Genomic DNA, 285238 nt, shown 5'->3' with positions numbered 1-285238 from the left:
GTCCCCGTGCTCAGCCTGCAATAGTTCTTTATACATCTGAAGACAAGTGTCTTATCAGATACATGATTTGCAAGTATTTTCTCCCTTCCCATGCATTGTCTTTTCAGTTTCCTGATGGAGTCAATTTTAAATTTTCATGAAGTCAAATTAATCTATTTTTCTTTTTGGTGTCCTATCTAAAAAAAAACTTTGCCTAATCCAAGGTCATCCTACTTTTTCTTCTGAGTCTTATAGTTTTAATTCTTACTTATATCTAGGTGTATGATCCATTTTGAATTAATTTTTGTAAATGATGTCCAACTTCATTCTCTTGCTTGTGGACAGCCAATTGTCCCACATCATTTGTTGAAAAGACTATTCCTTCCCTCATTGAACTGTCTTGGCACCTTTGTTGAAAACTAATTGACAACAATTTTTCAAAGATAATACCTAGTTTAGGCAAGAGTGAGGGGAAGCCTTGTACACTGCTAACGGGAGCATAAAGTAGTAGCCTTTGAAGGGCAACTTGGCTACGTGTATACCAGTTTGAAATGTGTACACTCTGATTCAGGAATTGCACTTCTAGGAATTTATTCCAAGGAGCTAAATGTCTTCAACGCTGTTATGTATAATAGTAAACAACTGGAAGTAATCTAAATGTCCATCAGTAGGCGACCAAGTGAGTAAATTATTCTCCAATCCATACAATAAAATATGATGCAGCCTTTAAAAATGAAGTAACTCCAACTAACTTTGAGCAATTTCTGTTACCCATTGCTTAGTGAAAATTAAAAACATATTTTACAGTATCATTTATAGAATTCCATTTATATAAAATTATATATGATATATATGCACCTTCATTCACAGAGTAATCGCTTAGAAAATATTCACAAAAATGTTAACAGTAGTCCATCTAAGTAATGGGATTTTGGCTGGCTTTTATTTTATTTATACTTTTTTGCATTGCATGAATTTGCTACATGAATATGTATTGTCTTTATGCCCAGAAAAAGAAAACATATTTTCATTTTTGTAGAAGAGTATCTTCAAGGAATATATAGTAGAAGATTATTCAATGACATGGGAATATGTCTATAATAGATTGTTAACTAAAAAGCAGGTTATACTATCTCACTTTTGAAAAGTATTTTTAACTGTAATATTTCCTAGGTATTATATTTTTTTCACTTCTATATGTGAAATATCTCTTATAATTGACATGAATATTTGATGTCATGGGTTCCCCCTCCCTCTCTCCTGAAAAGCTCTTACTAATGAGATGATGCTTCTCACTATCTGAGACTTGAGAAAATGCCATGTGTGTAGAGAAAAGATTGGAGGAACAGACAACAAAACATGAACAGTGCTTGGCCCTTTAAAAAAGCCTTAGACGGAAATTCTTATTTTCTTCTCTGTAAGTATAGTTTCCAAGTTTTCTATAGTACATGCGTAGATAAACATAAAAAGAAGCCAGGGACCTAGATGCCCTTATTTTCAAGGATAAGGATATTTGGTACTTGTAGCCTTTATCAAAATAAGAGACTAGCAAATTTGGGACCATGCAAGCCACCTCAGTAGTGCCAGGGTCTAGCATGAGACAGGACAAAAGCACAGGCCCACGGAGGGGTGCCTGGCTGGACAGGAGCAGGTAAGGCAAGCTGGAGAACAGATGGCAGAGTTCAGTCAGCAGGAGCTGGACTCTTGGATCAGTCTCAGTTCCATGTGGACAAGGAAATCCCTGTGAGGTATGAGAGGGTCCAGATGGCAGGGATGCTGGCTAATTATGGAGAAGGGCACTTCGATATTTTCCGTGTCAGGAGCATGTTCCAAGTTCCTCAAGAGTGACCAAGGACTATGTGAAACCGAAAATGAGCCTGACTATTTGAGATTTAAAAACATATTTCCCCCTCAGCCAAAGGGGTAGCACATGGAGCAGAGATGGAAAACTGATGGCCACAGCAGAATGTTCCTAGCCTTGAAGGCCAGCAGGCTCTGGGACGCTGCTTGGGTAAGGAAGGGACTCAGGCTTGCAGTGACTGTGGCTGCGGGGGGCAGAGAAAAGTGACAGGCACTCAGTTTCTCTAACGTGATTATGTCCAACCCTCAATAGTTCTGAGATGAGCAGCCTGAGGCCCAGAGAGGCTATATGTTTTGCCCTCAAGCACACAGCCAGTAAGTGGTGGAGTGGGATTCTCATCTCACTGAAGTCCTTCCCAAAAGGGGAAAACCACTGAAGAAAGTTATATTAATACAGATTTATCATAATGATAGGCGGAAAAAGCAAGTCTCTAAAAAAAGATCTTCAATCTGATCCCAACACTTAAAAACAATATGTATAGTATAGAAAAAATTGCAAAGATATACAACTTAATGGTGGTTATATCTCAATGGCAGGAACTTTTAAATTTATTTTCAGTGTTTTAATTTTCTCTGCACAGTGAGCAAGTAAACCTTTTTAAAACAGGAAAAAAATGTTTTATTTTTCAGAAGCAGTTCTGAGGACTAGTCGATCAAAGTAATGAGAATGAATTACAGTGAGCCCTAATGACAGAGAAATCTAGCTTCTTAGTAGTTATGTGAATTTCAGCAAACCTACTTGGCTTTCCTGAGTCTGTTTCCTAAACACTATAAAAGGTGGATTATCGCCGGGCGTGGTGGCTCAAGCCTGTAATCCCAGCACTTTGGGAGGCCGAGACGGGTGGATCACGAGGTCAGGAGATCGAGACCATCCTGGTGAACACAGTGAAACCCCGTCTCTACTAAAAACTACAAAAAAACTAGCCGGGCGAGGTGGTGGGCGCCTGTAGTCCCAGCTACTCGGGAGGCTGAGGCAGGAGAATGGCGTGAACCCGGGAGGCGGAGCTTGCAGTGAGCTGAGATCCGGCCACTGCACTCTAGCCTGGGCCACAGAGCGAGACTCCGTCTCAAAAAAAAAAAAAAAAAAAAAAAAAAAAAAAAAAAAAAAAAGGTGGATTATCATCCTGTCCTGGGGAGCTGTTGCTAGGATTAACTGAGAAGCAGTACACAAAAGTCCCACGCACAGCACTTGGCATAAGGATGGTGCTTAATAAATATTAGACTTGACTCTTGGTAGTCACAGCTCTTCCTTGCTGCACCAGGAAGGCTGAGCACCTCCAGCTGGTTCAGATAGCAGAAAGGAACCTGGGCAGGGGCCCATTACTGGGCCTAGAGCTTCCTGTACATCTGACACATTCCCCTCCTCTGTTTTTACCATGTGAAGACTAACAGGATCTCCTCCCTTAACCCATTTTCACCTATTTGCCTCTCCCTCTCCCCTTGTCTCAATAATCTCAGCTGCCTAGATGGTATTTTTTTTAAGTACATGTGACATTATTTTTAACATAACATACATTTGCAAAGCATCTGCTCTGTTCTAAAGATGGACCCAAGGTCCTCCTCTCCATTCCTATCATCCAGAAATACTTGTCTGAGTTCTAATTGAGAAGTTAGATCCTTCAACAACTACCATTTGTTGCCAAACTGCGATAATAGAGGTACACACACTAAGTTGTGGAAACTCCGGGGCGGGGAAGAGATATGTTCTTACCAGTGTATGCACATGTGTATGGAAGAGGACAGGAAGAATGGAAGTATTTCAAGAGTAATCATTTCCTCATCCTATATTATACATCAGCTTCAAATACTGTCATTACTAAAATATGCCCATTCTGTTAAGCTGGTTTCAGAGCCAGTTAAATCAATGACCTAGTAGGGCTGTTTCCTCTCATCTTCAGATTTATTAAAGTCTGTCCACAGCCACAAAGTTTGTGGGGAAGGCTCAAGTCATCTGATGATATGACAAGTAATATGCTGTTGCTGAGGCAGGGGGGTGGGGCACAGGTCCAAGGAGTTACAAACTGGCTCGCGGTGTTCTGCTCAGACATTTTAGAGCTTTTTGGAATACACAGCCATTCTCATTAACAGGCCGTTTTAAGGCTCAAGGGGTGCCAAAACCTGGCATTATTTGATATTTTTATTACTTACTGGTCAAACGTTAACATCAATGGAAGTAAAAAGAAATTCATTCTTAGTTTGGTCTAACAAACTCTTTTTACATTTCCTTATTCCCTTTCAGCCCTTGTTGAAATCCGTAAATCCATGGTCACAATAATACTTGCAGATTAGATACAAGTGAATATTCTACATCTTTCTCACACACAGATGCATACAGAGAATGATGTTAAGCGCAGCAATATTCAAAACCCAGGCCCTGTGACAACAGCCCCTTCAGGCCTGTAGACTGACAGTCCCGTAGAAGATGTTGGCAGGGCAATGAGACACACCCTGTTCTGCCTGTGTTATTTATGCCTCTGGCAGTGAAGCCCCTGACAAAGAAGCATGTCACTGGAACACATGCTCTTTGTTCACAGAGGTGCATGCCAGCACCGGCTGCGTAAGAAGGGACAGTGCCGTGTCTGTAGTCTCTCCTCCTTTGGCTCTTTTGCCTTCTATTTGCAGCACATTGTGGCTATGTTTATTAATTACTTTGTAGCTAAATACTATAAAACACACATCTATCCTGTGAGCTATGTATCCTGAGGAAAGAGTCCTTCATACCCTCCAGTTGGCCATAAAGAGAGGACAGTGTCTCAAGATTTGCCCTGATGCTAAGGATTAATACCATCTCCTCCGGGAGCCACCAGGACTCCTTCAGCACCATCCCCTTTTCCTGCAAGGGGACACTTGCATGCTGTTTGGTATTAAAAGTCCTCTACAACTGTTCCCAACCTACAGCACCAACGCAGCCCCCCACCATGCTATGACTCCACTCAAGATAGACTGATGATGTAGCAGAAGATGGTGGCCTGCAGAGTCAGACCTATCTGGGTCTAAATCCTAGCTCCGCTTGTTGGACGTGCAGCTTAAGATTCCTGAGCTCCTCATCTGTAAAATGATTAAATTATCACCTACTTCAGAAAGTTGTCTGAGAATCAGAGAAATAATATCAAGCCCCTTAAAGCAGATGCTCAATAATCGCTTGTTGGCTCATGAAACCGATTTGGTAGTTCTTATTTTTTGTTTGTTTGTTTGTTTTTTTGTAAAAGCCCTCATTGCATAGCCCGGTGGTTCTCATAACCTTAGTTACAGACCTCTTGTAACCTCCTGAGAACATCTGTCTCCATTTTCCCTTGTCATGAAGACATCTGCTGAGACAGTTAACAGGAGTCAGGGAACCACATACTAGAAAGTTTTTCTTTTCCCATATTCCTTCTAAAACTTTCATCTTCAAATGTTAACTCACTCAGTATTTTAAAAGCTGATCTATAATCGGTTTACAATTAAGTTTGGGTTGTTTGCCACTAAAACTTAGGTAAAATACGAATTGGGGCACTTTCCTAACTTCATAAAACTTTATATTAATGCATAGAATTTCAAGTTTTTCTTTCTTTAACAAATTGTTCTTAGTTTTTGGTGCTTCTAGTCAGTACAATCTCACATTGTATTTGATATATTATGTATTTACTTATTTTACGCTGAATATAAAGTCATTCCCAGGTGGTCTGCAAAGCACAACACCCACCCCGATCTGGTGCTCTAACCCCTGGGACCCTTTCAGCCAGACCATGACAAAGGCTGCCTGCCAGGTTTCAGCGAAACTTAGACCACCAAGAATTTACACACCTCACAGGGGTGCCCTAACGAATAAATGAGATTAAAAAAAAAAAAAAAAAAAAAGGCAGGGAAACCCTGAGGCCCTATTAGAAATGCTAATGTTTTCCTTTCTCTAGCTCCTATTAAAATGTTAGAAAACCGTGGGAGACTCTCCTGAAGAGGGTGGAGATGCTAGCCTGCTCTGCGGCTTAGCAAGCGACCCCTGCTGCCATGCCAGGGCCGGCCGGCCACGATTCTGTCCCGACGGGGGGCGCGCGGATCCTCGGCGGCACTACGGACGCCACTCTGCCAAGGAGGCATTGGTGTTCGGCCTGTTGGCCCCAGACTGTGTGGCAGGCAAAAGGTGAACCTCAAAGCCTCTCCGTCCCCGGCTTCTTCACATTTCGCGCCTCCGCGGGCGTCGTGCTGCCCCCGTGAGCCTCCCCGGATGGACTGGGCTTTAGGGACCCCTGAAGCCGGACTGCCAAGCTTCCCACCAGCCCTGCCCGCGAACCTCCGGGCCCGGGCCGCAGACCCAGCTCCGGGCACGACGAGGTGGGGGCGGGAGGAGAAGTCTCAGCCCGGCGGGGGTCGGGGAAGCCCCCCCAACCCCCGAGAAAGGTCTTACATCAGCCGCCCCACGTGCAATCGGAAGGAGGGAGGGAGGAAGTCGCTCCTCTACCCCGGCTGCGCCTTTGCCCAGCCTCCGCCCCGCCTGTCGCGCGTCTCCCCGCCCCGTCCTTGGTGCAACCGCGGCCGCCCAGCCGAGCAGCGCCGCGCGGGGCCGAGTGGAGCCGAGCAGCTGCCGCGCCGCGTCGCCGGTTTAAGCGCAGTGCAGGCCGCGGCCGGGGGCGGCGGTAGTGAGCCCAGCGCTGCGCTCCAGCCTCCTTTTCCCTCCATGGTTTCTCTCCGCTCCCGTGAGTAACTTGGCTCCGGGGGCTCCGCTCGCCTGCCCGTACGCCGCCAGCCACCCAGGACCGCGCCGCCGGCCTCCGCCGCGAGCAAACCCTTCCGACGGCCTTCGCTGCGCAGGCCGGGACGCCTCTCCCCCCTCCGCCCCCGCCGCGGAAAGTTAAGTTTGAAGAGGGGGGAAGAGGGGAACATGGACATGAAGAGGAGAATCCACCTGGAACTGAGGAACCGGACCCCGGCAGCTGTAAGCAGAGCCCCCTCCGGGCGCCCCCTCCCCTGATGACTTGCATGTAATGGTGGCCACCTGCGGGGCCCGGCCTGAGGGTTCGCCGGCCCCGGCGCGGGGAAGAGCGCAGCTTGTGGGCTCGGACGGGGAAGGCGGGCGGGCGCGGAGGGGGGAGCGAGCGCGCGAGGATTAACTCTTTGCCGCCCGCGGGCCCCTGGGGCGGCCGGAGGAAGGCAGCGGTGTCGGGGAAAGCAAACTTTGAGCGCTTCGCCCGCCGGGGTCTTTCCCCGGAGGGAGCGCGTGTGCAAGTGGCCGGCGGCGAGGGAAGGAGGCGGGGGTTGTGTAACGCTGGGAGCCATGTTTGCAGCCTCCCGGGATGCGCGGCCGGGCGGAGGCCGGGCCTGTCGAGGAGCTGCGCGGCCATCCCCGCCTGGGCCAGGCCGGGCTCCGCGCGCCCCGGGCTGGCCGGGGAAGGGGCGCGGATGAGGCGGGGCGGGGGGTGGCTTCTGTGACCGGAGCTCGCGATGGGGGCCGGCCCGGCCGAGGGCAGCGGCTGTGGGGCGAGGAGGGGGCTTTTTTCCTTTGAAGGGAGCGAGAAGCCCCCTCGGGCGCTTGGGCGGGCGCGGCCTGGCGCGCAGAGCGGGGGAGGGGCGGGCCAGGGCGGCGGAGGTGGCGCAACCGCCGCCCCTCCCGAGGCCAAGTTTGAAAAAAGGACGCGGTTCCCGCCATTTTTCAAGCCTAAAAATAAAACTTTCTCTCTTGTTTCCTCGCTCCCTCTTTGCCCTCGGCCTTGCCCATTCCGACCTCCCAGAGGCAGCCCGGGTCGACCGGGGCCAACCGTTGTGGCGACGGCTTCGCCCTTCCCCCTGCGCCGCGGCGGCGGAGCCCGGGGCTCCTGCCCCGGGAGGATGGCCCCTCCGTGTGGGCGGGCGGCGGCTCCTCACGCCAGCCGGGGCGCGCCACAGGCCGCCGCAGCGCCATGTTGGCGGGTGCCCGTCTCCCTCCGCCTGGTGAGTCGGCCCACGAGCTTGGCCTTGCCCGCCCTCCCTCGGCACTGGCTGTCGGCCGCCTCTTCCCGCGCCGAGCCCTCGGTCTGTTTCCCCCCGCCCCGCCGGGGCTTGGCTCCCACTGGCGGGAGCCGCGCGCCGTGGCCGCCGCCGACTCATCCCGTCGCGGGCGCGCTGCCGACCCCCTCCCCCTTCTTAAAAGGGCAACGGCAGGCGGCCACCCCCGCCCCGCGCCGAGCGTGCGGGGTTTCGGGCGGGCCTCAGCTCGGCGCGCGGGATTTTGGGCGGGCCTCGGCTCGGCTCGGGGGCCGGGCGGCCTCTGGCCTCCCACGTGCTTGAGAGCGGCCTGGTGCAGCCGGCCGCGCGCCTTCCGGGCTGCAGGGGCCTGAGGGAGGCCCTCTGGCGGCGCGGCTGCGTGGGCGTGGGTCCGGTCTGTGGGAATCGCCCCTTTCGTCTCCCGGTTTTAGCGCGGCTGCCCGCCGCCGCGAGCCCCCCGACTCCGCGAACCGGCGCGGGGCCAGGTAGCGCCGCGGCCGGGTGCCCCAGCGGTCCAGTGGTTTCCCGCCGAGGGCGGCCCGGCGGGGCCTCCCGCCCCGGGCTAAGCGAGCGGCCGGGTTTCGTGCCCTCAGGTGGCTGTGGTTAACGAGTCGCGAACTTGAGGGAATTCGTCGACCAGGGTTCACCTGGTGTGCTCGACGTTTATATCCTTGCTTTCTAGTCTTTGAGGTCACCACTAACGCGGGGTGGGCCGGGCTCCACCGCCCGGCGCTGTCCCTCCCGGAGGGCCCGCGAGGTGGGCCGCTCCAGGGGTTCCGAGATGGAGGGTCGCGGGCGCGCGTTTTTCCGACCTTCCGTCAGACATTTTGTGCCCGCCACGTGCTAGCCTATAGCCGGGGCGTCCAGCTCGCGCCACAAAACTTGAGGAGAGGCGTTCTTGCCTTGGGAAGGTGTTCGTTCCAGACTTTTCCATTGCGGCATAATTGCAAATCCGTAGGATATGGACTAGCTAAAATTAGCCAAAGTGTCTGCGAGAGAAGTACACACGTGGGTCTTCAGAAATGCTTTAAAATCTTGAATTTGAGTTCTTTAGAATATGCTCAAACTAAAGGTCTGTTATAATTCTAGAGTAGTGTTCCCTCTGGGAAATAACAGTTGGCCTGCTGTTCCCCTTAGATAATGATTTCATATATGAAGTAATATTGCTTTAAAAACACATGATCTACAGGTGTTCATTTTTCTTTTTTTTCTTTTTTCTTTTTTTTTTTTTTTTGAGACTGAGTCTCTCTTGTGCCCAGGCTGGGGTGCAGTGGCACTGTCTCGGCTCACGTCAGCCTCCGCTTCCTGGGTTCAAGCGATTCTCCTGCCTCAAACTCCCGTGTAGCTGGGATTACAGGCATGCGCCACCACGCTGGGCTAATTTTGTATTTTTAGTAGAGACGGGGTTTCTCGCTGTTGTTCAGGCTGTTCTGCAACTCTTCACCTCAGGTGGTCCACCTGCCTCGGCCTCCCAAAGTGCTGGAATTACAGGAGTGAGCCACCGCGCCCGGCTGCGTGCTCATTTTTCAAGTAATCAACTTAACCTTCTTGCCAGTCAGGCCAGAGCCATTTAATTCAGTTAAATTAAAACATTTTCTCGGTAATACTATCCACATTTCAAGTGCTCAAACGTGACAAGTGGCTCGTGGGTGCTGCATTGGCAGCACTGGCCTGCAGAATCCACTGGTTTATTAAGTAAACATTTGAAGCCTGAGAAACCATTGAGGTGATGTGGTGCTTTTTGCACTTGGGAGAGTTTGTGAGGCCTTGAGAGAGTGTTGCGGGAGCCAGCTGAGATTGTGGGGGTAGAGGAAGGTTCCCTTAGGGAGATTGAGACCAGTGGGAGTTAGGAACCCAGGTGGACGAATAAAACTTTGACCTAAAACTGAAGGGTTTTCAGGAAAAAATGCTGTAGATTTTGAAGGAAATTCTAAAAGAGAGTTTAAAGTGTTTTTCGCACAGAGGCATCATCTTTAAGGCAGATGAAAAGTTCGGAGATCACTCCCTTAAAATCACATTCAGCTAGTCACATGATACCTTATGTGCGATGTGCTGGAACATACCATAAACACCACAGAAATTGGTGGCATGGTCAGCTGTTACACAGTAGGCTTGGCGTCTGGGATCCTGCAGACTTGGCATGTGGGGTAACATGAAGAATCCATTACCCCGTTGAAGGTATACTATTGTATGCATAGGATGCTCTGAAATATACAGCAGTGTCCCATGGTTGACCTTAATGATTTTAAAGTCAAGTGAGATGTAAGAGTGTTTGAAGAGGGCGAATAGGGGTTTAATTGTAAATGTGTTCTTATGTTTAAGACCAGGTGGGCTTTTATTGTGTATGTGGCTTTTTTCTTATTACTGGGGTTTGAAGAAGACCCTAGTAACACTTTTGTTCAATTGGGCTCTTGTGTGTTCTGACTGAGGAAGACAAGAAGGTAAACACAAAAGTGTTACTAGGGTCTTCTTCAGTTCACCTATTACTTAACTATATCCCTATTCCTTATAAACACAAGTTTGCCAATTTCCCTAAGGGATGAGGGCGAGGGATTGTAAAGAAATACTGAATTTTTTTTTTTCTAAGTCCAAAACAGCTCTTATAGCAGCAGGGTGTATTCTCATAGTGGAACAAAATGGCCTAAGATGGCATTTTAAAGTAATCTTCATGAAGAATGGTGGTTACCGTTTAAAAACATAGACAAGGATAGGAGCTATTTTGCATGACAAGGAAATATTTTATATAAAATATTGGCAGTTCACTGAGAGTAAATTGAACAGTGCTGGAATATACCATATATACACCATGGAAACTGGAGGTCTGGTCAGTAAGATGAGAAGACAGTGACATGCAGTAATTAGATATAAACCACATTTAGTTGTATTCCAAAATTGGAAAAGAATACCTGTTCTTTATGTGAGATTCTTATCCTTCCAGTAAACTGAACATGTCGCTCTGTTAGAAGCACATCATTAACCATGCATCTGGGGACAATCAGCCTTCCTATCAGCTCTGAGTTTTTCATTCAAAGTTAGAAAGCCAAGCATTTCCTTACTGTGGCTTGCAATCTATGCCCCTGCGAAATGCTGGTGTGCTATTTGCTGGATTATGACATTTCATCTACCAAAATAAAAGCAGTCTTTACCTAGTCCCAGTTTACTGGGAAAAAATGTAGATTGTCTTTAACTTCCATCTTTTTTTGATCCGCACCCCCTCCCCAGCTTTTGACCTCTTTTGTTGTGTCTACTGTGATGTAATTTTGAGCTCAATCGGATATTCTAATTGGTTGCATAGCAACTAATCGGGGTTTTTTTCGTTGTATAAGCAATACATCTTCATTGAAGAAAATTAGATATAGATAGGCCAAAAAAATTGTAGGTATAGATAAGCAAAAAGAGGATAGACATACATGCCTAACCAACCATCTAGACACTTCAGTGTAGAGTCTACCAGAATGTTTAAATTTTTTCTAAACTTGGTTCATGCAGATAATCTGAATGCTAGCTAGCTTGTTTTGTTTAGAAAAAAATACAGTGAACATCTTTGTGTGTGTCTTTATTTTATAGACTCATTATTAATGTCTGCATAGATCATAATTTAAACATCTCAGGTTGTTCACAGGGATTTTGGCTGTTTTAAATACTGCTGAAATGAACATCTTATAATGTTATTTTTTTCCCCCCTGCCAAATTGCTTTTCAGAATGTTTACCTTTTTTTAATACCCACCAGTAGGGTACTGGTGGGTCTTAAACACATTGGAGAACCACTAATATAAATCCATTCTCGGCTGGGTACAGTGGCTCATGCCTATAATCCTAGCACTTTGGGAGGCGGAGGAGGGTGGATCACCTGAGGTCAGGAATTCAAGACCAGCCTGGGCAACATGGCAAAACCCCGTCTCCACTAAAAATACAAAAATTAGCTGGGGGTGGTGGCAGGCGCCTATAATCCCAGTTATTCTGGAGGCTGAGGCAGGAGAATTGCTTGAACCTAGGGGGGCAGAGGTTACAGTGAGCCAAGATAGCACCACTTCACTCCAGCATAGGCGAAAGAGTGAGACTCCGTCTCAAAAATAAAAATAAAATAATAAAAAGTTCTATTATTTTGAAAACATTTTAAATTAATGGGTAGAAGATTTGAACACTGACTAACTCAGAAGGATGGAAATTGCAAGGATGGCAGGAATTACTTTCTGTATTGTGGGATTATTTCACTTACCATAATAACCAGTATTGTTCTAATTAAAAGAATTGACAACTCACAAAGATCTTTAATTCCTCCATACCCTTTCCTCCTTTTATGGCAGAGACAACTGGTATAGTTGGAGAGCATCACCCCACCAGTTAGGTAAAGTTGATCTTTTTTCATAGTAGCTAGGGGAGTGGCAAATGAGCACATTGAAGAGAATGAAAGGGAAAAACATTTTTCCATCTCCTATGGCCCCCACCTCCAATCGCTGGGGATATTCCCATGACCTAGACTCATCATAACTTAAAGAAGGACCTCATAGACATTTTGCCATTTAGAACTTAAAATGTGTGTGGTTTTTTTTTTTTTTTTTAAGAGAGAGATAGTGTTATAAATCATTGTTATATCTTCCAATCAGATCTGAAAAGGTATTTGGCCACACTATAGTTCAAATTTTTCAATGAAAAAGTAGTAGGAAACTACTGTTTTGCTGCTAAATGTAGAAAACAAATATAAGAATTAAATAGGAGATAGTACGGATTTTTCATTTTTAAATGTTTACCTTAAATTTGTGTTTGAGAAAAGGCAAGTTTAATTGGAGGATGAGGGAGGAAGAGGAGTGAATTTGGCCCCAAAAGTTTAACTGTCCATCTTCAAGCAGAAGGCCAGTTAACTCTTGGACCAAATAGATCATTATGCACAAATGAACAAGGGCCTGCCTAACGTTTCTTCATTAGATAACAGCTCTGGGAGGATTTGAGATATAAGAAGAAACTAGGACCTTTCTCCTTTGATTAGGACCTTTGGTTTATTCTGAATCTAGATTGGGAAGCTGTGGGATCATCTTGACCCCAGCCCCACTCGGTCTCTCAACCACACTCTTCCCAAGCTGTTATCTCCTTTGCAAGGCAGTTTAGATCTCTATACCCAGGGAGGAATAAAAAGAGATGATGAGGCTTAGTTAGCTCTGTGGAGATCCACTGAGAACCCCAGAGTTGATACAAAGATTGTTTTAAGCTGAAGATATTTGAGATTCAACCGATGCAGAGAGAAGCCTACTTGGAGTTTATCTGGCTAAAAGCAAATACATATCACATACGAGGGAATTCTCCCTTTGGAGTGTGCCTGTTCCCAGGAGAGAGGCCAAGAGTAAATCTCTGGTGGGGGTGGGGGGAGTAGTCTTACGGCCCTAAGAAAACAAAGACCACTCATATCTATGTAGACAGACATTGTAAACTTGATCTCTCATCTGTTCTGAAAATCCCATTTGTGTTCCCTAAAGAAATCTGTTCTTCCCAAAAAGTTTTTCTCCTCCTGTCTTTTCCTCTTCTAAGTTAGGTATATAAGCTCTAAATTCTAACTACTCAGTTATCACTGAGCGTGAGTGCACCTGTGTATGTGTGTTGCACGTGTAAATACACTTTTTCTGCACCTCAAATGCCACTTTTCTGCCATTGAAACAATATCCGAGCTCAGAATACCTTTTCATTAAGGTCCTGTTGAGAACTTTCAACGACCTTGAAGTTGGCTGATGGAACATTTAGACCTGCTATCCTTGGGTACAGCCCTGAGTGGGGCCCTCCAGTGGTCTCTGCTTTATGCAGTAATTCCCATTATCCTCTGTGCTTATTCCCCAGTGACTCATCTTCTCAATATGCTTCTTGCATTCTGTTCTTGGGGTAGCATGTTTCTTTACATTCTCAGCCTTGCTGGAAAAGTCAAGGGACGTGCCTTTTCTGCCTAGCCCAACAACTCTCTGCCCTATTTATCCCAGTATATCCTATTGCCTCTTACTGGTAGAGGCAATAAAGGTCTCAGGTATTCATTTCCTGAACTTCTCACTCACTTAATAAACTCACTTACATCTCTGTCTATCCTAGCCACTCTCTTGAAGGAGCTGTCCCTCCTCCAACAAGGGTAGAATGATACCTCATTTTTAATATACATTTTTACTACTTACAGTTGAAACTTTTTTTTTTTGGAGACAGAATCTTGCTCTGTTGCCCAGACTGGAGTGCAGTGGCGCAGTCTCGGCTCACTGCAACCCTCCGACTCATGGGTTCAAGCATTCTCCTGCCTCAGCCTCCCGAGTAGCTGGGACTATAGGTGCACACCACCATGCCTGGCACATTTCTTTGTATTTTTAGTGGAGATGGGATTTCGCCACGTTGGCCAGGCTGGTCTCAAACTCCTGACCTCAGGTGATCTGCCTGCCTCGGCCTCCCAAAGTGCTGGGATTATAGGCGTGAGCCACCGTGCCCAGCCAAACTTTTTTTTTTTTTTCTTTTAGCTGGGTCTCTGTCGCTGGGATTATAGGCACTAGCCACTGCACCTGGCCTTGAACAGTTTTTTTAGTGTTGGCTATTTCTGTCTTTAAGAGCTTGTCTGTCCTTTGTTAGTGTTTCTGCTGGGGTATTTATTTTTTCAGTTAGGGTAAAAACGATAGAAGATATCCTCAAGAACAAGATAATGCAAATAGCCAGAATTTCCATAATCAAGAGGTTACAAAAAGTAACAGTCAAATCGGAAAATAATTTTGCAGCGGTTACAATGAACTACTCATTTAAAAGAGAAGTTGATGTTTTAAATAAAGAACTCTTAACTAATAACAGACTCAGATGTTTGTATTCTTTCACTTAGCAATGGATTCTGAAGACACAATCCTAAACACAGAAGACATTTTAAGTAAAGATACGGCATTATTTATAGTAGGGAAAATTGAGCACAAATGTTCAACAGGGAGGATTGTAAAATGATTTATAGTATATCCACACACTGTAATTTCTTTGGCTATTAAAAAATACTCTATGATCAGAAAGTTGGTCTCCTTTATGTCCAGGTTTTCATCTTAGTCCCCCGCAATTGTGTCACAAACCTCTGTACAATATTGCTGACAAACCTGTAACCATTTTTTTCCTCATTCAGCAGTTACGTAGGCTCTTATATAGTGATATAGTGTAACCGGAATATACATGACCCTGTGATCATGGAGCTTAGTCTAGCAGTGACTTTTTTTTTTTTTTTTTTTTTTTTTTGAGATGGAGTCTCCTTTGTCACCCAGGCTGGAGTGCAGTGGCACAATCTCAGCTCACTGCAACTTCCGCCTCCCAGGTTCAAGCAATTCTGCCTCAGCCTCCCGAGTTGCTGGGACTACAGGCACATGCCACCATGCCTGGTTAATTTTTGTTTTTTTTTTTTTTTTTTTTTTTTTTTTTTTGAGACGGAGTCTCGCTCTGTCGCCCAGGCTGGAGTGCAGTGGCGCGATCTCGGCTCACTGCAAGCTCTGCCTCCCGGGTTCACGCCATTCTCCTGCCTCAGCCTCCCGAGTAGCTGGGACTACAGGCGCCCACAACCGCGCCCGGCTAATTTTTTGTATTTTTAGTAGAGACGGGGTTTCACCGTGGTCTCGATCTCCTGACCTTGTGATCCGCCCGCCTCGGCCTCCCAAAGTGCTGGGATTACAGGCGTGAGCCACCGCGCCCGGCCAATTTTTGTATTTTTAATAGAGATGGAGTTTCACCATGTTGGCCAGGCTGGTGTTGAACTCCTGACCTTAGGTGATCCACCCACCTTGACCTCCCAGAGTGCTGGGATTACAGGCATGAGCCACCAAGCCCAGGCAGCAAACACATTTTTTAACCTGCATTTGAGTCCTCTGGTACTTTTTGATGACGCCTTGCAGTGGTTAAAGTGGAATTTTGCAAGTTGAAAGAAATGTCTTTAAGAGATGATTTCACTCTGTGAGCTGAGAGGCAGTATGGCTAACTCTAATTCTTCTTCACTTCATTTTTGGCATATTGGTGTGTTTTGTATAACATTTTTGGATTATTTTGGATAGAATTTTAGAAAATCTCCCAAGGTAAATGGGAACATTTTAATTATATTGCAGTATACTGTTTACATGGGTGGGTGATGGCAGTTGACCTTTCTAAAATTTTAATGGTTCGTTGGTTTTATGTTTAGTTTCTTTTTAATACAGAATAAATATATGCTTGTAAAAAATTTAGTACAGATATACGTAAACAGCAAAGGTCTCTGACGTTTTCCATTCCCTTTACCCAGAGGTTACTTTCTGGCCATTTATAATGTTCCAAGCCCTAGTCTCTACAACTTCGTGAGGTAGGTTCTATTATCTCCACTTTATGGGAAACTGAGGCACAGAGAAGTTAAGTGACTCAAACAAGGTCACACAAGTTCTGAGTGGCAGAGGAGAACCAGGATTCGATCCCAGGCATCTGTCTCCAGAGCCCAGCTTTTGTCAGAATTGACCTATTGAGTTTTCAGATGTGCTCATTTCTTATCAGAAAAGGGAAGAATGACAGAGATAGCTAAATAAAAGTGGAAGGAAGGGAAGAAGTAAGTGGATGTAAAGAGTAAAAAGGATGCCTGGCTTCTGAAGAGGAAGTAGGGTAGTGAGAAGTGGTTAGGCACTTACTATGTTGTGGGTATTGCTGACTTGAAATCTGTTTCATTCTCTGTAAATGGGGGAAGGAGAGTGGTGGTAAAAATAATAAATGATTAAGTACTCTATAATTGATAGCAATTACTAGAGTAGCATCATTGGATGTTGTATGAGAGGATGAGGACACTGTTAATAGCTCCTATTCTCTTTTCAGACTATCAGCATCTCCCTACCATACACATGCTTAATTAATGCTATTAAATATGGTAGGTTCACTAAAAGAATGCCTTTGTTGATGCAGTTAGAACGGTAATTTGCATCACTGTGAGTAGATCAAAGTGGGCTAAAAAGTTGCAACTTTCAGGATGATCATAGAGCAAGAATGGCAACATGGATTATTGTGGTGGATCTGCATGTAGACTATTAAGTAATCAATATTCAAAAGTTCAAATCATCAGATGTGATACTGTTTTTGAGACGGAGTCTCACTCTGTTGCTCAGGCTAGAGTGCTATGGCGAAATCTCGGCTAACTGCCACCTCCTCCTCCCAGATTTAAGCCACTCTCCCACCTTAGCCTCCTGAGTAGCTGGGATTACAGGCACTCACCATCATGCCTGGCTAATTTTTGTATTTTTGTAGGGAGGGGGTTTCACCTTGGCCAAACTGGTCTTGAACCCCTGACCTCAGGTGATCTGCCCACCTCAGTCTCCCAAAGTGCTGGGGCTATAGGCGTCAGCCACTGTGCCTGGCCAGATGTGATACTCTTGGATGGACTTAAATTCTGAAAAAGGAGACTGTGTAGCCTGAAAATGAAATTTAATTTATTATCTAGCAGTTCTCTCCTAGAAACTTGCAACGCAGATTGATCTTTGTTTTGAATTAAGGACTCTTGCATCCTGATTTCTTCCCAGTGTCAAGATAATCTTGGCAAAGATTAATAAAACCAGAGTTGGAAAGTGTGTTGGTGCAGAAACCTCTAGCCAGAATCTCTTAGTGGTCTTGGTAGGAAACATAAAGCTTTCCTCTTTTCCAGTGGTCATCTTCTGGGCCTTAAGGTAGAACCAGCCTACAGGGTGTCTTCACTCTGCATTTGCATTTAGATAAAAGCTGCCCTTTGGGGAACAGGCTGGAGAAAAGAAATAAGGGGAATACACTTATTTCACTTATATTTTAAGAACTATACTTTCTGTTTCTGGAAAAATAAAGAGTGTGTTTATACCCATGGAGTAATATTCCATCTTTGAATCTGTCAGTATATTGTTACTGAAGGCTTAATCAGTTATCTTTTTTTTTTTTTGAGGTGGAGTCTAGCTCTGTCGCCCAGGCTGGAGTGCAGTGGCCGGATCTCAGCTCACTGCAAGCTCCGCCTCCCGGGTTCCCGCCATTCTCCTGCCTCAGCCTCCCGAGTAGCTGGGACTACAGGCGCCCGCTACCTCGCCCGGCTAGTTTTTTGTATTTTTTTAGTAGAGACGGGGTTTCACCGTGTTAGCCAGGATGGTCTCGATCTCCTGACCTCGTGATCCGCCCGTCTCGGCCTCCCAAAGTGCAGTTTTTATCTTTTTATAACTGAGATCTAGGTCTAAGTAAGAGGCTACCTGTATATATGGGTGTTTTTGCAGGATATTTATGGTAGAAGTTTTTGCATTATTTGTTTTCAATGTGTTTTTGAGCGCTTATCCTCTTTTCTTTGTCATCCACAGGTTCGAGAACTTGTCTTGGACAATTGCAAATCAAATGATGGAAAAATTGAGGGCTTAACAGCTGAATTTGTGAACTTAGAGTTCCTCAGTTTAATAAATGTAGGCTTGATCTCAGTTTCAAATCTCCCCAAGCTGCCTAAATTGAAAAAGGTAAGTGCTTTTTCTTTAACAGTAAAAGAGAATGATCCTGGGAAGGGAAAATGTATGATTTTACCTGTAAGGAAGCACTTAGTGTAGCAGAAAGCACATGGCCTTTGGAACTGGGCAGATATGGGATTGAATTCTAGCCCTAGCATTTCCTTGATGGGCGTACTTCTGCAGGTTACTTAATCTCTCTAAGGCCCAATTTCCTCACCTGTAAACTGGTATTACTTGACCTTGCAGAACTGCTATGATGTTTGGAAATAATGTATGTTGGGTGCTCAATAAATAGAAGTTAGGAAGAATAATTACTGTATTTTGTGAGTAATTTATTTGTTAATTGTTATAAAACCAATTCTCCTTTCGGAAAAAAGGACCAAATGCTACATAAAAATGTTTTCTCTGGTCATTGCACATTTAACTGTCACAGAGTCCCAGAATGTCAGAACTGGAAGAAACTTTGCTCCTCTAACCCAGCCCCTTATTTTATAGGCACAGCAATAGTCCCAGAAAAGTGTAGTAATTTGCCTAAAGCCACCCACAGAAGTGGTTAGCACTGGAGCCAAAACTAGAACCCGTATCTCCTAACCCCCTATCATTTCCATTGTATAGGAAAAGATACGTGGTTATATAAGTCTTGCAGAATTCTCTGCCATTTCAATATTCACTTTACTAGGAAAGTTAAGTTGTACCTTTATTTAAACTAACGCACACGTAGAAGGAAACGCAGTAAAACTTGGGCAAAGGTAGGTTGTTCCTAGAGCTTGGTTGAGTTCTGAGTGGGACAGTTAGTTTTTTGGTATTGGGGTTTGTTTGTTTGTTGTTGTTTTGCAGGGGGTGGAGTGGGTTAAGTATAATACATAAGGCTGGGCATGGTGGCTCATGTCTGTAATCCCAGCACTTTGGGAGGCCAAGGTGGGAGGATCACGTGAGGTCAGGAGTTCGAGACCAGCCTGGCCAACATGGCAAAACCCCTTCTCTACTAAAAATACAAAAAAAAATTAACTGGGCACGGTGGCATGCGCCTGTAGTCCCAGCTACTTGGCAGGCTGAGGCACGAGAATCGCTTAAACCCAGGCGGTGGCTGAGGTTGCAGTGAGCCGAAATCGCGCCACTGCATTCCAGCCTAGGCAACAGAGCAAGACTCTGTCTTGATTTAAAAAAAAAAAAAAAAAAAAAAGTATAATACATGAATTAAAAAGTAGAAGTATTTTTTGTTTTGCTTTATTTACCTTGCGTTAGGTAATATTAATAAATGCTCAGGCAGTCTTCATGAGTTTCAGGTGACCGTTTCTGATGAGAAAGAAATTTCCCCTTCTAAGTATATACTAGAGGTTCAAGTATAATCCTTTTATATTTGCATGGTTTATCAGTGACATTGGAAGCGCTGATTAGCCCAGTTAAACATAGGAAAGCTTTTTAGCATCTATTTACATAAACTTGATGCTAGCAGATCCTTAGTGTGTGTGTTGTGTTGTTTTCCTAGCATTCTGATTTTCCTGAATTACTCTTGGTCTCTGTAGTCTGTAGTCTCAGACTTACTCAGAAATTCAGCCTATCAGTGACCGTTTTTATAGGGACTTTAATAAACCTTTCTGAATTCCGAATAGAGCTTGCTTGAGTTCTGAGGAGGACAGGGTTTTTGTTTTTGTTGGTTTTGGGTGGGCGGGGGCGGGCGTTAAGTTCATGAATTAAAATTTTTTAACATTTAAACATTAATCACTTCACTTATAGGGCTAATGAGAGGGAATCATACTTAAAGGCAGGTTGAGTGTACTCATGATCAATAAGAACTTTATTTTCTTCCTGTTCCAGAACACAAACTGGTGTTGTTTTGTTTTGTTTTGTTTTGTTTTGTTTGTGAGATGGAGTTTAACTCTTGTTACCCAGGCTGGAGTGCAGTGGCACCATCTTGGCTCACTGCCACCTCTGCTTCCCACGTTCAAGTGATTCTCCTGCCTCAGCCTCCTGAGTAGCTGGGATTACAGACATGCGCCTCCACGCCCGGCTACTTTTTGTATTTTTTTAGTAGAGATGGGATTTCCACTATGTTGGTCAGACTGGTTTCGAACTCCTGACCTCAGGTGATCAGCCCACCTCGGCCTCTCAAAGTGCTGGGATTAGAGGTGTGAGCCACTGTGCCTGGCCCAGAAACTGTTTTTAACAAGAAATAAGTACTGAAAAAAAAATTGATGTGTAAATGTCACAAATTTTCTAAATTTACACATCTATTTCATTTCAAAATAAATGTGCTAATAAGTGTTTTGGTAGATGGCCTTGTTATTCCTACTCCCTGAGATACACATGTTAAAAGGATATGGATGTTACATGTATATGTGATATTCTAACCACATGGTTTAAAACATGGGTCAGGAAAAGTGATCTCTGTTTTTATTTGATTTACTAAAATCACCAATAAAGCTAACACTTGACTCTATTATTTATGGGCTTATGTTTTTAAACTTAGACCATGACTGGGTATTTCACTGAAATATTCCACTGAAAGGAAAAAACTGCTTTGAAATGTTACATTTTCCTCTTCTGAGATATTTAACAACACCTTAAGCAGCTGACTTGTTTTTTTAACTCAGTTTTTCAGCAAATATTCATATTTTTAAAAGTTACTCTGCATTATGTAGTACATTTCATTGCATGGCAAAAACTTCATTATATGAAGCTTTCATGCTATTCTAGGTACGTAGCATAATAAGGAGGACATGGATATTTTGTCTGGCTTCAAATCATAGGCCCACTATGGTAACAGCTGGGTGATCTTGAGCAAGTTTGTTTTCCTCATCTGTAAACAGGAGTGGTAATTCTGCCTACCCCATAGAGTTTTTGTGAGATCAGATGAGTTAAGGTGTTTCTAGTGCTTTGAGCAGTGCCTGGCATTTAAATACTATGTAAGGGTTAAAGTTACTATTGTTGTTGGCACTTTAAAAGAGAGAATTAGAACCAGCTGTGTAGCCGAGTTTTCTTGCCTGCAAAAGGAAGAGCTTGAGTTAGATGTTCTTCACAATGCTTTCCAAGCTCCAATTCTTTCTACTCTAAGGTTCTAATATTCCTTGGTGAACGCTTATTCCCTCATTGGCACATTACTTGCCTGTGCTACTTGACCTGCAGCTTAGAAATTAGAGTAGGTTCTAATAAAGGCTAGTGCCAGGTTTATGCAAGATGTGGCCTCCAGGGAGCTGGTTTCATAAACCTGAGCCAGTTGACCCATTCCCTTTCCTGAGGTTATGAAGCTTCTTTATGGGCTTACTTGTAGGGCCCGTCCCTCTCTCATAGCTTTCAGAGCAACATTCCCTGGTGGCTTCCAGGTGTAGAACTCCACAGTGTATGTCAGTATTGTCCAGAAATTAGGTTTCAAGTGGGCATTGCAAGCTTTGAAGGCACACAAAATAAGCTGCTCAGAATGCACAGACTATTAAACCATTTACCCTTTCTGGCAGATATAGGGTATTACAACTTGTCAAAGGATTCTAATTGGTTTTGACCTACTTTTTAAGTTAGAAAATTTATTTGCTGATGTTAGAAACCAGTTCTTGAGTAAGCTGTTAGTAGCAGCTGATTAGGAAAACACAATACTTCTGACCTTTCCTTCTCCTGTTAATTATTTGGATTTAAACAAAATGAACACGTATGCCCTGATAGAAATATGGATCATTTGATCTTGATACATATTTGAGAACTGTATTGGTTACTTATAATACCTTAAATGATTTGTTTTTCTCTTTGTGTATTTGTGTTTGTGCTGTATCCATTTTCTCTTGCAGCTTGAACTCAGTGAAAATAGAATCTTTGGAGGTCTGGACATGTTAGCTGAAAAACTTCCAAATCTCACACATCTAAACTTAAGTGGAAATAAACTGAAAGATATCAGCACCTTGGAACCTTTGGTAAGAAACCGAGAATTTGGAAACTGGGATTTACTGGTCATTTTCATTTTCATTTTTCTTTATAGTCGGGGGGAATTACTGGCAATAATAATTGGTTGAGAAAGTGGTGGTTTTTTACTTTTTATAGAAGTCCCAATTTTAAAGATCAGGGCCTCTCTAATTAGATGTATTCTTGTAACTTTGCTCTCTCCCTGCCTGATATTGTGGTGGCATCCTTCAGAAGAGAATTTTTGGGGGTATTTTGTTTTGGGTCCACTTTTGAAATTTATATATTGACTGTATAGCCTTAAACATGTCTCTTAACAATTTTTTCCCCCAGACTGGCCAAGCCATTATGCACTTTTATACTCTAACAGAAAAGGCTATTTATGTTGTGTGGCATGCCTGAATTGTAGATGGAACAATCAAAGACAGCTCCATTTTAAGCTTTAAGTCATCTAATTCATGATCTTGTATTCTAGCTGGATTACTGTTGCCTAGAGTTTTGCATGGAAACCCCAAGATCATCCTCAGTCTTACATATTGGGATAAGATATGAAAAGCTAAGTTTTAGTGCCACTTGGGTTTTAGACTTGCTGTGTGACCTTGGGCAAACTGCTTCTTCTCTCTGGGCCTCAGTTTCCTCATTTATAGCAGGGAGGATAATAATCCCTGCCTTACTTACCTCACTTAGGAGTTCTGAGAATAAGATAAAGTAATGTATTTACTTTGCTTTGTAAGTTAATGTACTTAACTTTGCTTTTTGTCCAGTTTGTGTGGAAGTTGTAGTGGCCAGAAAAGGGCTTCCAGAGGCAGGGGGCTTAATGCAGTTTGTAGGGCAGCTCCGTAGGCTGTGCTATTTGGCAGTGGGTTGTGTAGCATATAGGTGTCTTTCAGAATCCAGAAGAGACCCTAGAGGGTGAGACATTTCTTCTCTGTTGTCTCTATTCTGATGTCAGAGTGTATTAAAATATGTGGATTTCACATCACTTGTATAGAATGCTCTGTTGATATTTCAGGGGAAGACAGAGTTAAATTGTAGCTTCTTTTATAATGAAGAGGACTTCCTGACAAGAGTTAGAAGATCTTTTCCTTCCTAAACAGTTTGAGACTGCTCCAATACAGATTTAATCACCTTTTACTGAGTCTCTTTGTGTCTGTGTAATATATGTATTCTTTTAGAGAGGTCTCACTAGGTTAGGCCAGGCTGGTCTTGAACTCCTGCCCGCAAGTGATCCTTCCACCTCGACCTCCCAAAGTGCTAGGACTACAGGCCTGAGCCACCATGTCTGGCTGAGTCTCTTTAGTTTTACATTTCATTAAGTTGTCCATATTTAAGAGCTCATATTTCTCATAAATGTAATGCCTCACCAATGCTCCATGCATTTTGCCCTTTTTCCTATTACAGGTATACCCAGATACTCAGGCTCTTACAGTTTCATTCATTTCCTTCAAACCAACCCCCATTTCTAGTATTTAAGCCAACATTTACTGACTTTTGCTGCATCCAAGGACATGAACATTTGCCCATTGTATCCTTATATAACCCAGGGAAGAGAGAATGACTGTCCTCTTTTTAGAGATGAGGAAGCTGAGTTTAGAGAATGTAGATAATTGTTCGGGACAAATGGCAGAGTAGGGATTCAAATCTAAGTCTAGGCTGGGCACGGTGTTTCACGCCTGTAATCCCAGCACTTTGGAAGGCCGAGGCGGGCAGATCACTTGAGGTCAGGAGTTTGAGACCAGCCTGGCCAACATGGTAAAACCCATCTCCACTAAAAATGCAAAAAATTACCCAGGCATGGTGGCAGGCGCCTGTAATTCCAGCTACTTGGGAGAGGCTGAGGCAGGAGAATCACTTGAACCCAGGAGGTGAAGGTTGCAGTGAGCTGAGATCATGCCTCTGCACTCCAGCCTGGGTGACAGAATGACACTGCATCTCAGAAAAGAAAAAAAAAAATCACAGTCTGCTGTGCTTTCCATAGCCCTTGGGACCTGTTCTCTTTCCACCTGTAAATTTATTTCATGCCCAAATTTCCTTAAGCTGGGAATTCCAACAGGAGCACCAAATTTTAATTGCTGATGCTTTCCCATTCAGATGGGCTACACTAAGCCTTTGTTTATTGGTTAGTGACAGACATACTAATCCTAGGTTGTTGTGAGCATAAGAAACCCTTCTCCTCCCGCCCCCTGTTTTTTCCCCCTCGTTTGATTTTTAAAGAACAGAGTAGCAGGCAGTACCTTTTCACTGTTGGCCAGTTGATGACTGGCCATTACCTGATTCTCGTGGCAGCCTGAATCCTCTGATGATCAGAAGCGTTTTTCAGTGTTGTAGCACACAGCAATGGAGCAGAAGCAAATACTGTGTGGGAGTTGTTTGTTTGCTTAAGTTTTTTCCGGATCTGGTCAGTAATGTATAAGAGGACCCTCTGGTGGCTGTGAAAGTCTCAGTCCCCCAGGATAGTGAAGGATGAAAAGTAATCTTGGTTGTGTTCACCATTTTTAGAGGATCTGCTATACCCATACACTTACTGGGTGCTTTAGGCATGTTTTATTAGTAATTGTCAAAAAAAAAAAAAAAACTTGGCTACAAAGTGGATAGAAGTAGCATGGCCCTTATTTTATATTGAGGAAGCTAAGGCTTGGGTGAGGCTGAATCCCTTGTCCAGAGTCACACACCCTGTGGCAGAGCCACAGGGCTGCACACCAGAGCTATTTCGAAAAGCCTGGGGTCCCGCCATTCTGCTGTACTTGGCACTGAGATTCCTGGTGGTGCTAGGTTGGTCTCCTGAAGTTCTAACTTGGAGAAGGTGAAGGGGGGAGAAGTTGGGTCCATTTTGATTTCTGGCAGTATTCTTCAGTGGGGAAAAACACCATCCTCATCCTCATTAACCACATACATTTTGAACACCGTCTACTTTGAGCCCAGTTCTTACAGTCAATGCAATGATTGTGAATGCCTCTGCTTGCTACAGGGACATTAATCGAGAGACAAAGAAGGCATCAATTCAAACTTCCTTGGACACCTTTTTTAAGAGACCTGGGCCATCCAAACCATCCCCCAAAGCCCTTCTAAATTCTAAGAAGGCAAGCAAAATTATTGTTAATAAAATGTTTAATGTTTATTATGGCTAGCCTATTAGCTTACATCAAATTTCTGGTATGGTAGAGTTGTAATTTTTTCTATCAGTATTTACACATTACATTGGGATCCTGAATAATCTGTGTATAGTGTATTTTGTGCCTATTGGGCCTTAAAGCACAATTTTACTACTTTCAGCAATTCCAGAGTACTATAGTTATTTGGGATTTTTGTTGTTTTCTTGCTTTCATTTCATTTTTCAACCTACTGATTGGCATGTCCAAATTGTTTGATAAGGGGTGCTTTGCCAGGAAGTAGCCAGAAATCTCACATAATTGTACAGTTTCGGAAACAGGAGCGCCTTGGAGGCCCTGTATACTGGAAGAGTCAGTGAAACTAGATAGAGAAACGACTTTTGGTATTAAAAAGCATTAGATAAATATCAGAGGTTGTATGTGTTTTTGTGCACCTATTTCTAGGAAATAATTCTGAAATATAAATGGCTCATTACTTTTAAGTGGAGAATTTTTAGAGTGAACCTTTTTGGAAAAGCTGCCTGAAGCTGACACTCTAGCTGGCATCGAGTCAGTCTTTGTGAAGAGAAAGCCAGTATGCTAGCTAGCTGTCTGGGGTGGCATTGCAGCATTTTTTTCCTCTTTGGCAAGAAGTCATACCTGGGCTTCTGGAAGTCAGGGCCTGACTGGAAGGAAACCTAATCTGAAAATTACATGTTACAAAAGCAGCTCTATGACCAGAAGGGCTGGGGACAGCTTTCTTAAGAGGTCAAGGAACTGACTATATAAGCACATTGTTTGGTCCACAGACTCTTGGATCATTGTACAATTTGTGTTTTGAGGGATGCAACGTTTGCCTGTTGCTGTAACCCTGCTGCGTGTTCCCTGCATGAATAAAACAAGTGTGGGAGCCTCTTTCTTGATCAAGAAGATCAAGTTTCTTCATGTGCAGGGGTCAGTAGCCCTTTTCTCTAAGGGCCAAATAGTAGGTTCATTTGGCTTTATAGCTTGTTTATATAGTCTCTGTCACAACTAGTCTGCTTGGCCATTTTAGCACATAAAGAGCCATACATAAATAAATGAGTGTGACTGTGTTCCAGTAGAGCTTATTTTACAAAAACAAGTGGTGGGCCAGAATTGGCCACTGGACCACCGGTTCCCAACCCCTGCTCTAGAGCCTTGAGGCAGATTTTCATATCATTTTATATCTTCTCAGAACTACATAGATACCTTGAGTTCTGAAAATAAGGTTTTGTTTTGTCTGCCTTTCTTCTCAGGTCGTTGTGAGTGTTGTAACAGCTTTCCTAATAAAGCAGCAAAGCCTGTTAAGCATCAACATTTATTTTTTAGAAATTATTTCATGTGGAGGTCCTTTTAATGTTTGTTTGGGTGTTTTTAGTATTCTTTTCTTAGAGAATACCAAGGATTTTCTCTTGATTCAGAACCATTAAAGGTTGTGTCTGTGAAGCTATCTAAATATATGTACTTATTACTCCTATTCTGGAAGGCACCAGGCTATGTGCTACTTCACATTGGGTTTGCCTTTCATAGGCTGCTCCCTCTTCTATCTACAAGGGTCTACTGTCGCTTCCTGTTGCTATCTCCTGACTTGCCTATAGTGTAGTCTCTTAATTTACCCTTAATCAAAACTTCATAGACCTGGGATTGAAATACTAGTACACATAATAAATGAAGATCTGAGTAAATACATAGACATTTTCCAGTGCACTTTGACTACTCAGAAAACTTAGGCCACCTTTTTATAGCTTAACTGTTTTTAGATAGATGAAACTGATGGTTCCAAAGAAATAAGGTATTGCAACAAAATTTCAAGGTATGGTAAATAAAATCTGAAGAACTTCACATCATAGGAGTCTGGTAACATGTCAGTCTTTTCCCCAAACATTGAAAAAGAAGAGTGCAATGTTTCTCCCTATTTCTGAAGTTTCAACTCTGCGCCCCTCTGCTTTTTCCCCAGCCTGTATTGACTCCTGTCTTCCCTGAAAATAGCTGCATTGCCACACTTTATATTTTATTTCATTCTCTAGTGTTTCATGTCTGTGCCCTAAGTAAAATTGTAAGCACCCTGAGATTGTGTTATAAATCTCTGAATTTTTCCCTATACTACCACCCTAGAACATTAAAGACTGCTTGATACCCAGGAAGTTCTTAATGGCCATTTGATTACTCGAATGTTAACATTTGTTTCAGCTAAATTTATTAAACTGTTTGATTGTCTCATACTGTGAAAATAGCTGGATTTAATAAAAATTATTTTCAATTTATATTGCTTTAGACTACTACGCTGCCAGAAAAACACATAGTTCTCTGGGAGAGTAGATAAAGGAAGAGAGGGACTAAAGTCTAGTAACCTAATATAAAGGTTGCAAAAGACTTGATGTGTTTTTTTGTATATGAGACTGAATGGGTAGCAGGAATCGAATATAGAGCCTAGAATTTTACCTCTTCAAGAGATGGGTTTGTTACTTATATTCCTTTGGTTTAGGAGTTGTGGTTTTTGATCCTTTTCCTCAGAAAAAGTTAGAATGTCTGAAAAGCCTGGACCTGTTTAACTGTGAGGTTACTAACCTGAATGACTACCGAGAGAGTGTCTTCAAGCTCCTGCCGCAGCTTACCTACTTGGATGGCTATGACCGAGAGGACCAGGAAGCACCTGACTCAGATGCCGAGGTGGATGGTGTGGATGAAGAGGAGGAAGATGAAGGTGAGTAAGCTCAGCATCCAGTGAACCTGATGTCTGCCTTTCAAAGCCTCTGATAAAAGCTATTGGATGTTGGCCGGGTGCAGTGGCACACACCTGTAATCCCAGCACTTTGGGAGGCCAAGGCGGAGGGCATTGCTTGAGCCCAGGAGTTTGAGACTAGCCTAGGCAACATGGCAATACCTTGTTTCTACAGAAAATAGAAAAAAAATTAGCCAGGTGTGGTGGCACATACCTGGAGTCTTAGCTACTCAGAAGACTGGAGGCTGAGGTGGGAGAATCACTTGAACCTAGGAGTTTGAGGCTACAGTGAGCCATGATTGTGCCCCACTGCACTCCATCTCAGAAGACAGAGAGGCTGCCTCAAAAAAAAAGCTACTAGATGTTCTTACTATTAAGGAAAAGTGTGTGTGTGTGCACGTATGCGTGTGTATTTTTTTTAATGTAGGCATTCCATTAAATTGATAGCTTAGGCCTATTTCATAAGACCCTGGCCTCAATGGATCCTCCCACCTCAGCCTCCCCAAGTGGTGGGATTACAGGGATGAGACATTGAATCTGGCCTGGGAAGCATCTCCTGAAGCCTACAAGCTAGGTTAGGATGCTGTGCGTATTAAACTGTAAACCCCTTACTCTTACAGGCTTGCCACTCTGTTCTTCTCAAGTCTTCCTACTTCAGGGGTCTTCAACCCACAGGCCACAGACTGGTACCGCTCCATGACCTGTTAGGAACCAGGCCGCATGAGCGGTGGGGAAGCCTCATCTGTATTTACAGCCACTCTCTATTGCTCATATTACTGTCTGGGCTCCACCTCCTGTCAGATCAATAGTGGTTGGTATTAGATTCTCATAGGAGTGCAAACCCTGTTGTGAACTGCACGTGTGAGGGGTCTAGGTTGTGTGCTCCTTATGAGAATCTAATGCCTGATGATCCAAGGTGGAGCTGAGGTGGTGATGCCAGTGCTGGGGAGTGGCTGCAAATACAGATTAACATTAGCAAAGAGGTTTGACTGTACAGAGATCATAATTAATCAATTGCTTGCAGACTCATCAAACCCTATCTGTGAGTGGCAAGTGACAATTAAGCTTCATCTGGTGGCAGGCTTTATAGTGGCAAGTGAGTTGGTGTACTTCAGTTGTACAGCTGCATCTGGTGACAGGCTTTAAGTCAGAATCTGATGCTTATTTTAGTCCATGCCTGGCCTGCCCATTTTTTTATTTACCACTTCCATCCGCACCTCTTTCCTGCACTGCGTATTCGTCTAAGTCACAGTTTTGGTAGGCCCACAAGCTAACCCTATCCAACATGAGTAAAAAACGTCGCTGGAGAACTTCTTTGTAAAGGGGGAAAGATCCAGTAATGAGACAGCGGAAGACAAGACTGCCAATGAAAAGAAAGCTTCATTGAAAAGAAAATACCAAGAGTGCTACTTAAATTACAGGTTCATTGCAACAGACGATTCACATTCTCCAAGCCCACTTTGTATAATATGTGGCAACCAGCTATCCAATAAAGCCATGAAACCTTCGAAACCGCTTCACTGGTTGGGCACAGTGGCTCACGCCTATAACCCCAGCAGTTACGGAGGCCGAGGTGGATCACCTGAGGTCAGGAGTTCAAGACCAGCCTGGCCAACATGGGGAAACCCCGGCTCTACAAAAATACAAAAATTAGCCAGACATGGTGGTGCACACCTTTAGTCCCAGCTTCTCTGGAGGCTGAGGCATGAGAATTGCTTGAACCTGGGAGGCAGAGGTTGCAGTGAGCTGAGATTGCGCTGCTGCACTTGAGCCTGGGCGATAGAGCGAGACTCCATCTCACACACACACAAAAAAAATTGCTTCACCACTTGGAGACCAAGCACCCTGCATTTAAAAGACAAGCCTTTGGAGTTTTTCAAAAGAAACAAATGTGAACATGAAAAACAGAGGCAATTATTGAAAGCTGCCACTTCATCAAATGTGACTACACTGAGAACATCTCATTCTTAGTGGCCAACTGCATTGCTAAAGCGAAGTCCTTAACTAACTGCATTGCTAAAGTACGCCCTTTACTATTGAAGAGTTGATCCTGCCTGTTGCTAAGGACATTTGTCGTGAACTTTTAGGAGAGGCTGCAGTTAAGCTGCAGTTCAAAAGGTGGCACGTGTTCCTCTTTCGGCTAGCACCATAACTAGATGAATTGATGAAATAGGAGAGGATATTGAGGCACAGTTGTTAGAGAGGATTGATGAGTCACCGTGGTACGCAATGCAGGTTGATGAGTCTGCCAGTGTTGACAACATGGCAACAATGCTTGTTTTTGTGCGATATATTTTCAGGAGGATGTGCATGAGACTATGTTATGTGTACTTCGTTGCCAACCAACACCACAGCTGCAGAACTATTCAAGTCTTTTGAATGATTACATATCAGGAAAACTGAATTGGTCATTTTGTGTCGTATATGCACAGATGGAGCGGCTGCCATGGCTGGACGGCTTTCTGGTTTACTACTCGAGTCAAAGAGGTCACTTCTGGATGTGAGTCTATGCACTGTGTCATCCTTAGAGAAATGCTGGCTAGCTGACAGGTGTCACCTGAACTTAACATTTTGCAGGATGTGATTAAAATTATCAACCACATTAAAGTACATGCCCTTAACCCATGTCTGTTCACACAGCTCTGTGAGATGGATGCAGAGAATACTTCTCTTACACAGAGAAGCGAGGTGGTGTTCTAAAGGTGGATCACTGGCCAGAGTTTTTGAGTTACGAGGCCTGCTCCAGAGATTTCTTTTAGAATTAACAGTCACCACTAGCAGAACATTTTAGTAACAGAATAAGTGGTAAAACTTTTTTTAATAAGTTCAGGGGTTCACATGCAGGTTTGTCGCATAGATAAACATGTGCCATCCCATCACCTACGTATTAAGCCCACTGTCCATTAGCTAGTCTTCCTGATGCTCTCCCTCCCCAGCCCCCACTTATAAGTGAGAACATACGTTATTTAGTTTTCTATTCTGAGCATTGGGATTTTTGACATGTTTCAAACAGTAGCAGTGATTTTGAAAGAGACTGAGCCAGGGCCGCCTTTCTCGCAGCTGGTGCATGATCATCTATCTCAGCTTTCAAAAGAGTTTGAGCATTACTTCCCAATCACAAAAGACCCCAACCTGGGAAGGAATGGATCCACGACCCATTTGTGAATAAGCCAGGTCAATTGACTTTGTTCATGCTTGAAGAGGATCAACTGGTTGAGATCACAAATGGCAGTGGCCTTAAAAGTATGGTTTGAGATAACTTCAAAATCTCTATATTCTGGATTAAAATCAAGGTGGAATATCCCGAGATTGCCAAAAAAGCACTGAAAAACCTGCTTCCATTTCCAATATCCTATCTTTGTGAAGCAAAGGTTTCTGCAGTGACAGCAACCAAAACAAGATTATGGAGTATATTGGACATAAGCAGCACACTTCGGGTGTCAGTGTCTCCCATTGCCCCCAGATGGGACTGTCTAGTTGCAGGGAAAACAAGCTCAGGGTTCCCAATGATTCCACATCATGAGTTGTGTATCATTATGTGTTACAATGTAATAATAGAAATAAAGTGCAGAATAAATATAATGCATTTGAATCATTCTGAAACCATCCCCCGACCCACAGGCTGTGGAAACGTTGTCTTCTACAAAACTGGTCCCTGGTGCCAAAAAGGTTGAGGACCACTGTCCTACTGTACTACAGTCATCATCTTGGGTAAATCTCTTGATTCATAAGGCCTGACACTTAGTAGGTACTTGGTACCTGTTTGTTATTGCCAACTATAAATAAAATAGCTTTCCCTTCCATTGACATATGACCAGAGTTTAAAAAGGTAATGATTTCAAATAACTATATGTTAGATTCCATTTTTCATTCATAAGGGAAAGAATCTCTGATCATAACATAGAATTAAAAGATGATTTTCAGTAGTTTTGGCATTTGACCCAGGATGTTTACATATTTTACAGATTTACTGATTTTAAGAAATAACTAATACTTCCTACCCAAGATATCACTCCTGTTAAGTTTGTGTTTTCTTTGCATGCTGAGTTTGTTTACTCTCAGTCGTTCTTAGAATAAAACACTTCTTACCTCCAGGTGGCTTAGAGCAGCAGTCTCCAACCTTTTTGGCACAGGAACTGATTTCATGGAAGACAGTTTTTCCACAGATGCGGGAAAGGGGTTGGGGGCAGCAGCTGAATGGTTTTGAGATGAAACTGTTCCACCTTACATCAGGCATTAGATTCTCATAAGGAGTGCACAGTCTAGATCCCTCCCATGCGCAGTTCACAATAGAATTTGCACTCATGAGAATCTAACAGGTGATGTGACAGGAGGCGGAGCTCAGGTGGTAATGTTCACTGGCCTGCTCTTCACCTCCTGCTGTGCGGCCCAGGCCACAGACCAGTGCCAGTCCTGGGAGTTGGGGACCCCTGGCTTAGAGGAAGCAGAATGATTAGTTTTCACATCAGTAAGTATAAATACCTCTTTTCTTTAAAAATTAGCACATACAGCAGAAATTATCAAGAAGATAGAGGAAGAAAAGAAGGAGGTTGGGTGCAATTAATGGAAGCATTTTTGCAGTTTTTTTTTTTTTTGAAGCATATTGAGACAGGCAAAAATTAATGAGTTATAAGGTGGTAAAATGGACAGAGAATAGGACATCTCACCTACTTCCAAATGTTATGTCCCTTTGTCCCTTCTGTAATTTTTCCATTTTTCCTAAAAACCATTTGTGCTTGTTGTCTATTTAAGTTCACCTCAAGAACAGCCACATGTGCAAGAGCTGGTAAAGGATATTCCTTGGAAGGTGGGGGGCAGTTCCTGAGAGCAAAGATGGATCAGCCAACAAATACTGGAGCATTTCCTATGTGCCAGGCACTATGGAAAATAGTGATTTAAAAAAAAAAAACAAGATGCCTACCCTCTTGGACCTCACAGAGAAATGGTTATATATATTTTTAATCATAAATAGGCTGTGTATGGTGGCTCACACTTGTTATCCTAACACACTTGGGAAGGGTGAGGAAGGATGATTGCTGGAATCCAGGAGTTCAAGACCAGCCTGGGCAACATAGCCAAACCCCATCTGTACAGAAAAAAAATTGTTTTAAATTAAAAATCGTAAATAATAATTGCAAGTAAGCAAAGTGTATTGTAATGGAGAAGCACCACATACTCATGGTGAGAGCCTATGACCTGACATTGGGAGGTCTGGTGAGTAAGACTGCCTAAGGAAGTGATGTTGACTGAGACTCCAAGGTGGAGTCAGAGTTAGCCAAGCAAAGAGGATGGAAAGAGCATGCAGAGACCAGGAGGTAGGTGAGAGCATGGTGAGCTCTAGGACCCAGGAGAAGCAAGAATGCCACACTAGCGGTCTGCACAATCAGGTAGAGATGCAGGTGCCTCTCAGCCTCCTGTCCCCTGAGTCACGGGGTTATTATGGGTGTTTCTCAGGTTCCTGATTTGAGCAGCTGACTGTGACTGGTGGTATCATTACCCAAGAGAAGGTACATGATTTTTTTTTTTTTTTTTTTACTTTTTACTGTGAAAAATTTCAGATAGTGATAAAGGTAAAAATAATAGCGAAACAAACCCCCATATTCTTATCACTCAGCTTCAGCAATTATTGGTCATAGCTGATCTTGCTTTATTCCTGCATACCCTTCCCTTCTTCCCCACTCTATATTATTTTGAAGCAAATCTTAGCCATTGTATCATTTCATCAGCGAGAATTAAAGTGTTTATCCTGTCTGCCAGGACTTCTAGCCCTCTTGATTTTATGGGACTGTATTGGACAAAGGGACTGAGCTTTATCTCGTAGTAGAAAGAAAGTGACTGCAGTTCGTGGCCTTACCAGGATTTGTTCTGTGAGCCAGCCCACAGATTCTCAATACCTTGTGCCCTGTGGCGCATCGAGGATGTTTAATGAATCCCTTTTGGACTATTTTCAGAAGGAGAAGATGAGGAAGATGAGGAGGATGAGGATGGTGAAGAAGAGGAGTTTGATGAAGAAGATGATGAAGACGAAGATGTAGAAGGGGATGAGGATGACGATGAAGTCAGTGAGGAGGTCAGTGCAGCTGTTTTCTACCCTGCTTCCTATTTGTAATTACAACAAAAGTGGGGGTTTCAAAAAGATGACAAAAGAAAAGAAAAACACCTTTTGAAGAAAGTAGTATACCTGTGAATACATTTACAATATGAATCCGGTTAATTTAGTTTTTGTCTGCCTTTAAATAACTACTAAGTGGAATGTCTACTGAACTCAAACTAGTATGTTCCTGGCTGTGCAAGGTAAGTTCTGGCCCTCTGGGGGAAGGAATGAGTTGAGTATTCAGTATGGTGAGAAAACTGGAAATGTTGAGAATTGATGGTATGTCTGTTCCTTCATTGAATTGTAGGGAAGTCTATGTTTACCAAGTCTAAATTTTTTCTTGTATATTCAGTTTAATTCAGTAAATATATACCTGCTATGTCAAAGAGTTGGGGGTACAAAATGAAATGAGATTGTGGTGTGCCCTGAAAGAGCAGATAGTCTGGTTTATAGAATACCCAATAATAGAGGATCCCTGAGGAAATGAATGCTCTACGAGGGCAGGAGAAAACAGTGTCTTGACTTTGACCCTCAAAGAGGTTTGAGAAACAGGCAGACAACATTAGCTGTTAACAGAACGCATCCTCTTTTGCAGTATAAAAATAAGGCTAGGGGTTTGTGTGATCTCATTAGGTGTATGATTGACATTAAGGTTCTGAAAGAAGCTTTGTATATGAATGGGATATAGAAAGGAATTTTTGTCTAAACCAGTTTTGAAATTTGAGATTTTAAGATGATTTCTTGAATTATCCAAAGTTACATACTAATTAAACATCTAGCAAATGAACTGCTTGCTTCTTAAAAAAATTTTTTTTAGAAAAATTATAAAGCACATTAAGGAAAATCAGTGGGTCTTGGTACATCAAAGTAGATAAAAATAACATTACAGTTTCCTGCTTGATTGATATTGTCGCGTTTATTTGTACTTAGTTTGGCAGAATTTGTACTATTTGCACTTTTCAGTTTGGCAGAATTAATCTAATGTTAGGCTGTTTGCTATTCTTTAGGAAGAAGAATTTGGACTTGATGAAGAAGATGAAGATGAGGATGAAGATGAAGGTGGGCCTAATGCATGCATTTTGATCATTATCAGTCAAAAATTAGATAAAAACATCCATTATTTAGAATTTGATCCCACTGAGAAGAAAATAAAATACCCTTGGCTCTGGCGGTCTACACACACATTCACGTTCTCGTTTCTATCATCCCATCAGTGTGTCTGTGCTGGTGCAGGCTGCTTGCTGCTACAGCAGTTATTCTTGTCTGATGGCAAGGGTCCTGTTGGTCTTCAGTCCTCATGGGTTTTTTTTGGGGGGGTGGTGGTGGTGTTTTGCGACAGAGTCTCACTCTGTTTCCCAGGCTGGAGTGCAGTGGCACTATCTCGGCTCACTGCAAGCTTCGCCTCCTGGGTTCACGCCGTTCTCCTGCGTTAGCCTCCCGAGTAGCTGGGACCACAGGCACCTGCCACCACGCCCAGCTAATTTTTTTGCATTTTTAGTAGAGATAGGGTTTCACCATGTTAGCCAGGATGGTCTCTCTCCTGACCTCGTAATCTGCCCACCTCAGCCTCCCCAAGTGCTGGGATTACAGGCGTGAGCCACCATGCCCTGTTGTTTTTTTTGAGATGGAGTCTCGCTCTGTCGCCCAGTCTGGAGTTCACTGGTGCAATCTCAGGTCACTACAGCCTCCACCTCCCAAGTTCAAGCGATTCTCTGCCTCAGCCTCCCGAGTAGCTGGAATTACAGGCATGCACCACCACACTTGGCTAATTTTTGTATTTTTAGTAGAGATGGGGTTTCGCCATGTTGGCCAGGCTGGTCTCAAACTCCTGACCTCAGGTGATCCACCCACCTCGGCCTCCAAAAGTGCTGGGATTACAGGTATGAGCCACCATGCCTAACCTGGTCCCCATGTTTTAAATATGTTTTTAGGACCAGTCATTTGGTTTACTGCCAAGTGTGAGGTTTCTGTGGGAGTTATTTCATTTAAAAAAAAAGAAAAGAAGGCTTTAATAATTGAACCATCATTTTCAGAATATATAAATAGATGTAGCAGTTTCCCAGTTTTATCAGTGTTAGTCCTTTCCCCACTACAACCAAGACGAGTGAAATAGCTGTTACTTATTTAATACTGTTGAAAGTATGCCACCCTGGACAACGTAGACCCTGTCTTGACAGAAAATTTAAAAGTTAGCTGGAAATGGGTGGGGTGGCTCATGCCTGTAATCTCAGCACTTTAGGAGGCCGAGGCAGGTGGATCACCTGAGTTCAGGAGTTCGAGAGCAGCCTGGCAACATGGTGAAATCCTGTGGTGGCACGCAGTCAAACCCAGGAGCAGAGATTGCGGTGAGCTGAGATCATACCACTGCACTCCCCTGGACAACAAAGCAAGACTCTGTCTCAAAAAAAAAAAAAAAACGTTAGCTGCGCATGGTGGTACACGCCTATAGTCCCAGCTACTCGGGAAGCTGAGGTGGGAGGACTGCTTGAAGTTGCAGTGAGGCTGTGATGGTGCCGACGCACTCCAACCTGAGTGACAGAGGGAGACCTTGACTCAAAAAAATAAATAAAAGTCTCATGGTTGTGTCTCAGAGAATCAGGTGTTCACTGTGCTGTTGGCTCATGTTTTCTCAGCATCCACTTTGTGTCAAGCTCTCAATTACATTTACACTAGATATTACCCTGGTTAGGACCTGGTCACTGCCTTTAAGAACCTGTATGATTGGGAGACCGAGGCGGGCGGGTCATGAGGTCAGGAGATTGAGACCATCCTGGCTAACACAGTGAAACCCCATCTCTACTAAAAATACAAAAAAATTAGCCAGGCGTGGTGGCGGGCGCCTGTAGTCCCGAGCAAAGATCGCGCCACTACACTCCAGCCTGGGCAATAGAGTGAGACTCCATCTCAAAAAAAAAAAAAACCTGTCTGAAATACGATTTTAACATATAGTTAATTTCATTAAAATAACCATGGATTTTATTAGTTGAAAAAGCTGGTCTATATGTAAGTCTCTGTGTCTCGACTACATAATACTCTTAAGAAGTTCCTTTATAGTTAATACTAGTTTGCTACAATTTGAGTCTTAACGATGTTCCATACTAAGTGTTTTTTGTGTTATTTAATTCTCAGAATAACATTTTAAAGTCAGTACCATTGTCCCCATTTTACAGATGAAAAAGTCTTAAAGAGGTTAAGCTTGTCCGAGGTCACTTGAAAATAAGCATGGCTTGAAGACATCCTAGATAGCGCGAGGGTTTTTGTTGTTTTTTTGGAGACACAGTTTTGCTCTTGTCACCCAGGCTGGAGTGCAGTGCACAGTCTCAGCTCACTGCAACCTCCACCTCCCGGATTCAAGCAATTCTCATGCCTCATCCTCCAGAGTAGCTGGGATTACAGGTGCATGCCATCATGCCTGGCTTTTTTTTTTTTTTTTTTTTTTTTTTTTTTTTTTTTTTTTTTTAGTAGAGACAGGGTTTCACCACATTGGCCAGGATGGTCTGGAACTCCTGACCTCAGAACATCCGCCCACCTTGGCCTCCCAAAATGCTGGGATTACAGGCATGAGCCACCATGCCTGACCAGCTCAGGTTATTAATATGCATTTTAGTAACTGCTAGATTTGTTAAAAGAAACATTTGGAAGAAAACACCTTAAAATTGAGGAAACAATTTAACTTTCCTGTGTGAGTTGAGGTGCTGCTGTGCATTTTGCTTTTCTTGGTTCTATGGTCACCACTTATACTCACTATTAATCACCTATGTTAATCTGATCAAGTTTACATTGTTTTATCTCCTAACCATCAAAAACTTTGTTGCTGCCTCCATTGGCAATAATCTAAGCAAAATGCCTTGCCACTGTCCTAAAGTCAATTTTTGTTACTGTTCAGAGGAGGAAGAAGGCGGGAAAGGTGAAAAGAGGAAGAGAGAAACAGATGATGAAGGAGATGATGATTAAGACCCCAGATGACCTGCAGAAACAGAACTGTTCAGTATTGGTTGGACTGCTCATGGATTTGGTAGCTGTTTAAAAAAAAAAAAAAAAAAAAAGGTAGCTGTGATACAAACCCCAGGACACCCACCCACCCAAAGAGCCAAAGAATAGTTCCTGTGACATTCCGACTTCCTTCCATGTAGTCCCTCTTGGTAATCTACCACCAAGTTTGTGGACTTCACCCCAACAAAATTGTAAGCGTTGTTAGGTTTTTGTGTAAGACTCTTGCTGTAGCGTGGATAGCTGTGATTGGTGAGTCTACCGTCTGTGGCTACCAGTTACACTGAGATTGTAACAGCATTTTTACTTTCTGTACAACAAAAAAGCTTTGTAAATAAAATCTTAACATTTTGGGTCTGTTTTTTCATGCTTTTCTTTTTAATTATTACTTTTTTTTTACATTAGGACATTTTATGTGACAACTGCCAAAAAAGTATTTTTAAGAATTTAAGTGAAATAAACACGTTACTCTTTGGTAAAGCCTAGTTGTATGCTTACATTTTTAAATTACACTCTCATTGTAAGCTCATGTTAAAACACACCAAAAAACTGGTTTATTTGGCATTTTTATATTAGTAGTTGTTGAGGGCAATTGCACAAATTTGTAGGATCTTTGAGCATTTAGACCAAATCCTCATTGATAACAGAGGAGTAAATGAAGCATACTTTTAAAAATAATGTTCAAAATGGAATGCTCTGGTGCCCTGAAAACCAGTAAAATAATGTTAGGTTTCAAGTATTATGTGAATTAAGGGAAAGAAGATAGTGTAAAGCAGAAGGCCTTCATCAGAATCCCAAGAGATCTGAATTCTAGTTCTGACTCTGCCACTGATTTTCTGTGTGACCTTGTGTTGACTCTGGGTCACCTCCCAGTCTGTAAAATTGAGGGGGTGTGACCAAATGGCTTCTGAAGTCACTTGTAGCACTGATGTTCTGTGACCCTTGTTGACAGGAAGGTCTGAAGAGGAAAATGGGCTTTGCACTCGGCTGAAACATGTAGGGTTTGACTGATGGGTGAACACAGTATGGTTTGTTGTCAAGACAGGCGTGAAAAGGGGGAATGACATGTGAAAAGCCTCACCAAGCAATGGATAGGCACTGCCTGAGGTTAACTCAGGTTTTCCAGAAGATGGAAATTTTCTCTATTCTTACAGATCTTAAAAGGATTTGGGAAAGGAGAAGGATATTCTGTCTGTATTCAGTGATTAACCATTTAGCAAAAATAGATGTATGACTGTATTATCAATACAGTTTTTTATAGTGGAAGATTTAAGGATTGTTTTAGTAAATCTTAGCTTACGGCTACTGGAATGAGTGAGGTTTTTGATGCATGTAAATGCAATATGTAAAATTGGAATCTAATTTGAATTTATAACTAACAGAAGTCACAGTCTCTATGGAGCCCCCAAATTCTGTACTTTAAAATCAAAATCTCCCATAGACTTTAAAATGGAGTTTCTTTTTTGCAAAGAAAATCCAAGAAAATTTGATTTTTGATTTTACAGGTATTAACTTTATTTTCCCCAACCATGAGGCCATTTTAGCAAACCTTCAATACATTGTAAAATGGTTTCTTCTGTAGCCTAGGTGTGTCCTTAAGGTTTTGCTTATTTGTCAAATGTCAAACACAGTCACTGTGAGTGATTATTTTTCCTGGTTTTTTGTTTTGTTTTGTTAGTTTTTTTAAAGAAAGTTTACAGAACTTTCCAGTACCTACCAAGCCTGTAGGGTATGCCGGGCTCATTGGCTAGGCAAAAGGGAAGGGAATTGGGTTAAAGAGACAAGCCAGCCTTTGGTGCTCATAGTAACTAGTCAGGAAGAAACGACATCAACACAAGTAATATTTACTAGGACCTAGGAGCAAGAGGTTTGGGTAAGTTTTAGTGTAGCTCAGAGGCTGGAGAGGTAGCACCCAACCCTGAGGGAGGGAAGCTTCATAGAAAAGAAAGTACTTGAGCTGCACATCCAAGTATGAATAGCGTTTATAAATAGGAATAGAAAAAGAAGGGAGTATCTTGGTAAGCAGAGGTTAGAGGTAGGAAACTGCCGAGTATAGTTAGATACAAGTAGACTTGATAACACGTGAATAGATGATGATACTGGACAAGTCATTTGGGCCCTTATAGAGGGCCTTGAAGGTCAAACCCTTTCTGTGCATTATAGTAAAATGTTGATTTCATCTATATGTGGCTGGTGAAGATGCCTTTGACATGGTCCTCAGCTGTTTGGTGATGAGGTCACACAGCAGACTATTTTTGGAGTTGTTTCCCATCTGAAGGGGAACATTGAGAGGATTTGCTTCCAGTTCTGCAGTAAAATGAGTTATAAAATGTCCGAGCTGGGTGGCAGCTATGATGGGCTAGATGACTGGTCCCGACTAGCTGCTCCGAAGTTGGTGGAGGTGTATTTCACATACACACCTACATGTGTGATACATTGGTGTGCTATCTTTTTGAAGCTATTATTTCATGCTTTGAAATGTTGAAGCCATTGTTTGTAAAGATGGGGAAACAGGCACAAGAGATGATCCAGGATTGGCCCAAGGTGTCTTTGTGAAGTAGTGAAAGAACCTAGCCTAAAAACCATGGCGCCTTGTTTTCTTTTTTTCTTTTTTTTTTTTTTTTGATATGGAGCCTTGTGCTGTCGCCCAGGCTGGAGTGCAGTGGCATAATCTCGGCTCGCTGCAACTTCTGCCTCCCGGGTTCAAGCAATTCTCCTGTCTCAGCCTCCCAAGTAGCTGGGACTACAGGTGCCTGCCACCACGCCTGGCTAATTTTTGTATTTTTAGTAGAGACGAGGTTTCACCGTACTGGTCAGGCTGGTCTTGACTGACCTCAGGTGATCCACCCACCTCGGCCTCCCAAAGTGCTGGGATTACAGGCATGAGCCACTGTGCCTGGCCCATGGTGTCTTGTTTTCAACCTCTGCTCTTACCTTTATTTAGTTCACTCCTGTTTGAGGAGTCCAGTGCCTGAAGAATGATACTGGCTAGCGTGGAAATGCAGACTACCTTGTGTAAGATACTGCACCCTACCCGTGCCTGTATCACCACCACCAGGACTCCTGGTACATACTCCAGGATAGGTACAGGAGAGTTGAGTCATCCTGTTCCCTGGCATTCCTATTTGGGCTGCACTACCTACCCCATCACCAGAGAAAGGTGAGACGGAAGCACAAAGTGGTTGTACACTATGCTATGACCTTCCAGTTTTCTCCAGCTCTGTTGCGTTGTGCTGACATCAATTTTAATGAGCCTGTTGATACCGCTGTGTTGACAGTTTGGAAAGGGAATCATGTTACTAGTAGACTTAAGCTTCAGCCAGCCAAACAGTTGCTCTGCAGGAAAACCACCAAGATTGCAGTGAGTGTGAAAGTTCTCAGAGCCAATTAGGTCAGCTTGATAATCTCTGATCAAGTGGGTATTTTATAACTTGTCCCAGGGGTGTTGGGAGGGCATATAGAGAAAATACTACTCTTACTCTATTACTTTTTGTTGAGATGGTCTGACTGTCGCCCACGCTGGAATACACTGGCACAGTCATGGTTCACTGCATGCTCAACCTGGGCACAAACAATCCTCTCACCTCAGCCGAGTAACTGGAACTATAGGCACGTGCCACCATGCCTGGCTAAATATTTTTGATAAAGACAGGTCTCACTATGTTACACAGGCTGGTTTCAAACCCCTGGGCTCAGGTGATCCTCCTGACTTGAACTCCCAAAGTGCTGGGATTACAGGCATGAGCCACCGCACCTGGCCAAAATTAATCTATTTCCAATTAAGGGGACTCGACCCTTGGGGTGTCTGTTTAAGACAACACTCCCCAACGCCAGCCCTGGCAGAGGAATAGTGGAGGTATGGTGAGGGAGGCCTCAAACTGAGAATCTAGAGATCTATAGCCCCAACCTGGCCACTGAATGGTATTTGCTCCGCCTCTGTCACTTCCCCTCTGTGAACCTCCAGTTCCTCAACTGAAACTGAGGCCCAAGCTAAGTGAGCCTGCAGGTTGTTTCAACTGTACAAATCTGCATGTGGTTCACTGTGAGCCTAACCAGCAACAAGGATGCTAATAGTTTTTCATGCTCTTACTCCCAGTTACCCTCTCAAGGAGTAGGTAAGGGTTTGGGCTAGTAGAAAATGTCAGAGCTGTGTTTAGGCTGATGGAATTGAAAAGGATAGACCAGTAGCAGGGGGCCAGATGAGAGCTGCACTGACTTCAGTGAAGGAGGTGTCTTCCAGAAACTGCCATAGGTATATACATAAGTTGGTCAGACTAGTCAGTCATCTAGTAGCATTACAGATGCAGGTTAGCACATATATCTGCCATCGATGGTCATTTACTGAGAGGAATTTAGTCCTCAACTTCCCTGAAAAATAACCTATAATCCCCTTTTATGGATGTGGAAACTGAAGGATTTAGAGGTGAAGTGCCCTACCCAATGTCATGTAGCTAGTAGTGGTGGCTGGACTGGGATCCAAACCCAGCTCTACCCAAAGCCAAAGCTGCTGTGTGTCACCATATGTCCCTCCCTAGGGCCCTTGCTCCTGGCTCAGTTATGATGAGAACATCAGTGGGCCTAGTTCTCCCTTAGTCCAAAGTAGGGAGCAAAGTAGACACTAGCTAACAAGACTCATTGGTTCCAAAGGTTCGGGACAGGGTAAGAACAGAGCTACAGTTTCCAGGGTTGGAACCATAAAATGCTTAGGGACACAGGCAAACACTGAGCACTGTAAATACTGACAACTGGCCAGGCACAGCGCCTCGCGCCTGTGATCCCAGCACTTTTGGAGGCCGAGGTGGGTGGATCACCTGAGGTCAGGAGTTTGAGACCAGCCTGGCCAACAGGGTGAAACCCCATCTCTACTAAAAATACAAAAAATTAGCCAGGCGTGGTGGTGGGCGCCTGTAATCCCAGCTACCTGGGAGGCTGAGGCAGGAGAATCGTTTGAACCCAGGAGACAGAGGTTGCAGTGAGCTGAGATTGCGTCATTGCACTCCAGCCTGGGTAGCAAGAGTTAAATTCCATCTCAAAAATAAAAAATAAATAATACTAACAACTGCAACTCTTATGATAATTTCACACTGTGGGAGGCAGCCTTGTCATAAACCATCTTAGAGAACTTGCCAAAGACCCTTTGCTTCTTGGAACTCAGTTTTCTCGTTTATAAATTGTGAGAGCCCTGCCTACTCTCTGAGTCAATAAGCTAGACAGGGCCGGACACCCATGAGGAGTAACTTAAGAAGAGCTGGCGACAGCCTATGCCATGGGCCTCTGTCGGTGATAGACTGCACTAGTGTGCATCTGGCCAGGGCCTGAGCACACGAGAAATCCCTAGAAGTGGTTCTGCATAGCCGATGCTAGACCAGCTGCACCTGGGAGTTACAGTAGCAATGTGTGGGTCAGAAGCCAGCAGAGTGAATGACCTGGCTCTGGGGTGTCTGACAGTGGGTGAAGGGCCCTGCCGGCCCCAAGAATGAGAATTCCCATCCAGCCCTGGCTTATTCCATTCCAGTGACTGGGTCAGGGCCTGATTTGCCCTTAGGCTCCCTTCCTGCTGGAACATGGGGCCATTGTTTCCTGCTTCTGTAGCCACCTAGTTCCCCCACAGCTACCTGTCCAGATCCTACCTACAACCAACCTGCCAAGCTCAGGCCTGACCAGCCACTGACCTGCCTGAGCCCTGCTTCTGACAAAGGGAATGGCCCCTGATGCGCCCATGGCTCACTGCAGTTTACAAGCTCTTTTACATTCATTGTCTTGTTCAAAGGAGGCAGTGTGAGGATCTGACCCCATCTTTCAGACAAGGGAACTGAGGCTCAGGGTCACTTGCAAGGTCCCAGAGTGCAGATCAAGGGTGACTTATTTCCCTGCCTGCCTTATGCTACTCTTGGGAAAGACTGGGGGTGAGGCAACTAATGGGACTGCTAGGACCACTCCATTTAGGCAAAGCTTGTCTCAGTGGATGGGAATTTCTGAAACCTAGAGCTCTCCACAATGCAGGTGTTTTCAGTAAGTGGAAGACGAAAGAAACGAAGCTGAGGAAATCCAAGTTCCCACTCACAGCTTCTCCTGGGTCTGCATTACTGACCACCTGAGAGCCCTCAGTGCTGGCCCGCCACCCCCAGCTTGTCCTCCACCATTGCTCAAGTAACCACACAGCTGGTGCTCTCAGCAGCTCCTAGCTCAGGAACTTTCTGTGACTTCCCAGGGCCTGCAGAGCACCCCTGGCATTGTTTCCCCACCAGCCTGCTCTCAATCCACCTTTCAGCCTTCTTTTCACACTGTCCCCACATGTCCTAGCTGGCCATCTGCACATTGTCGCACTTTGACTTTGTTCAAGCTACCTCCTCTGTCTCTTTCCTTACCTGTACCAGCAAAATCCATCCCAGTGTTTAAGAACCAGAGCAAAGGCATTAGCCCCTGAGAGCCTAGCAGGCAGGAGGCTTCCTTCCCTGGATTTCTCGTTGGATAGCCTTGATGACTCGTTCTGGCCCTGGCAGTGGCTGCTCTGCTCCCTGTCCTATCTCCCCTGCCAGATAGCACTCTGGGCCGTGTGTCTGATTCCTCTTGCTGGGCCCAGTACGCTGGCACTCAGTGAATGTTTCCTCAATGACCAAATGTATTTATTTCCAGGGGCCACTATGACAAAGTACCACACACTGAGTGGCTTAAACAACAGAAATTGATTGTCTCACAGTTCTGGTACCTAGAAGTCCAAGATCTAGGTGTCAGCAGGATGGGTTCCTTCTGAGGCTGCTCCAGGCCTTTCTCCTTGGCTGGGGATGGCCATCTTTTCTGGTGTCCCTTCACATGGAGTTTTCCCTGTGTATGTGTGTGTCTATGTCCAAACTGCCCTTTTTTTTGAGGTAGAGTCTCGCTCTTATGGCCCAGGCTGGAGTGCAATGGCATGATCTCAGCTCACTGCAACCTCTGCCTCCTGGGTTCAAGTGATTCTCCTGTCTCAGCCTCTCAAGTAGCTGGGATTACAGGTTTGTACCACCACAACCAAGTAATTTTTATATTTTTAGTAGAGAGGGGGTTTCACCATATTGGCCAGGCTGGTCTCGAACTCCTGACCTCAGGTGATCCACCTGCCTCAGCCTCCCTAAGTGCTGGGATTACAGGTGTGAGCCACCGCACCCAACCCGTTTTCCTTTTCCTTTATCTTTTTCTTTTCTTTCTTTTTTTTTTTTTTTTTTTGAGACAGAGTCTCTGTCTGTCACCCAGTCTGTAGTACGGTGGCGTGGTCATAGCTCACTGTAACTGCGAACTCCTGGGCTCGGGTGATCTTCCCACCTCAGCCTCCTGAGTCACTGGGATTGCTGGCATGAGCCACTGCATGCTGCCCGACTGCCCTTTTCCTAAGGATACCAGTCGTCTGGGATTAGGGCCCACCCTAATGACCTCATCTTAACTATGTCTGTAACGAGCCTGTTTCTGAATACAGTCACATTCTGAGGTACTGGGGGTTAGGACTTCAACATACGAATTTTAGGGGGACACGATTCAACCCCTAACATGAAACAAATGAGTTGTGAAAACCTCTGGACTGAGAATGGCAGTCAGGTGCTTCACTCCCCTCACGGTCCGGTGTTTGGACACAAGAGTGATGTGATTAAAAGGAGGACTTGGGAGCTCAGGTCTGGAGAACAGAATCAAGTCCTGGTTTGCCTCCTATCTGTTTTGTGATCTGTGTAAGTCAGTTATTCCCAGCTGTATTTCTCTTTCACATTATATTAATTATATTAATTCCCATCTCCCAATCTCACCAGAATTGTTTCATTTTGAGGCACAGAGGGCTAAAATGGCAGCAGATTATACAAATCAGTATAAGAGGGTCTGGACTCCCAAAAATCAGAACTACCAATCTGGAGTTAACAAAGTTGGTATCTCCAGACATTTGTGGAAACTTCTAATATGCAGTGAAAGGCAGGCACCCTGGGCTGGAAGAAACCAGATCACATCTAGTCCCTCGGCTGATGCTGAAACGCCCTCTGTAACATGCCTACCTAACTTGTTGGATACCTTGGTGATGGGGACCCCACTTCTTATAAGGCAATGTATTCCATCTTTTAAAAACAAATTTGGCTGGGCGTGGTGGCTTATGCCTGTAATCCCAGCACTTTAGGAGGCTGAGACAGGCGGATCACGAGGTCAGGAGTTTGAGGCCAGCCTGGTCAACATGGTAAAACCCCGTCTCTACTAAAAATGCAAAAATTAGTAGGGCGTGGTGGCACATGCCTGTAATCCCAGCTACTCAGGAGGCTGAGGCAGGAGAATAGCTTGAACCTGGGAGGCGGAGATTGTAGTGAGCCAAGATCCCACCACTGCACTCCAGCCTAGGACAGAGCTAGACTCTGTCTTAAAAAAAAAAAAAAAAAGAAACAAATTTTTAAATCTCAAAAATAGTAACGCAGGCCAGGCGCAGTGGCTCACTCCTATAAATCCCAACATTTTGGGAGGCCGACGCAGGTGGATTGCTTGAGCTCACGAGTTCAAGACCAGCCTGGGCAACATGGCGTAACCCCGTATCTACAAAAAATAGAAAAATTAGCCAGTCGCAGGGTGTGCACCTGTAGTCCCAGCTACTCAGGAGGCTAAGGCAGGAAAATCACTTGAGCCCAGAAGGCAGAGGTTGCAGTGAACCAAAATCACACCACTGCACTCCAGCCTGGGTGACAGAAGTGAAACCCCGTCTCAAAAAATAATAAAATAGTAAGGCAGCTTTATTTTTTTAAAATTTTTTACCTTGTTACTAATATGATAAACAAATCCTTTTTAAAAAGCTCTTATTTATGCAATTTCCTGTAACACTTTTGGCTGTAATTTTGCCCAGTGGAGCCAAAGAAGAGTGGATTTAATTCAGCTTCTTTCTTTTTTAAGACAGAGTCTCACAATGTTTCCCAGGCTGATCTCAAAACTCCTGGGCTCAAGCAATCCACCCACCTTGGTTTCCCAAAGTGCTAGGATTCCAGATGTGAGCCACCACACCCTGCCAAATTCAACTTTTTTTTTTTTTTTTTTTTTTTTTTTTTGAGACAAATTCTGGATCTATCAATCAGTGTCTATCAGGGGTATCCTGTCCCTTGTTCCATTACATCCCTATTGATACAGCCTTAGCTGCCAGCCCTGTGATGTCACCATCATACTGCCACAGCCACTGGGCTCAGTTCACTGAAACTTCCTGTGTGCTCTGCTGTGCACAGGGCTGAGCTTGTCTGCCCCACCTCTCCGTCCTGGACCTGGGCTGGTGATGTTTTAGGCCCCAGTGAATTTTTTTTAGTTTGACAATGCTTGTCCCCTATCATGACTTCCGTGGAGGCCACTCAGCTAATAAAGAAGGAAGCCCTATTTGAATAATGTAGGCTCCATTCCTCATGTCTATACTTAATGTGGGGACAGTTCTTCTAGAGAGGGAGGACCATAAGTACCCAGAGGTTATGGCGGACAGCACTCCCTCCTGGTGTAAATCTAAAACTGCTCAAACCACATGGGACAGCCCAGCCATCCATGTTAGAACTGATGCCATTCTCCCTGGGGAAGTCACTGATTCTTCCACTCAACACATTGAGCATCTACTGTGTACACAGCTCTGTGTGAAGTACTGTTTACTTGAATCAGCAGAAGGGCTCAAATGTCAGGAGGTGATGAGTTATATTTACATATGAGAATACAAAAAGATGAACAGGATAGAAATAGTCTCTAGTCCTACCCACATAGAACCTACAGGCTAGTGAGCAAAACACTTATGTAAATATGTAATTGCAATGCAGTGTGTAAGTTCCGTAGCATCGGGTGGCACGGGAACTGAGGAAGGGCAGGGCAGGGACAGAGCTCCAGAGGAAATGACCTGAGGAGTGAGTAGGAGGGAGCCAGGCAACGTGGGAAAAGAAGAGCATTCAGATAGCAGGACCATCCTGTGCAAAGGGCCGAGGGCCAGACGGCTGAGAGATACTCAGCATGGGAGAAATGAAGAGTGAAGAGGGAGCTCGTGAGAGATGAGGTTGGGGCAGGCCAGGAATAGCTCTTGGGGCCAAGTGCGGTGGCTCATGCTTGTAATCCCAACACTTTGAGAAGCTGAGATGGGTGGATCATGAGGTCAGGAGTTCAAGACCAGCCTGGTCAATATGGTGAAACCCCATCTCTACTGAAAATACAAAAATTAGCTGGGTATGGTGGTGGGAGGCTGTAATCCCAGCTACTTGGGAGGCTGAGGTAGGAGAATCGCTTGAACCCGGGAGGCGGAGGTTGCAGTGAGCCAAGATCGTACCACTGCATTCCAGCCTGGGCGACAGAGCTAGACTCTGTCTCAAAAAAAAAAAAAAAAAAAAAAAAAAAAAGAGCTCTTGGGGCCTTTGAACAATCTCAAACAAGCAAGTGGTGGGACCAAAATTTCTTTGTGAAATTGCACGTGGAGGCTGGGTGCGGTGACTCACACTTGCAATCCCAGCACTTTGGGAGGCCGAGGCAGGCAGATCACTTGAGGTCAGGAGTTCAAGACCAGCCTGGCCAACATGGTGAAACCCTGTCTCTACTAAAATTGCGCGCGCACACACACACACACACACAATAGCTAGGCATGGTGGTGGGTGCCTTTAATCCCGGCTACTTGTGAGGCTGAGGCAGGAGAATCATTTGAACCTGGGAGACAGAGGTTGCAGTGAGCCGAGATTGTGCCATTGCACTCCAGCCTGGGCGACAGAGGTAGACTCTGTCTCAAAAGACAAAAAAAGAAAGAAAGAAATTGCACACGGAGCTGCATGGAGATGTTTGGGGAAGGAGCAGGATTAGAGGCAGGAAGATCATTTAGAATAGGCAGCAATCTATTCTAGAGGCAGCAGTCACAAAGAGGAATGAAGGAGGCCTGAGCTAGAGAAGTGGACAGGCTAGCAAGAGATGAATAGGGTCTGGGGTTAGGGAGAGAGGAAATGTAAGGCAGGCGCTCAGATCTGGCACCTGATCAGTGACACCCAGGACAGGAAATGGAGGAGGGAGAGGAGCAGGCTGGGAACAGGACAAGAGAAAAGAATGAGTCTCAGCATCTAGGCTTTGACTGAAGTTACAGGTTTCATCCATTTATTTATTTATTTATTTATTTATTTATTTATTTATTTGACAGGGTCTCACCGTGTCACCCAGGCTAGAGTGCAGTGGCATCTGGCTCACAAGCAGCCTTGACCTCCAGGGTTCAGGTCCCATCTCAGCCTCCCAAGTAGCTGGTACCACAGGCATGAGCCACCATGCCTAGCTCATTTTTGTATTTTTTGTAGAGACCAGGGTCTCACTATGTCGCACAGGCTCGTCTGGAACTCCTGGAATCAAGTGAACCTCCTACCTCTGCCTCCCAAAGTGTTGGGATTAAAGGCCACCATACCCAGCCTCATCGACTTTGTTATTCAACAGATAGTGAATCCTCCTCTGTGCCGAGTCCTGGAATTATGGTTTCAGGATTCATTGGCACAACAGTTGGCAACTGAAATTAGGGGTATAGACAGGTCACCTAGGAAGAGTGTGTAAAATGAGAAGAAAAGAGGGCCCAGAACAGATTGTTCAGGTACTATTTGTTGTTGTTGCTGTTGTTGTTTGAGACAGAGTCTGGCTCTGTCAGCCAGGCTGGAGTGCAGCGGTGCAATCTCAGCTCACTGCAACCTCTGCCTCCCAGGTTCAAGCAATTGTCCTGCCTCAGCCTCCCGAGTAGCTGGGACTACAGGCATGTGCCACCACCCCTGGTTAATTTTTGTATTTTTAGTACAAACGGTATTTCACCATGTTGGTCAGGCTGGTCTCAAATTCCTGACCTCAGGTGATCTGCCCACTTTGGCCTCCCAAAATGCTGGGATTACAGGTGTGAGCCACCACACCCAGCCTGTTGTTTGTTTTTTAAGGGAGGACAGAAGAGGAGGAACCAGCCAGGCAACAAGACACAATGGAGCCAGAGCAGTTGGAAGAAACCAGGAGAGTGATGTCCCTAAAGCCAGTTTTTTGTTTGTTTTTGAGATGGATGTAGCCCAGGCTGAAGTGCAATGGTGCGATCCCGGCTCACTGAAACTTCTGCCTCCTGGGTTCAAGAGATTCTCCTGCCTCAGCCTCCCAAGTAGCTGGGATTATAGGCATCTGCCATCATGCCCAGCTATTTTTATTTGTTTGTTTGTTTGTTTGTTTTTGAGACAGAGTCTCGCTCTGTCATCCAGGCTGGAGTGCAGTGGCACAATCTCCGCTCACTGTAAGCTCTGCCTCCTGGGTTCACGCCATTCTTCTGCCTCAGCCTCCCGAGTAGCTGGGACTACAGGTGCCCGCCACCACGCCCAGTTAATTTTTGTATTTTTAGTAGAGACGGGGTTTCACCTTGTTAGCCAGGATGGTCTCAATCTCCTGACCTCGTGATCCACCCGCCTCGGCCTCCCAAAGTGCTGGGATTACAGGCGTGAGCCACTGCGCCAGGCCTGTTTGTTTGTTTTTTGAGATGGAGTTTTGCTTTTGTTGCCCAGGCTGGAGTGCAATGGCGTGATCTCGGCTCACTGCAATATCTGCCTCCTGGGTTCAAGCGATTCTCCTGCCTCAGCCTCCCAAGTAGCTGGGATTACAGGCATGTGCCACCATGCCCGGCTAATTTTTGTATTTTTAGTAGATACGGGGTTTCACCTTGTTGGTCAGGCTGGTCTCGAACTCCTGACCTCAGGTGATCCACCCACCTCGGCCTCCCACAGTGCTGGGATTACAGGCATGAACCATCGCACCCGGCCTAATTTTGTATTTTTAGTACAGATGGGGTTTCACCATGTTGGCCAGGCTGATCTCCAACTCCTGACCTTAGGTGATCCGCCCACCTCAGCCTCCTGAACTGCTGGGATTACAGGCGTAAGCCACCGTGCCCAGCCCCTAAACCCAGTTCAGATGACCCTGAAGACAGGGTCCTCAGAAGCCTAGGGTGTCACACGTGTCCATGCTTCCAAGGCCACCAGTAAGATAAGGCCTTAGGTGCATCATTGCTAGTCTGTCATAGAGCAATTCAAGGGTTTGGGTTGGGGTTGAGGCAAGACCAAGGAGAGATGGGCAGCGGGAGGGATAAGTGGAGATAAAAGTGTCCTTCAAGAGGACTGGTTGTGAAGAGGAGAGAGAAGGTGAGAGGTGAAGAAAGGACAAGTGGTGTAGGGAGCTTCCCCAGCAAAAGCTGAAAGACCTGACCAGGATTCAATGCTCATGCAAAATGCCAGCTGAAAAGGGGAGGCTGAATACACAGGAAGGGAGATAGACCATTAGGCAGGTTTTCTCCAAAAACCTCATGATGCATAACTAAGATTGGAGTTTGAGAATTGGAGGATAGAGAATTTAAGTTTGATATAAAGAAAAAATAAGGAACTAAAGAACAGAACTGTGAATCAGTGGAAAGGTATTTGCAGACCAAGGTGGGACCACTGGTACTTGTGAATACTGTAGAAACAGATCCTAGCTCTATATACAGGTTGGACAAAATGAGGGCTGAAGTGCCTTTCAAATATTTAAATTCTTGATCCCATCCCACATTTTATTTTATGGTGAAGGGGTGCACAATTTACAAATGAACTATGCATTTCTGAGAATAAAGTTCTCCTCATTATTTCATTCAAGGTCCCTAAATACCCACTGTGTTACAAGCACTGGGTTGGGACACAGCAGATCTGAGTTCTATACACCAATCCTTTTCCAGTTAATGTTAGTTATTTAAATGGATCAGGTCAAGTGCGATAGTGCGCACCTGTAATCTTAGCTACTCAAGAGGCTAAAGTGGGAGGATGGCTTGAGGCCAGGAATTGGAGGCTGCAGTATGCTATAATCACACCTGTGAATAGCCACTGCACTCCAGCCTAGGCAACGTGGCAAGATCCCATCTCTAAAAATAAAAATAAAAATAAAAGTAAACAATTTTAAAAGGGGTTTCACTTTGTTGGTCAGGCTCACATCTGTAATTTCAGCACCTTGAGACGCCACATCTGTGCATAGTGGCTCACACCTGTAATTTCAGCACTTTGAGAGGCCAAGGCTGGAGGATTTTTTGAGGCCAGGAGTTTGAGAACAGCCTGGGCAACAAAGTAAGACCCCCATGTCTACAAAAAAAATTTAAAAATTAGCTGGGTATGGTAGCATGTACCTGTAGTCCCAGTTTCTTGGGTGGCTGAGGCAGAAGGATCCCTTGAACCCGGGAGATCAAGGTTACAGTGAGCTGTGATCACACCTCTGCACTCCAGCCTGGGCAACAGACTGAGACCCTGTCTCCTAAAAAACATAAAAAATAAAAAATGGGATCAATTTCTGTATAAGTCATTGTTTGCACTCACCTTGTTGGTAAACTGGAAGCGGCTGTGGCTGGAGGAGAGTTGAGGCATGTTATCTTGGTATTGCTGAATGCTGCAGTTAGCAGTGGAGAGGATCTCCGCTTCATTCCTTCTTTACCATCTCAAGAGCTCCTGAGAAAGCTGGAGGTTTGGCCAGGGACGGTGGCTCACGCCTGTAATCCCAGCATTTTGGGAGGCTGAGGCGGGCAGATCACTTGAGGCCAGGAGTTCGGGACCAGCCTGGCCAACATGGTGAAACCCTGTCTCTACTAAAAGTACAAAAATTAGCTAGGCATGGCAGTGCGCACCTGTAGTCCCAGCTATGCGGGAGGCTGAGGCTCGAGAATCTCTTGAACCAGGAGGTGGAGGCCGCAGTGAGCCAAGATTGTGCCACTGCACTCCAGTCTGAGCGAGAGAGTGAGACTCCTCCATCTACAAACAAACAAAAAAAAAAAAAAAAGGAAAAAGAAGAAAGGTGGAGGTTTTTGGAACATTCTCAGAGTGCAGTATTTGTTTCTAAGTCTTGGGGGGCTGTAGAGATGGGGCAGAGGCAGGTGGTTCTTCCATTCTACCCCGAACCCCACTGGACTCAGACTCTCAGGGACAAACTATAATGACTGCTAACTTTGGTAGCACGTGCACCTAGTGTGGCATCCTAATTCTTCCATGAAGCCCAGGGACAACACTGTAAAATGAGCATATGATCTTTTACTTCTCACTTAATTCATTCTGTGTCATTCCATTGGTTTGTGAATTGTGTCAATAGACAAATGTTTGGACTGTGGGTGTATGGAAATACATCCAGCCCTTCTACATTAATTCTTATGAAAAAAATCTTTTATTCACCTTTTTTACTGTAAGACGAATTTCCCAGTAATGTAACCTTGATGCAAATAAATGCTGTAACGGTTGTGCCAAAAGTTGCAATTAATAAACCCAGGGTCTTGTTCTTCTTCTCAACCCAATTCTAAAATGAGGGTTTTCTCTAAGATGCAAATTTTAACACACACGAATAATCTTCTTATATAAGGTTGATGGTTTCGCTAATACAAAACTCTTAACAGTTTGGATATAAAGTGGCTGTACTAGGATGTATTCAATTTCATAAAGTTCTCCACAGCTTGTAGCCTCATTAGAAACAAAACTCAAAGTCTCAAAAAACCCTCAGAAAACTAGGAATAGAGGGAACTTCCTGAATTTGATTAAGAGCATCTACAAAACCCTGCATTTAATACTATACTCAATGGTGAAAAATGGAATGCTTTCTTTCTAAGATTGGGAACAAGGCAAGGATGTCCACTCTCACCACTCTTATTCAACATAGAGCTGAACATTCTAGGAAGTGTAATAGGCAAGAAAGAAAAGAAAAGGCACACATTTCAGAAAGGCAAAAATAAAATGGTCTGTATTTGCAGATGATACAGTGATGTAGTAGAAAGTCCCAAAGAATCCACACGCGCACACACACACAAAATTCCTAGAATCTATATACTGATGAACACATGGAAACCAAAATTAAAAATAAAATACCATTTATAATCACTCAAAACATGGAATATTTGGGTGGAAATCTAACAAAACATGTATGTATAGGGTTTCTATGCTGAAAACTATAAAATGCTGATGAGGGATATCAAAGAATATCTAAATAAACTGAGTAAAACTGTGTTCATGGGTTGGAAGACTAAACCTAGTAAAGTTGTCAATTATTCCCATACTGGCACACTTTCTATCAAAATTCCAACAAAATCTATTTTTTGCAAATATTGACAAAACTTTTCTAAAATGTATGTGGAAAGGCAAAGGAACTAGAATAGCTAGAATAATTTTAGATAGTTTATTAAAATTTAGCTAATTTTAGAGAAAAATCAGTCTACCTAATTTCAAAACCTGTTATGTGGTCACAGTAATAAAGCAGTGTGGTTCTGGCCCAGGAATAGCACATAGATCAATGGAACAGAACACAGAACTCGGAAATAGTTCCACACAACTATTTTTGACAGCTGATTTTTGACAAAGGTGCAAAAGCAATCAATGGAGACAAGTCTTTTCAACAAATGGTGCTGAAGCAACTGGACATCTGTAGGCCCCCAAATCAACCAAACAACAAAACCTTGACGTAAGTCTTACATATTGTACAAAAATTTCCTTAAAATGGACCTCAGCGCCGGACATGGTGGCTCACGCCTGTCATCCTAGCACTTTAGGAGGCCAAGGCAGGAGGATCACTTGAGGCCAGAAGTTTGAGACCAACATGGCAAGACCTTGTCTCTACAAAAAATACAGAACTCTGCTGAGCATTGTGGAGCACACCTGTAGTCCCCACTATGACAGAGGTTGTGGCGGAAGGATCGCTGGAGCTTGGGTGATGGAGGCTGCAGCAAGCTATTACTGCCTCACTGCCTCACTGCACTCCAGCCTGAGTGACAGAGCAAAATCCTGTCTCAAAAAAAGAAAAAAAAAAGACCTCAGACTAAAATGTAAACATAAGACCATAAGACTATGTGCTCACTTTGGTGACACATAAACCAAAGCTGGAATGATACAGAGAAGATTAGCATGGCCCCATGTAAGGATGATATAAAAATTTGTGAAGCATTTCATATTTTAAAAACAATTCTATAAACATTTTAGAAAAAAAAAAAGCATAGGAGAAAACATTTGGGATCTAGAGTGAGGCAAAGAGCTCTTAAACTTAGCCCCCAAAACATGATTCATAAAAGGAAACATTTATATATTGGACTTGGTCAAAATTAAAAGCTTTTGCTCTGCAAAAGACCTTGTAAAGAGGATAAAAAGACAAGCTACAGCTACAGACTGGGAGAAAAGATTTGCAAACCACATACCTGACAAAAAGACTAGTATCTAGAAATATGAAGTACTCTCAAAACTCAACAGCAAAAAAACAAGAATAGAATTAGAAAATGGGCAAAAGACATGAAGAGATTCCACTGAAGAGGATATACAGAAGGCAAATAAGCACACGAAAAGATGTTCAACATTATTATTAGCCATTTGGGAAATGCAAATTAAAACCACAATGAGATATCACTGCACTCCTCTCAGAATGGAGAAAATGAAAAATAGCGACAACACCAAATGCTAGTGAGAATGCAGAGAAACTGGATCAATTATGTATTTCTGGTGAGAATGTAAAATCATACAGCCACTCTGGAAAACAGTTTGGCAGTTTCCTGTAAAAATGAAACATGTGCCAGGCGCGGTGGTTCACGCCTGTAATCCCAGCATTTGGGAGGCCGAGGTGGGTGGACCACTTAAGGTCAGGAGTTCGAGACCAGCCTGACCAACATGGTGAAACCCATCTCTACTAAAAATACAAAAATAAGCCGGGCATGGTGGTGCATGCCTGTAATCTCAGCTACTCGGGAGGCTGAGGCAGGAGAATCGCTTGAAACCAGGAGACAGAAGTTGTGGTGACTGAGATTGCACCACTGCATGCCAGCCTAGGCGACAGAGCAAGACTCCATCTCAAAATAAAATAAAATAAAATAAAATAAAAAATAAAAAGGAACACACTACCCATACACAAAACAACCAGGATGAATCTCCAGGGAGTCATGCTGAGGGAAAAAACCAGCCGCCAAAGGTTACAGAACTGCATTGTTCTGTTTATTAAAAACCCTCTTAAAATGACACAGTTATAGAAATGGAAAACATTAGTGGTTGCCAGGGGTTAGGGAGGGGGTGGGGCTGGAGGGAAGTGGGTATGGATATACAAATCAAAATGATGGGTTTATTGGGGTGTTACGGGAAGGGTCTCAAAAGAGTTGAAACTGGGCAGCTCTGGTGAACTCAGTTGGCAGAAGTCTATGGACTTGCCATTCCTCATGATTTCCGGGTTATAGAGTCATCATTAGCAGACAGAATTATGAGAGAAGAAAACCTGGTTGATAGAGCTTTGGAAGGATAGCCAAACATCAAGTTTGGGCACGATGTCTCACGCCTATAATCCCAGCACTTTGGGAAGCTGAGGTGGGAGGATGACTTGAGCCCAGGAGTTTGAGACTAGCCTGGGTAACATGGCGAAACCCCATCTCTATCAAAAAACATTATCTGGGCAGGGTGGCACACACCTGTGATCCCAGCTACTCAGGAGACACCAGCCTGGGAGTTCAAGGCTTCAGGCATCACTGCACTCCAGCTTGGGTGACAGAGCGAGACCCTGTCTCAAAAAAAAAAAAAAAAAAAATCCACATCCTTGTTATTATTTTTCTTTCTAATTTTAAACATCCTAGCAAGTGCAAAGTGGTATCTCACTATGGGTTTGGTTTGCATTTCCTGATAGCTAACTATGTCGAGCATCTTTTCATGTGCCTATTGACCCAGAGATGATCTTCTATCAGATGTCTGCATCAGGTTGGTCAGCTTCAGGGGACAGTATCACACAGCGGAGCCCCGGTTACTGTGGGGCACTCTGGTTCCTGGGGTTGTTTTCAGAGATGACCATGAGGAAGCAGTGTGGTGAGAAAGGTCTCCCATGAAGATACAGATTTTTTTTTTTTTTTTTGAGACAGGGTCTTGCTCTGTTGCCCAGGTTGGAGTATAGTGGTGCGATCTTGGCTCACTGCAACCTCTACCACCCAGGTTCAAGTGATTCTCCTGCCTCAGCCTCCCAAGTAGCTGGGACTACAGGCACCCACAACCACACCTGGATAATTTTTGTATTTTTAGTAGAGATGGGGTTTCACCATGTTGGCCAGGCTGGTCTCGAACTCCTGACCTCAAGCGATCCTCCTGCCACTGCGCCCGGGGAGATTTTGAAGCCCTAGAATGGAGGAGATTCCCAATGACAGTGAGGGAGAAGCAGGAGAGTTGTGACAGCTTTGGGAACCCTTTGAAGTTAAGGGTGAGATGAGAAGGTGGAGACACATCAGACCCACTGTCCTAACTGGGTACGGGGAGGGGCAGGACCAGCCAAACTAGGGATAAACTGTCAAGATGAGGTCTGAGGGTGGGAAGGTCCCCGCAGGCTGCAGGCGGTAGAAACAGGCCTGGGAGCAGGGGCTCAGGAATGAGACCCCTCCCTGAGTGTTTGGGCAGGTCTGAGCCAACAGGGCCTTACACACCTCTTCTCGTGCAGTCCTCACTACTGCCCTCTGGTGGTGGCTGTCTCCATTTCACAGGGGAGGATGTTGAGAAGTTCCTCTGCGTGAAGGGACAGAGCTCGGAGGTGAACCCCGGCCTGAATTATCCAAAATGCTGTGCACTTCTCAGGACACTGTAGTGTTCCAGCACCCCATAGGGACCCAGTGAGGGAAGAGATTATTGTCATGTGGAAGACATTTGGGGTGGGGGTCTCAGCCAAAACATCCACTCATCAGAAAGACTCCTCTTGGCCACCCATCTAAAGAAGGTCCCTTTCCTAATTTCTCACGCGGCACTCAGTTTCTTCACTGCCCTCATCATAATTCAAGATCATATATTTATATGTGAATATAGTTTCCTTTTATCGTAAACTAAAGTTTGCAGGAAAAGGACCGTGGAGGCCTCTTTTGTTCTGCATTCTATCCCCAGCACCTGCTGTGGTACCAGGCAAGCAAGCAGGCACTCGAAACTGCTTTGGTGGATGCAGCAGTGGGGTACACTGGAAAACGGAGGCAAGTGAGGGATGTCACAGGTCACAAGCCTCCACCAGAGACTGAAGGTGTTGACTTTCACCTCCCACACCCTCTAGAGTGTGATGGGAGGTTTGCTCTCTCAGGGACAGCATAAAAATAATGCTTATGTTACAGGGATGAGAACCAAGGTTGGGGAAGCAGAAAGTAGGTGGTGTGACCAGCAACGGTGTGATCAGCAAGGGTGCCTGAAAATGGGACAACTGACAGCCTTGGAAGAAGCAGGCTCTTTGGCCATGGGACCTGAGGCAGGCCCTCAGCAGCTGGGGCTGGGCAGCTTGGGCGGCTCCATGCCTCACTTCCTCCTCTGAGGAACTGGCCAGAAAGCTGACTTCAGTGACGACTCAGGGAAGAGTCAGGTTCACCCAAGGAACAGAATGTGGCCTGAGAACAGATGAAGTCAGTTATGCCTCAGTCATCGCTGTCGTATTTTCTCCTCTGCACTTGCTCATTCAGGAAATATTTATTGGCATCTACTAGGTATTAAGAAGTCCTTGTAGGCTGGGCGTGGTGGCTTACGGTTGTAATCCCAGCACTTTGAGAGGCCGAGGTGGGTGGATTATGAGGTCAGGAGTTCGAGACCAGCTGACCAACATGGTGAAACACCATCTATACTAAAAATACAAAAATTAGCCAGGCATGGTGGTGTGCACCTGTAATACCAGCTACTCCGGAGGCTGAGGCAGGAGAATCACTTGGACCCGTGAGGCAGAGGTTGCAGTGAGCAGAGATCATGCCATTGCACTCCAGCCTGGACAACAGAGTGAGACTCTGTCTCAAAAAAAAAAAAAAAAAAAAAAAAGTCCTTGTAATCCCAGCACTTTGGGAGGCCGAGGTGGGCAGATCACCTGAGGTCAAGATTTTGAGACCAGCCTGGCCAACATGGTGAAAACCCATCTCTACTAAAAATACAAAAACTAGCCGGGTGTGGTGGCTTGTGCCTGTAATCAGCTACTTGGGAAGCTGAGGCAGGAGAATCACAGGAACCTGGGAGGCAGAGGTTGCAGTGAGCCAAGATTGCGCCACTGCACTCCAGCCTGGGCAACAGAGTGAGACTCCATCTAAAAAAAAAATTAAAAATGCCAGGCGAGGTGGCTCACACCTGTAATCCCAGCACTTTTGGAGATTCAGACGGGTAGATCACCTGAGGTCAGCAGTTCGAAACCAGACTAACCAACATGGAGAAACCCCATCCCTACTAAAAATACAATATTAGCCAGGGGAGTAGGGGGTGCATGCCTGTAATCCCAGCTACTCCGGAGGCTGAGGCAGGAGAATTGCTTGAACCCGGGAGGCGGAGGTTATGGTGAGCCGAGATCATGCCATTGCATTCCAGCCTGGGTAACAATAGTGAAACTCGGCCTCAAAAAAGAAAAAAAAAAAAAAAGTCCTGTGCTTGTTGCTGGAGATAGAGTAGGAGAGACTCCATGCCCTGCTCTCAAGGAGCTCCTGGCTCCATAGGACACAGTGACAATACAAGGCTCCAGGCAACCTCAGGCAGAGGCCTGACCTGACTTGTCACCTTGTCTCTTTAGGGCTTTGCCCTGGGTTCAGTGCTGGGAAGGTGCTCCAAATGGTTCCTTAACTGAAGGTGCCTACACTCTAAAGGGAAAGACAGACAAAAGAGGTAGATGTTGCTGAGACCAGCTTGGTCGGGGAGACCCCAACCCAGTGGTGCTAGAGGAATTAAAGACACACACACAGAAATATAGAGGTGTGAAGTGGGAAATCAGGGATCTCACAGCCTTCAGAGCTGAGAGCCCCGAACAGAGATTTACCCGTATATATTAACAGCAAGCCAGTCATTAGCACTGTTTCTATAGATATTAAATTAACTAAAAGTATCCCTTATGGGAAATGAAGGGATGGGCTGAATTAAAGGAATAGGTTGGGCAGTTAACTGCAGCAGGAGCATATCTTGAAGGCACAGATCGTTCATGCTATTGTTTGTGGTTTAAGAATGCCTTTAGGCCGGGCGCGGTGGCTCAAGCCTGTAATCCCAGCACTTTGGGAGGCCGAGGCGGGTGGATCACGAGGTCAGGAGATCGAGACCATCCTGTCTAACATGGTGAAACCCCGTCTCTACTAAAAATACAAAAAACTAGCCGGGCGTGGTGGCGGGCGCCTGTAGTCCCAGCTACTCGGAGGCTGAGGCGGAAGAATGGCGTGAACCCGGGAGGTGGAGCTTGCAGTGAGCCGAGATCGCGCCACTGCACTCCAGCCTGGGCGACAGAGCGAGACTCTGTCTCAAAAAAAAAAAAAAAAGAATGCCTTTAAGCGGTTTTCTGTCCTGGGCGGGCCAGGTGTTCCTTGCCCTCATTCCCATAAACCCACAATCTTCCAGCGTGGGCGTTATGGCTATCATGAACATGTCACAGTGCTGCAGAGATTTTGTTTATGGCCAGTTTATAGCCAGATTTTGGGGGGCTTATTCCCAAAAAGATGTCATAAAGGGTGAGAATTGGGTGAAGAAGGGGCCAGGCATGGTGGCTCATGCCTGTAATCCCAGCACTTTGGGAGGCCAAGGCAGGCAGATCACCTGAGCTTGGGAGTTCGAGACCAGCCCAGCCAACATGGTGAAACCCTGTCTCTACTAAAAAAATGTAAAAATTAGCTGGGCATGGTGGCGTGCACCTGTAATCCCAGCTACTCAGGAGGCTCAGGCAGGAGAATTGCTCAAACCCAGGAGGTGGAGGTTGCAGTGAGCTGAGATTGTGCCACTGCACTCCAGTCCGGGCGACAGAGCAAGACTCCATCTCAAAAAAAAAAAAAAAAAAGAAGTGGGTGAAGAAGAGGGTCTTGTGGGAGCCCAGAAATGGCTACTGGGGAGATCAGAGAAAGTTCTGAGAGGAAGCAGCTTGTGCACTGAAGGACCTGCAGACGGTAGCCAGGTGAGGCTCAGTGTCGTGAGGGTGGAGGAGCGGGGAGTGTGCAGGAACAGGAAACAGGCTGTGCCAAGACCTGGAGGTGACAGAACATGATCTTTAGGGAACTCAAAATAGTTCTGTGTAGCTGGAGCACAGAGTGGCAAAAAATTAGGCAGGAGTCCTAAAGGTTGGAAGAAGTTTTCTAGGAGCCAACTTCAAAAGGAGCCTGGCACAGTTGGGGTAGCCACTGGGGCCTCAAACTCCAGAGGGTCTAATCTGAAAACTGGACCCCCCATCCTCAACCTTGACCCCATGACCTAGCACTCTGGGTACTCTAGCTTCTCCAAACTAAGTTCTTCCTTGGCCTCTCCTCCTAACAACAGAAAAGAGTCCCTCCTTGGTTAATTTGTTGTTATTACTTGCTTTTCTTTGAGATTGGATCTCATAATGTTGCCCAGGCTGGCCTCTAACTCCTGGGTTCAAGCAATCCTTATGGCCTCAGCCTCCCAAGTAGCTAGAAGGCTACAGGTGCATGCCATTGCACCCGGCTGTCTTTTTTTTTTTGTTGTTTGTTTGTTTGTTTGTTTGTTTTGAGACAGAGTTTTGCTCTTGTTGCCCAGGCTGGAGTGCAATGGAGCGATCTCGGTTCATCGCCACCTCCGCCTCCCAGGTTCAAGCGATTCTCCTGCCTCACCCTCCCTAGTAGCTGGGATTACAGGCATGTGCCACCATGCCCAGCTAATTTTGTATTTTTAGTAGAGACGGGGTTTCTCCATGTTGGTCAGACTGGTCTCGAACTCCCAAGCTCAGGTGATCTGCCTGCCTCGGCCTCCCAAAGTGCTGGGATTACAGGCATGAGCCACCGCGCCCAGCCTGCACCTGGCTCTTAATTTATTTTTATTTTTATTTTATTGTATTTTATTTTTGAGATGGAGTCTTTGTGTCACCCAGGCCATAGTGCAGTGGCACGATCTTGGCTCACTGCAACCTCCACCTCCTGCGTTCAAGCGATTCTCCCGCCTCAGCCTCCTGAGTAGCTGAGATTACAGGCGCGAGCCACCATGTCCAGCTAATTTTTGTATTTTTAGTAAAGATGAGTTTTCACCATGTTGGTCAGGCTGGTCTCGAACTCCTGACCTCAAGTGATCTGCTCACCTCAGCCTCCCAAAGTGCTGGGACTACAGGCATGAGCTACCGAGCCTGGACTAATTTATTTTTAAAAACCTTCCTACACGTTCTCATCCATTTGGACAGATTGAACATTGATTCATTATCCAAGCAGAAAAAGCACCAGAAACTGACTTTAAATCCAAGAATAAGAGTGGAATGAAAATTGAGTCCTTTCCCTCTTTACTATAGTAAGACAAAGTACTACGTTAAATTACTGAAAATTTTTACTTAGTCACAAAGAGCCTAACTTGCTTTCGTGAGATGACTATTTTTAAATGTGATTTCTCTTTTTTTTCCTTTAATTTCCACTTATTCACAAATTATGCAAAACTGCAATAGCTTTCTTCAGTCAAAAGCGACTGAGTTACTTTAGTGCTGGATTTCATTTTCTCTGTGATCAGAGTCCACTGCTCAGCCTCACCTCAGAATGCGAAGGCCATTTAAACCTGAGACACGGCCAGGCACGGTGGCTCACGCTTGTAATCCCAGCACTTTGGAAGTCCAAGGCGGGTGAATCACGAGGTCAGAAGTTTGAGACCAGACTGGCCAGCATAGTGAAACCTCGCCTCTACTAAAAAATACAAAAATTAGCTGGGCGTGGTGGCGGGTGCCTGTAGTCCCAGCTACTGGGGAGGCTGAGGCAGGAGAATCGCTTGAACCTGGGAGGTGGAGGTTGCAGTGAGCTGAGGTTGCACCACTGCACTCCAGCCTGGTGACAGAGAGAGGCTATGTCTAAAAAAACAAACAAACAAACAAACAAAAAACACCAAAAAAAAACAAAAAAAAAAACAAACTGAGACACTAAACACATGCCATCTAGGGTAGCACACCCATATCTCATGCATGATAAGTGAACTTGCTTCAACCTCCCTCCCTCTTATTTTTACTTTTAGAGACAGATTGCCACTCTATTGCCCAGGCTGGAGTGCAGTAGCATGATCACGACTCACTGCAGCCTCAACCTCTGGAGGCTCAAGCAATCCTCCTGCCTCAGCCTCTTGGGTAGCTGTGTAGCTGGGAATGAAACCGCCTTTGCAAAATTATGACTGAGACAGTGAAAGAGCTCTAACTTAACTTATTCCAACTTGCTTCTAACCTCCAAGCTGTCCTTGTTCATTCGTGGGCGTAGGCTGAACTAACTTTGGGAGAAACTTAGTTTACAGTTTAAACAAAGACACTAACAGCCCTTTCCCAAAGCAGACCTCCTTGCCTGGGCTCTAGATTGCCTTTGTAGGAGTAATATTAGCCATAAGATTAGGAATTATGGTTTAGGAGTTGTGCAGCTGGAGGGGGACAAGATTCTGACCCTCCCTAAACTGCTCCTAAGGTCAGTGCTTGAGATATTTTGCAGACCCTGCACTTGATGGATCAGCTGGCCTCACCCAGATCAATAAACTGGCTCATCTGATCTTGCGGGCCCCGACCCAGGAACTGACTCAGTGCAAGAAGACAGCTCCGACTCCCTGTGATTTCATCCCTGACTAATCAGCACTCCTGGCTCACTGGCTTCGCCCACCCACCAAGTTATCCTTAAAAACTGCTCCCTGAATGCTCAGGGAGACTGATTTGAGTAATAATGAAACTCCAGCCTCCTGCACAGCTGGCTCTGCATGAATTACTCTTTCTCTATTGCACTTCCCCTGTCTTCATGAATCAACTCTGTCTAGGCAGTGGGTAAGGTGAACCCCTGGGTGGTTACAGGACCACAGGCATGCGCCACCATGCCTGCCTAACTTTTTTAGCTTTTGTAGAGACCAGGTCTCACTATGTTACCCAGGCTGCTCTTGAACTCCTGGGTTCAAGTGGTCCTCCTGTTTCAGCCTTGCGAACTTCTGAGATTACAGGTATGAGCCACCGCACCCGGCGTCTCTCTCTTTCCTTTGGTTGCCTCCTGTTGGGTCTCCAAACACGCACCTCCTCACAACCCCTCCACTCTTTGGATTCCTCCATCCCAGGGTCCATTCTTCACCTGCTTTGACAACTGAGCTTTTCCAAGAAAGGGCTATTTTCACTTTTTCTATTTCTTCAACTCCCCTTTGCCACCAAATCTGCTGTCTCCAAGTGGCCCCTTGATCCCCACTGCCACTGGTGTCTTCTCGTTCCTCATTCTTCTGGACTGCTTGGGGCCTTTGATGTTGTGGGTCTCGCCTCCTCAGGACACACACCTGTTCTGCCTCCTGCTTGTTTCTCCCAGGGCAGCTGCACCCGCTGGCTACTCCGCACTGCTCAGCCCCCCGCATGCGCTCTCCTGCAGTAGTCGGGCCCATCCTCGGTCTTTTTCCAAGTCAGAGTGGCTCCCAGATCTCTCTCCACTCGAGACCTCTGCTCTGAGCTATCATATTGCCTTTCCTCCTGCCTGGGCGGCAGTTTCACCTGCGTATTTTCTTTTCTTTTCTTTTTTTTTTTTTTTTTTTTGAGACGGAGTCTTGCTTGGTCACCCAGGCTGGAGTGCAGTGGCATGATCTTGGCTCACTGCAACCTCTGCCTCCTGGGTTCAAGCAATTCTCTGCCTCAGCCTCCTGGGTAGCTGGGATTACAGGTGCCAGATACCATGCCCTGCTAATTTTTGTATTTTTAGTAGAGAGGGGGTTTCACCATCTTGGCCAGGCTGGTCTTGAACTCCTGATCTCTTGATCCACCCGCCTCGGCCTCCCAAAGTGCTGGGATTACAGGCGTAAGCCACCGTGCCGAGTAATTTTTTTTTATTTTTGTTACAGACAGGGTTTCATCATGTTGGCAAGGCTGGTCTCAAATTCCTGGCCTCAAGTAATCCACCCACCTTGGTCTCCCAAAGTGCTGGGATTAGGTAAGGTGTGAGACTTATTAGGCATGCCGATAGAAGTGCATCTTGGAGACTCATAAGACCTCTTCTTTTCCCCCTATTTAGACTTGCAATTCTTGATAACCTGTTTTATTACTCTAGGGAATTGTCAGCCGACCAGCCCTAAATTTGCATTTTTTTTTTTTTTTTTTTTTTAGATGGAATCTTGCTCTGTTGCCCAGGCTGGAGTGCAATGGCGCGATACTGGCTCACTGCAACCTCCCCGTCCTGGGTTCAAGTGATTCTTCTGCCTTAGCCTCCCGAGTAGCTGGGATTACAGGCGTGCGCCACTATGCCCAGCTAATTTTTGTATTTTTAGTTTCGCCATGTTGGCCAGGCTGGTCTGGAACTCCTGACCTCAGGTGATTCGCCCATCTCAGCCTCCCAAAGTGCTGGGATTACAGGCATGAGCCACCATGCCTGACTAATTTGCATGTTAAAGCAAGCAACTCTTAAGTGAAAAATCAGACAGCAAAATTTACATCTCTAAATACAGAGAGGAAAAAGTCTGGTGCGCTAGAGGGAAATTAAAACTGATTTAATTACCAGTTAAACATAAAATTATAGAAATCTATCATAAAGGTCTTTTAAATACACACACACAAACATACACACACACAGAGATCCTATAGCTTTTACTTCAGAACTCTAGCCATGAGATAAACACAAGTTTACCGGCTTGCAAAAAAAAAAAAAAAGTTCGGATCCAAACAGTGGTTTTTATCTCAGTAGAAAAGTAACAGCAGAGTTAAAGTAAGCAGAAAAGAAATAGAGGAAAAGAGAACTTAGAAATTCTATGGACCTTTGGGCTCTTTTTCTTTTTTTTTTTTTTTTTTTTGAGACGGAGTCTTGCTCTGTCACCCAGGCTGGAGTGCAGTGGCCGGATCTCAGCTCACTGCAAGCTCCGCCTCCCAGGTTTACGCCGTTCTCCTGCCTCAGCCTCCCGAGTAGCTGGGACTACAGGCGCCCGCCACCTCGCCCGGCTAGTTTTTTTGTATTTTTTAGTAGAGACGGGGTTTCACCGTGTTAGCCGGGATCGTCTCTCGATCTCCTGGCCTCGTGATCCGCCCGTCTCGGCCTCCCAAAGTGCTGGGATTACAGGCTTGAGCCACCGCGCTCGGCCTGGGCTCTTTTTCTTTAATGCAATTGTCGTCTTGTGCACAAAGACCGTAATATTTCAATTTTACACAAATTCTAACAAGTAGAGGTGCCGTAACACTAAGAGGGCCCCAAAGGGGGTTACTCTTCTTGTTTTCTCCGCCTTCTTAGATTATTTGTTTCCTTTTTTTTTTTTTTTTTTTCTTAAAAGGAGGAACTGAGCTGTGTCCTAGGGCTTTTGTGGAGTGCGTCAGTGTGTGCTGTTTGCGGGCAGGACTCCATAGTGTGTCTCCACTACGGCGTTGCTGCCTTCTTAGCGTCTCAGTTTCTGACTCTGGAGGTCTAAGTCCCTCCAGGAGGGCTGAAAGTGCGGAGTCATCAGCTTCCATATGCCCTTCCTGGACGAGCCTTTTTAAAACTAATTTTGGTGGAGGGTTCCCTGTTTGCACGTCATGAGGGTCAACCCTCCAGACACTCCCACGTGGCGCCCGGTCACTGAGGGGCGCCTTTCAGCTAGGAAGGGCAAAATGCTCTTTTTTTTTTTTTTTTTTTTTTTGAGATGGAATCTCGCTCTGTCACCAGGCTGGAGTGCAGTGGTGCCATCTCGGCTCACTGCAACCTCCAACTCCCTGGTTCAAGCTATTCTCCTGCTTCAGCCTCCCAAGTAGCTGGAATTACAGGCACACGCCACCACATCCAGCTAATTTTTATATTTTTAGTAGAGATGGGGCTTCACTATGTTGGCTAGGATGGTCTCAATATCCTGACTTCGTGATCTGCCCGCCTCGGCTTCCCAAAGTGTTGGGATTACAGGCATGAGCCACCGTGACTGGCTGCAAAATGCTTTCTCTTGGGTGCTGAGTAAACTCTGTCATTTACCTATGAAAACAACAGTTCAGTTCCTCACCTAAATGTACACAGACAAGCCAAATTGAGATTAATTTTGGGAGAAAAAGCAACGACGAGGACCCTTTAGAATGCACCTCTGAGTTCAGTGTGGTGACTCACACCTATAATCACAGCACTTTGGGAGGCCAAGGCGGGTGCATTGCCTGAGCTCAGGAGTTTGAGACCACCCTGGGCAACATGATGAAACCCTGTCTCTATTAAAATACAAAAAATTAGCCGGGTATGGTGGTGCATGCCTGTAGTCCCAGCTATGTGAGAGGTTGAGGCAGGAAAATTGCCTGAACCCAGAAGGCGGAGGTTGCAGTGAGCCAAGATTGCACCACTGCACTCCAGCCTGGGTGACAGAGCAGACTCTGTCTCCAAAAAATAAAAATAAAAATAAAGAATGCACCTCCAAACTAGAAGTATGATCCTTAAACAACAGCTTCCTAAGAGAGAAAAAAACAACAGCCAAGACTACTCCTGTAAATTGTGCTCAGCCACCCCTAACTTTGTAGCTCTCGTCCACCATTACACACGCCAAGGTCAAATCCTCTTTCAGTACAAGGTCATCTCTGATATCCCTTGTTAAATCAAGTTTAGCCTAAAGCTGCCTCCTTACATATTTTAAGTTCAGCCTAAAGGGTTTTCTGTACATCGTGAACTATAACAAGTGGAGGTATAAACAAACCATGGCCCACACCTGTGCCAATTACTGAGTTTTTTTTGTTTGTTTGTTTTTTTTTTTTTTTTGGCCAATCAAATGTAGCCAACTGTTTAAACTGTGCTCAAATAAGGCAAATGCCGAGCTGTAACCAATCCAGTTGTTTCTGAACCTCACTTCTGTTTTCTGTACATCACTTTCCTTTTTCTGTCCATAAACCTTCTTCCACCATATGGCTGTGCTAGAGTTTCTGAGCCTAGCCTGGCTCAAAAGGCTCCCCAGTTCATGAATTGTTCTTTTCTTAATTAAACTCCCTTAAATTTAATTCAGCTGAAGCTTTGCTTTCAACTGATGTGGTCAGAAGCAGGATCTGAAGTAGAGCTTCTAATGACCCCCAGGAGTGCTGAGTGAACAAGCAAGGTACCTGCAAGACCCATTTGTGTCCACTGATCTCTTGGAGCAGCTGGGGATCATGGTAAGTTCTTGCTCAGATTTCAGAACTCCATGGATTTGTGTTTTGAGCTCTCCGAGTTTCTTTGAGGAAATTTCTGTTCCGAACTGGGTTTGGAAATCACAACAGAAACTGGACTGGGTCCAGGATTGAATTAGATCTGGTAATTAACTGGCTTGGATCATGTTAAGGCCTCTTACATCTGACTGGGTCAGAAAGAAACTGGTAGTAAATGGTAATATTGCAGGGGTTGTAAAATTTGGGTTTCGGAAATCACAGGGATTTTTGTTTTTCACCCCTTTGTTTCATTTTTCTTGAGTGCTTACATAGGAAAAAAAGCATTGGCTAAGTTAATCAAGGGAACCTGAGAGCAAACCCAGTATCTTAGATAAAAATTAGATACTTAATTTCTGAAGAACTGAGTTCCTTCTGACTTATATATACATAAGTGTTAGGGCCCCGGAAGCAGCAAAGTCTTACAGAAATGGTGAAATCGTACTAAACGTAACTTAAAGTGGAACATTCCAAATGAATAAAACTGTACTGAAATGCATTTGAAAATGAGGGCTCCCTAATTAGTCTCATCTAGGGATGTCTGTTGATATGCAGAAGAGTTTTTTTATTTGTTTGTGGGGTTTTTTTTTTCTTTCTTTCTGAGACGGAGTTTTGCTCTTGTTGCCCAGGCTGAAGTGCAATGGCGTGATCTCGGCTCACCCCAACCTCCGCCTCCCAGGTTCAAGCAATTCTCCTGCCTCAGCCTCCAGAGTAGCTGGGATTACAGGCATGCGCCACCGCACTCAGCTAATTTTGTATTCTTAGTAGAGAGGGGGTTTCGCCATATTGGCCAGGATGATCTTGAACTCCTGACCTCGTGATCCACCCGCCTGGGCCTCTCAAAGTGCTGGGATTACACGCATGAGCCACCGTGCCCAACTGATATACAGAAGAGTTTAAAAAGATTTCCACATTTTTATTTAAAGACTTTACAAAAGGCAAATAAAAAGCCTAGGCAACTAATTGATTTAAAAAATTAAACCTGCCTTGTACTCTTTGCTGACAGCTGTGGGTGACAGGATTAGGCACGTACGGGACCTTGGAACATGGGGAAGCTTTTCTCCCCAAAGGTGAAATTTGGGAGCTAATGGGACAGCTGGAAAAGGTCCCTTGGTGACCAAAAAGCGACTACTTGAACTTTTGATTAAGCATCACTGCAATGGGTGGGTGATACGGTTTGGCTGTGTCCCCAACTAAATCTCATCTTGAATTGTAGCTCCCATAATTCCCATGTGTTGTGGGAGGGACCTGGTGGGAGAGAATTGAATCATGGTGGTGGTTTTCCCCATACTGTTCTCATGGTAGTGAGTAAGTCTCACGAGATTTGATGGTTTTATAAGGGGAAATCCCTTTTGCTTGGTTTTCATTCTCTTGTCTGCTGCCATGTAAGACGTGCCTTTTGCCTTCCACCATGATTGTGAGGCCTCCCCCACCAAGTGGAACTGTGAGACCATTAAACCTCTTTTTCTTTATAAATTACCCAGTCTTGGTTATGTCTTTATCAGCAGCATGAAAATGGACAAATACTGTAAATTAGTACCAGTAGAGTGGACCAGTGCTGTAAAGATACCCAAAAATGTGGAAGTGACTTTGAAACTGGGTGACAGGCAGAAGTTGGAACAGTTTGGAGAGCTCAGAAGAAGACAGGAAAATGTGGGAAAGTTTGGAACTTCTTAGACACTTGTTGAATGGCTTTGACCAAAATGCTGATAATGATTTGGACAATAAAATCCAGACTGAAACAATAAAATCCAGGCTGAGGTGGTCTTAGATGGAGATGAGGAACTTATTGGGAACTGGAGTAAAGGTGACTCTTGCTATGTTTTAGCAAAGAGACTGGTGGCATTTTGCCCCTACCCTCAAGATATGTGGAACTTTGAACTTGAGGGAGATGATTTAGGGTATCTGGCAGAAGAAATTTCTAAGCAGCAAAGCATTCAAGAGGTGACTTGGGTGCTGTCAAAAGCATTCAATTTTAAAAGGGAAATAGAATATAAAAGTTCAGAAAATTTGAAGCCTGACAATGTGATAGAAAAGAAAACCCCATTTTCTGAGAGAATGAGAGCCAAGTGAAAGGGGAAACCCCCTATAAAACCATCAGATCTCATGAGATTTATTCACTATTATAAGAACAGCATACAGGAAACTGCCCTCATGATTCAATTATCTCCCACCAGGTCCCTCCCACAACATGTGGGAATTATGGGAGCTACAATTCAAGATAAGATTTGGGTGGGGACACAGCCAAACCATATCACCATTAAATCTCTTTTTCTTTATACATTCATTACCCAGTCTCAGGTATGTCTTCATCAGCAGCATGGAAACAGACCAATACAGTGCACCTTTCTCTGGCCTCCCTGAGCTCCTCGCCTTCCCCACCCTGCCACAGGCAATGCTTTTCTTTCTTTCTCTCCTTTTTCTTTCCTATCTTTTCTGTTACTCAGGGTGACCATCTTGCCCAGAGACCACATATTGAAACCCCTGGTTGGAGGTTGGATTAAAGATGACACGGCCCAACTGTGGGCATGTTTGAGCCTTGCCAGCTCGATATTGGGTGCTAAGCAAAGTGGCTAATGTCTATGTTTTGCCAAACATATTTTGCTCTGGTCAGAATGGAAAATGTTAATTTAGTTACCCTATGAAACCCTTTGGACAGCATCTTACAAAATTGAGAAGGTTTTGCTTGTGGTTCCATGAAACAGAAGGGAAAAAAAAAGATTTTCTTTTGTGTTGCAGCTTGACTTCCAGAGCTATTGTGTGGTGAGCAGGTTTGCTAGGGCTTAAGGAAAGAGAACCCAGAAATCTGACATGCTGGCAAAAGGGTAAGGATTTCTCATCAGTCAGACTTTTGGCCTCTCTCTCTCTGTGCAAACCAGTTGAATTAATGGTAAAAATGACCATTCCTTTCCTCTGTAAAGTTTGGATTAATGGGAAAAGGGGTTTGTAAGGTGTGAGACTAGTCTTTCTGTGTTGTTCTATAATGGAGGGGGGTACTTTAGGATAGAATGTGGGCCTAGGACTTCATTATCCCACTGTTCAAGCCAGCATGACAAACTGGTCAGTTCAAACCTTGCTGCAGGTCACAGAAAAAAACAAAACAAAACAAAACAAAACAAAACAAAACAGACGGAATGAGGTCTCCATCTTGTTTTATGTCCTTGGGAGCTTGACCTTGTAACCACGTGGTGGTACTTTCTCTTGATCTCTGTCTTCCAGGGAATAGGAATCTTGGGCTTCATGTCATAGTCAGCTCTAAAAATTATCTTGAACAGTTATAAGTCTTTGGAAGCTCAAAATTGACTGCTCCAGACTCTATCTGGGAAGAGCAATGGAAACTGTCCCGTGCTGTAGCTTGGCAGTGAAGGCTTCACCATTCTATAATGGTGGCCCAAGTTCAATCCTGGCGTAGGGAATGAATACTTTCTGGTTAATATGTATGTGACCTTTACCATTTGTTGATTCTCTTCCCCTTCATAAACAACTTCTAACTTCCTTTCTTAAATTTTCCTTTTTCTGAGCTACCTTTGAAGATTCTAAGTTTTATAAAAATTGCTTATCACCTCTTTGAAAATACCTTGGCGAGCGAGGGCGTGGTGGCTCACACCTGTAATCCTAGCACTTTGGGAGGCCAAAGCAGATGAATCACCTTATGTCAGGAGTTTGAGACCAACCTGGCCAACATGGTGAAACCCTGTCTCTACAAAAATACAAAAATTAGCCAGGAGTGGTGGCACATGTCTGTATTCCCAGCTACTCGGGAGGCTGAGGAAGGAGAATTGCTTGAACCCAGGAGGTGGAGGTTACAATGAGCTAAGATCGCACCACTGCACTCCAGCCTGCACGATAGGAGCAAGACTCCATCTCAGAAAAAAAAAAGAAGAAAAGAAAGAAAAAAAGAAAAGAAAATACCTTGGCTCATGCCTGTAGTCCCAGAACTTTGAGAGGCCGAGGTAGGCGGATCACCTGAGGTCAGAAGTTTGAGACCAGCCTGGCCAACATAGCAAAACGCTGTTTCTACTAAAAATACAAAAATTAGTCAAGTGTGGTGGTGGGCACCTGTAATCCCAGCTGCTCGGGAGGCTGAGGCAGGAGAATCACTTGAACCCAGGAGGTGAAGATTGCAGTGAGCTGAGATTGTCTTACTGCACTTCAGACTGGACAACAAGAGCTAAATTCCATCTCAAAACAAACAAACAAACCCCAAAAATGAAAATACCTCATACACTTGTGGTTATTTCATAACCTTAGTTGAGGCTTGGTGGTTTCACTTATAAGGTTCCTTTTGGCAAAGTTTAAAAGTGAAAAATGTTGGCCGTTTGGCCTGGCTAAAGTTAGGTAATAAGAAATTTAAAAGGACTTTTAGCCGGGCGCGGTGGCTCAAGCCTGTAATCCCAGCACTTTGGGAGGCCGAGACAGGTGGATCACGAGGTCAGGAGATCGAGACCATCCTGGCTAACATGGTGAAACCCCGTCTCTACTAAAAAATAACAAAAAACTAGCCGGGCGATGTGGCGGAAGCCTGTAGTCCCAGCTACTCGGGAGGCTGAGGCAGGAGAATGGCGTGAACCCGGGAGGCGGAGCTTGCAGTGAGCTGAGATCCGGCCACTGCACTCCAGCCTGGGTGACAGAGCAAGACTCCGTCTCAAAAAAAAAAAAAAAAAAAAAAAAAAAAAGAAATTTAAAAGGACTTTTTAAGAAGAGCACTATGGTTAAAAGTCAGCTTAATGGCTGGGCGCGGTGGCTCAAGCCTGTAATCCCAGCACTTTGGGAGGCCGAGATGGGCGGATCACGAGGTCAGGAGATCGAGACCATCCTGGCTAACACGGTGAAACCCCGTCTCTACTAAGAAATACAAAAAATAGCCGGGCGAGGTGGCAGCGCCTGTAGTCCCAGCTACTCGGGAGGCTGAGGCCGGAGAATGGCGTGAACCCAGGAGGCGGAGCTTGCAGTGAGCTGAGATCCGGCCACTGCACTCCAGCCTGGGCTACAGAGCGAGACTCCGTCTCAAAAAAAAAAAAAAAAAAAAAAAGTCAGCTTAATTAAAAGCAGATATTCAAACTCTAACAGCCTGGGACTCCTTGGATAAAACAGGAGGCACCACAGACCCCATTTTGGGAAAAACCTCTGTTTTTCTCATGAAACCCCAGGAATTTGAAGCAGTTAGATCCCTCTCAAAATCTAAGGCTCTGTTATTTTCTGCATTTCATTATCTGATATTTTTGACTTTGGGGGGTATCAGAAGTTACTTCACATTATGAGAGAAATTTAACATGTAATAGCTAGGTAGGAAATATAGTTTTGGGGACAGCTAATGGCAATTATGGGGGAATCCTCAGCTCTTTGCATGTTTGGATCAGAGAAGCATGCTCTTGGCCACCTAGAAAGTATGGAAATGAGCCGGGCGTGGTGGCTCATCCCTGTAATCCCAGCACTTTGGGAGGCCAAGGCAGGTGGATCACGAGGTCAAGAGTTTGAGACCAGCCTGGCCAATATGGTGAAACCTCATCTCTACTAAAAATACAAAAATTAGCCAGGTGTGGTGGGGCATGCCTGTAGTCCCAGCTACTCAAGAGGCTGAGGCAGAAGAATTGCTTGAACCCAGAAGGTGGAGGTTGCAGTGAGCTGAGATCATGCCACTGCACTCTGGCCTGGGTGACAGAGTGAGACTCCTTCTCAAAAAAAAAAAAAAAAAAAAAAAAGAAAGTATGGAAATGTCACCCCCACCCCCAGCTGAGAGATAAGACTCCTGTGGGTGATGGGCTAGTCACAGAATGGACTGGTTAGCTTTCGATTGCTTTGCAATGAAATGCATGGTAAAATCATTGCACTGTCTTGTTCCATAGCATTTCTCCTTTTAGGATCTGAGATCTGATTTAAAAATGAAACCCTTAATATTGGGGGAATCCATTTTACCTTCCAGGTGTGCCTACTTATTAGGCCCTAGAAACTGCATGCTTTCCTCACCCTGTTCTTCTAAGGGCTCCACTCTAAAGCCAATAATCCAATTAAGAAATGTAAAAATCCTACAACTACTGGCTCTTCTTCCATCTATCTGTCTGTGTAGTTATATATGCGTTGTGTGTGTGATGTTTATATAAAAGAGCTCTGATTAATCGGCTTGAAGAAAAATAAGCACTTAAATATTTTGAAAGAAAAAAACTGTAATGCCTTTTAGTTCACATGACTTTAGTAACCTTTGGGAAATAAAAACAATTTTAAAGATTATTGGTAAAATAAAGACATTTGGTCTAATTTAGGCAGGTCAGATATTAGGTTTGCTAAATGCTTCAAGGTTATAAACTGCTTCTTTGGCTTTTGAAAATTGTTCAACTTGAGTAAAGGAATAGGCTGGGCGTGGTGGCTCATGTCTGTAATCTCAGCATTTTGGGAAGCCGAGGCAGGTGGATCACAAGGTCATGAGATTGAGACCAGTCTGGCCACATGGTGAAACCCCGTCTCTACTAAAAATTCAAAAATTAGCTGAGTGTGATGGCAGGCGCCTGTAATTCCAGCTACTCAGGAGGCTGAGACAGGAGAATTGCTTGAACCTGGGAGGCAGAGGTTGCAGTGAGCCGAGATCATGCCACTGCACTCCAGCCTGGGTGACAGAGCAAGACTCCATCTCAGGAGAAAAAAAAAAAGAAAAAAGAGTAAAGGAACAAAGAATGGCTATTCTGGCCGGGAACGGTGTCTCATGCCTGTAATCCCAGCACTTTGGGAGGCCAAAGCAGGTAGGTCACCTGAGGTCAGGAGTTTGAGACCAGCCTGACCAACATGGAGAAACCCCATCTCTACTAAAAATACAAAAATTAGCCGGGTGTGGTATCACATGCCTGTAATCCCAGCTACTCGGGAGGCTGAGGCAGGAGAATCACTTGAACCTGGAAGGTGGAGGTTGCAGTGAGCCAAGATTGCACCACTACACTCCAGCCTAGGCAACAGAGTGAGACTCTGTCTCAAAGAAAAAAAAAGAATGACTATTCCATATGTAGAGCACCCCCAAGGGCTGCTGGCTGTCCGCTTTTATGGTCATTTCCTAATTATATGCTGAAGAAGGGGTGGGTTATTCATGAGTTTTCCAGGAAAGGGGTGGACAATTCCTGGAACTGAGAGTTCGCCCCCTTTTAGACCATATGGGGTAACTTTCTACATTGCTATAACATTTATAAACTGTCATGGCACTGATGGGAGTGTCTTTTAGCATGCCAATACATTATAATTAGTGTATAATGAACAGTGAGGACGACCAGAGGTCACTCTCATTGCCATCTTGGTTTTGGTGGGTTTTGGCCGACTTCTTTATTGCAACTTGTTTATCAGCAAGGTCTTTGTGACATGTACCCTGTGTCGACCTCCTATCTCTTCCTGTAACAAGGAATGCTTTAATATCATGGGAATGCAGCTCAGAAGGTTTCAGCCTTATTTTATTTGGCCCCCATTCAAGATGGAGTCACTCTGGTTCAAACGTCTCTGCCATGGTGATAAAAGAAAAACTTCAGCTGAATTAAATTTAAAGGCGTTTAATTGAGCAATGAGCAAGTCACGAATTGGGCAGCCTTTAGAGCCGGAGTAGGCATAGATACTCCAGCCCTGCTTTGTGGTGGAAGAAGATTTATGGACAAGAAAAGGAAAGTGAAGTACAGAAAACAGAAATGAGGTTTAGAAGCAACTGGATTGCTTACATCTCAGTGTTTGCCTTATTTTAACATAGTTGGAACAATTGGCTACATTTGATTGACCAAAACTCAGTGATTGGCACAGATATGGGCTACAGTCTGTTTACATCTCCACTTGTTATAGTTCATGATGTACAGAACACCTTTGGGCTGAACTTAAAGTATATAAGGAGGCAGCTTTAGGCTAAACTTGATTTAACAATTCCCCGCTTTTGGTCATTTTCTCAATTTTGAGAGATTGACCAAAACTTTAGTCATTGATGTCACTATCCCAGCATAAATATACTTATTTGGTCTTGAAACCCACTGGGAAACAATAGAACAGTGAGTTTTGCAAGGTGGGAACAAGGACTGAGTAGAGAGTACCTCCTTATGCTGGAACGTCCTTTTTATAGAAGAAAAACAAAACCTGGTTTGTTCTAGGACCTATGTGTTCCTTAAAGTCTTAGTATCACTATGTCACATTTAGCACAAGCGACTCCATTTTGGTTTGGTTTGGGGCTTAGAGCTCATTCCAAAACAATGGCCTCCCCTAATTTTGTTTAAAAAAATTCCCCCTTTTTGGTCACATTCTCACTTAGGTGAGAGTTCTCACTTAGGTGAGACCGTGACCAAAACTTAGGGCCTTAATGCCACTCTCAGTTCCCATTATTTTGGGTTTCTGGTCTCAGCGTGTCATTCGTAGGTTATGGTGTCCTCATGGTTTCACATTTCTTTTTTTGAGACAGAGTCTACTCTGTCACCCAGGCTGGAGTGCAGTGGTGTGATCTTGGCTCACTGCAACCTCCACCTCCTGGGTTTAAGTGATTCTCGTGTCTCAGCCTCCTGAGTAGCTGGGTTTACAGGCAGGCACTGCCACACCCAGTTAATTTTTGTATTTTTTAGTAGAGACAGGGTTTCACTATGTTGGCCAGGCTGATCTCGAACTCCTGGCCTTGTGATCCACCTGCCTTGGCCTCTCAAAGTGCTGGGATTACAGGAGTGAGCCACAACACCCGGCATGGTTGCACATTTCTTTCATCTCTTGTCATTCCAACTGAAGAGAGCCCATTTGACATTCTAAAGATGGCTGTGTGCAAACACTTAAAACCTTTGAGAGAATACAGCACACCAAGGAGACTACTATTATGACTATTGCAAGGATAACACCAAATGTTTGGACTGTTCTCCTTATCCAGGGCCCCCACAAACCAAACCACCTAAAATTAAATAGATCAAAGAATGAGCTAGATGAAGAGTCTATTTGCTTAACTAAGCAGTCTTTCCACTAATCCCCTACAACTGAATCTCTATAATGCCCGATGTGAGGTATTTATCCTTAGGCCACAAGTGCCAGCCGCTGCACAGATACTTCTGTTTAGCCAGTAAGTAATCTAGAGAAATTCCATTATTTAGCATAACTTTCATAAGATAAAGTCTGTTGTGGAACCATAGACTTTATGGTAGAATCTGCTATAGAAACTATCATGGGGGCATACATTTCTAATCATTGCCCCTTTTACTCCAAACCATAGAAAAAGGACTTAACAAATGATGCCCTTCTAGGGGAGTGAAGGCCTCCTGGCAATGATTTCTTTAACCCATGATGTGGGTTAAGAGGAGTGAGCCAATGTTCTAACAAGCAGCCACAGCTGGAAGGTAAAAACAGATCCCCAAAATTAAGGGTCCCATTTTTATACTGGATCCTGGATCCCCAGAAAGAAAGGAAATGCTACCGGAGAAGACAGTGCAATGCTTCTACTGTGGATTTCATTGCAAGGCAACCCAAATCTAATCAGCTCTTTTTGTAATCAGCCCATCCCCTATGGAAGTCTCATATCTAGCAGGGGCGAGGGGGTGGGGTGGAGATGTTTCCATGCCTCTAGGTGGTCAAGAGCATGCTTCTTTGATACAAGCATGCAAAGAGCCAAGTATCCCTTGTAACTGCCATTAGCCATCCCTTAGAATACATTTCCCACCTGGTTATTACACACCAAGGCTAAAAGCTCTCTCACAACGCAAAGTAATTTTGGACACCCCCGACTCACCACCCCAAAGTCAAAGTGTCAGGTAATGTAATGTAAAACGGAACAGAGCCTTAGATTTTGAGAGGACTCTATCCTCCTTCAATTCCTGGGGTTACATGAGGAAAACAGAGGTTTTTCCTAGAATGGGGTCTGTGACACCTCCTCTGTTTTTCCCCAGGAGTCCCAGGCTGTTAGTGACTATCTTAGGTTCTCTCATATGGACATCAAGAATGGCAAGAAGACAAAATGGAGAAAAACAATTCAGTTGACTGAGAAGAAAAAAAAAAAACTTTTAATTTTCCTTCAGAAAAATAAGAAGAGAAAAGAAAACAAACATAAAGGCTTTTAAAATGTATGTACAGTTTGGATATCCACTTTTTATTAAGCTGATTTTAACCATATAACTCTTTTTTTCTTAAAAAACTATTAAAATTTTCTTTTATTTGTTTGAGACAGAGTGTTGCTCTTGTCACACAGGCTGCAGTGCAGTGGCGCGATCTCGGCTCACTGCAACCTCCATCTCCCGGGTTCAAGTGATTCTCCTGCCTCAGCTTCCCGAGTAGTTGGGATTACAGGCATGCGCCACCACGACTGGCTAATTTTTTTTTTTCTTTTTTTTTTTTTTGAGACGGAGTCTCGCTCTGTCATCCAGGCTGGAGTGCAGTGGCGCTATCTCGGCTCACTGCAAGCTCTGCCTCCCGGGTTTACGCCATTCTCCTGCCTCAGCCTCCCGAGTAGCTGGGACTACAGGCTCCCGCCACCATGCCCGGCTAGTTTTTTGTATTTTTTAGTAGAGACGGGGTTTCACCATGTTAGCCAGGATGGTCTCCATCTCCTGACCTCGTGATCCGCCTCTCTCGGCCTCCCAAAGTGCTGGGATTACAGGCTTGAGCCACCGCGCCCGGCCTAATTTTGTATTTTTATTAGAGATGGAGGTGTCTCCATGTTGGTCAGGCTGCTCCTGAACTCCCAACCTCAGGTGATCCACTCGTCTTGGCCTCCCAATGTGCTGGGATTACAGGCATCAGCCACCGTGCCCAGCCTAAAATCTTTTATTACCAGACTGTAGCCAGGACAGCCAGTATTTCTGGCTTTTGAATTCTACCACAGGTAACCTCCCATGTGAAATTAATACATTTCAACTAAAGTCATAACCATGGATGCATACAGTGTCTTAAAGAGATGATAAGCAGTTTTTGTTTTTGTTTTACAATAATTGGAGTCTCCCCAAAGGTAGTTCAGCAAAAGTAAAAATAAAGACAGGAAATCAGAATCAGTCCATGGGGAAAAAGAATCAATAAATGACAAAAAGTTACACAAATAACAAACCAGAAAGGGCTCACTCCCTAAGCCCCCTAAGCCAAGAATTGAACCTAGGCCACCATTGTCAAATGTCAAAGCCTTAGGACTGGGCTACCGCATTAAGCGTTTTCTATTGCTCTTCCCAGAAGGAAGATTTTGAGCTTGCAAAGTCTTTTAACTGCTCAAGATAATTTTTAGGGCTAACTATGACATGAACCCAAAAATTCCTGTCCTCTGGATGGCAGAATCCAAGATAAAGAATCCTCATATGGTCACGAGGTTAAGTTCAAGGACTTAAAACAATATACGAGAGCAGCTTCATCTGGTATTGGTTTCAGGGACTCACAGAAAAGTTTGTAAGTGACCAGCCTGCTGAACTGGCTTGGACAGTTGGCTTATACGGCTCCTAAGTCCACGTTCCACCCTGTGATGCCTCTCCATTATAGAACAACACAGAAAAACAAACTCAGAGCACTAAGTATACCAGATTTTCTATAGCCTAAAACTAGTCTCGTAAGTCTTTTTTTCTATTAATCAGACCTTTGCAGAGGAGACAAACAGTGATGTTTACCATACACACACACACACACACACACACACACACACACACACACACCAGAGAGAGGCCAGAAAACTTGGCTAGTAAGAAGTTCTTACCCTTTTTTCCGGCATACCAAGTTTCCAGGTTCTCTTTCTCTGCAGCTTCCAAAAGAACGGAGCAGCCTTTGATCACTCTGCTTACTATGCTATAGCTGTGGGGGCCAAGCCTCACTACAAAATAAATAAATAAATAAAAATCATCCTTTTCTGTTTTATGGAACCATAGGCAAAGCTTCGAAACTTTTTAAGATGCTGCCCGATGGGCTGCATGGGGAACCGAATTAACATTTTCCATCTCAACTGAAGCAAAATACACATAACAAAACAGATACTACACCTCATTCGGCACCCGATATCAACCTAGCAAGGCTCAAACTGTCTCTCTTTGGTCTCTATCATCTTTGATCCATTCAAGGTGGGGAGGGATGGCATCAATGAGTAGTCTCAGGGCAAGGCGAAGAGCAGACAGTTACCCCTTAACAGTCAGGCCTGTTAAGCTTTTTTTTCAGAGCTCACTGACTGTGACCATACTTACAGAGGGGTCTCTGAGTTAGGCCTGCTGGACTGGCATCAGAAATTCCTTCAGAGATCCCCTCCACATATACAAACACACACACAAAGACAAGACAGACAGAAGGCCTTCCAAACCAGGATCCCTAACCAAGAATTCCAAGAGTATTCCTTCCAAACTATCCTCCTATTCTCTGAGAAATCTCCCCGAAATCCTACTGATTGAAGAGAAGTCCAGAACCAAGACTCTTCCTACTAATTAGGGAGAGCCAACCAAGACCCCTGAAGAAGCTGAACCAATTGGGAGAAGGAAAGGGGTGTTGGCAGCGCCTAGAATACTCACCAAATCAGATACCCATGGCTACAGCTGCAGACACTCCACGACGGGGCTACAGACAGACACTGTGATAAGGTTACAGTTACAGGCACCCCATGGTGGAGCTACAGACAGACACCTCGCCATGGAGCTCTAGTTATGGGACATCTCCCCAGGACAATTTCTCTATTGCAAAGTGTACTCCATACACGTTGGGCTAGTAGTGCCCTGCCGATAGAGATGAAGCCAGAGTCAGCCCCCAGTCCAAAACTAGGCGACCCTTGGGCTGGCCTCTGGATCCATCGCCAGACGGGGTGTACAGAACCAGGGGCTCTTTCTCTGCAGCATCTCTTTCTCTGCAGCTTCCAAAAGAACGGAGCAGCCTTTGATCACTCTGCTTACTATGCTATAGCTGTGGGGGCCAAGCCTCACTACAAAATAAATAAATAAATAAAAATCATCCTTTTCTGTTTTATGGAACCATAGGCAAAGCTTCGAAACTTTTTAAGATGCTGCCCGATGGGCTGCATGGGGAACCGAATTAACATTTTCCATCTCAACTGAAGCAAAATACACATAACAAAACAGATACTACACCTCATTCGGCACCCGATATCAACCTAGCAAGGCTCAAACTGTCTCTCTTTGGTCTCTATCATCAGATAGAGATCAGGGGCAGGTAGCACAAGGGCAATCCTGAATGAGCCCCCAAATTTTTACCTGCTCAACTGGTTCGCCATTCCCACTACCTACACAGAGCTGATTTATCAAGATAGGGGAATTGCAATAGAGAGAGTAACTCATGCAGAGCCAGCTGTGCAGGAAACAAGTTTTATTATCACTCAAATAAATTTCCCCTAGCATTCGGGGATCAGAGGTTTTGGGGTTTTTTTGTTTGTTTGTTTTGAGATGGAGTTTTTGCTCTTGTTGCCCAGACTGGAGTGCAATAGCACAATCTCAGCTCACTGCAACCTCCGCCTCCCAGGTTTAAGTGATTCTCCTACCTCAGCCTCCCAAGTAGCTGGGATTATAGGCATGCACCACCATACCTGGCTAATTTTGTATTCTTAGTAGAGACAGAGTTTTACCATGTTGGCCAGGCTGGTCTCGAACTCCTGACCTCAGGTGATCCACCCACCTCAGCCTCCCAAAGTGCTGGGATTACAGGTGTGAGCCACCATGCCCCACCTTGGAGATCAGAGTATTTAAGGATAATTTGGTGGGTTAAGAGAGGCCAGTGTGTCAGGAGTGCTGATTGGTTGTGTTGGAGATAAAATCATAGAAAGGCAAAGCTGTCTTCTTGCACCAAGTCAGTTCCTGGGTGGGGGCCACAAGATCAGATGTACCAGTTTATCAGTCTGGTGGTGCCAGCTGATCCATCAAGTGCAGTGTCTGCAAAATATCTCAAGCACTTATCTTAGGTTTTATAATGGTGATGTTATCCCCAGGAGCAATTTGGGGAGGGTCAGATTCTTGTAGCCTCCAGCTGCATGACTCCTACATTTCTAATCTTGTGGCTAATTTGTTAGTCCTACAAAGGCAGTCTAGTCCCCAGGCAAGAAGGAGGTTTATTTTGGGAAATAACTGTTATCTTCTCTGTTTTATTTTATTTATTTAATTTATTTATTTATTTTTGAGATAGAGTCTTGCAGTGTCACCAGGTTGGAGTGCAGTGGTGTGATCTGGGCTCACTGAAACCTCCACCTCCCGGGTTCAAGCCTCAGTCTCATCAGTAGCTGGGATTACAGGTATGCACCACCACGCCCAGCTAATTTTTTTGTAGTTTTAGCAGAGACGGGGTTTCTCCATATTGGTCAGGCTAGTCTCGAACTCCCGACCTCAGGTGATCTGCCTGCCTTGGCCTCCCAAAGTGCTGGGATTATAGGCGTGAGCCACTGCGCCGGGCCAGGTGAGTGAATTTTAAGAGCCCGGGGCTGGGAGGCCCGGGTCCTAGTCCCAGCTCTGCTCTGCCTTTCTGGATGGCTTTGGACAAGCCAGTGCAACTTCTCGAACCTGTTGCCTCTCATATAATAGGAACCTCCGCCACTTCTTGAAAACTTACTACAAGCCAAGGATTGTGATCAGGGGTTTCTATACGTCATCTCACAGTTCTATTTCATTTTTTTTGCTTCAGAGAGAAAGAAAACGCTCAGGAAGACTGAGTAACGTATATATGAGCAGGAGCTGGTGAGTGGCATAGGCTGGACTCGATCCAGTCCCGTGATTCTAACTCTAGCAACCCTGGTTTTTCCATTACACCATAGGGCGCGCTCTCCCCATTCCCCTGAGAGCTGGACATAGACTATGCCCTGCGCAGGCAGGCGTCCGCCTCCTGCAGGGAATGCTTGCTCCTGGGTACACACACGGAACCCGCGACGGTGCGAGACCACGCCCTGGGGCAGCGAGCCTCAAGCCTAGTACAGGAGAGGGGCGCAGAGCTTCCTCGCCCCGCCCCGCCACCCTTCCCGCGGGAGCCCCGCCCCCCTCCCTGATTGGCTTTCGGGAGCGAGGCGGGGCCTAGGGGATTGGCTGAGCGGCGTCCGCGGGCTGACGTGGCGGGCAGGCGTGTGGGTCTTGTAGCGCTGCTCACAGAAGAGTAGAGACGGCGGCGGCGGCGGCCGAACCCAGACTGACAGTGAGGCGCCGCACCCCGAGCCGCCGCAATGCCGCTGGAGCTGGAGCTGTGTCCCGGGCGCTGGGTGGGCGGGCAACACCCGTGCTTCATTATTGCTGAGATCGGCCAGAACCACCAGGGCGACCTGGACGTGGCCAAGCGCATGATCCGCATGGCCAAGGTGAGGCAGGAGCTCCCGGTACCTGGGATCCGGGCGCCGGGCGCCGGGCGCCGGGGGGGGCGGGGCGGGGCGGGGCGGGGCCGCGGGGAGCCAGGGCCACACGGCTTCCCCAGATGGGTACCCTGGTCCGGCCTCCTCCCGCCTGCCAGTTCCGTTTTCGGAATCCTTCGGATCCCTCTTCCTCACCCCGTCCACCACCCTCCTGACCTTTCTGCTCTACAGCAGCTGCCTCCTAACCCGACCTCTTTCATCCCCGTTCTGGTTCCAGAATAATCTTTCCAAAACTCAGACTTGATCAGACCATTACCCCTGCCTGGCACCTTCTGTGGCTCCCTCCCGCCCGCTGGTAGAGTGGAAACCCTTTAACGTAGCCTTCAAGATTTTAATTACTGGGTCCCTTCCAGCCCGTCATAATTCTTCTCTGACATTCTTCAGCGGCACAGAGTTACTTTCAGGAATGACAGTTCCTGGAAGTTGCTGTGGTCTCTTCTCACCCGCCATTCCCTGTATGTGGAATATGAAGTGGTTAAAAGGCGGGGCTATGAGTTCAAATCTCGACTCCACCACTAGCTGTGTGAACGTGGGCTGGTTACTTAGCCTCCGTGAACCGTTTCCCCATTTGAAAGCGGGGCTTGATAATAACAGTTCTTTCCGCATGGAGTTGTTATGGGGATCAAATGAGATTCTCAGAGCTCTGAGCCCAGCAGTTGGCACACAGGAGTCGGTAAATGCGAGCTATTCGTGATACGATGTTTATAGCTTTCCGTGCTCCCTCTTCTCTTGGGACTGCCATATTCTTCATTACGACCCCAGCCCCCAGCATAAGGCCTGGCCTGCACTATGATTCTTTGGTTTAGAGGTAGCTCACCCCGTCTTTCCTTTCCCTTCATCAATGCTGCTCAACTGATTTTGTATCATTTGTGACAGGTTCTTTAAATGTTTATTTATTTGTCTATCTTAGAGATAGGGTCTTGCTCTGTCACTCAGGTTTTCTCTTATTGTTCTTTCTTTCTTTTTTGAGACGGGGGTCTCTCTGTATCACCCAGACTGGAGTGCAGTGGCATGATCCCGGCTCCCTGCAACCTCTGCCTCCCGGGCTTAAGTGATTCTCCCACCTCAGCCTCCCGAGTAGCTGGGACCCACAGGCATGAACCACCATGCTGGCCTAATTTTGTTGTAGAGATGGGGTTTGGCCATGTTGCCCAGGCTGGTCTCGAACTCCTGAGCTCAAGCGATCTGCCCGCCTTGGCCTCCCAAAGTGCTGGGATTACAGGTGTGAGCCACCACCCTTGGCCCTTACTGTTCCTTTGGGACTGATTTTATGGAAACCTAACCACTGAATCATAAAAATACTTTACAAAAGTAACACTGCTAACATTTTTTGAGTGCTTACTCTACCAGATACTAAGCTAAATGCTGTACATGCACCATCTCATTTAATTTTTACAACAACCCAATGCCATGATGCTGCCGATTTCATTTTAAAGGCTAAGAGAAAATAAGTGACTTAGGCAAGGGCACACAGCTAGTATGATAAATACAGTAAGGGGTTTTTCAGTTTTTGCTCCTAAGCCACAGGGCTCCAGCCTTTCTTATGCAACATTGTTTTCTAGAGGGAAATTCCCACTCTTAATTTGAAGGAGCAGCCTGTTTCTCCTCTTGGAATGCTAAAGTTGTAAAAATATCTGGAGATACTGAAGAATATCTGGAGATATTGAAGCCATAGAAACAAAGCTATACTGACCAGGTGCAGTGGCTGATTCCTGTAATCCCATCACTTTGGGAGGCTGAGGGAGGCAGACTGCTTGAGCTCAGGAGTTCGAGACCAGCCTGGGCCACATGGCAAGACCTTGTCTCTAATTCCATTGAGCTGGAATCTAGGTGGCTGCAGCCTTTAGGAAAGGGATCTGGTCAGCTTTGCTAGAGACACTGTGCAACTTTAGTCAGGTTAGTCTGGGCCTTGGGATCTTTATCTAGACAATGAGAGCTCTGTTGCCCAAGGTCACTTTCAGTTCTAATGTTCTTCGAACTTTCCAGCATCAAGTCCTGACCTTACCATCTTATGATTTGTCAAAGAGCAAGAATAGTGATCTCAGCACTGACATTTCTGGACCCAAGAAGTTTTTAATAGCATGAATACCTCTGTGTCTACAGAAATGGCAGTGAGATAGGACTTTAGTGGGTTTTAATTATTCTTTTTCTTGAGTAGGTTGTTTTTGTTTGAGACAGAGTCTCACTCTGTTGTTCAGGCTGGAGTGCAGTGGCACCATCATAGCTCATTGCTGCTTCAACCTCTGGGGATGAAGCAATCCTCCTACCTCAGCCTCCTGAGTAGCTGGGACTACAGGCATATGCCACCACGCCTGGCTAATTTTTACATTTTTTGCAGAGACAGGGTCTTACTATGTTGCTCAGGCTGGTGTTGAAGTCCTGGGTTCAAGCAATCCTCCCACCTTGGCCTCTCATAAAGTGTTTGGATTACAGGCATGGGCCACTATGCCTGACCTCTTGAGTGTTTTGTGTGTGTGTGTTTTTTTTAATAGCTTTTATAGTCAAACAATCCAGCTTTTATATTATTGTCTCTGCTCAGTAGAAGTCACCTAGGGGCTGGGGCATTTTTGTTTTTCTGCTTTTCGACATGTAACCTGTTCAAAGAAAATGTCATGGAAAAAAGTGCCAGTGCAAAGCAGCTAAAAGCAGAGTTGCTATTGTTGAAATCAGAGAAAGAGGCACAGGGCACTGTCCCTGGATTTTCTTGTCCCTAAGAGGGCCTCATTAGAACAGTTTACATGTCCTGAAGGTAGCCCAAACTGTTTTTATATAGATGGAGAAACTGAGTCCAGAGCTGGGAAGTGACTTATCTAAGAGTTAGGGTCAAAGTTAAAACAGAATCGCCTGGCGCGGTGGCTCACGCCTTGTAATCCCAGTACTTTGGGAGGCCGAGGCGGGTGGATCACCTGAGGTCGGGAGTTCAAGACCAGCCTGACCAACATGGAGAAACCCTGTCTCTACTAAAAATACAAAATTAGCCGGGCATTATGGTGCATACCTGTAATCCCCAGCTGCTCAGGAGGCTGAGGCAGTAAAATGGCTTGAACCCGGGAGGCAGAAGTTGTGCTGAGCCGAGATCACGCCATTGCACTCCAGTCTGGGCAACAAGGGCGAAAACTCCGTCAAAAAAAAAAAAAGTTAAGCCAGAATCTTTCTTTACTAAATTCTCATCCAGTGCTGATTTTACTATTCTTTGCTGAGTTATATAACTTTAAATCTTCCTTAATTCTTTGATCCAGTATTTTTGATATTTACAATGCAATACAAAGGAAAAAAGCCCCATTTTTTTTCTTTTGGCATGTTAAGAGAAAAAAATGGGGGGGGGGTCTCCCATCTCCAAACAACCTTTTCTTCCTTTCAGACTTTCTTGCCTTTTCTGTTTCTCTTCCTTGGAGGTCCTTAAAGTCTCTGTCAATCTATGTTGTTTTTAAAGATGGTGATGTAGGCTGGGCATGGTGGCTCACATCTGTAATCCCAGCACTTTGGGAGGCCAAGGCAGGTGGATCACCTGAGGTCAGGAGTTCAAGACCAGCCTGGCCAACGTGGCAAAACGCTGTCTCTACTAAAAACAACAAAAATTAGCCGGGCATCATGGTGGGCACCTGTAATCCTAGCTACTTGGGAGACTAAGGCAGGAGAATGGCTTGAACCCGGGAGGCACTGGTTGTAGTGAGCGGAGATCACGCCTTCTGCACTCCAGCCTGGGTGAAAGAGTGATACTCTGTCTCTAAATAAATAAATAAAGATGGTGATGTCATAGCAGTTGCCCCAGAATTTTTTTCTTTTTTTGAGAATCTGCGACAGTCACTGAAAGGTGTCCTAATGTGTGTTGTAGGAGTGTGGGGCTGATTGTGCCAAGTTCCAGAAGAGTGAGCTAGAATTCAAGTTTAATCGGAAAGCCTTGGAGAGGCCATACACCTCAAAGCATTCCTGGGGGAAGACGTATGGCGAGCACAAACGACATCTGGAGTTCAACCATGACCAGTACAGGGAGCTGCAGAGGTACGCTGAGGAGGTTGGGATCTTCTTCACTGCCTCTGGCATGGATGAGGTGAGTCCTCTGCTGCTCTGTCATTTGTCACTTTAGCAGACCAAGTGTCAGCAGGCAGCCTGGTGACTTCCGGCTTAGGGCCAGCTCCAGCCCTTGCTCATCTTTTCTGTTCCCAACTATTGGAGAGGCTAGCAGGCGCCAAAGCCCAGTGAGAATCTGTGGGAAGGATGCCATTGTTTTAAAAACAAGTTGTCTCTGGCCAGGCGCAGTGACTCACGCCTGTAATCCCAGCACTTTGGGAGACCGAGGGGGATGGCTCATCTGAGGTCAGGAGTTCGAGACCAGCCTGGCCAACATGGTGAAACCCCGTCTCTACTAAAAATACAAAAATTAGCTGGGCATGGTGGTGCGTGCCTCCCAGTTACTTGGGAGGCTGAGGCAGGAGAATCACTTGAACCTGGGAGGTGAAGGTTGCAGTGAGCCGAGATCACGCCACTGCGCTCCAGCCTGGGCAAGAGAGCAAGACTCCATTTCAAATTAAAAAAAAAAAAAAAAGCCAGGCGTGGTGTCTCACACCTGTAATCCCAGCACTTTGGGAGGCCGAGGTGGGCAGGTCACGAGGTCAAGAGATCGAGACCATCCTGGCCAACATGGTGAAACCCTTTCTCTACTAAAATACAAAAAATTAGCAGGGTGTGGTGGCGCACGTCTGTAGTCCCAGCTACTTGGGAGGCTGAGGCAGGAGAATCGCTTGAACCTGGGAGGTGAAGGTTTCAGTGAGCCGAGATCACACCACTGCACTCCAGCCTGGTGATAGAGCAAGACTCTGTCTCTAAATAAATAAATAAATAAATAATAACAACAATAACAAGTTGTCTCTGGAAGTAGAGGTCAGCCACACTGAGATCCCAGAGTCCCTCCAAGCTGTAGGGACACCCCCGCTGGGCCAGGCTTCTCCCAGTAGAAAATGGTCTGGAAACCAGGGGCTGGGTGCGGTGGCTCACACCTATAATCCCAGAGCTTTGGGAGGCTGAGCTGGAAGGATTGCTTGAGGCCAGGAGCTCAAGACCAGCGTGGGCAACATAGGGAGACCCTATCTCTACAAAAAATACAAAAATTAGCCAGGCGCGGTGGCCGTACACCTGTAGTCTGGGAGGCTGAGTATTGCTTGATCCCATGTATTTGAGACTGCAGTGAGCCACGATTGGGCCACTGCACACCAACCTGGATGATAGAGCAAGATCCTGTCTCTTTTAAAAAAAAAAAAAAAAATAGAGCAAGGAAACCACAATTCTGGAGTCTGCCCCTTGCTGACTAGCATTGACTGACTTGAGAGGGGGGACACTGGCACTGTCCAGAAGGGAATGGCTTATAGGATGGTCACCGGTGGTTTTTGGCTTGGCCAAAACCAAGCTGGTGCCAGGTCTCGGGTCCCGTCTGCTCTGTGACCTGCCTCCTTAGAATTCCTTCATGTGTTCTTTTAAATGTAAAAAAATTTTAGTTGTAAAAATAATATTACAGAAAGTTTCGAAAACAAGAAAAAGGGGAAAAAACTGACCCATAATCCCTCTGTAGCAGTTCTTTTTACATATTTCCTCCTGAAGCCTTTTTATATGCTTGTTTTGTTGCCTGCTGGTACTATTTAGTGAACATTGAGTTCTGTGCCTGCTTGTTTCAGTTAACATTATAGCACGAACTTTTACCCCACCTTATGCTTAAATATTTTAATAGCAACGTAATACTTCTTTTGCTGCATGTACTATACTGTACCTAATCATTCCTCTACTTTTGGACATGGAAGTTATTTCAGTTTTTTTTTTTGAGACAGTCTCAAAAAAACTGGGGGAAGAGTATATAGGATTTCTCTGTGTTCTTTCTTACAGCTGCACGTGAATCTACCATTATCTCAAAATCAAAAGTTTAAAATTAAAAAAAGAAAAGTTTCCTCAGTTTAATTTAATTTAATTTTTTTTGAGATGAGTCTCGCTCTGTCACCCAGACTGGAGTGCAGTGGCGTGATCTCGGGTCACTGCGACCTCCGCCTACCAGGTTGAAGTGATTCTCCTGTCTCAACCTCCTGAGTAGGCATGCACCACCACACCTGGCTAATTTTTTTTTTTTTTTTTTGGTATTTTTAGTGGAGATGGGGTTTCACTGTGTTAGCCAGGCTGATCTCAAACTCCTGACCTCAGGCAATCCACCCATCCCAGCCTCCCAAAGTGCTGGGATTACAGGTGTGAGCTACTGTGCCCAGCCCAGTTTTATTTTTTGTTGTTGTTTGTTTGTTTTGAGACAAAGTCTCACTCTGTCTTCCAGGCTGGAGTGGAGTGGCACGATCTCAGCTCACTGCAACCTCCGCCTCCCAGGTTCAAATGATTCTCATGGCTCCGCCTCCCGAGTAGCTGGGATTACAGGCACCTGCTACCATACTCAGCTAATTTTTGTATTTTTAGTAGAGATGGGGGTTTCACCATGTTGGCCAGGCTGGTCTCGAACTTTGACCTCAGGTTATCCACCCGCCTCAGCCTTCCAACGTGCTGGGAGGCAGCAGATCTGATGCCTAGAGCAGTGTGCTTTCCACAGTCCCTCAGCTGCTGCTGCCTGACTGGCAGCCCAGGCTTCCCAGAGCATAGATTCTCACTGTGAATGCCTGAAAGCTCAACAGAGTCTCTGCATGCACCACGCTCGGTACCGGTTCAAGACTGAAGTTGGCTGGAGAGTCTCTGGGCCCAGGAGCTGCCTTGGGAGTAAGAGGATAGATTTTTTTTTTTTTTTAACCTACATAAAAAACTTACTTAGATATATTGCTGATCTTCCATTAATTATTGCCCTGCAGCCTGGGGCAGAACCCTCACTCTGCATCCAGTTTCAAATCTGAGACCTGGGTTTGCGCAAATTCAGTTTGAACTGGTGACATAGCAGTCTCCATTCAGAAAGGAATAGGTCTTCTATCGTCTATCAACAACAGAACCAAAGGGACATTGTTGTATTAATTCTTCTGGGCGTACTCACGGCCTGGGGAGAGTTTCTGAGATTGTATGTGGCCTCCTCTAAAGAAACAGGATTGTTTTTCAACATACTAATCACAATGTTTAGCTTCTGGTTAAATAATATTCTTTTAAAGTATTAGTCACTCCTGGTGCTTTTTTTTTTTTTTTTGAGACGGAGTTTCATTCTTGTTGCCCAGGCTGGAGTGCAATGGTGCAATCAGGTCTCACTGCAACCTCTGCCTCCTGGGTTCAAGCAATTCTGCCTCAGCCTCCCAAGTAGATGGGATTACAGGTGCCCACCACCACGCCCCGCTAATTTTTTTTTTTTTTTTCGTATTTTTAGTAGAGAGGGGGTTTCACCATGTTGGCCAGGCTGGTCTCAAACTCCTGACCTCAGGTGATCCACCCTCCTTGGCCTCCCAAAGTGTTAGGATTACAGGTGTCAGCCACCGCGTCCAGCTCTTTTTTTTTTTTTTTTTTCCCCCTGGAGACAGGGTGATACGGTTTGGCTGTGTCTCCACCGAAATCTCAACTTGAATTGTATCTCCCAGAATTCCCGCGTGTTGTGGGAGGGACTCAAAGGGAGGTAATTGAATCATGGGGTCTGGTCTTTCCCATGCTATTCTTGTGATAGTGAATAAGTCTCATGAGATCTGATGGTTTTATCAGGGGTCTCTGCTTTTGCTTCTTTCTCATTTTCTCTTGCTGCTGCCATGTAAGAAGTACCTTTTGCCTCCCACCATGATTCTGAGACCTCCCCAACCAGGTGAAACTGTAAGTCCAATTACAGCATACAGCCTTCCCCAGAGTAATCACTTTGAGAAGCACTTTCATTTGGAGGACTAAGTCCTAACCTGTTTGTTAAAAATAATTAGGCTTAGTAGTTTTGTCATCCCTCCTCCTCCTTAGTTTTTTGTCCTCCCCCAGGACACAGTTTTCCTAAAACTTGACCTTACCTAGTGTTGAATCCATAGTAGGGAGAAATGTTATGTGGGCATTTCATTGCACTGACAATTAAAAACAATAATAACCAATCAGAGTAATGAGAAGCATATGAAGGCGGTTTCCAAAGTGTGGTTCGGGAACCCCTGGGGGATTCATGAGCCCTTTCAGGAGGTCCACAAAGGCAAAACTATTTCCATGATGATACTCAAATGTTATTTGTCCTTTCCATTGTCATTCTCACAAGTATATAGTAGAGTTTTCCAGAGGCTAGGTGATGTGTGATGACATTATTCCTTTGGCAGTGGCTAACCTAATGGAAGGTGTGTTGCGTGTTCTTTTTTTTAAAGAACAGTTTTATTGACACACCATCCAATTCACCCAATCGAGGACACAATTCAGTGGTGTTTAGTAATATTTACAGAGTTGTGCAACCATTAACACAATTACCGTTAGAACATTATCACCCCCAAAAGAAAAGCCACCCATTAGCAGCACTCCTCAGCTGCCCCAATTCTCCCAGGCCTAGGCAATGACTTATCGGGGTTTTTTTTTTTTTTGTTTTTTTTTTTGAGACAGTCTCTTGCTCTGTTGCCCAGGCTGGAGTGCAGTGGCGAGATCTTGGCTCACTGCAATCTCCATCTCTCAGGTTCAGGCAATTCTCCTGCCTTAGCCTCCCAAGTAACTGGGATTGCAGGCATGCACCACCCTGCCCAGCTAATTTTTGTATTTTTAGTAGAGACAGGGTTTCACCATGTTGGCCAGGCTGGTCTTGAACTCCTGACCTCAGGTGATCCACTTGCCTTGGCCTCCAAAAGTGCTGGGATTATAGGTGTGAGCCACTGTGTCCGGCCTCAAATTTTTGTCTCTATAAATTTGCCTATTCTGGATATTGCATATAAATAGAATCATACAATATATGAGTCTGACTCATATAACATTTCATATAACTTTCATATAACATTGTGTTTTCATTTATGTTGTAGCATATATCAGTACTTTGTTTCTTTTTTTTGGCTAACTCATAATTCAGTTTTACGGCTATACCACATTTTATTTACCCTTTTGTCAGTTGGTGGACACTTGGGTTGTTTCTACTCTTTGGCTATTATCTTTGGCTATTAAGAATGATGCTGCTATGAGCTTTTATGTACAGGTTTTATATGGACATGTTTTCATTTCTCTTGGGTATTATACATATGAGTGGAATTGCTGGGTTACCTGGTAACTCTGTTTAACTTTTTTGAGGTTTGCCAAAGCGGCTGCACCATTCCCAACAGCAGGGTTTGATGGTGCCAGTTGCTTCACATCTTTATCATTTGTTATTACCTCCTGATACTAGCCATCCTAGTGGATGTGACATGGTGTCTCATTGTGGTTGTGATTTGCATTTCTCTGATGCATCTTTTCATATGCCTGTTGGTCATCTGCGTATCTTCTTTGGAAGAATGTTTATTCAGATCCTTTGTCAGTTTTAAAAATTGGATTATTTTTCTTTATATATTCTTTTGAAATTTAATTATTTTTTCATGTATATCCTTCCAGTGAATTGTCTTTATATATTTTAAGTACAAGTCCTCAAGTCCTTTATCAGATAAATGATTGTAAAAAGCTTTAGTCTTTGGGTTGTCTTTTCCACTTTCTTTTCTTTCTTTCCTTTTTTTTTTTTGAGACGGGGTCTTGCTCTGTTGCCCAGGCTGGAGTGCAGAGTGGTGCAATATCGGCTTACTGCAACCCTGGCCTCCTGAGCTCAAGCAATCTTCCCACCTCAGCCTCCTAAGTAGCCAGGACTATAGGCATGTGACAACAGACTCAGCTAATTTTTGTAAGACAAGGTCTCACTATGTTACCCAGGCTGGTCTCAAACTCCTGAGCTCAAGCGAACAGCCTACCTTGGCCTCCCAAAGTGCTGGGATTACAGGCATGAGCCACCATGCCTGGCCCTTTTTCACTTTCTTGATAGTGTCCTCTGAATTACAAACATCTTTAATTTTGATGATGTCCAAATTATCTATTTTTTCTTCTGTGTTTGTCTATTTATGTGGTTTAAAAATTTCTCATTTATTTTTATTTTTGAGACAGGGTTACACTATGTCACCCAGACTAGAGTGCAGTGGTGTAATCTCAGCTCAATGCAACCTCCAACTCCCAGGTTCAAGCGATTCTCATGCCTCAGCCTCCCGAGTAGCTGGGATTACAGGTGCACAACACCATGCCCAGCTAATTTTTTTTTTTTTTTTGTATCTTTTGGTAGAGATGGAGTGTCACCTTGTTGGCCAGGCTAGTCTTGAACTCCTGACCTCAAGTGATCTGCCTGCCTTGGCCTCCCAAAATGCTAGGATTACAGGTGTCAGTCACTTTGCCCAGCCAATTTTAGCTTTTTTTTTTTTTCTTTATTTCTCAGTTTTAAACCACAATGTGATATCACTGCACAGCTATCAGTATGGTTAAAGTAAAAAGTGGTTGGCTGGATGCAGTGGCTCACTCCTGAAATCCCAGTACTTTGGGAAGCCGAGTTAGGAGGATCAGAAATGAAAACTTTGGCCAGGCGCGGTGGCTCAAGCCTGTAATCCCAGCACTTTGGGAGGCCGAGACAGGCGGATCACAAGGTCAGGAGATCGAGACCATCCTGGCTAACCTGGTGAAACCCCGTCTCTACTAAAAAATACAAAAAACTAGCCAGGCAAGGTGGCGGGCGCCTGTAGTCCCAGTTAGTCGGGAGGCTGAGGCAGGAGAATGGCCTGAACCCGGGAGGCGGAGCTTGCGGTGAGCTGAGATCCGGCCACTGCACTCCAGCCTGGGCGACAGAGCAAGACTCCGTCTCAAAAAAAAAAAAAAAAAAAAAAGAAATGAAATGAAAACTTAACATTCATACAAAAACCTGTATGTGAGTGTCATTACAACTTTTATTCTTAGTAGCTCAAAACTAGAACAAGCAAAATGTTCTTCAGCGGGCGAATGGTGAAACAAACTGTAGTACATGCGTACCATAGAGTATTACTCAGCAATCAAAAGGAATGAACTATTTTTTCTTTTTTTTTGAGACAGAGTCTCACTCTATCGCCCAGGCTGGAGTGCAGTGGCATAATCTCGGCTCACTGCAACCTCCGCTGCCCAGGTTCAAGCGATTGTCCTTCCTCAGCCTCCTGAGTAGCAGGGATTACAGGCACACGCCACTGCGCCCAGCTAATTTTTGTATTTTTTGTAGAGATGGGGTTTCACCATCTTGGCCAGGCTGGTCTCAAACTCCTGACCCACATCGGCCTCCCAAAGTGCTGGGATTACAGGCGTGAGCCACCATGCCCAGCCAGGAATGAACTATTGATGCGTGCAGCAGCCTGGATGCATCTCAAGGATATGATGCTGAGTGAGAAAGCAGCATACACAGAAGGGTGCATACTGTACGATTCTGCTTCCATAACATTCTGGAAATAACAGAATTATGAGAATGGAGAACAGATGGGGAAGGGGATGTGGTTATAAAGGGGTGACGTGAAGGATCCTTGTAGCAGTGGCATCATGGTACCTTCTGTATGGTGACCGTGGCAGTGGTCACATGAGTCTGTGCATGGGGTAAAATTGCATAGAATTAAATATAGGCATACATAAATGAATACATGTAGAAATGGTGAAATCTGAATAAGATTGGTGGACTTTGTCAACGTCATTCACCCAGTCATGATATTATACTATAGTTTTGCAAGACATTACCATTGGGGGAAGAGTATATAGGATCTCTCTGTATTCTTTCTTACAGCTGCAAGTGAATCTACCATTATCTCAAAATTCAGTGTTTAAAATTAAGAAAAGATTCCGCAATTTTATTTTATTTTATTTTATTTTTTGAGATGGAGTCTTGCTGTCACCCAGGCTGGAGTGCAGTGGCACAATTGTGGCTCACTGTAACCTTCGCCTCCCAGGCTCAAGCAGTTCTCCTGCTTCAGCCTCCCAAGTTGCTGGGACTTCAGGCATGTGCCACCATGCCCAGCTAATTTTTGCATTTTTAGTAGAGACAGGGTTTCACCATGTTGACCAGGCTGGTCTTGAACTCCTGACCTCAGGTGATCTGCCCGCCTCGGCCTCCCAAAGTGCTGGGATTGCAGGTGTGAGCCACCATGCCCAGCTTTAATTTAAAATGTTTATTTTATTTATTTCACTCTGTTGGCCAGGCTGGAGCGCAATGGCACGATCTTGGCTCACTGCAACTTCTGCCTCCTGGGTTTAAGAGATTCTTGTGCCTCAGCCTCCTGAGTAGCTGGGATTATAGGTGCCCGCCACCACACCCAACTAATTTTTGTATTTTTAGTAGAGATGGGGTTTTACCATTTGGTCAGGCTGGTTTCAAACTCCCGACCTCAGGTGATCCACCCACCTTGTCCTCCCAAAGTACTGGGATTTCAGGCATGAGCCACAATTTTAATTTTTTTAATTTTTAATTCAGTAAATATGAATAAGTAAACCCACATCAAAAAGAAAAAAAAGATCTGTAGACTCTTTAGTAACTTTTTTTCATTTTTTGAGACAGAGTCTTGCTCTGTTGCCCAGGCTGGAGAGTAGTGGCACAGTCATAACTCATGGCTCACTGCAGTCTAGACGGCCCAGGCTCAAGCGATCCTCCCACCTCAGTCTCCTTAGTAGCTGGGACTACAGGTCCACACTACCACGACCAGCTGATTTCTACATTTTTTGTAGAGACAGGGTCTCCCTATGTTGCCCAGGCTGGTCTTAAACTCCAGGCCTCAAACAGTCTCCTACCTCGGCCTCCCAAAGTGCTAGGATTACAGGTGTAAGCCACTGCTTCTGGCCTCCTCAGTAATTTTTAAGAATCTAAAGATGAAAACATTTGGGATCCCATGCTGAATGCTGTTTACACATACCCCAGGTGTGTGGTGTGTACCCTGGCTCTATGATGATGGCACGGCTATATGGTACACACCTCAGCTGTATGGTACATACCCCTGACTGTATGATGCACACCCCAGCTCTATGGTACACACCTCTGCTATGTGGCCCATATGTGGGCTATATGGCCCTGTGGCCAAGTGAATGGACTCTAGGGTCAGATTTTTAAGTTTGAGTATGGCTCTGCCTATCATTTCTGGTATATCCATGTGGAGGTTATTTAACCTCTTTGTGCCTGTTTTCTTCAGTTGTAAAGCGGGCTTCGTAGCAGAACCCATCTGGGAGGGAAAGTGAAGATTAAATGTGATGGTTAATATAAAGCATAGTACACAATCAGTATTGAGTGTTAGTCACAATTAAGGAAAGCAACCCGGGCTAAGGGCTGGGACATCTGGGTACCTGGAGGCTGGGACATCTGGGTGCTTGCCCTGACTTTGCCCTTAACTCTCAGTGTGACCTTGGTGAGCCCCTTCCCTGCCTGAGCCTCCATTTCCTTTTCTGTGTGTGACCCAGCTGCCATCCAGCGACTCTCCCTATTCTGATGTCCTGAGTCCGCACAGAACCAGGGAAGATGTCATCAAGGTGACTGGCACCTGGAATGGGGACTTTTCGGCTTCTGTCCACGTTTCCTGGAAACGCAAGCTCCCTGAGCTCCTGGATCTGACCTAGGGGAAAGGTGCCTCCTTGCTCTGTGAGGCTGCCGAGGCGGAGTCACTTATTTAGGCCGTGCCCTGCAGGTGGCATCAGTTGAGAACCTGGAGTGGTTGGGTGATAGGGAGGAGTCAGTCTGGTGTTTGTAGCGGGGCTTCCCTCTTGGTTTTCCTTCCCTCTGCTCCCCAGGCAGCCCATTTGCTTGGTGTCTGGGATGTGTGTTTTAGAGCCAGGCTCTCTGAGCTCAGCTCCTGGTGCTCACACTCTGTGTGGCTTGGGCTCCTCATGTAACCTTGGAGCCACAGTGGCCCCCCATCTGTAAAAACAGGATTGTTAAGATGCTCCTGGGGCTATCTGGGGCTATCTGCAGGATTCAGGGAGTTAAGCCCGTGGGGTGTCAGCACAGGGCCAGGTCTGCACTCACCCAGCGATGGCTGTTCTGTTGCTTAGAACCCTTTGGAGTTTTTCTGCTTCAGCCTATTTGAGCAGGTAGGTTTCTCTGGATGAGGAATGCCATTTGTCCCCAGCTAGTCCCCTGCCTCACCTAGGGCACAGGCAGTGAGGGGAAAGTGCATTTTTTTTTTTTTTTTTTGAGACGGAGTCTCGCTCTGTCGCCCAAGCTGGAGTGCAGTGGCATGATCTCTGCTCACTGTAACCTCCGCTTCCTGGGTTCAAGCAGTTCTCTGCCTCAGCCTCCTGAGTAGCTGGGACTACAGGCGCCCGCCACCACTCCCAGCTAATTTTTGTATTTTTAGTAGAGATGGAGTTTCACCATGTTGGCCAGGGTGGTCTTGAACTCCTGACCTCATGATCCACCCACCTCAGCCTCCCAAAGTGCTGGGATTATAGGCGTGAGCCACCGTGCCCCGCAGGAAAGTGCGTTCTTTAAAGAGCCTTTACAAGAGTTAATTTACCTTGCCGTCTGTCAAACTGTTGGAGGTAGAATGGTTCCTTGTTCTGCATTTACGTAGCAAGTGGCTCCCAGTGTTTACTTACCCTAACTTCCTTATAGAAACAGGCATTTATTGAGTGCATATTTTCTCCACACTGTATGCTGTTCTAGGGCGTTCTCTGTGTGCTGAGGAAAGGTTAAGGTGTGGCAGAATTTTATTAAGGCCAAGAAAACTGTCAGGGCTTCTGGTTGAAAGTTGCACCAAGCCTGTGGAACTCAGGTGAAACAGCAGAACGTCTTTAGTCTAAAAGGAAAGTTCTTTTGAGAAGGCAAATGGAAGTCATGACCAAAGAGGTGACTCCTGAGGGACATGCTCCCCTCACACACAGTGGCCATCCCAGCAGAGCCGCCCTTCCCTCCAGCACCTGCCTGTGTCCCAGGCACGGTGCCCTCTGACAGGCCGCTGCCCTGAGGCCAGCCCAGCCTATTTGTGGCTACACCCTTCCCCTGACTCCCTGTTCTCCCCAGCTCATCACTGTGGGTTTTTTTTTTTTTTTTTTTTTTTTAAGACGGAGTCTTACTCTGTCACCCAGGCTGGACTGCAATGGTGTGATCTTGGCTCACTGCAGCCTCCACCTCCCAGGTTCAAGCAATTGTCCTGCCTTAGCCTCCTGAGTAGCTGGGATTACAGACACATGCCATCACGCCGGCCTAATTTTTGTATTTTTAGTAGAAGCGGGGTTTCATCATGTTGGCCAGGCTGGTCTCAAACTCCTGACCTCGTGATCTGCCCGCCACGGCCTCCCAAAGTGCTGGGATTACAGGCATGAGCTACTGTGCCTTGCCTGGGCTTCTTTTTTATCCTGCAGGGTCCAAAAACTGAGGGGAAATTGGGGGGACTTTAGAAAAATCTCAGCTCTACTTCTCTCTTTCCTTACCCCTGACTCAGATCAGTGGTTCCCAGAGTGTCCCACAGGACACAGTACAGAAAGGGGGTTCTGTGGGCACGTGTTGTCCACCCTCATTCATTAATTTAGAATCAATAAAGGGTTTTTTTGGTTTGTTTTTTGTTTGGTCACCCAGGCTGGAGTGCAGTGACACGACCTCAGCTCAGTGCAGCCTCGATCTCCTGGGTTCAAGCAATCCTCCCACTTCAGCCTCCCAAGTAGCTGGGACTGCAGGCACATGCCACACGCCTGGCTAATTTTTATATTTTTTGTAGAAACGGGATTTTGCCATGTTGCCCAGGCTGGTGTCAAACTCCTGGGCTAAAATGATCCTCCTGCCTTGGCCTCCCACAGTGCTGGGATTACAGGCATGAGCCACTGTGCCTGGCCAGAATTAAAAAAGTTCTGAGTCGGGTAAGTTTGGGAAACACTGGGTTTGGAACTCAGCTAAGTTGATTTACTGGGACCCTCAGAAAGCATTAAGGCAGGGTAGTGTTTCTCCCAAATGAGGCGATCCATGGGACCCATTTCTGCATGTTGAACTCAGCTGGGAGCCAGAGGAGAGTTGTACATGGCTGAGCTCCCTTCAGACTCCCACAGACTTTGTGCTATGGGGCAGGAGGGAGAGAGGAGTGCTGAGGCTGCCGGGCTGCATGGAACCCCAGATAGAGAGGGAACCCGATAGCAGGGTGGGAAGGCTAGGGGAAGTCAAGGAGTCCCTGGAGAGAAAGGGGTCACCAGTTGCTGACCGAGCCTGTAGTAGCCCCTAGGCACAGCGATACTGTCTTAGGGCTGAAAGAATCTTCCAGATTTCTCAGATTCCCTTTGCAGGATGGCTCTGAGTGGCAGTTTTCTAAATGGCCACTGGGTGGCGCTGGCTTCCCAAGAGGTGGCAAAATGAGGCACCCCTTCCCTTTCCAGCAGGAATTGGCCTTTTTCCTTACCTGAAAATTATAGAATTCCATGCAGATTTTACAGCCTCTGTAGTAAGCTTCTGCAAAGTTTTTTTTTTTCTGCACTTGTCCCCTCTCCTTGCCCCTGATCGCTCTGCCCCTCTCTTGAGGGGGTTCCTGCATCTGTTTATGCCCTGGAGGGCCACACCACACTCCCACAAGGTGAACATTATACAAAAGAAAACTCAGTGGAAGATTCCTTCTTTAAACAGAAAGCAATCTCTTCATCTGCCAAATGGAGTGAGAAGGGTAGGAAAATGAGACTTTATTCAAAAAATATATTTAAAACTGATGTTTTTTCAGTTCTGTCTTAGGGCTAGTTAGCAGTGTTAGGAAACACAAACAGGAAAGAGTGAGGTAGAAAGGTATGGAAGGTACTGGGAATGGTGGCTGAAGCTTATAATCCCAGCGCTGTGGGAGGCCAGCGTGGGACAACTGCTTGAGGCCAGGAGTTTGAGAACAGCCTGGCAACATAGCAAGACCCCATCTCTACAGCGAATTAAAAAAAAAAAAATTAGCCACATGTGGTGGCACATGCCTGCGGTCCCAGCTACTTGGGAGACTAAGGCAGGAGGATTGCTTGACCCCAGGAGTTTGAGACCAGTTTGGGCAACATAGCAAGACCCTGTCTCTACCAGAAAAGAAAAGAAAAAGATGGAAGGGGAAAGGAGAAGAGTTAAAAATAAAGCAGAGAGGAAGAGTAGTAAGAACAGTGAAGGAAGGGAGGAAAGGGAGGGAGGGAGGAAGGAAAGAAGGGAGGAAAGGAGGGAGGAAGGGGAGGTAGGTCGGTTGGTCGGTCCTAGACCAATCAGAGTTTGCATTTCATTTTAGCAACATCCCTGGGAGAGGGAAAGATTTGTGTGCACGTGATCAAGTGTGAGAAAGTCATTAAGCCCTAATTTATTTCTGAGTCACAGGCATCATTTTAGAACTAAGATATTTGGAACCATTCAGAGACACTGATTTTTTCGACTTTTGATTTCCAACTTCAATTCAAAACAGAAGGACTCAAGAAAACTTTTGAAGGTGATGCGTATGTTTATTACTCTGTGGTGATGGTAGCAGTAGTGTATACTTAAGTCCAAACTCACCAAATTGCATACATTATGTGCAGCTTTTAGTATATCAATTATACCTTATTGAAGCTGGAAAGAAATAATAAAAGGTTTTTGAGTTCTTATAATTTGACAGCAAACTGAGATTTTACTCTTATAACTTATGCTCCACTGATTCCTTCAGCAAGCATTTGCTGACATTTACCAGTTTCCTGAGTCTTGTTGATGAATACTAGAGAAGGATGTTGAAGAGCCCTAAATAGGTAACTTCAGGCAGTGACGTTATATCTGAAAACGTGACTGAGGTTCACTTTTCTGTGGGCAGCGTGCTTTGAGGCCTGAAAGGGCTCGGGCTGAATGGGCCCTGCCAGCCATGGATCCTTGTCTAAAGGCTGGGTGAAAAAATGCTCCATTTTCCCCCTTTCGCCAAGGATTGAAATAGCCCCTTTTCCCACATTTGGCCGAGTAGAGGGGAAAGCCTTTGAGGCTATTCACGTTTTCACTGCCTGGTTTTCTGGGTCAGGATTAGGTCATGACTGTTTCTTATTTGTTCATTTGCCCTTGGGCCCCTGGGGCAGGTAGGGTTTGGCCAGGTGAAAGATTCTTTTCCACATTTTTTTTTTTTTTTTGAGAAGGAGTCTCGCTCTGTTGCCCAGGCTGGAGTGCAGTGACACGATCTCAGCTCACTGCAACCTCTGCCTCCCAGGTTCAAGCCATTCTCCTGCCTCAGCCTCCCAAGTAGCTGGGATTACAGGCATGTGCCACCACACCCGGCTAATTTTTGTATTTTTAGTAGAGACGGGGTTTCACCATGTTGGTCAGGCTAGTCTCAAACTGCTGACCTCAGATGATCCATCTGCCTCTACCTCCCAAAGTGCTGGAATTACAGGCGTGAGCCACTGCACTCGGCCCTTTTCCAGATTCTTGTCACCAGCAAAGACCAGCACCAAATGTTGTTTGTTGGACTAATGGATGGGTGGATGAGAATGAATGTTTGCATTTGAATGAAATGACTGAGAACAAATCTTTGCCCGCTTTCAAGTTGTTGAGAGTCCCTCTGCTGCATAAGAGGAGTTTTTCTATTTGTATGTTATTCCTCGCCTGTCATGACAACAGTGTTTTTGAACAATGGTGAAAAGGAGCTCTCTCTTTGATTTTTGTAGATGGCAGTCGAATTCCTGCATGAACTGAATGTTCCATTTTTCAAAGTTGGATCTGGAGACACTAATAATTTTCCTTATCTGGAAAAGACAGCCAAAAAAGGTAAGTGTCTAATTTTTGACATAAAATCCAAGGGAGTCCAAACCTTCATATGTTTACTCCCCTCATGGTGGCCCACTTTGAGGCAGATTTCATGAAGACAAATTTTAGAAGCCTCTTTTCATTTTCTTAAAATAAGAGACAGGGTCTCGCTATGTTGGCCAGGTTGGTCTTGAACTCCTGGCCTGAAGCAATCCTCCCATCGTGGCCTCCCAAAGTGCGAGGATTACAGGCATGAGCCACTGTGCCCTGCCAGAAACCTCTTTTCAATCAACCTGTACTTTCACTTTTTGTATGCTAAGTTGAAAGAAAATAAATTAAGAATATGAGTTTTTATAAGACATTTAAAAAATTTTTTAAGAATTTATTTATTATTATTATTTTTTTATAGAGACAAGGTCTGTCTATGTTGCCCAGGTTGGTCTTGAGCTCCTGGATTCAAATGATCCTCCTACTTTGGCCTCCCAAAGAGTTGGGATTATAAGTGTGAGCCACTGCACCTGTCCTAGAAAATTTTTTAATGAAAATGTGTAAGAAGGATATGACAGTATACATAAAACCTAGTATGGTGATGCATACCTGTGGCCCCAGCTACTCTGGAGGCAGAGGTAGGAAGATTGCTTGAGTTTGAGATTGCAGTGGGCCATGATCATGTAAAGTCGTTTTACAACATGAACAATGTCATTTGATCATCATAACACCCCTAGGACTGAAACAGGTCTGATTATGATGCTTGATACTTATTTCATAGGGGAGGCTTTTGAGACTCACAGACAGACAGTGCTTTGCCCAGGCACAGCTACAAGTGGCAGCTCTGCACCTCACACTCACTCACACTCTTGAATCAGCACTCATTGTACTGTACTGCCATGGTATACAACCTGTTAATCAGATGAGATACTCATTTTCCTCTTGAAAGTGTGAAATTCCTCTGCCTCTTTAATTCAGTTCGTTTTGCTCAAGAACACTGTCGGGGGGCAGAGGGGAGCCCACCTTCCCTGTGGCCGAGGGCAGGAACCCAACAAGCTCCTCTCTATTCCCCCGCAGTGGCTGGCACAGTGTTTTGAGATGTCTGTGGAGTTCAGTTGAATGATGAGACCAGCAGTTGGGATGTGTTGGGGAGAGTCAGAACCTCTAAAGAGAAAGTGCTGATGGTATTGGTGCTGGATTACTCAGGTCGCCCAATGGTGATCTCCAGCGGGATGCAGTCGATGGACACCATGAAGCAAGTCTATCAGATTGTGAAGCCCCTCAACCCCAACTTCTGCTTCTTGCAGTGTACCAGCGCATACCCACTCCAGCCTGAGGACGTCAACCTGCGGGTCATCTCGGTGAGCAGGAGGGGGGGTTCCCTTCTCGGGCCATTTACTATGGGGAAGACGTAGTCTTTTTTATAACCAAAATTCTAACAAACCATGGCATACTTTATAATTTGAACATCCTTTGACAGTCTTGATGTTACTAAATCAAATTTGAGCTAAACAGTTGAGGAAGCACATACATTCTAAAGAGTGTGACTATAAATGAAATTTTCTTGGCCAGGTGCGGTGGCTCATGCCTGTAATCCCAGCACTTTGGGAGGTTGAGGTAGGCAGATCACCTGAGGTCAGGAGTTCGAGACTAGCCTGGCCAACATGGTGAAACCCCTTCTTACTAAAAATACAAAAACTAGCCAGGCATGGTGGCGCATGCCCATGGTCCCAGCTACTCAGAAGGCTGAGGCAGGAGAATGGCTTGAATTCAGGAGGCAGTGAGCCAAGATCGCACCAGTGCACTCCAGCCTGGGTGACAAAGTGAGACTGTCTCAGGAAAAAAAAAAAAAAAAATCTGTCAACAGACATTTGGGATGGTTTTACCTTTTGGCTATTGTGAGTGATGCTGCTATGAACACTAGCGTACAGATATTCATCTTTTTTCATACTGAGTTATAGGAGGCCTTCTTGAAACTTATGGCTTTTTCTGCTTTGTTATTTGCTGGCTCTCTTATTTTCTAATTCTTAGCATCCCTGAGGCTCAAACTAATTACAGTGACAGCCTTGAGGGAAATTACTCTCTCCCAGGATTTTGCCTACACAGTCATTTCATAGATGGTGAAGTCCAGTCCCAAGTCGGGAAGCCTGAGATCCCACAGCAGCTTGGTGGCAAAGCTGGAACTAGAACCCGGGCATGTCCCCTTAGGCCTTTGTCTCTTACTGTCTCATGCCATCTCTCTCAGTTCCTCCTGTAGCACTGGAAATTTAACTTCATTCAAAAATATGTAATTATCATTAAAACCATTATAGTAACATTAATGGAATTCTGTCTATCCATCCATACATACTTAGAATCCTGATATTGCAGTTGTTTTCCTTTTATATTTTCCTTTCAGCATAGTATTTGATATTGTTTTTCCCATAATATAAGCTTTCTTACATGTTGCTATACAGCCATTAACTTTTAAAAAGTTAGCCTTTTTGAAAACTGACATTGCTCCTTTTACTTAAACTTTCTTTTTTTACCTACACTTTTTTCTGTTTCTGCTTCACATATAGCTTATCTAAATCATGTTATTTTTAAAGCTTAAAAATGATTTCTGTGAAACATGTAATGTCAAAAGTAAACATCCCCAGCACTCCCATCCCACAGAGATTCCGATAATTAACAGTTTAGTAGACGTGACCCGTTATTTTCCCTTTCAGTGTATCTCTGTCCCCACTCAAGGTGCTGTCATGTCCTCTCTCTTGACACTACACATTGCAGGAGTTATTCCGCCAGCCTATCCCATCTTGGGCCTGCACATAGTACGGCCGTTTGAATTTCCAAACTTAGCAATCCGCATTCCATCACACACCCTTAAGCCTGTTTTTCAAGGCCTTTGCCACCTAACCTTCCTAATCTTTTGTTAAACCCCACCTGAGGCCAGATGATGTGGCTCACGCTGGTAGCACTTTGGGAGGCTGAGGCAGGTGGACTGCTTAAAGCCAGGAGTTCGAGACCAGCCTGGCTAACGTGGCAAAACCCCTTCTCTACTAAAAAATACAAAAATTAGCTGGGTGTGGTGGTGGGCGCCTGTAGTCCCAGCTGCTCGGGAGGCTGAAGCAGGAGAATCGCTTGAACCCAGGAGGCAGAGGTTGCAGTGAGCCGAGATCACACCACTGCACTCCAGCCTTGGCAACAGAGCGAGACTCTTGTTTCAAAAAGAAATAATAAATAACAATAAAATAATAATACACCCTACCTGAGTCTACTGTACTCAGCTTTCTGATCACCCTCACCAACAAGACTCACCCATCTTAAAGTGTCTTTTGTTGCATTCAGTGAATTATAGATAATGGATTATTTATCATTTCTGCCAAAGGATTGTTTTGAGATTGGGCTGTGTATATTATTGTTGATATTTGTGGCACACTTGCTTTCAGCAGCTCAGGCTAATTAAATGTGACAGATGGTTTTTGAATGAAGTTAGACATTAATTTACAGTTCTGTTGTTATTCTCAGTGTATTGTGCAATGTGAAACATTCTTAAAATGCATTCTTTGCAGTAAGAGTAACTGTTGTTTTTAGAGCATTTACAATGTGCTGAGTGCTTCTCATGCATTTACAGCAACACTCAGCAGGTATTATCATCATCCCTAGGAAGGAGAGGCTCAGAGAACCTCAGTATCTTACCCCTGGCTGCACAACTAGTGAGTGGCTAAACCGGGACTCAACCAGATATACTTGACCCTAGAGAATATGCATAAAGCACCATGATATTTAACGTTATTTTTCTTTTTTCATTTTAAAGGAATATCAGAAGCTCTTTCCTGATATTCCCATAGGTTATTCTGGGCATGAAACGGGCATAGCCATATCTGTGGCCGCAGTGGCTCTGGGGGCCAAGGTGTTGGAACGTCACATAACTTTGGACAAGACCTGGAAGGGGAGTGACCACTCAGCCTCACTGGAGCCTGGAGAACTGGCCGAGCTGGTGCGGTCAGTGCGTCTTGTGGAGCGTGCCCTGGGCTCCCCAACCAAGCAGCTGCTGCCCTGTGAGATGGCCTGCAATGAGAAGGTACGTCCTGCTGGACTCCACTCGGCTCTGCTGCCGTGTGCGGAAACAGGATGGGCTGGCCCGAGAGGGATGGTCAGGGCCAGCACTCCCTGAGCCAGGCTAATTAAATGATGAAGGAATGGGCTGCCACCCCTGTCAGCTTCTTCAGGCTCTTCAGTAATGCGTGTCACTCTGGCTGGTAGCAGCAGCGGGAGAAACATGTTATCTAAAGGGAACTTTAGCGGTTTCTCTGGCCACCTAGGGTCACATTAGAGGAGTCTTCCACTAATTATCTGAAGCCCATGGCCCCAGTAACTCCTAGACTCCAGAATATGTAACAGTGATGAGGCCCTGGAATAAGTCAAGTCTGGGCTCCCTTGGAGCAGGTAAACCCTGAGAAACATTTAGGCGAGGTGTTCCCTGAGGTACCAGAAGAGCCTGTGACATTTCCTAAGCCAGGGTGGCACTGGTGGAAAGGGCAGTGAGTTGTTGCAGAGGTGGGTGGGTGATGATGCAGCTGTTCCTTGTGCAGCACGGACCTTCAGACAGAGGGACTGGTGGGTCTAGAAGCACTGCCTGGCCTGCTGACTGTCACGGCTTCGTGGAAGCCGTGGCCTGGACCTTCTTGCCGTCTGAGTCATAGAGCCAGGCAGGCATCCTGGGACTGCAGGCACGCACACACACCTAACCTGCTGCAGGATGTTGGGGTCAAGGCAAAGACCAAACACCAGGCATGCCTGGTACTGCTGTCATCTTTTATTCTAGTGGGGCCTACCTGCTTCCCCAAATCAAAGATGCATCTATACCAGGAAATTAAAATAAAGTAAAAAGAAATAGTTTCTTTATAGAGGAAACAGGAGAGAATTAGACCAGAAACCAGAGTTAAGTTTTATAACAGTTGAGCACTTAATTTGGCTCTCTGAGCAGACAGTAAAACATAACAGGATGCATGATTATCACTTGACAGACATTTTTTCCTGGCACCACATTCCAAGCAGAATTGATTCCTTGCACTCTCTTGTGGAGGATATAGAGTAATAAAACACGTAATTTATTTGAAAGTATTTATGGAGAAGACAAACATTGGTCATGAGCTTCAGGTAACCTTCATTTCCTCACCTGCCTGTCCTATCTGCCCCTTCCTCGGGGGCTCCTTTTCTTGCCATCTGCATAACAGCCACATTCACCATCTTATGAGTCCTTCATATTTCTATTTTACCAAACAAAGTGGCGGTAAGGTGTGCACCCTGAAGAACAGTGCGTCAGGAGTTGAGAATCTCATTCCTACGTTTCATCTTGGCTGTCTGCAACCCTGGCCAAGTCACCCACCCTGTATGGGCCTCAGTTTCCCCATGTTTACAATGAGATATTGAGCTGGATGGTGACCAAAGGAATTAGAGTTTGCATGTATTAAGAGCATTCTATGTTCCAGGCACATTCTATAATATCACCAATCCTTACAGTCATCTGACAGGATAGTTTCCATTTGACAGAGAAACTAAAACATGGCCTATATCCCACTGACTGGGATTTGAACCTGGCTCCACCTACACAGCCTGAGCCCTTTCCTTCGCACTTTATTGTAAAGGCCACTCCTCTGAGTCTCTGAATTCAATCTACACTGGTTGAATTCCTGCCATGTATGAGATATTCTGAGCAGCGTAGGTGGCAACAGAGTCCCTGCTCCCAAGGTACTGCCTGGGGAGGACTGATCAGGGACCTGGAATGTAAAGTAGTGTACACTAGTTACTTCTGTGAAGCTGGCACTGAATGTTCATTTTGTTCACAGCTGGGCAAGTCTGTGGTGGCCAAAGTGAAAATTCCGGAAGGCACCATTCTAACAATGGACATGCTCACCGTGAAGGTGGGTGAGCCCAAAGGCTATCCTCCTGAAGACATCTTTAATCTAGTAGGCAAGAAGGTCCTGGTCACTGTTGAAGAAGATGATACCATCATGGAAGAATCGGTAGATAATCATGGCAAAAAAATCAAGTCTTAAAATAAAGTGCCATTCTGTGAATTCTCAGTTCCCTTGCTAGTGCTGTCGGATGTGTCTGAGTGAGGCGGGGGCAGGAATGGCGGTCTCCAGGGACCTGGCCGTCATCCACCTCCACCCGCTCCTTAGACAGCAGACGTTTCTGGGCCAGGCCCTGTGTCAGCCCACTGGAGAGAGAAAAAGATCCAGTGATGCAGTCTCTGCTTCAAGTTGGCCAGCTTAGAAGAGGGGGTGGTTCCAAACCACGTCCATATCCTTCAGTTGCTGGGTGGCTGCAGAGAGGGGCGAGAGCTGGCTGCGCAGGTCCTTTCCTTTAAGCCTTCAATCTCACTTCCTTACAGCCCTTTACTTCTCCATTGCCTTTATCCCTTTCCTGCCGTTGGCCTCTGTGTCTAGTTGGCATTGTATAGTAGTCCCTCCACATCAGAGAAAGGATTGGTCAAAGGATCTTGTAGGCAGAAAAATGCTGAAGGTTCTCCTCTCAGAGCAGAGAGGGAAATGGCATGTGTTCCTTCTCTGAACAAATACTAAGGGCCATCTGTGTGCCAGGCACTGCTTTAGGCACAGAGGATACAGCCATGAACAGCCCCAATCCCTTCCTCAGGGAACTTTCATTCAGATGGGGGCAGATGCATAAAAATCAATACACTATGCATATATTGAGAGCATTCTATGTTCTAGGTACATTCTATAATATCACCAATCCTTACAGTCATCTGACAGGATAGTTTACATTTGACAGAGAAACTAAAACAAGGCCTATACCCCACAGTGATTCCGTCACACAATATGTTAGAAGGTGGTATGTAAGCCAGGCATGCTGATGTGAGCCTGTAGTCCCAACTACTTAGGAGGCTGAGGCAGGAGGATCGCTTGAGACCAGGAGTTCAAGCTATAATACTATCTTGGATGGGAACAGGTGGGAGTTGTTTACACGTAAGTGAGAACTTTAGTGAGTTATCTTCAGAAGCAGTGAATGCCCCATCCCTGGAGATAGATAGTTAATCAGGGAGCAGCTGACTACTACCAGAAGGCTGCCTAAGGAATAGGCTATGAGTGAAGGCTCGTCTGGGTCTGGGTGCTAGGGACTTGAAGCAACGTGAACTCCCAGTGAAGACCATGGTTAAAAGGGACATTATTCACATTTTATTAAACCAAATATTAGAAAATTGCTGTCATTTAAAAATATCTGCAAGCAATTTGCCAGATCAATAAAGAAATGTCTACAGATTCAAGTCTGAAAGAGAATAAGGTAAGTGATCAGTAACCCTTACCAACATGGAAACCAAGGAAGCCTCATTCCCGTGCTGAGAATATTCTAGTAGCTCTTGCTACTGCCACATGGCAGCTGGGAATACCAGTAGTCTCAGCACTCAGTCGGTACAGCGCACGCTCCCTTGGGAATGCTGATAAATCCTGGCATGATACAGCACTATAGTTTTTTGTTTTGTTTTGTTTTTTTGAGACAGAGTTTTGCTCTGTTCCCCCAGGCTGGAGTGCAGTGGCACATTCTCGGCTCACTGCAATCTCCGCCTCCTGGGTTCAAGCAATTCTCTTGCCTCAGCCTCCTGAGTAGCTGGGATTACAGGCACGCACCACCACACCCACCTAATTTTTGTATAGGACTATAGTTTTTAAGGCAAGTTTATAACCTTTGGCTCATTTGAGCCTCACAGCACTGGTAGATAGTGCCATTATCCCCATTTTATAGATGGCACCGAGAAGTAAAAAGTGACTAGCCCTGGTCACACAATTGATTATGGACTGAAACTGCTGCTTTCTGGCTATCATGGGCCTTGACAAAGCTAGTTTGTGACCTTTAAGGTCTAGCTCTGTCTCTGCTGCATGAATCCCAAACTTTTAAATCAAGTTCCCCTCTGGGCCATAAGGCCTCATCTCAGACCCCAAGGAAGGCAGTCCAAAGGTAGACTCAAGTGTCATAGAATCACCGGGCACTAGGAAAGCATCATGGGCAGTAGCTCCATGAGAGGGGCCAGAGCACTAGGCACTGGCCAGAGACCAGCTGCATTCAACCTGAGCAGTAGGGCCTGGTGGCCATGAGCACAGACCTGGAACTCACAGCCTGGGCCCAGACCCCAGCTCCACCACCAGCTGTGCGACCTTGGGCAAGTGACTCTGGGTCTCCATTTTGCCATGTGTAGAATTGGGATAACTTTCTACCCCCTAGGGGTGATGAAAGGATCAGATACGTTTAGTTGTAAAGCATTAGAACAGTGCATTATAAGCTAGTAAGAGCTGTTATTACTTGGCCCCTGCAGCTGTGGGTCTGGGAAGAGGTCTTGATCATCAGGGATGGACAGAGATGTTGGGGTCAAGTGTATTCATCTTCACTCTGTCAGGAATGCCTTCTGCCTGTCACAATTCAGTTTGGGCCATCTCCTAGTAGAATTAATTTCCCCTTTTTCTCACGATTCCTGCAGCATAGTGCTTTAAAACTCTGTCCAGCCAGAGTTTTAAAGTCTTTGGTTAGAAGTTAAGGCGTTTGCAAGGTTCTGTCTACCTGGTGTTCTGCTACATTGTCTTATATCAAAAGTGCCATTTTTAACTCAAAAACTATTGAAAATTGTCAGTTTTATATCGTTCAAACTAATGCACTGAGAGTCTGTTTCAATTACGAGGATTCGGCGGCCTTAGCCTCCCACCAAGCACCTACGAAGATGCTTTAACAGAACATAACTTCAGAACCGTCTAGGGAATTGACAAAACAGGACGCGGAACCTTCAGAACAGAGACACAGGCCCTGGGAAGAGGCCTCCCCCTACCTGCTAGAGGAGCTGGCCTCCCTGTGAGAGCCTACTGTTCTCTATTTCTGTCACTTCGTTCCAGACAGCTGGGTGCTCTTCCCCTTTTTGTCCCAGGACAGTTGGGAAACACCACCCCCTTTGGTTGCTTAGCAACTGTCACCTGCTGATTCCTTCCCAGCATTCCCTGAGAAATGAATAAGCAGGTTGAAAGCTGGGCCTAAGGGCTGGGCCAGGGGACAGGTCAGATGCTTGCTTGGGGGTGGGTGGATGGGGCACACATCTGGCCCCCCCCAAATCACCACGGGGTAACTTTACGCAGCTGCTTTCTTTCAGGACCTCAGAGACTCCCCAAATGTACAATGAGATCTGGCTGGGTGACCTGTGACTCAGTGATGGGAACTTGCTGGTTATTAATTCACTGCTTGGGAGGGAAGGGGCTTTCTGAACTTTTCAGGGTGGAGAGAGTATAGGACAAAGCTGCCCTTCCAAAGCCTCCAATTTAGTTGGAAAGATAGGGTCCCAGATTTGTGGCTCTGATAGTGAGATTCTTGTTCCTTGGTTAGACTTCCTGGCGCAGGTAGGCCTGGGGAAGACTGAGACAGGTGAAAAAACTTTTCTGCATGTATGTGCTGGCAGCAAAGAGGTGTGGAGGTGGAGCTATGCGGCATATTTCTGACTGGAGAGTCTCTAAGAGTGGTAGGAGCTAGGTGAGGATAAGTAATTTTGGGCAGACTAGATAAGCCTTGAATGCTAAGGTGAGGCGCTTGTATTTTTTGTTTGTTTTTTCATGGTAACTCCTGGAAGCCTCTTCATAGCTGAGAGGTTAAGTGAAGTTTTAGGAAGATCACTCTAGTTTTAGGGTGGAAGATGAGGACTGGGAGAGGGTTCAGACCAGGAACTGCTAAGAAGCTCTTGCAGCTGTTCTGGAGGGAGCTGTGATGTGGACAAGCTGAAATCGGTGGGGAGGAAGCGGTAGATTCAAGGGACCTCAAGAGACAGAAGAGTCAGGGCTGGATGACTCTCATTCATTCACAAACATTTACTGTGTGCCTACTATGTGCGAGGTTCCTGTGTTGTACGAGGGAGAAGGTTCCCAGGCTGCGGATGATGTATTCAGCATGCTGACGGCTTACCTGTGGGGGTATCACTTTGAAGGAACTGGATTAAAGTAGTGTAAGTGATGGTGGGGTGGGGGTGCGGAGGTCTGATGAGAAGGCAGCAGCAGACTTGTTTAGGGCCTGTTTGAAACTAGCCTAGGAGAGGAAACCTTCAAAGCACTGTAGGCGTGATTGGTCGGGGAGAGGTGGGGCAGGGAGTGGGCCCTAAGAAGCAGGCAGTAAGGGGAGCAACCACGCTGATCTAGGTAGATTAGGCGAGACTGGGCAGCTGCGGCGTACCTGGAGGCTGTCACGCCGGTCCTGGCCCCTAGGGCAGCCGGGCGATGCTGATGGCCCCCTCCCAGAGCCGCAGAGCCGGGTAGACCGGCTCCTGGAAGGTGGCGCGGAAGGTGTGCAGGTGGCTCATGCTGCCCGTCACGTCGTAGAAGGCGAGGACGCCGGCCTCGTAGTCCAGGAAGACGCCGAGCCGGTCGAGGTCGTCGCGGGGCCGCAGGCGGCTGCGCTGACCGTCGTGGAAGGCCCAGTACTCGAGGTCGTAGCGCTTGAGGCACCAGGACTGGCGGTTGCAGCCCAGGCGGGCGGCGGCGGAGGCCCCGCGGCGCCGAAGGGAGGCGTAGGCCGCGCCCACCCACCAGCCGGCGCCCGCCTCCTGCACGTCTACCTCCCAGTAGTGGCGGCCGGCGGCGAAGCAGTCGCGAGCCAGCACCTGCCAGAGCGCGTCGAACCGCAGCGCGGGCACGGGCCCCAGGCTGCCCAGCAGGCCGCACCGCACAGTCAGCCGGTCTGCCGACAGGCGCAGGCGCGCGTGCATCGTGTCCGGATCCAGCGTGGGCGTGCGCGCGTCTGCAGAGGGCGAGATAAGAGACGCACCTGGTGGGCGGGGCCAGAACGGCGCCCCGCCCCCTGGATTCCACCAAAGCACAAAATGCGAAGCGCGGAAATGGCCCGAGGGAGTGAAAGACCCCTTTAAACCGCGACTGCCCCTGGGGCGCGGGCTTGGGGAAAGGGGAGGCAGAGATCACTCTACTGCACATCCCTTATACTGTCTGTATTTTGTGCCGTGAAATTTGTTGCCAATTAATACAAATTTAAAATAATCCTATCACTGTTAACATTAGGGTGTGTGTACTTCCTAATTTCCCCTCCCCTTGCTGCTTTATGGGTTTTCTTTCTTTTCTTTTTTTTTTGAAACGGAGTCTCGCCCTGTAGCCCAGGCTGGAGTGCAGTGGAGCGATTTCGGCTCACTGCAAGCTCCGCCTCCCAGGTTCAGGCCATTCTCCTGCCTCAGCCTCCCGAGTAGCTGGGACTACAGGCGCCCGCCACCACGCCCAGCTAATTTTTATAGCTTTTCTTAATATTGGTGTCACACCATACATGCGTTAGGTAATCTGCTTTTTAAAATTGATTGATCTACTTGTGAGGCATTTTGACACATCAAATAACAGCCTTTCACAAGAGCATTTTAGTGGAGATTCTAAGATTTGGATGTTTGCACACATAACTTAGTCCTATATTTTTTGGAATATTTAGTCTGTTTAAAAACCTTTTGAAACTACTAATACAATTACATTTTTGTGTATCTGATTGCTTCTGTAGGATATATTCCTAAAACAGGAATTGCTGGATCAATGGGTATGATTGTTTTTAAGGCCTTTGATACCTATTGCAAAACTATCCTCCCCGAAGTTTGTAGTGATTTAAACTCCTATTAACATTTCTCTTTGCATTACACCATGTATGCACACATGAAGTTGTTTTTTTTGGTCTGGATCACAGGGTATGTGGACGTTCAGCTTTCATAAACAATGCTAAACAGTTTTCCATGGACATTTGGGTTGTTTCGGTGTTGCCTATTGTGACTAATGTTGCTGTAACTGTAAATGTGTAACAGAAAGAGACTGAGTAGTTTTCTAAGAAAAAGAGCATTTTTCTTTCTTTTTTTTCTTTTTTTTTGAGACGGAGTCTTGCTCTGTCTCCCAGGCAGGAGTGCAGTGGCGCGATCTCGGCTCACTGCAAGCTCCGCCTCCTGGGTTCACGCCATTCTCCTGCCTCAGCCTCCCACGTAGCTGGGACTACAGGCGCGCACCACCACGCCCGGCTAATTTTTTGTATTTTTAGTAGAGACGGGGTTTCACCGTGTTAGCCAGGATGGTCTCAATCTCCTGACCTCGTGATCCACCCATCTCGGCCTCCCAAAGTGCTGGGATTACAGGCGTGAGCCACCGTGCCCAGCCGAAATAGAGCATTTTTCTAAGAGAAAGAAAATGAGTTGTTTTTAAGATTTTCCCCCTTTCTCTCCTGTCTCCCACTTCCTATTTAGCTAGCTATCTATGTATTTATTTATTTATTTATTTTTTAAGACGGAGTTTCACTCTTGTTGCCCAGGCTGGAGTGCAGTGGTGCTATCTCGGCTCACTGTAACCTCCGCCTCCCAGGTTCAAGCGATTCTCCTGCCTCAGGTTCCCTAGTAGCTGGGATTATAGGCACCTGCCACCATGCCTGGCTAATTTTTGTATTTTTAGTAGAGATGAGGTTTCATCATGTTGGCCAGGCTGGTCTCGATCTCCTGACCTCAGGTGATCCTCCTGCCTCAGCCTCCCAAAGTGCTGGGATTACAGGCATGAGCCACTGTGCCCTGCCTCTATTTAGCTCTTTAGAAATGTAATTTTAACCATTACCTTCCCTTCACCAGATACTCCCTACAGGGCAAACTTATCTACCTACTTAGAGGGTCCAGAACCAGAACTTTCTCCCACCAAGAGATTGCCTTAAGAGACAACAGTCAATTTACAACCTAAAGTATGCCTGCGACAGAACTCTTCCACCTGGACAGCATCTCAGGACAACAGCCACATTACAACCTAGTTCTGCCCTCAATGGCATCAGCTCAACCACCTGGTAGAAAAGGCACCAAAATGAGTCATGTAGACCCCCATCTGCTTGCTCCTCCCCTGCATGCCATTCATACAAAGTCCCCATTTAAAACTCTCTGCTTTCTGCCCTAAAAGCGAGGCGGTACCGTTAAGGGCAGGAGGAGCCTGTACCTCTTCCCCTAAGCTAAGCTTTGGAATAAAACCACTTTCTTTATACCAGACCTCGCTCTTGTTAATTGAACTCTGCAAAGTGTTGAGCAACTGAACCTGTGTTTCGGTCACATAACATTCTTGTGCAAGTCTTTTGATTCACATATGTATGCATTTCTGTTGGATGTATACCCACGGTGAGAGAAAATGCTGCTCATTATAACCCTTTCTATTCGACAATGTTCTAAATGTAGTAGACAGTAACTCAAGGCACAAAAAAAGAAGTGAAAGGCAAGAATAAAGATTGGGGAAATGAAAGATTATTATTCATAGGTGACGTGCTTATTTACAGAAAATCCCAAATAATCTGTAGATAGCTTAGAAGTACTACGTGACTTTATAACAGCCACTCAATATGTCAGTATACAAAAATGGATAAATCTCATGTTGAGTGAAAGAAGCAAAACACAGAAGGGTATAGTCTGAATGATCTACTGAATGTTCAAAAACAGGTAAAACTAACCTATAGTCCTAGAAGTCTGGAGAGTGGATCCCCTTTGGGGATAGTAAACAGGAAGGCACATGAGGAAGACTTCTAGGGAGTGGAAATTTCCATTTCTTGATCTGAAGGTGGTTATGTTTCCTTTTTAAAAAATCATTGAGCTGCACATTTTTTATTTGTGCACTTTTCTTTATTCTCTTTGTTTTCTTTCTTTCTTTCTTTTTCTTTCCTTCCTTCCTTCCTTCCTTCCTCCCTCCCTCCCTCCCTCCCTCCCTCCCTTCTTTCCTTCCTTTGTGACGGAGTCTTGCTCTGTTGCCAGGCTGGAGTGCAGTAGTGCGATATTGGCTCACTGCAACCTCCGCCTCCCAGGTTCAAACAATTCTCCTGCCTCAGTCTCCTGAGTAGCTAGGACTACAGGTGCATGCCACCATGCCCAGCTAATTTTTGTATTTTTAGTAGAGACGGGGTTTCACCATGTTGGCCAGGATGGTCTTGATCTCAGGAGATCCACCCACCTCAGCCTCCCAAAGTGCTGGGATTACAGGCGTGAGCCACCGTGCCTGGCAGTTTGTGCACTTTTCTTTACGCATGTTATATTTCAACTAAAGTTTACTTGAAAAATTCATGTCCAGTGTAAAAAGAAAATAAAATTTCAGGACTTTCCTAATTAATTATGCCCAGGGGAAAAGTTAAGCCCTGGAAACTAAGTCACATAATGTGGCTGTTTTTCTTCTCTGGTGCATGACCATTACTTCCTGACTTTTGTGTGGAGATGTTATACATTAACCAGACTCCCTATTCTTCATTCAAACCTACACTAAATGGCATTGGAGATAGAGACCCTTTAGATTGTTACCTGTTTTCAATAGGATGTTAACCCGTTAGGGTGTAATCAATAGTAGAGAATCAAATCTTAAGTCAGTATGTTATTTATTTATTTATTTTTGAGACAGGGTCTTACTCTGTCACCCAGGCTGGAGTGCAGTGGTGTGATCTCAGCTCACTGCAACCTCCACCTCCAGGTTCAAGCGATTCTCCTGCCTCAGCCTCCTGAGCAGGTGTGATTATAGGCACCTGCCACCAAGCCCAGCTAATTTTTGTATTTTTAGTAGAAACAGGGTTTCGCCATGTTGTACAGGGTGGTCTCGAACTGCTGACATCAAGTGACCCACCTGCCTTGGGCTCCCAAAGTGCTGGGATTACAGGCGTGAGCCACAGTGCCTGGCCTTTAAATCAGTATGTTAGCCTTTGTATGGAAAATGTAAATCTACTCAGTGCCTCCGTTTTGATATTCACTGTCCCCCTCCCAACGCCAGGAGCACTGATCAGCATTCCTTGGTTTCCCTCTGTCTCCTGATGGTTACTTTGCACTTGAATAAACTCTGCTAACTGGATACTGAACCTTCTTTAGATTGAGTCTTCTTTAGGTTGATACCCAGTAATTCCACTTGGAGAAATTACTCCTAAAAAAAAATCTAAAAATGAGGTGTGGTGTGTTCATTCTCTCATTCATTAATTCAACAAATGTGTACAAGAATGGATGTTTATTACAGCATTGTTTTAGAAATGAAAATGTAAACATCCAACATTATGAGATTGGCTAAATATGACACATCCATTCAATGCAATGGTCAGGCAACCTCTAAAAATAATGATAAAAATAAAAAATTAGCTGGGCATGGTGGCACATGGTGCTCCCACATAGCACCAGCTATGAGGGAGGCTGAGGTGGGAAAATCACTTAAGCCCAAGAGGTCGAGGCTGCAGCGAGCCATAACTGCACCACTGCACTCCAGAGTAAGACTCTGTCACACACATACACACAGTGATAGTATTAGCTGGGCACAGTGGCTCATGTCTGTAATCCCAAAATTTGAGAGGTTGAGGTGGGAGGATCACTTAAGCCCAGGAGTTCAAGACTAGCACGGGCAACATGGGAGACCTCCGTCTCTACAAAAAATTTAAAAGTTAGCCAGGCTTGGTGGCAAACATCCGTGTTCCCAGCTATGTGGGAGGCTGAGGTGGAAGGATCACTAGAGTTCCGGAGGTCGAGGCTGCAGGGAGCCATAGTTGTGCCACCACACTCCAGCCTAGGTGACAGAGTGAGACCCTGCCTCAAAAAACAAAGTTATGTATTTATTGATATAGAAAATTGTCACATCAGTGTAGGGTGGGAAATTTTAAAAATTGTTCAAGCTATACTGTTAATTAAAAAATTACAAAGAATATCTATAATACGGTCCCATTAAAAAAATCTGCACACATATCTGAAAGAATATATGTTAAAATATTAACAGCGTTCTTTGGGAGGGGCCATTGTTTTTACATACTTGTAACTGCTGATTTTCTACAATAAGCATGCATTACCTGTATAATTTTTTTTTTCAATTGAGACAGGGTCTCACTCTGCCACCCAGGCTGGAATGCAGTAGCATGCTCACCGCAACCTCTGCCTCCAGGGCTCAAGTGATCCTCCCACCTCAGCCTCCTAAGTAGCTGGGACTACAGGAGCACATCGCCATGCCCAACTAATTTTTGTATTTTTTGTAGAGATAGAGTTTCCTCATGTTGCCCAGGCTGGTCTCAAACTTCTGGGCTCAAGCTGTCTGCCTGCCTTGGCCTCCCAAAGTGCTGGGATTACAGGTGTGAGCCACCAGGCCTGGCCCTACCTGTACAATTTTTTAAGAGAATAAAAATGTTCATAATATATTAGTAAATGAAAACAGATGACAAAACAGAATGTATAGTATGACACCACGTTTGTAAAATAAAAAGATATATTAAATCTATCATTATATGCATATTATATGTGCTAAAGAAAGCTAAAAGGACAAATAATAACAGCAGTTATTCACAGAAGAGGGATTATGAGTAATTTTTTCTTTTCTTTTCTCATTTTTCTACAATGAACATGTATTATTTTACTTGTCTTTAATAATAAACATTTTTTAAAAAAACAAATTCTTAAAAAAAAAAACAAATTCTAATGAGAAAAAAAGAGGGACCTCCATTTCCATGATCCTTCTCCACCCAACATCCCACCATCTCCACCATCTCCACCCTATCCCCACTCCCGGGGGTCTTACATTTTAGGAAGAGTGATCGCTCTGGTGAGGGGCTGGTTTTCAACAAGGTACCTGGCTTGGTGCTGGAAGGGTCCAAGAGCTGGCAGTTCATGCCTGTAAGGAATTGTTGAGAAATGAGCGCCTGGAGCTCTTGCAAGCAGACAAATAAGACATGCTAAAAATACCACACAACTGGAGATTCGCATAATCTCGCCCAAGAGCCACACAGATTTAAGGGATTTATGTAAATTTACAGGGACAGGAAAACCCCAGGATGAGGAGGCTGGTGTGGGAGAGCCCTAAACAGGAGGAGGAGCTGAGAAGCGAACAACTACTGGATCCAGCACTCAAGGATGGGCGGCGACTCAGGGAAGACGTGCAAATTCCAGGGTAAAGATGGAAAACAAGAGAGTAGAGCTGAGTCCTCAGGAAGGTCTGAGTGCTCAGAAAGAAGGAAGGAGGGGAGGCTATCCCAACAAGCAGGCATAGCAGGGGCACCCAGGGCCCTTGGCACTTGCTGTGCCCTCTGCCTGGACAGCACCCCCCACATCCTTCCCCCCTTGTCCAGGTTGCCTCCTTCTCAGATGTTGGGGCTGGAGCTCACTCAGCACCTCCCCAGAAGTGCCTTCTGCCCCCATCACTCCCAGCGCTCATCACAGGGGCCTGTAGACAGCGGGGAAGCCCACCTGCAGGCTGTTTAAATCAAGTTTGCCTAAAGCTCCTCCTTACTACATCTTTTAAGTTCGGCCTGAAGATTTTTCTGTACATCGTGAACAATAACAAGTGGAGGTGTAAACAGACCGTAGCCTGCACTTGTGCCAATCACCAAGTTTTGGCCAATCAGATGTAGCCAACTGTTCAAATTATGTTCAAATTAGGCGAACGCCGAGCTGTAAACAATCCAGCTGTTTCTGTACCTCACTTCTGTTTTCTGTACGTCGCTTTCCTTTTTCTGTCCCTAAATCTTCCACCATGTGGCTGTGCTGGAGTCTGAGCGCACTGTGGCTCAGAAGGCAGCCGGATTCATGAATCGTTCATTGCTCATTTAAACTCCTTTAAATTTAATTTGGCTGAAGTTGTTCTTTCATCAAGGCAAAAGCCTCTCCCCTCTCCCCCGAACTCTAGAATCATAGGTCCTACTGCCTAGGCGATACCACCACCTGGGAGTCCAACTTCTCAAATCTCACAGGTTCAAATACTTCATTCCCTCCAGTCCTAAATGCTCTTTCTCACTTCAGAAAATGACAGTTTCCTTCTGCGAGTTGCCCACGTCAAAATCCTTGGATTCTGATCTCTTTCCTCTCTCCCCTGTGACCCCACATCCGCTCTCGTTGTCCCCATTGTCTCCATTGCTGCTCCTTCGATATGGCCAGCTCACTCCCATCACACCTCAGGACCTCCACCCTTGCTTTTCCCTCTGTCTAGAATGCCTCCCCCACATGTAACAGCAGCAACAATCACAATCGCCAAGACGTACATGGTGCTTATTACGCCTGAGCGCTACATGTGTAAGAGCTCATTTAATCCTCACAGTGGCCCAGGAAGGCGACTGCATTATGGTCTCCACTTTACAGATGCAGAAACAGAGGCATGGAAAAGGAAGGTGCCGTGTCTAAGGTGGCAGGGTTCATTAGGGTTCCATGTGGTAGACCTGGGATAGGAACCCAGGAGGCCGAGCTCCAGAGGCCGTGCCTATGACCACTGTGCTCTCTGGCCCGTCAGAGCCACAGAACCTGCAGAATGAACGCTTCCTTTGGGCCACTTTGAGTGTCCCCTTCTCAGAGGCCTTCCCAACTGCTTATATAAAACAGCTCCTCCTCCTTGTCACTTTCCTGTCTTGCATCCTGCCCTGGTTTATTATTATTATTATTATTTTCGAGACGGAGTCTTGCTCTGTCACCCAGGTTGATTTGCAGTGGCATGATCTCAGTTCTCTGCAACCTCTGCCTCCCGGGTTCAAGCAGTTCTCCTGCCTCAGCTTCCGGAGTAGCTGGGATTACAGGTGCACGCCACCACGCCTGTCTAATTTTTGTATTTGTAGTAGAGATGGGGTTTCACCATGTTGGCCAGGCTGGTCTCGAACTCCTGATCTCATGATCCACCCACCTCGGCCTCCCAAAGTGCTGGGATTACAGGCGTGAGCCACCACACCCAGTCTTTATTATTCTTTATAGCAGTTCCTGTCACCTGACATGTTTGTGTACTGTCTGTCTTCCCCTACAAAGACTGTGAGCACCAAAAGATGACAAGGAGCTTTGTGTTGTGCCCTGCTATGCCTGGCACATAAGAGTGGCTTGATAAATGTTCTGAATGAATCATGACAGCAGAGGTGAATGAATGAATGAATGAATGAATGAATGAATGAATGAACGAACGCATAAATGAATCAAAGAACAGATATTTTTGAGCACATGGTTTGTGCCAGGCCCTGCGGGGACCTCCGAGTTGGACCTAAAGCTGGTTCCTACCCTTCACGTGCTTACAAGGGGCAAGGAGGGGTCCATGTGTCCACTTCATGAGCACCCTCCAGCAGGACATGGGCAGGCCCTGGAGCAGGAAGGGAGAGGTGAGATGGCCAAAGAAGGGAGTGAGTCAGGGCTGGGCTGGCAGGAAAGGGCTTCCCAGGTGGGCGCAGCTGTGCCAGTCTGCCTTGAAGGGATGCCAGGCCTTGGCCCCAGCCAGAGGAAGAGGAAGAAGAAGAGTTGGTCATTCCAGCTGGGAGCCCAGAGCAAGGCTGAGATGTGGCAGGCTCCCAGGAGCGATCTGAGGGGCAGAAGCAGGGCAGTGTGACTGGAGAAGGGCAGGTCTCGGTCTCAGGAAGGGTTGGAGGTGAAGTGGTGAGGGTGGGTTAGGCACCAGGCCCAGGAGCCCCTGACCGCCCAGCCAAGGGCCTCAGTGTCGGAGAGACAGGATGTAGGGAGATGATCTTTGCATTTGCCTCTGGGCTAAAGGGCACTAGGGGAGTTAAGGACACAAAGTTGGTCACTCGGTGACTTACTTTCCTTAAGGCGAATGTCCAATGGCGTCTGTAATGTACTCTGCACGGCTTCCACGAGGCCCTTAAAGAAGCTCTTGACGGGCTCAAAGGAGAGGGGCACAGGGTGGCACAGCTCCCCAAGGCTCATCTGCTGCTGCATCTCCTGCTTGGTGGCTGTGTATGCCTGTGTGGGCACACGGGGGTGAGGGTGGCTCTGGGAGATGCAGGCAGCATCCCAGCCTCCTGTGCTGTACCCAGGAACAAACCCACACCACCATGCCCAGGCTCCACCTTGGCCTGGCACCTGTGGTCAGCCCAGGCCATGCCCCCAGGAGCAGAGCCCTGGAGAGACCACACAGCATCCCTGAGGTGGGAGCCATGCGGAGGTGTGGTTTCTCAGGGCTGGCACTGGGGAGTCCTCCCTCTCCCTCCCTCCCTCCTTTCCTTCCTTCCTTCCGTGTTCATTGAGGCCTACTCTGTGCCAGCTATGTGGGCAGAGGGCGGGGTCAGGCTGACATGGGGCCCTTCCCAGAGAGGCTTCAGCCTCACACACACTGCACCACGGGTCTGCCTCGGGTACAAAAAGAGTGAGAGGTCAGTCTCCCTGGGGAAGGAGCCCCTGGAGCTTATTCAAAGGTGGAGCAGGAAACCATGTTCTAAGAATGACGCCAAAGACCAGCAAGGTTCAGCTGCAGTGCTGACTGAGGGGGTGTGGCCACTGCAAGGGACATGTGTCCTGTTTTGGGTCTGGACAGCCCCTCTTCAATACCTTCCTGTGGTGTGTGGCTTCACTAAGGAGAAGCTAGAAACCCCCCCCAGCTGCCTTTGCACCTGTGCTGTAGGAGTGTGACCAGACGCCTCCAAGCCAAAGCGTGGATATGGAAATGAGGGTGAAGGTAGTGATGGTGGCATGAGGCGCTCAGGGACAGCAGTGGTGGGGGTTCTGGTCAGTGGTGTGAGTGGTGATGTCTTGCCCAGCAGAGGTGCTGTGGGGCCTATACTGGCAACAACCCCTGGACTTCATTCCTGCTGCCCATCTTCCATCCCGACTCTCTGACCCTCCTGGAGATCCTATGGGCTACCTCATACTCTTCCATAAACTCCTTTCTTGCTTAAAACCGTTCCAGTGGATTCTCATGTTTGCAGGTAAGAACCATGGCTGCACTTTCTGAAGGGCTGTCCTGGCCAGGAGTTGGAAGGAAGCTGACTGCCTCAGGTGATCAGGCTTGGCTGGCAGTGGCAGTGCTGCCCATCCGAGAAGGGGTGGACAGACGGGGGCCTCAGGAGGGAGGGAGGGTGGCCTAGCACTCAGCTGTTGGGCAGGGGCAGGCCCCACCTGGCAGCATGCTGTACATTGGGAGGAGGCTGTGAGATGGCCTCCAAGCCCCATTCAGCCTAGGAGGCCAGGAGTCTAGAGTCCAACCTCATTTTGGTGGGGAACCAGGCCTAACATCACACCCAGAGAGCTGGAATGGAGCTGGCCGGGGGAGACCGAGCACTAGCAGGAAGTCCAGGGTGGGCAGGGAGGAGCTCTGAGGAGGTGAGGGGGGCTCAGAGGGCAGATGAGTAGGGTAGGATGAGGGGTTGATAGAGGACACATGGCACCACCTGGTAACCCCAAACTCCAGTGGCTAGCACCAGGCCTGACACACAGGTTCTCAAAACATATGTATGATGGAATAAATAAATGCATGAAACCGAGCACAGCTACATTTTGCCTTTGCAGACTCAGAGAACAGAAACCCCAGCCCTTCATCTCTCAGGCCAGAAACCCAGGCATCATCTCAGGATTCCCCCTACTCATTCTCCAATTCTAATCTCCATTCCTGTGGCATCTCTTGACCTGCCTGTTTCTCCCCATCCCCACTGCCCCTGTCTTGGTCCAGGCCACCATCATCTCTCTCCTGGACATTGTGGCCTCCTCCCAAGTTTCCTTCCAGTCTCCCATCCTGGCCTCCCCTGTCCATCTTCCACTCTGTCTCTAAAGTGACTTTTCTAAAGCACTAATCTGACCATGTGAACGCTTTCATCCCTCAGTGCAAAACACTCCCCTGGGTTGGGCATGGGCGGCTCACGCCTGTAAACCCAGCACTTTGGGAGGCCAAGGTGGGTGGATCACTTGAGGTCAAGAGTTTGAGACCAGCCTGGCCGACATGGTGAAACCCCATCTCTATTAAAAATACAAAAATTAGCCGGGCATGGTGGCACATGCCTATAGTCCCAGCTCGTCAAGGGGCAGAGGCAGGAGAATTCCTTGAACCTGGGAGGCAAATGTTGCAGTGAGCTGAGAATGAGCCACTGTATTCTAGCCTGGGCAACAGAGTGAGACCCTGTCTCAAAAAAACAAACAAACAAACAAACAAACAAACATACATTCCCGTCTGCTATCTCATTACAGGACAAAGTCTGAACTCTATGGCACATAAGGCCTTCATGAACTAACTATGGCCTATGGATCCAGCTGTGTCTCTCAATCCACCCACCCCTCCTCAAGCCAGGCTGCACCCCAACTGGTTCCCCAGCCTGTCAAGCTCTCACATGTACACTGTTCCTGTCTGTCCTCTCTCCATCCTCTCTATATACAGTTTGCTCCTACTCATTGTCCAGCACCCAGCCCTACCATCACCTCTTCCTAGAAGTCCTCCCAGACTGCATCCTTCTCCCAGCTAGAGAGTGTCAGACATTTCTTGGACATAATTTTGCTGGCTTCATATTTACAAAATTGTTTAAGCTGTATTGTAAATAACTGTTTCTGAGCAAGTCTCCCCACCCAACTGTGAGCTCCTAACGTCCTGGCTCAGTACGTATTGATGAATAAACGAATCAACACATAGAAGGTAGGAATGGTGAATGATTAAAATCAGTAGCTTTGGCACAAGAAAATTTGAAAAAAAAAAAGACGACAAAGCACTGAAACTGTTTTCTGATGTGAGAATAGCATGCTTCCCCATGGAAGGATTCCTTTGTATTCCAAAGCCTTAAAAACGACCATTATTTAAAAAAAGACAATTAAATGTATCACTTTGTGCATCTTGCCCCTCTTAAAGCACAATACCCATTATGCCTAGGAAAGCACCTCGTATAGAGTTTGGCTGAAACAGCTGACAATGAGACACAGGCCGAACCGACTGAGGCCACATAAAGACACAAGAGTGGAAATCCCCACCTGGGGACTGGCTTGGCTGGTTTTGTTGACTAGCTTATTTCTCTGTCTGATTTTCCAGCCAGAGCCCATACCAATCTGTGGTTAGAGTCGGTGCAACTTTTTAGCCTTGTCCCACAGCCTTTAAAGTGTCTTGCAAAGGTCCTCTAATAAGGCAAGATTTTTCTTTATAGCGAGAAAAAATGAAGCAAAGAGAAAATTAGACACAAAGTGTTTGCCATGAAGCCTTAGTCTGGTTAGTCAAGGCAGATTTGGCTCTGAACTTTCCAAGGCAAAGAAGAGAACAGGAGGAGCTCTATTAGTGGAAAAGCAATTCTAGTGCAGAAGTGACTGCACAGGGATATTGACACCAGACAAGAGTTTCTTCTATGTTTCCCTAAAGACAGGAACACCATCCTCAACAACATGCTTTCCCTAAATGTAGCAATGAGTATAGCAGGGGCTAGCACTTTGAGAGGCCGAGGTGGGCAGATCACCTGAGGTCAGGAGTTCAAGACCAGCCTGACCAACATGGTGAAACCCCGTCTCTACTAAAAATACAAAATTAGCCAGGCATGGTGGCACATGCCTGTAATCCCAGCTACTTGGGAGGCTAGCCAGGAAAATTGCTTGAACCCAGGAGGCGGAGGTTGTGGTGAGCCGAGATCGCACCATTGCACTCTGGCCTGGGCAACAAGAGAGAAACTCCATCTCAAAAAAAAAAAAAAAAGACTACATAGACAGAGGGCCAGTCAAGGTGCCTTGTGGGTTTAGAGTCAGACAGACCTAGACAGACAGCCAGACCTGATACCAGCTCTGCCACCTACCAGCTGTGTGAGACCGGGTGAGTTACGTCAATGAGCCTCAATTTTTTGTTTATAAAATGGGTGGGCCCACTTTGCAGAGTTCTGGTGAATATTAGTGCTAAGCTACACAGTGCTCAGAACACAGAGGCCTTTGAAATTGGTGGCTGTTAACATTATTTAATTAGCCCAAGATGTGTATTCTCTTCCTAACAATGTATATTCTCTTGACCACTTGTGTGGGGGCAAGACAGTCTACATGGTGACAAGACAGTATTCCGTGTACTTGCTTAGTGTGTCAATACTGTGCTCAATGCCACAATACCTGAGATGAAGTGTGGGTGGCAGGTGGCCACTGTAAGAGCAGTGACCCCAGCATTACCTGAAGCCTCTGGACAGGATCAGGCTCCTGGCTGATACTCCAGACCCTGTTGGAGAGATCGTTCACGACGTCAAGTTGTTCTCTGCAAGAGTCAGCTTGTTCCCCGTACACCTGGAGGGCAAGCTGCGTGTTTTTATCAATGAATTTCTTGGCCAGAGCTTCCTCTTCATCAAGTAGTAATCTGAGTTCAGTGAATTTCCCCTTCAGCCAGGTTTTACTTGATTCTGCATTAACCTGAAAACAGAAAAACCAGTTGCAGATGACATGTCTGCCAACCAGGAAATCCAGAATAATCAACATGAAAAAAATTATAACGTCTGAAATGTGAATTCAGCAAAGTGGCCAGATACAAGATCAACTTATAAAAACCAAAGCTTTCCTAAGCACCAGCCATCACCAATAGTAAAATGCACGGAGAAATAAAGATCCTTTTGTAGATGAGAGAAAAAATAGCAAAATTTGTAGAAATAAACCTAATACAAAACCACATTCGTGACTGGGAGGGTTCATTACTATAAAGTCATTATTTGTCTCTAAATTAGTCTATAAATTTGATGAAATTCCAATCAAAATCTTAACATGCTGATTAAAAATTATTAAATCATTAGGAGACACAATAAGCATAAGAAAAGCCAACATTGCTTTAAAAAAATCAATAAAGAGAAACCTGATAACAGGTTATCTGCCGTATCTTATAACAAAACAAATGATAAATCTACAGGATCTAAAACCATGTGGCTCAAGCATAGATAAGAGGTCAAAAGCACAAAATAAAGAGCTTTTAAAAGAACTCAAATTATATATGGAAATGTGTGTATGTATGTGTGGTGTAACAGTGGCATTTTAGAATAAATTTTTGCATTTTTTGTACTAAAAATATAAAAATAAAAACAATTAAAATAATATGAGATTTTCCACAATAAAAGGTTAAGGAAAACAAACAAAAAGAGAAGGTCCAGTTAAACTAAAACACTGTACATAGAGCCCAAAGAATAAATCAATTAGATGAAATACAAAACAATTTTTATTTATTTATTTATTTATTTTTATTTTTTGAGAAGGAGTTTCACTCTTGTCTAGGCTGGAGTGCAGTGGCGCGATCTTGGCTCACAGCAACCTCTGCCTCCCAGGTTCAAGCGATTCTCCTGCCTCAGCCTCCTGAGTAGCTGGGATTACAAGCACGTACCACCATACATGGGTAATTTTTTATTTTTAGTAGAGACGGAGTTTCACTATGTTGGTCAGGCTGGTCTCGAACTTCTGACCTCAGGTGATCCACCTTCCTGACTCCCAAAGTGCTGGGATTACAGGCATGAGCCACCATGCCCAGCCCAGAAAATAGTTTTTGATCATTAGATTGGAAGACTTTTAAAAGATTGAAATACAGTCTGTAAGGGTATGTGAAGTAGGGCATTTATATAAACTGTGGGTGGTAGGGTCTATTGGTACTTTGCTTTTAGAGGGCAATATGACAATAGGTATCAATTTTTTTTTTTTTTTTGAGATGATGTTTTGCTCTTGACGCCCACGCTGGAGTGCAATGGCAAGACCTCGGCTCACTGCAACCTCCGCTTCCCGGGTACAAGCGATTCTCCTGCCTCAGCCATGTAGCTGGGACTGCAGGTGGCCATCACCATGCCCAGCTAATTTTTGTATTTTTAGCAGAGACAGAGAGTCACTGTTGGCCAGGCTGGGTCTTGAACTCCTGACCTCAGGTGATCTGCCTGCCTTGGCCTCCCAACGTGCTGGAATTATAGGCATGAGCCCCTGCGCCTGGCCTCAAAGTTTTAAATACATTTATTCTTTCATGCAGCAATTCCTCTTACTTTACTTGTATCCTAGAAAGTTCTTTCACATGTGCATGAAGATCTGTGTTCCAAGATTCTCTGTATATAGCTTCTGCACATAGAGAATAGAGAATAGAATTAGCTGGGTGTGGTAGTGGGTGTCTGTAATCCCAGCTACTTGGGAGGCTGAGGCTTGAGAATCACTTAAACCGGGGAGGTGGAGGTTGCGGTTGCAGTGAGCTGAGATCGAGTCACTGCACTCCAGCCTGGGCGACAAAACAAGACTCTGACTCAAAAAAAAAAAAAAAAAAAAAAAAATTGAAAAATGGGCTTCACTAGCAGAAACAGAAACAACAGTAGTGGGGAGTGAATGTTCTAAGAAATAGGGTCAACCACAAACAGCTCACTAGCACTCAAGCATCCTGTTACAAGCACTCAGCTCACAGTCCACCTGCACCCAGGCATCCTCTCTGCAAGCATTCAGCTCAAGCAGCACAACCTTAGAAACCTCTGCCTCCAGCCCCTGCCTCTTTGCAGACAGCCTTCTTTCTGCCATCTGGCCCGTTGCTCCCTTTCAATGAATGGTTTCACACCATCCCCTTAGAGCTGTCCTCTTGGTGGTGAGTGAATTCTCACAAGATGTGGCTGTTTAGAAGTGTGTGGCTCCTCCCCCATCTCTTGCTCTTGCCATGTGAAGTGCCTGCTCTTGCTTCATCTTCACCATGAGTAAAAGCCTCCTGGGGCCTCCTCAGAAGCTGAGCAGATGCCAGCACCATGCTTCCTGTACAGCTGCGGAACTGTGAGCCAATTCAATCACTTTTCTTTATAAATTACCCAGCCTCAGGTATTTCTTTAAAGCAATGCAAGAATGGCCTAATACAGAGACTCTCTGCAGGGCCCCAAGGTGGCACAGGGCATCGCATGGTGAGGGGACTGAGCACTCTAACATGCTAGCTCCAGTCTCTCTTCTGCTCCTTATAAAACACTGGCCCCACTCCAGTGATAACCCTTTCATCCATTAATCCATGAATGGATTGGTCCATTCATGAGGGCAGAACCCTCATGACCCAATCAAGACTCTTTAAGACCTTTTTATTGGGTGATGAGGTATAAGGTCACCTCTTCAATCGCCTCTCAACATTGCCACACTGGGGATTAAGTTTCAATATGGAGCTTTAGAAGGAACAAACATTTAAACCATGACACCACCTGGGATGGCATGATGGGAGAGGTAATCAGCCTACGAACGAGGATATAAGAGAAAATCACTTAATGGGTGTTAGCTGGGAATTAATGGCCAAGTCCTTAATTGTTCTCTGGAAGCAACTGGTTGGGCCTGGTCATTGGCTTCTGAACAACAGACTTTGGACCATGTATACATTTTATTGATTTTAATGGGTTTATAGACCTGTTTTATGGATTAATTTGTAGGCAAATAAATGGAATTTCCCCTAGTATTGCCTCTATGTAAATAAGAACCGAGCCACACAGTTGCCCCAGACCTCTCTGCCACAAAGTACGCCTGCCACAATTCAACAGAAGGCATTGGGATACTTACACACGTTTGTGCTTATTGTAAATGCATCACTTCTAGGATTGTGTCCTGAAGGAAATAAACCACGGTGCCCAAAATAATTACCAAACTGTCTGAAAATTAGGTAACTACCTTAATGAATCACAGGAGATTCATATATGGAATACACAGCCTCTAATACTGACATTGAAAAAGAACTTTTAATGACATAGAAAAGTGTTATGATCCTGAACAAAAACAACAAAAATCCATATATAAAAGCAACATACAGTTTTGGTTAATAAGGGAGGAGCTGACATGGAAAATCCCCCTTTCTACTTCAAACACAGAGAAATGCTGATAAAAATGAGCAAATTTTAAAATTATATCACCAAGTGCCAAATAAAACAAACACAGCATTTTGGGAGGCCAAGTTGGGCAGATCACTTGATGTCAGGAGTTCGAGACCAGCCTGGCCAACATAGTGAAACCCCATCTCTACTAAAAATGCAAAAATTAGCCAGGCATGGTGGTGGGCACCGGCAGTCCCAGCAATTCAGGAGGCTGAGGCAGGATAATCGCTTGAACCCAAGAGGCGGAGGTTGCAGTGAGCTGAGATCATGCCACCATGCTCCAGCCTTGGCGACAGTTTGAGACTCCGTCTCAAAAAACAAACAAAAACAAAATAAAACAAACAAACAAACAAAGGAAATTCACTGGTGCCAAAACCAAAAAGGAAACACAGTGTGAGTGACCTGGCAGGAGCTGAAGCTAAGCGACCTGGAAGGAGTGGAGCCAGAGGTGCATGCATGCAGATGAAAGCCACACCACAATGGGGCCTGGCCATCCAGGGGGAGCACAGGGTACCTGGCCACATTCCAGCTGAGAGTGGAAATGAGTGACCTGGATCAAGTCAGATCCACAAATAGCTGCTCCATCCATCAACTAGGCAACAGAAAAACTCCATCCACTGGCCCATGGAAAAGAAAAGGAATCTAGTCATCCATCCAGGGTCACAGGTGAAAAGAAAATCACCAGCAAAACAAATAAAACAACAGGTTTGCATTAAGCGGGGCTGTAGTCCAAATTCATGGAAACTCAAAACTGAAAAATAATATGAAATGAGTCTGGAGCTACTGAAACTCATAGCATCCCCTGAAGATGCTCATGTCACAGTGCTCTGAAGGGGCACACTCACAATCCATGGTGTATTGGACATCTATGGCAAATACGTACTAGAGACAAGACGATAATACATGTGACAAACCACACAAGAAAATGAACCACCATGCCTCACCTCCAGATTGGGGATATATTATAATTGTATGTACAATATGATTCAAGCTACATTAAAAACATATGCATATACAGGAAAAAAAATCTCAAAATGTGAATAACGGTTGGCCTGAAGTGGCAGGATGCAGGATTATGGATGAATTTTTAAAAATCTGTTTATTTATCAGGAATTGAAATATAAATGTTCACAAGAGCCACGTTGTTAACACTGAAGGAAGTGGGCAGGGTGGAGCTGGGAGATCCCATGCCATGGGAGTAGCCATTGCTCAGCTCCATCTGCCCCCACATGAGAGTGCAAGCATAGGGTGGCAATATCTTTCTAATTTCCTAAATATAAATTTTTATACAAATATGTCTCAGGTTTAAAATGCTGACTACTAATTCCATTTTTATTACTACCTTATGAAGGCCACTTAGGTATAACAAAACATGCAGAATTTGTATGCTGAAAATTATAAAATGGTGATGAAAGAAAACAAAGATCTAAATAAATGGAAAGATATACCATGTTCATGGATTGGAAGAAAACATAGTAAAAATGTCAATTCTCCCCAAATTGATAAACAGGTTTAACATAATTCCTATCAAAATCCCAACAAACTCTTTTTCTTTTCTTTCTTTCCTCTTCCAGGGTCTTGCTCTGTCACCCAGGCTGGTGTGTAGTGGCATGGTCATAGCTCACTGCAACTTCAACCTACTGGGCTCAAGCGATCCTCCCACCTCAGCCTCCTGAGTAGCTGGGACTACAGGCATGTGCCACTACACCTGGATGATTTTTAATTTTTTGTAGAGATGGCAAACAAGCAATGAATAGATACTCAACATCACTAGCCACCAGGGGAATGCAAATTAAGACCATGATAAGGTATCACTACACACAGGTTATGCAGGTTAAGATAAAAACTTGTGACAATACCAAATGTTGTCAAAGATGCAGAAAAACACTCTTTCATGCATTGCTGATGGGAATGTAAAATGGCACAACTACTCTAGAAAAGCATTTGGCAGTTTCTTAAAAAAAAAAACAGGCAAGTGCCATATGACCCAGCAACAGCACTCCTGGGCATCTAACACAGAGAAATGAAAACTTACGTCCACACAGAAACCTGGACACAACTGTTTAAAGAAGCTTTATTTGTAATAGCCCTAGACTGTACCAGACGGCCTACAATATGTAAATGGTTAAAAAAAAACCTCTATGGTACATCCATACTACCTGATTAATGGAATATTACTACTCAGCAATACATGGGAATGAACTAGTGGTTGTCACAACAACTTGGGTGGATCCCAAGGGCATTCTGGTGAGTGAAAAATACCTCAAAAAGTCATTTTCCATTTTTTATGACATTTTCAAATGCCACAATTATCAAATTAATAACTGCCAGGGGTTAGGGATTGCCTTGGGGGAGACAGTGGGTAGGGAAGTGACCATAAAGGTGTAGAAGAAGGTAGATTTTTTTTTTTTTTTTTTAGATGGAGTCTTGCTCTGTCTTCCAGGCTGGAGTACAGAGGCGTGATCTTGGCTCATTGCAATCTCCACCTCCTGGGTTCAAGTGATCCTCCCACCTCCGCCTTCTGAGTAGCTTGGATTATAGGCAACACCATTCCTGGCTATTTTTTTTAGTGGAGATGGGATTTCATCATGTTGGCCAGGCTGGTCTTGAACTCCTGACCTCAAATGATCTGCCTGCCTCAGCCTCCCAAAGTGCTGGGATTATAGGCATGAGCCACCTTGCTTGGCCTAGAAGAAGGTAGAACTTGGCTGTGATGGAATGGCCTGCATTTTGATTGCAGCAGTAGTTATGCAAATCTATACATGTGATAAGTTGATGTAAAACTATATACACATACCATCCATTTTTTTATTTGGACAGTGTGCTATAGTTATGTAACAAGTAACCCTTGGGGAAAACTAGGTCAAGGTACACAAAACTCTACTATTTTCGCAACTTCCTCTAAATCTATAAAAAGTTAAAAAGTTAGTTGGGGGAAAGGGTCAAGAGAAAGAGAACCATTCTTTAGATTAAGCTGAAACCTACCCCACGCCATCCCTCAGGCCAAGCTTGGACAGCTCTGAATGTGGGAACAAATTTGTAAACTTTCTTAAAATATCATGAGTTTTCTGGGGATTTTTTTTTTTTTTTTTTTTTTTTTTTTTTAGCTCATCAGCTATCGTTAATGTTAGTGTATTTTACGTGTGGCCCAAGACAATTCTTCCAGTGTGGCCCAGGGAAACCTTAGACCCTCCACATGGGTCCTAATTCTTTTCTTGGGGGCCCTCAAACCATATCTGCTCAGGCATTTGCAGACAAGGAGCCTGATCTTCAGGCCTCCCCACAGCCCCTCCAACGTGACAGCTTTCACTTTCTAAATCCTTTGGTACTGTTTATCTCCAAGCCCAGAGTTCTGCTCGTGAAGACATGAGGGACACTATTAATGATTAAGCTGGGGCCACAGGTGTGAACCACAAACGTCCTCAGAGTACCGGCAAACTGTCATGAAGACACCTAACAGAGAATGGATTTTAGGTAAATGTGGGAGCCAATTCTGTGGCCTGGCCTGGTCACAGGAGAAACTGGGTACCAGCTTCTCCCATGGTCAGAGCCACTCCTCCTCTTGTGTGAATCAGTCAGGGGTTCCTTTTTTTTTTTTTTTGATAGGATCTTGCTCTGTTGCTCAGGCTGGAGCGCAGTGACGTGATCCTAGGTCACTATAGCCTCAAGCTTCAGGGCTCAAGTGATCTTCCCACCTCAGCCTCTCAAACAGCTGGGACTGCAGGCGTGCACCACCATGCCTGGCTATTTTATTTTCAGTAGAGATGGGGGGTCTCATTATCTTGCCTAGGCTGGTCTCGAACTCCTGGGCTCAAGTGATCCTCCAGCCTCGGCCTCCCAAAGTGCAGAGCAGGGGTTCTTCCAGCTCTCAGTGGGACAGGCCCCAGGAGGGCCTCCCACCCCAGCCCTCACTGCGAGGAGGGAGCAACAGAGGATGCAAGGGGAAGGGACCAGCCCCTGAGGCCTAAAAACACAACTTTGTCACGGTCAAAATGGTTACTTAGAATAACGTCAGTCTCAACTTTCCATTCAAAATCCACAGAGAATCCAAACATCATTATGAAAGGAGAGTGAAGAAAGTACCTATTTGTGGAACAGATCTACACCCTACTTGCTTTCTTTCAGCATGGCAGTGGAATTAAAGAGATACCTGCATATTCCTTAAGCTGTGTTTTGCTTTGTTTAAGGCAATTTGGGATAATGGGCTAGTTACTTCAAGAGAGTGGCAGATGACACTAAGGAGCCAGAGATTTGCCACAAAGCAAAGGAAACCGGAGCTCAGGGACCCTCACTTGCAGGGCCCGATCATGGTCTTGCACCTAATTTTGTCTGTAATTTTGTGTTCTTTTTCTAAAGAACCCTGAATTATAGAAGCTCCAGGCCCCACCAAACCCGATCTGCCCCTTCGCAGTTGGTTTTTATTTTTCACTGGCTCCATATTGGGGGTGCCTTGTGTCTGGGGGGAAATGTGGGTCTTTCCATGGGAATGAGGAAGAAATGTCCACTTGCCTTGAGCTTCTCGGTGGCATCTTCTATCTGGGTTATGTTGTCAACGTGCTGCTGCTTCTTGATTGCCAGCTGCTTTAAACATTCTTGGCTGAGTTTCTGTACAGGAAGGAGTTAGGAAAAAAGTCATAATACTGTCACTTTCCAAATAACAGGCCCCCCGCAGGGGTCACCTCCTCTTACCCTTGTATTCTTTTCCAATGGAGGCATCTGAAGGTGAGGTGACTTGCCCAAAGTCATGTGGCAAGTTAGTGGATGAGCTGGGACTAGGACCTCTCTGATCCTTGGAGGTCCGCATCAGGTATGTCTCAAATCTTGATTTGCACCCCCTCCTCACACTTTACTTTATCTAGGATAAGCCTTGCTTGTGACTTGCTTTCCCAGTCTTTCAAATAGGACTTTAAGGCAAACAGCTTGGGGTCTGGGAAAGAGCATCTACTTATTGAGTATTAACTGAGCACCTATTATGTGCTGGGCCCTGTTCCAGGTGCTGCCCTCATGAAACATACATTCCAGGGAGTCTGTGACCCTCTGGCCCTGGACTACATGAGAGGTCAGTGGGGTTCATGCTTCCTGCTCTTTCCACCTTCCATATCTCTGCTTTTGGAAATTGCTGTTTTCCCCAAAGTCTGTTCTGCACTCCCCTTCCCTAAGGGTGTGATCTCATCTCCATCTTAGCCTTTCTTACAGCTGGCCTTACACTCAGCTGCTGGGCCCAGATCTGGCCGCCCCATTGACTGGGAGCTTCTTGAGGGCAGGCTTGCTTCATTCCCACTCCCCACAGGGACCAGGGGGTGACACAGAAGTGTTTGCTGAATTGAACAGAATTATCAGGGGCTGGTCAGTCATGATGGCTCATGTCTGTAATCCCAACACTTTGGGAGGCTGAGGTAGGAGGATCACTTGAGCCCAAGGAGTTTGAGACCAGCCTGGGCAACACAGTGAGACTCTGCCTCTACTGCAAATAAATAAATAAATAAATAAATAAATAAATAAATAAAATTAGCTGGGCGTGGTGGCATGCACCTGTAGTCCTAGCTACTTGGGAGGATGAGGTCAGGGGCGGGTCACCTGAGCCCAGGAGGTTGCAGTGAGCCATGATCATGCCACTACGCCACTGCACTCCAGCCTGGGCAACAGAGTGAGACCCTATTTCCAAAAAAAAAAAAAAAGAATTTATCGTCGGGAGCTGCCAGCTTTTCCCCCAACCAGCCAGGGAACTCTTCCAGGTCAGGGAAGGATCTGATCTATTCCTTGACTCATGGCCCAAAATGTATGCTGAATAGATGTTTGGTGAATGATGGATGGATGAATGAATAATGGGTGAATGGATAGGAAACTGGGTATGTGGACGCAAAGTAAGTATTCACAGTGTCAACCTTACATAATGAGATTCAAAAGCTGAGCATGGTGGCTTGCATCTGTAATCCCAGCTACTCAGGAGGCTGAGGTGGGAGGATCACTTAAGTCCAGGAGTTTGAGACCAGCCTGGGCAACATAGGAAGACCCCATCTCTACCAAAAATCAACAAACAAAACAAAACAAAACAAAACAAAAAACCTGGCTGGGCATGGTGGAGAATGCCTCAAGTCCCAGCTGCTTGGGAGGATGACATTCACAGGCTACAGAAATGATTAGCAAAGAAATAAATTGATGGTGGCTAGCTTTGTTTAATGAACTATTCAGGCAAAATAGTTAAGAATGAAAAAATAAAATAAATGTAAATGGGATAAAAGTTTATAAATGAACATTTCATAGTTTTAAAAATTGTTTTCAGGCTGAGCACGGTGGCTAACGCCTGTAATCCCAGCACTTTGGGAGGCCAAGGTGGGCAGATCACCTGAAGTCAGGAGTTCGAAACCAGTCTGACCAACATGGAGAAACCCCATCTCTACTAAAAATACAAAATTAGTCAGGCGTGGTGGTGCATGCCTGTAATCCCAGCTACTCGGGAGGTTGAGGCAAGAGAATCGCTTGAACCCAGGTGGCGGAGGTTGCAGTGAGCCAAGATCGCACCATTGCACTCCAACCAGGGCAACAAGAGTGAAATTCCGTCTCAAAAACAAACAAACAAACAAAAATTGTTTTCAGTAACTTAATATCACGTTATGTTAAATTAAGTAATAGGTCATCATAAAATGTCTGAATCATTTATATGGTATAGAAAAGCTAAATATAAGGCCGGGCGCGGTGGCTCAAGCCTGTAATCCCAGCACTTTGGGAGGCCGAGGCGGGCGGATCACAAGGTCAGGAGATCGAGACCATCCTGGCTAACACCGTGAAACCCTGTCTCTACTAAAAAAATACAAAAAAAACTAGCGGGGCGTGGTGGTGGGCGCCTGTAGTCCCAGCTACTTGGGAGGCTGAGGCAGGAGAATGGCGTGAACCCGGGGGGCGGAGCTTGCAGTGAGCCGAGATTGCGCCACTGCACTCCAGCCTGGGGCACAGAGCAAGACTCCGTCTCAAAAAAAAAAAAAAAAAAAAAAAAAAAAAAGAAAGAAAAGCTAAATATATTTCAATCTGTTAACAAAAAAAATTTAGGAGCCATCTTTCTAGAAATTATGAAATTATTTTAATCTACAAATGCTGGTAGAAAACAGCTAAAAATTACTTACTTCCTAGGTTTTTCACTGGAAATTTGGGTTACTAAGAGTGAAAATTATAGTTAATATATGTGATTAAAACTACTTGATATAAAAGAAACAATTCTATTTACAGAGGGTATAGAGAAAGTCAGATGTGTTTTTGGTAAAGACTGTTGAAAGAGTAATTTTTCTTTTGCATGAGACAGAACTTTGTGTAGTCAAAATGATAACGGGAAAAGGGAAGTAAATTTTTGTCCTAACGTAGAATGCCAAAATAAAAAGGAAGTATAGGACAAAACTGAAGATTTAAGTAAATTCTAGAAGGTCTGTGGAAGATTAATCTCATAAAAGTCATTTTGTATGTGATCAAATTGGTTAAAATAAGAAGGAAATGGCTGGGTGCAGTGGCTCATGCCTATAAGCCCAGAACTTTGGGAGGCCGAGGCAGACAGATCACAAGGTCAGGAGTTTGAGACCAGCCTGACCAACATGGATAAATCCCATCTCTACTAAAAATACAAAAATTAGCTAGGTGTGGTGGCATGCACCTATAATCACAGCTACTCAGGAGACTGAGGCAGGAGAATCACTTGAATCTGGGAGGTGGAGGTTGTAGTGAGCAGAGATCACGCCACTGCACTCCAGCCTGAGTGACAGAGCAAGACTCCATCTCAAAAAAAAAAAAAATCAGAAGGAAATGGCTGGTGCGGTGGCTCATGGCTGTAATCCCACCACTTTGGGAGGCCGAGGCAGGTGGATCACCTGAGGTCAGGAGTTTGAGACCAGCCTGGCCAACATGGTGAAACCCAAAATTCCTTATGAAAGTGCAGTGGCAGTGAGACAGTTCATGCCACTGCACTCCAGCCTCGGCAACAGCAGCGAAACTCTATCTCAAAAAAAAAAAAAAAAAAAAAAGAAGGAAATTTTTAATAAGTTTTTCTAAAACTTAAGTATTAATATCAAAAGTACACTCATGTAAGGCCAGAATCTGGGCTCCTGTGTTGGAACAACCACTGGGTTTTATCAGAGCATTGATCTGCTCTTTAATAGAAAATGGTGAGAGATTATTGAAGGTTTATGGAAATCTTACCTTGTGTAGTCAAAACTGACTGAGATTGGATAATTGATAATATACTAATACATAAGTAATTTTTTTCTTTTTTTTGAGGCAGAGTCTCACTTTGTCACCCAAGATGAAGTTCAGTGGTGCAATCTTGGCTCACTGCAGCCTCGACCTCCCAGGCTCAAGCAATCCTCCTGCCTCAACCCCCCAGGTAGCTGGGACTATAGGCACATGCCACCACACCCAACTAATTTTTGTATCTTTTGTAGAGACAGGGTTTCACCATGTTGCTCAGGCTGGTCTTGAACTCCCGAGCTCAAGTGATCTGCCTGCCTTGGCCTCCCAAAGGGCTAGGATTATAGGCATGAACCACTGTGCCTGGCCTAAAAGTAAAACTTGTTTTTCTCCTTTGAATAAAAATGTAATGTAGTATTAATAAGAGACAGTGAAAGATGTTATTTGCTTTTGCATAGATGGCAAAGAAAAGGTAACAGGGGAGAGTTTGTCCCATGCTGTCTTTTGTAGGTCTCTTGATTGAGAACTGAATCTCCTTTATCAGAGTGATTGTTGCTTTTTGAAATCTTTGAATTATCATTTTGGCTAAATCAGTTACCATTATTTTGTAGTGACCTGTGATTCTATTTTGATCATGTATTTTAAACCTTTCTTATTTTTATATCAAGTGTTTTAAACCTTTAATATTTGAGATACTTTCCAAAATTAAATTTTAAATTCAAAAATTAAGTCTTTTTGACCCAAGCTAACTTGGGCGTAACCAGAACCCCTGGAAGTCCAAAAGAGACACATTAGGCTTATTTGGGATGTCAAAGTCATATGGGAAATATTGTCAAATAAGAAATGCTGTTTCTTTGAGTTATATTTATAAAAGTGTATTACTAATGTGTTCCAAAATTGTATGAGATTCCTAAAAGTCTGATATGTCTTGGTATATGTTATCAGTATGTCATTATCATAATTATTATGATAAACTGTTGTATGCCACACAAATAACCAAATATCCTAGTCAATTTCATCTTTGACCGTGGCTATTCTAAGCCTTTTATCATCCATAGACAATTTTTATTTTACTTTGATTCTTTTTAAAAAAAGTCATTTATAATCAGCTACAGCCCAAAATTTGCTTCTTCTTTAAGGATATTTTTGAAAAAAATCCTGACAAGTACTCTTGAATACAGGTTTCTGGTAACTTCAGAGATCATACCACTGGACTAAGTAAAAACTTCCAGAACTCTAATAAAAACTTGAGGCATTCATGAAGACTGATAACCCAACATCAAATACAGCAAGAATTATTTACATGGGACTAAACTGATAGAAGATAAAAGTGATTTTTATGATTTAAAATATTTGAAACATTGCTGATTCTTTTTATATTGTTTTTCAGTAAAGAAAATTTTTTCTTTTGTCACAGCAACTGGATAAAGTATACTTTTGTGAGCAAAATTGAAATATTTGTCTTTCTCTTTATCTGATTTCTCCAAAATTTGCAAACTATTTGTATTTATTTTATTTTTTATTTTCATTTTTTAAATTATTATTATTATTATTTTTTGAGACAGAGTCTTGCTCTGTCACCCAGGCTGGAGTGCAGTGGCACAATCTCGGCTCACTGCAGCCTCTGCCTCCCAGGTTCAAGCAATTCTCTTGCCTCAGCCTCCCAAGTAGCTGGGATTACAGGTACATGCCGCCACGCTTGGCTAAGTTTTCTTTTTTTCTTTTTGAGGCAGAGTCTCGCTCTGTTGCCCAGGCTGGAGTGCAGTAGTGCAATCTTGGCTCACTGCAACCTCTGCCTCCTGGGTTCAAGCAATTCTCCTGCTTCAGCCTCCCGAGTAGCTGGGATTACAGGTGCCCGCCACCATGCCCAGCTAATTTTTGTATTCTTAGTAGAGATAGGGTTTCATCATATTGGTCATACTGGTCTCAAACTCCTGACCTCGTGCTCCACCCACCTTGGCCTCCCAAAGTGCTGGGATTACAGGCGTGAGCCACTGCACCCGGCATAATTTTTATATTTTTAGTAAAGACGGGGTTTCACCACGTTGGCCAGGCTGATGATCTCCAACTCCTGACCTCAACTGATCCGCCCACCACAGCCTCCCAAAGTGCTAGGATTACAGGTAGGTGAGCCACCGCACGTGGCTATTGTAATTTTATGACAATATAGTTATTTGCATAAGTTCAATAAGAATATGTTTTCTTTCATAACAGGCCACATTGGAGACTCTGGTAATTTTACCAAGGCTTTTACTGAAATGATATATCTTCATATATGACCAGACTGCTTTGAGGAACTGAAGTTGACTTTACAGAGCCATAAAAAGACCCTTGGTGGCCAGGCTTGGTGGCTCAGGCCTGTAATCCCAGAACTTTGGGAGGCTGAGGTAGGTGGATCGCTTGAGTCCAGAAGTTTGAGACCAGCCTGGGGAACATAGTGAGACTCTGCCTCTATTAAAAAATGTTAACAAGAATAAAATAAAATACAATAAAAGGGGGCCCAGCACTTTGGGAGACTGAGGTGGGCAGTTCACTTGACTTTGGGTTGTTCAAGACCACCCTGGCCAACATGGTGAAGCCATATCTCTACCAACAAATACAAAAATTAGCCAGGAGTGGTGGTTCACACCTGTAGTCCCAGCTACTCAGGAAGCTGAAGTGGGAGAATCACTTGAACCTGGGAGGCAGAGGCTGCAGTGAGCCAAAATTGCACCACTGCACTCCAGCCTGGGCAATAGAGTGAGACCTTGTCTCAAAAAAAAAAAAGACTCTTGGAAAGACTGGACTGGCTTGGTACCTTGTCTACACAGTTCCCTTACAAGGTTCCCAACCTTGTGGTAAGTAAAGAATGTCACTTTCTGACAGGTCTAGAAACCTCAAGATATTTTGGAACCTTGAGAAGAGAAGAATTCGCCCAATGTGTGTGGGTATCACAGGCATAGTCTGATGGTAAATCCTTGGTTTGGCTTTTTAGCTGTGAGGCTTTTAAAAGTCAAATCCAGGCCAGGCATAGTGGCTCATGCCTATAATCCCAGCACTTTGGGAGACTGAGGCAGGAGGATCACCTGAGCCCAGGAATTCTAGACCAACCTGGACAACATGGTGAAACCCCATCTCTACAAAAAAAAAGTACAAAAAAAATTAGCCAGGTGTGGTGGTGCATGCCTATAGTCCCAGCTACTTGGGAGGCTGAGGTAGGAGGATCGCTTGAGCCTGGGAGGTGGAGGTTGCAGTGAGCCAAGGTCATGCCTTGCACTCTAGTCTGGGTGACAGAGTGAGACCCTGTGTCAAAAAAAAAAAAGTGAAATCCAAAATTCCTTATGAAAGTTCCAATAATGCAAATTATCAGGCCAAGTATACTACTAAAACTTAATTTGCAAGTAAATTTGTCCTATCAAGACTCATTTTTGCTAAAAACAGGGAACTAGAGAGAGAAAAATTACGTTTCAGAAGAAAATCTTAGCACACCTGTTAGTGCTGCACACCTGTTATTCCTGTTATTAGATTCCAGCCCTGGCCATTGTTTCCGAGTTTTTATTATTTTCCTACAATTTGGACTAAATCCTGAATTATTTCCTGGCTACAACAAGGAAGGTTGTAGAAAAAGTTTTAGAAGCCAATTCCTGGATTTTAAAGAAGGCTTGGGATTTTCTTCATGATGTTTTTAGTTGACTCTCCAGTGGAATAGGTTTGGTGTTGTTCTGCCATAGAGATTCTCTTTTTCTATTTATTTATTTATGACAGAGTCTCACTCTGTCACCCAGGCTGGAGTGCAGTGGCATGATCTCGGCTCATTGCAACCTCCATCTCCCGGGTTCAAACAATTCTTATGCCTCAGCCTCCTGGGTAGCTGGGATTACAGATGTGTACCACCACACCTGGCTGATTTTCATATTTTTTAGTAGAGATGAGGTGTCACCATGTTGGCCAGGCTGGTCTCGAACTCCTGGCCTCATGTGATCCTCCTGCCTCAGCCTCCCAAAGTGCTGGGATTACAGGCATGAGCCACTGTGCCCGACTGCTTATGTCATTTTAATGTAAATTCTTGGTAAACAATTTAGGAACTGCCTCTTCTTTTTTCCTTAAAAACTTATATGTAACTGCTGCTAATCAGAGTGGATAGTCTCGGAAATTTGAATCTATGGTCCCAGTTGGCCATCCTCAGGCTTTAGGCTTGGATAAACTCTGTACTTAATCCTATTTTCTGAATCTTATTACTTCAAGTTGACAGTAGGTAGTGGGTAGGGGAATGGACAAATGGATGGGTGAGACTCTTCAGCCAGATCTGTGGAAAGCAGCCTTGTTAGTTCTGAATAGGTTTTTCAAGCAGCCATTATTATAATTACAGCCATTTCATAAGTTAAAAAAAGGAAGGGTCTGGTGGCAGGGACAGGTCTTGAGCCCACGACTCCACTGGATTGTCCCCCATGATCCCCTTTTCACCTTGGAGTTCCACGGTTGTCACAATGTGGTAGTCTGGAGTCATGCAGTACCCGGGAAAAGCTCAAGATGAGGCCGAGTTCATCACAGAAGACTTCTTGGAGAGGGAAGTGGTAGGATCAACATCTGTCAGACAGGAGGGCCTACCATGCCCAGGCTTCATGAAACCCAGAGAGAGAGAAGGATTTGAGAGGAGCCACAGAACAAGTCAGCTGGAAAGCTGGAGCAGGAGCCCAAAGTTCCTGGGCACTGTTAGGATTATACCTGGGTGAGGTTCTATGGTGACAATGGCTCTACTGGGGGCATCTGGCTAATGGAGTCCTGGGTTCAAGGCCTGACCCTGCCTCCAGAGCCTTCCTCTTGTGGCCTATAAAATGGCCGTAATAATAATGGCTCACCCAAGGCTGCCACGAGTAGGAATGGGAGCGTCTGTGTGGCCGGGGAGGGGAGAGGAGGTAGGTAGTGACAGCTGAGGCTGCTCCAAGGGCAATCAGCCGTCCTCAACTCAAGGTTCACAGGCCCTTTCTATGGATTGCAGATTGAGTAAACCCGAGATGTCTGTGTGGCTTTCTTAGCTACATAGGGCTGTTGATTAAGAGGGAGAGTTTGCACCTCTGTTAACTGGAAGGCAGACTATCTTCCAGCCCAATGGCAGTGTGGTGGATCGGCCATGGTGGACACAGTCAAGGACATCTGGGTACCAGCCTGGGCTCCCAACCTCTCACTCCTGAACCCACCTTTTCTGAAGCTCAACTGATGGCTTTGGCTCGCCTTTGCCCTTCCTTGGGTCTCAGTCTCCCCCTCTGAACTTTCGATCGACCGCTTAGACGCCCTCTGGGGCACCTTTGGTTTCCAGGTTGTAACCCGCCACTGGCCACGGTCAGGTACCTCCCCTCCTCGGCCGTTATGCCTGGACTGGCTCCCCCAACTCCCGCGCGGCGAACCCCGTCCACACCGTCCCCACCTGCACGTGCACCGCCGCCTCCAGCGCCAGGCCCACCGGGTGGCCACGGTGCGCGCCCAGCACCGGGCAAAGCGCGCACACACAGCGGTGGCAGCGGCGACAGAAGAGTTCAGCTATGCGGTCGCCATGCTCCGGGCAGCGCCAGCCGCATCCCTCGACAAGCTCCGACCCCCCAGGGGTCCGGCTGCTAGCCGCCGCGCCCGCCATTCATCTCCGCCACCTCCGGCTCCCCGGGGCACGGGGCGGGGCTCCCACGGGAAACCGAAACCTCGGCCGTGGGCGGGGCGGCTCCAGGCCGGCCGGCCGGCCGCTGGGAGGATGACAGCCTGCAGGGAGCATCCTCCGACCAGCAGGGTGCTCCCTCTGCCCGCCCAGGCCAGGAGGTGGCCTCAGCAGAAATGGGAGGCTCCTAATAAGCCAGCCGGGAGAGGGTGGGCTTCCTGCTTAATGACGCTGGATCACTAACGCCCAGAAAACTGCAGCCCTGGTGATGGGACCAAAGTTGGCTGGACCTTCCAGGGGTGCTCCTCTCACTTTCCCTTGATCCTCTCTTGCCCTTTTCCCGGGAAAGATAATCATTCCCACAACTATAAGAAACCTAGTCAAGCTCAAATAACGACACAGAGATTCTCCAATTGAGTTTATTTCGGACTGAGCAGAAGGATTGCAATTCGGGAATAAATGTGCCATGGCACCCAAGGGGTAGAGGCGCGGAGTACGCAGGGAGGCAAAGGAAAGTAGAGGCTTTTAAAAGCAGAAGGAGGAGGATTGCATACATTGTTTTAAAATAATAATACTTGATTACAAGAATTAATACGGGTGGCTTCAATCCGAAAGTTGAACAGGCAGTTGCTGGGCAGATGTCCTCATATCGTGGCTTTTGTGCAATGCTGTGGTTCTTTGTGCAAGGCTGCAGTTTGGTAATTCCTGTTACCAGGCAAATCGTTGGTGAGGGCCCCCCACTTCATGGCCTCCCAGCACCCTTTAGTTATTTTGTTTGAGACAGGGTCTGGCTCTGTTGCCCAGGCTGGAGTGCAGTAGTGCGATCAAAGCTCGCTGCAGCCTCTAACTCCTGGGCTCAAGTGATTTTCCCACCTCATTCTCTGGAGTAGCTAAGACTACAGGAGCACCATTTAGTTTGATTTTGACATAAGTGACTCTGTTTTGGTACTGACAACTTTCACAGACACACCCCCACCCCAAATTCCAGTTGCCCCCAGGCTCAAGTCTCCAAGCCCACTTTTAAAGCCCTTGGCTCTTTCTTAAGATCCTTGGTCCCCGCCCTGCCTACGCTCCACCCTTTGATTTTTCAAGACTGGAGGACGTGCAGTTTACCCTGCTTGGAACATTCTTCTTCCCAAATGCCCTTTGCCCTGAGTATTCCAACTTATCCTGCAGATTTCTACCTTACTATCTTTGCCTCCAGGAAACCTTCCCTGCTTCTCCTTCCAGAACAGCCTATGTTTCCCCTATCCTGGCCCTCCCCATTCCCCCAACCATGACTGAAAACTGGAGAGGGCAAAGACTGTCTGTCCTGCCTGTTTTCCAGCTTGGTGTCTGACTCCAACAGTAGATAGTTAATTGGTATTTGTGGAACAAATCAAGACAAGGAAAGCTCCTTGTAGTAAAATGTCTGGCCAGATGTTTATTATTTTGTGACATTATTTCCATCGCACATTCCACATCTATTTATTTTCACTTTTATTTATTATTATTATTTTTCACAAAGGTACAAGGAATTTCAGAAACAACATTAAAACAATCATTCAAACTGTTTCAGGCACGGTTTCAATTAAAAGCATAGATTTGATTTCTGACTTCCTGTTTCCTTCTCTGATACAATCTCAAGTTTTGTTCCAGGAAGCACAATTACGGTAGCAGTAAGATGGATACCCGCCAAAGCTCATCTCCTAGTGCTGTCCTCATTCTCAGAAAGTTCCTGAGTCAACAGAAAGGGGACGCCCGGGGTATGGAATAAGGAGATGAGGGCATGCTCTGCCAACTGGCTGGGCCCTGAATGCGCTGGGCGAGTTCCACTACCTCAGCTCAAGAACATAAACAAAAACGTAATTTAAAAAACAGATGGTTTAAAAAAATATCTGATAAAAATTACCTATCCCTCTCCCTTGCTGTGAAATAATTTAAATAATTTATTCTAGATGTAAAAATTAAAAAAAAAAGTTTGTTCAAAGACACCTGTGTCCTGTTTTTAAGTGTGCAGTCTGGGTCCTTTGGGGTGGAGAGAGCTGGCCAAGGAATGGCGCTGTGCAGAGGCATACCAGGAAGCTCTCTGGATGCAACCCCACCTCTACCGCTTGGCAGTCAGCGACCTTGGCATGATGTTTCTTCACTTCTCTGAGGCTAGGTCTTTGATTCTGAACATGGGGCTTGGAATACCTGCCTAACCTGTGTTAGAATAGCATGTGTCAGTGAGTGGAGGTGGGAGGAGTTTGTAAACTGTGAAGTGCTAGCCACACAGGTGGGAGAGGTAAGTCTATCCTGTAGAGCTCTGCTGCCCTGGCAATGCCTGGGATTTGGCCTTCTGTTCTGGAGCACACTAAGGCAATCTTGGCTGGCGCATCAGACGGGAGTGAGCCCCAGTGACTGAGTAAATGGAGAATAAGACAAGGAACATGAGCATCTGGCCTGTGCAGACAGACAAGCAGAATAAACCATGGCTAAGGAAGGGGCAAACAGGGGCGCTGAACCCCCATTGTGCTGCAGCTGCGGTTCCCAGAGATGTTGAGGGAGGGCTTGGGACAACACTTCTAGACTTTTAAGGAGCCACCAGCCAGGACTTAAGAGTTGAGTCCCAGCTCCTATCTGGAGCTTGCTGTCCTCTTCATCTTGAAATAGGTACACATGCAGTCTTCCATCCTCACTGTCCTGCAGATCACCTGTGGAGCGTATATGAACATACAGGCCCTACTCTGGAGATTCAGCTTCAGTTGGTCTGGAATGTGGCCTGGGCATCTGTATTTCCTGCACGCTCCCAAGGGGATTCTAATGTACACAGCTTGGGTTGAAACCTACCAGGCTGGATGGCCTCCTGCAGTCCCCATCTCAGCTCCCGAATCTAATCGCCCTGTGCAATGGAGATCATCTGCCCCTCCTTGGTAAGGATGGACCAATTTCACTTCTAATCATTCCCAGTCTCTTGGTGGACTATTGTATTGACCACTGAACTTTAGAGTAGGGCTCGGAACACAGATTCACTAAGGAGGGACAAATAAAAGCTTTCAGGCTAGAAGGGAACTTTGGGACCATCTGGTCTTACTTCTTTACCTCGTAGAGTCATTTCAGAAGTCCTCCTGGTTAGGTGGCCAGAGGCTCTACTGGCATGCCTCCAGGGATGGGGGCCCCCTACCTCCTGGGGCACTCTTCTGTTAACTAGGGCTGAAATCTGCCCACATCATCCTGCAGGAGGCAGGCTGTGTACCTGAGGGCCTTGGTGGTGGCAGTCAGCAGTCATGGGCACAGCTCTGAAGTCTGCATCCCTCCATAAGGGACAGCATCTACCCACATCAGGCTGGTTTCTGGTTGGAAAGGTTGGTTTGGACCTCCTGCCTGTGTTGTAGAATTGGGTTGAATGCCCCTGGCCCCTTGCCAGTGTCTGTTAGTTTCTGCAGCAAACCCAGATCACCCCATAGGTAGTTTTCCCTTAGGTCAAGGTTTCAGGTGGCAGATCCTGCAGACAGCAGCTTGTTCCAGGGTACTCCTTGTTCAGATGAAGAAACTGAGACCAGAGAGGGCAGGACTTGCAAGAGGTCACTGAGTAAGCTGGGGCACAGTTGAGGGCAGAAGCAACAGATTTCTACTCTGTGGGCTGAGAACTGCATCAGACCCAAAACAACAAAAAGACAGACCCGGAAAAACAGGATCTCAGCCCAGCCCTGCCATGAAACAAATATCACCTGCTTCTCTCTGGGCCTTAGTTTCCCCACCTGTAAAATGAGGAACTTGGGTGAAATCACTAGTTTTCAAACTTCTAAAAATTTTTTTTTTTACTAGCAGAATTGTTTTTCATATTAGCCCAACATATAAAATAAAAGGGAGCTATCTGGTTGGAACACAGTGTGGGGAAGGGAGACACAGCCTTCCTGCTTAGTCTCCCCCTATTCTCTCTCTCTCTCTTTTTTTTTTTTTTTTTTTTTTTTTGAGATGGAGTCTTGCTCTATCACCTAGGCTATAGTGCAGTCCACAATCTTGGCTCACTGCAACCTCTGCCTCCCAGGTTCAAGCAATTCTCCTATCTCAGCCTCCTGAGTAGCTGGGATTACAGACACCTGTCATCACGGCTGGCTAAGTTTTATTCTTTCTTTTTTTTTTTTTTTTTTTTTGAGATGGAGTCTCACTCTGTTGCCCAGGTTGGAGTGAAGTGGCATGATCTTGGTTCACTGCAACCTCCGCCTCCCAGGCTCAAGTGGTTCTCCTGCCTCAGCCTCTCAAGTAGCTGGGTTTACAGGCATGCACCACCACGCCCAGCTAATTTTTGTATGAGATGGGGTTTCACCATGTTGGCCAGGCTGGTCTTGAACTCCTGACCTCAGAAGATCCGCCCACCTTGGCCTCCCAAAGTGCTGGGATTACAGGCGTGAGCCACCACGCCTAGCCTAATTCTTGTATTTTTAGTAGAGACAGGGTTTCACCATATTGGCCAGGCTGGTTTCAAACTCCTGACCTCAAGCAATCCGCCTACCTCAGCCTCCCAAAGTGCTGGCATTACAGGCATGAGCCACTGCGTCTGGCCCAGTCTTCCCCTATTCTCTGGACCACAGTTTGAAAATCACAGACAGGTCAACCGAGGTCCTTCCAGCTCTAGTTTTCTACTGTGTTTCTTCCTCTTGAGAAGTTACAGCTCATCATGGACCCTTAATAACAGAATTCAACAGAAGGCATCGTCTGAAAACAAAGTCAATTCAGAAACTGTTGCTGCAAGAAGGCAAATAGAAAAACGGCACCATGTCCCACTGGAATCTCTTTCAGCGATGGAGAGTTTTGTTTTCTGGTAAAAAATATAGAAATAGTGGTTGTTCTTAGGGGGACCTGTGGTTTGGTTCTAAACCTCCCCACGGAGCCGAGTGGTGTCCCTGAGGGTGAGGAGGGCAGAAGTCTCTGCTCAGAGCTGCTCTGAGCCCATCCGCAAGTTTTTGATCTCCAGTTCCAACTGTTTGGCCTGGACCTCTCGCTGGGTCAACAGCTCCCGGAGCCTTCGGATCTCCTCCTGTTGTCGGTAGAACATCTGCAGTAACTGGGGAAGAAAGATTGGAAGGCAGGATCACCAGGGTGTCAGAACACCAGCTGAAAGCTAAACTGCTATCTGTCTTTGACTCAGAAAGGTGGAGGTGGTTACATTAACACGGCAGAGGGCTGATGAGGCTGTCACTGCATAGATCTTTTACAAACACCTTGTTTTCTTCACCCAGTAAATGAAATTCAAGAAGACTGGCATGTTTCAGATGTATTTTGCCTCCAGAGATCCTCCATGGAATAGAGGAAAGCATGCCTGGCTCTGAAGTCTGGGGACTGGTGTTTATGCCACCACTGAACTGTGTGACCTTGGGCAAGTTATTTACCCACTCTGAGCTTCCATTACTTTCTCCGGGAAATGGGGTCAGAAAACTGCCCTCATCATTATCATAATTGTTGCCGCTGTGCAGAATGGGTGTTAGATGTTGAGTGATGCCCTAAGGGCCTTTGTTATCCCACTGGAACGTTTTGACACCCCTATAAGGGTGGCAGTGCCAGTGTCCCCACTGTACCACTGTGGAAACGGCAGCTTAGAGACATTCAGTCTCTGGGTCTGAGACCCTAAATTAGTACTCAGCAGAGCCAGGATCAGAATCCATCTGTGAGATGCCGGCCTCTGTGTTCTTAGCCACTTCAGACTCACTTCCAGGGCTGTTGAGAGAATTCAATCACATGCTATATCAAAGTGCCTACCCCAGGATCTGCCACACAGTAGGCACTTAACAAATGTGGACTTTGAAAGCACAGAAAATCCTATAATATCAGAACTGGAAAAACTTTGATATCCATCAGGTCAAACCCTCTTCATTTTACAGATGGTTTCCCACCATCTTTCTTTCTTTCTTTCTTTCTTTCTTTTTTGAGACAGTCTCACTGTTGCCCAGGCTAGAGTGCAGTGGTGTGATCCTGGCTCACTGTAGCCTCTGCCTCCTGGGTTCAAGTGATTCTCCTGCCTCAGCCTCCAGAGTAGCTGGGATTATAGGCACGCACCACCACACCCAGCTAATTTTTGTATTTTTAGTAGAGACAGGGTTTCACCATGTTGGCCAGGCTGGTCTCAAACTTCTGGCCTCAAGAGATCCGCCCACCTTGGCCTCCCAAAGTGCTGGGGTTACAGGTGTGAGCCACTGCAGCTGGTCCCCACCATCTTTTTTTTTTTCAAGATGGAGTCTTGCTCTGTTGCCCAGGCTGGAGTGCAGTGGCATGATCTTGGCTTACTGCAACCTCTACCTCCTGGTTTCAAGCCATTCTCCTTCCTCAGCCTCCCGAGTAGCTGGGACTACAGGTGCGTGCCACCATGCCCGACTAATTGTTGTATTTTTAGTAGAGATAGGGTTTCACTATGTTGGCCAGGCTGGTCTCGAACTCCTGACCTTGTGATCTGCCCACCTTGGCCTCCCAAAGTGCTGTGATTACAGGCGTAAGCCCCCATGCCCGGCCTCCCACCATCTTTATCTATGCCCATTATTTTGGCATAAGATGGAGCTCACTGCCTGTTTGTTGAATGAATTAACAAAATGAGACAAGCAACCAGGCCAGGCCACACAGATGGTTATTCTCATGCCTCATTTTCTCCCTTCTTCTCAGCCTGGATCTGCTGCCCTCCACCCCAGCTGCCCCATGTGAAAGGCCCACCCCGTTCTCCTTCACACCTCGTTTTCTGTCTTTGGTGGGGGGCATTCGAAAACATCGAAGCCATTTGTCAGCCAGGATTTCTTCTCCTCCAGCCTGTGCTCTGCTGCCCATCTTGGCGTCTTCTCCTCCAACAGGGAGGAAGACCTCCAGCCATCTTCTGCAGCCAGCTTTTCTGCCTGGTTCAAGAGCCGGGGTGAGGCTGGGGCCATGGAATGGAAGACAGGTCTCTCTGCAGGCAGTGGGTGGGGTCTCAGCAGCTCAGAGCCAGGCCTAAGTGACACCAGGATTGGGTCTGGAAGGGAAGCAGAGCTGTGTGAGGACTGGGTGCCCATGGGCAGATGGGCATATAGGGCACCAATGACACAGGCAGCATGCAGAGATACTCAGAGCCATGCTGACCCATGCAACAGGTGTGGGAAATACAGCTACATGTGGACAGGCACAAAGCCACAGAGCAGGGCTACCAGATACAAATACCCACATGTGCCACCCTCGAAGTGAAGCTTGTTTTGTAGGAACAGCACGGTGCGTGCACTGGAGCAGCCCCCCAAGCACTTCAAGCTCACGTGAGACCTTGCCCTTCCTTTGTAAGGACAGTCCCACCCACACTGCACCCCGCCATCTACCAAGTCCATTAGTTCTCTCACCACCTCCAAGAAGCAGGGGAGGCTGGCATCATGGCTACAGATGAGGAAACTGAGGCCCAGGGAGCAAAACCTACTTAAGGTTATCCAGAACTACGACTTGGCACTGGTTCCCTGTCCCCCAAGGCAGAGGCTCTTCCAGTACACCAGGAGGCCCACTCAGCCACTGGGGTGGGGGTGAAGGAAGTTTGGGGGGTGGAAGGGAGAGGGAGCGGCTGGGGTGGCTGCTTCCGCTGGGCTGGCCTTCATGTTGGCAGGAGCAGGAGAGTGGCTCAGGACAGGCAGGGCAGGCAGAGGGACCTGGGTGGGGGTTGCTGCCTGGAGGACTTCTTGGGTCAAGAAGAATCGAAAAAGGCCAGGCACGGTGGCTCACGCCTGTAATCCCAACACTTTCCGAGGCAGGTGGAGCACTTGAGGTCAAGAGTTTGAGACCAGCCTGACCAACATGGCGAAACCCCATCTCTACTAAAAATACAAAAAATTAGCTGGGCATGGTGGCACGTGCCTGTAGTCCCAGCTACTCAGGAGGCTGAGGCATGAGAATCACTTGAATGCGGGGGTGGGGGTGGAGGTTGCAGTGAGCTGAGATGGTACCACTGCACTCCAACCTGGGCAACAAAGTGAGACTCTGTCTCCAAAAAAAAAAAAAAAAAGAATTGCAGAGCTAGGGGTGGGGAACAGGGATGGGGAGTCTGGCTAAGGTGGTCCAGGCACCCCGCATAGCCTCAGAGTGTAAAGAAGCTTTCCATGGAGCAAAGTCCCTTGAGCTGGAGTTTCCTGAGCCCTCAGGTCAAGCCCCCTGACTTTCTGGACCTGTATGTGACCATGCTACCCACTGGGGACTGAAGGTCAAGGGCATGACCTCTGAGGTTATGAGAGAATAAAAATCCAGGCCCAACCCCTCTCAGTTGCTTGGGGCCACTGGGCACTCCACGTTCCTGCCACATTTGTCTGGGCCTCTCCTCTGTCTTCCTCACCTTGATTCATCCCGCTGAGCCACTCCTGGGCCGTCAGGGAGGGCTGGGCCCCTGCTGTTGGAGGGTATATGTCCTCTTGGTAGGATTCCGACTGTAGGAGAAATCCAGACAGTGAGGAGGGTGATAGGGTAGGCTGCTCAGATGGGAAGGGCCCTTAGAGCTGGGAGTCCAGGCTCTCCCCAACCCCTGCTGAATTGAGGAAACGGAGGCCCAGAGAACAAAGGGACTTGCCCGAGGTCACGCAGCAGCTCAAGAACAGAGGTGGGCCAAGACCCAGGATTCCTGACGCCCACTGATGTCACCCTGCTGTGAGAAAGGCCGCTCTGTGGCTGCCCCATGAATGTGGGCTCCATGCTCTGGTACCTGACAGCCCTGGATCTGTCTTCTCCAGGACAGGTTCCCCACCTCCCTCCCACGCGGTCCCCACTGCCTTTACCCGCCGGGGCACAATCATGGAGATGGGCTCGATGAGGCTTTTGGTTGTGATCAGCTTGTAGAAGCGGAAGATCTCGCAGGAGGACACGTCAAGTCCTCTCTTTGGCATGACACCTGCAGGCAGTCAGGGAGGGCCAAGAGGTTCTGGCTAGCCTGGGGCCACAGTGAAAGGGCCAAAGCCAGGCTGCACACCTGGACCTGAACAGAGGCCAGCCTCCTCCCAGAAAAAAGCTCAGGGACAAATACCTACACTGGACTGGGCCCTATGTTGGGAAACGGAGTTGAATTAATCAGACTCTTCACCTTCAAATATTTAAATTATTTTAGCTAAACTATTTTTTTTTTCTGAGACTCTTTTTCTTTTCTTTTTTCTTTTCTTTCACTCTGTTGCCCAGGCTGGAGTCCAGTGGCACGATCATAGCTCACTGCAGCCTCACACTCCTGGGCTCAAGCGATCCTCCTGCCTTAGCCTCCCAAGTAGCTGGGACCACAGGCATGCACCTCAATTTTTTTACTTATCTGTAGAGACAGGAGTCTCACTTTGTTGCCCAGGCTAGCCTCGAATTCCTAGGCTCAAGAGATCCTCCAGCCTCGGCCTCCCAAAGTGCTGGATTAGCTGAACTTTTATAGGCAGTTTGCTCTGCTTAAGGGTCTCCATCTCCATCCCCACAGCTCCTGTGACCCAAATGCTCTCAATCAAACTACTCCAGATTCCTTTTGAGTAGGGTTAGCATGGTGCATCTTTCTCCAGTCCTTTACTTTTCATCTAGCCATGTCTTTATGTTTAAAGTGGGTTTCTTGTAGATCACAGAAATATAGCTGGGTTTTTATCCTCAGACACACTTAGAAAGGAGCTGAGGACTGCTTCCTGGAGGCTCTTTTAGGTCAGCCCTTTCCATCTCTGCTCTTGTTGCAACTGCTTAACCTTGACCTGGAACATATCCCTCTCTCGCCTGCTGGGCTCTGCATCCTCTTTCAGTTCCTCCAATGTTGCCTCCTCTGAGAAGCCTTCCTTGACTTCCTCCTTTGTGCTGCTGCCCGCCTCAAGTACAGCCCCCATAAGTCAGAGTGTTGCTATGCTGTCCCTCCTTCCGTCTGACTCATCCCTGTCTCCCCAGAGCCAGCACTGAAGCCCTGAGCCCGATTCTCCTTCCTCGGTCTCCCGAAGTGCTGGGATTACAGGCATGAACTTCAGTGGCCCTCACTCACCGATCCCCTTCTGTGGGTTATAGGAGCGGTACTCAGTCAGGTAGCTCAGGTGAGGCTTGTCGGCGCTCACCTCGTAGTAGCGAATGTTGCCATCTCCCTGAGGAGGAGGAGGAAGGGGAGGGTGCGATTCAGAGCTGGATCTCATCAGCTCATCAGCAACCCAGCCATGCAGCAAAAACCTGGCTTTTTTTTTTTGATGATCGGCAAACCCATCTCATTCGAGGGAACACCAGGAAACCGGGGGCCCTGTCACTAAGGCAGGAGGGTGATGGGGGGGATCTTCATCTTATTTTATATTTTGTCTTATTTTTTTTAAACAGGGTCTCACTTTATTGCCCAGGTTGGAGAGCAGTAGTGCAATCACAGCTCACTGCAACCTCCTGGGCTCAAGCCATCTTCCCGCCTCAGCCTTCCGAGTAGCTGGGACCACAGGTGTGTGCCACCGTGCCTGGTTAATTTTTTAGTTTTTCATTTTCGTAGAGATGGGGTCTCACTATGCTGGTCTCACTATGCCCAGGCTGGTCTTGAACTACTGGGCTCAACTGATTCTCTCACCTTGGCCTCCCAGAGTGCTGGAATTATAGGCATGAGCCACTGTGCTGGGCCCAGGCCCTTACTTTAAAATTCAATCCTCCCCCACCATGACCCAAAGCCCACCCTTGTTCCTCTAAGACAGAAGCTCTGGGAAGACAAGTCCAAATCCCGCTCCTATCTGAGGGCAGCAGCAAAGGTCAGAACTGGGGTGGCCTCAGAGGTCATCCAGAAGGTCTTACCATGGGGGACATTTCTGGTTGTCATAATGACTTGGATGGAGGGGGAGAGATGCTGTTCTTGGCATTGGTGGGCAGGGGCCAGGGCTGCCAGATATGGGATAGTCCTACCCAGTGGAGACCTGTTCTGCCCCCAGTTCAGCAGGTGCCCCTGCTGAGAAACACCAATGGTCCCCCCATATCTGGGCCTGCAGTTGGGAAGGGACAAGCTCAAGGTGTCCAGCCAGAGCCCTGGCTCCAGGTGTTCTTAGGGAACCAGGAGGGTGGGAGGGGTTCCTTCTCACAGGGCACGAGTGGCCTGCCCATCCCTGCCCCATGCTCCCAACAGCCCCAGGTTGCTGTCTGACCCTGTCTCAGGGGTCCAGGCAGTCACCTCCCTCCCGTGCCAAGCCGACCTTCCCCACCACGTAGAGCATGCTGGTGTCCGCGTCATAGAAGGGAAACAGCACGCCCGAGGAGCCGTCCAGGTCCTCCTCCAACAGAGGTACAGAGAGGTCATCCTGCAGGGGAAGGGGAGGCAGGGAAGGCCTGGGTCACTCCTGGGGGCCCTCAGTGGTGCTCCCGGAGATAAGAATTCCTGCCATGGTGCTCTGGGCGAGAGTGTGTGTGTCAGAGAAAAAGTGTGATTTTTTTCTATGTGTGTGCTGGGGGAAGACGTCCCTGGTTCTTGGGTTCCAATGTGTGGGCTACTCTCTGGTGGAGATGACATCTTAAAGGCACTAAAATGCTGCTGCCACCTATTTTGTGAGCTTTCTGCCCTTAACAAATCACTTTTTTTTTTTTTTTTTTTTTGAGACAAGATCTAACTCTGTCACCCAGGCTGGAGTGCAGTGGTGCGATCACAGCTCACTGCAGCCTCAAACTCTTTGGCTCAAGCGATCCTCTCGCCTCAGCCTCCCAAGTAGCTGGGATTATAGACGTGCACTACTGCACCCAGCTGATTTTCTGCAGAGATGGGGGTCTTGCTGTGTAGCTCAGGCTGGTCTCGAATTCCTGGCCTCAAGCGATCCTCCCACCATGGCCTTCCGAAGTGCAGGGATTACATGCATGTACCACCATGCCTGGCCATAACAAATCACTTTTGACACACCCGATCTCATTCCAATCTTCCCTTACCTGTTTTTTAAAATTTATTTTAATAGATGAAGGAGACTCAGAGAGAAAGTGTGATTTGTCAAGTCTTTGAAACTCCTGTCAAATGCTCCCTCAAAACACTACCGCCAGCTTGGCCCTCACCTCGCCCCGCTCCACCCTCAGCTGTCCTGATGAAATCTCCCCATACCCGTTAGTACCACATTTGCTCCAGGTGCCCCCTCTGCCCAGATGGCCCTCTCCTTCTCCCTTCCTCCTAGTCGTGGTCCCAGACTTAGCTACCTCCCCTCCTCTAGCCCAGGGCATCCCCTGGATCCTGACCCATCTCCCTAGAGTGGCAAGATGCACAGGGTCTGGGTTCGCCTGGGGCTGTCGGCATCTCCCTGCTATTCATCCCCGGATCCCTGGCACCTGGCAGTCTACACTGAATGTGTGAGACATAAATGGGTGTCTGAATGAATGCATGCATGAATGAATGACGCTGGCTCTCAGCTGAGGGGTGATGGTGAGGGATGGGGTGCAGCCCTCACCTGGTCCCACAGGGCCACCTGCCGGTTGTTCCATCGGGATGTGCCCGTGGACATCAGCTTCTTCAGATTCCCCAGAAACAGCACCTTGCTGGCCCGGTGCCCTTTGTAGTTGGCCTCCTGGAGGGACATGTGCAGTTGGTATTGGAGAAACACTGGAGGGGATGCCAGGGGGCAGCTAGGGTTTCTGGCCTCCCTGCTTTGCTTATGCCGCCGCTCTACCTGGAAGGCCTCCCTTTCTCACCCCAGCTCTGCCTGGAGATTCTTCCAGGGGCACCACCTGGATCCCTGTCATCCACATGGAGTCTCTCCCGGCTATCTTTGTTAAGAGTTATTTTTCTGAGCAAGAACAGAAGCAAACTTCTGCCCAGCTCCCTGTTCTTGCTGAAAAAGTATCAGGCACCCCTACAAGGGTGGGCACTGCCACCTGGCCTGTCTTATCTAATCCTCGGAGAGGAAGGACTAACAGCCCGTTGTTGCAAATGAGAAAACAGAGGTCCAGAGCAGGAAGTGCTTGCCCAAGGCTGCACAGTGGCTAAACAGTGGTGTGCTCGGCTCTCCTGACCCCTGGCCAGGGCTGAGGCACGCCAACAAGCTTCGGAGTCAGACAAGGTTCAGATTCCAGCTCTCCATGGGGGTGAGTCATTTCATCTCTCAAGGGCCTCAGTTTTCACACCTACAAAATGGAAAGGGCATATCCCACCTTCCGGCAATCCCGAGAGGACAGACGGGGATGCTGCCTGTGAAGGCGTGGCCCAGACGCTGACAGCATCACTGTCCTGTTCTCTGAAGCCTCCCCCTGTCCCCACTCTGTCCCTTGCTCCTCTGAGCCTGAGCCAGCCCCTGGCCCAGCACTGACCTGGAGGACGGTGCCTGCTCGGGGGTCGATAACCCGAATCTTGCGGTCTTTGCAGGTGGTGGCCAGCAGGCTGCCGTTGGTGTTGAAGGACATGGAGAGGATCACATCTTGGTGACAGCTAATTGTCCTCATGGGGCTTGTGATGACAGACTCCTTTGTATCCAGGTTCCAGATCATCACCTGCATGGCAGAGAGCCAACTCTGAGCACAGGGGCCACCCCGCCCCTGGCCCCCACAGTCACATGCTGGCCAGGATGCAGTGAAATACAGCATCCCCGGGAGGGTGGCGCAGCTGGCAGCCTGGCCAAGAAGCCTCGGTGGGAGGATGATGTGCAGGCTGAAGCTGCTTGTGGCAGGAGGGGGAATCCCAGGGCCAGGCTGTCTAGTGGTGAAAGGAAAACGCCACCTGCCTCTGAGCAACAAAATATCCACGCTGGGAGGACCCCAGGGAACCAGCTAATCCAGGCAGTTTTAGTTATTAGCAACAGTTTGCACCTCCCACACACCAACAGGGCTGTATGTTTAGCTGCACAGGCTGTGCATGCAGAGCTCCAGGGCAATCCATTCCGATAGCCTAGGATGTGATTAGTGCCCCCTGAAGTTGTGTATAGAACAACCAGCACAAACACGTGCAGCAGCTCTGCAGACACCCTGTACAAACAGATGGGAAAGCGCTTCGGATCGGAAGAGTAAGGGCCCAGGTTCCCTCAGTGCTCCCCACAACCACTTTAGTTATTTATTTTTGAGACAGGGTTGCCCAGGCTGCAGTGCAGTGGCATGATCATGGCTCACTGTAGCATCAACCTCTTGGGCTCAAGTGATCCTCCCACCTCAGCCTCCTGAGTAGCTGGGACTACTGGCACATGCTACCACACCTGGCTAATTTTTTCTATTTTTTTGTAGAAACAGGGTCTCACTATGTTGGCTGGTCTCAAACTTTTGGGCTCAAGTGATCCTCCCACCTCAGCCTCTCAAACTGTTGGGATTACAGGTGTGAGCCACCATGTTCGGCCCCCACCTTCCTTTTTTCCATCACAGAGGGTCCCGAGGTGCCTCTGTAAATCCCTGTAGTGTCAAAAGGAAAGAACTGAAAGGCCATAGCTATGGTGCCACCAATTCCATTTGTGTACAGATTGGGAAACTGAGGCCTAGAGAAGTCAAGGCACTTTCCCAGGCTATACTGCAGGTCAGAGACTGAGTCGGAAGAGAATCGAGGTCTCCTGTACTGTGGGTCCCAATCTACAGAGCCTACCACCTGCATGCTTGGTTGTCAGTGGAGCAGGGTGAGGGGAGGGCAGTGCCATCCCATCACCTCCAGGCAAACTGTAATGAGTTGAACAGGGTCCCCCGAAAACTCATGTCCACCTAGAACCTCAGAATGTGACCTTATTTGGAAATGGGGTCTTCGCAGCTGAAATTAGTTAAGATGAGATCATAATGGATTAGGTGGGCCCTAGATCCAATGACAGGTGCTCTCCTCTTCCTATAAGGAAGACGGACACACAGAGAGAAGGCCGTGTGAAGACAGAAGCAGAGCCTGGAGTGACGCAGCTATCAGCCGAGGATGCCTGGAGCCACCAGAAGCTGGGAGAGGCACAGAAGGATTCTTCCCTAGGGCATCTGGAGGGAGCTGGCTCTCCCAAAACCTTGGTTTTCGATCTCTGGTCTCCAGAATTGTGACAGAATAAATTTCTGTGGTATTCCAGTTCGTGGGAATTTGTAGGGGCTGCCCCAGAAGAAGAACACCCAGACTCACCTTGTAGTCATAGCCGGCACTGAAGAGGATGTCGGCGGCCGTGGGGTGCCACTCCACCAGGCCCACTCTGCGTGCGTGGCCCACGAGCTCCTTCCTGCAGGCCGTGAGGTTCCTGGTCAGCAGCTGCTTGGGGATGCTCCAGATCTTAATCTGGCAGGGGAGACGTGGCCCAAGGGAGCATCAGCCAGGGCACCTTGGCACCGTCACCAGCCTAAGCCACAGATCTGGCAGTGACCAGCAGAAGGACCAAGGGAGCTCTCTCCATGGCCACCTCCCACTCAGTGGCTATGGGCACTGAGGGGCAGTGGAGGGGCAGCTGAGGGTCCTCAGAGGGACAGGGGCTTCCCCAAGCTCCTCCAGCCCGAGCAGGGGTCAGTGCTGACCAGGGATGAGTCTAGGCCTCCAAATCTGCCCTTGAGAGATCTTTGTCATTCTGCTGGCCTGAGGTGGTGGGCAGGTGGCTGGGTTTCAGGCCTCCTAAGCTAGGATATCCCCCACAGTACAGTATTCTACATGCTTCTTGTCCCAAAGGCCCAGGGTAGAGCCTCAAATGCCAGGATGAAGGATTTAGGCTGCATCCTCAGGGCACTAGGGAGCCAGCGAGGTCTCTGGAGCAGGGCAGGGACAAACTTCTTGCTTTGCAGGTGCACCCTGGATGGCCTGCAAGAGGAAACTCTGAAGGTCAAGAGGCTGGACTGGATGGGGTCAGAGGCCTGTATTTCATGGTGAGGGCCTGAGGAGAGGCACTGGGACTTCCTTCCAGAGTCATGTTGTGTGAAGATGGAGGGGGTTGCCATGGCGGAGAGTAAGCTCCCTGTCACAGAGGTATACAAATCCATACAAATGGAGTACAAGGCAAGCCTGGGATGCTGCTGACTTGACCTTCCTTATTGGTCCTGCAAGGTTCTCTGGCCCCTAGTTGATTTTACGCACTGTTTCCCTTAGAGTTATACAGGTTTTTCAGGTAGACAACTTTGCTTTCAATTCAGCAAATATTTATTTCCTGGTCATCTTGGATTTAAAACCAGGAAGCCAACCCCACGAGAGTAGTGCCAGGTTCCAGATACTTCGGTGTGGTGAGGGCTCTCACCACATAGAACCCCAGGAGGAAGACACACTGTGAACAGGTGTGTTTGGAAGATGCAGGTACCACCCGCAACACTGAAGCAGAGAAGACTCCCCAGTGCTAGAGGAGCGACCGTGCCCTCCAGGCCCTGAACGCAGGGAGGAACACGAATGAATTCACTCCATAAATTCACTGTGGGCATAGCTTCGGGGAGAAAAGCCCCTTCCTTCTTCAGTCCCCCAACAGTTATGTCCTGCCCTGGGGCATCAGGGAAGGGATAGTGGCAGGCAATGAGGCTAGCAAGAGATTTAAGAAAGATCTTGATGGGAGCCTTCAAAGCAGTTCTGAAAAGGCAGGTATTACAAAAGTGGGGACAGTTTCAGATATCTGACATCCTGCCAGAGGCCCTGTACTCCCTAGGGACAGGGCCAATTCTCACAGGACCTGACTGTCCCTTTGGTAAAATCACCTCGGCAGACCCTGTCCTTTATGTTCCTCAGCATCTGCTATATGGAAACCGACACAAATCCTCTTTGAATTTTCTGCTTTCCTTTCCTGATGAACTGGTCTGCTTCTTTTGATCTAACTGAAGGTTTTGCAATACATTCTATTGCCCATTTTGCCTTGGCTGCCAGGGAGCTCTTAGCTAAGCTAGGAGCTTGGCTGCTGCAACCCTCCTTAGCCATCATTTCTAGTATTTCCTCACTTTCTCCATCTGTGGCTGCTGCTCTTTAAAGATGTGTCATGGCACATTGGAAAGAGAATGGGCTCTGGAATCAGGCCTCAGTCTGAAGTCTGGCTCTGCCTCCCACAGGCTGTGAAACATTAGGCAAGTTGCTGTACCTCTCTGATCCTCAGCTTCTCCATTAGAAAAATGTCCTACCTTGTGAGGTTGCTGGGGAGACTGTGAGACGATGAGTATGGTGACAGTGAGGAATACGGTGGCTCACAATAAATGGTGATAATGACTTTTATCTTTATTTTAATCATCTGATCATATCTGTGATTTTTAATTTTTTGGTAGAGACAGGGTCTCACTATGTTGCCTAGGCTAGTCTCCAACTCCTGGCCTCAAGTGATTCTCCCACCTCAGCCTCCCAAAGTGCTGGGATTACAGGTGTGAGCCACTGAACCTGGCACATCTGTGGTTCTTGTCTTAAGCCATATCCATCATATTTTAAAAGTGGGTACGAAATGAACTATAAATAAGTAACACTGCACATTGTTGGGGTAGGAATGATAACCCTGGTACAGAACACAGGCTCAAAAAAGTGAGTGAGACTGAAGCTGCTGGAGTGGTTTTAGTGTCCACATTCATCCAAGGCCCTCACAGCCTTTTACAGCTCGCTTCTTCACTGTGGGATTAAGTGGAACATCTTTTCTGATCACCATAAAAATGCCCCTTGTAGCCTTTTATAGCCCCCCAAAAGGATGGGCTTTCCCATCGGAATACACATTTTCACTGGGCTTTATTAGCTGGGTGGAGCTATTATGCCCATTTTATAGGCGGGGAACTAAGGCCCATAGTCCTACAGCACCTAGAATGTCTCCTCCTCTACCTAACTTAACACCTCCCCACACAGTGACCTCAACTCCGCGATGGAGTCAGGGGCACCAGAGCCAAGAACAGGTACCGTTCCACCCCACCCACCCCAATCCCACTCTTCAGGAGGGGCTGACACTCACTGTGGCGTCTTCAGAACAGGAGGCGATCTCAAAATCATCAAAAGGGTTCCACTTGACGTCCAGAACATTCCCTCTGTGCCCGCAGACCTTTGGGTAGTGGGGGTCCAACTTCCCTGTCTGCAAGACAGTGCCCAGAAGGGTTGGGGAGGAGGTGGATTCCACATTAGCATCTGGACAGTCATGTAGTCAGTCAGCAACCAGTCAACAGGAACATGTAAGGGACAGAGCTGGGTGTGAATCTAGGCCTTACTTCTTATTCCCTGTGTGATCCGGGGGAGTTACTTCACTTCTCTGAGCTCTGGTGTCCTCCTCAGTAAAAGGGAGCAATCACAGGTATTTCACAGGCTGGTGTGAGGATCATGGGAGGGAGTAGCTAGCACATGGCAGATGTTCAATAAAAGGGCATTTCCCCTCATACACTGCTGGCGGGCATGTAAAATGGTGCAGCTCTTTTGGAAAATAGTCTGGCAGTTCCTCAAAAGGTTAAAAGGAATTCCCACATGACCCAGCAATTTCACTCCTAGGTCTATCCCCACGGAAAATGAAAAGATAAGTCTACAAGAAACTGGCTCACCTAATCCCAGCACTTTGGGAGGCCAAGGTGGGTGGATCACCTGTGGTCAGGAGTTCAAGACCAGCCTGGCCAACATGGTGAAACCCCGTCTCTACTAAAAACACAAAAAGTAGTGGGGCGTGGTGGCGTGCACCTGTAATCCCAGCTACTCAGGAGGCTGAGGCAGAAGAATCACTTGAACCTGGGAGGCGGAGGTTGCAGTGAGCTGTGATTACACCATTGCACTCCAGCCTGGGTGACAAGAGTGAAACTATGTCTCAAAAAAAAAAAAAGAAACTGGTTCACCAATGTTCACAACAGTATTCTTCATAATATCAAAAAGTGGAAACAACCCAAATGCCCATCAAGTGAAGGATGGACATACAAAATGCAGTACATTCACGCAGCGGAATACCACTGTCCCCAAAAAGAGGAACGAAGTCCTGGTCCTTGCTACAGCATGGATGAACCTGGAAAACACTAGAAGAAGAGGCCAGGCACAAAAGGCCACACGTTGTGTGATTCCACTTAGATGATGTTCCAGATGTGGTTTCATTGCCTGAGCACATTAATGCATCCCCCTGGTACCTGGTATCCGGAACCCTAAGTAACACATATGAAAAATGCAGAACAATACATTCATGGAGACAGAAGGCAGATTCCGGTTGCCTCGGGCTTGGGAGAAGGGGCAATAGGGAGTGACTGCTAATGGGTGAGGGGTGTCTTTTTGGAGTGATGAAATGATTTTGAAATGTGACAGTTTATTCACAGTATATTCATAGCCTTGTGAATATACTAAGATCCACTGAACTATACACTTAAAAATGGTTAATTTTCCAACATGGCAACACGGCATAATCCCGTCTCTACAAAAAATAAAAAAGTTAGGCCTGGCATGGTGTTTCATGGTTGTAATCCCAGCACTTTGGGAGGCCGAGGTGGGTGGATGGGGAGGCTGAGGCAGAAGAATCACTTGAACCTGGGAGGCAGAGGTTGCGGTGTGCTGAGATCGTGCCACTACACTCCAACCTGGGCAACAGAGTGAGACTCCATCTCAAAAATAAATACATAAATAAAGAGCCAGGCATGGTGTTGCACGCCTGTAGTCCCAGCTACTTGGAGGGCTGAGGTGGGAGGATTGCTTGAGCCTGGGAGGTCGAGGCTGCAGTGAGCTGTGATTGTGCCCCTGCACTCCAGCCTGGGCAGCAGAAGGGGACCCTGTCTTAAACAAAATACAAAAAAACAAAAATGGCGAATTTTCTGGTATGTGAATTCTATCTCAATTACATAGAAGGGTCTTTTCCCTCATTTTCCCCTTTCCTAATGAGAATCCTATATAGATGCTGGGAGGGACATACAGGTCCCCCAGCCCATGCCATACAGCCCTGAAGCTATTTCCAACTCCACCAACAGACTTGGATTTCTTGAGGTCATAGAGAAACCACACCAGTTCAGTCACAGAACCTTGGACTGGCAGCGACCAATCCACTCATTTTGCATATCACATTGCATGGCCCTGGCAGAAGAGGGACCAGAACCCAGGCCCTCGGCTTGCCAATGCAGCCCACATCCACCATCTAGTCCCAGGTTCTTAAGCCACCCACCAGAATGCTCCCCCAACCATTTTTATATCTAAGTGAAAGAGACAGCTGAGAAGAAAACTGGCCAACATCCCTCCATCCCACAAATATTCCCGAGGTGCCCAGGAGACAGGTACTCTTGGAGGGGCTGATTGCAAGGTGAACACACAACACAGTCCTTGACTTTGCAGAATCAATAGTCTCAGGACTTTTTCTAGCGGGACTTTCAAGAACAGGGTGGACTCAGGGAACACCCAACCTTCTCTTCCTCCATCACCTCCCCATCTGTGTAGAAAACACTGTACTTTTTTTTTTTTTTTTAAAGAGACAGGGTCTCGCTCTGTTGCCCAGGCTGAGTGCAGTGGTGCAATCATGATTCACTGTAGCCTCGAACTCAGGGTAAAACAATCTTCCCACCTCACCCTCCCAAGTTCCAAGCTAGAACTACAGGCGTGCCACAGAGCTCAGCTAATTTTTAAAATTATTTGTAGAGATGGGGTCTTGCTATGTTGCCCAGGCCGGTCTCAAACTCCTGGGCTCAAACAATCTTCCCACCTTGCCCTCCTAAAGTGTGGGATTACAGGTATGGGCCACCATGCCTGGCCTGTACACACATTTTAGCAGCTCTGCAAACAGAGGAGGTGGTCCTGTGCCTCCCTCTGGAAATACTCTGGCTAATCCAGCTCTCTCCCCTTAGGAAAAAGTGATCAGAATCTCCCCCCTAGACTGGATCCCCTACTGGAGGGGACACTGCTACAAAGGACATTATTTAACAAATCTGAATAAGAACGGTAGATTAAAGTATTATCACAACATTAAACTTATAGAAGTTGATAATGTACTAGGGTAATGTAAGAGAATATTTGTATTTTTAGGAAACACAGAAGTATTTAGGGATAAAAGGCTAAGATGGATGTAACTTATCCTCAAATGGTTCTGAAAACAAAAAATTGTACACACACCTACACATTCAGAGGGAGAAAGAGAATGGAAAAAAGGGAAAGAATGTGGACTTGTGTCCTTCGTTTGTGATGTACATGGAGGCAGGTGAAAATTTTCTTTCTTTCAAGCGGTCTCTGCCTCCTCCACAGCAGGACAGAGGAGAGAGGTACATGCTTCCTGCCCTGTCGTGGCAGGGCGGTACCTGGAGCTAGGGTCTTGGAAGGACACTGCACCTACAGGCCCTGGCCCGGGTCTCCATGGGACCAACGCTTAAGTCATTAACCATTTTTTTTTTCTTTTTTGACATGGAGTCTCATCTTGTTGCTCAGGCTGGGGTGTAGTGGTGCGATCTCAGCTCACTGCAACCTCCACCTCTCAGGTTCAAGCAATTCTCCCTGCCTCAGCCTCCTGAGTAGCCGGGATTACAGGTGCGCGCCACCACGCCCGGCTAATTTTTGTATTTTTTAGTAGAGACGGGGTTTCGCCATGTTGGCCAGGCTGGTCTTGAATTCCTGACCTCAGGTGATCTGCCTGCCTTGGCCTCCCAAAGTGCTGGGATTACAGGCTTGAGCCACTGCGCCCAGCTGCCAGTGACCTCTTGCTTAGCCTCCAGGACATCCTGTACACTGTCCTCAAGGTGAGTTTTCGAAAATTAAAACCTGACTGTGTTGTGCACCTGCTCAAAATTTGCAAGCCTCTTTTTCCTCATCTGTAAAATGTGAATGAATAATAATCTCTTCCTTGCAGGATTGTTGAGAGTTAAATGAGATACTATGCATGAAGAGCCCAACAGTCAGGTGTTACTATAAATGCTCAGCAACAGAAGCTATTATTATATGTATACGTATGTATATTTGTATGTCAAAACTGAGAAAAAAAACTAAAAGGAATGAGCCAAAATGTTAATCATGGTTATATCTAGACGGTGGAATAAATGGCTGGCTTTAATATCGTTGTCTTTTTTTTTTAGCTATGTAAATTTTGCAATTTAAAAAAGTGTTTACAAACAAAAATACAGATTTTCTGAAAAAATTGGTCCATCCAGGATTAGCCAAAAACTTCTGTTATAAAACTGTAGTTCCTGAAGGTCTCTAGAGACCAGGAATGGCGCCCACAGCTGCACTGTCTTATCCTGCACCTGTGGCAGGCATCGCGAATGGATCCCAGCACCCTCTCTTGGACCTCAGACTTGTGGAAACCCAGCATGCAGCAGGGACTTGCCCAGGGTCACTGCAAAGGTGAGGGGCAGAGCTGGGAAGTGTGAGCCTGGTGCTGTACTTCCTGTGCTCTGGGGGAGCACCAGTGCTCTGTGAGTCCGTGCCCTGGTCTCCTTCCTGCACACAGCCTTTCCTTTCTCTTGGATCATTTCCTGGGTCAAAGGCCAAGAGCAGTACTGTGTCTTTGACTGTGGCGCACTGATTGCTCTCAGGGCCTTTATCTCTAGACTCTGGCCCAGGGCCATGCCCCAATTTCTGCAGTGAGGTTTCTCAAGAAAAGCCAGAAGAGCTGACTCTCAGGCTGCCCTCGGGCTGACGGGAGGCAAGCTGCCCAGGAGCCTCATTCAGACCCACACCTCCTGCCTCCCACAGACTCCGGGAAGGTGCCTTAGGGTTAGGCGTGGCTCAGAGGGCCTAGCCCTAGACAGCTTCTCTTCCTTCTCAGCCTTCTCTTCCTTCTCAGCTGATGAGGGAAGGTGCTGGATCATACCACCTCACCCCTCCTCTCTGCCCCACCTCTCCTGTCCTGCCCTGGGCTGGCAGATTGCTCTGCTTCTAAAAGCGTTTTACATTGAGGACCACAGGCAGGAGCGGACATTAGCCAGCCTGGTGGGGTATTGACTGAGCTGCTAAAAGCCTGTCAGGGGCATTTATCATCAGGAGGCCATTTCCACCTTCTGCCCATTAGACCAGCACTCAGCCAGAAACAGGCTTCTGATGGATGGGGTGTACAAGCTCTAAATCAGGGGAGACACACCTGCTCCCCTCGCAGACCCCACAGAACCCTGGCTTGGCCTGCTCTGCCTGGAGAGGCACCATCTCCAAGTCTCCAAGGGGCTGCCCTGGGGCAGAGGGGGAAGACAGGACAGAAGGACCCAGGAAGAGCCAGGCAGGTGGGGGGAGCGGATTGGGGAACCGGATTGGGGATGCTCTAGGGCAGACCTCCATTGCCAGAAAGGCAGAGGTTGTGAGGCCACTGTCACAACCCTCAGCACTCAAGGGAGCAGCTGTTTCTACAACAGCATCATAGTCACGACCTCAAATGAGCATCCCAACAGCTCAGGGTGGAGACTGGGAGACAGGGGTGGCAGGATGGGCAGAGGGAGGACACACAGCATAGCAGAGGTGAAGCAGGCAGGCAGACGCTGGCTTCCAGGGGTGGAATCCCTGCCACATCCCTTACCACGGGGCAGCCTTGGGCAAGTGACCTCAGTTCTCTATGCCTCAGTTTCCTTGTCTACAAAATGACAACAGTAGTAGCACCTCATTCACAGTAAAGCACTGAAGACAGGGCCCGGTACTTGCTAAGCGTACTTGCTCAGTACATTAGCCAGGAGAAGCTTGTCACAGTTCATTACCATCACTCAGTTTCATTGTTGTCCGGTATGTTTCAGGGGCCAGGGGATATACTCCCTGGGGGGGCAAACTGTTCTGCTGGGGGACTCCCATCCTTTTCTACATAGCAGTGTCTGCAGGCATGCCCTCCGTGAATGAACTGGTGGCTTGATTGTTTTCCTACTGGTGAACACACGCAGCTGGATCAGACACGTTCCCGTGTCTATAAGAAATAGGTTTTTAAGTGCTTTTTGACTGGGCACAGTGGCTCACGTCTGTAATTTCAGCACTTTGGGAGTCCAAGGCAGATTGCTTGAGGCCAGGAGTTCAGGAGCAGCCTGGGCAACAGGCCCTATCTCTACAAAAATTACAAAAATTAGTCCAGCGTAGGGATGTACACCTGTGGTCCCAACTACTCGGGACGCTGAGGCAGGAGGATCACTTGAGCCTGGGAGATCCAGCCTACAGTGAGCCATGATCATGCCACTGCACTCCAGCCTGGGCAACAGAGTGAGATCTTCTCTCAAAGAAAAAAAAAAAAAAAGCTTTTCTTTAGAAACCATAATCTAGGGAGTCATATATGTGCCAGGCCCAGTGCCAGGTGCTTTGCTCATATTATTTGATTTACCTCCCAACCACCCCAGGATGTAGTACAAGAATTCCCCATTTACAAGTGCAGAGGGCTGGGGCTCAGAGAGGTTGACAATCATGTACTAAGGACAGCAGAGCCAGGACTGGGAATGTTTCCTCTTACGGCCTGGTCTGCTCTTGCTGTCCTCACACCATGGTTATCATCAAGGAACCACTCCTTGAGTATGTTCTTTTCCAGGCTGGACAAACTCCTAGAACTGGAAGAGACTTCCAAAACATCAGACTAGCCCACACCCTGTCTTTCTAGAAGGGGAATTTGTGTGGATGGAACAGATATGTGCTATGGAAGGCTCTGGTTCCAAACAGTTGGCTAGGACAGGGCGTAGAGGGCTTTGATGAAATAGGCAGAACCTTGTCTATAGGCAATGGGGAGTCCTGGAAGGCATCTGAGCATCGGAGTGATGTGGACACACATCAGCTTGAGAAGGGTCAGGTTGGCCTTAGTTTTTTGTTTGTTTGTTTTTTGAGACAGTCTTGCTCTGTCGCTCAGGCTGGAGTGCAATGGTGCGATCTTGGTTCACTGCAACGTCTGCCTCCCAGGTTCAAGTGATTCTCCTGCCTCAGCCTCCCAGGTAGCTGGGACTACAGGCATGTGCCACCACACCTACCTGATTTTTTATTTTTGGTAAAGACCGGGTTTCGCTGTGTTGGCCAGGCTAGTCTCGAATGCCTGACCTCAAGTGATCTCCTGCCTTGGCCTCCCAAAGTGCTGGGATTACGGGTGTGAGCCACTGAGTGTGGCCTGTTTTGTTTTGTTTTTTTTTTTCTTTTTCTTAAATAGCGATGGGGTTTCACTATATTGTCCAGGCTAGTCTCACATTCCTGATCTTAAGTGATCTTCCCATCTTGGCCTCCCAAAGTGCCAGGATTACAGGTGTAAGCCACTGTGCTGGCTAAGGCTGGCCTTGAAAAGCATGGCAGTGAAGTGCCTCTCCCAGGCACCTGAAGGCCACGGTGTCCATTACACCCTGAGGCCCATGTCCCCTCTGGCCTGTCTACTCCCAGCAGGGTTCCAGGGCTGACCCCCAGGGACTCTGCCTGCCGTTGCTTTCATTCCTCCCCACCCTCCACACCTCACAGCAAAGTCCACCTTCTTCACCCACTCCCTGGAGTGACTCTGCGGCAGGCTGGGCCCCAGGTTCAGGAGCACAGTCCTGGCCTCTCCCCAGCCTTCCCCTGCTGCCTTTGTTTCCCTGGGTACAGTCCCCGGTTGCCAAGTCTGCAGGTTGCAAAACTCACCTCCAGCCTCCCTCTAACCAGCTCACCCTGGGTCACAACAGGCAAGAGGGAGGGACCCTGCCTGCAGTGTCACTCCCTCTGGGACATCTGAAACTGCCTGGGGCAGCCCAGCCCCTCTGAGAAGGACTTCCTGGACTCTGTGGCAAGGCCAGACATCTCCCAATCTCAATGCAATATATGTACTTCATTAAATCATTAGCTAGCTTGTCCCTTCCTTGTTCTCACATCACTCGCCTACTGATACCTCTCTGTGCCTGGCACGGAATATAATCCTGGTAACGAGTGGAAGCTGATGCAAATCAGCACCAAACCTCAGGAGCTGCAGGTCAGTGAAGTGAGAGCAAGGCCCCAAGGCCACACCCAGGTCTCGGCTCCCATTCGGGTCCTGGACACACTGCACAGGTCCTCTGGGAAGTCATATTCCTGAGCCTCAGCGACCTCATCTGTGCAATGGGGCAAGATCCCCTATAAATGGGGCTAATGTTCATAAGGCATCAGCATAATCACTCCAAGCCTGGTTACAACACAATAAAGAGCCTCTAAGGCCTGTCTGTGCAGGTAAGTGCTCTGGGATGGCACCTGCACAGTAGTACTGGATGTGGTTACTTAACAAGAAACAGATTGGCCAGGTGTGGTGGCTTATGCTTGTAATCCCAGCACTTTGGGAGGCTGAGGCAGGAGGATCCCTTGAGCCCAAGAGTTTGAGACCAGCCTGGGCAACATAGTGAGACCCCATCTCTACTTATAATAAGAAAAAATAGGCCGGGCGCGGTGGCTCACGCCTGTAATCCCTGCACTTTGGGAGGCCGAGGCGGACGGATCACGAGGTCAGGAGATCGAGACTATCCTGGCTAACACGGTGAAACCCTGTCTCTACTGAAATACAAAAAAAAATTAGCCAGGCGCGGTGGCGGGCGCCTGTAGTCCCAGCTACTCGGGAGGCTGAGGCAGGAGAATGGCGCAAACCCGGGAGGCGGAGCTTGCAGTGAGCCGAGGTGGTGCCACTGCACTCCAGCCTGGGCAACAGAGTGAAGACTCCGCCTCAAAAAAAAAAAAAAAAAAAAGAAAAAAGAAAAAAGAAACATCAATCAAATACAAGATGTGGACCCCATCTGGACTTTGAGGCAAACAAAAAGTGGCACGTATGCGGCAACCAGGGACCATTTAACATGAATTAGGAATCAGGTGACACAGGAGTTATTATTAATGTGATCCTGGCATTATGGTTATGTCAGAAAATGTCCCTGGTTTTAGAACTGCATACTGACATGGGGCGGGGGGCGGGGGGCAGAGGTTGAAATGACAAAATGTCCAGGATTTGCTTTAAAACACTTCAGGGAAAAGGGATGAGTGAAGCAAGAGGGAAAACTCTTGATACTTCTAGAATCTGGGCTGAGGAAAGTTCATCATATTATTTTTATCTACTTTTTTTTTTTTTTTTTTTTGAGACGGAGTCTCGCTCTGTTGCCCGGGCTGGAGTGCAGTGGCTGGATCTCAGCTCACTGCAAGCTCCGCCTCCCGGGTTTATGCCATTCTCCTGCCTCAGCCTCCCGAGTAGCTGGGACTACAGGCGCCCGCCACCTCGCCCGGCTAGCTTTTTGTATTTTTTAGTAGAGACGAGGTTTCACTGTGTTAGCCAGGATGGTCTCGATCTCCTGACCTCGTGATCTGCCCGTCTCGGCCTCCCAAAGTGCTGGGATTACAGGCTTGAGCCACCGCACCCGGCCTATTTTTATCTACTTTTGTGCTTGAGATTTTTCCATAATTATGAACATAAGCTAGATTAGAGCCTTGCTATTGAAAATGCAATTGGCAAACAAGTAGCATCGGTATCACCTAGGAGGAGGGAAGTCAGATTTAGCAAGTAAAATACAGAATGCCCAGTAAAGTTCAAACTGCAGATAAACAGCTAATTTTTCAGTGTAAGTAGGTCCCATGCAATATTTTACTTACACCAAAAATTTGTGAAAATAGATTGACAGTTTCTTATATGGCTAAACATGCAACTCCCTAATGACTCAGCAACTGCACTCCTGGCCCTTTATGCCAGAGAAATAGAGACTTACTTAAATTCACCCGAAAATAAGTACACAAATGTTTGTAACAGCTTAATTTGTAATAGCCCCAAACTCGAAACAACCCACTGGCTTTCAGTGAGTGAATGGTTATGTAAACTGTAGTGCATCCATACCACAGAATACTATTCGGCAATAAGAAAGAACACAGAGGCGGGAGTGGTGGCTCACGCCTGGAATCCTGGCACTTTAGGAGGCTGAAGTGAAAGGATCACTTGAGCTCAGGAGTTTGAGACCAGACTGGACAACATCATGAGATCTCGTCTCTATTGGGAAAAAAAAAAAAAAAAAAAAAAAAGAGGCCAGGCAAGGTGGTTCATGCCTGTAATCCCAGCTCTTTGGAAGGCTGAGACAGGCAGATTAACTGAGGTCAAGAGTTCCAGACCAGCCTTGCCAACATGGCAAAAACCCATTTCTACTAAAAATATAAAAAATTACCCAGGTGTGGTGGTATGTGCCTGTAGTCCCAGTTACTTGGGAGGCTGAGGCAGGAGAATTTCTTGAACCCAGAAGGCGGAGGTTTCAGTGAGCCGATATCATGCCATTGCACTCCAGCCTGGGTGACAGAACGAGACTCTGTCTCAAAAAAATAAATAAAGTAAATAAACAAATACATATAAATTTAAAAAAAGAAAGAAGGAACATACAATTGAGGCCAGGCACAGTGACTCACACCTGTAATTCCTGAAGTCTGGGATGTTGGGGTAGGTGGATCACTTGAGCTCAGGGGTTCAAGACCAACCTGGGCAACATAGCAAAACCTCACCACTACATAAAAAATATACAAAAATTAGCTGGGTGTGATGGCATGCACCTGTAGTTCCAGCTATTTAGGAAGACTGACGCAGGAGGATTGCTTGAGCCCAGGAAGTGGAGGCTTCAGGGTTGCAGTGAGATATGATCATGTCACTGCACTCCAGCCTGGGTGAAAGAGCCAGACCTTGTCTCAAAAAAAAAAAAAAAAAAAAAAAAAGAAAAAACAAACAAAGAAACAAAACCCCAAAAAACATGATCAATACTCAATATATGCAACAACCCAACTGAATTGTGAGAGAATTACACTGAGTGAAAAAAGCCAAGCTGAAAAGGTTACATATCATATGATTCCATTTATGTAACATTCCTAAAATGGGAAAAGTATAGAAATGGAGAGCGGGTTAATTGCCATCTGGGGTTAAGGAGGGAATGGTGGTGGAGGGAACAGATCTTTGTGATGGAGGAATGTTCTGTATCTTGATGGTATTGATGCCAATATCACAGCAGTGATATTGTACTGTGTGCTATAGTCTTATAAGATGTTACCACTGGAAGAAACAGGGTAAAGGATACACAGAATTTCACTGTACTATTTCTTGTAACTGCTTGTGAATCTACTATGATGTCAAAATAAAACTTTTAACTAAAAAGAAAAAAGCAAAAATAATTATTTGTTGTTTATCTGAAAGTCAAATTAAACTGGCCATCCTGTATTTTATTGGGCATCTCTGGGAGCTTGTTGGAGATGCAGATTCCCTGGCCCCACTTCAGACTCACTGCGTCAGAACCTGTGTTGTAACACTAAAGTGTGAGAAGTTCTGATCAGTGGCTCCTGGGTGTGTTAGTCCATTTTGCATTGCTATATAGGAACATGTAAGACTGGGTATTTATGAAGAAAAGAGGTTTGTTTGGCTCACAGTTCTGCAGGCGGCAAAAGAAGCTCTGCTTCTGGCGAGGACTGCAGGGAGCTTCCAATTATGCAGACGATGAAGCGGGGGATCAGGTGTGCCGCATGGCAAGAGAGGGAGAAAGCAGGCGGCGGGGAGGTGTCCCAGACTCTTTTCAACAGTCAGATCTTAGGTGAACTCATTATCACAAGGAGGGCACCAAGCCATTCATGAGCTGCCCCCATGACCCAGACACCTCCCATCAGGCCCCACCTCCAACACTGGGGATCACATTTCCACATGCGAACTGGAGGGACAAACATCCAAACTGTATCACAGCTCCTGCTGGGTCTGGATTCCTAGGAGTCTGTGATGACAGCGATTAACACGTGTCTTTGAGCTATTTATGATATTTCAAAAAGCCCAAAGAGAATCACACATTTTACCTAGGATCAGGCTGTGCAGGACAAGTGAGTTTCTTTTTTTTTTGAGACAGAGTCTCACACGTTGTCTAGGCTGGATAGAGTGCAGTGGCGCAATCTCGACTCACTGCAACCTCCACCTCCTGGGTTCAAGCAATTCTCTTGCCTCAGCCTCCCAAATAGTTGGGATTACAGGCAGCTGCCACCACGCCCAGCTAATTTTTTGTATTTTTAGTAGAGACAGGGTTTTACCATGTTGGCCAGGGTGGTCTCGAACTCCTGACCTCATGATCTTTCTGCCTCAGACTCCCAAAGTGCTGAGATTACAGGGGTGAGCCACTGCACCTGGTCGACAAGTGAGTTTCAACTCTCCAGTGGCTTCCCACTGGACACAGGATAGAGTCCAGACTCTTGCCTGGGCTTACGGCGCCTTCACAGTCCAGGCCCTACTCCCCAGTCTGACCTCACCTCCTCCCACCACTCTTGCCGACGTGCTGACAATGCACAGACACACCAAACCCATTCCCACTCAGGGCCTTTGCATGCTCTATTTGTTCTGCCAGCATACTCTCCCTCTAGAGCCTCAAGTGGCTCTCTGCTCAAAGGTCACCTTCCCAGGAATGCCTTCCCGGACCATCCTGCCTAAACTAGGTCCCCACTCTCCACCCACGTCACACTCTATCACGTTTTATTTATATCAGTTGTTAGTACCCATTTACACTGAGCAGTTCAGGCAAGTTAGAAACAGTGACAGTTCTGAGAGTTTGAGTAATAAAAGTCAGGAAAACCAACTAACTATTGAATTAATTAAGAGTGCAGTTTGTTTGGTGGACATAATCTTTTACAAGCATGCAGAGCTTGGAAGAAACAAGTAGCAACATGGGCCATCTATTGGGGTCCTTCCCATTTTTACCCTTTTATGTCTTTCTACAAATCCCATTTTGCACTTGTCCCTCCCCAGCTTGAAACATTCTCTCTCTCTTTAGGATACAGGTCACACGCCTTACCCCAGCATTCAAGTCTCTGCTCAGCTGGCCCCCGTCCACTTCCTCAGGGTACTCCCCTTCTTCTCCTTCACAGATTGTTTATTTGTTCTGGCCAGACAGCTGTTCTCTGCATTGCTTCCTGAGCATTCTATATACAGTTGCACCTCCATGCCTTTGCTTGTGCCCTTCCCTTGGCCATTTATGCCCTCCCTATTTATCTGGATGAACAACCATTAGATAATTTGTGGAGTCAATGAAAATTTATGAGCAACAATTATGCACCCAACTACATTAGGAGGTACTAGCAGAAAAACACAAATGACTCTAATTCAAAGTCGTCAGGGCATGGGTCTAAGGAAAAAATAGGCTTGGAATGTCCTAATAAAAGAGAATGCTGTGGGAATTTGAGGGAGGAAGTAAAAGTGTCTATCCATGAATATAGTAAATATTTCCATTTATTGAGGTCATCTTTATTAGTCTTTTAACAACATTCTATCATTTTCCTTCTAGGTGGTGCTTGTTTATTCCTAGGTATCCAATCTTCTTTTATTCTATTGCAAATGTTTAATTATATCATCTAAATATTCCCAGTATGTACAAATGCAATTCATTTTTGTGTTCTGATTCTTGTATGCACTACCTTCCAAATACTCGTATTTTTCTAATAATTTGACTACATGTTCTTCAGAGTTCTATGTAGACAATTATATATGTAAATAATAGTAGTTTCATTTCTTCCTTTTCCATCCTAAAACTTTCAACTTGTTTTTCTTTTGCCATCTTTTTGTTCTTTTTTCTTTTTTTTTTTGAGACGGAATTTTGCTCTGTCCTCCAGGCTTGAGTGCAATGGCGCGATCTCGGGTCACTGCAACCTCCGCCTCCAGGGTTCAAACAATTCTGCAGCCTCTGGGATTACAGGCATGCACCACCACGCCCGGCTAATTTTTTTTATTTTTAGTAGAGACGGGGGTTTCACCATGCTGGCCAGGCTGGTCTCAAACGCCTGAACTCAGGTGATCCATCTGCCTCGGCCTCCCAAAGTGCTGAGATTACACGCATGAGCCGCCGCACCCGGCCTCTTTTGCTGTTTTTCTTGTCTTTTTTTTTTTTGAGATGGAGTCTCCCTCTGTCGCCCAGGCTGGAGTGCAGTGGCCTGATCTCGGCTCACTGCAAGCTCCGCCTCCCGGGTTTGCGCCATTCTCCTGCCTCAGCCTCCTGAGTAGCTGGGACTACAGGCGCCGGCCACCTCGCCCGGCTAACTTTTTGTATTTTTAGTAGAGACGGGGTTTCACCATGGTCTCGATCTCCTGACCTTGTGATCCGCCCGCCTCGGCCTCCCAAAGTGCTGGGATTACAGGCGTGAGCCACCGGGCCCGGCCATTTTGTCTTTTCTTTAAGGGAAATTGTTATTGCTCAGTGTGTGGTAGTTAAGAGGACTATTCAGGCTTTGTGTTTCTACTTGACTCAGTATTGACAAGTTACATCTTCCTAGTCTTACTGTGCAGGACATGACCTTTTATCTTATTCCTGATTTTATTTTATTTTGTTTATTTATGTTGAGACAGGGTCTTGCTTTGTCACCTAGGCTGGAGTGCAGTGGCACGTTCATGGCTCAATGAAGCCTCGAACTCCTGAGTTCCAGGGAGCCTCCTGCCTCAGCCTGCTGAGTAGCTGGGACTACAGACATGCACCACTATGCCTCGTTAATTTTTGCATTTTTTGTAGAGATGGGGTTTCACTATGTTGCTGGTCTCAAACTCCTGGGCTCAAGAGATCCGCCCACCTTGGCCTCTCAAGGTGCTGGGCCCATAGGTGTTGGCCACCCTGCCTGGTCTGTAGATGCTTCTAACATTTCCCCTTTATGAATGATATTTGCACTATTTAACAAATAAGTCAAGTTAATAGTATGAATAATGTGATAAACTGACATCATGTGTCCCATGACGTGATGATCTAAAAATGATATAGCACCACTCATGCAATATTCTTGCCAAAAATACATAAATGATTCTAATCACGAGGAAACAATTTGGTAAGTCCAAATTTAGAAACATTCTACTGAACAACTGACCTTTACTCCTGAAAAATGTTAATATCATGAAATAAGGAAGGCTAAGAGATGACAATTAATGCGTGGTCCTGAATTGGATTCTAGATCAGAAAAAAAAGCTACGATAAAGGTCATTACTGGGACAACTGATATAATTTGAATTTGGGTTGTGTATTATAATTAGCATTGTATCAATGTTAAATTTCTAGAATGTGGTTATGTAAGAGAATATTCTCGTTCTTAGAAGATACAGACCGAAGTACAGTATTTGGGGGTAAAGGGTCATCTCTATAACTTTTTCTCTTTTTTTGTTTTTTGAGACAGAGTTTTGCTCTGTCACCCAGACTGGAGTGCAACGGCGCGATCTCAACTCACTGCAACCTCCACCTCCCGGGTTCAAGCGATTATCCTGCCTCACCCTCCTAAATAGCTGGGATTACAGGCACCCACTACCACACCTGGCTAATTTTTTATATTTTTAGCAGAGATTGGTTTTCACCATGTTGGCCAGGCTGATGTCGAACTCCTAACTTCAAGTGGTCTGCCTGTCTCAGCCTCCCAAAGTGATGGGATTACAGGTGTGAGCCAGCGCACATCTGGCCGATAACTTTTTTTTTTTTTTTTTTAAGAGATGAGGTCTTACTCTGTCACCCAGGCTGGGGTGCAGTGGTGCTTTCATAGCTACTGCAACCTCAAATTCCTGGGCTCAAGCAATTATCCTGCTTCAGCCTCTCGAGTAGCTGGGACTACAGGTGTATACTACTGTGCCCAGCTAACTAAAAAACAATTTTTTAAGAGATGGGGTCTTGCTATGCTGCGCAGGTTATATGTCTATAACTTCTCTGTTTCCAAACATACACACACACACACCCCCCCCCCCGAGAGACAAAATGTTAAAACCAGTAAACCAGGTGAAGCTTACTCAGGAATTAGTTCAATTTTATTTGAAATCTTCTGTAGGCTTGAAATTGTTTCAAGATAAAAAGGTTTTAAAATGCTGTTTGCTATAGGTTAGTGAAATTCTCTCTTATCCCTCATTTGCTAATTTTCTTTTTGTTGCTGCTGAGTTTTTCTCATGCCTGGGTATTGGGCTTTATCAACACTTTTTCTCCATTTATACACATGATCATATGGTTTTTCCTCTTTCACTTGCTAATATGACTATTTACCTTTATAGGTTTACTAATATTAAACCACCTTTAGTTTCTGGAATAAATCCAACTTGGTCCAAATGTATCTTTTGTTATTTACTGTAATTTGCTAGTAATTTGGCATCCATCTTCATGAGTGAGATTGATCAATATTTTTTTCTTTCTTATTCTGTCCTCCTTGCCTAGTTTTGGTATCAAGGTTGCAGTGGCCTCACAGAATGAGGAAAGTTGTTCATCTTTTTTATTCATGGAAATGTTTGTAAAAGATTAGAATCGTTCCTTGAAAGTTTTGTAGGATTTGTCTGTAAAACCATCTAGGCCTGGAGTCTTTCTTATGTGTTTGTGTGTGTGTATATGTATATATATATGTGTGTGTGTGTGTGTGTGTGTATGTGTGTGTGTGTATATATATGTAAAACATAAGCAACATGCAAAAAGTGTAAAGAATGAAAATTATCAGCTTAACAAATTACTGGAAAATAAATTACCCATAATTGCTACCCTCCCAGGCCAAGACATGAACCATTACCAGCACAGAGGAGGTCTCCCATGAGATGCTTTCCAATCGTAACCCTCTCCATCCCCCAGGGGTAACTGCTATTCTGTTTTTCACGGTAGTCTCTTCTTTGTTTTTCTTTAAAATTTTACTATGTAATTATGCAACTGTTAAAATACGGTTTAGGGTAAGCTGTTTTTAATTTAAGGTTAATTAAATGATATATTTAAAATTTGTTTGGCTGATTTCACTCAACCTTATCTTTCTGACTCAACCATGTTGTTGTATATACTACACTTTACTCCTTTTCATGGTTTCGTATATTCACTAGTATGGATATGCCATAATGTATTTATGAAATTCTTGGACATACAGGTTTTCCCAGTTTTGCAATAATATGAACAATGCTACTCTGCACATTCTCATGCTTTTGTTCTGGTGCACAGAAGCTCCAGTGGTGCACACTGCATGGTATAAACCTATGGGTGGTATTTCTGGGTCACAGATATATGCATTTTCTTCTTCTTTCCAAAACAGGTGTGCCAGTTTACACTCCCATCAGAAGTGTCTGATAGTTTACACAACTCTGTATACTTGCTGTCATTTACTAGTGTTAGACATTTTTGACAATCTGATGTGTAGTGGTATTGTACTAGTTTACTAATGAGGTTGAGTAGTTTTTCAAACGCTTATTAGCCATTTGGATTTTTTTTGCTATGAAGTGCTGGTTCAGTGTTTTGTGGATTTTTGGCTACATTTTATACATTCAAGAAATGAGTCTTTTGTCATGTTTATTATATACTTTTCCACTCTATAGCTTGCCTTTCCTTTTGCTATTTTCTTTAAGGGAAATTTGTATTGCTCAATTTTTGTTTGTTTGTTTTTGTTTTTGAGATGGAGTCTGGCTCTGTTGCCCAGGCTGGAGTGCAGTGCAGTGGCATGATCTCAGTTCTCTGCAACCTCTGCCTCCTGGATTCAAGCAGCTCTCTGGCCTCAGCCTCCTGAGTAGTTAGGATTACAGGTGCCCGCCACTGTGCATGGCTAATTTTTGAATTTTTAGTAGAGACGGGGTTTCACCATGTTGGCTAGGCTGGTCTCGAACTCCTGACCTCATGATCTGCCAGCCTCGGCCTCCCAATGTGCTGGGACTAAAGGCATGAGCCACCGCACCTGGCCTATTGCTCAATTTTTAAAGTACTTAAAGGATTATTCCTTTAAAGGACTATTCAGGCTTTCTATTTCTACATGAATCAGTATTGACAAATTGTATTTTTTAAGGAGTTTGCCCATATTGTTAATGTTCTCAAATTTATTGGCATACAGTTGCTTGTATTCATGTCTTATTAGATTTCGAAGTTCTGCTGTGATATTGTTTTTCTCATTCTTGATGCTTTTTGTACCCGTTCTCTTTTATTGTTGGCCAGTCTCTGCAGGGGCTTGTCTATCAACAAATTTTTGGACCTTTTGATCTTCTGTAATGTATCCTTATATTCTCTTCCATGATTTCTGCTTTTTTTTTTTTTTTTTTTTTGAGACGGAGTCTCGCTCTGCCGCCCAGGCTGGAGTGCAGTGGCCGGATCTCAGCTCACTGCAAGCTCCGCCTCCCGGGTTCACGCCATTCTCCTGCCTCAGCCTCCCGAGTAGCTGGGACTACAGGCGCCCGCCACCTCGCCCGGTTAGTTTTTTGTATTTTTAGTAGAGACGGGGTTTCACCGTGTTAGCCAGGATGGTCTCTATCTCCTGACCTCGTGATCCACCCGTCTCGGCCTCTCAAGATTTCTGCTTTTTATTATCTCCTTCCTCAAACTTTCTTTGGGTTTATTCTGCTGCTCTTTCCCTTTTTTTTTTTTTTTTTTTTTTTTTTGAGACAGGGTCTCACTCTGTTGCCCAGGCTGGAGTACAGTGTTGTAATCATGGCTCACAACCTCCCTGGGCTCAGGTGATCTCACCTCAGCCTCCTGAGTAGCTGGGACCACAGGCAAATGCCCCCATGCCCAGCTAATTTTTGTATTTTTTGTACAGATGGGGTTTCACCATGTTGCCCAGGCTGGTCTCAAACACTTGGGCTCAAGTAATCCCCTGGCCTTGCCCTTCCAAAGTGCTGGGATTACAGGTGTGAGCCACCGTACCCGGCTCTAACTTCTTAGATGGAATGTTTAGTCATTACTTTTTAGGCTTTCTTCTTTTCTAATATAAGCATTTGTGCTATAGATTTCCCTTGAAGCCCCGCTTTCCCTACATCTCGTAAGTGTTGTGATATATTTCATTTTATCAGTTCCAAGGATTTTTAAATTTTCATTTGGATTTTGTTTTTGGCCTATAAATTATTTAGAAATATGTTTTTAAGTTTCCAAATGAATGGGAATGTAAGATTTATCTTTTGTTATTGATTTCTAACTCAATTGCATTGTGTTCAGGAAACCTGGTCTATGAGATTCTAATCCTGTATAATCTTTTAACTTCTGAAGTCCTCTGGGGGTCTAAGTCTGCTATTTGTTGTTTCAACTGACTCTCACTCATGGTGGCGTACATGTTTTGTGATCTTTGTGAATTCACATTTCCCTGTGTTTAATCTGTGGGGATCATGTCCATGTTGTGGATCCTTTCCTCTGGAGAGGTTTCATGTCGGTTTCTGCTGTGAGCCAGTGGCACTACTAAGCTGGGATCCCTCTAGCCCCTTCAGGTGTTCTGCCTTAAGGTGGAGACTTAGGGTTGGCATCCTGAATGGACTTGCTGTTAGATTGACCTATGTGAAACTGTTGCTTTTTTGGGGTCAAAACCAGTTGAATATCCACAATTTTATATCGTCCAACCTATACTAGCAACTCTTGCCCTCAGGACAAGCCTGTTCTTCCTGCTTGCTTACTGTTTGCCTCTTCTAGCTAGTTTTGACTCAATGTTTGTTTCCCTTTCTTTGGTGGGGAAGGTGGCTTTGGAGACTTTCTCAATTTCCTGTAATCCCAGTAAAGCATTAAAAAATTATATTTTATTCAGAAGGAAATTATTTGCAGAATTATTTTGTAGAGAAGAGGAGAGGTGCTAGGAGTAGCTAGGCCAACTGCTAGAGGCTAAAATTCAGGACAGATGTATTTTTCCCAGTGAGGAAACCAAGGCTCAAAGAGATGAAATGACTTACTCAAGGTCACACAGCTAGTAATGGGCAGGGTTAGGACTTTCTAGAAAGCTAGGCTCTTTCCACTTTCCCTCTGTCCTGCCCTGCCTCCAGAGAGCTGTTTGGACCTGGGGGTGTCCTTACCTGGTGCAGGGGGATGACAAGGAAGGCCCCTCCACCAGCACACTCAGTCACAACTGCAATGAAGTGGGGGTTGACGGCACAGAAGTGGTTGTCGTGAACGCTGCGGGTGATAGGCACGGAGTCATAGCAGTTCTCCTTGCTGGCTGGTTTGCCAAAGACATGACGGAACTTGGAGCTCCGGTACTGGGGGTGCCATGACATCTGCAAGAGACAAATGGGACAAAGGGTATGAGGCTCCCTGCCCTGATCATGGGACACACGGAGCTCTCGTCTTAAGAGTACATAAGAGGATACAAGCAGGACAGTGGTCAGTTCAACGTGGACAGTGATGCACTGTGAAGGGTGACCAAGTGAAAATACTCTAATTACTGTTATTTCTATAGACCTGGTGAGATAAGACGGGATGATGTATAGCTATCACTGACCTGCTTGCTGATGTGTTAAGGCTTTTCATCCCTTTGAGTGTGAAATGTAAAAAGGCAGAAAAACCACAGAGAGAATCCACCACATTGACCCCCATCTGCCATCTCACCAGACAGCTCAGCACCCTCAGCCCAACTAAGTAGGTACCACTGCGCTCTCTGGAGCCAGCCTGCCTGGGTTTCAATCCCAGCTCTGTCTCTTATCAGCTGGATGGCAAGTGACTTCACCTCTGGAGTCTCAGTTTCTCCATCTGTAAAATGAAGTCACAAAAGTATCTGTCTCAGCTAGGCATGGTGGCTCATGCCTGTAATCCCAGAATTTTGGGAGGCCAAAGCAGGAGGATTGTTTGAGCCCAGGAGTTCAAAACTAGCCTGGGCAACACAGCGAGACCCTGTCTCTAAAAAAAATAAAAGAGAGAGAGACTGAAAAAAGTATCTGTCTCATAGCCTTGTCATAAGGATTAAGTTAGATGATGTATTTAGACCCCTTGGCGCATGGCAGATACTTGATCAACAGTGGCAATCACAACCACTAGTATCATCTGGGCGTCTTCAGCTTGCTTTGCTCCTCATCCAGCCTTATATTTGTTCACTCAATATTTACCGAGCATCATGTGTGTCTAGGCCCTGTGCCAGGTAGCAGGTAGTTTGGAAACAGTAGGCCTGAGCCCAGCCTTTACAGGAGTGAAGAGTCCTCTGGGTGAGGCTACTAGGAGAGTCTGGGCCACTGGGACTCACTGTACTATGTGTAATAACAGAGATTTGCACATGACAGTCAGGGAGGGCTTCTCAGAGGAAGTGACAACTAAGCTGTGACTTGGAGGATGAGTAGGAGTTGGTCATGTAGGCAGGATGAGGGAGAGCTGGGGGAAGGTGTCTTAGGCAGACAGAACAGTTTGGGGAAACCACCTGTGGTTTAGTAAGATTATCAAAGAGAAATTTAAAAGAAGAAAACACACACACACACACACCATGTATATTGGGTAATGTGAATGAAAAGAATAAAAGACAGGGCAAGGAAAGCCAGATCACGAGTGGCCTGTGAGAGGGTCTAGGCCTCTTCCGTGGCCAAGCCCATACCCATAACACCAGGGGGCCTCCTCTTGGCCAGAGGGACCCTTCTGAATACCAAGCCCTGCCCACCCCACCCCCGCCTCATATCACCCTTGATTTATTATTATTTTTGAGGAAGGATCTCGCTCTGTCACCCAGGCTAGAGAGCAGTGGTGTGATCACAGCTCACTGCAGCCTCAAACTCCTGACCTCAAGGATCCTCCTGCCTCAGCCTCCCAAGTAGCTAGGACTACAGGTACATGCCACCATACCTGGCTAATTAAAAAAAAATTTTTTTCTTGCCATGTTGCCCAGGCTGGTCTCAACCTCCTGATCTCAAGCAATTCTCCTGTAGCTGCCTCTCAAAGGTTGGGATTAAAGGCGTGAGCCACTGCCCCTGGCCTCACATCACCCTTTGATGCTCCCCATTCATTGCTGCCCTACAGGATCAAGGCCAAATCCTCTGGCCTGGCATTCAAGACCTCTGGCTGGGGTCTCATTCCATATTCCAAGATTCATTTCTTCTAGCTCTTCTAAATGGCACCTTCCAGCTTCCTCAGCACCTGCTCTTGCATCTCCAGCCCTCTGGCTCTTTGCCCTTCCCTCTCCTGCTGCTTGGCTTGCCTTTCCAATCCCCCTACCTCCTGTTCCCGTCTCCACAAATCCCAATCCACCCCTTCCCTAGCTCCCAAGCCACTTCCTCCAGAGAGTCCTCCTTGATACCCCAAGTAGCAGAGATCTTGCTCTCCTCTGTTCCCTGACAGCCATCTCTCCCCTTGCCCTTAGCCCTTGACACTGTCTAGCCCGATTTGGGGTTTAGGGCCAGTTCTCATTTTCTCTGCTGGCTTGGCGCTTCCTTGGAGAAGGCTCTGCTCCAGGAGTATCCAGCACAGTGTCTACCTCCCTTGGGCCCCCACCTTCCCTACTTGTGGGAAGGCAGGTTTGGCTGGGCCCACACTGGTCAAGCCAAGAAGGTGCTCACCCCGCCCACACAGCTGACCCATGAGGCTCTTCTCTGCCCTCAGGTCCTCAGCACGAGATTACATTGTGTGACCTCAGGCAGGTCACAGCGATCAGGGCCTGACCCCTGAGGCAAGCCCTTTAGACAGAACCAGGTAGCAGGTCAACCTTGCAGGGGCTTGTGTATCCTGCAAAGCTCAGAAATTCCAACTCTCCTTTTGGGAGCTTTGCCCTAAACCGGGGCTGCTCTTGCCAGAGCTACAGGAAGCTGCACAGAATGTAGGGATGGACTGACTAATTAATGCCCATGTGATTCCAGAAAGGATTTAAGAAGACTCACAGAAATAGAACACAAGATAGAAGGAACTGAAAAAGCTACAAGAGAAAAAATAGGGACACAAGGAAAACGCAGGTAAAAAGAGATCACCTGAAATGCAGGAGGAGTTAAGTTAGGTGTGCTGCCAGGTCCACCACACAGAGGAGGTAGACCTTAGATTTGGGTCTGAGCTTCCTAGTGGCCAATTCAACAAGGAAAACAGAATCAGAAAGGGATTTATTTGATGTCTGTAAGATAAAAGCCACAAGTTGCTAAGGAGCAGTACATCTTTTCTCTATAGTGAGTTTTGAGAGAAATGGGTACTGGGGGTCCCCTTGGAAAGGAACAACAAGGACAAATGACCTCCCTAGGGTCTTGGCAACTTGGTGGCAGTGGAGGAGCCGCCTTGGGCCTGGGCTGGGGGTGGGAAAGTGAGGAGCAAATCAGCAGGCTCCACTCCAGGCCCCCCATCCCTGCCTCACCTTGAGCAACGGCTAGGGGTGGCGGGAGTGCACCTGTCTGTGGCAGCTGGTGATGCTCACCAGACATCCCATTGCTCCCCTCATGTCCAGGCCCCTTGCAGTCAGGCAGCCATAGCACACATCACTGCCTCCCATGACCCATTAGACAATGGATCATGGGAGGCAGTGATGTGTGTCACTTCCAGGCCAAAGCACATGAAACCTGCCTGTGACCCTCGAGGACTCTCGTCCTTGGCCGAAGGGAATGAGAAGGGTGCATGTTTCAGATGGTGCGGCCATAAGGTGGTTGGTCCCTCAGGAAGCGTGTGTAGCAGAGCACTTTCTTCTACTGACTTACAGTGCAACAGAGAAATACACTTGTAGAGTGAATCGTGAGATAAGGGGTTCTTTGTCACGGAGCACAGTGACCCATCCTGACTCATACAGCCTATGCAAGTCTGGCCCATGGAGATGGCAAGTGGCTGCCTGTGCTTGGAATGGCCACAGAGAAGGAGGCAGGACCCAGATTGTCTCAGGTACCCGAACTCTGAGGGCAGTGGGGAGCTACTGGAGAAATTAAAGCAGGGGAGAGGCTGGGCGTGTTGGCTCACACCTGTAATCCCAGCACTTCGGGAAGGCTGAGGCAGGTGGATCACTTGAGGTCAGGAGTTTGAGACCAGCCTGGCCAACATGGTGAAACCCCGTCTCTACTGAAAATACAAAAATTAGCCAGGTGTGGCAGTGCGTGCCTGTAGTCCCAGCTACTCTGGAGGCTGAGGCAGGAGAATCACTTGAACCTGGGAGGCAGAGGTTGCAGTGAGCACCACTGCACTCCATCCTAGGGAACAGAGTGACACTCTGTCTCAAAAATAATTAATAATAATTATAATAAATAAAGCAGGGGAGATAGAGGAACAGATTTAATTTTCATATTTTCCTCTGACTACTGAGCAGAGGAAAGGTTAGAGCAGGTGAGAGGCAATGGTCACCTGGGCTGAAGTAGGGCAGTGACGTGGGCAGGATGGTGGGGAGAGGATGTTACTGAAATACCAAGGAGGTGGGATCAACCAAATGTGGTGCCTGAGTGCACGTGGCGGGCCTGGGGTAGTCGCTGAAATCGACACGACCTTACATTAACAACAGCCCTGGCCCCTCTGGACCCTCTGAGCTCTCTCCCTCCACAGCCTGTCTGTGCACCTGCAGGGGGTAACTGGGGTCTGGCCCAACTCCTGAGAGCCACTCCCCATCCAGGAGGAGTGAGGAGGCCGTGAAAGGCCTGGGTAACACCTCCCAAGCTCACAGTCACCTCTGTGGCAATAAGAAGTCACGGTTTTTGAGTGCTTACAAACTGCCAGGTGCCATTCCAAATGCTTTCCATGCATGAATAGAGCAAGTGGGTGCTACCTTGCTCCCCGGTTCAGATGTAGGTGTTGAGGCCAGTAACCCGGTCACACAGCTAGTGAACAGCAGGCCTGGGGGCTGAACTCAGCTGTCTCAAGCCTGCAGCTTTTGAGCCTGCAGCTCCAGGTCCTCACAGACAATACCCATGATGATAATAGCTCTTTCAGACCCATCACAGCCCTGGATCTCACCTCTGCCCCTAAGAGGAACTGTCATGATCACGACCACCCCGACTCTACAGAGAAGGAAAAGGAGGCCCAGGAAGCTAGCTAGACCCCTCTGGAAAGGCGCCCCACTTCCCCGTGGATGAAGCCAGCTGACAGCAAAGGAGCGTGAACATCAATGCCCTTCTGCCCAACCCCCAATCCTCTCCCCACCCTAACTCTTAATTTGCACTGCTAAGATTCTTCCAGACCTGCTGCCAGGAAGGGAAATTACACAAGCAGGGGGTGGGGCAGCCGCTAGCAAGGCCAGCTACCTCTCCCTTTGTGTGTGGTATGGAAGTGTATGTGTATGTGCACGGGTGAAGCTTGTGCATGCGTGCTGGCCTGTGTGCGTACTGTGTGTGCACAAGAACTGCATCCATCAGGATGTTCATGACTGCCTGTGTCCTCCTGTGGGTGTGCATGCACATGTGCATCCGTTTGGATGTTTAACTGAGGCTGTGTATATACACGTGCATGAGCGCATGCGTGTATCAGTGCATGCATGATTTTAATGATTCAGCAATTCAGAGAACAGGAGTTTCATTTTCCCTACAAGCAGGCACTTGTCCACAAGTAAGTACTGTAGCGGGCCCTTCACCCACAGGCTGGGCCAGAACAGCCTATTCAAGCCAGGTCTATCCCAGGCCACTCGTCCTATCCTGCCCCATTCCATCTGGCTGGGCCCACATCAAAGCCACAGCAGGCCTTCTCAGGTGTGGCACTCTGGGACAGACTGCTGGGGCACAAGGCAGGAGGTGGCATCCATTCTGCTGCTGCAATCCCATGCAGGCTTGGTGGGCCTGATGCCATGGGATTAGGCTCCGAGGCCTGTGAATTCCCCACTCCCAAAAACGATTTAGTCATCTCTGGGTTTTGCATCGCACTGAGTTTATTTCTTTTTATTTTCCTTTGAGAAGGAGTCTGGCTCTGTTTGCCCAGGCTGGAGTGTGCAGTGGTGCTATCTCGGCTCACTGCAACTTCCGCCTCCTGGGTTCAAGCAATTCTCCTGCCTCAGCCTCCAGAGTAGCTGGGATTACAGGTGCGTACCACTGTGCCCAGCTAATTTTTGTATTTTTAGTCGAGACAAGGTTTTGCCAAGTTGCCCAGGCTGGTCTCAAACTCCTGACCACAGGTGATCCACCCACCTTTGCCTCCCAAAGTGCTGAGATTACAGGCGTGAGCCATTGTGCCCGGCCTTGAGTTTATTTCTTAATGCCTGACAGTGGCTCACAACTCTCCTGCAAGGTAGGTGGGGATTATTTTCCCCATTTGATGATGGGAAAACTGAGGTGCAAGGGAAGTGACTAGACTGAAGTCAAGTTATGATGAGCAGTGCAGGTGGGAAGTAGTCTGAGGACTAGTTCAGAGACACCGCTTCCTGCTATGCAATGTGCTCCTCTGTGACATACATGTGGGGTATGCGTGTGTGTGTGTGTGTGTGAGAGAGAGAGAGAGAGAGCGAGAGAGAGAGAGAGAGATAGAAAGAGACAGAGACAGAGAGAGTTTCCTGCCTGTTCCAAAGGCCCCTCTTCCTTGCCCAGCCCTAAACTCATTGCAGGACAAGGGTTAGCTGCAGGGTGGCTGAAACTGAACCCAAACTGGGTGTGGTGCAAACCATTATAATAGATTATTCATTAATTATATTGTTTGTGGCTTTAAGGAAAGAATGAAATGACCTGATTTGGTCTTTGAACAGGATGGGTAGGCATTGCTGGCTACCAGTTCCCCTTTGTAAATTTGTGGTTTCACATATAATATTTGAAGTTTTATCTTTTCTCTCTCTTAAAATTTGACTTGTGGGCACAGTGAGCTGCCACCTGTAAGTGCCTGGTGAGAGGGTCTGAACCACCACACTTATGTCATAGCCACAGTTAGGGAAGATTAGAACCACAAGTTACCCAGTTGTTTCAAAAAATCGAAAAGAGGTCACCGTTAATCAGGATAAAGACCGCTCTACGTGAAGGTGCTCTACAAAGGCTGAGAATTTCACACAGTCCACATCTCATTATGGGGGTTCCCTCACCTGGACTCCAATCCCTGACCCACTATTATCCGTCACAGTTCATCTTGATCCTGGCCTTGGTCCCAGACTTGCTGGGAAAGCTCTTTTTTGTCATCCAGAATCCTTATGGGGTCTCTGATCCACCCACTGCGGGAGGGCTATCTGGCTCTGAAGTCAAAGCCCATGGAGGGTAAGGCCACCCTGCTGCCAACCTAGGCATCTGGGTAACCATTTCCCACAGCACCTTCCTTTCTCACCAGGCAGGAAGAAAACAAATACAAGGCTCAGCTACTTCTCCTTTGTAAGGGTTTTATTCACAACTGGCCTCTGTGAATCTGAGGCCAGGCCCTGGTTTAAACCACCACCTCTTGGCACAAGGTGTCTTAACTTTTGCCTTGCACTGGCCAGCAACAAGGTCTGAAGTGATACAGCGGGATCCAGGGTGCTAGGACCTAAGAGTCTTACCCCACAGGGTAATTTTTCCTCCCTCCTTCAAAGCAAGAAGGATCCTTGCCGCTCTCCACAGAAGTAGGGTAACTAACTGTCTTGGTTTGCCTGGGATTGTGGAGGGGTTCCAGGGATGCAGGACTTACAGTGCTAAACTGGGGGAAGTCTTACTTAGGCAAACAGGGATAAGTTGGTCACTCTCCCACCACCACCACCACCAAGGTCTGTATGTAACAATTCTTTTTTTTTTTGAGGTAGGGCCTCACTTTGCTGCCCAGGCTCGAGTGCAGACGTGTGATCACAGCTCACTGCAGCCTCAACCTCCCAGGCTCGCGCAATCCTATGGCTTCAGCCTCCTGAATAGCTATGAACAAGCATGTACCACCATGCTTGGCTAATTTTTTTGTAAAGACAGGGTTTCACTCTGTTGCCAGGATGGTCTTGAATACCTGGCCTCAGGCGATCCTCACACCTCAGCCTCCCAAAGTGCTGGCATTACAGGCATGAGCCACTGTGCCTGGCTTACACATAACAATTCTATTGTAAATCCCTAGCAGCCCTGACTTTGTCAAGTTGCCTGCAAGAGAGGAGACTCTAGAATCTATTTCTTAAAGAGCCCAACATACTGAACCAGAGAATAGAAATTTCAAAGCAGAATAATCCAGGAAGCTTTATAAAGAGAGGTGAGGCCGGGCGCGGTGGCTCAAACCTGTAATCCCAGCACTTTGGGAGGCCGAGACAGGCGGATCACGAGGTCAGGAGATTGAGACCATCCTGGCTAACACGGTGAAACCCCGTCTCTACTAAAAAATACAAAAAAACTAGCCGGGCGAGGCAGCGGGCGCCTGTAGTCCCAGCTACTCGGGAGGCTGAGGCAGGAGCATGGCATAAACCCGGGAGGCGGAGCTTGCAGTGAGCCGAGATCCAGCCACTGCACTCCAGCCTGGGTGACAGAGCGAGACTCCGTCTCAAAAAAAAAAAAAAAAAGGAGAGAGGTGAAGAGGATTTCATTCAATCTCCAATCTTCATCCGATATTGGCTTGGTGCTTATTCTGCGCCAAGCTGTGTCAGGAGCAGGGTTCGGAGGGGTCAGAGATGAATAATTCAGTCACTGCTCTCCACATGTTCATACCTCTTAGGAAAATGGCCAAGAGCAGGAAGAGATGAGATGGTGTAACCTTGAGGGACTGCTAACATGCAGGGCAGGGGCTTGCAACTTTGCACATTAGAATCACTTAAATCAGACTACTGGGTGGGGAATCCAGATGCCAGCACTGCTTAAGCTTCCCATGTGATTCCAGTGCATGTTAGGAGCAAGGATAACAGAAACACATCATGGATGTGATGCAGTAGTTCTCAAAGTGTAGTCCCCAATTAACCATATCACTAGGGAACTTTTTGGAGTTGCAAATTTTCAAGCCTCCTATCCCAGACCTACTGAATCAGGCATTCTGGGGGCGGGGCTCACCGCTCTGCTTTAACCAGCCCCCCAGCTTCAAGTTTGAGACTCAGTGGTGTAATGGATGGGTTGGCAACACCTGAACCCACTGACCAATCTTAGTATCACTAAAAGAGATAACCAGACATTATGTGCTGCTAATATGAAGCAACAGGAAACACTACTTATAAAGTGGCTTTGCCAAAAAATGAAACCCAATATTGACCGAGTCTTTGTATGTAATTACACACACAGAGTGTGGAGAAACATGTTCAACAGCCACACAGATGCAATCAGGAAAAAAACACAGGAAATCCTATATGCTAAATTTTCTGGTTTTTAACATTAACTCAAAAAGCATCAAAGACCTAAACAGAAGAGCTAAAACTATAAAAAACCTTAGAAGAAAACAAAGGGCAAAACCTTTACAACATTGGGCTTGGCAATGATTCCTTGGTTATGACACCAGGAACAGGCAACAAAAGAGAAAAAAAATAGACAAATTGTATTCATGGAAATTAACAACTTGTTTGTATTTAACAATTTGTTTATATTTGTATCACTAGCAACAGAGTGAAAAGGCAACATATGGAATGAGAGAAAATATTTGCAAATCTATCTGATAAAGTGTTACTATTGAGAATATATAAAGAAGTCCAACAACTCAACAACAAGCAAGCAAACAATTTGATTTGAAACAATCTGATTTTGTGCACTGTTGGTAGGTAAAATGGTGCAGTTGCTATGAAAAATAGTATGGCAGTTCATCAAAAATTTAAAAATAGAACGATCATATGATTCAGCGACTCCACTTCTGGGATATACAGCCTTAAAGAAATGAAAGCAGGGTCTGGAAGAGATATTGGCACACTCATGTTGATAGTGGCATTATTCACAATAGCTTAAATGTGGAATCAACCCAAGTGTCCGTCCACAGATGAATGGATCAGTAAAATGTGGTATATTCATACCATGAAATATTACTCAACCTTCAAAAGGAAGAAAATTCTACTTTGGGAGGATGAGGTGGATCGCTTGGGTTCAGGAGTTCAAGACCAGCCTGGGTGATACAGCAAGACCTCATCTCTACTAGAAAAAAAAAAAAAAAAAAAAAATTAGCTGGGCATGGTGGCGCACACCTGCAGTCCCAGCTACTCGGGAGGCCAAGGTGGGAGGACCACTTGAGCTCAGGCGTTAGAGACTGCAGTAAGCTATGATTACACTGCTGCACTCCAGTCTGGGTGATAGAGCAAGATCCTGTTTCAAAAAAAAAAAAAAAAAAAAGAAAGAAAGAAAAGAAAAGAAAAAGGAAGAAAATCCTGACACATGCTATAACATGGATGAATTTTGAGGGCATTATGCTAAGTGAAATAAGCCAGTTACAAAAAGACAGTGTGTGATTCCACTTATATGAGTTACTTAGAGTAGGCAAAAATCCCAGGGACAGAAAGTAGAATGGTGGCTGCCAGGGGCTGAGGGTAGGGAGGAATGAAAAGTTATCGTTTAATGGCTATAGAGCTTCAGTTTTGAAAGATAAAAAGAGTTCTAGAGATGGATGGTGGTGGTGGCTGCACAGCAGTATGAGTGTACTTAATACCACTGAACTGTACACTTAAGAATGATTTAGATGGCAAATACTATGCTATGTGTATTTTAGTACAATGAAATATATATATATATATTTTAAAATATCTAGTTTCTTTAAAGATGACAAGGAAAAAGGGACAAGGGTCATTATAGTTCAGAAGAGGCTTAAGAGATCAGAGGCATAGCAGGAAGTGCAATGTGCGGATCCTGAGTGGATACAGATTCATACAAACCAACTGCAAAAAGGCATCAGGAAGCAATCAGGGAAAGCTGAGTGGGCACCTGACAGTAGTAAAGAATTGTTGTCATTAGGCGTGGTAATAATACTGTGCTTATATTAGACAAGAGTCTTTATCTTTTAGAGACATATACCTAATATTCAGATGAAATGACATAACATCTGGGATTTATCTTGAAATAACTTGGGGTTGTTGGACAGAGGAGGAGGGAATAAGCGAGTAGAGATGAAACAGGCTGCTGATGGCTACTGAAAGTGGGTGAGGGTACAAGAGGATTCATTTGAATCTTCTCTTTCATTTTGTATGTGTCTTTACATTTCCACTGTAAAATATTTAAGCAAGAAAGAAGCAGGAGAGCACAAAAGTGGCCCAGGCCCCGGAGCTTGACTGTCAGGGTTCTAATCTTGACTCTAAATGGCCCTGTCCAACACAGAACCTCTAGTCCCACAAGGCTTCTGAATTAGAGTTAAAATTAAATAAAGTGTAAAATCCAGCTCCTTAGTCACACTAGCAATATTTCAAGAGCTCAAAAGCCACATGTGCTTAATAATCACAGATGAAACCATATAAGCAACACCCAATGAACAGTGTAATTAAAGAACCCACCCATCTCTGAACAAAGTTCTGTTGGACAGTGCTGCTCTATCATTTCCTATCTGCCACTCTGGGCAAGTTACTTAATGTGTCTATTTCCTCACCAGGAAAATCAGGCACTACAAATACACATAATAGCTAACACCTATATTGCTGACTAGGTGTTAAGTATGTTCCACATACTAACTCAACCCTCATGCATGTACTGTCGTAGCCCCATTTTTAAGATGAGGAAACAGGGCACAGATAAGTTATATAACTTGCCTAAGATCACATAGTTAGTGGCTGGGCTGGAATCTGAAGCCAGGCTGTTCAGTCACAGGTCCACACTCTCTCTCAGGGGTTCCTGGACACTTACATAAGGTGAGACGCACAGCATCCAGAGTGACACTTGGTGCATACTTAGTGTTCAAAAGACGTTGGCTAGTAAGATTGTTGTGGTCCCAATGTGTACAGGACACTGAGATGTGATTTAACACAGAACAGGTACATGCCGGGGGCCCAGCATTTTGGGGATCTAAGTAAAAATCCCAAACCAGAAAGCATAAAGCAGCCTGCCAGGGGCCGAGTGGCTCGTGAGAGTTCCAACCCCTGGTGCAAACCATGATGATGGGGGAACAGACACACAGATGCAGAAGGCTATAGCTGACAATTCCTACTGATCAAAAAGAATCCAAGAGAGTGCATTTGTGCATCTCTCTGGGCTGGGCTTTCCCGGGTGGAGGCCAGAAGGCCCCGCCCTGCCCTAGTGCTGAGGGGCCTGGGAGGGGGTGAAGGGGCAGGGGAAGGAGCCCTTTGCTTTTTCTCCATCAGCACAGCCCAGGCAGGGAAGCAGGAGCGCAGCCATCCAGGGACCCTCCTTTGGGGATGGACCATCACCAGTGAGGCAGAAGCTGTCTGTAGCCAGCAAATGCAAACAGTCCTGTCCTCAGGTCTCCGCCTTCCCCACCCCCGCGCCGCCCATCCTTCTGGTCCAGCACAGATGCCTCTCTGCAGGCCCACAGGAAGTACAGATTGAGTCAGAGAGCAAACCAAGACAAGGCCTCTTTCTTCCTGATGAGATTAGGCCTGAGGGAGTGCCTCCTTCCCACATCTGACACTGCCCAGAGCCACCTCCTCCTGCCCTGCCTCCTCCCCAGCCCTGCCCCCACGGCCCCCACCTGCTCTCTACCCCTCTCCCAGGCCATGCCAAGGCCTGAGCAGCCTTCTTTCTTGGGGACTCAGGCCTCACATATTCCACCCCCAACTCTGGGCCTGCATTTTCCCTTAAAACCCACCCCGGGTCACCTCTGCCTCAGGATAAAGTCCTCTGCTGGACTTGGGTTTTGAGGTCCCTACATTCCCCCTGAGTCTCTGACCTCCTTCTCATCTCCCTAGACCTGTTCTCTGAGACAAACTGGTCTGTCTGCTCTCCCCTCAAAGCATCATGGTTTTTTTTTTTTTTTTTTTTTTTTTTTTTTGAGACGGAGTCTCGCTCTGTCACCCAGGCTGGAGTGCAGTGGCCTGATCTCAGCTCACTGCAAGCTCCGCCTCCTGGGTTTACGCCATTCTCCTGCCTCAGCCTCCTGAGCAGCTGGGACTACAGGCGCCTGCCACCTCGCCCGGCTAGTTTTTTTGTATTTTTTAGTAGAGACGGGGTTTCACCGTGTTAGCCAGGATGGTCTCGATCTCCTGACCTTGTGATCTGCCCATCTCGGCCTCCCAAAGTGCTGGGATTACAGGCTTGAGCCACCGTGCCCGCCCAGCATCATGGTTTTCAAAAGAGAAGGGGAGAAGCAAAAAGAAAATAAAGAAGCATCATTTCCCCAGATAATCCATCTTTGCTCACCCCCTCTCTCCACCTAGAACTAAGCCAGCCCAGGTAAGTCGCTGGGTGGCTCTTAGCAGGGCTCTTAGAAAGCCCCTTCCTATCACCCCACCTTCCTGGCCCAGCTCCAACAGAACCACCTCCAGGGAGCCTCCCCAGCTCTCAGACAGAGCAGTCTCTCCATCCCATGCGGTCCCATCCTGACATTTGGGGAGGTAGTCAAAGGCAGGGAAAAAGAAGGCACCAGATTCAGGCCCTGGACCCCTATTTGTCTCTATGCCGTAACATTAGAGTATCCTCATATTTTTCTTATAGAATGTAGAAGATTAAATGAGATCATGTACGTAAAAGACCTTGCATGTGTCCGGCACAAAGTAGGAGCTCATCTCATGGAAGCACCCCTCCTCTCCTCCTTTCCTGCCCATTGCGTTTTTTCCTTCTCTTCCTTCCTCCCCCACCAACACACCCATAGGACTGTCAACCCTAGATGGTTCTCCCCTTCTGCTGTGCCCACCTACAACCCTGTGGGTACCCAGGGGGAGGCCAACCTGACTCCCGGCTTGAGCTTTCACTCACACCAGCAGCTTCTTTCCAATCCCTCCTTGGGGCGCTAGGAGCCAAGGGGCTGGGCCTATCACTGTCATAGCAGGTGTGCTGGTCAGGCTGGAGAATCCTAATTCTTTCATTGTTGTTGTCGTTATTGTTTTGAAACGGAGTCTCGCTCTGTCACCAGGCTGGAGTGCAATGGCTGATCTTAGCTCAATGCAACCTCTGCCTCTGGGGTTCAAGTGATTTTCCTGCCTCAGCCTCCCAAGTAGCTGGGATTATAGGCGTGCACCACCATGCCTGGCTAATTTTTGTATTTTTAGTAGAGCAAAGGGGCTTCACCACGTTGGCCAAGCTGATCTTGAACTCCTGACCTCAGGTGATCTGCCCACCTTGGCCTTCTAAAGTGCCGAGATTACAGGTGTGAGCCACCGAGCCCAGCCGAGAATCCTAATTCTGACACCAATTCGCTCCATGACCTTGGGCAAATCTCATCCCTTCTCCCGCTTTCTGTTTCTATCCATATAATAGTAACAGCCCTGCCCTACCCACCTGTTAGGACAGTCTGTGGAGGGCGCTGCAGCCTGCACACGCCAGACACACGCGGGACCACAAGGGCGACAGAGCTGTCCAGCCGTCAGCTGTCCTGAGAAGGTCTTGTCCTGCCTGGACCTTCTGGAGACAGAGCAGAGCTTCTTTCTGTTTAATCCCCCAAATCAAGCCCTGACCAAAACTCCACACAGGTTTATTGCCCCACAATCTCCTTATCTGGGAGTTTCAAGCAACAAGGGTCACTGGGGATTTTCCAAGACACCTCCAGGAGGCTGAAAATCTGATGGCTCCACTTCCTGCTCACTGTCCACTTTCTGGCACAGAGCTTTCGGACCTGTCTTTGGACAGAGAGGGACACTGAGGCTCAGAGAGGAAGAGCGCCTTGCTTCGGGTCCCACAGTCAGCCCGAGGCAGGGCTGAAGCTCGGTAACTCTGGTCCTGGGGTGGGCATCCAACCAGGGGTCCTGCATTCTGTTCTCAGCATGGACCCACAAATCAGCCCTCACTCTTCCTGCCTCAGGGACCTGGGGCCCAGAGTCAGTTCAGCCAACATCATCAGTGCCCATTCTGAGCTTGATGCCATGCTGGGCACTGTAGGGGAGATGCATGGGCAGACCCAGACAGCGTCAGTTATGGGGGAGCTCAGAGGATGGGGGAGGCCCCTACGTAATCAGCAAGCTCAATTCAGGAACCAGGCCTAAAGCCAGCGTTGCAAGTTGCAGCAGGGAGACGGAAATCTGGGGAGTTAGGGAGGGTCCCTGGGAGGATACGACTGAGCTGAGCCTTCAAGGTCAAGTAGAGCAAGCCCAGCAGAGGAGGGAAACGGAGGCACTGGGGTAGAAGGTGCTGTGCTAGGTCACGCCTGGCTGTGGTGTGCGGACATGGAGCCAGGAGCTTGCCGCGCTGGGGTGGGGAGGCTGGGTCTGAGCAAATGCAGGCCAGTAATGGGGCTGCCGCTGGGAGAGAGGCTGGAGGCGCAGTGCTGAGGAGGTGGCACCTAAGACAGTGGGGAGGCATTGAAGTTTGTAACTGGGGGTGTGACATGGTCAGAGCCGAAGTTGACTTAACCCCTGCAATTAGGAAGTTAGGACATTGAGCTTGGGAAACGATTTTCTTTCCTCAACTTTGGGCTGGTATCTAAGGAAGAAATTAGTGGGTTTCATTTTATGTCCAGCTCCAGTGGGCTGGAGGGGTTGCAGAACCCCGTGAGGAGGAGGGGCAGAATTCTGAGGCCTTCTGTGCTTGGACTCAGGAGGAAAAGGGTGTGACTGCCCTGCGACAAGAGTCCCCACATACGACTGAGGGCCTGCCTGCTCCTGCAGATACTGGCAGTCCCACACCGCACTTCCGAGCTCAGCCCCACACCCCACTTCTGAGCTCGACCCGGTGCCCCACTTCCAAGCTCGGCCCCACAGCGGGAAGGAGATGTGAAGTTCTCTTCTGCTACTCTCTCGCCTGCTTGTTAACATGGAGATAAATGCCTCTGCTCACCCGTAATCGGTTCCCCAGGCAGAGTCTGCAACAGCTGGCAGGAGAGGATGGCCAGGTACCTCTTCTCTGCCTCCAGCCTCCAGGAGCTCCACCTAAATTGTTTGTTCAGGCTGGGCCTGCAGGCCAGAAAGGCAGGAGGCCAGACTGATTGCCCTTTTCAGATTTCCAGTGCCAGCAGTCTGGGTTTATGAGGATGAAAAGAGTGCAGGAAAGATGTCAGTGCCCCTGCGGGAAAGGCACTTCTGCCCGCAAGACTGGCTGTGAGGACAGGTGGCCCCATCGCATTTACATGTGTTTGCCTGCTGTGTCACAGCAGAGCATCTGAGGGTGCTCAGAGCACCTGGAGGGCTGGAAAAAAACAAACCCAGGCGGTGGCTCACGCTTGTGACCCAGCACTTTAGGAGGCCGAGGTGGGAGGATCACTTAGGGCCAGGAGTTCCAGACTAGCCTGGGCAACACAGTGATTCTGTCTCTACAAAAAACAAACAAACCAACCAACCCCCATTGTTGGGCCCCACCCTAGAGTTTCTGATTCAGCAGCGTGGGTGAGAGCTGAGAATCTGCACTTCCAACCAAGTTCCCGGTGACTAGGAAGCCTCTGGCCCAGAGGCTGCTCTTTGAGAACTACTGCTATACAGCCCAGCTCTGTGATTCACAACAATTGCTCAGTTTACCCCTCACAACCACCTGGGGGTGCGGAGGATCATCTCCACTTTGTGAGTGTGGCCGGGACACTCGGCAGAGGAGCGGCGTCAGTTTTCTGAGGTTACATGATTAATAAGCAGCAGGAACTCCTGTCCAAACTCCAAGAGCTCCATGAGCACTCAACCACCCCCCAACTTGGTGGCCACTGTGGCTCTGCTCCTTGGCTTTTAAGTCTTCTTCTCAATATATAAATTGCATGCTCTGAGGCCAGCACTCCAGAACCGGGAGTCCCAATCCTCTCCGTCCTCCTTCTCGTGGTGCTCCACAGCTGAAACAAAACACACCTATTGTGTCTGCTGTCCCATAACAGCTTCGCAGCCCAGTACACGTGCTTAAGATACGGGCTTCAGAGTCAGAGAAACGTGGATCCAAATCCAGACTCACTTCCCTTCTCTAAGTCTCGGTACCACATCGCCACGTTGCTATGAGATGAGCAAGGAGCAGAGCATGTAGCCCTTGGTCCGGGTGCAGCGGCTCATGCCTGTAATTCCAGCACTTTGGGAGGCCGAGGCGGGTGGATCACCTGAGGTCGGGAGTTCGAGACTAGCCTGACCAACATGGAGAAACCCCGTCTCTACTAAAAATACAAAATGAGCTGGGCATGGTGGCGCATGCCTGTAATCCCAGTTACTTGGGAGGCTGAGGCAGGAGAATCGCTTGAACCTGGGAGGCAGAGATTGTGGTGAGCCGAGATTGCGTCACTGCACTCCAGCCTGGGCAACAAGAGCGAAACTCTGTCCCCCTACCCCCACCACCCCCCCTCAAAAATAAAAAAAAGAGCGTGTAGCCCTGGCCCATGGTAAAGTTCTCAAGAAATGGCAGCAACCAGTGGGCCAAGGCAAGCATTTGAGTAGCTTTCCTAAACCTCTCTGTGCCTCAGTTTCCTAAGTTGTAAACCGGGGTCCATGATGGCACCTACCTTATCAAGGAATTGTTCATTCATATAAAATGCCTCAGAGCAGTGCTTGACAAGGGCCCAGCCAGGTGTTAGTCTCCTACATGTATGTTCCTGTTTTGTCAAATATATTTCAGTCTGAACATAGGCTCTTCATTGACACATGTAAACAAAAACATTAAAGAATAGAGTAGGCTACTACTGTGAAGTCAAAATGTAAAAATCTTGGCAGTGATGGTGATATGGTTTGGCTCTGTGTCCCCACCCAAATCTCACCTCGAATTGTAATCCCCTCGTGTGGAGGGAGGGACCTGGTGAGAGGTGATTGAATCATGGGGGCGGTTTCCCCCAGCTCGTTCTCATGTTACTAAGGGAGTTCTCATGAGATCTGATGGTTGAAAAGCGGCAGTTTCCCCTGTGAGTTATCTCTCTCCTGCAGCCCTGTGAAGAAGGTGCCAGCTTCCCCTTCACCTTCCGTCATGATTGTAAGTTTCCTGAGGCTCCCCAGTCATGTGGAACTGTGAGTCAATTAAACCTCTTTCCTTTATAAATTACCCAGTCTCAGGTATGTATGTTGTTATAGCAGTGTGAGAGTGGACTAACATAGATGGCTGCACAATGGCCATGTACATCATGCCATGGAATTTTATACTTAAAAATGGTTAAAATGGTAAACTTTGGTATGTATATATCACCATCATTAAAAAAATAAAGAAAAGAGAAATAATAGCACCTAGGTATCAGCCCACAGCTTTCCTGAACTCCCTGGCAGCTACAGCTCTGCTTCCATGTTGACTTCCTCGGAGCTCCTACTTCTTTTAGCCCCTTCGACCCTTGACCTTAGAGTTGGTCCCTGATGTGACTTCAAAAGCAGGGGGCGGGGTGCGGGATGGCCCTCCCTGTCTGCTTCCCCTTTCACTCCTGGCTATTCAGGGCCATCTCTGCCAGGGGCCCAGCAGAGGGGCTTGGTAGGGTGAGGAGGCCTTGCTATTTCCCCAGACACCAGGAGCCTCCCTGCTTCAGGACATGCCTGGACGATATTTCCCCAGGCCCCTGGCAGAGTCGTGGCTCTTCCCACCAACCTCCCTCCTCCCGGTGAAGGAAGGGCCCCTTGAGGGACCAGGGCCCCCCTAATTAGCACCAACTCCCACTGGCCTTCAGCAGGGAGCCCTGCTCTGTGCAGGGAGGGCACATAGATATTCCAAGGTCAGTGACCTGGCTTCAGTAGGCTCTGCCCCCTTTTGCTGTGTGATGCTGTGAAAGCCTCTCTCTGGGCTCCAGTGTCTCAACCCATTAAATGGGCAGGAGCATCCCTGCCTGTCGCCCTCCGGAGGCTGTAGGGAGGCTCTGAGGGAGAATGGATGCAGAGGGGCTGGTTTATTTATTACACGACACAATCGCATCGAGAGGCAGCAGCACAGTGGCTACTGACATGGTTGGGAACCCGCCTGCCGGGCTCAGACATCAGCCGTACCACACACCAGCTGGGAGACATTGGGCCGGTTATCTACCTCTCTTGGACTTAGGTTTTCTCATCCATAAAATGGGGATGATAACAATAAATGAGTTAATATCTGTCAAGCACTTAGAACCCAGCCTGGCACATGGTAAACTCAAAGTAAGTATCTGTTAAATAACTAAACTCCAAACAAGTAAATAATGGTAACCTTTATTGAGTACTCACTGTGAGCCAGGCACTGTCCTAAGTTATTTACCTGCACTCATGGATTGAAATGAACATTTAATAAAAATGAATATGGGCTTTGAACAGGGCTTACAGATTAAACTATGAAGCACAAAGTGTTCATGGTCCTTTATTTTTCCTCAAAGCAGCAATATCTAAAGATCTACACATTCAGGGGAGGGATGAGGGGTGTCACCTGTGCTGGGAAGCACCAAAACCCTCTGAACCGAATGAAAGCAGAGAAAGCCTTGTGCCCTTATCAACCCATGAGTGCTGATTTAGAATCTAAAACTCGAATTCTTCAATTTTTAGCCAGACCCACTCTCTCCCAAATAATTTTATTACATCTAGGGGCAAGCACCAAATACAATACCCCAGAATTCTGCTCTTCTTTCTCCAGCACCCCACTTGAAGAGTCTGAGGGTTTTGGCTCGTACCAGTCTAGCGATGGGGAGCTCACCCCTGCTGGGGGAAGACATGCTCAACCGGTGGACTTCCTCGCGTCTGCTGAACAGAAATCTACCATTTTCCCCACTGCCCTATCTGTTCCTGAAGCCCCGCCAGCCACATCCATTGCTTCTGCCCCATGACAGCCTTCCAGAGATCGAAGACCTCTTGACTCAGGTCCCTGGGATGGCTCCACTCAGGGTTGGGGAGTTTCTTGTGTGACTTGGTTTCCCACGTCCTCCCCATTTTGGTTGCCCATATGCTCCAAGCTGTCCCTGTCTTCCGGGTCATACTCGGACTCTGCAGATGGGGGCTGAGAACTGCTCAGTAGAGCGGGTCCCCAAAAGGATTCCCGATGTCACATCTCAGAAAAACAGCACTAGCCAGACCCCAAGAGATCATGGGGTACAGAAAGAGGAAACGGAGTCAGCATGCCAAAGGCCACCCACACAGGGCAGAAGCAGGAACAAGATCCAGGTCTCCAGCCTCCCAGTCCAAAAGAGTGTGCTAAAACACAGAACAGAGTCCTGTCCTCCTATACCTGGATACAGTACCAAACATTTTTGTTCCTTATCTGTGTTGCTCTAAGTAATAGTGGAAACTCGTCTGTGGAGGGACAAATTCCAAAGATGGTTAGGAAAGAAAGGCCTTATACTTGTGAGCTCAGGGCTCAGTGGTCTTATCGAGGCTCTCCTGGACTCACAGCTTTGAAAGGTGAACTGTGTTTCTCCAGAGAGTGCTTTAGGCTGGGAATGATGGCAGACCTTAGGTCTTTTCTGCTAGAAAGGCCTGCAGAGCATCAGCAGCCCCCACGATGCGAGGGGAAAACTGGAGTGCATTCACTCCACCCACATTTTCCAAGTGCCCAGCTGGAGACAGCCCTCGTGCTGGGCTCTGTGGACAGAGGTATTCCCATGGGGTCTGGGAATGGGTAGAAAAATAGAGAAATCCTACTCTGCTGGAACAATGCTTGATCACAAACGTGGTGGCGTGTCAGAGGTGGCAGGAGCAAGGAAAAGACCAGGAGGTTAGAGCAAACCTTTTTTTTTTTTTTTTTGAGGTGGAGTCTGGCTCCATCACCCAGGCTGGAGTGCAGTGGCACAATCTTGGCTCACTATAACCTCTGCTTCCCAGGTTCAAGTGATTCTCCTGCTTCAGTCTCTTGGGAAACTGGGATTACAGGCATGTGCCACCACACCTGGCAAATTTTTTTTGTATTTTTAATAGTGATGGGGTTTCACCATGTTGGCCTGGCTGGTCTCAAATTCCTGACCTCAGGTGATCTCCAAACTTTTTTGATCATTCACTTCTTCTACAAGAAAAGAAACCAAAAAACAAAAAACAAAAAACAAAAAAACAAAAAAACTGAGCTCACACCCCATTATCTTATATTCTATACAAGTAACCATTATCAAACCTCGCAAGACAAAACGTACACTGAGTGAGATTCATCACTAACCAGAGTGACTGTAAATACGTATTTCAAAATGTCCCCTAACATAAACAAACAAACAAACTTGAGCTGACTTCTTGTCAGACTTACTAGCTTGTCACTGTTTTTGTCCTGGGTCTTGTGGCTGATGAAGTGACTGCACTGGAAACCCCAGTGTTAATTCTCTCACTTTTTTTCTCTTTCAAATTTGTTTTTATTAAAAAAAATTTTTTAGAGACAGAGTCTCGCTCTGTCACCTAGGCTGGAGTGCAGTGGTGCCATCATAGCTCGTTGTTGCCTACAACTCCCTTGAGGAGGACTCAAGCAATCCTCCTGCTTCAGCCTCCTGAGTAGCTGGGACGACAGGCATGTGCCACCATGCCCGGCTAATTTTTAAACTTTTTCTTGAGACAGGGGTTTGCTATGTAGCCCAGGCTTGTATCACATCCCTAGCCTCAAGCGATCCTCTTGCTTTGGCCTCCCAAAGTACCAGGATTACAGGCCGGCACTCAACCTCTTCCATTTCCTTGTCTTCATGTACTAGCATTATTAGCATAGTAAGTAAGCACTACTAACAAGTCACAATTTTTCAGTAGGAATCTTTAAAAACCACGTGTCCATTTTGTAAGGGCTAGTTAGCTTAAAGTGGTGAATATAATTTGTAAATCCAATCTGGATTAGTCTGGATTAACCTGGATTAATTAACCAGGTTAATTAATTGGGATAACTTCCAAAAACAGACCAAAGAGTAAGGTCATTACCCTTTCTCAGAGTGTTTCCCCTTCTCTCTGGAGAGTCCTGGACCACATGAGACACGAGGCTGCCTGACACCCCAGCTGGGGAGTGTGTCTCCACCTGGCAAATGTGAGTAAAGCTGATTTTTTTTGTTTTATTTGTTTAGATATTTTTTCCTGCACCCCAATGTGCATCTTGCATAGATCACTTTGGAGGCAATTGGGATAGAAGATGAAGAGAGTCAGAGATAATTTTTAAGCTCAAAGGATGGCAGAAATGATCTAGTCTACCCTTCACTTTGCCGGTGAGGAAACAAGAACCTGAGAAGGGATGTGACTTGTCCAAGGTCACCTGGCTGGTCAGTGGCAGATCCTGGCGAGAATGCACATCTCTAGGCTTTGATGCTACAAATGGCTGCTAAAAGTCTAGCTCTTTACTGGTCCTTTTACTTTACTGTGCCTCTCGGCTGGCTTCACTCTGAAGCCTCATTTTCCTCATCTGTAAAATGGAACGAATCAAACCAGCTCTTGGGCTGCCATTTGAGTGCCCGTAAAGTCTCGCTGACATCTGTGGGCTGGGAAGAAACCCTTCCCTAGGCTCTGGAAGGTCCTACGTGAGTGGCCGAGATCTGGGACTGCTAGAATATGAGGATTCTGCCTCTGCCTACCAGCCACAAGAGTGACTCTGCAGGACGCCGAGCCCCTGCTGCCCAGCATTGTGCTGGCCTGGGCCTGGCGTGTTGGTGGGCAGCTGTGGACATGGGTCCTGGGTTTCATGAAGCAATGACCTGCAATCCTGCTCCTATCTCTCATCCTCCCCATCTTCCAGGTCCTTCCTGCCTCCTCCAGGCTGTCCTCATCTCAGATCCCACCTCTCTAAAGCTGAGACCCCACTTGGGCTACTGGTAGGTGGCAGCATCCTCTATTCCAAAACCTTCAATAGCTTCTCAGCTGGGGATTCAAAGCCAAGGTGTGGCCCAGGAGTATATCAAGAAGGGATGTGAGGCAAGCGGGGAAGGGGAAGTGGCAGGGACAAGGGCAGGAGGGAGGTGAGCAGTCGGTCGGGCGCAGACACTCAGGAGGTGCATTTTCAACAGAGAACTTAAAAATAGGCCAGGCACGGTGGCACTTATCTGTAATCCCAGCACTTTGGGAGGTCGAGGCGAGTGGATCACAAGGTCAGGAGTTCGAGACCAGCCTGATCAACATGGTGAAACCCCGTCTCTACTAAACATACAAAAATTAGCCAGGTGTGGTGGTGGGCGCCCATAATCCCAGCTACTCAAGAGACTAAGGCAGGAGAATTGTTTGAACCCAGGAGGCAGAGGTTGCAGTGAGCTGAGATCACGCCACTGCACTCCAGCCTGGGTGACAGAGTGAGACTCCATCTCAAACAAAACAAAACAAAACAAACAAACAAAAAACTGCCTCAAAGTCTGACATTTTATGATCATAATGTGCCTGCAATTCTAAACAATGTTAGAGCCAAAACACTCCTCCCTGACAGGGCAGGCTGCACCTACCTCCCTGCCCTTGGCATCTGGCAAATACCTTACGCTTTGCCTCTTATACTGAGCCAAACCAAACCCTATGTTCATCGCATCCCACATAGGCCTAGTAAGTTTTCCCCTCTCCAGTTCTTGGGTTACATCGTTTCCTTTGCCAGTAACGCCCTATCCACCACTCTGTATGACCGGCTGCTACAAGGCTCAGCTTAGAGAAATGCTCCCTCTTCCAGGAAGTCTCCCTGCAAGCATTCCCATCCATCCCCTCGGAGGCCACGGCTCCCTCACATCATGTTTTCACCTCCAAAGGAAAACTCAAGAAAGGAACCCACAACACAGAAAACCATACAAGGAGAGTCACTTCTAAGCTGTGTGACCTCAGACAAGTCCCATGGCCTCTTGGAGCCTCAGTTTCACCTCCTTAAAAGAACCATCTCATCTCCAAATACTCTCCTTTCCTTGACCTGCACCATCCCTTCTTTTGACCACACAGTGAACTAACTCTGTTACTGGGTGAAAATGCTCCACCTGCTTCCAAAGTCACTAATTCAAGCACCCCTCCTGACCGCACCCTCCCCACCTCCAGCCTCCTGTCACCTGCCAGATGTGACCAGCCCTTTGCCAGTGTCCCCTCTGATGGATCCATAAACACAGGTTCAGGCCCGAGGAGAGGGCCCTGGAAGCCACAACCAGAGACCCCTCTCCAGGATGACACAATGCATCAAGCAATGCCCCGACTCCACCACCACGCTCAGCACCAGCTTTGCTGAACGGCCAGCTCCAGGGATGGTGTAGGGGCCATGTGATTCCCATGGGCATGCTGTGGAAGCCCATTTCTTGTCCCCAGTAACCTGGGACATCAGCTCACTCTTATCAACACCCTAAAATGCTTCACCCCACTGATTTTTTTCACATCATCTGGCAAACCCCAGCACTGGGTGAACCAGGATATCCAAGCTCAGCTGGGAGGAAAACAGTGGACAATAACCAGCCCTGGGCAGAAGGCCCCAGTGTGGTGAAGGCTGCTCCCATGTTGTTTGTGTCCCCCAGCACGACTCCCTCTGCAAGTCAGGCCATGAGAAGGGCACTGCCGGAAAAGCCAGAACCCACGGGCACCCATGTGGCCTCCCTTTTCTTGTATCCAATGCCAATCCATCACTAATCCCAGCCTCCTGTACCACCTTCAAATTATGTCTCTCTCTTGTTTTTTTTTTTTTTAGAGATGAGGTCTCACTATGTTGCCAGGCTGGTCTGGAACTCCTGGCTTCAAGAAATCCTCATGCCTCGGTCTCCCAAAGTGCTAGGATTATAGGTGTGAGCCACAGTGCCTGGCTCCAAACATCTGTTAAACTTGGTCATTTAGTCTCCGCCACCAACCATCTTGCCCTTGATCTTTTCGAAATACATAAATGTGAGCAGACCATTCGGCGGCCATTGTTCTACTTCCCCAGCCTCACCTTGCCCAGGGATCTGAGCTGCACATGGTGCTTTCAGTTCCTCAAAGGCCTGTTTCCTCCAGCCGGAGAGCTTTTGCAAGGCTGTTTCTCCTGTGCAGCATGCCTCCCTCCCCACCCTCACCTGGTCACCCCCTTCTCATCTTTCAGATCTCAGCTCAACGTCCTTTCCTTAGAACATCCCAACCATCCCCTCGCAGGCCACGGCTCCCCTCACATCATGTTTTCATCTCCAAAGGAAAACTCAAGAAAGGAACCCACAACACAGAAAACCATAAAGGAGAGTCACTTCTGAGCTGTGTGACCTCAGACAAGTCCTATGGCCTCTCTGAGCCTCGGTTTCACCTCCTTAAAAGAGCCATCTCATCTCCAAATACCCTCCTTTCCTTGACCTGCACCATCTGTGCCCTGGACTGCAGCCTTCTGCGGTGACCCTGGACTCAGCACATTCTCTACTCTGCACGCCCTTCACTCCTCTCTCCTCCTCCAGGTTCTGTGGGACTCTACGATGACTGTCCATCTCCCGTTTGGTCGGTGAGCCCTCAAAGATGGACCTATGTCTGTTTTGCTGTGCTTGGTATCTCTAATGCTTTACATACAGAGAGCAATCAATTGTGAACAAAGGTCCTAGCCAAAAAATTACATTGAAAGATAACTTTTGGCCGGGCGCGGTGGCTCAAGCCTGTAATCCCAGCACTTTGGGAGGCCGAGACGGGCGGATCACGAGGTCAGGAGATCGAGACCATCCTGGGTAACACAGTGAAACCCCGTCTCTACTAAAAATACAAAAACTTAGCCGGGCGAAGTGGCAGGCGCCTGTAGTCCCAGCTACTCGGGAGGCTGAGGCAGGAGAATGGCGTGAACCCGGGAGGCGGAGCTTGCAGTGAGCTGAGATCCGGCCACTGCACTCCAGCCTGGGTGACAGAGCGAGACTCCGTCTCAAAAAAAAAAAAAAAAAAAAGAAAAAAAAAAAAAAAAGAAAGATAACTTTTTAGGGAACGAATGAATGGGTCAGTCTGGGCGAGGCTCCAGGATGATCTGTGTGGGGCAGATATCTCGACAGCCTTTCTCCAGGGCAGGCCACACAGGCCGAGCCACTCCTGGAATGGTTTCAACAAGGATGAGGCTAGTGACCCTGCCAGCAAGCTCTCAAAGCTCCTTCCTGTTCATTATCTCCCCAGCCCTCCTCCACACTCCCCACCCCCATTACTCAGAGTACCAGGTTTTTAATGACCAGGCCACTGGAACATTTCTGAGCTGGCAGTGTGGAGATTCTGTTCTTCCCAAGGGCCAGGACCCAGGAACCTTTTCTTTGTGGGGTTGGATGAGGAAAAATAAGTGGAATCTAATTAGACCAGGTTCAAAGCCCAGCTTTGCCTCTTGCTGGCTCTGTGACCGCGCAAATTTACTCAACCTCTCTGGGCTCCTGCCTCCTTATTTGTAAAAAGAGGACAAGACTATCTAGCTACAATGCGATGGTGAAGATGCAATGAGTGAATACACACTAAGAGTCTCACTGGGGGCCTGCCACGTGTTACATGATTCCAAGACAGTTTTTTACATTTTAACATCTCTGAAACTGGGATGCAACTTACAATAATAGTTTTTGTTGCTTTTTCTTTCTTAATGGATTATAAAATAAGGGTACATCTCACAACAGATAAGCCCTGCTTTGAATGAAATACCACAGTAGCTTAGATTCTTTACTTCCCTTGCAAAGAGGCTGGAACGCCTGTGAGTTCCAGCCAGAACACAAATCGTTAAGGGACAAGGGTCTGTTGAGGCCTAGCATTCACCCTGGATCTCCAAAGCTTCATGGAATTTGAAGGCTCAGGCCCTTCCCTGGCCTGGCGCCCCTGTGGATCTGTCTCAGCTGTCCTAGTCTTGCTCAGAAAGTGGCCCAAACTTCAGCAGGACCCTCACCTCTGCCTCTGACCCTCTGTTGCTACTGATGTGGTAGGTTCCACAGTGTGCTTGCAGCCACCCAAAACCCCAAGTCTTTGTCCCAAGAAAAGAGTCCTAGCTCCCACCTTCAGAAACCCCCACAGACGTCTCCTCCAGTGTGACTCCATCAAGCCATCCCTGGACTCTGCTCCCAACTGTTCCAAAGGCCAGCACTGGGGATGTCATCCAGGCCTCACCAAAGTCCTTATGCTGTGAGTGCTGCCTTCATCCCTGCAGCCTGGTGATGTCAGACCGGCCTGATCATTTTATTATCTAAATATCATTATAACTTATATTGCACACATAGTTGGCCCTCTGTATCTGTGGGTCCTGCATCTGTAGATTCAACCAACCTCAGATGGAAAATACGCGAAAAAATAAAAAATACCAATACAACAATTAAAAAATGCAAATTTAAAAATACAGTATAACGGGCCAGACATGGTGGCTTACACCTGTTATCCCAGTATTTTGGGAGGCCGAAGCAGGCAGATTACTTGAGATCAAGAGTTCGAGACCAGCCTGGCCAACATAGCGAAACCCCATCTCTACTAAAAATGCAAAAAATTAGCTGGGCATGGTGGTACATGCCTGTGATTCCAGCTACTTAGGAGACTGAGGCACAAGAATCGCTTGAACCCGGGAGGCAGAGTTTGCAGTGAGCCGAGATTGCGCCACTACATTTCAGTCGGGGTGACAGAGCAAGACTCTGTCTTAAAAATATGTATATACGGCCGGGCGCCGGTGGCTCACGACTGTAATCCCAGCACTTGGGAGGCCGAGACGGGTGGATCACGAGGTCAGGAGATCGAGACCATCCTGGCTAACACGGTGAAACCCCATCTCTACTAAAAATACAAAAAATTAGCCGGGCGCGGTGGCGGGCGCCTGTAGTCCCAGCTACTCGGGAGGCTGAGGCAGGAGAATGGTGTGAACCCAGGAGGCAGAGCTTGCAGTGAGCCAAGATAGTGCCACTGCACTCCAGCCTGGGTGACAGAGCGAGATTCCATCTCAAAAAAAAAAAAAAAATGTATATACAGTATAACAACTAGTTACATAGCATTTACATTGTGTTAGGCATTGTAAGTGATCTATAGATGACTTAAAGTATACAGGAGGGTGTGTGTGTAGGTTACATGCAAATGCTACATCATTTTATATCAGGGATTTTAATATCCACAGATTTTGATATCCTTGGGTGTCCTGGAAGCTGAATATCTAGGAATAACTGTACACATATCACCAAAATCTTTAAAGAAATAAATTTATCTATCATGTATAACATTATTTTATTTTATTTTAATAGAGGCAATGTCTTACTTTGTTGCCCAGGCTGGTCTCAAACTCCTGGCTTCCCAAAGTGCTGGGATTACCGGGAGGAGCCACCATGCCCAGCCAAAACATTTTAAATGTAGAAAAGACTAAAGAAAACAAAATTCTACCACCTAGTGATAATTAGCTTGATGTCTCTCTGTCTGAATATTTTGCTATGTCTGCATGCTGGGGAAAGATTCTTTTCTCATATTCAAACCCAAACAGGCTCATTCCACACGTACTACTCTTTCTCTTACCATGACATGGTGGCCCTCTCTCTAAACAGACTGGTTCCTTCATGGTGGCCCCACGGTGCTCCAGTCCTCTATCCCTACCCCTGGCAGGTCCCAGGCCTCTACAGGGATGTAGTGCTTTGGGTCTGACGTTGTTCCTCCTCATCCTCAGAATGGGGCTGTGATCTGCGATGCGGTCATGGCTGCCTTCAGGGACCCCACCAAACAAAGCCTCACCCAGGCACAGAAATACTCCAGAACTCTTAAATCAAGGGATGTATGTTTAATGGCGGTTGCCTGTCTCTGTCCGATTTGATTGTAGCCCTTTCAAAACCAACCAGAAGTTCTCCCAGCCCCACATGCTGGCCTGGTATTTTCCTAACCCCTAGGGGCCCCAGAAATCACAATAAATAATGAATAGGTAGGTGCCTGGCATTTTGTAGTTCCTAAAGTGCCTCCTTACTTTTGTCCAATTTATAGCCTTACAACAAGCCTATAAATTAGGCAGAGCAGGTATTTACTATCCCCATTTTATAAATGAAGAAACTGACACTTGAAGAAGTGAAGTGACTGACCCAGTATCTTCCCTTATTTTTCTACCCTTCATAGTCTGGCCATCTCCAAATCCCACTAACAACCCAGCTCAGGCATCAGCTCCTCTAGGGAGGCTTCCCCGACCCCCCACTTCCACCCTAGGCTGGGTTAGGTGCCCCTCCTGGAGGCCCCACAGCTCCTGGGCTTCCCTATGATAACCGTAGCGCTCCTGCCAGGCTATGGGCCCTCGCAGCTGTGATGGGTCTAGCTCGTCTACACTCACACTCCCCAAGCATTAGAAAAACATCAATAGATGGTTGCTGGGGTGAAGATCATTTCAATGACTAAGGCAGGAATTATTCTCCCCCTTTCACAGATGAGGACACTGAGTCATAAAGAAGGGTGAAGACTTGCCTAAGGAGCATGTCAGTAGCGGGGTCACCTCTCCTTCCTTAGAGGCCTGGGTTCTTTTGCTGCACTGTATCCCTTGTTGTCTGCGATCTTAGACTCCAAACCATTGCTGGAGGCTAGTTTCTGATGTCTCGGGCAGGTCTACCTGGTCAGCCAGGTGTGAAAGGGAGGTTGGCAGGAGGGAGGCTCTGTCTGCAGTGGGCTCAATTCTCCAGCCTGGGCCAACACCCTGGTGCAGCCTTAGGAACAGCCACAGGAGTTGCCCAGTTATTGAGCACGCCATGGACCACACCCTGTGCAAGAACTTCCCTTGCACTTCTTACTTCATCCTGTGGCTGGGGCCATTATGATGCCATTCTGCAGGTGAGCCAGGAAAGACCCTGGCCTAAGGCCACTCAGTGTCTGAGATGGGGCTAGAAGCCAGGGCTGCATCACTGGCAGCAGGCAGCCCCAGGAGTTTGCTGGCACCAGAGCCAGAAATAAATGCACAGTCAGAGTACAGGAGACAACTCTCAGGGGGCCTGCAATGTGGGCAAAGCCCCAAACTCACCTCCCACCCAGGGCTGGCTGGAGGGACAAGACTTTTGGGCCCAGAGAACACATGCTTGCCCTGGTAGTCCCCTGCACTGCCTGTGGGCAGGGACATGCCATTTGTCAGACCCCTGCAAACTCCAGGCTCAAAGCCAGGCTAGAAGCAGCTGTCATATCAACCCTGCACAAATGCTCAGCTCCCAATTTCTTATTTGAATGAGACTTCACATATCTGCTCCTGACTGGCTGACAGATGCTGAGCAAGGCCCCATCTCTCATTGGGCCTCACTTTACCTATCTGTGAAATGATGCCATGAGTGGGGTGGCTGGGTGGGGAGGGGCTAGGTTTGGGGGATGGTATCTTAATGGAACCCACCAACTCTGACATTCCCAGGATTGACTACAGGCAGCAGGGGATGGTGATTAAGACCCTGGATGCTGGAGGCAGATGACATGGATTGAATGTATGATCCTGGGCTAGCTACCCAACTTCCCTGGGCCTCAGTGTTCTCATCTATAAAATGGGAATGATAGTAGAAAAAAGACAGAAAGTAAATGTTTATATTGATTATGTGGGATGAGAAGAGGAGAAGATATGGTAATTTATTTTGTCTGTTTTCCTGCCTTTTTCTAAAAGTCTCCATTATCAAGTGTTTATACTTTTAAAAATGTATTTTCTTTGTAAATTAACTTTATGAGATATCATTTACATACAATATATCCATTTTAAAATGGGAGAAATAATAAGTAACAGTATCTACTGTATAGGTTGTTATGGGGATTGGGTTAATGTACATAAAATATCAGATGGTGGTAAGAAGAGCTAATAAGTGTTTGTTAAATAAATAAGCCCAGGGCCAGCCTGGCTTCCTCCTCATCCTCCTCCTGCTCACCTGGCCTGGACCCCAACCTCTCTTCTAGCACTGAGTTCACTGCCCAGGTCCCACCGCAGCACTCCAGACCTGGACTATTTCTACAGCCGTCTCTCTGCACCTGTCTTCGTCCATTGCTGCTGCTACAACAAAATACCATAAATTGGGTGCTTTGGCCAGGCGTGGTGGCTCATGTCTGTAATCCCAGCACTTTGGGGGGGTGGGGAGGCCGAGTAGGGCGGATCACGAGGTCAGGAGATTGAGACCATCCTGGCTAACACAGTGAAACCCCGTCTCTACTAAAAATACAAAAACAAAATTAGCCGGGTGTGGTGGTGAGCGCCTGTATCCCAGCTACTGGGGAGGCTGAGGCGGGAGAATGGCACGAACCTGGGAGGTAGAGCTTGTGGTGAGCCGAGATCCTGCCACTGCACTCCACTCGCACTCCAGCCAGGGTGACAGAGCGAGACTCTATCTCAAAAAAAAAAAAAAAAAAAAAAGAGCCAGTCATGATGGCGGATGCCTGTAATCCCAGCTACTCAGGAGGGTGAGACAGGAGAATCGCTTGAACCTGGGAGACGGTGGTTGCAGTGAGCAGAGATCGCACCACTGCACTCCAGCCTGGGCAGCTGGGCGAGACTCCATCTCAAAAAAAAAAAAAAAAAAAAAAAAAAAAATTTGGGTGCTTTATTAACAACAGAAATGTATTTGTCACAGTTCTGGAGGATGGAAGTCCAAGACTAAGGCAGCAGATTTGGAGTCTGGTGAGGACCCACCTCCTGGGTCATAGAACGCCGCCTTCTTATTGTGTCTTCATGTGGTGGAGCGGGTGAGGGTCTCTCTGGGGCCTCTTTCATAACAACACCAATCCCATTATGAGGGCTCTGCCTTCCTAACCTGATTCCCTCCCAAAAGCCCCACCTCCTAATACCGTCACCTTATGGGGTAAGATTTCAACATATGAGCTTTGGAGGAACATAAATATTCAGACCATGGCAATCTCACAGGAATCACACCAATATTCAAATCTGGCCATGTTCCTACCCAATTCAAAAGCCTTCCATGGCTCCCCGCTGACCCTGGCTGAAAGTCCTAGATTCTCCATGAGACACAGTTTCAATAAGCCACGTAACTTTTCTGTATCTTTGTTTTCTTAACTGGAAAAGAGGAATAAAAAGAGTAGCTCCCTCAGACACTTGCAGGATTCCATCGTGAGCATGGTGGGGTACACAGTCTAGCCCAGAGCCTGCCTGTTCCTCTCTTCCTCTTCTCTTACCATCAGTCTGTTCCAGCTCGCGCTTTTCTGAACACGCCAGGCATGGTCCTGCCTCAGGGCTTTTTCCCCAGCTGTTTCCTGCACCTGAATGGCTGTTTCCCCAGAAATGAGCCTGACTCACCGCTCTCTTCCTTTAAGCCTTTGCCTAAAAATCACCTTCTCAATGAGGCCCCCAGCCCACCCTCATTAAAACTGCACCCCTCTTCCCATCACCCTCGCATACCCTAACCCCTCCTATATTTGCTCCATCTCATTTATCACCTATTTTATTTATCACCTATTCATCTATTTTACTTACTGTTTTTCATCTGCCTTTCCCCACATCTGATTGTAAGTTCTTTGGGGGAAGATCTTTCTGGTCTATTTTGTTTAATGTTAGCACCTTCCCCCTTTCCCCAGCACTTAGAAAATACCTAGTACAGGTTGGATGTGGTGGCTTACGCCTGTTATACCAACACTTTGGGAGGCCAGGATGGTCGGATCACTTGAGGTCAGGAGTTCGAGTCCAGCCTGGCCAACATGGCAAAGCACCGTCTCTACTGAAAATACAAAAATTAGCTGGCATGGTGGCACGCACCTGTAATCCCAGCTACTCAGGAGGCTGAGGCATGAGAATCACTTGAACCCAGGAGGCAGAGGCAGAGATTGCCGTGAGCTGAGATCATGCCACTGCACTTCAGCCTGGGCAACAAAGCGAGACTCTGTCTCAAAAAAAAAAAAACAACAACAACAAAAAACCTAGTACAATGTAGGTGTTTAATAAATACTAGCTGAATGACCAAACAAACGAATGAACATAAACACTTAGGACAAAATTAGGCTGGTGGTAAATACTCAACGAATGTTAGCTATTATTATTACTATTAGTGATTCTTCAAAGTGAGGCTCTCATGTCCCTCCTCCTTGACTTCTCCAAGCTCATAATCACACCTTCCTTGTCCTCACCACACCCTGCCAATCTCTCAATTATAGTAAGGAGCACACTACTCTTTAAATACCTGTATATCTTTTTCTATTTAGGCTGAACCAAATGAAATTGCCATTTCTTGTAAGTCAAAACAAGTCACATACTGGCCATTTCATGTGGTTTAACCTAGTAAGTTTCCCATAGCAGCCTGCAGACCCCCAGGAGGCACAGTTTGCCCACAGAAGCAAAGTCACCTACTCCTGCCCCTTCAGACCAGGTGTGATTGCAAAGCACGTCCAATCTGTTCTGAAGGAGGCAAGGCACGGATTATAGACTTACAATACAAGAAGATTCTGCTCAATTATTTTCTGGACCTCCTGAGATTTAACAGAGAAGATAAAAACACACCAACTTCTAAAACAATCCAGCTTCTGGTCATTTTGAAATAGCAGAGATTTAAGGCTGAAACCCCTCGGTGGGGAGCTAGCTGCCTGCCTCTAAGGAGATTCAATTAACGAATCTCCTTCCAATCTCGGCTTGGCTACTGAGATTTGAGTCTACCCTCATTTCACAGATGGGGAAAGTGAGGTCCAGAGAGGGGAACGGATTGGCCCAAGGTAGGGCAGAGGAACACTTCATCCTGGAATCTATGTCTGCTGACTTTAGTCTCATGGTCTTTCTTCTGGATTAAACTGTTTCTATGCTGGCCAGACTCTGGTACTGTAAGCTTCAGTGCCACTATTTTTTTAAGTTGTATTTGTCAAATGAAATGTTTATTAAGCCTCAGATAAAACACTGAACACTTCTTCACTAGACGGTAACTTCTTTCTTTATTTTTTTGAGATGTTGTTTCGCTCTGTCGCCCAGGCTGGAGTGCAGTGGTGCAATCACGGTTCACTGCAACCTCTGCCTCCCGGGTTCAAGTGATTCTCCTGCCTCAGCCTCCCGAGTAGCTGGGATTACAGGCATGTGCCACCATACCTGGCTAATTTTTACATTTTCAGTAGAGACAGGGTTTCATCATGTTGCCCAGGGTGGTCTCGAACTCCTGACCTCAGGTGATCCGCCCACCTTGGCCTCCTAAACTGCTGGGATTACAGGTGTGAGCCACTGCGCCCAGGCCAGAAGACAACTTCTTACAAATAACAGCACTACATATGTCTCTCTCTATAGTTACTTCCTTAGGATAAAGCCCTCAAAGTAGCTGGCTAAAGGCAAAGGGCAAGTAGGGTCATTTTCATGACAACAGGCTACCAGATTGCTCTGCAAAATTAAATGCCACAGGCGAATCCCTACAGCCTTGCCAGCGCAGAGTTTCATCCTTTTATTTTTATTTTTCCTAATTTTACAGGAATAAATACAGCCTCCTTTCATTTATTAAATGTTATGTGTTTTCTGGGGGAAAAAAAGGCACTCCAATCTTGGAATCAGGATCCCTGGGCTCGGTTACTGGTTTGCTGTGTGACCTTTGCCCAGTCACATCCCCTCTGGGGACAGGGGATGCCTATCTGTAAAATGAGGGGGTTGAATGAGATGATGTCTTAAGGCTCCTTTCAGCTTAGACATTCCATAATTCCATGGTGCACTTAAAAACTATTAGCAATTAAAGTCATAGCATGACTTTTTAATAACCCGAATCTGCCATGCTCCTAAATCAGGCCAAAAAGGCTTGAACTAGGCAAGCAGGAAAACAGGGCCCAGATTATACATGTGTCGAGATGACAGGAGACCCAGGTAGCACTTAAGCCTGTGCGTCGGAGCTGGGCTCATGGGCCAGCACGTATACTTTGCCTGCTTTTACGAGGGGATAATAACACTCATTTGTGGTTCCGCTCCCAGTCCTGTGCAGCTGCACCATGGCCGCAGGGCAAGGTCATAGGCACTACTTCAGCCCTAGAATTCCACAGACTTTCAGTCCGAGGTAACTCACCCCAGGTTCTGCTTGCATACCTGTGATGACAAAGAGCTCACGACCTGTCCAGGGGCCTCCTGCCCTCTTTTGGCTGTAAGAAAGTCCCTGGGTGCGGGGCAGGTCATGAAGGGGACAAGAAAGTCCAGAAGGCTGAGAAGTGATTCTTAGACACCGCTCCCTCAAACAGGGCAGGCATCAGGCAGGTGGAGAGGAGGCCACATGGGGCAGGAAAGGCCTGCAGAGGGGCTCCGGCTCTCCTCACTCCAGACCTCTCAGAAGGTCCCCAGGAGGGGCAGGAAGCTCGAGAGACATATTCCAGTTCTGAGGCACATTCCAGTTTTGAGGCACAGGTGGGTTCTGAACAACCCCCGGGAAAGCGGAGGTCCCACAGTCTGCTCTGGGGCAGACACCTCAGCTCCCTCTTCTTGCCTTGGCTCCCTGGGCTTTGATGGGAGAAACTGCTGGGGCTGGAGGTGAGCATACTTAAGGGACCTGATCACTGCTCCAGGGTGAGGGAGGAAGGGTCAGAGGTTGTTTGTGTGTTCAGAGCAGGACCAGCAGGAGAGGCAGTGACTGGGTAGCAGATTCCAGCCTGGTTTACAACTAATGAGATCCCCATCACAAGGAGTGTGCAAGGGGGCAGCAAGACCTTCCAGAGGGGGTCTTACAGAGGGGCTGGGCCAGATGCCATAGGTCTTCTTTACCTAGGGAGCCTGGACCACAGTCTCTCAGACCTGTGCTCTGTCCCATCCCTTAATGCCACGCAGACACAGCCCCTTGGCATTGTTACCCCTCTGAGGTCCAGGCGTGGCCGCCAGTCAACCCTTGTCACACCAGCTAGTGTGTGTCACACCTTATCACACACTAGCTCTGGGACACAGAGCTAGGCACCAGCACCTGGCCCGGGTGGGGAAGGGGAAGGAGCTGTCCTGTACCACTCTGTAAATCGAGGTGCCTACGTGGGGCTGGTCCAGGCAGTCGTGCCGCCAGGAGTCCAGCCACCTCCAACCTAGGGCTCCTCCAGCCCCAGACGAGTAAACCCTCTTGGTGGGCCGGCTGATGCCCCACCTGCACGCCCAGGCCGGCTTGGCGGGGACCCGGGGATGCCCCCCACCCCACCGTTTCCTGTACCAGGAAGCTGAGGCCCAGTAGGTAACGCAGCCAAGAGGGGGAGGGTCCCGACAAGAGTCCCATGGAGCACCCGGGCCACAGCAGGGGCCTGTAGGGACCGGCTGGCCGCGCCCAGAGTGCGCTTCCCTCACCGCGGGCTGGAGGGGTGGGAGGTGCAGACAGTACTCATGCGGGCAGCGAGCCGTCGGGAGCCCGGACCTCGGGGCGGCCCCTCCCAACAACCCCGAGAGAAGGGGGCCACCAATGAGCCCGCTATCCTGACGGGGAAACTGAGGCCTGAAGAGGAGCAGTGCTTTGTGCAAGGTCACGCAAAGGGGCTGAAAGCCAGGTCCCCCGCGCGCCGAGCCCCGCATCCCTCCCTCTCCGAGAGCTGAAGCCGCGGGGGGCTCAGTGCGCACGTCCCGCCCGACGTCCCCATCGCGCAGACCGGGAAGGCACGGCCGGCGGCGCGGGGCCGCCCTACCTTGATGACGGCCGCGCAGGTGGTGGTGGCGGTGGCGGCGGCGGCGTCCAGCTCCGGCTCCGCGCTCCTCGCCGCCCGCCGACTCCCGGCGCCCAGAGCCGCCGCCGCCTCCCTCTGCAGCCCGGCGGGCGGGGCTGGAAGGCGGGGCGGGGGCCCGGCCAAAGGTCCGCCCTCTCGCCCGCCCCGCGGGTCCGCCCTGGCCACCCTTTTCCGCCCCCACGACCCCAACCGCGCTCCTGGCTTCCCGGGGCGGGTCTCGGGGCGCGCACACGTGCTGGGAGCAGGCGCGCACACGTCGCAGTGATTGGGGCGGGTTGCTGGCCACCAGGCGGAGGCTGGGGACAAGCAGAGCCGCCGGCCCCACGTCCCGCCGTGCCCTCTCTGCGTGGTGTGGGATGAGGAACCTGACCTCCGGGAGCCTCAGTTTCCCCCGTGGTGAAATGGAGACAATAACCGCGTCGGCCTCTTAAGGCTGTTTGAGCCCTGGATGTGACAATCCCGGACAGGTACAGTGCGCGCGCAGAGCCCGACCGGGGAAGCGCTCCTTTCCCCGAGCAGTTACAGCTGTTACCGAGGCTTCCCAGTCCGCAGGGAGGAGAGGAGCCGGGAGCGCCGCTGGGAACAGAGGAGGACGCCCTTCCTTCTCTCGGGACCAGCGGGGGCGCTGCTGCCCAGCCTCGCCGGCTGGGGAGCCCTGAGGACACTAGACAATGGGGAGGCCCTACCTTTGGGTACCACCCCTACCGAACACTACTGAGCCACGCACTGCTCTAAGCGCCTTCTGTGCATTACCTCCATTCACTGTCACACAGGCCTATGAGGTTGATAACATTACTCACCTATTTAACACAAAAGAAAGCTGCGGCACACAGAGGTTAAGTACCTAGGTTAAGATCACAAGGCTAGTCATGCGACCCCAGGCAGTATGGCTCCCAGGGCTGCTAAGCTCACAGCCACTCTACCACACCACGTCTCCGAAGAGCTCTTGGTTTTGTTCAGTAAAGACCGTTATCTTGAGGGCCTTGAACTGCTCCGTGGCACATAGTAGGCACTCAATATATAGCTGTGGAGTGGATGACAGAGTACACTATTACTACTTTACATATCTGTATCATTTCTTCTAAGCCTAGCAACCCCTTTATTTAGCCACTATTATTACCTCCATTTTACAGATAAGAAATTGAGGCTTGGAGTGGCAAGGTACTTGGGGAGCTCTTGATTCTCTCCTTAGAATGTGACTCAGCTTTCATAGTCCACTGCACCACTCCCCTGCCCAGAGATGGACGGGCTCCCTGCCTACCACCTAAAGCCCAGTGTGCAGTATGGTCCTGAAAACCCTCAGCCTACAGCTCTGATTCAGGCCTTCTGGAGTCGGACTGCCCAGCAGGCAGGCTGAACGCATGCTTCTGGTGTTAGCATGCAAGAGTTGGGTATCTAAACTTTCAAAGAAGCATATGGATGGCTGGGCGCGGTGGCTCATGCCTGTAATCCTAGCATTTTGGGAGGCCAAGGCAGGTGGACTGCTTGAGATCAGGAGTTCAAGACCAGCCTGGCCACCATGGTGAAAACCTATCTCTAGTAAAAATACAAAAATCAGCCGGGTGTGGTGGCATGTGCCTGTATTTCCAGCTACTCGGGAGGCTGAGGCAGGAGAATAACTTGAACCTAGGAGGTGGAGGTTGCAGTGAGCCGAGATTCAGGATTGCACACATGGGGAACCTGACACCACAGTGGTCATGACCTACCCAGGATCCCCTAGCTAGAAAACCACATAGCACGTCTGGTTCCAAAGTTGGGCCCATCTGCTAGCACCTTCTATTAGGCCTTAGTGTGGATTGGGATGGGCCAGGAAACCTCCCTCTTCCTCCTTCCCAGTGCACCCACATGGCTGGCTTTTTTTTTTTTGGAGACGGAGTCTCACTCTGTTGCCCACCCTGGAGAGCAGTGGCGTGATCTCGGCTCACTGCAAGCTCCGCCTCCTGGATTCACACCATTCTCCTGCCTCAGACTCCTGAGTAGCTGGGACTACAGGCGCCCGCCACCACGCCCGGCTAATTTTTTGTATTTTTAGTAGAGATGGGGTTTCACCGTGTTAGCCAGGATGGTCTCGATCTCCTGACCTCGTGATCTGCCTGCCTCAGCTTCCCAAAGTGCTGGGATTACAGGCGTGAGCCACCGAGCCCAATGGCCGGCTTTGTTAATCTTCCATGTGTAGGTAAACATCTTGTGTAGGACCAGAACATATGTGTGTGGGGTGGGGGTGGGGGACAAGTTCTCCATCTATATGCCCCACGTGGAACTTTCTGTACGATATGGACCCATGTCCATGAGGGAGGGGGTTGAGAAAGAATGAGGAGACAGTGCCTGGGGGCTGGCGCTCTGTGTTTGGAGGATAGCAGCCTTGAACATGGGCAATCTCTGGAAGTGAGTACCTCTTCTGTTGGGGAATGTTGGGAGGGGGGCCTTCCACCTCCTTTGACCCAGTCCCTTTATTCTTAGGGATGTTGCCCCAGGGAGGTTCCCTGGGTTACTCCCTTTTCCTCTCCTATAGAGCAGGTTGGCCCACAGCTTGCTGGGGGCCTAAGGCCTGGGGAAGGCATGCTTTGAGCTTGAGGTCCTGTCCTCTAGGGTGGGAAGGTGGGGCTGAGAGGGATCGGATCCTGCAGCCCTGGAAGGCAGCAGCCCCGGGGGAAGGGGACGACAGCTGTGGTGCGGGCCAGGAACCTGACACCAGGAGTGGGCCCCAAACACCCTCCAGAAAGAGCAGGGAAGGGCGGGCAGGTGCCCCAGGGGCAGTAGCAGCAGGCACAGATGCTCTGGGGTGGGCCCACTGGTCCCTGCTCAGCCTCCCTGCCATGTGGATATCACGCTTCCCTTGTTGTCTCTGATGAAGGGGAGAAATAGTGCTACAATCCCAGCTTGAGGCAACCATGAGGAAATTCTTCCTCTAATTTTCTTTGGCCTAGGACTATCTACTGAGGGTATACCCAGGAGGCCACAGGCCAGGCATGCCCCTTCCCTGGGTTCTTGGGGAAGGTGTTCTAGGTTCCAGAGGTGGGGTAAACCAGGGGGAGTCCTCCCTGGCTTTGCAGTAAGGGCTCTAGGCTGGAGCACGGCTCCACCGGTGGCTGTGTGACTTTGGATACATTAGCTAATGTCCCTGACCCCTGTCTACTCATTGGTAACCTGAGCTTGGCCTGGGTGAGTTGACGCTGTAGGACAGGCAGTTCTCAATCCCAGCTCCCTGTCAGGGCCTGAGGAGGCAGTTAGTCCTCACTGTCCTGTGTCCCCAACCCTTCTGTGTATGAGAATGCCTGGGCCCCACCACAGGCTCCAGGCATAGGAACCTAGCACCAACATTTTAAAAAAGCTACTCAGGTGATTTGTGTGTGTGTGTGTGTGTGTGTGTGTGTGTGTGTGTGTGTGTGTGTGTGTGTGACGGAGTTTCGCTCCTGTTGCCCAAGCTGGAGTGCAATGGCACGATCTCGGCTCACCACAACCGCCGCCTCCCAGGTTCAAGCATTCTCCTGCCTCAGCCTCCCAACTAGCTGGGATTACAGGTGCCCACCACCACGCCCGGCTAATTTTTTATATTTTTAGTAGAGACAGGGTTTCACCATGTTGGCTAGGCTGGGCTTGAACTCCTGGCCTCAAGTGATCCACCTGCCTTGGCCTCACAAAGTGCTCGGATTACAAGCGTGAGCTATGGTGACCGCTACTCAGGTGATTCTAAGGTGCAGCCAGGTTACACAGTGTTGGGTCAAATGCAAAGCACCACCCACCCCTCTCCCCAGGAGGGCAGGGAAAGAGCATAGCACCCAGCTCTGAGCAGAGCTTCTCCTCTGCCTGGGGTTGGGGGGATGTGGGGAGATGGAGGAGAGAGGAAGAGAAGCGGAGAGGAGGAAGAGAGGGAAGAAGAAAAGGGGGGAAGAGGGGAGAAAGGAGGAAGAAGGGAAGGAGAGGAGAATGGGGAAGGAGGAAAAGGGGGATGAGGGAGGAAGGAGGGGAAAGGAAGGGGAGGAAGGAGGGGAAAGGAAGGGGAGGAAGGAGGGGGAAGGAAGGGGAGGAAGGACGGGAAAGGAAAGAGGGAAGGAAGAGGCGAGGGGAGGGGCAGGGAAGGGGAGGGAAAAAGGTAGAGGTGGGCTGCCATTTATCCAGTAGCCCCTGTGCCCATTGCCTGATTCTTTGTTGATTGCTGTTGCTGAAGAGGGAATGTGAATTCCAAGGCTAAAGGCAGAGGGACCCCCTGGGCCAGAGCTCCCCGGCAGCTGGGGCTTTTGCAGGCCTCAGGGCCCCACAGGTGGTGTTTCCTTCATAAGAGGGCTGCTCAGCCCGGGCAAGGTGACTCACGCTTGTAATCCCTGCACTTTGGGAGGCTGAGGTGGGAAGATCACGAGGTCAGGAAATTGAGACCATCTTGGCTAACATGGTGAAATCCTGTCTCTACTAAAAATACAAAAATTAGCTGGGCGTGGGGGCGCATGCCTGTAATCCCAGCTATTTGGGAGGCTGAGGCAGAAGAATCGCTTGAACCACGGAGGCGGAGGTTGCAGTGAGTTGAGATTGCACCACTGCACTCCAGCCTGGTGGCAGAGGGAGGCTCTGTCTCAAAAAAAAAAAAAAAAAAAAAAAAAAAAAAATTGGGCTGCTCGTTCCCATCGGTGGCACTTTCCTCTGTGCCAGGCTCCAAGCTCTGCACCAGTTTACCTGCTTTAGCCCTCCTAGGAGCCTCATGGGGCTGGACCTCTCATCATCCCGACGACCAACCTAGGGGCACAGTATCCAGCCTGTGCAGGGTGCAGCTGGGCCCCTTGGCTGCCCTCAAGCCACCAGCACACTTCATCAACAGTTTGGTGGTGAAAGGGCCTCAGCAGATGAAAGAAGTTGAGCAAGAACGAGAAAGGCAGTCAAGCCACAGTGCAGGGTATTCACAGAAAAGCGGGCCCTGGGGCCAGCCAGGAGCCCATGTGGACAGGGAGGAGAGGAACCCTGAGCGTCTCCTCCCCGAGGCTGCACAGGCGGTGCAGTGTAGGGAACTGGGAGCCTGGTGCACCAACCCCTCAAATTCGCACCTGTGGGTGACGGTAGGGCTAGGGACCAGCCAGGGCCATCACGGGGCCTGTCCATGGTCCCCAGTGATGGGGAAAGCTTCCTCCCCAGCCCAGATGGGAGCCTCAGATCACAGCCAGGAGGTCCCAGGGCAGCGTCCCCTAATCCTGGGTGGTTTTCCAGAGAGGGGGCTTCCTTGTGAGAACCCCCCACGCCCAGTCCTTCATACCAAAGACAGCCAACTCAAGGCTAGGCCAGCACAGACAGAGGTTTTGCTGAGAAATGAGTTGCCAAAGTCACTGGTATGGCCTTCACCCCCTGCCTCAGGTGGGGACAGACTGAAGCCTCTACTTGCTGAGGAGGGACCTGGAGGAGCCTGACCCTGCACTGGGGCCACAGTGGGTGCTGTGACGAGCCAGCCCTGGCTTGCGCTGCAACAGTCTCCACTTGCCACCTTCTCCTACCCTCCCAACCACCCATTTTTCAGAGGAGAGGTGACCCTCCGTGCCCCAGCCTGTGAAGTGGGCAGTGGGAGGTCACAAATGGGGCACCTGACCCAGGGCTCTCTGCCCAACCCCCACACCAAGTTCCTGGTGGTGCAGCACACGGGGTTTCCCTGGGATCCCCCCAAAATGGACTGTGAGCAGAAAGGAGGAAACAGGATTCAGTACACGGAGAGCATCCTGGATGCAGACCCAGGCAGCACTGAAAAGAAGCTGCTACCCAGAAAGACGAAACTCTAACATCTCAGGGAACCAGGCAGGGGCTGGCCCTACAGATGCTCACAGAAATAGCAGCCAGAGATGCCCTAGGCTGGAAGGCTGGTGGTGGCACAACCTGGCACCGTGGGCCCATCCAGGAACAATTGGTAACTGAGAACTGTTTAAGTCCCAAAGCTTATGAATGATTTCCACCATTTACATTGTTTCATATTGATATAACCTAGAGAATGTTCCAGGTTACCCTATAGAGGCAGTGCTCTTGCTTGTTTACATGCCAAAGTGCTTGTGGAAGAGGTGACAAAAGGGTGGCACCCCTGGGTAAGTGCATGCCTATGAAGAAGTAGCCCAACCAATGGCTTTGCAGCACACAATGTCCCAGTGGGGAAACTGAGGGCCAGAGAGGGGAAGGGACACCCAGGGCTGGGCCACTGGTCCGTGCCCAACCTCCACGAGTGAGGAAGGCTTTGGGGAGGGGAGGTGGCCAAGTCAGGCCTCCCCCTCCACCTCGTCCTCGCTGGCGCAGCCATCGGACATGGCTCTGCGCTGGGATGTCCGCCTCTCCATGTACTCGGCCTTAAGCTGCTCCAGCTCCCGTAGCTCAGCCTCCAGCCGCTCCCGGTGGACCATGCGCAGCTGCTGCAGCTGTTTCATGCGGAAGGGGTTCATGTCGTTGAAGGCGATGTTCATCAGCTTCCTGGGAGGAGGGCACAATCAGCCCAGAGCACGTCACCCCACCTGGCTGGCATTTACCCACCTGGCTGGCGTTTATCAGGCTCTCCCAGACAGACATCCCCACATTCCTTCTGCCCTTGTGGCTGAGCCCTGGCCCCTGCCCTCAGGAGGAAACAATGAATAAGATGATTTCCACCCACAGAGATATGTACTGAGGCAGGAGGAAGATCAGAAGAAAGACACCTAACCTAGCAGGGAAGGGCTGATCATGGAGGGCTTCTTGGAGGAGGTGACATGTGAGCTGAGTTTTAAAGAATGAATAAAAGGTGACCAGGCAAAGAAGATAGTAGTGGTGGAAGTGGCAAGGAAGCATTCTAAGTAGAAGAAACTGCAAGGGCAAAAGGCCGGAGGTGAGGTTGTCCTAGGAACTCGTATAATTCTGTTTTCCAGGAACACTGGCCTGGAAAGTGGATGTTCAGGGTAGGGGAAGGTGGGGAAAAAATGAAACTCCATGGAGGCCTCAAATGCCATATATTAAGGGGGCAGACAGATCACTCAGACAGTCAGACTTCCCCGAAGATTTCTAAGCTATTAATAGGAGCATCAGCGTCACTTACCAATTTCTACTTGCAAACATCAGCCTCCCCTCTGCTATGTGTCCTGGGGGTAGGTGAGTGGTGGGAGTGGCAGGGGGTTGGGGGGTCCTCACCGGCTGTTGGAGATGGTCTTGGTGAAGAAGCGCAGGTACTGGTAGATTTCCAGGCCATTGTGTAGCCTCAAGATCTCCTTCTCATTGTACTTGAAAACGGCCAAGGCATAGCGAAACACCACCTGGGGGTAGAGTGGGGGCTCAGGTTGGGCATGGGAGGCCAGGCAGGTCATCCCTGGAGGGAGGGAACCTGATAGACCCAGGCAGTATGGAAGACCCTGGACTGGCTGCAGAAGTTGAGGCCTGGAGGCACAATGTGCGGGGGAGGGCTCCAGGGGGCTGGGGGAGACTGAATACCCTCAAGGGGCACACAGCTTGAAATCTGGGGATTTGGACAGAGTCCTGGCTCTAGCCTGTCTTGTCTCATGACTGTGGGTGAGGCATGCCCCTGTGGAATCTCATGGAGTTAATCTGTATCTTTACGTGGAGCTTTGGCAGGAACCAAACAAAACAACAGGCCAGACGCGGTGGTTCACGCCAGTAATCCCAGCACTTTGGGAGGCCAAGTCGGGCAGATCACCTGAGGTCAGGAGTTCGAGAGCAGCCTGGCCAACATGGTGAAACCCTGTCTCTACTAAAAATACAAAAATTAGCCAGGATTGGTGGCGTATGCCTGTAATCCCAGGTACTCCGGAGGTTGAGGCAGGAGAATTGCTTGAACCTGGGAGGCGGAAGTTGCAGTGAGTGGAGATCATGCCACTGCACTACAGCCTAGGTGACAGAGCAAGGCTCCGTCTCCAAAAAAAAAAAAAAAAAAAAAAAAAATCTCTGGGTGCTTTGTAAACTGAGGTGTAAACTAGGGCTGAGTTGGGGGACCTGCCCAGGGTCTCCAGGCAAGGTCAGGACAGAGCTGGGTCCAGACCTGAGCTCCGGTCTCTTAATCCAAGGCTTAGTCCAAACAAGAGGAAGAAAAGGAGGGCCCAGGTGACTGGTGGGGGGGGGGCAAGGACAGCATAGGGATGTGCCTCTCTGATCATGCTCACACCTCATCTCCACGGAAAGGAAATCCCCCAACTTTAGGACATATCTTCAGAGGCAGAACCACTACTGCTTCTCATACATGCAAAGCACTTTACAGTTGACAAAGCCATGCTCTCAGGAGACGTTCCCAACAGCCCTGACAAGTAAGCGTTGTCTTCTCATTCTCCAGGGGCAAAGTCAAGACCCAGATGGGTGAAGGGACTTGCTCAGGGGCCCCATCCCCTGGCAGTACCCTACCTTGGTCCCCTCGTACAGGAAGGCATCCCAGACCCGAAGGAGGATGTTGCTAATGAGACTGTCTGCAAAGACCACGAGGAACCAGTTGAAGGTGATGAGGGAGAGATCCACGTGGTGCTGCCCCAGGTGGGCCATCAGCCTGGGCAGCTTCTCCGAGAGCAGGTCCTGGAGCACCCGCTGGTCCACCTGGAAGCCAGAGAGAGAGCCTGTCATCTGCAGCCCCAGGATAAGGCTGCCTCCCTCCCTGCCCAGCCTTCCTACCCAGTCAGTCCACACACAGTCCTGAAGCTGCTCTGGGCAAGTTCTTTCCTGCTCCTCAGGAAGCCAGAGCCCAATCTAGCTGGGAGTCAGGTACAGCATCATATCACTCCGCTGCTCCTGACATAGGCCAGAGTCCTCTGGACCAGGGCACTGGGCTCTGCAGTGGAGCCGTGTGGGCTGGCACATTCTCAGCCCCCTCACCCATCTGAATCCCTTGAGCCAAGCAGGAGCTCAGGGGCCAGCTGATCCTCCTGGCAGTTCAGAGACACTGGTCTCATGCCCACAGGCCTTGGCAAAATGGAAACTTTGTCTCTAGGCTTGTATCAGCTGACATCCACAGCCCCTTCTCTATACCCAATTTGTGCCTGACACCTAAGATGCTAGGCAGATGTCTGGTCCAGGACAGGTGTGTGTGTGGGAGGGCATAATGTCCTGCCTCGCCAGACACCAAGGAGTCTTCTCAAAGCAGGGTGCTCCTGGCCACAGTGGCCAGTGACCTCTCCTTGTGGCCACTGTCATGCCTCTGTCCTTGTTTCACTGGATGGGTTAACCACTTTCAGCACTGGCTCCTTCCCTGGCTCCAAGACATGGTTCATTTCGTGGTTTTCCTCCTCCCTGTGTGATGACCCCATTTTATTCCCCTTGCTCTTCCTTCCTGGAACTGCTGGTTGCTCAGTGCTCTCCCCTCACTTATGTCCTCTTCCAGGCATTAGCGTCAGCTGTGGCAAATAGCCAGTAGCTCCCATCCTCCCTCACCCAGAACCTTGGGTCATCTACGGAGGCCAAGTGTCCAGTTCAAAACCTAAGGTAACTCCCTGAGTCTGAGATGCCACTGACCTACTGAAGGATTTACGGATGAACTGATACAATGCCAGAAATTTACTTCGAGATAAAGCAGGAGGAGTGGATGGGAGTTCAGAAGAAATAACACTGGCTCCCTGGGTTGATAACTGAAGTCAGGTGACAGACATATGGAGGTTCATTATACTATTCCCTCTATTGTATTGAATGTGGGAAGTTTTTCATAATAAAATATGAATAAAAGGGTCATAGAACACACATCAATTTCAGAGATGTTAAGATGTAAAAATTAAATATGTACATTTCCTAGCCTGCCTTGCAACTAGGACAGCCATGAAATAGTTCTGACCAGTAAACTGCAAGTAGAAGTTGCTGGGTCAGGGAGCCAGGTCCTGGTGTTCACCTTCTGCTCCTCCTGGCCTAGGCCATGGCCACAGTGCTGGAGGTGATGTGGCCATTTTGTGATCAGGAGGTGATGGGTGTGAGGATGAAGGCCACATGCCAGAGATGGCAGAGCAGGCAGCTAGGAGCCTGAACCCAGTGGTTCTGCCTGGTCATTTACTATCTGAGAAAAATAATCCCCCACTGAAGCTGTTGTTAGGTTGGGCTTCTCTTCCATGCAGCCAAATGCACTCCCACAGTACAGAGGGAGAAAAGGAAGCCTGACAGATTCCCAACTTTCCTGAGAGCCACAGGCTTCTAGGAACAGCTCTGGGGCACTGCCCTGCATGGCTGCCAAGTCCCCTCCCCGCCCCACTCACCTGGGATGCCGTCAGTGTGTTAGAGTAGTAATCAGTGGGCATGATGGTCTCCACAATGGCCACCAGGCACCAGAAGGCGCTCTCCTCTTCCTCTAGGACCAGCAGAGCGATGGCCGCCAGCCTGGAGTGGTAGGAAAGGAGGCCTGGATTGATTACAGAAGTCGTGGCCCTGCCAGGCAGCATGTGGCAGAGGTGGCTTCCTGGGTTCCAGGGGGAAAGTCCTTCCATGTGAGCACCAGTGCAACCCCACTCCCTAACCAGACTGGTGCTCCTGGCACCTGGGGTGAGACAAACGCTCTTCGGGGGAGGATGACCGGCATTTTCCAGAGCAATGGGGATCACTTCAGAGCAGGGGCTCTGGAGTCAGGCTGCTTGGGTAAATCCTGATCTTGCGGCTTCCTGGGTGACCTGGGACAAGTTACGGAACCCCTCTAAGCCTCAGTCTCATAATAATCACAGGACTGTTTTGAGGATGAACAGAGCTCATTCAGTGCCCCACACGGTGCCTGCCACACAGTGAGCTCTTTATAAATGTGAGCTATCCGCACCTTAATATTCACAGGCTTTGAGACCTCGGCAAGCACGCTAACCTCTCTGGACCTCGGTTTCATGATCTGAGATTAGATATTTATTGTTAGCGAGATTAACAATATCTATCCCCCCAAGGCCATGAGGCGTCTTGAGACAGACCTACCGTGCCTCGCTCACTGCCTGGCATTTACCAGGTGCTCAATGCACATAACTTTTTTTCCTCCTTTATTTCCCCTGCCCACCAAGTTAGCATAAGGCTCTAATGAAATCATGGGTAAGAAACAAACAAAAACCCACAGGGCTGAGCAGGGAAGTCTTCCTGGGATAAGCACTGTTTTCTCTACTTCTCCCATCTTCCCTGGCAGTTCCCATCCTGGGCCAGTCCAAGAAGACGTTTTCCAAAAAATGTCTTTCCAGGGACTACTGGTCTCCCAAGATGCGAGGTGAACACAAGGTTCTATATTCAAAGATATCTGGGGAATGCTGCACATTCTAGCCCCTGGAGGGTTATGATGTACACAGTCTTAGTAAAGCCTCTGAGAAGTCCTGTGGTAACAAAATCCTGTGGCTGATTCTAACCCAGCGTCACCCAGGGGGTCCACAGAACCCCTGTTGTCCATTGCACCCATGGGGGCTGAGTAGAATGAATGTTCCTCATAGGACCCTGGGGAGATGTCGCTTTAGAAAGCCTCTGACTCTATGGTCATAACGAGCATTTAAGGAACACATTCCGTCATCCATATACTCATGCTTCTTTGGGTTCTCTCTAGATTAGATCATGACCTCCACCTTCTTTTGAGGCTCACAACTCTTAGAAACATGGTTGAATCCCAAAAGAAAAAAGAAATATCCCTTCTCTTTCCCCAGTAGAGTGGGAAGGAATTTCTCCCAACTATGGTTCAAATATTTGTATAAAACCTTCCTGAGTTGAAGCTGAGTGGATGAAGAGAACATTCACAGGTCTCCTGGGAAATAGGAGGCTCTGTTCTCTCAGAGCTGGTGGGGAGGGACCTCCACAGGTCACTGAGTTCAAGGATAGCAAACGTGGCATACACTGGCCTCTATTCTCTTTGTCTGTGCCCAGGGCAGACATAACTAACTGATCATGGCAGCATTCCCTTTGCCTAAGCCCACTGTAGACATAAATAATTGATCACAGTACTCTTTCCCACTGAGTCTGAAGGCTGCCTCAGAAACTCTCTCAGGACAGGGCTCCAGGCAGCTGCTTCCTACTGGTTGTTTCTGGTCTAGACAAACTCCTTATTGCAGTGGTTGAAAAACCAAGACCCAGAAAGCAGAAGTTACCTGCTCAACATTATATAGTCAGTTGGCGGTAGAGTGGAAATAGAACCCAGGGCTCCCAAAGTCTACTCCAGTGCTCTCTCCACTCTATCCTACCCTGTTCCCCCTGAGCCTCAGGATGGCCTCAGTCTAGGGGTTAGCTGCCAGCATTGGTTTGGACTTCAGCACATGTTAAAAAGTCAGTTATCTGAGGCTGGTGGCTAGGATTTACTAACTGCTCAGGGGTATGGCTGAATTCGAACCTAAGGGCATTCAGGGCCCAGGTAGGCTTGCAAAGAAAGGAGTGTGTCGATGGGGGAAAAACAAACTACTTTTAAAGCACTGTACTTATTTTCACAGGGAAATGGGTTTAAAACATTTGCTCTAAATTAGCATTAGCTCATCACGGTGGTCTCCATCACTATCTAAACAAGCTGGATTTGTTGCCTTAGAGGCAGGGTCTGTCATCTTGAGACATCAAACATGCAGTTCTTTTTCTTTTCTTTTCTTTTCTTTTTTTGAGACAGAGACTCACTCTGTTGCCCAGGCTGGAGTCCAGCTGCATGATCATGGCTCACAGCAACCTCTGCCTCCTTACCACCTCAGCCTCCCAAGTGGCTAGAACTACAAGCATGTGCCACCACGCCTGGCTAGGTTTTTTTTTTTTTTTTTTTTGACAGGGCTTTGCCATGTGGCCAAGGCTGTCTCAAACTCCTGGGCTCAAGGGATCCACCCACCTCAGCCTCTCAAAGTGCTAGAATTACAGGCGTGAGCCACAGCGCCCGGCCCACACATGCAGTTCTAATGGCTACCACTAGATGGCAAAGAAGACATGTGTCAGGGACCTGCAGGCTTGGGCTTAGAGCCTTCAAACGAATACCTTGCACATGCCACATTTGAACAGGCTTTCTATTATGAAATGGAGTCTTGCTCTGTCGCCAGGCTGGAGTGCAGTGGTGCGATCTCGGCTCACTGCAACCTCTGCCTCCCTGGTTCAAGTGATTCCCCTGCCTCAGCCTCCTGAGTAGCTGGGACTACAGGCACCCGCCACCAAGCCCAGCTATTTGTTCTATTTTTAGTAGAGACGAGGTTTCACCATGTTGGCCAGAATGGTCTCGATCTTTTGACCTCATGATCTGCCCACCTCAGCCTCCCAAAGTTCTGGGATTACAGGCATGAGCCACTGCGCCTGGCCTATTATGTTTACATGAACACCAATTATCTGCACTTGCATATCAAATTAAAGTAAAAATACCATTCAGAGAAAGATATTTTAGAAAACCCATCTGGGGACCTTCCGCCTCTCTTGGTCTCAGTTGTCCCTTCTGCGCCCCTCTGTGGCCTGTGTGCTGCCTCCTTCTACACAGGGAGAAGGTTCTCGCCTTCTACGAGGCTTATCTCAAGTGCCCGTCCTGCTATAGGATTTTTCTCTGCCCCTTCAGCACAGGTTGAACTTCAAAAGCAGGTCTCAAGAAGTTTACATCTACATAAGAGAAAGGTTTCTGTGGGGCCTCAGCACAGCCTCTGACTACTGCTATTTGGAGAGAGGGCACGTTGTAGAAAGGACTGGGTTTGCGGGCTGGGGGCAGCCAGGGCCCAGGGTAAGCAGTTGGCTGGGCCAGCATTTGTGGTGGGGCAATGGGCGGGTTCCTCGGCCTCTCAGACCCTCTCATGTTTCATCTGGGCATGGGGGCACCAGTGAAGGTTTCTGTGAGGATTAAATGCCATCAGGTGTTAAACACCTGGCATCCAAGAGGCCCCCATTATGCATTACTTCCTACCTGGACTTTGTGTGAAATGCAAAAATTATTATTCATTCTGATCTCATAGCTTCCAGCTCCCTTCACAGCTATTCTTACAAGAGGCTTTGCAGGTTTTGTTTCTCCTGGATTTTAACATGTTCAAACAGATGAGGAGTACAGGGGCTTTTGTCAGACTGTTGAATGAATGAAATTTCTACAGACCTGCCCTGTGGCAGGCATTTAGCGTGGCATGAAATCTGAACATATTTTCCAAGGAGGCTTTGACTGAGAGGCATTACTGTTGGAGTTTAACTCTTAATTCTCAGGAATTGTACATATACATGCTCAATGTCACCCAATTTTAGGCTGGAAATAGAGTATGAAAAATATCTACCTTTGGAAACCACTCAAATTTGAGTAAGGCCACTGAATGTTGATTCTGTGTTAAATAAATGTCACGCGCCACCTATTCTGAAGAAAGAGCAGTATGGCTTATGTAAATTTTGCTTAGGTATATGTGTGTTTAAAGTAAATTGAGTCAAAACTTGCTTTGGGAAAATATCTGCAACTATGCAGCTTCTACTGAAATAGCTGGGGCTGGAGTAGGGGGATGACAGTCCCTCACAGTCTTGGAGGGGAGACAGCCCTGTGAACCAGGTGACCTCATCCCCTATCCCCAGTCCCTCCCTCCATCCCCACCAATTGGACCAGAAGTGGAAATTATTCCTGACTGGGCCAATCAGATTCTTTCTTTGGGGAATTTAGACCTGGAACACAAGGGGTGGGGTGAGAAGACTCACTGAAAGGCCCAAGACTCAGGGGCTGAGGTCTCCATTCTGACAGCCTTGATGGTCCCTAAATGTCCAAAGAATGAATGGACAGAGGCTGGTCTGCTGAGAGAGAAGGAAGCAGACACACATAATGAAGAGAGGCCGAGGCCATGCAGCTGCAGAAGGCAGCAGAGCAGTACCTTGGTGCTATATGAGCTTAGGGGATGGCATCCCAGGACTGTGGCACGAAGGCTGCCCCCTGGGGTTGTGCAGGGCTGTGGCCCTGCTGCAGAGAGCAGCTGCCTTGACTTCCAATGACCATCTGGTCCTCAGCTCTGTTTTCTTTTCCTGGCTTCTGTGAAACCCCCTTGTAACATTTAGAAAGTCCCTTTTCCCAGGGTCTTCTGCATGGGTTTCACTGAAAGCAAATGATTCCTGACCCAGAAGGTCCTGCCATGTGGGTGGGGCCATACCCTGTAGATTCCAGCAGGTCAAGGTTTGAGATGCCATGTGAGTTGTACCTCCCCAAGCACAAATCAAAGGAGAGAGCAGGGACAAGGGGCCTGGAGCTCTGAGCTCTGGCCCATCTCTATCTTAAACATGTCCTCTCACCAGCCTGTGGTGGGGAACCTGGGCTTATGTCTCCAGGTTCTTGGGAGGCTCCAAAGAGAGAGAGAGCAGTGCTCTAAAACAGCAGTCCCCAACCTTTTTGGCACTGGGGACCAGTTTCATGAAAGACAATTTTTCCATGGACTGGGGTGGGGAAGGGGTGGTTTTGAAACTGCTCCACCTCAGATCATCAGGCATTAGATTCTCATAAGGAACACGTAACCTAGATCCCTTGCATGCAGAGTTCACAATAGGGTTCATGCTCCTGTGAGAATCTCATGCTGCCGCTGATCTGACAGGAGGCAGAGCTCAGGTGGCAATGCTGTCTCGCCCACCGCTCACCTCCTGCTGTGTGGCCCCATTAACAGGCCACAGATGGCTATCGGTCCATGGTCTGAGGGTTGGGGACCTGTGCTCCAAAAGGTAAAGGTCACACCTTCACTGGGCTTTGGTGGCTCACCTGTTCAGGCCTTGGCAGTAGCCGATGGTGGGGTTCTGCCAGGAGAAGGCCAGAAGCACCCGACGGAGCTTGTCGGGGAAGCTGGAGGTGGGGCAGGTGAAGTGCTTGTTGTTGGGGAAGGTCCGGTTCAGGTCCAGCTCAATCTGGCGGGCAGCAGGGTGCTCGCGGGCCCGGCCTCGGCTCAGCAGTTCCTGGTAGCAGCCTGGAGTGTGCAGGTGCTGGACACGGAGGTGGACCAGCCACCTCCAGACACGAGGCCGGTGTTCACGGGGCACTCCTGCCCGCAGTAGCTGCTTGAGTTCAGCTGAGGGCACAAGCTCGCCCAGGGCAGCCCAGCGCTCCCGCAGCGGCCGATCCACAGCCTCGAGGCCCAGCAGGTGGTGGGAGCGCACCTCCAGTGCCTGGATCTTGGCCAGCAGCTTCAGGTCTTCGACCTCATAGTCGGGCACCGTCAGGAAGCCGTACTCATCATACTTACTGCCAGCAAAAGTCCACGTTAGCAACACCTTGCAGAGCCCTTCCCTAGATAAGGAGTGGTGGGGACAGGGAGGACCCCAGGCCAGGTTCCTGCCCTGCCTTCACTGAGGGTTAACCACACAGCAGGTCACTTCAGTTCTCCCAACCTCAGGTTGCGAATCTGTATAATGGGTATAGGAATCCCTGCTCTGCCACCTGAAGACCCAGTGAGATCCTCTGTTGTAAGATGCTGGGGGCCTAGGCCGGGCACGGTGGCTCAAGCCTGTAATCCCAGCACTTTGGGAGGCCGAGATGGGCGGATCACAAGGTCAGGAGATCGAGACCATCCTGGCTAACACGGTGAAACCCCGTCACTACTAAAAAATAAAAAAAAAAAAAAAAAACAAAAAAACTAGCCGGGCGAGGTGGCGGGCGCCTGTAGTCCCAGCTACTCGGGAGGCTGAGGCAGGAGAATGGAGTGAACCTGGGAGGCGGAGCTTGCAGTGAGCCAAGATCCGGCCACTGCACTCCAGCCTGGGTGACAGAGCGAGACTCCGTCTCAAAAAAAAAAAAAAAAAAAGATGCTGGGGGCCTAGATAATGCCTGGCACACAGTAAATGCTCAAGAGATATTTACTAATTCTATGCAAATATAAAGGACCCTCTTATTACTCCATGCAGCCTTAGGCCCAAGGAGTCCCGCACTGTGCATACAGAACCCCATTTACCACAGCCAGTAAGCCCAGGGATGGACGGGGAACAGACGGCACCAATGACAGGCAGAGGTGGGAGAGCTGGGGACCCCTTCCAGACGGCCTTTCATTTATTCAACTCACCTCCACTCTATGCCCTGCCTGCACAATCTCATTTAATCCTAATGATCCTGCAAAGCCGGTGTATTTGCCCAAATCTTGTATCTTCTTTTCTTTCTTTCTTCCCTTCCCTTCCTCCCTTCCAATATATTGCCCAGGCTGGTCTCAAACTCCTGGCCTCAAGTAATCCACCCAGTTCAGCCTCCCAAAGTGCTGGGATTACAGGCGTGAGCCACTGTGTCCAGCTCTTTGCACACATCTTATGGAGGCCGAGTACAAGGCTCAGAAAGGTAAAGGGAATTGTCACACATCGAGAGAGCCAGGACTGGCTCCAAAGCTCGAGCTTCTGCCACTGGACTACTCAGCCTCCAGGGGCCTTCGAGCATAGCCACGCTCCTTTCTGTTGTATTTAACCGCCCGTGTCCACTGTGTGCAGCAAGGGCTTGGTGCAGAGGAGATGACCTGCTTGTCTCCCCGCCTCCCCTCCCTGACAGGCACATCTGGGAGGCAGCCACATTTGGGAGGCAGCCTGGAGAAACAGAAAGCACGGGGCTCTGGAGGCAGCCTGTGCCGCAAATGTACTGTAGGGCTGTGGCAGGGGGCTGCCTCCTCTGAGCGTGAACCATCTCAGCTGCAGCAGCACGCTCATGCATGTGAAGATCAGGGGAGGTGATGCTGTGCAGGACTTGCACGTGGTTGGCAGGACCTGGCAGCAGGGAAACTGGGGAGGAGCTGCCAGCTCACACAGACCAGCCCTGGCTGGGCCGCCAGGCTCACCTGATGGGGCTCAGCTCGATGCTGTCAGATGAGGCCTCCCCGGCTTCCCACTGCAGCGCCTCCTGGACAAGCTGCCTCAGCAGCTCTGAGCACTCGCTGGTTTCATCCCCCAGGGCCTCCTGCAGCCTTCTTAGTCCAGCCAGGTACTTGCTTTCCACTTGGCAGTTTCTGGCTTGGAGGTAGGCGCACTGCAAACAGGGAAGGGCTGGTCAGGCTACCTGGTGGGAGCTGGGCGGCCCCAGAAGCCTGAGGCCTGAACAGCTTTAGGGAGCACAGCCCTTCCAGCTCTCATCTGCCCCACTCCCGACTCCCAGACCTTCGTATAAGGGAAAGGAGACGGGCCCTGAGGCCAGTGGTTTTCAGCAAGGCGGGCAAGAGAGGACCGGGCCCAGGTTGGAGCTGGTTCAGAAGAAAGAGGAGAGGGGTGTGCAGAGACAGCACAAGCTCTTACACAGGTTACGGTCCCATCCTGGTTCAGCCACTGCTAGCTGTGTGGCCTGTGGCAAGTTACTTAACCTTTCTGTGCCTTAACTTCTTCATCCATAAAATGAGGATCATACAGAGTCTGCCTCAGGATTTGGGTGAGGATCAGATGAGCGGATGTGTGTAAAGCCCTTCCCAGGGTGCCTGGCACCTGGCAGGTGGTATGACTGAGCAGCTCCCAGGGCACAGACACTGCCCTTGTGGCTGCCCTCTGCTGCTGCCACCTAGGCTCTTTCTGTTCCTCCAACACACATCCCTCCCACTTCACGGCCCTCCTGCACCCTCTTCCCTTGCTTGGGACACTGCCCCCCCAACCCCGCCTCACCTTGAACTTTTGTGTTTCCATTTATACAAGCTGGGTGGTACTAGGCAAGTCAGGCAAGTTCCTTGTTTTCCATTTTTGTGAGATGGGGACAGTGAAAATCTGCTCAAAGCACTGCCATAACCTCTGGGCCACCCCGAATCCTATCTCATCCTGGGGTGGCAGCAAGGGAACAATTCTGCTGCACCTTTGCCCGGTTGCCATCTCCAAACACTTGCCGGGCACCAGCTCCAAGCCATCCTCTGTGCCTGTTCTTCTACCTATCCCACCTGGTGCCCACCTCTGTCGCCTGGGCTGCTTCCTGAGTCCCACCATTAACACCTATTTCAGGGATTGCTTGCTTTTTTTTTTTTCCAAGAGAGTCTTGCTCTGTCCCCCAAGCTGGAGTGCAGTGGCACAATCTTGGCTCACTGCAACCTCTACCTCCTGGGTTCAAATGATTCTTGTGCCTTAGCCACCTGAGTAGCAGGGATTACAGGTGTGCACCACCACGCCCGGCTAATTTTTGTATTTTTGGTAGAAGCAGGGCTTTGCCATGTTGCCCAGGCTGGTCTTGAACTCTTGGGCCCAAGGATCCACCTGCCTCGGCCTCCCAAAGTGCTGGGATTCCAGGCCTGAGCCACCGCACTTGGCCCCTTCTCAGGGATTTCTGCTGCTATTCCAAACAGTCTCCCCACTTCCAGGCTCACCTCTTCAAGCCCACCCTCCTGAGCAGTCACAGCAGTCTTCTCGGAACAGGAACAGAAGTCTGATTGAGGACTTCTCCACTCAGAATCCTTCAGCTCCCCAGTTTCCTTGGAGTAAACTCCAAACTCCTCATCTCCAGCCTCATGTCTCACTCTCCCCAGCCCTGCCCCCTGCCTCTCAGACCACACATCTTTTACCATGCTGTCTCTTTTTCTGGAAGGTCCTTCTCCACTGCTTGCCTGGGTAACATTAACTCATCCTTAGGACTCAATTCAGAAGGTACATTTGAATTGGACCCCCAAGAATCCCACAAGCCCAAGTGCATCTTTTTTTGGGGGGTGTGGCGGGGACGGAGTCTCACTGTGTCGCCCAGGCTGGAGTGCAGTGTCTCGATCTCGGCTCACTGCAAGCTCCACCTCCCGGGTTCACGCCATTCTCCTGCCTCAGCCTCCCGAGTAGCTGGGACTACAGGCACCCGCCACCTTGCCCAGCTAATTTTCTTTTTTTTTTTTTGAGACAGAGTCTCGCTCTGTCTCCCCGGCTGGAGTGCAGTGGTCGGATCTCAGCTCACTGCAAGCTCCGCCTCCCGGGTTTACGCCATTCTCCTGCCTCAGCCTCCCAAGTAGCTGGGACTACAGGCGCCTGCCACCTCGCCCGGCTAGTTTTTTGTATTTTTTAGTAGAGACGGGGTTTCACCGTGTTAGCCAGGATGGTCTTGATCTCCTGACCTCGTGATCCGCCCGTCTCGGCCTCCCAAAGTGCTGCGATTACAGGCTTGAGCCACCGCGCCCGGCCTTTTTTTTTTTGTATTTTTAGTAGAGACGGGGTTTCACCGTGTTAGCCAGGACGGTCTTGATCTCCTGACCTCATAATCTGCTCGCCTCGGCCGCACAAAGTGCTGGGATTACAGGCGTGAGTCACCGCGCCCGGTCCCAAGTGCATCTTGATTGTGTTACACTCCCTCGATAGTCTACACCCTCCTTGCGGGCAGGAACCAGCCTTATTGGTCTTGATGTCCCTACCCCATAGCTACCTAGTGAACGCTGCTGAACAAATGACTCAGCCACCAGACCACAGGGGAATGGAGAAGAACCTGATACGGGCCCTGCTCACAAGGGTCAGTTCAGACGGAGAGCAGCAGACAGGAAATGAGGAGAGTGAGACGGGGTGGGCAGCATGGGGACCAGCAGAGGGGCTGGGGATGGAGATGGCAGGAACAGGGCCCCACCCCACACCTTCGTCAGGAGGGCCTTCTCCTTCTCAGCCACCTTTCTCCAGATCTTCGTGACCTGGTGGATCTCGGAGTTGAGGAAGCAGTTCTGGGTCCGGTAAGCTTCCATGTCATCCTGGAGAAGAGAGCGAAGTATGAGTTGGACATAAACATCTCCCTGGTCCTGGGGAGTCACACCCTCAAATGAGCCCCCAAAGCTTCTTTTCTTTGGAAACTTCCAATAATGGCAACAGAAGAGGAAGTCTGCAAGAAAAAAAAAATTACTTATAGCCCCCTTCTCTATTCTCGATGTCAGCATGATGTGGTAAAGGAACCAATAGGTCTGAATTTAAGCCCTGGGTGATGTCCTGGCTGGAAGGCTTCAGGCAGGCCACTGAACCACTCTGACCCTCTGTTTCCTCATCTGTAAAAGGGGCAAATACCAAGTAACCTACTGGGCAGTTGGGAGACTAAGTGAGATAATGTGTGATAACACTAAGAACAGGGACCAAAACAAAGCAAGTGCTCCACTAGTGTTTGTTTTTAAAATCAACATATTTTATCATATATTTATAATCATACTGTAAAATTAACTCAGTGTCACTTTGAAAAACCTTTCAATGTTGCTACATAAGCTTCCCAATGATCATTTTCAACCTCTGGTGATGATTCTATTGGGTGAATTTACCAGAACTTACTCATAATCCTTTTCCTGTCATTTTTAAATTTGAGCCCGGGGTGTTTGCAGTTGGTTTTTGATTATGAATAATGCTATGATGAACATCTCTGAGTTTGCCTTTTGTAAGTTGCCCATCCAGTGGAGGGAATGAGCTCCCTGCTGCTGGGACATACAAGGAGAAGCTGGACAAGCACTGGGAAGGTTCAAGCAAGGACCTGAGCCTCAGAGAAGGATCAGCTATAGTAGCAGCTCTCAATTCTGCTCAGATGGACAGTACAGAAGCCGTTCAGTCACCTAACGCATGCTTAGAGCTATACCTCACAATTCCAGGGTATTTACTGGCTGAAACTTAGGCCCTTTCTCTCCCATTGTCGTATGGGCTAGAGGCGAGTGCAAGGGATGCTGCAGCAGGGATGACTCCAACATGGCCTGATTGATTTGGAAATGAAGAACATCACACAGAGTTTGGGGCACTTCCTCATCAGGGTCACATGTGCACAGCCCACAGGTGGTCCTGGCCCTCCCTGTGTGGGCCTTCACTCCGGCCAAGATGATCGCCAAGGTCTTCCCAGCCTGGAAGCTCCGATGCATGCCCAGGGGCTGATGCCCTCTGCCCAGACCCTGACACACTAGAAGGGCCTCTGCTCCCAGGGCAGGGAACGAATGCTCCCCATTGATTTCATCATGTCATCCCGACTCACCGCTCCCCTAGGGCTCTCTGTGGTTCCCCAACCCCGGCCACCCCTGCTTTCATCTCTCTCACTGTGCCAAGGCTGAATGGCTGTGCCTCCACTCAGTTTGCTCTCTTCCTTCTCCTGGCTGGACCCAGGCAGTTCCAACCCCTGGTGCCACCCTCCTCCACCTATCCAATCCTGTCCCTGACCTAGATAAAAAAACAGCTTCACTGTCTTTCCAAAATGCTGCTGTGTGTGCCAGCCACTCTGCTGGCAAGTTTCTGCCTGCTTCTTCTCCATGGTCCCCATATCCTATCCTTATGTGGCAAGAAGTGAAAATCTTGTTTGTGGCCGGGCGCGGTGGCTCAAGCCTGTAATCCCAGCACTTTGGGAGGCCGAGATGGGCGGATCACAAGGTCAGGAGATCGAGACCATCCTGGCTAACACAGTGAAACCCCGTCTCTACTAAAAAAGAAATACAAAAAAAACTAGCCGGGCGAGGTGGCGGGCGCCTGTAGTCCCAGCTGCTCGGGAGGCTGAGGCAGGAGAATGGTGTGAACCCAGGAGGCGGAGCTTGCAGTGAGCTGAGATCCGGCCACTGCACTCCAGCCTGGGCGACAGAACGAAACTCTGTCTCAAAAAAAAAAAAAAAAAAAGAAAGAAAATCTTGTTTGTGGTGCAGGGACCAGTCTCCCATGAGCATCAGGCCTTTCCAGGACCACTCCCCACTCTCTCTGGAGTCTAACACTTTAGTGTCTGGAGATATAGAAACTTATGAATACAGACGCTGTGCAGGCTTCCTGCATCACTCCCTTCACCAACACCATGAGGCATATATTCTCTCACTTCATCCTCCCAGCAATCCTAGAAGGGATGTTCTTTTATTATTCCTATAACAGACAAGGCCTCAGAGGCTCTTAAAGGGGAGGTAACTTGCCTAAGGCACAGCCAGTATAAGGCAGATGTGACCACACCCAGGTCTGTCTAATACTTTTTGTTTGCCTTGCTTTGTTGCCCAAGCTGGAGTGCAGTGGCGTGATCATAGCTCACGGCAGCCTCGACCTCCTGGGCTCAAGCAATCCTCCCACCTCAGCCTGTCAAGTAGCTCGGACTACAGGCACGTACTACCACGCCCAGCTAATTTTTTGATTTTGTAGAGACGAGGTCTGACTATGTTTCCCAGGCTATTTTCCAACTCCTGGTCTCAAGCAATCCTTCCACCTCAGCCTCCCAAAGTGTTAGGATTACAGGCATGAGCCACTGTGCCTGGCCAGGACTGTCTCATTCTAAAGCCCCAACCACCAAACTTCCTGCTGGGTACCATCTGAGCTCCCCACCAGCTGGAATCCACCTGGATGCCCATACTCTAGTCCCTGCCCTCCAAGGGTTGTCCTTTGGTGTCTTCTGGCTACACGCATGCAGGCTCGTGTGACCTCTCCCACCCATCAGACAGTACAACAACCCATTGAAGATGCTGGCGTTGGCCATGTACCGGCACCGCCTGGTGGTTAACGGCATGAATGCTGTGGCCCCACTGTCTGGGTGGCAATTTTGTCTTGACCGCTGAGCCCCTGGACAAGTTACTTAACCTTTCTGTGCCGCATCCTCTCATCTGGAAAATGAGGATAATAACAGCACTGCCTCATGCGGCTGGGAGAGGATTCTGTGAGTTAATATGTGCAAAAGGCTCAGAACAGTGTCTGGCATGTGGCAAGTGCAACGTGAGCACTGTCTCCCTCACTGAGTTTGCACGACAGCTCGAGAGCTACTGTTCCCTACCCTGCACCCACCCCCTCAGTCGGCTGACAGAGCTCCGAATCCAGTGCCCGGGAACATACGACAAGCCCCCCGCAGTGGAGGAAAGGACCTACCACGACCTGGCCCATCTCCCTCACATCCACAAGGCTGTGGGATAAATATTAAAGTGCCCTAATTCCCACTTAACAGATGAGGAAACACACACAGAGAAAGTAAGTCCCCCTTGTCATGAAAGAGAGCCAGGATCCAAACCCAGGTGTGTTCAGCCCATGGCAGGTGCCCCGCAGGCACTGCGTAGAGAAAGCAGACCCAGCTCTGGCGCCGGCCACTGCTCCACACCGCTGGGTCTCCCTCCTTGATACTACCCCTTCCTCCTCCCAGGCCTAGACGTGCTCATGGATATTTATTTTTCTTTCTTTTTTATTTTTAGAGACAGGGTCTCACTTTGTCACCCAGGCTGGAGTGCAATGGCATGATCATAGCTCACTGCAGCCTCGACCTCCTGGGCTCAAGTGATCCTCCCGTCTCAGGCCCCTCAGTAGTTGGGACTACAGGTGTGTGCCACTACACCCAGCTAATTAATTTTTAATTTTTTGTAGAGACGAGGTCTCATTATGTTGCCCAGGCTGGTCTCAAAATCCTGGACTCATGCAATCCTCCGACCGTGGCCTCTCAAAGCACTGGATTACAGGGGCAAGCCACCATGCTCGGCCACACGCTGGTATTTCTAAGGCTTTGGAAAGAAGGCTTTTGTCACATAAGATACCCTGCTTCCAGCCCCAGCGAAGGCACAGACACGCCGGACAGGGAGGCAGAGTGAGCACAGCCTGGAACAGCAGTGGCAGTGGGCGGCGTCGGGCAGTACCTCTCCCTCCAGCTCGGTGCCCTACCTTGAGTGTTCGTCTTGGCTCAGAACTGTAGGGAGGAAAAAGAGAAACCTCAGAAAAGAGGAAAGCCATAGGACAGTCACCAGTGGAATGAAAGAAGGAAAACTCTGGAGATGGGGGACTGGGGAAGAAGAGAGCCAGCCTGCCTGCCTTTACAGGAAGTGGGAGCCCGGGAATTCTCTTTGGGCCATGCCCGTGGACTAGGCCCTGTGCTTTGTGGAAGGCGGTGGCCCGGGCGTGGGAGGCCAGGTTCTGGCTGCAGCCGTGCCTCTTGCTGCCTGACCCTGGGCCAGTCCTTCCCCCTCACCCCAGCTTAGCTGTCCCTGCCAGAAAATGAGTGGGGCAGACTAGATTTCTGAGTCTTTCCTACCTGATATTCAAGAGGTCAATAATCCTGTTCTCAAAACCAAAGTCTGAATAACAAGGGGGCATTTCTTTTTTTTTTTTTTTTTTTTGAGACGGAGTCTTGCTCTGTCGCCCAGGCTGGGGTGCAGTGGCCGGATCTCAGCTCACTGCAAGCTCCGCCTCCCAGGTTCACGCCATTCTCCTACCTCAGCCTCCCGAGTAGCTGGGACTACAGGCGCCCGCCAACCCGCCCGGCTAGTTTTTTTGCATTTTTTAGTAGAGACGGGGTTTCACCGTGTTAGCGAGGATGGTCTCGATCTCCTGACCTTGTGATCCGCCCGTCTCGGCCTCCCAAAGTGCTGGGATTACAGGCTTGAGCCACCGCGCCCGGCCAGGGGGCATTTCTTAAAGTTGGGTTCCTCAATCACAGGGCAGGCAGGAAACCTGAACACTCTCTATCCTCAGACTCAAGACAATGGATATTTGATGGGTCTTCTAAAAGCTGAAAGATAAAGAACACCAACTACATGCAACTCTCTCTTTTTTTTTTTTTTTTTTTTTTTAATAGAGACAGTGTCTTACTCTGTTACCCAGGCTGGAGTATCACAATTCACTTCAGCCTTGAACTCCTGGGCGGCTCAAGTGATCTCCCACCTCAGCCTCCCGAGTAGCTAGGACTATGGCGGGTGCCACCATGCCTAGCGAATTTATTTTATTTCTTTTTAGAGACAGGGTCTCGCTATGTTGCCTAGGCTGGTCTCGAACTCCTGGGCTTGAGCAATCCTCTAGCTTTAGCTTCCCAAGTAGCTGGGACTACAGGCACATGCTACTGTGCCTGGCTAATTTTTTTATTTTTTTGTAGAGATGGGCTCTCGCTATGTTTCCCAGGCCGGTCTCTAACTCCTGGCCTCAAGTAATCCTCCTGCCACAGCCTCCCCACATGCTGGCATTACAGGTGTTAGCCACCCACACTTGGCCTTATGCAACCCTTTAAAGCACAAAGCACAAAACACTGGGCCTCTGAGGATCATCCACTAGTGTATTCTTGGTTAATGTGAATCACATACCCAGAGTCTCCATGTAGCTGAGCTCACTGATCAAGAAAATTCCTGAATATGTAAATTCAGGGGCACACTCAGTCTCCTAGTGAGTCCATGATTACAATCAACTCTCAGGCTGTCTGAAGCTACCTGGCTGATCTAGCGTTCTCTCTCTCTCTCTCTTTTTTTTTTTTTTTTATTCTTTTTCCTTTTCTTTCTTTTTTTATTTTTTTTTCCTTTAAGATGGTGTTTTACTCCTTCACCCAGGTTGGAGTGCAGTGGCACGATCTCAGCTCACTGCAACCTCCACCTCCTGGGCCCAAGCGATCCTCCCACCTCAGCCTCCAGAGTAGATGGGAACACAGGCGTGCACCACCACAAATCTTTCTGACCCCTGTGCTGCGCTACCAGGGCTTGCATAGTGGATTCTGGCAGTATGGGTGGAAAGAAGAGGAAGACGCCTGGCTGGAGGCAGGCAGAGTAGAAAAGCAATCAGATGGAAGCATTTTCTCTGCTGTGTGGAGGGCTGAGAGCTTTCTAATCATCTAGCTGCATTTGCATTGGAAAGGTTATGTTTTATTTTAACCCAAAAGAATCTCTGATTTCAGACTAAATAAAGGAAAAGATTCAGGAACTGGTTATGTGGGTTTTCAGTCTTTGCTGAATGAAAGGGAAGTGAATCAGGTTTCACGTCCTTTTCCTTTGTCCTTCTAACAGCCCTAGTCAAGAGGACTAGTTGGGCTATTTGAAGAGAGGTGAGATAACATGCCCAAAGTCACACAGCTAGAAAGAGGCAGAGCCAACAGCCAAACAGGTCAGTCAGACTTCAAAGCTTGGGTGGTGGCCACTCTTCAACACTGCTCACTGAGAGTTTTTCTCTCAAAAACTTCCTGATTTCTTTTTCTTTTTTCTTTCTCCATCTGCCCTCACCCACTAGTTCCTTGATAGAGTAGCACGAGAGTTCTCAAGGTTATATATCTATATGTACAGTCTCGTGTCGCTTAATGATGAGGATACACTCTGAGAAATGCATCATTAGGTGATTTCTTCCCCCCCCCCTTTTTTTTTTTTTGACAATGGAGTCTCACTCTGTCGCCCAGGCTGGAATGCAATGGCCCAATCTCGACTCACTGCAAGCTCCGCCTCCCAGGTTCACGCCATTCTCCTACCTCAGCCTCCCGAGTAGCTGGGACTACAGGTGCCCGCCACCACACCCAGCTAATTTTTTGTATTTTTAGTAGTGACGGGGTTTCACTGTGTTAGCCAGGATGGTCTCGAACTCCTGACCTTGTGATCCGCTAGTTGATTTCATTGTTGTGCTAACATTATAGAGTGGACGTAGACAAACCTAGGTGATTTAGCCTACTACACACCCAGCTAGATGGTGTAGTCTATTGCTCCGAGGTTGCATACCTGTGCACCTGTTACTGTACTGAATACCATAGGTGGCTGTCACATAATGGCATTTGTGTACCTAAACACATGTAAACATAGATAAGGTAGCGTGTTGTGCTATGATGTTACAACGGCTATGAAGTCACTATGTGATAGGGATTTTCCTGCTCCATTGTAATCTTATGGGACCACCACATATGCAGCCCATTATTATATGGCATCTGACTGTACATATGTGGTTGTGAGTGGCAGGGTTTGGGGCAGGACGAACCCTGGTTGTATGGCTCCCTTTAGGGACAGTGGGGGCTATGGGTGCACTCCACAGTCACAGGCCTCCCAGTGGGACAGTTCCTGTCACAACCCTTTAGAGAGGAGGCTGCGGGTCATGGCAGGCAACACACCTCACATAAAATTCCTACCCCCTGTGACACCACTGGTCCCTGTGGGATGGGGAAGCCTAGGGAAAGATAGGGACAGAGAAGGGGAAAGAAGGGGAGGAAAGGGGGAGCAGGGATGGTGGCAGTAGCTAGAAGTGGCAGCAGAGCAGACAGTCCAGACATGGACTGGAGCTCCGCAGACATGAGCTCCAACCCAACTCCAGCTCCCCCACTTCTTCAGCACATGACCCTGGGCAAGCTCCTTAACCTTTCTCAGCCTCAGCATTCACATCTGTAAAGGGGGAGCACACCAGTGGCTGCCTCACCTCACAGGGCTGGCACGAGGACTAAATGTGGCAAAGCACCGAGGGCAGTGCCTGGCACACAGGAAACACCCTATAAATTCTACAGATGGGAGCGGTGACTATTGCCAGTTGCAGGTCATCTGTATGGTGTGCGGGCACAGGACTGTGCGGGGAGGGTTGTGCTGGCCCCTTAGGGCTCTCGGGTGCACTGGGATGGCACTAAGGGAGGCTGACCAGGCCAGGCCCCACACTCAGCTAGTCTCGGGCTTTCATCTCTCATTTGATAATCTAGAGGCACCTTCACTTTGCAGTAGCCCAGGATACCAGGGCTACTGGTTAATGGGTCAATCAAGGCCCAGGCAAACTGCACTGGGCCTTGTGGTGAAGAAAGTGAAGAAGCGTAGAGTAATATTCCCATCAACATGTGTTTCTAATGTAAATATTCTAGGATGAAGGGATATCCCCCACTCCACCCAGCAAACCTTAGGGGTGGAGAGCACCCCTTCCCTGAGGGCCGGGGCAGAGGACCCGCAGGACCGGCAGGCCCTGGAGGGAAGGCCCCTACCTTCAGGTGCTCGATCTTCTCCTGCTGGCTCAGGAAGTCCCTGTCGGCAGCGTCGGGGGTCAAAGGAGACTGGTCAGGGGGGTGCGTGAAGTCCTGGGTGACCTTCTCAGAGAGCTTGCAGATGACCTGCTGCTTGGCGTGGTTCTTGTCCATAAGCAGCTGCACGTGCTGCTGTAGCTCTTGCACCTCCTGCTCCCGCAGGCTCGCTGTGTGCGCCAGGCTCTCCCGCTCCTGCTCCAGAGCCTCCACCCGCCGGCCCAGCTCCGCGATCTGCCGCACTTTGTGCCGCACCAGCTCCAGCCGGTCCTTGTCCTCAGCCGCCGCCAGGTATGCGCTGGACGCCCTCTTCTCCTGCTGGGCGGCCTCCAGTGCCTTGTGCAGGATCTTCACCAGCTCCTGGGCAGGAAGAGGGAAGCATCTTGTGAGCTCAGGGAGGGCCTGCTGGGCGCCAGAGCGGGGCATATGTTATCAGTAGTTCTCCTAACCACCCTGACAGGTGCCCAGCAGCATCCCTGCGGCACCTCATCCTGACACTTTCTCCTTCTCTGTTCAAGTGAGTGTTAGCTGGGCACATGGTTCCCCAGCTTCAAACTGCATCTCCCAGCCAAGCCATGGTGAGGTGTAGCCCAGTGACTGTTCTGCCTAAATGGGAAATGAAAAGTGAGATGGGCAGCTTCTGGGTCCTACCTTTAAAACCAGTAGACACATGCTCCCCTGGTCCAGTTCTCTTTGCTTCTGGCTGGGAAGTGGCAGGAACTAGCATGGCCGCCTCAGAGCCACAGCAGAAGGTACGTGTTGAGAAAGGGCTGCTCGCCAGCTCAGAGTTGCTCACTTACCTCTGGGTTCTTTAATGTGAGTGAGAAACTTCTCACTCATTTTGGGCCACAGTGCTTTGAACCTTTTTTTTTTTCTTTTTTTAAGACAGCATCTCACTCTGTTACCCAGCCTGGAGTGCAGTGGTACGGACATGGCTCACTGTAGCCTCAATCTCCTGGGCTCAGCTGATCCTCCCACCTTAGCCTCTCAAGTAGCTGGGACCACAGGAACATGCCAACACACCAGGCTAATATTTGTATTTTTTTTTTGTAGAGATGGGGTTTTGCCATGTTGCCAGGCTGGTCTCAAACTCCTGGACTCAAATGATCTGCCCACCTTGGTCTCCCAAAGTGCTGGGATTACAGGTGTGAGTCACCATGCCCAGTGGAGATGTTTTTGTTACAGCAGCTGAACCCATACCCTGACATATACACATCTATTTCAGGGATGAACGAACTGAGGCCCAGCAGAGAGTAGAGTGGAATTCAGTCTCAACTGGCCAGATTCCAAAGCCTGTGCTCAGTCACTAAGAAAACCAGGGGTGGCAGCTATGTGGCATTACTTTTCCCTCATCATCCCTGTGGCAGACATTATTAGTTCATCTCCCATACTTCTTCCTGCACAGCCTAGTTGAGGCCTCAGAATCCTTCTCAATATAGCATCTAGTCACTACCAATCAAATTGAGGCAGCATTAAAGAGGAAATACACTGGCAATCCCCATGTAAAGCCATGCACAGAGGGCCTCATTCAACCCATTTGTGCCTAGTTCCCTCCAGCCCACCAGCTGATGCCTGCAAAGCTGGTGGAAGGAACTCTAGAAATTTCAGAAACAACAGAGCTTGATTTATTCCTCAGCAGGGTCAACTGATTCACACAGGAACTCAAGGTCTGCTCAGCTCCCTGTGCCTTTAAGCCTGTAATGCCCCCAGGGAGGGCCATGCCTGGACTCAGGCCTATCTGTCCTAAAGCAGGGATGTGAATTCATTCTGGGCCAGGATCAAGACATCAGCAGCCAGGCCCACGTGGACCTCATACCAGGTAGGTATGACTTTCAGGCAACACTGCCCTGCTCTGTGCTTCTCATTTGGAAAAACATGGTTTCCTAGAGACATGTCAACTATACCATACCAAAGTATTAAAACAAATGGATTGGCTGCATAGGCTTATTTGCTAAGAACAATTCTATATTAGAGGAGAACTGCCAGAAACCATGACTTTTTTGGAGAAGCTAATGACAAGACCACCTTAGCCTGCATCTTCTGAAACCTTAGGACTAGTGACCATCCTTTCTCAGGTTCTCTTTTCCTTTCACACCCCCATCCATCTGTCCAACGTTTACCGAGCACCACTGTGTGCCAGGCCAGGCCCTGAGCCAGGTGCTGTGGCCCAGAGAGGGACTGGTGAGAGTTCCCACCTCCAAGGACTGCAAAGGCTGGTGGGAATGAACGCGACCCACCTCAGTGGAATGATCTACTGCAAGTCAGGGGAACAAGGGTGTTTGTGGGAAAGGAAATGACTTCTGTATGGGGTGAAGGTTGCGGGGAATACCAGTCCAGAGCATTTAAATGAAACCGTGAAGAATGAGAAGGGCCAGAGATGGCCAAGCAGCAGGTGGGAGATGAGGGTAGGGACAGCCCTCTGAATGTGGCCAAGCCACAGCCCCAGTAAAGAGCTGGAGGAAGGAAAGAACTACCATGGAGCTGTGGGAGCCCTGGGGTGTGGCAGGAAGGTGGGGTGAGGACAGCACAGTGATTGCAAACCAAAAGGGAATGTTTGGAATGTTCAGAATGAAGAAGTCAGCTTCTCAGGGCTCAGTGGAGAGAGATTAACATTCCTGTGGCTCCAGGATAACTGGGAGCCTAGGCCATTTTCTGCTTCGGCTGAGACTTGGAGATTACCTTGGATGACTGCCCAGTAAAATAACCAACAGACATCATTGTTCAGACTTGCCCTAGGAGCAGAACCAGGTGGGTATCTTTCCCTCAGTTTTGGGGAGTTGACTCCAAAGCTCATTTCATTACATCTAGCTGTCTCCTTATTGCATTTGGCTCCCAGAATCTAAGACCAAGACAACAGCCCAGGAGGCTCTCCTCCAACCCCCAGAATTCTTGTACCAGAATAAAATAGGCTTGAAAGAAAGGAACCAGGGCAGAGGGAGGGAGCCTCAGTAGGACCTGTAAGATGAGGAGTGAGAATGTCATGAATTCAGGAAACCTAAAGTCTGGATTATAAGCAATGTCTTAGGACCAATTCTTAAAAATAGAGGGGTTGATGAAATTAAGCCTTTCTTTTCTTTTTTTTTTTTTTTAAAAACAGGGTCTCACTCTGTTGCCCAGGCTGGAGTATAGCAGTGCAGTCACGGCTCACTGCAGCCTCAACCTCCTGGGCTCAAGTGATTCTCTTGCCTCAGTCTCCCTGGAAGCTGGGAGGCATGCATCACAATGCCCAGCTAATTAGTTTATTTTCTGTAGAAACAGGGTCTCCCTACATTGTTCGGGGTGGTCTTGAACTCTTAGGTTCAAGAGATCCTCCCACCTCAGCCTCCCAAACTGTTGGCATTATAGGCATGAGCCACCATGCGCGGCCCAAGTAGTACTTTTAATATCTCTCAATCGAGTTGTTTGGTTCATCTCAGATTTTTATACCTGGTCTTAAGTTGTTATTTTATTTAAATTTTTAAAAATCAATAAATCATCTTTAAAAAATAACCCTTTATCTTTTTAGAGCATTGCTACTTTCATCAGTGGTGGGCCCTACAGGGGTCAGATGAAGGGGCATGGGCTTTGGAGTTCACAGGCCTTGGTTCCCATTCTGGATCCGTGGGGGTGTATCTAATGAGGTGACTCTCAGGAGGGTGGCTCAGGGGGCCTCTTCACTGAACCTCTGCTTTCTCATGAATGGGGCTAACGGTTCCTCCTCCACTCAGAACTGCCTCTAGCATGAGAGAGAAAGTGCCAAGTGTCCCTCCCCAAGCTGACATGCCCAAGGTACCTCCCAGCCCTCTTTCATGTCCTCTGAAGTTTTTGGCTGGAGTTCTAGGAAAGTAAGAGGCTGCACGTTGCCCCACCAAGTTTGCTAAAAAATTACGTTCCTTTATCCAGTAATCCTGATTGAACTAAGGTGGCCCCAGAGGGCCGCAGGCAGGGTTCCAGAGGGGTTCATCATTCCCAGCCGCCAACAGATGGCCAACATCACCACAGACAACAGCCTTCCATCTGCCAGAGCAGACGGTCTTCAGGCTGGGTGTAGTTCTGTCAACTCCAAGGGTCAGTCCCCGGCCAATCAGCCATCTGGTGCTATCTCCTAGAGCCCAAACCTCTTGTGGGGCCAGTGCTGCAGGTGCGGGGACAGATAATGGCTTAATGGGTATTAGAGTCGCCCCGTGGTTTGATATGACACCAGGGGGTATACAGGGAGTGCATTCATTTTTTTCTCAAGAGCAGTTTTGGTGCTTGTGTCTCATACTGGGACTCACCAAGAGATTATGGAGGAGAGGCAGCCCAGCCTCTAGACCTGGAGAAGGAGGTTAGAACCCCAATCCTGGCTTTTCCAGCTGCCTGAGCATGGGCGAGTCACCCAACTCCTCTGAGCTCCTCAAATGCTGGCTCAGCCTCTGGGAGACCCTGAGCATGCAGACACTCTGAGAACCTCAGTTTCCTTTTCAGAGAAAGGGGATGACAACTATTGTAAGGACAGAGAAAATACACGGGAAGGCTCAGCACAGTCCTGGGGCCGTGCTTCATACCAACAGTTCCCGTGTTCACATCTTCTCTTACTAGAGAAGTGAGGTGCCCTAGTAGACGGTGAGGTGCCCAAGGGCAGGGATTTGTCCCCAGTGTGCTCTCAAGAGCATCTCACAGTGTTTGAGATGGAAAGTCCTAAAGAGTCACTAAAGCCATTGGCAATGGCCAGGTGAGCCAGGATAAGACGCCGAATTCTCATGTCATCCTGAAGCTTGAGGCAGACAGGAGGTGCCTTCCCACTAAAGAAACGCAGGAAGGTACCTCACAGGGGCAGCTCCTGGAAGTCCAGGTGCCTATCTTCCCAGCTGATGGATGGGACTCTAATGAGGGTCTCAGATGCACAGCGGCTCTCCCAGCAGCATTCTGAGTGCCTGGGGGCACCACTGGGCACCCAGAAGTTGTGCTGGCTTTTTCTGTCTCACCTCTTTGGTTTCAGTATCTGGGCTATAGTTGAAACCCTAGAGGACAGGACTGCAGTTCCTCCCTTCCTAATGTGGAATAAAGACCGAAGTTCCCCGATCACTGGGATGGCCCCACGGCACATTTCCTGGAGGCACTGATGGGCTCTCACTTCCCGCCTGTCTCAGAGCCCCTCAGCAGGGCACCTCACTGCTTGTAGGGCAGGAAGAGATCGACATGGAGGGTAAGGAGGGCTGCAGAAATTGCCAGAACAACCAGAGCCTGCATCTGTTGGGCAGCTGCTGGGTGCCAGGTACTGGGCTTTATGAATCTGGGCACAGGTCTCTCCAGTAAACATGGCTGTAACTGCACTTACAGAAGAGGAAACTGAGGCTTAGAGAGGTTAAGAAACTTCTTAGGGCCAGAATTTGAGCCTGTGCTGTCTTATTTAAAGGCCGGTGCTTTGAATCATCCTGAAGACTGAAGTGCATTTGTGGAATGGGTTGAAGAACACACAAATCCACTCATATTGCACAATAAATAGATAAACTAAATAAATCACAACTCATTCTCCTTTTGACCGTCTGTCCCAGGACACAAAGTTGAGGTCTGGTGGAAGGTTACCTGGTGAAAAAAAAATCCAGATTCTTCAATGCGTCAACAACTTCCTCCTGACAACTTCCCTCTGAATATATGGGAGTTGTCAATAGCCTGGGCAACCCTTATTAATCGCCAAGAATCTTGCCTTTATTTTTTGAAGAATGACGAGTCCCCCAGAGATGCAGAGCAATCAGGGGCAAACTTTCATGAAATCTAGGTCTCCCGGGGCCTTTCTACTTCATCTGACAATTTGTAATGTATTAGAAAGAAAGACTGTGTCAAGGGAGGTTGCCCATATATTCAGGATTTCTTTTTCTTTCCAGGTTTGGGTTTGGGATTTAAGCTCTACCAGTCCAGGGATCGAGTAGCTGCTATGGCTCTGTTTCACGCCCTCTCAGCTCTCAGGAGCGTCCAGCAGCCTCACAACAGGAGCACCATGATGACAGGAGGAAAAGACAGCTGGGCTGCTAAGCAGCAGCAGACGGGACTTCACGTGGTATAACTACACATTGGGTGTTGCTTTGTTTAATGTCTGTCTCTGCCATGAAATGCAAGCCCTATAAAGGCAGAGCCTGTGCCTTTTGCTCATTGTTCTTTCCCAGCACCTGGAACACTACATGCACATAACAGACCCTTAATAAAGATTTGGTGAATAAACACATGAGTTAAGAACATATGAATAAATGAGCCCCCTCCTTTGAGAACTCTAATCTCTAATCACCAGTTGCTTCATTAAATGTAACTCCTGGCCGGGCACGGTGGCTCACATCTGTAATCCCAGCACTTTGGGAGGCTGAGGCGGGCAGATCACTTGAGGTCAGGAGTTTGAAACCAGCCTTGCAACATGGTGAAACCTAGTCTCTAATAAAAATACAAAAAAAAAAAAAAAAATTAGCTGGGCATGGTGGCAGGCGCCTGTAATCCCAGCTACTTGGGCGGCTGAGGCAGGAGAATTGCTTGAACCCAGGAGGTGGAGGTTGCAGTGAGCCAAGACTGCACCATTGCACTCCAGCCTGGATGACAGAGTGAGACCCCATCTCAAAAAAAAAAAAAAAGTAACTCCTGACATGCCAGGAATGAAGCCTCTGCCAGTTCCCTTGAGATCTGCTGACAGTGGTCACTGCTTAGGGGCAGAAAAGGCAGACGAGGGGCCAAACCAGGTATAGGGAGAGCATTTTTTCTAGATTTCTTCCCCCCAAAACAGGGCAGAAAAGAAAAGAAATGTACAAGTGATAAGAAGTATTCAGAAGGTAATAGGGCATAAGCCCCACCTCCCCAGCCTAAGTCCTCTGGAGTCAGGACTGGGACACAAAGCAGAAAGGGCCTCCAAGCAGCCAAAGTTCAAACACAAAAGCTGAGGCCTTTCTCTGGAGGAAAAGCAGTCTAGGCCCTCAGTGGAGCCCACCACTGCCACCACAGGCCCTACCAGGCCCCACCAGGCCCCACCCTTGGGATTTATGTAACTGCCTTAGTCACTTTTATCACTCTACAGAGGGGCTCCCGCCCGGAGCTGAAACCCCCTCACATCCCCGCCCTGGGACTCTCACTACTTCGTAAGGTAGCCCCTGGCTTTTAATACCATTTGCTCTCTGGGATGTAGGATTTTGGAGTAGTTTTAATGTCTGTGTGTGTGAGATCTGTTTTCTACAATGACTATATAGCTCTTCCCTTTTGTAACTCTCATAATTAACTTCTTACCATATTAAGCCCAGATATTCCTGTCACTGTTCTGTGTTGGTCCTGGCTTAGCACTGGGCCACACACATGCTGCTTGTTTGCTTTCTCCTGTGACAGTCTCGTGACAGTCATTCAGATATCTGTGCCCAGATATCAGCTGCCAGGTCAAAGCCTCCCCCTAGTTCTATCGACAGCTTCTCCCATGACCCTAGATCCAGATCATCTGCCTCTAAATATTGTCATTTTCTGGGTAGGGGGTGAGACGATGCATGCCCTCCAGGAGGGGTCCAAGGGACAGTTATTAGAGTAGATCTCCAGAGATACCTGCCCTTGGTGCCCTTTTGTGACTTGCTTTGAGTGACATTAGGTTCTTGAGTAATCAACAGCATATTTCAACCTTCCGCAGTTTGGCCTTCAAACACCAGAGCTAGTGCCTGCTGGCCTTTAAAGACCACACCTGCTGGTGCCCAGCAGGGCTACTGCATCCCATCTAGTTTGTTCGAAAGGCTCCAGGAACTGGAGGGGTCCACTGGAACCTGGGCCTCTCTGGAACCAGACCTCACCTTCTGAGACTTCAGCTCCTTAGTGAGCATCAGAACCTGTTGCTCCAAGGCTGCCACTTTCTCCTGGGCAGTTCGGTTCCATGTGATTCCTTCAGAAAAGAATGGGAAGGTGTTGTTCTGGCGCTTGGCTTTCTGAACAAAACTGATGGTCAGAGAAGACTTGGGTCCTGGCTTTGGAGAATCCTCTGGCTCTCTCCCTGCTCAAGAGGAGAAACACAGAAGTTATGATGGATGACATCAGCAGTTCTCAAACCTGAGCTTGCTTTAGAAGCACCTGGAGGGCTTGTTCAAATGCGGATGGTTGGGCCCTAATTTCGGAGCTCTGAATTTAATAGGTCTGGGGCAGGGCTTGAGAATTTGCACTTCTAAAAAGTTCCTAGGTGATGCTGACACAGCTTGTCCAGGGGTTAGACTGTGAGAACCACTGGCCTACATAAACGTTATTGCACTGTGCTAGCCCATCCGCTAAACTGTGCCTGTCTCCTTCCTTCAGATCGCACCCAGCCTGGATGGGTCTCTCATGCCACCCTGCTGGTGTTTGCCAAGTGACTTTCTCCTCGGGCACAAGCCCTGGCAGGATGTTCTGTTCCTTATTTCAGGATCCCACCTCTATGTGCTAGGAGATTTTCAAAGCACACAAATCTGTCTGATGATAGGAACACAGAATGAATGCCTGTACTCTGCATTCTTGCTCCAGAGAATAGCTCAAACATTTAACTTGATTCTTCTTATTCCAAGCTAAGTTAAGAGACATATTCCCCCCACAGCTGATTGTCTCAAGGATGCATAGCCCTTTTAGCTCCTGGGTGACAACCTATGGTTCACAGGCCAAATCCAGCCCACAGCCTGCTTTTATAAATAAAGCTTTATTAGAACACAGCCATGCCCATTTGTTTATGTGCTGTCTATTGCTGTATTTACTCCTCAAAGGCAGAACTGAGGGCTTAAAACAGAAACCCCATGGCCCACAAAGCCTCAAATCGTTACTATCTGGCTCTTTACAAAAAATGTTTGCCACCCACTGTTTTCAAGTCATTAAAATTTTATTCTTACATCAAACCCAACATCAGAGAATCATTCCCTTGGGTTGCCTTGTCCTGCCCTGACCCAGCTGTGCTTCTGGTCTCTGCCATCAGCCTGCATCAAGGGACATTTAATGACCTGATTATGTGGCCAAGGGCCCTTGAGAAGCTTGTTCACATGGGATATATACATCATGCCTATTATGAGTCCCCAGCAGAAGAAATTCCCTTCTGCCCTAGGAACTTCCAAGAAAAGCTTTGCTTCTTATAAGAAAATATGTTTTTAGTCTTATGGACACTGGAAATAATCTAGCTGCTTGCATTTCCCTCTTTGCCTTGGCTGCTGAGCTTAAAGCCACATTTACTGCCTACCGTCAGATATTTTGTAGGATCATAAATTGATCCTATCTAAATCTCCTAACCCAAATCACTCATTTGTATGAGTATGCATTTTAGTAAACTATTACCTATTTTTGGGGACTAAAGTGTTAAAGGTATTGAAAATAAGAATGTGGTATGGGATCCCAGGATAGGGGACACACAGGGCTTTGGGGATAGGCCAAATGACATAGCATGAGACCAGGCCAAGGGCTGGCCAAACAGTCTTGAACAGATAACGAGTTACTCCAGTAGGTGACAGGAACCAGACACTGAGTGCAAAAACAGTACCTAGATTGCCCAGGTGCAGTGGCTCACGCCTGTAATCCTAGCACTTTGGGAGGCCGAGGTGGGTAGATCACGTGAAGTCAGGAGTTTGAGACCACCCTGGCCAACATTGTGAAACCTCATTTCTACTAAAAATACAAAAATTAGCCAGAAATCGCTTGAACCCAGGAGGCAGAGGCTGTAGTGAGCCGAGATCATGCCAGTGCACTCCAGCCTGGGCAACAGAGCGAGACTCTGACTCAAAACAAACAAAACAACAGTGCCTTGCTGAGTGCAAAACCAGAACAGTCTTGTCCCAGATCGAAGAGAAATCAGGCTACAATGGGTACAAGGCAGCCCACAGAGCTCAAAAATATGTAGTACCTCTTTCTCCTTCCTGTTATGGGGTCTAGGGGAGCAGGGAGTCTCCCTGTAGCACTTGCTGCCCTTTGATATACGACTGTGCACCAACTCTGAGGGAAGGCAGGGCAGGCCTCACAGTGCCCAGTTTATAATTAGAGAAAATGAAATCTAAGACAGTGGCGTTCAATCAGTGCTCTGGATTTCATGGGAGTGCCTCAAGGACTGACCGGGAGGGGAAGGTGGAGTAAGAGGAGCAGAGGAGGAGTCCAGACTCCCACTCAGGCCTCAACTCTGCTTTTATCTGCTTTATATATTAGATTTTGTTCTGTCACTCACTCTGTGGCCGTGAGCAAGTCACTCCACCCTTCCATGCCTCAGTTTCCTTATTTATTGAATGAGGATAACAACAATACACACAGTTCCAGTTGCTGTAAGAATTAAATAGGTCAATGTAGGTAAAGTGCTTGGTACACACGGATAAAACTTGAAAAGATTCTGCTAAGTCAAAGAAGCCAGTCACAGCATGGTATATTCCATGGTATATTCTACTCACAGCAGATCTCCAGAACAGGCACATCCATAGAGAAAGAAAGGTTGTGGCCACCTAGCGTTATGGGGCAGTGGGGATTATGGTTGATGACTAAGAGTGCAGGTTTCTTTTTGGGGTAATGAAAATGTTCTAAAATTGATTATAGTGACGGTTGCATAATTCTGTGGATATACAGAAAGCCACTGAATTACACATTTTAAATGGGTGAATTATATAGTATATGAATATATCTTAATAAAGTTATTACCAAAAAAAAAATGCTTACTGCAGCACTGGCACAAAGTAACTGCTAGCGTTATAATGATGATGATTGATCCGATATAGCACTGGCCTTCCCTTGGACTGCTTGTTATGCTCTCTGGGGCTTTGACAGGCACTGACTCCTCCAAAGGGTGCTTTTTCTTTTCTTCTTCTTCTTTTTTTTTTTTTGAGACAGCGTCTCATTCTGTCACCCAGGCATGATCATGACTCGCTGCAGCCTCGACCTCCCTGACTCAAGTGATCCTCCCACCTGAGCACCCCAAGTAGCTGGGACTACAGGCTCGCATCACGATCAGCTAATTTTTAAATTTTTTTTGTAAAGACAGGGTCTCGCTGTGTTGCCCAGGCTCGCCTTGAACTCCTGGGCTCAAGCAATCCTCCAGCCTTGGCCTCCCAAAGTGCTGGGATTACAAGCATGAGCCACCATGCCCAGCCTTATTTTAACTTTTTACTCTGAAAAAATTATAGACTCATAGGAAGTTGCAAAGATAGTGCAGACATGTCTCAAGTACTCTTCACCAAGCTTCCCCCGATGGTGACATCTTACACAGCTATAGTACACTATCAATTCTAGGAAACCGGTGTTGGTACAACATGTGTGCGTAGGTCTATGTCATTTTATCACACGTGTACATTTGTTTTTGGTTATGTTTGAGACAGAGTCTCACTCTGTCACCCAGGTTGGAGTGCCGTGGTGCAATTTCGACTCACTGCAACCACTGCCTCCCAGGTTCAAGTGGTTCTCCTGCCTCAGCCTCCTGAATAACTGGAATTATAGGCACTGGCCACCATGCCCAGCTAACTTTTGTATTTTTAGTAGAGTGGTGGTATTAAGAGGTGGGGCCCTTGGGAGGTGATCAGATTTAATGTCATGAGGGTGGAGCCCCTGATAAGATCAGTACCCTTAGAAGAAGCAGCAGAGACCAGAGCTCTTTCAGCCACGTGAGCACACAGTGAGAAGGCGGCCATGTGCAAACCAGGAAGGGAGCCCTCACCAGACACTGAATCTGCCGGCACCTTGATCTTGGACCTCCCAGCCTCCACACAACTGTGAGAAATAAATGTCTGTTATTTAAACCACACAGTCTATGGTGTTTTAGTAAGTAGCCCAAGCCAACTAAGACACACACAAACACACAAATGCTGGTTCGCTGGAAGGAAAGAAGGCACTTGTGCCAGCCGTGAGGAGCTGGTCCCTGAAGGCAGCTCAGCCCTGGACAGAGGCTCACCTGGGGTGGTGGGGTCAGAGGCCAAGGGCTGCTCCTCCCTCTGAGGCTCCCCACTCTGTGGAGAATCTTCCCCTGGAGGTTCATGGCCTGTTGCCTGGGCCTGCTTGTTGCCACGGATGTTGTGCATTGTGTTTCTGAAAGGAGATGAGAACAGAGGAGCATGAGGCTGAACCCTGCCTTTCTGCCCCTCTGTCCTTCCCGCCGCCACTGCTGGAGCTCAGGTCTCATCCCTACACCCTATCATCCCGACTGGTCTCCCAGACTCCAGGCACCCTACATGATGCATCCCCACGCATGGCACTCCCAATCTCCTTTACCTATCTCTTTCGCATTCTCATCTTCCACACACTATGTGGCTTGTTAGTAATATAAGCTTGACTTCCTCAACCCCCAACCCTGCAGCTGGAATATAAATGCCATGAGGCAGAGGTATTGTCTGTTTTGTTAACTGATGCACCTAGAACGCCTAAACAGTGCCCAAAATATAGAAGGTGCTTAGTACGGGTGTGTTGGATGAATGCTGAATGGACTTGTTGCACTAACTTTCCCAAAACCTTCATCTGGTTTCATCACTATCTGGCTCAAAAACCATCAGTGGCTCCCGACTTCTGCTGAGATAAGTTGCAAACACCTCCTGATATCTTTCCCTGCTTGCTCTCTTTCCCTGCTCAGATCTGTCCTCTGTGCAGCCTTCACTGACCATCTCATGGCCTCCAAGGGGCTTAGTGCACTTCACAGCTGGGTCACCCTTTGGCCAAGTACTTGTCTAGGCTGAAGCCTCTTGATGTCATTTCTTTATGAACTGGGTACTAACCTACCTGCATGTTTGCTGGTGCCCAACACTGGGTTGTATGTGCCAGAGCCGGGCTCAATACATGTTTGGTTTATAGAAAGGAACTAGATAGTACCAAAGGCTGACCTGAGATCACAGACCACAGAGAAGTTCATAATGAGCTGGATGTAAAAACAGTTCAAGGAGTTTATTCTCCCTTGCAAAGAGATAAGATTAATAACAGGGAAGGGAAAATGATGAAAGGAGTTCACTAGGTCAGTGTATTCCAAACTGAAGGTTTGGCCTCATTGTTAGATTGTAAAACCAGTTTAGTGTCATGACCAGCATTTAAAAAATGAAATAGAAACTACCAGGGCTGCTGCCACCTGCCTGTGTCCATCTGTGTTGCATCGGGGTCCCGAGGAGCTGTTGGGTGGTCCAGGCTGAGGCTGGCTTGTGTGGAAGTCATCCTTGCCTCTGCTTGCTAGCCCTCCCATTCATCCTCTCTCCCAGTGGTCATCATGCTGGTGTGCATCCCCTGCCTGCTGTGCTAGTTCAGTTTGCTCTTTTGGAAGCAGGAGATAGAACTGATGCTTGCAGGGCTGCAGGACTTGGGCCAAGACCACTTTCGTGAATATCACTGCATCAGGTCAATTTAGTGAAAACATGATACCCACAGTGAGCTTCGACATGAGGAAAGTAACTAAAGGTAACATCACAGTAAAAATCTGGGACATGGCTGGATGCGGTGGCTCACGCCTGTAATCCCAGCACTTTGGGAGGCCCAGATGGGTGGATCACGAGGTCAGGAGTTCAAGACCAGCCTGGCCAAGACGGTGAAACCCCATCTCTACTAAAAATATAAAAAATTGCTGGGCGTGGTGGCATGCGCCTGTAGTCCCAGCTACTCAGGAGGCTGAGGCAGAGAAGCTCTTGAACCTGGGAGGCGGAGGTTGCAGTGAGCCAAGATTGCACTACTACACTGCAGCCTGGGTGACAGAGTGAGACTCCATCTCAAAAAAAAAAAAAAAAAAAAAAAAAATTCTGGGACATGGGAGGACAACCCCAATTTTGGAGCATGTAGGAACTGTATTGCAGAGGAGTCAATGCTATTGTTTACATAACAGGTGCTGCAGATTGTGAAAAGATAGAAGCCTTGAGAAATGAGCTACACAATCTAGATAAACCGCAGTTACAAGGAATTCCAGTGCTAGTACTTGGAAACAAGAGAGAGAGATCTTCCTAATGCCTTGGATGAGAAAGAGCTAATTGAAAAAATGAATGTCTGCTATTCAGGATAAAGAAATGTGCTACTACTCAATTTTTTGCAAACAAAAGGATAACGTAGGTATCACACTTCAATGATTTATTCAACATTCAAAATCTAGAAGCTGAAGCATCTCCTGAAGTCTTCCAGTCCTTCTCAGCTATAATCCTAGACTTACTGTCTGTTTCTCTAAAGTACTTCCCAAAATACGGTCCTCTCTAACCCCAAGAAATTGTCTTTTTCAGAGTTTATTTCTCATGTGCATTGCTGAAGATGTGTATCCCTAATTCTTCATAAGAATCAGCGAGTTGTCAGCCAGGCACGGTGGCTCACGCCTGTAATCCCAGCACTTTGGGAGGCCGAGGCGGGCAGATCATGAGGTCAGGAGTTTGAGACCATCCTGGCTAACACAGTGAAACCCTGTCTCTACCTAAAATACAAAAAAATTAGCCAGGTGTGGTTGCGGGAGCCTGTAGTTCCAGCTACTCAGGAGGCTGAGGCAGGAGAACGGCGTGAACCCGGGAGGCAGAGCTTGCAGTGAGCCGAGATCGCACCACTGCACTCCAGCCTGGGCGACAGAGCTAGACTCTGTCAAAAAAAAAAAAAAAAAAAAAAAAAAAAAAAAAAAGAATTAGCGAGTTGTCATGATCAAGTCAGCACATATAAAACACACACATATCTTACACATACTTGTCTTAAACTATATAGAGCTTTTAAAACTTTTATTAAAAACACACACACACACACACACACTTTTGACCATCTTAAGAAGATTGCATATTTCCATCCTGGTCTTTCTAGGCCAGATTTTGTTGTTGTTGTCTGAGATGGAGTCTCACTCTGTCACCCAGGCTGGAGAGCAATGGCACGATCTCGGCTCACTGCAACCTCCACCTCCTAGGTTCAAGCAATTCTCCTGCCTCAGCCTCCCGAGTAGCTGGGATTACAGGTGCCCGCCACCACACATGGCTAATTTTGTATTTTTAGTAGAGACAGGGTTTTGCCATGTTGGTCAGGCTGGTCTGAAACTCCTGACCTCAGGTGGTCCACCCGCCTCAGCTTCCCAAAGTTCTGGGATTACATGCGTGAGCCACCACTCCCGGTCTGGGCCAGATTTTTATATTGATTTTCAGTAAATGTTTATCTGTAATATTTCATTATAGAGTCCAGTAGCTTGATACTTATACTGACTTGATATAGCATGAAGTTTCTAGTGCCACACATGGTTTTTAGAAAACCTTTAAGCCTGGCTCATGTTGGATATAAACATAATATTTATCTTATCTCACAAATGTATGTGAAATGTATAATTACACCTTAGGATTCCAAAAATAGTCTGCAAAGAGTGAGCGGAGGCACCAGATCAATGCTGTTGGTTCTTTACACTGGTGAGATTCTACCTGATGAGTATTAAAAACACTCTACTTTCTGAGAATTCTTTATCACCGAATAGCAGTTGGGGATATGGGAGGAACTAAGGTATGCTTTGTATCTGTGTAGATCATTACTTCCATTTTTTTTTTCCGCATTCAAAATACTTTTTATGGGGTTGGGAATTGATGATTTCTCCAAAGCTTTTATGAATTTAAAGCATGCCAGTCAATATAATAACATCTGTTAAGAATGTCAGACTTTGGCCGGGCACAGTGGCACACGCCTGTAATCCCAGCACCTTGGGAGGTTGAGGTGGGTGGACTGCTGGAGGCCAGGAGCTCGAGACTAGCCTTGTCAATATAGTGAAACTCTGTCCCTACTGAAAATACCAAAGTTAACCGGGCGTGGTGGCTCATGCTTGTAATCTCAGCTTCTTGGGAGGCTGAGGCTGGAGAGTTGCTGAATGTCACTTGAACTGGGGAGGCAGAGGTTGCAGTGAGCGGAGATTGCGCCCCTGCACTCTAGCCTGGGCGACAGAGCAAGACTGTCTCAAAAAAAAAAAGAAAAACAGAAAGTCAGGTTTTGTTCAAAAAAAAGAAAGAAAATATCAGAGTGCACCCTGCTCAGTCAGCATTAATATTTTGTGAATTACATATATGTGTAGTGAGTATGACAGAAAAATGTATTTGTTTTTACTGTGGCCATGGCTAACAGTTTGAAAAACACTCTATCAGGAGGACATTTACTTAAAAGGCAGCTATAGTGTGGTCAAAAAAGACGAAGTCACGGCTGGGCATGGTGGCTCATGCTCATAATCCTAGCACTTTGGGAGGCCTAGGCGGGTGGATCATTTGAGGTCCGGAGTTCGAGACCAGGCAGACCAACATGGTGAAACCCCTTCTCTACGAAAAATACAAAAAAATTAGGTGGGCTTGGTGGCGTACACCTGTAATCTCAGCTACTCAGGAGGCTAAGGCAGGAGAATCACTTGAACTCGGAAGGCAGTGAGCCAAGATCGTGGCACCGCACTCTAGCCTGGGTGACAGAGCAAGACTCCATCTCAAAAAAAAAAAAAAAAAAGAGGAAGTCAAAAGTTGGAAACGTGGCTTTGTTATGTAATCTCTACATACAACACACACTTCTAGTTATGTGATGGACAAATTTCTCTGAAAAACTCTTATTCCACAAATACCAAAACATACTAAGATCTAGTTTAAGGCAAAGGAAAGGAAGGGAAACCCAGGGACTGAACATGAAAAAGGATATGAAACGCAAATGGGAAGTAAAGAGGAAGATTAACGTGTAGATTAGATTACTGTTCAGTAAATATCTACTCCCTTCTCCGCACCCCCATGGGAGCAGCTTCTTTCTCCTCTGCTTCTTGACTCTGGGTGTGGGCCATGTGACTTCCTCTGGCCAACTGATGTTAGCAGATATGGTGTAAACACAGAGTTAAAGTGCGCTCGTATGTAAGGCTTGCCTAGTACTCCTGCTTTTCATCATGGGAAGAACATGCCTCAGGTAGCTGCTGCTCCATGGACGATGAGAAACACATGGGGTCAACCTAGATCTTACCAATAGCTTGGAGCCAAGACCCGATGAACCTAGCCTAGATCAGCTGGACCCAGATGCGTAAAAAACAAATGCTTTTTATTATATGACACTGAATCTAGAAGTGGTTTGTTTGCAGCATTATTATGGTGAAGGTTAACCAGGACATACGCTTGCCCAGAATAGATTCCAGAAACCTAGAGCCTCAGCTGCAAGGGAGGAAAGAAAACAAGGTCTTGGACATAAATTCTTGGGTCCACAGAGGGTACGGAACTTCAAGACCCCCAGCTTTATGTAGGTATCTCAATTCTCTTTGGACCCAAAGATACCTACGTAAAGCTGGGGCTCTTAAAGGTCCATACCCTCTGTGAAGAGATTTTTTTAAAAATGTCTGTTGGCAAAAGTGACACAAGGAAATTCTGGGTGAAGGCTCTCTAGCTGTTAATATAACATTACTAAACACACCAGGAAACAAGACGCTGTGAATGAAAGGCAGAACAACAGCAAACAGCATAATTAAGACTTCACATATTGGAATTATGAAGCTACAAGGACTTCAAATATTGGCATTATTAGATAATGATTATAAAATAACTATATTAAACTAAGAAGTACAACATGGAATCACAGAATAAGGAATATAAAAATAGGCATATTTGAGAAAGAATCAGAATTTATAAAAATGTAAAGTGTAATCTTAATATATAAATATATATTTTATATAACTATAAAACCCAACGATTAAACAGAAGATTAGACACAATGGAAAAAAAACTGGTGAACTGAAAGATCTATAATAAATAAATTACCCAGCAGTCAGTAAGGAATTAGATATAACAAATACAACACAGGTTAAGAGATACAGAGAGTAGAATGAAATAGTTCAGCTGTAGGGTGTTTCTCAAACTTCAAATGTGCTTAAGAATCACCAGGAGATCATGGTAAAAAGAGATTCTTGGTCTTACCCACAGAGATGTTAATTCAGTAGGTCTGGGGTAAAGAATTTACTTTTGTAATAGGCCCCCAGGTGATGCTGATGCTGCTGGTTCTTAGACCGCATGGGGAACACCATGGGTCCTAATACATGTTTAATTAGAGCTTGCAAAAGAAAGAACAGGCAGGTCGGGCGCGGTGGCTCACGCCTATAATCCCAGCACTTTGGGAGGCCGAGGTGGGCGGATCACAAGGTCAGGAGATCGAGACCATCCTGGCTAACACGGTGAAACCCCGTCTCTACTAAAAAATGCAAAAAAATAGCTGGGCATGGCAGCGGGCGCCTATAGTCCCAGCTACTTGGGAGGCTGAGGCAGGAGAATGGCGTGAACCTGGGAGGCAGAGCTTGCAGTGAGCCAAGATTGCGCCACTGCACTCCAGCCTGGGCGACAGAGCGAGATTCCGTCAAAAGAAAGAAAGAGAGAAAGAGAGACAGACAGAGAGATGGACAGACAGAAAGACAGACAGAAAAGAATGAAAGAAAGAGAAAGAGAGAAAGAGAGAAAGAGAGAAAGAGAGAAAGAAAGAAAGAGAGAAAGAAAGAAAGAAAGAAAAAAAGAAAAGAAAAGAAAATGGGGAGAGGCAACAAACAAGGAGACAATGGCTGATAGAAATCTTTAGATTCGAGAGGCACACCTATTCTAAGCAGGATAAATTCCTATTCTAAGCAGGATAAATTAAGAAGAATCCATGTCAAAGACAAAGAGAATTTTTAAAGTAGCCAGACAGGTGATTTGCAAAGGAATGACAACTAGACCATTAGCCAACTTCACTACAGCAATAATGGAAGCAATAAGACACCAGAATAAGATAGTCAATGTGCTGAGAATTTTATTCCCTGCGTAACTTTCAAGAGTGAGAGTGAAATACTTTTTCAGACAAAGAAAAGCTGAGTTTACCACCAACAGTTACCCACTAAAGGAACTTCTAGAGGAAGTTCTTGAAGATGAATAAAAATGATCCCCAAAGAAATTCTGTATGCAAGAAGGAACTGGAAGCAAAGAAATAGGAAGACATAAGGATAAATCTAAGCAAACGTCAACTGTAAAAAAAATAAACAAAAAACCCCAAACAAATAACATCTGTTTATGTTTAAACAAATAACGTTTAATTAGGGGAGTGAACCAAGACAGAACTAAAAAACTGGGCGACAAACACAAGGAAGACTTGGTTTCACGGAAGTTTTGATGTCCTTATGGCTGTTTAAGAGAAAAGCTGAGATACTTTCATCAGCTTTAAGACTTAAAGTTGGCTGGGCACGGTGGCTCACACCTGTAATCCCAGCACTTTGGGAGGCCAAGGTGGGCGGATCACCTGAGGTCAGGAGTTCGAGACCAGCCTGACCAACATGGAGAAACTCCGTCTCCACTGAAAATATAAAATTAGCCAGGCATGGTGGCACATGCCTGTAATCCCAGCTACTCAGGAGGCTGAGGCAGGAGAATCACTTGAACCCAGGAGGCAGAGTGGTAATCAGCCAAGATTGTGCCATTGCATTCCAGCCTGGGCAACAAGAGCGAAACTCCATCTCAAAAAAAAAAAAAAAAAAAAAAAAAAAAAAAAAAAAAAAAAAAGACTTAAATATGTTAAATATGTAGAGTAAAATTTCTGAAGGAATTGCTGAATAAATAGAAATATATGACTCCCAAAACAGCAGAGGTTAAACACTGTTCAACGTAACTGGAATGTCTGGGTGATTATTTGTTGAACTTGTTAGACCTTGATTATTAAAAGATGCCTTCCCTTTACTGAGAAATCAAGGCTGTTTCCTTCCACAAATTAAACGAAATAATTCACATAAGTGCAGAACATGATGGTCAGGCACATAATCATAGCTCAAGATTTGCTTCTTCTTCTCTGGCCCTTTCCCAACAGGACCTACACGTTCCAATCAAACTAAATATATATATATATACACACACATACATACATGACAGCCTTATTGAAATAGAAATCACAAACCATACAATTCACCTATTTAAAGTGTACAATTCACTTGGGTGTGGTGGCTCATGCCTGTAATCCTAACACTTTGGGAGGTCAAGGCAGGCGGATCACCTGAGGTTAGGAGTTTGAGACCAACCTGGCCAATGTGGTGAATCCCCGTCTCTACTAAAAATATAAAAGTTAGCCAGGTGTGGTGGTGAGTGCCTGTAATCCCAGCTACACAGGAGGGTGAGGCAGGAGAACTGCTTGAACCCAGGAGGCAGAGGGTGCAGTGAGCCAAGATTGCACCACTGCACTCCAGTATGGGCGACAGAGTGAGACTCTGTCTCAAAAAATCAAAAATTAAAATTAAAAAAGTTAAGTGTACAACTCAATGGATTTTGGTACAGTCACAGAGTTGTGCTGCTATGAATATTTGTGTACAAGTTTTTGCGTGGATATGTTTTCATTTTTCTTGGGGATATAACTAGGAATGAAATTTCTGCATCATATGGTAACTTTATGTTTAACCATTTTAAGGGACTGCCAAATTGTTTTCCAAAGCAGCTGTACCATTTTATATTCCCAACAGCAGGGTATGAGGGCTTCAATTTCTCCACACCCTCACCAATACTTGTTATCAATACTTCTTACTGTCTCTGATCATGGCCATCCTAGTGGATTGCATAATCTCAGCTCACTGCAACCTCCACCTCCCAGGTTCAAGTGGTTGTCCCATTTCAGCCTCCTGGGTAGCTGGGATTACAGGCACCCGCCACTGTGCCTGTCGAATTTTTGTATTTTTTGTAGAGGTGGGGTTTTGCCATGCAGGCCAGGCTGGTCTTGAACTCCTGACCTCAAGTGATCCACCTGCCTTGGCCTCCCAAAGTGCTGGGATTAAAGGCCTGGGCCATCGCACCTGGCTTATTTTTATTTGATTGTTTAAGCTTTTGGTTTCATATCTAAGAAATCATTGCCTAATCCAAAGATTATGCTTTTGTTTCCTTCTAAGAGTTTTACATTCAGCTCTTTTACCCAATTTGAATTAATTTTGTGTATCGTGAGGATGGGGTCCAACCAACTTCATTCTTTCGTATGTTAATATCCAATTTGTTTCAGACCCATTTGTTGAAAAGACTATTCTTGCCCCTATTAAATGGTCTTGGCAAGCTTGTTGAAAATCAGTTGACGTAGATGCTTTGATTTATTTCTGGCCTCTGAATTCTATTCCATTGATCTACACATCTATCCTTACAACAGCACCACAGTGTCTGGATTACTATAGCTTTGTAGTAGTGTTGATATTGGGAAGAGTGCGTCTTCGAACTTTTTTTTTCTTTTTTTTTTTTTTTGAGACAGAGTCTTGTTCTGTCACCCAAGCTGGAGTGCAGTGGCATGATCTCGGCTCACTGCAACCTCCACCTCCTGGATTCAAGCGATCCTCCTGCCTCAGCCTCCCACGTAGCTGGGATTACAGGTGCACGCCACCATGCCGGCTAATGTTTTTGTATTTTTAGTAGAGATGGGGCAAACTTTTTTTATTCTTCAAGATTATTTTGGGTACTCTGGGGCTCTTGAATTTCTAGGATCTTGAATTTTAGGTTCAACTTGTTGATTTCTGTAAGGAAGCCACCAGAATTTTGATGGGGATTATATTGAATCTGTAGATCTATTTGGGAAGTATTGTCAGATTAACAGGTTAACAATATTAAGTCTTTTTTTTTCTTTCTTTCTTTTTTTGAGACAGAGTCTCACTCTGTTGCCCAGGCTGGAGTGCAGTGGTGTGATCTTGGCTCACTGAAGCCTCCACCTCCTGGGTTCAAGCAATTCTCCTGCCTCAGCCTCCCAAGTAGCTGGGATTACAGGCATGTTCCACCAGGCCCAGCTAATTTTTGTATTTTTAGTAGAGACGGGGTTTTACCACATTAGCGAGGCTGGTCTTGAACTCCTGACCTCAAGTGATCGGCCCACCTTGGCCTCCTAAAGTGTCGGGATTACAGGTGTGAGCCCCCGTGCAGCCTAGAAATATTAAGTATTTTGATCCATGAATATGAGGTATCTTTCTAACTATTTAAGCTTTTTTTTTAAAACAATGTTTGGTGTTTTCAGAGCATACATTTTGCATTATTATGTCAAATTTATTCCTAAATATTTCATTCTTTTTCTAATATTGTTATGGAATGTTTTTGTAATTTTTTTTGTTGTTTATTACAGGTGTATAGAAATACAACTGATATTTCTATTTTGATCTTGAATCCTGCAATCTTGCTGAACTAATTTCTTAGCTCTAATAGTTCTTAGGATTTTCTGTAAACAAATATCATGTCAACTGCAAATAAAGATAGTTTTACTTTTTTCCTTCCCAATCTGGATGCCTAATTTCATGGTCTTGCCTAATTGGTCTGGCTAAAGCCTCCAGAACAATGTTGAATAAAAACAGCCGGAGTGAAAATCCTTGTCTTATTCCTGATTTTAGGGGGCAAATATTCAGTCTTTTACCATTAAGTATGTTAGCTTTGCAGTTTTCATTGATTCCCTTTTTCAAGCTGGGGAAGTTTCCTTCTACTCGTTTTTTTTTTTTTTTTTTTTTTTCCTGAGACAGAGTTGCTCTGTCGCCCAGACTGGAGTGCAGTGGTACAACCTCCGCCTCCTGGGTTCAAGCAATTCTCCTGCCTCAGCCTCCCGAGTAGCTGGGACTACAGGCCTGCACCACCATGGCTGGCTAATATTTGTATTTTTAGTAGAGACAGGGTTTCACCATATTGGCCAGACTGGTCTCAAACTCCTGACCTCAATTGATCCACCCACCTTGGCCTCCCAAAGTGCTGGGATTACAGGTGTGAGCCACTGTGCCTGGCCTCCTTCTAGACTTTTAAAAAAAATTATTTATTTATTTTTAAAATTATTATTTAGAGACGGTGTCTCACTCTGTCACCCAGGCTGAAGTGTAGTGGCATGCTCATAGCTTACTGCAGTCTTGACCTCCTGGGCTCAAGTGATCCTTCCACGTCAGCCTACACAGTAGGTGGGACTACAGGTGTGTGCCACCACACCCAGGTAATTTTTTGTAGAGACGGGTTCACTACAATATTTTGTAGGCTGGTCTCAAACTCCTGGCCTCAACCGATCCTTCCACCTCGTCCTCCCAAAGTTCCGGGTTTATAGGCAAGAGCCACAGCGCCTGGCCCTTTCCAGTCTTTGTGAGTGGTTTCATCACAAAGAGGTGTTGAATATTGTCAAATGCTTTTTCTCAGTCCACTGAAATGATGTGGTTTTTCACCTTTATCTTATTAATGTAGTGTATTACATAAATTGAATTTCAGATGTGAAACCAACCATGCATTCCTAAGATAAATCCTACTTTATCGTGGATTAATCCTTTTTATACGCTGCTGAATTCAGTTCGCTAGTATTTTGTTGAGAATTTTTACATCTGCCTTCATAAGCGATATTGGTCTGTATTTTTCTTATGATGTCTTTGGTTTTGGTATCAGAATAATATCAGTCTTATGAAATGAGTTGGGATATGCCCCCTCCTCTTCTGTATTTTGGAAGAATCTGTGAAGAATTTGTATTAATTTTTCTTTAAATATTTGGTGGACTTCACCAGTAAAGTCATTTGGTCCTGAGTTTTTCTTCATGGTATTTATTTATTTATTTAACTAATTCAATCTCTACTATGTAATTAGGTCTTTTCAGATTTTCTTCCTGAGTATATTTTAGTAAATGTGCCTTTCTAGGAATTTGTCTATTTTCATCTAAGTTATCAAATTTGTTGGCACATAGTTGTTCACAGTATTCCCATATAATCCTTTTTGTTTCTGTAAGGTTGGTAGCAATGCTCTCTTTTGTTCCTGACTTTACTAATTTGAGTCTTCTCTCTTTTCTCAGTCTGCCTAGCTAAAGGTTTGTCAACTTTGTTGCTCTTTTCAAAGAACCTCTATTGATCTCTAACTTAGTTTAAAACAAGATCCAGGGGTGTGTGTGTGTGTGTGTGTGTGTGTGTGTGTTGTATAGTTGGGCCCAGAATAAGAAAATACTGAGATTATGCTTTCATGGATAGTACAGCTGAGTGATGGAAGGAAAAATTCATCAGTTGAATTAAGAGCAGAGAGGAAATCAGAACTCAGCACTCCCAATACCTGATCTTTTGCTGTAATTACTAAGCGGTCCTGTTATAAGGGGAGCCCCTGACTCCTTGGCCTAGGGACTTCCCTTTCCCAGTCTTGCTTTCCCCATCTGAGAATACAAGAATGTAGTTTCATTGAAGAGAATCATGATGATCATGATAGGCACTACTATTTACTGAGCATCACTTTATGCTGGGTCCTGTGCTGAGCCCTGTTACATGGATTTCACAAACCACAAGTCACATGAGTTGGAAAGGGACACAGGGCCACATCCCTATAGCTAGAGGCACTGGCTAGGTAGGGTAACCATTACTACTGCCACACTTTAACCAGGAACTGCTCCCTCCCTGACACGTCCTGGGTCTGATAAGCAGTCCTCCCTGGGGTGTGGGAAAGCACAGAAACCACAACTTAAAGGCAGCAAAAGGCCTTCTAAGCCCTAGCACACATCTCCTCTGGGAACGGGGAGCTTGCTACCTTCTGAAATAGTCCGGCTGGTCACCACCCAGTTAAACCACTATGCTTGGAAGAGCTGTCTCCATTTCGTAAATTTATCAACTTTGCTTGGAGCAGTTCATGGACCATTTTCTGTTTAGGTTTAATTCCAGGCCTGCAAGGCCTGGCCAGCATGGGAGTGGTGGTCCTAAAGACTTGTTCTGAAAGGATAATCTTGGGCAAGCCAGTTATCGTCCCTGAGTCTCAGTTTCTTCATCTGCAATGGGGATGCCGAACATATCCATAATGAACACTGGATGGACCCTTCCACGGCTCAAGTTCTAAGCGAAACACTATGATGCATTCCACTCACTTAATCCTCCCAAGACCAGTGAAGTAAATACTATTCTCCCCACACTGGGCAGAGAGAACTGAGATTCGAAGAGAATAAGTAATCAAAACTGCAGAGCAAGTAGGTGGTGGGGCCCAGCAGCCCTGGATGACTAACTCCATGGTTTGAGAACTTAACCATGTGATGACAACACTTCACAGGTTTGTCCAGACAACTTGAGAGCATAAAGCACCCAACACAGTGCTCAGGAAGCTCCCTACCCCCTTCCCTGAGTATGACCTGGGTTCATGGAAGCACCAACAGTGAGTTCCAAGACCAGCCAGAGCAAAGGGGTGTAGGACACAAAGGCAGCTCTCATCTCACCAAGTTATCTGGAGCTTTCAGCATCCCAGGGCACTTCTCTTGCAAAGTAGCCTGGCATCTTCTGTGGCTATGACAAGTTACAGGAGGGAAGTTGCTCTATGACCCTCTGAAGCTTCCTTCCTTTCTTGGTCTCTGCATTTTCTATGTTCCGCTTCTGCTGCCGTGGCCTCTATCAGGCATGGACTAGGCTTAATATTGGTGAGACTTCCCTGGGTACATGCTGGCTGGATAGCTGGACTTCTCAGGCCCTCTCTACCAGCATGCTCCCAATGCACCCAGTTCCCTGTAGGTCTTCCCAACAGATGATCTCCTGCAGGGTGCCCTCCATGTCCGCTCACCCTGTGGGGCTCAACCATGCCCTATACCTGTCAAGCCTCTCCCTCGAGCTTAGATCTCTCTCCTGGGCTCCAGGTCATTCATCCAAATGCCTTCAGGGTAGCTCTATCTCCAGCCAGCAGACCTCAAAGAACACTCATCATCTTTTCCCTAAAACCTGATTCTCTCCTGGAAAGGACGTCACCACCCTCCTAGTCACTCAAGCAAATTCAGACACTGACGCCAGCAGAGGGAAATACTCTGCCCGAGTCACACAGAACCAGGGGTCCCTAATCCAAGTCCCGTGAGCAATCTATTTTGCCTTCTAAGAGCTCTAAGTTCATCTGAAGTCCACACAGAAAATAAATGCCCAGGCTGGGCGTGGTGGCTCACCTCTGTAATCCCAGCACTTTGGGAGGCCGAGGTGGGCAGATCACGAGGTCAGGAGTTTGAGACCAGCCTGGCCAACATAGTGAAATCCCATCTCTACTAAAAATACAAAAAGTTAGCTGGCCGTGGTGGCAGGTGCCTGTAATCCTAGCTACTATGGAGGCAGAGGCAGGAGAATCACTTGAACCTGAGAGGCAGAGGTTGTGGTGAGCCGAGATCGCGCCACTGCACACCAGCCTGGGTGACAGTGCAAGACTCCATCTCAAAAAAAAAAAAAAAGAAAAGAAAAGAAACACCCAAACAGGATCACTATTGGATATAGTTTGAATTCCTGAAAGTTTCCACCCCTTCAACTAGAGTAACAATAGTAGCAGCAGCTAATATGTATTGCATGCTTAAGACTGCCAAGCACAGTTCTAAAGCAGTCTGCATGCATTAACCCCTTTAATTACCATGCTAAGCTTGTAAGGCAAGTGCTGTTGTATTTACATTTAATAACATGGTAAGCAAAGCACTGAGAAACAACTTGCCAACAGCAACACAGCCATGACTGATGGAGCCAGGATACAAACCCAGGCAGTTTGCTTCCAAAATCCAGGCCACACTGTTGCCCTTTTTTTTTTTTTTTTTTTTTGAGACAGGGTCTCACTCTGTTGCTCAGGCTAGGATATGGTGGTATGATCATGGCTTACTGCAGCCTTGACTTCGTGGGCCTGGGATTACAGTCACACGCCACTATGCCTAGCTAACTTTTCACTTTACTTATTGTAGAGGCAGGGCCTCATAAGTTGCCCAGGCTGGTTTTGAACTCCTGGCCTCAAGTGATCCTCCTGCCTTGGCCTCCCAAAGTGTTGCGATTACAGGCGTGAACCACCACGTCTGGCCCATACTGCTACCTTCTTAGATATTATCTAAAACAAACTCTGACAATAGTAAGGTATATATATAATATATTATTAAATAAAAAAGTAGTTGAGATATGATTGACACAATAAATTGCACAAGTTAAAAATGAGTAAATTGATGCTTTTGACATATATAGACATTTGTGAAGCCATCACTACATCACATTCAATATGATCTCATTTATGCAATATGTATATAGAAAACGTAGAGGAAAGAAATATACCAAATGCTAAGAGTATTTGTCTGGGTGATAGGATCATGGATAATTAAAAAAATACTTTATTTATAACCAAGTGATTCTCCTGCTTCAGCCTCCCTAGAAGCTGGGACTATAGGCTGTGAGCCACCTTGTCCAGTGAGTAATTTTTTATACCCTTCCAGATGTTTCTGATTTCCTATAATGAACATGTACTACTTTTCCAATCAGAACAATGAATTTTTTTGTTTGTTTGTTTTTGGTTTTTTGGTTTTTTTTTTGAGAGAGAGTCTTGCTCTTGTCACCCAGGCTGGAGTGCAATGGCGCGATCTCGGCCCACTGCAACCTCTGCCTCCTGGGTTCAAGTGATTCTCCTGCCTCAGCCTCCTGAGTAGCTGGGATTATAGGCACCTGCCACCATGCCTGGTTAATTTTTGTATTTTTAGTAGAGATGGGGTTTTGCTATGTTGGCCAGGCTGGTCTCGAACTCCTGACCTCTGGTGATCTGCCCGCCTCAGCCTCTCAAAGTGCTGGGGTTATAGGCATGAGCCACCGCACCCGGCCAATTGTAACATTTTAAAGTGATGATGTGATTAATTGAAAATAAAGGCCGGGCGCGGTGGCTCAAGCCTGTAATCCCAGCACTTTGGGAGGCCGAGACGGCCGGATCACGAGGTCAGGAGATCGAGACCATCCTGGCCTACATGGTGAAACCCCGTCTCTACTAAAAAATACAAAAAACTAGCCGGGCGAGGTAGCGGGCGCCTGTAGTCCCAGCTACTGGGGAGGCTGAGGCAGGAGAATGGCGTAAACCCGGGAGGCGGAGCTTGCAGTGAGCTGAGATCCGGCCACTGCACTCCAGCCTGGGCGACAGAGTGAGACTCCGTCTCAAAAAAGAAAAGAAAAGAAAAGAAAAGAAAAGAAAAAGAAAAGAAAAGAAAAGAAAAGAAAGCCCATAACCCTCTCCCGGGGCCCACCTCCCTGCAGGAGAATCATAGTGGGTTGAGCTCCACCGAAGGGGCTGCCTGTAGCTTGGCTGGCCCCTCAGTCCCTCTGGCACTTACTGTATTTCAGTTCCCAGGTGCTTGAGTGAAATATTCTGAAGGGCAGGGAAGGGCTGCAAGGCAGCTGCCACACCCACTAGCCCAGGGGGTGTTTTCACAGGGCACAGGAACTCCTCCAGCTCTGCTTCTTCTTGCCCTGGGAACAAAGGAAAGGGAAATCAATCAGCCGGGTCACTGTACTTGGAAAGACAGGTCAGGTGGGATGCTATGGGTGCAGCCCTGACTGGGAACAGCCTGGAGTTGGAGAGTTGCAGGGGCACGCAGGCCTTCCCTGTAGGTTAACAGCAGCAAAATAGGCTTTTCACAAAATGTTCTGCAGCCAGTAAAATGATGCATTTTGCTGGTACAGCCCTCCTGCAAACCCCTTAAAAATATGCAGACCTAGCTGGGCATGGTGGCTCATGCCTGCAATCCCAGCACTTTGGGAGGCGGAGGCGGGCGGATCACCTGAGGTGGGTAGTTAGAGACCAGCCTGACCAACATGAAGAAACCCTGTCTCTACTAAAAACACAAAATTAGCCAGGCGTGGTGACGCATGCTTGTAATCCCAGCTACTTGGGAGGCTGAGGCAGGAGAATCACTTGAACCCAGGAGGCGGAGGTTGCAGTGAGCCTCGATGGAGCCATTGCACTCCAGCCTGCGCAACAAGAGCGAAACTCCAGCTCAAACAAAAAAAAAAGAAAAAAAAAAGAAAAAAAAATGCAGACCTACAGTTAATTCTACATCTGAGAGTTCATCCTAAAGATGGAAGTGCAGACAAAACTTAATGTGCCAAGAGGTTCATTCTAGCATTGTCACAATAGCCTCAAAGTTGGAAAAGATCTAACTTGGGAATAGGTTAAGTATATCAGAATGTCTTCATATAATAGAATATTAATCATTCAAAAACTATGTGAATAAATACTTATAAACAGGGAAACTTGTATGGAATATGATATTAAGTGGAAAAAGCCAGATTAAAAAAACCTGGAAGGCTAGGTGCTATGGCTCACACCTGTAATCCCACCACTTTGGAAGGCTGAGCCAGGTGGGTCACTTGAGCCGAAAATTTGAGACCATCTGGGCAACATGGCAAAACCCCATCTCTACAAAAAACAGAAAAATTAGCCCAGTGTGGTGGTGCATGCCTGTAGTCCCAGCTACTCAGGAGGCTGAGGTGGGTGGATCGCTTGAGCCCAGGAGGTGGAGGTTGTAGTGAGGTGAGATGGTGCCACTGCACTCCAGCCTGGGCAACAAAGCAAGATCTTGTCTCAAAAAAATAAAAAAAATAAAAAAATAAAAAAATAAAAAATTGGCGTTATAGTATTATCTCAATTGTACAGAAAAAGTCTCAAAGAAATATACTCCGCAATCTTTTTTTTTTTTGGAATTAAATAATCTAATTTCAAATATTAATTACAATTTTAGGAAAATAACTTTGAGTAAGTGATTTAAAAGGCAGGGACAGGCTTCTCTGTAAAATTATTTCCAATCCCAGCACCATTTCTGGGCTTTTTCTCTCTCCCAGTGTAGAGAATCTTGGAGATTGCTGGGAGGCGGTAAGGTGGTGTGTTCTATGCATCGTGAAGATGTTTAATACTGTGATGACTGAGCAGAATCTAATATTCTTGGCCCTTGTGCTCCCAAGCACTATACTCCGCAATCTTAATAGTGGTTTCAGCTGCGTGATGGGATTTGCAGTGAGCAGGCTATTCTCACTGTATTTTACTGTTTTTTCCAAATTTTCTACGTAAACATGGGTTACTTTATAAACAGAAAAAGAATATGTATTTATCAAAAATAGATGTTTATACAGAGATTTTTAAAACACAGGCAAATATTAGGGTCACATTACTGAGTACCAAAAAACAAAGTAGGGCATTTTATATTACTATATGATCTGAAACATGTTTAAGTAAAAGGCAGGCAGGAGATCATAACATAAGGTTAATACTGGCTGCCTCTGGGCTATAGGATTATAGGTTCTTTTTCTTTTTAGTGTTCCAAATGTTCTGTGTAAACAGTGATTCTTCTACAGTGAATGACTTCAAGATGTTTAATGTTAAGCAAGCTTTCAAGGCCAAGGAAATTATCCGAAGTATAAGAGAGGGGAGGTGAAATATTTAGAAATTAACTTTAAGTGTTAGAAAAAAGAGAAAAGAGCCAGGACCACTTACGGGTTGGTATAAGCTTGATTAGACAGCCCCTGAGACCTACCAGGGCAGCAGACACTTTCCACTTGGAACCCTCTTACTGGGAGATTGAAATATTTAGGAGTGGAGATTTGTTTATGCACTATATCTGCAAAAAGGGTGTGGGTATAAAAATATTAAATATAATGATGGGGGCCAGGGGAAGCTGTTCAACCTACCTAAAAGAAACTTTGCAGTAGTTCAAACAACAACAGACAGTATATTTGTAAATTCCTAACAGGCTCCGTCAGATCTGGCAGGCAGGCCAGCACTCTCCTCAAATGCCACATCTTTGAGGTCCTCCCTTCCATGAATCCTCTCACCAAACACAGACTGGGTGTTCACCCTGAGGCTTGTGAGTATGGCTGGAGAAAGAGAAGAATCAAAGCAGAAACTCACAGCCTAAGGAGTAGGGAAGGGGAAGAAGTACACACCCGGGGAACCCCAGGTGCTGGGTTGGGGCAGTTCTGGGAGGTGGAGACCGAGTCTTTCCAATCCAGGTGAGGGAAAACTTCCTGGAGGAGGGGCACTGCAGCTGGGCCTTAAGGACTGGGGTTGATTGGAACCTGCAGGAGGAACCAGGAAGGCTCTTTCTGTGCAGAGCATACAGGCAACGGGTTTCAGACCCAGAACTGAGTTTGCGGGGAGGAAGCCTGGGGAGATGGGGTGGGGAAGGCCAAATAGAAGCGGGTGTGGGTAAGTGGCTGGATCTCATCACGATGGAAACCAGAGCCCCCAGGGGTTTGAGCAGGGGGCTGAAGAACCAAACCTGGCTTTGGGTAGAAGATATGTAGCCGGGCCCTGTTTCTGTGGGGAGGGTGCTGTGACCTGGTTGCAAATCACTTAAAACAAACAAACAAACAAAACAAAAAACAAGGGCCAGGTGCGGTGGTTTATGCCTGTAATCCCAGTACTTTGGGAGGCCAAGGTGGGCCGATCACCTGAGGTCAGGAGTTCAAGATCAGCCTGGCCAACATGGGAAAACCCGTCTCTACTAAAAATACAAAAATAAACTGGGCATGGTGACATGTGCCTGTAATCCCAGCTACTCCGGAGGCTGAGGCAGGATAATCGCTCCAACCTGGGAGGCGGAAGTTGCAGTGAGCAGAGATCACGCCACTGCACTCCAGCAGCCTGGGTGACAAGGCAAGACTCCGTCTCAAAAAAAAAAAAAAAACAAAACAAAACCTAACAAACAAACAAAAACAAGAAGGATACTCTCTACCTTGTCTCCTTCAGAGTTAATGTATACAAAAATGTTTAAAAAGCCATAAAGCCGGGCCGGGAGCGGTGGCTCACGCCTGTAATCCCAGCACTTTGGGAGGCCAAGGCGGGTGGGTCACAAGGTGAGGAGATTGAGACCATCCCAGCTAACATGGTGAAACCCCATCTCTACTAAAAACACAAAAAAGTTAGCCAGACGTGGTGGCACGTGCCTGTAGTCCCAGCTACTTGGGACGCTGAGGCAGGAGACTTGTTTGAACCCAGGAGGCAGAGCTTGCTGTGAGCAGAGATCGTGCCACTGAACTCCAGCCTGGGCAACAGAGCGAGCCTCTGTCTCAAAAAAAAAAAAAAAAAAAAAAAAGCCATAAAGCCCTATATTGTTGGACTCACATCTTTCAAAGTAGCCGGTAAGCCACACTCTGAGCTGATTCAAAATAAATAAAATTTTCTTATTTATCAATACTTTAACCATCTTATTCTCTTTCATTCAAAGCAAACCAAAAAAACTTAACAGTTTTTCTAAGATTTTGATATCTTAGCAGTACTTCCCTAACTGCTAATATCTGTTTTCTTGTAAGTGCCACCCATGGCCCTAGATCAACTCTGAGACTACATAGAGCCAAGTCCTGGGGGTTGCCATCCTGGTGGGTTTTACCAATGAGGAAATAGCCACTCAGAGAGCGTGAGTTTTGTGGCCAAAGTCAAAGCTAGCATGCGACACCGTTATAGACTCAAACACAGTCCCCACTTTTGCTTTTCCCACTAAACCGCGTGGCTTATCAGAGCAGCCTTTCTAACAAGCAGGTCGTCTAAGACAGGAGGGGCTACCCAAGAAGGCACAAGCCCCCAGTGCAAAGGAGTGTGCAAGGCACGGGCGGCACATGATGGCGATGTCCCAACAGAGACCAGCACTTCCCGCAAGAGGCAGAATCAATGACCTGAGACTGTAGTCTGGGGCACCCTGGAGAAATGCCCTCCGTGAGTGACCACACAGAGGATTTTCAGCAGCATTTATTTGTAATTCTCCTTTTGCGTAAGCTCTGACGGTTGCCCCACGTCCACTGGGAAGAAGTCACTGCCTAGACAAAGAAAGGGCCTGGCCCAGGAGATCACTGCCTCCCTAGAGGGCCCTGGATAAGTGCCTGGCTGCCCCTCCGCTTTGGGAGGGCAGGTTATGAGTCTCTGCAGCCTGGGGTGTGAATTTCAGCACTGACATTTTCTTTTTTTTTTTTTTTTTGAGACGGAGTCTCGCTGTGTCTCCCAGGCTGGAGTGCAGTGGCGTGATCTCGGCTCACTGCAAGCTCCGCCTCCCGGGTTCACGCCATTCTCCCGCCTCAGCCTCCCAAGTAGCTGAGACTACAGGCGCCCGCCACCATGCCCGGCTAGTTTTTTGTATTTTTAGTAGAGACGGGGTTTCACCATGTTAGCCAGGATAGTCTCGATCTCCTGACCTCGTGATCCACCCGCCTCGGCCTCCCAAAGTGCTGGGATTACAGGCTTGAGCCACCGCACCCGGCCGACATTTTCTTACTACATGACTCAGGACAGGTCTCTTGACCTCTGAGCCTTAGTTTCCTGGTCTATGAAATGGAAACAGCAGTAACTACCCTATAAAATTATTGTGAGGATTAAATAAGATGATGCATGTAAAGTGTTGGGGCAGCAGGCATATTTCAGGATGGTACACATTTATGCAGGTCCTTTGTAAACTGTAGCTTACTGTGGCAACTTGCTATTCTTATTATTATAAATCTCGTGGGTTCCCTTTGATCTTTCTTGGCTCTGCAGAGACCGTTGTTTAGGTAAAGTATAAAATGAAGTTGTAAATGCTTAAAAGCAGGAGAGAACATGCCTTGCAGATTGCTCAAGAGCAGTGACAAGACACTTTTTACCAGGAATCTCTGACTCAAAGTCAGACATGGGTCAGGAGGTTTTCAACGGCCCTGGAGTGGGCCGCTGCTTCCTCAGGAAGGGTGGAGGCGGGCGAGGTGGGGCAGCCTGCTCCACATGGCTAATCCAGGCCTTGCTGACTTGCCCAAGACACCAGAAACATCTTTCTAGGTGGGCTAGGAAGGTTATGCCAGGCCCTGGGTCTGGGAGGAGAGTGCAGGCTTGCTGCAAGGCGAGGAAAGGCTTCAAGAGAAGCTCACGTCCCTACTTCCTGAGTCTCAGGCAGCATCCTCCTCGGGAGACTGGAACCCAGGTCATCACAGCAACTCCATCCCCTTCTCCAATGCCCACAGCAGGGGCTGGCCTGGAAGAGGCCCACCATGTGTGCTGAAGCAAAGCCACAGAATTAAAGAACCTGCAACAGGTTCGCCACAGCAGAAGAGGGCTAAGGATCCCAGAGCCATGCTTCCACAATCTGCTTCTTCAAATTTCAGTTAAGACACGCAGGAATTCTATTATTGCAGAGGTTTCTCCTGGCCTCTAGTCTGACGCTGACCTTTGCAGCGGCATCAACCCAGGCTGCAGTTTTCTACAAAACCAGGGTTGTCTGGCTCCCTGGCAGATGGGGAGTGGGGGCTGGAGGAGAATGCAGAAGCAAAGAAACCCTTCAAAAGAAACTCCAAAGAAATTCCTAATGATTATTAAGAATGAAAGGAACAGTTATTATAATAGTGATAGCATATATATGTTTGTATATATACTATTATGATAGTAATAGTATGAGTGTATTCTATGCACAGACATATACACATAGAATAACAAGATTATTAAGACAACTCCCATGTATTGAGCACTTACTATGTGCCTGAGGTTATGCTAAGGGGTTTACATTCCTTTCCTCATTTAATTATAAGGTTTAGTGTATTGCCTTACACATTCACTCCACAAATATCCAATGTGCCAGGCAGGACACCAGGGAGGTGATACAGGCAACAAAAAAAAAAGGTCCCCACCCTTAAGGGGAATGGGTGGAGATGGACAAGGACAGGGGTAATTATTAATAGAACACAATGGAACAGGTCTCCCTTGAAGTGTGTGAAAAAAGTGTTGAGGGCCCAGAAAGAATCCAGCTGACAAAGTCTGAGAAGGCTTCCAGGAGGAGGCTGGCAAGAGGAGGAGGCAATGCTGGAGCTTGGCCATAGAGAATAAGCAAGAACTTGCCAGGCAAAGGAGAGAGAGAGCAGAGACTCTGCCGAAGCATCAAGCCCAAGGCGGCGACTGGGGAAGCAGGCAGAGGTGAGATCAGGAGGGATAAGCCCTGAGCACAGGAGTGGGGTTGGGGGTGGCCTTGGATGGCAGTGACGGGTTCAGGTTCTCATTTAAGAAAGCTCACTCAGGCTGCAGAGAAGGGGAAGGGTTCTGGCACAGGCCTCCACATGGGGACACTGGGGAGGAGACTGCTGTGACTTTGAGAGATGAGGTCTGACCTGGGCAGTGGTGGCGAGAAAGACCTGAGTCTGATGTGTGGGTCAGAGGGCAAAAATGGCCAGCACAGTGATTGACTGGACTCACTGGCTGGAATTGAGGAAGGGTGGAAGGCAACTCCTAGTGGGTACACGGCGGGAAATCTACCGAGAGGAGGGAAGGAAAACGAGAAGAAGGGTTGGGGCAGATGTATTCAGCTTTGGACATGCAAAGCACCCAGGTACAGAGGTCTGGGGGTACCTTGTAACAAGTCCTGCCCTTGCCTATTTGGCCTCCCTGTCAACTGAACATGCAGCACTTTAGACACTCTGTGGCTTTGTACTGGGGCCTGATTTTCCATGTTCTTGCAGGGGCAGCTGTGAGGTGGTCCATACTGATCCTAAAACCTGCCAATCATGTTCCTGGCTGCAGCATGGGAGTGGGAGGGTGTGGTCTCCTGACTCCTCCACGTTGGGATGATACAGGATTTGGGATCAAGAAACTTGATTCGTGAGTCATCTTGGAGGAAAGGATCCTATCTTATGGGAACACCAGCGATAAAAATCATTGATCTGGTCGGGCGTGGCGGCTCAGGCTTTAATCCCAGCACTTTGGGAGGCTCAGGTGGGTGGATCACGAGATCAGGAGTTCAAGACCAGCCTGGCCAAGATGGTGAAACCCTGTATTTACTAAAAATACAAAAATTAGCTGGGCGTGGTGGCACGTGCCTGTAATCGCAGCTACTTCAGAGGCTGAGGCAGAGAACTGCTTAAACCTGGGAGGTGGAGGTTGCAGAGAGCTGAGATTGTGCCATCGCTCTCCAGCCTGGGCAACAGAGCGAGACTCCATCTCAAAAAAAAAAAAAAAAAAAATCGCTGATCTACCCAACTCATGACACAAATCTACAACATTGCATTTTCTTATTAACCCTCCTCACGGCAATTCTGTGAAAGTTTGATTTCTTGAGTCATCGTAATAATAGCTCACTTTTATTGGGTTCTGACCATGTGCAGGCATTGTTCTAACCATTTTAGGTATATGAATTCATTTAATCCTCATAACATCCCTAAGAAGTAGGGATAATTTATAAACCTCATCTTATGGGGAAGGAAACAAGCTCAGAAAGGCTAAACAACTTGCCTAAAATTATATAGGACTAGGATTTGAACCCAGGCAGCCTGGCCTCAGCCCAGATTCTTGCCCTAACTAATCCTGAGTCATATCCCTGGCTCTCTGCTTCCTTAGCAGAGGGCTCCTCCCGCTCACTCCCAACAGGAGGGTAAAGGCTTAATCACCAGAGCCCTGGGTGTGCAGGCAGGAGGGTAGCCCATTGGGTACCTAGCTCGAGGTGCAGGGCGGGCCCATTCCCAGCCAGGGCGGCATCAGGGGCGGCGGGAGGTGCTGGCGGGCTGTTGTGGAACTCCCAGCGCTTCATCTGCAGCTGCTGCAGCCAGTACAGCATCACTTGCTTGGTGGCGGCCTGAGAAGCACAAGGATTAGTTGGCAAGGCCCTGTGCCTGCAGGGTGGCACTGGGTGTGGGAAGAGGGGAAGGTTGTGGGAGGCTTAGGAATGCTCTCTTTCCCAGGAAAAAAAAAAAAAAGGGTCACTGTAGGTATGTATGCTTCCTGGCCACAGAAGATCATCAGGCTCTGATCTCCCACTCAGAGGTTCCTTAGCTGCTCTGGGCCTCAGTTTCCTCATCTGTACTCTGGTGACAATAAGACTCATTGCATAGGGCAATGATGAGGATGAAATGAGACAAGGGTATCACACAGTCCCTGACACACAGTAGGTGCTCAAAATGTGCTCACTGGATAGAGGAATTTGGAGGTGCTGTGAGAGAGGGGAGGTGCCCTGAATTCTGATTTGGGTGGGGTCCTGGTACCATCACTATCTCGCAGGTGAGACAGTATCTCACCTGTGTGACATCTCCAAGTCTTTGCTGCCTTTTGTGGAATGGGAGTAATCCTTCTTGCCTTGGGGATGCACCGGAATCATGGATATGAATGGGGACTGGAAAGCCACATGTACATGGTGACGACATGGTGGCACCTTCCAGGTGCTCTGGCCCTCCAAACAAGTTCTTGGTAAATGCTGGTCATTAGTCTCCCAGCACTGGCTGGTGGCTGGTCCAAGCATCCACTTTCACATCCAGTAACTCCTGGATTCTTCAGGAGGGAGGCAAGGCAGGAGCCCTTTCTATAGATGGAGAAACTAAACCTCTGAAGTCGCCCAGGCATGTGGTGATAGAACTGGTCCCAAAACCCTGGTCTATAAGTTGGATTTTATGGCCAGGAGATTAGTGGCTTCATAAAGAAGGCCTGAGATCAGTTGAGGTGGGCTGCAGAAGATGGACAGCTCACCGGGCATGGGTGGGGATTCTCACAGAGCTGCCTGCAATCAAGGCCGCATGAGAATAGCAGCAGGCTACATGGCAACAGAGGCAAGCTCACGGTCTCAGGGGCTCACTGGTGTGCACTGTGCCGGGGTGGGGGTGGGGGGTGGTCTGTGAAAGAAACCGTCAGGCTGTCATGCAGGTACCAATAGGACACATGATGCCCACCAGTGTTCTCTTTCCATACACTCTCCCAGAGAGACCACAGCACCTCCCAGGTTTTCCCCATGACCTTAATGCTGATGAGCTCCAGCCAAACCCAAATACCCCATTTTATTAATTCATTTGACAAGGGTATACTAAGCACTGACATATGTGTCAGAGATGGTGCTAGGCACTGAATACAGGGGTGAGCCAACACACATGGTCCCTGGCCCCTTGGAACTTGAGAGTCTCCTGCAGGGGACATGTACCTGGATGTTCCACAGGCTCCTCATCCTGAGTTTCCTCCTGTCAGTGACTGACCCAACCAGGCAGTCAGCCAGTTACTCCAGCCACTCCTGACATCTCCCCCATTCTACTTCCCTACTATCCCGAGCCACCTCCATTGTCCCCCTCCCCACAGCCACAGATCTAGTTCAGCTGTCACTCTCTCCTGATCACCTTCTGATGGGCTCCCTGAGTACCAGCCTTGCCCTTCCCTTAGTTTCTTCTCTACCCAATAGTCAGACTGGGCTTTTGCTACTTGGCCTAACTCGCCTTCAGGCTCTGCTCTTCAACTCCATCATTTGGGCCCCTCTGTCTTTCTGGCTCATGTGATTTGCCTGGACACTCGGGGCTGTATCACGGTTCCCTACGTTTGCTCACGTGCTCTCTTGGCCTGGAATACCTTTCTCCCTCTTGTCTGCTTGCCACCTATTTCTTTTCTGAAGCCTCGGGTGTGTCCCTCCTCCAGATGCTTTTTAGGCTAGCCCCTTCCACTCGGTGGAAATGACTCCTCCTGTCACCACACCTTCTTGCAGAGACTTACCACAGTGTCTCTACAGAATATTTTAGGGTTCATGCAGGTTCTCCACCAGTCTCTCCCACCAGACTTTAAGCTGTCTGAGAACCAGGGGCAGAGGTGCTTTAGCTCCACACCCCAGAGCCTAGCGCAGAGCCAGGAACAATGGAATAGTATTATAAAGACCATGTGTTGGAGACCCTCTATACAGCAGTCAACCTGTGGAAGAGACACATAGACCCAGGAACCACATGACCTCGTAAATGCCTTCCCTGGCCAGGGATTCCTGAGTTTCATTATTTTAACCAAGTGCCCCAGCCTGGTCACCAGCCATCCCAGTCAGTAAAGGGGAACTGAACCCGGGGGCATCCACAGATACCCACTTAGCTGGAGGTGGGGTTGGAGGGGTGGAAAGATGGGGATGGGGTGGGGAAGGCTATCTCCTGGCACATTCTTCTCTGATGCCCATAGAACACTTAGCCCAGATCTGTCTTTCCAATTAAATTATGAGACACCTCCTCTTGACATGAGCACTCTGACCTTGGTTCCATCACCTTGTGTGTGCACGTGTGTTTATTCAACAAAAAATTATTAAGTACCCCACTAGGTACCAGGCTGTATTCTAGGTGATGAAATTAATTCAACAATTTGTACATGCCTGTGATGTGTCAAATGCTTACAAACCACCTAGGTTCTGAGAGGTAAAGCAACTTGTCCAAGGTCACACAGCTAGTAAGTAGCAAATGTACAATTTGAATCCAAGCCTGTCTGATTTCAGAGAATGTGGCCTTTCTACTGCTTCAGGCTTTCTCAGTTAAACGTGACGATAAAACAAAACCTACCCCTTGCTGCTGATAGGAAAACAGGTTTAGGCATGCCTAGATGAACAATCTAGGTTGACTAGTGAAACCTAAGTGTTTATCTTACCAATCCCTGCCAATCTCTTCTCAGCATTTACTGACCTTGGCCAAAACATCAAGAAACGGGAATCAGAATCCTGGCCTTGAGAGAGGATTGCAAAGACCATATTTTGACTTCCTTAGGTCCCAGGTAAGAAAGTTAAGGTAACTGCACTGTCAGGCACACCCAAAAGTAAAAGTTTTGATTCAGCACTGAGAGGTCTGAGAGGTAGAAAGACTACGGGATTCCAAGCTACCCCACTCTCTAGATGCATGACCTCGGGCCAGTCCTTTCATCTCCCTCTAACTCAGTTTCTTGATCCGTAAAATGGGTCTGTCGTCCCTGCCTTGTGGGAACCCAATGAGGAAATGGGTGGGAATGCACTTTGCAAAGCACAAAGTTCTTTGAACACGTCGGTGACGACAGTTCCAATCAATTTACTGTGTCCACCACACACTCGCGCCCAGCCGTGCCCTGCCAAAAGGGGACCTCACGCCGCTGGGAAGGAGAAAGTCCTTCCAGGAATTTACCTTCAGGGTCATAACCCGGCTGGGAGTCTTGATTTCGAAGATCCCCTCCTCACCGTCCGCCTTGCAGTCAAACACTGCACTGGAGAGGTCGATGCTATCCAAGGGATTAGCATCCTGCGCGGTCCGCGAATAATACAGTTGACATTTCCTTTCGTCGTAGAAGAACCAGCGGGATTTCCAGCCCCGGATGGGCCCTTTGCCGCCGAACTTACTTAAATACCCACAGAGTTTCTTGGCCTCCAGGGACCGGGCGCAGTCCCCCGATTCTTCCTCCAGAGGCAGCGCCTGTGGGTCCCTGGCAGACTCGTCGGACCCAGGGACAGAGGAGCTGGACTCCGGGGCGTTCTCCCCGGCGCCCTCCATCGCTGCCAGCCGGAGACCGCGGAGGGACGAGGAGTCCACGGGACCACCAGGGACAAATCTCGGAGACTCGGCGGGCAGCTTCCCAAAGGGAGACACCTGGGCGGGGGCGGGGCCGGCGGCGGACCCGCCCCCAGTACGCCACAGGGTCGGGACTGGGTGCGGTGCGTGCGACTGAAAGACCGCAAGCCCAGCTTACAGCGGATGGCCACGCCCCTCCACCGCCAGGCCACGCCCCCGCGGCGCTCACTCGGCTCCCCGCAAGGCCCGGTTGCTTCCGGCTTTTTCTCTGCGCCAGTTAGCCATCTTTACTGAGGGCGGCAGTGCTGCCTGGCTTCAGGTTAAAGTAGTGGCGGCACTGAGGTTAACCGTAGCCTGTCCCTGGCTACGCTTCCCTGGTAGTTCGCATAGTCACCTAGAAAGATGGCGCTTTCTGGCACCCCATGGGCTGCTTGTTCCCTCCCTGTGCCGCGCGGGGCACCGTCGGACGGCGCATCTCGCGGCCATTGGCTGAAAGGAACACCGCTGGGAGGCCCCACTTCGGCGCCGCCCGGGCAGTGCGGCTCCGGAGCTGTCTGCCACTCTTCTCCCCGGTGTTCCTTCAGCCCCGTCAATGACGCCGCAGACGGCCTTCTTATCCCTCGCCTGACCGCAGTGGCCTCCCCAGCTCTGTCCTGGCTCCCATTCGCCTCCTGACAGCGCTGGTCGCGTTGCTTGGGGCGCCCAGGCGCAGCCGCTGCGCTGCGGAAACCTAGTGCCACTCCCGGGGCGTAGTTGGGTGCATTACATTTGTTTATTTTTATTTTGTTATTGCTATTATTATTTTTAGAGACGGTCTGGGTCTGTCACCCAGGCTGGAGTGCA

General features: G+C 47.3%; 5 protein-coding genes and 1 non-coding gene across 11 annotated transcripts; 3 read left to right on the top strand and 3 right to left on the bottom strand.

Moving 5' to 3' along the window:
• Positions 1–6343: 6343 nt before the first annotated feature.
• ANP32B (acidic nuclear phosphoprotein 32 family member B) lies at positions 6344–38364 on the top strand. Of its 3 annotated transcripts, none has more exons than XM_050762251.1 (7): positions 6344–6751; positions 18070–18219; positions 21987–22109; positions 27720–27909; positions 33879–33997; positions 35029–35080; positions 37908–38364. In XM_050762251.1, the coding sequence occupies exons 1-7, from the start codon at positions 6698–6700 to the stop codon at positions 37973–37975; spliced, it is 756 nt and encodes a 251-aa protein (XP_050618208.1). In that variant the 5' UTR covers positions 6344–6697; the 3' UTR covers positions 37976–38364. The 3 variants fall into 3 exon arrangements, with proteins under 3 accessions (XP_050618208.1, XP_050618209.1, XP_050618206.1); XM_050762249.1 differs by lacking the exon at positions 6344–6751 and adding an exon at positions 7483–7743; XM_050762252.1 differs by lacking the exons at positions 6344–6751; positions 33879–33997; positions 35029–35080; positions 37908–38364 and adding exons at positions 7472–7743; positions 30228–32839.
• A 16466-nt stretch (positions 38365–54830) lies between these two features.
• On the top strand, positions 54831–54936 carry LOC126938235 (U6 spliceosomal RNA). Its single transcript, XR_007720046.1, has one exon. It is a non-coding gene; the product is annotated as a U6 spliceosomal RNA (small nuclear RNA).
• Positions 54937–82922: 27986 nt separating this feature from the next.
• On the top strand, positions 82923–107849 carry NANS (N-acetylneuraminate synthase). The gene is made up of 6 exons (XM_050762211.1): positions 82923–83183; positions 87070–87285; positions 101721–101820; positions 102994–103148; positions 105584–105850; positions 107619–107849. The coding sequence occupies exons 1-6, from the start codon at positions 83052–83054 to the stop codon at positions 107826–107828; spliced, it is 1080 nt and encodes a 359-aa protein (XP_050618168.1). The 5' UTR covers positions 82923–83051; the 3' UTR covers positions 107829–107849.
• Positions 107850–111366: 3517 nt separating this feature from the next.
• Positions 111367–243012, bottom strand: TRIM14 (tripartite motif containing 14). The gene is made up of 7 exons (XM_050762190.1): positions 243003–243012; positions 142829–143067; positions 133765–133860; positions 125603–125836; positions 121297–121459; positions 118320–118412; positions 111367–112551 (listed from the first exon to the last, which is right to left on the bottom strand). Exons 2-7 carry the CDS (start codon positions 143033–143035, stop codon positions 112016–112018), a joined length of 1329 nt encoding a protein of 442 aa, XP_050618147.1. The 5' UTR covers positions 143036–143067; positions 243003–243012; the 3' UTR covers positions 111367–112015.
• CORO2A (coronin 2A) lies at positions 144448–216336 on the bottom strand. 2 transcript variants are annotated; one of them, XM_050762160.1, is made up of 12 exons: positions 216237–216336; positions 180331–180531; positions 160735–160851; positions 157983–158132; positions 156227–156406; positions 155371–155487; positions 154144–154248; positions 152979–153075; positions 151771–151883; positions 151335–151425; positions 149731–150005; positions 144448–148079 (listed from the first exon to the last, which is right to left on the bottom strand). In XM_050762160.1, the coding sequence occupies exons 2-12, from the start codon at positions 180529–180531 to the stop codon at positions 147948–147950; spliced, it is 1578 nt and encodes a 525-aa protein (XP_050618117.1). In that variant the 5' UTR covers positions 216237–216336; the 3' UTR covers positions 144448–147947. The 2 variants fall into 2 exon arrangements, with proteins under 2 accessions (XP_050618117.1, XP_050618118.1); XM_050762161.1 differs by lacking the exon at positions 216237–216336 and adding an exon at positions 194362–194454.
• TBC1D2 (TBC1 domain family member 2) lies at positions 222359–284864 on the bottom strand. 3 transcript variants are annotated; one of them, XM_050762093.1, is made up of 13 exons: positions 284015–284861; positions 280584–280725; positions 272497–272632; positions 256463–256596; positions 252393–252589; positions 244594–244989; positions 236594–236704; positions 233867–234054; positions 231823–232299; positions 226430–226550; positions 224607–224792; positions 223389–223510; positions 222359–222701 (listed from the first exon to the last, which is right to left on the bottom strand). In XM_050762093.1, the coding sequence occupies exons 1-13, from the start codon at positions 284375–284377 to the stop codon at positions 222494–222496; spliced, it is 2781 nt and encodes a 926-aa protein (XP_050618050.1). In that variant the 5' UTR covers positions 284378–284861; the 3' UTR covers positions 222359–222493. The 3 variants fall into 3 exon arrangements, with proteins under 3 accessions (XP_050618050.1, XP_050618053.1, XP_050618052.1); XM_050762095.1 differs by having other exon boundaries at positions 222620–222697; positions 284015–284864; XM_050762096.1 differs by lacking the exons at positions 244594–244989; positions 252393–252589; positions 256463–256596; ... (1 more) ...; positions 280584–280725; positions 284015–284861 and adding an exon at positions 240446–240997.
• Positions 284865–285238: the final 374 nt, after the last annotated feature.

Source organism: Macaca thibetana, chromosome 15 (assembly GCF_024542745.1).
Source record: "Macaca thibetana thibetana isolate TM-01 chromosome 15, ASM2454274v1, whole genome shotgun sequence".
Lineage (NCBI taxonomy): Eukaryota > Metazoa > Chordata > Mammalia > Primates > Cercopithecidae > Macaca > Macaca thibetana.
The sequence above is the reverse complement of the archived record's forward strand: the minus strand, read 5'-3'. Positions and strand labels throughout refer to the sequence as shown.

What these genes read in the sequence shown, in the direction of transcription:
- ANP32B (XM_050762249.1), top strand. Translation starts at nt 7,642, where the DNA reads ATGGCCCCTCCGTGTGGGCGGGCGGCGGCTCCTCACGCCAGCCGGGGC. An exon ending in TCAGCACCTTGGAACCTTTG is followed by an intron (nt 22,110 to 27,719) that starts GTAAGAAACCGA and finishes CCTTTTCCTCAG; the next exon opens with AAAAAGTTAGAATGTCTGAA. An exon ending in AGATGAGGATGAAGATGAAG is followed by an intron (nt 35,081 to 37,907) that starts GTGGGCCTAATG and finishes GTTACTGTTCAG; the next exon opens with AGGAGGAAGAAGGCGGGAAA.
- NANS (XM_050762211.1), top strand. Translation starts at nt 83,052, where the DNA reads ATGCCGCTGGAGCTGGAGCTGTGTCCCGGGCGCTGGGTGGGCGGGCAA. An exon ending in GCATGATCCGCATGGCCAAG is followed by an intron (nt 83,184 to 87,069) that starts GTGAGGCAGGAG and finishes TGTGTGTTGTAG; the next exon opens with GAGTGTGGGGCTGATTGTGC. An exon ending in TCAACCTGCGGGTCATCTCG is followed by an intron (nt 103,149 to 105,583) that starts GTGAGCAGGAGG and finishes TTCATTTTAAAG; the next exon opens with GAATATCAGAAGCTCTTTCC.
- TRIM14 (XM_050762190.1), bottom strand. Translation starts at nt 143,035, where the DNA reads ATGGCGGGCGCGGCGGCTAGCAGCCGGACCCCTGGGGGGTCGGAGCTT. An exon ending in ATCCTGTCCAGAGGCTTCAG is followed by an intron (nt 121,460 to 125,602) that starts GTAATGCTGGGG and finishes GTGCCCACACAG; the next exon opens with GCATACACAGCCACCAAGCA. An exon ending in GGACATTCGCCTTAAGGAAA is followed by an intron (nt 118,413 to 121,296) that starts GTAAGTCACCGA and finishes AATTCCTTACAG; the next exon opens with GCATGAACTGCCAGCTCTTG.
- CORO2A (XM_050762160.1), bottom strand. Translation starts at nt 180,531, where the DNA reads ATGTCATGGCACCCCCAGTACCGGAGCTCCAAGTTCCGTCATGTCTTT. An exon ending in GTGCCGGCTATGACTACAAG is followed by an intron (nt 156,407 to 157,982) that starts GTGAGTCTGGGT and finishes TCTGCCATGCAG; the next exon opens with GTGATGATCTGGAACCTGGA. An exon ending in TAACCCACAGAAGGGGATCG is followed by an intron (nt 151,884 to 152,978) that starts GTGAGTGAGGGC and finishes GACTGCCTGCAG; the next exon opens with GTGTCATGCCAAAGAGAGGA.
- TBC1D2 (XM_050762093.1), bottom strand. Translation starts at nt 284,377, where the DNA reads ATGGAGGGCGCCGGGGAGAACGCCCCGGAGTCCAGCTCCTCTGTCCCT. An exon ending in AGAAGGCCCTCCTGACGAAG is followed by an intron (nt 234,055 to 236,593) that starts GTGTGGGGTGGG and finishes CCCTGTTTGCAG; the next exon opens with TGCGCCTACCTCCAAGCCAG. An exon ending in ATCGAGCTGAGCCCCATCAG is followed by an intron (nt 232,300 to 233,866) that starts GTGAGCCTGGCG and finishes TTTTGCTGGCAG; the next exon opens with TAAGTATGATGAGTACGGCT.